General features: G+C 47.1%; 6 protein-coding genes and 1 long non-coding RNA gene across 7 annotated transcripts; 3 read left to right on the forward strand and 4 right to left on the reverse strand.

Moving 5' to 3' along the window:
• Positions 1-20951: 20951 nt before the first annotated feature.
• Positions 20952-24663, reverse strand: nrarpa (NOTCH regulated ankyrin repeat protein a). The gene is made up of 2 exons (XM_028808712.2): positions 24464-24663; positions 20952-24338 (listed from the first exon to the last, which is right to left on the reverse strand). The coding sequence occupies exon 2, from the start codon at positions 23956-23958 to the stop codon at positions 23620-23622; it is 339 nt and encodes a 112-aa protein (XP_028664545.1). The 5' UTR covers positions 23959-24338; positions 24464-24663; the 3' UTR covers positions 20952-23619.
• A 19549-nt stretch (positions 24664-44212) lies between these two features.
• On the reverse strand, positions 44213-171880 carry exd3 (exonuclease 3'-5' domain containing 3). Its single transcript, XM_028808713.2, has 20 exons — positions 171864-171880; positions 161160-161233; positions 158274-158338; positions 155935-156273; positions 150114-150167; positions 148566-148705; positions 141480-141583; positions 137571-137644; positions 136374-136412; positions 134781-134941; positions 131852-132008; positions 127236-127437; positions 123680-123789; positions 122020-122200; positions 121749-121897; positions 117840-118004; positions 113514-113567; positions 113012-113143; positions 48028-48094; positions 44213-44835 (listed from the first exon to the last, which is right to left on the reverse strand). Exons 2-20 carry the CDS (start codon positions 161176-161178, stop codon positions 44516-44518), a joined length of 2532 nt encoding a protein of 843 aa, XP_028664546.2. The 5' UTR covers positions 161179-161233; positions 171864-171880; the 3' UTR covers positions 44213-44515.
• A 9353-nt stretch (positions 171881-181233) lies between these two features.
• On the forward strand, positions 181234-201469 carry wdr31 (WD repeat domain 31). The gene is made up of 11 exons (XM_051932316.1): positions 181234-181302; positions 183698-183754; positions 186127-186250; positions 186634-186759; positions 188029-188103; positions 188184-188328; positions 189738-189838; positions 191106-191173; positions 193001-193142; positions 199102-199264; positions 199677-201469. Exons 3-11 carry the CDS (start codon positions 186200-186202, stop codon positions 199835-199837), a joined length of 1032 nt encoding a protein of 343 aa, XP_051788276.1. The 5' UTR covers positions 181234-181302; positions 183698-183754; positions 186127-186199; the 3' UTR covers positions 199838-201469.
• A 4272-nt stretch (positions 201470-205741) lies between these two features.
• Positions 205742-206681, reverse strand: LOC127529242 (RING finger protein 223-like). Its single transcript, XM_051932328.1, has one exon. It carries the CDS (start codon positions 206665-206667, stop codon positions 206098-206100), a length of 570 nt encoding a protein of 189 aa, XP_051788288.1. The 5' UTR covers positions 206668-206681; the 3' UTR covers positions 205742-206097.
• A 6878-nt stretch (positions 206682-213559) lies between these two features.
• LOC114657710 (RING finger protein 223) lies at positions 213560-220368 on the forward strand. The gene is made up of 2 exons (XM_028809588.2): positions 213560-213777; positions 219225-220368. The coding sequence occupies exon 2, from the start codon at positions 219242-219244 to the stop codon at positions 219791-219793; it is 552 nt and encodes a 183-aa protein (XP_028665421.2). The 5' UTR covers positions 213560-213777; positions 219225-219241; the 3' UTR covers positions 219794-220368.
• LOC127529249 (uncharacterized) lies at positions 216396-217062 on the reverse strand. Its single transcript, XR_007935914.1, has 3 exons — positions 216885-217062; positions 216762-216843; positions 216396-216512 (listed from the first exon to the last, which is right to left on the reverse strand). It is a non-coding gene; the product is annotated as an uncharacterized LOC127529249 (long non-coding RNA).
• A 26797-nt stretch (positions 220369-247165) lies between the features above and the next one.
• On the forward strand, positions 247166-277905 carry LOC114657007 (torsin-4A-like). The gene is made up of 2 exons (XM_028808716.2): positions 247166-247360; positions 276411-277905. The coding sequence occupies exon 2, from the start codon at positions 276458-276460 to the stop codon at positions 277616-277618; it is 1161 nt and encodes a 386-aa protein (XP_028664549.1). The 5' UTR covers positions 247166-247360; positions 276411-276457; the 3' UTR covers positions 277619-277905.
• The last annotated feature ends 10453 nt before the right edge of the window (positions 277906-288358 follow it).

Genomic DNA, 288358 nt, shown 5'->3' on the forward strand with positions numbered 1-288358 from the left:
CTCAGGTTTACAGAGAGTGGTCCAAAAAAGGGAAAATACCCAGTGAGGGGCACATCTCTTATGATGCCAGAGGAGAATGGCCGGACTGATCTGGGCCGATAGAAAGTCAACAGGAACTCAAATAAGCACTCGCTCTGTGTGTGTGTGTGTGTGTGTGTGTGTGTGTGTGTGTGTCACATATGAATCCTCCTCCTGTGCCCCCTGTAAAAGGCACATCAGAGCCACTCACTTGGTGGTCTGATCTGTCTGTTTCTCTGTTGAGTGTGGTGGTGGCACTCTGAGCGAGATGCTGTTGCTAATGCCCAGGGACTGTCAGGGTGGCATGCTGATGTTCTCCTGGGGGCTTCTGTTCAAGGGGAGTAGGCGCCCTCTGCTGGACTGACGTGCCCTCCAAGGCTGCACCCAAATCCTCCCAAGTCCTTGTTAATATCATTTGGGTGGCATTAGGAAGGGATGGGGTGGAGGGTTAGTAGGGGGGCTGCAACCAGGGACACCCCACTCCAATGAGGTTTCTTTTGTTAACACATCCCTTTGCCATCTTCTCTGCAAGGCGCTATATGCAGCCTTCTTCCCCGACACACCCTTCTGTTCCCTCGGGTGACAGCCAGGCAGGATGTCACGTCCAGAAGACGGACCACGAAGGATGATTTTTTTTTTTTTTTTGGTGGGGGGCACTGAGGAGTTGAAGGAGGCAGGCGGCAAGAAGCCTTGTGGGCTTGAATTGTTCCATGAAAAGGGTTTGAAGCCCCCAGTTGGAGGCTGAGGGCACCTATTCACGGAGCCCTGAATAGGATTTGCATATATCAGCCCCCTAATCAGCCCCCGGACCCTGCTGGCGCACCTCGGCCCGCAGCGAACAAAAAAAAAAAAAGTAGAAAGAAAAGAGGAAAGTCTGCTTCTCACTTTACAGTCGGCGGAGGGATTTGCTTCAGCACTTGGAAAATTTGAAACATCTTTTAGATTGAGCCCCCCCACCCCCCCACCACTTCACTCAACAGTTGGATTTCATTGTCCGGCATGAAGGGGGGGGGGGTGATCAGCAGCCCCCAGACTCTCTCGACTTTCTTCCCTCGGTCAGAACATAAATAAGACAACTTGTTTGAGCCGAGGACAGCTCCCCCGTCACCTGCTGGGAGAGAAGCACTAAGCTGCGGCCCCCCACCAGCAGAGGGTCCACTTAACAAGGCCTGTCAGTCTGAGGACTACCACCTCCCCTGTCTGCTGGGGCTGAACAACCGGGTTGGGGGGTCAAACTTACAGCAAGTCAAGCGAAGGCAGGGGGGGAAAAAGTCATTAGTAACTGAAACTGAAGCCCCCCCACCCAAAATGTGCCAAGGTGGGCATGAAACTTGGACTGATTGTGGAAGGGGGGCTCAGGTGGAAGGGACATGGTTTTGACGTATGCATTGATGAACTCAACCATCAACAGGAGCCTTTTGATATTTGTGGACCCCTCAGCTCAAGAAATTAGAAAAATTAAAGGGGCTTCCTAATTAAAGGGTGGGGTGGGCCAGTCTTTAGACATTGGTTTGTTTCATTCATGCATGTTCAAGCCCACCCAAACCCCTTTCAGAGACCACCAGGGATGCCGAGTACCTCAGCAGTGTCAGGCAAAAAGTAGGAACCAACCCAGGATGGGATGCCAGTCTATAAGTGGGCACACACACACACAGCAGGGCGTCTGGTCAGGCCTTCTCCAACTTTTCATTTCTTTCAGCCATCCATCTTGAAACAACTACTCACCAGGGATGAGCAACATCATCATCATCATCATCAAGAAACGTGAGGCACAAAGCAGAAAACAAACCCCCCGGACAGGATGCCAGTCCTTCACAAACCCCAATTTAGAGGCCCCAGTTATCCGGTAAATCCGAGTTATCCAAAGAAAACACGCGAAGAACACGACAACTCCTTACAGATGGTCAGATAAATTCATAACATCCACCCCATGTGTTTCAAACAATAACTAAAGAGACGTCTCTAGATGGGCTTCACTCGATATGTGGCTACGTGGCCCATCTGTATAAAACCTAATAACGAAAGAGACCCTCGCTTAACACTACAGGGTAGTATTGTGTGTGACGACTGCCCACCCATAGCACCCAGGATATTTCCAAACAGCCTGACTTATCTTTGAAATCCTCTACTGGCCCGTTGTTATAGTATAGTATAGTATAGTATAGTATAGTATAGTATAGTATAGTATAGTATAGTATAGTATAGTGAGCCGTAACATGGCACCTTACATTCTAGTACAGAACAGTACAGGAGTATCATGGCACAGCATCAAATAGCATACTTTAGGGAGTGGCATGGTAAAGTATAACTTGACACATTACACAACTGCTGCAACTTAGTATAGTATAGTATAGTATAGTATAGTATAGTATAGTATAGTATAGTATAGTATAGTATAGTATAGCACGGCTCCTTACAACATAGGACACAACAGTACTATATAGTATGGCACAGCATCATATACTGTAGTATGGTATGACAAGGCATAGTATAACTTGTCACATAACACAACTGCACAGAACATTACAGAAGAGTAGAGTAGAGTATAGTGGGGTACAACATAGAATAGTATTCCACTCCACAGTGTAGTGAAGTGTAGTGCAGTGTAGTGTAGTGTGGCATAACTTGGCACCTTACAACATTGTACAAAACAGCATTATATAGTATGGCACAGCATTGTATACTATAGTATAGTATGACAAGGCATAGTATAACTTGTCATATAGCACAAATGCACAGAACATTACAGAAGAGTACAGTAGAGTAGAGTACATTATAGTGTGGTAAAGCATAGAATAGTATACTACTCCATCATATAGTATAGTAGAGTATTGCATAGCATAACACGGCTCCTTACAACATAGTACACAACAGTACTATATAGTATGGCACAGCATTATATACTGTAGTATAGTGAGACAAGGCATAGTAAAACTTGTCACATAACACAACTGCACAGAACATTATAGTAGAGTAGAGTAGAGTAGAGTATAGTGGGGTACAGCATAGAATAGTATACCACTCCGCTGTATAGTATAGTATAGTATAGTATAGTATAGTATAGTATAGTATAGTATAGTGTACTGCAGTAAAGTAGAGCACAACATGGCACATAATTTTTACAACAGAGCACAGTCAGCACAGCAGAGTATTGTTTAGTACACTAGAGTATAGTGTAATGCAATCCATTGTAGTGTAGCACAACATGAGATAGCAGATAACTTTACATAATCCCACAGCACAGAAGCGCAGGGCACAGCGTAGTATAGCACGGCATGGCATACTGAAGAACACGTGACATCACAGCAGAGCGGAGAGCAGCACACCACAATCTCGTCTCGTCTCGTCTGCCACTATCGTTGCTTTTGTTCTAGTCGTTGGCGATGTCTCTGCCACCCTTAGTCTAGCTGCTCCATTTCCAAGTTTGGTTTTCGGCTCCTTGGCATTTCTTCACTTTGCTTTGCCACACAGCTGTCTTCCTTGGCCCTTGTGCCATGTCCATGCTCAGAGATCCTTAACCTTCGCTTCTCGTCGCGCTCTTCACCGGACACACATTACACGCCTGTGCCATTTTACGACTTTGTGTCGAGGTGCCAGTTGGCCACTGCTTGTTTTGGATGATTTGCCACCGTAACTGCTCTGAATGTAGCAGTGTGAGGTGACCGGGCACATTATGGCTTCGGGACTGGACCAGTAGCGTAAGTCATTGTCATTCCCCCAAGGACACGATAACATTAGATTACCTACCTGACCCACATGCTTGTAACGAGGGTCTGAGCTGGAAACTTTGCCAGCCCAGCCAGCCCCCCTGCCCAGTCTAGATCCCCACAGGCTGACGTGAAGGGGTGAAGTAATAAAATCCAAATGTCAGACCCCTTTGCCGCTGAGGGGTGTCCTTGCGCCCCGTGAGACATGTGGGTGTTGGTACCTTAAACTCAAAGCCTCACTAAAACTGCTGTGCCCTGTAAATAGAAGGGAGCCGAACACAAAACTCGTGACAGATGGAGACCACCAGCTCCACTTAGGGTTTAGTGGGTTGTTTTTTTTTTTCTTTGGAAAGTTGCACAGCCCCCGGATCTCCTGATGTGGACTTTCTTGCAGATCAGATTGCAGCCGCTCAAATAACAAAATCTTGGGCAGTTCACAGAAATGCAATCTGATCTGCGCCTGATGAGCGCCGATTACCAGGACCACCTCAACTCTCAAAGCCCCACGGACCCTCGGCCCAGACACTGCACCCCATCCTGCTGTCCAGCCCAGTTACCGAGGACCTTCCTCACCACTCACATCATTTTCCAGTGCACTTTCCTTTAGACCCCATATCTGGGGGGGGGGGTAAGTTTGATAAAGCATTGATAAGACTTCTAGTGGCATGAAGCACCCCCCCCACCCCCCACCCCCAGCATCTTTACAATGCAAGAATGCAGCTCAGGCTGATTAGACACAGGGGTGAGGCGAAGTGAGGAGACCCTCCATAAAACAGCCGGCCCATTCTTCTGCACCCCCCCCATGGACTCGTGAAGACAGCAGCTAATCACAGCAGCACCACTGATCTGGAAGCAGACCCCTCGCCAACACCCATTCAGACCGTCTGTCCAATAGGGGCAGGAAATCCAGGCTGGGGGGGACACAATGGGGGCAGGAGAGATGGTGGTAACTAAGCCTGAATAGAGCCATTCAGCGTGCCCAGCCAAACAGAAAATCAGGAGCCCCTCCGAGAGAAAGACACACAACTGTTGCCTTCTTCTGGTTAATTGCTTTCAGGGGGGGGGGGGGAAACAGAGCGGCGTACGAAAAACTGGGGGAGCCGAGAGGAGCGGAGCGGAGGGCAGCCATCCTGGGACGTCTGCGGAGAGCCACCTGCAGGCAGGGGAAGGCAACGAGCGACACACGACATGGGGGGCAATACATGGACACTGGGGGGGGGGGTGCATCCTTGGGGTGAAAGAGACCAGTCCTTAGTAAGATATTCAGAAACAGAAAGACAGTTAGCAGTGAAAGGCACTATAAATGAGAAAGAGTAACAGAGAGAGACAGATGGGAATAAAAGAGATAGAATATATAGAGATAGAAAGGAAGAGATGTGATGGGCATGCGAGAGGCACGATAGATAGATAGATAGATAGATAGATAGATAGATAGATAGATAGATAGATAGATAGATAGATAGATAGATAGATAGATAGATATGTGAAAGGCACTATATAATAGATAGATAGATAGATAGATAGATAGATAGATAGATAGATAGATAGATAGATAGATAGATAGATAGATAGATATGAAAGGCAGTATATAATAGATAGATAGATAGATAGATAGATAGATAGATAGATAGATAGATAGATAGATAGATAGATAGATATGAAAGGCACTATATAACAGATAGATAGATAGATAGATAGATAGATAGATAGATAGATAGATAGATAGATAGATAGATAGATATGAAAGGCAGTATATAATAGATAGATAGATAGATAGATAGATAGATAGATAGATAGATAGATATGAAAGGCAGTATATAATAGATAGATAGATAGATAGATAGATAGATAGATAGATAGGATAGATAGATAGATATGTGAAAGGCACTATATAATAGATAGATAGATAGATAGATAGATAGATAGATAGATAGATAGATAGATAGATAGATAGATAGATATGAAAGGCACTATATAACAGATAGATAGATAGATAGATAGATAGATAGATAGATAGATAATGTGAAAGACAGTATAAAAATAAAACTACAAATAAAATGTATTATTAATTATTATTATTATTATGATTATAGACGGATGTGAAAGGCACTATATAATAGATAGATAGATAGATAGATAGTATAAAAATAAAACTGTATAAACAATGTATTATTATACTGTATTAGTATTATTATTATTTATTATTATTATTATAGATAGATGTGAAATGCAACATTGCAACATAAATGACAGAGAGAGACGGAGAGAGAGAAATGAAAGTGAAAGGCACTATAAATTATACATGAATATAGACATGAGATGTACAAAGTATAATATAAATGATAGCTACATACAGACAGATGTGAAAGGCGCTATATAATACACAGATATAGAAATAGTTATAAACGGCACTACGGGAAGGGCGCATATACAGCACTGTGCCCGAGATATTGAAGACACGATCGACTGATGCAGCGCATACCAAAGGCCCCATAAGACAGACGCTGTGAAGGCCCCATTTAATAGTCAGATCGATTCTGTCTGTGACGCTGGTTGAGGCCGCCAGCTCAAGCCGAATTGTCGCGCCACTGTCGCCGTGAGTCCGAATGCCACTGGTACAGGAAGTCGCAGTTTTAGCTGAGGGACGGTGGCTGGGGCAGTGGGTGACAGCAGCACGGCTCTGGTGTGGCCTGCCGACGAGCGCCATGATGTTTAGCGATCTTCTCGCAGCCCCCAGAGACCTGACTGCAGGCCAGACCCCGCCATGCTGGGAGTCCCCTTCCAGCAGCCCTCTGCTAACCTCGAGGTGAAAAGTCAGCCCAGCACGCAGCAGACAGGCCGCCCGCATACCAACAAAGGCCGATGCGGTCCCAAAGAGGAGCCCCGCAGCACCTGCTCGGGAGGCAGCAGATGTCAAATTGTCCCACATTTCATCACAAAGGCGTCAGATCAGAGGCAGCCCCGTCCTGCAGCCCGTTTGTTTAGCAGGGTGTCACTGACCCAAACCCACCCCCAAAGCCCCAGCCTCCGCCCCCCCATGTCTGCCACATAGGCGTGTACAATCAAACCGTCAGCCTGACGAGGCGAGTGTGCTATAAAGCATATTATTATTATCATCATCATCATCATCATCATCAAGTACATCGAGGGCATCTCCGAGTGGTGGGCCGGGGAGTCTCCATGCTGTTCCCGCTAAAGCCTCCCGTTCCCGTCCGCCGGTGGTTTTCCCAAACTGGCAGCCCCCGAACAAAGAGCTCAAGTATGCGCGGATGTGGTCTCGGGGGACGGGGGGCAGCGCTGCTTGTGATAAAGGATGCGAAGAGAAAACCCCCCAAAAAGGAGCCTTGTATCGCACTTCACACGCACCCTTATCACGCAACGATGGCCCCTCCTTCCGTCCCCTCCGCCACACACACGCCTCATTGTCTCGTCTCCTTTCAAAGTGCGTGTCATCTGACCCCGTGTCTGCAAACTGGCAGAAAAAGTTTGGGGCGATGTTACGTAAATGTGTAAACTCCTTGAAATTCGGCATATGTCCGCCTTTCTTCTTTTGTTTCCGCCGCGGAGCGGGGTGGGGTGTGAATGGGGGAATGTGGAAATGAGTCCAGCAACAGGTGTCAGTCCTCAGGCAAGGCAGGGTGATGGGACGGGGGCGGGGGTAGGGGGGTTGGTTCGCTGGAGAGCAGGAGAATCCGCACGCACCCCGCCCCGCGCGCGCGGGCAGCACCTCACCTCGCGCCCCCTCCGCTCCGCCGCTTTAATGCAGCACTATGAAGGCCTGAGCGTTACTGCTGGGTGTTTAATGGATTTGAATGTGAAAAGGGGTGTCGGGTCCTCCCCTTTGTTCGAGAGGGCCGCCGCTTTAGACCTCGGATCATCTATTGAGCATGTGGAGGGCTGAGAAGCCCCCCGTCCCCCCACCCCCCTCTCTCTCATTCGCTCGCTTCGCCGCTCATTAGCATAGCAGCTGCCTAGTGAGGGAGCAGAGGCCCGAGTCAATGGGACCCCAGTCTGCGAGCCTGAATAGATCGGGGAGCGCAGTTGAAGAGACGGAACAAAAGGGAGACGAGAGAAGAATGAGCGCGTGAATGGCCTGCCAGTCTTTGGGAGGTGCGGGCGCAGAATGCGCTCAAAGAATGAAAGAAAGTTAAAGAGAGCAGAGGGCATCCACGACTCGGACTGACCACCTGTCTCTGCGCGCTGGGGTGGGACGGCCTGAGAACCGGCAGCACAAATCGGACATTCATACAGCGGCACAAAAGGATGCCTAGGAATTTGGGGAGCAGCCCGAGGAGTGGCGGGGCCTGCGCTGGCCGGCGAATGAGCGAGCGGCTGCCTCCTCGGCTGTGGCCGCAGCGGAGCGCACAGCTTGCAGGTCCCAAGGCCTCCGAGGTGCCGGGCCGGTGCCGGGCTAAATGAGGGGTAGCGAGACCCGGACTGCTCGAAAGAGTGGGCTTGTTGTGTCAAGTAAGGCGACCTCATCATTCAGTGACAAAAGACACACGCGAGGTCTTTCACGGACGTCAATCAGTCAATGTGAACTCTATATAGCGCCTTTAGACGAGAAGTGATTCACAAAGCGTGAAAACGTCAAAGGAACAATAAATGGGGCTTTAAAAATGAGACCTGCCACTGGGAAATAAAACACTGGGGGGAGACGACCCAGCAGGCAGATGGGGGTCCATACATCCTTATGTGACCTGCAGCCAAGGAGAGCCTGGATTGATGGGGGCAGAATCAGTCCTAAATCAGGATGGCAGCCCCTCTTGGGACAGTAAAGTGGTATCTATCTATCTATCTATCTATCTATCTATCTATCTATCTATCTATCTATCTATCTATCTATCTATCTATCTATCTATCTATCTATCTATCTATCTATCTATCTAATCCTGCCTACTATACCAAATTCTATCTATCTATCTAATCCTGCCTACTATACCAAATTCTATCTATCTATCTAATCCTGCCTACTATACCAAATTCTATCTATCTATCTAATCCTGCCTACTATACCAAATTCTATCTATCTATCTAATCCTGCCTACTATACCAAATTCTATCTATCTATCTATCTATCTATCTATCTATCTATCTATCTATCTATCTATCTATCTAATCCTGCCTACTATACCAAATTCTATCTATCTATCTAATCCTGCCTACTATACCAAATTCTATCTATCTATCTAATCCTGCCTACTATACCAAATTCTATCTATCTATCTAATCCTGCCTACTATACCAAATTCTATCTATCTATCTATCTATCTATCTATCTATCTATCTATCTATCTATCTATCTATCTATCTATCTATCTATCTATCTATCTATCTATCTAATCCTGCCTACTATACCAAATTCTATCTATCTATCTAATCCTGCCTACTATACCAAATTCTATCTATCTATCTATCTATCTATCTATCTATCTATCTATCTATCTATCTATCTATCTATCTATCTATCTATCTAATCCTGCCTACTATACCAAATTCTATCTATCTATCTAATCCTGCCTACTATACCAATTTCTATCTATCTATCTATCTATCTATCTATCTATCTATCTATCTATCTATCTATCTATCTATCTATCTATCTATCTATCTATCTATCTAATCCTGCCTACTATACCAAATTCTATCTATCTATCTATCTATCTATCTATCTATCTATCTATCTATCTATCTATCTATCTATCTATCTAATCCTGCCTACTATACCAAATTCTATCTATCTATCTATCTATCTATCTATCTATCTATCATATAGTGCCTTTCAAGTCTTATCTATCTATTTACACTCAGAGACCAAAATTCATGAATTGATCGATTTCAGGTGTTTCATTGTTAGCTGGTCCATTGAATCAACAGGTGGCTGTGCCATCTCCATTGTCGGACATTGGCTGGTGACAATGAAGTGCTCAGTGACTTTTTTGTGGCACAGTCACAGGATGCCACTTTTGCCCCAAGTCACCACATGACGTTTCTGCTCTGTTGCACGTGTTGTTTTTGTGAAGTGGAAGCTTAGAGGATCAACAACAGCTCATCTGTGAAGTGGCAGACCACACAAACTCACTGAGCGGGACCTCCGAATGCTAAAATGCGCCTCTCCTCTGGGTTGTCACTCACAACAGAGTAACAAGCCGCCCCTGGAAGCATCATCATCAGCGCGTCGGGGGCTTCATGCCACGGGTTTCCATGGCCGAGTGCTAAGATCACGATGTACAATGCCAAGCGCTGGCTGGAGTGGTTGGTGTAATTGGGGGTCCTGCTCGTGTCTGGCGATGTTGCCTTCCACATCTCTGCAGGTTGTGGTTTGCAGCTGGACCAAGATGACCTGCTCTCGGTGACGTATGCTGCGATTTTGTGATTTCTAAATCCTCTTTTTTGAAATTCCTCTGCACACTGCGTACAGTCGTGAAGGCTGTATCTCAACACACGTTATCTGATTGTGTAATTGCGTGAGCGGGATGATCCAAGGGGCTGTAGGCCAGCAGGCTCAACAAGGACAATAATGGAATGAATTATAATTAGAGAAAAATTCCAGATGGGACACAACTTCAGAGCTCATCAAATGGCAGTTCCACCCCAAGTCGAGGGTTGGCGCTGTTGCTAAATGTCTCTCCTCATCTTTTGATCCAAGCGCCTGACGTCACTTCTGGGTTGTGGTGACCTGAGCCCCACTGCTGCCACCGCTGCCACCTCATAGCCGACTCAAACGCCATCTTGCCTCTACCTTGTCTTGGCTCCCATCTGCAGTGAAGATTTTGTAAAACCCATTTGTTGCTTTGCCATCGATTATGCGGGACCACCCGCCGGGGCACCAAGCCCTTCTGCTCTTGTCTTCGCTTTGATTTACCAGGCGTGTTAGCGTGGGCTCAGACGAGGAGGGTCTCGTTCCGGTGGTGTGCCTGGAATTCTATCAGGAAGCCGCCATCCATAAGGTCCCACATGAGAGGCTCGCACCTAAACTAAAAGAAGTGGAGAAAATGAAGTTAAAAGTGAATTCCGTGACATTCCAAACCCCACTTGAATATCATCGTATCCCAACGGAAAAAGGGGATTAAAATTAAGAAAAAAAAAAACTGAGAAACACACTAAGATGAAGACGAGGGACCACCAGGGGGACCACAAATCACTCATCGGAATCGCTAACCCTTTGGCACCCTTCTTTGTATATCAATGAAGACCTTTACACCATTAAAGGCACTATAAACATCAGGGTGGGGTTGGGGGGGGGGGTCACCTCAAACACGGGCGCATTTCAGCCCGATAAGTGCTGCGTTCTGACCACATTATGCTTTTGGACCCCCAAACCTCCAAAAAATAAAGGCCTGAATATCCCAAAGAGAAGCCTGAGGAATACAACATCACTTAAGGGGAGAGGGGGACCATGAAACCCCTGGCCAAAAATGAACTAAAGCTGAATACTTGACTTTTGAATTAAGAGAAAGACCAGAAGAGCAATCAAGAGAACTTCAAAAAATATGTAAATGTTACTAAATTTAAAATCATAAAAAAAAGTCGAAATTCCTGTTAGCCGCCCTGATTTGGGGTGTTCATAAGAAATGCCCCTCGATTCACTTCATGAGGTCCACCATAAACAAGGAGAGGTGACTCAGCTATTTGAAATATTAAAATGTGCTCCTAAAGTCTAAATATTCTTAATGGTAGTAGACATTTGTCACCTGTTCCCCTCTGGTGGAGGTCCATAGAAGGTTAGAAATTAAAAATCACCTCAAATTCATAATCAGTCAGTCATTGTTCAACCCGCTATATCCTAACACAGGGTCATGGGGGTCCACTGGAGCCAATCCCAGTCAACACAGGGCACAACGCAGGAACAAATCCCAGGCATGGCACCAGCCCACCGCAGATATTCATAATCAGTGACCTTGAAATAGACTGAAACGAGACCCCACTCAGTGTGTGTGTTTTCATGCTGCCATGGACTGGTGTCCTGTCCAGGGTTTGTTCCTGCCTTACATGCAATGCTAGTTGGTATGGGCTCCCACATCCCCCCCTCAGCCCCCCACTGTGACCCAGGCCTGGAAGAAGTGGGTTAGAAAATGACAGCACCCCCTCCATACCCCCCATGCTTAAGTGTGAAGATATTTTAACAGGGCTCCCAAAGCACTTCCAAAAATGCCACTGAGGGGGAATCCCTTTAAAAACCCCGGCTAGGTATAAGAGCAAAAGGCAGGGAACCTTATAAAACGATAATAAAATAAGAACTTTATTCCAGCTATTTGAAATATTAAAATGTGTTCCTACGGTCTAAATATTCTCAATAATAATAGACATTTATCACTTGTCCTCCTCTGATGGAGGTCCGTAGAGGGTTACAAAATTAAAAATCACCTCATATTCATAATCAGTGACCTTGAAATAGACTGAAACGAGACCCCAGTCAGTATGTGTGTTTAAACGCTGTGATGGACTGGCGTCCTGTCCAGGGTTTGTTCCTGCCTTATATTCAGTGCTATCTGGGATGGGCCTCATCACCTCCCCACCCGCCCCCCCCACCATGACCCTGGCCTGGACGAAGTGAGTTAGAAAATGGCAGCACCCCCACCATACCCCCCCCCCCCCAATCCTTCTGGCAGTGGGCTAATGACATGAACTGGGACTCCCAAAGCACTGCCAAAAATGCGCACTGAGGGGGAATCCTAATAAAAACCCCCGGCTAGGTATAAGAGCAAAGGCAGGAAACTTATAAAATAATAATAAAAAAGAACTTTATTCCAGCTATTTGAAATATTAAAATGTGTTCCTAAAGTCTAAATATTCTCAATAATAGTAGACATTTATCACTTGTCCCCCTCTGATGGAGGTCCGTAGAGGGTTAGAAATTAAAAATCACCTCATATTCATAATCAATGACCTTGAAATAGACTGAAACGAGACCCCAGTCAGTATGTGTGTTTAAACGCTGCGATGGACTGGCGTTCCTGTCCAGGGTTTGTTCCTGCCTTACACCCAGTGCTATCTGGGATGGGCCTCATCAACTCCCCCCCCCCCCCCCCCCCCCCCCCCCATGACCCTGGCCTGGATGAAGTGAGGTAGAAAATGACAGCACCCCACCATCCCCCCCCCCCCCCCATCCTTCTGGCAGTGGGTTAATGACATGAACTGGGACTCCCAAAGCACTTCCAAAAATGCACACTGAGGGGGAATCCGTTAAAAACCCCGGCTAGGTATAAGAGCAAAGGCAGGAAACTTATAATAATAAAAAAAGATCTTATTCCAGCTATTTGAAATATTAAAATGTGTTCCTAAAGTCTAAATATTCTCAATAATAGTAGACATTTATCACTTGTCCCCCTCTGATGGAGGTCCGTAGAGGGTTACAAATTAAAAATCACCTCATATTCATAATCAGTGACCTTTGTGATCAGTGATCAGTGAAAACGAGACCCCAGTCAGTATGTATGTTTAAACGCGTTGATGGACTGGCGTCCTGTCCAGGGTTTGTTCCTGCCTTACACCCAGTGCTATCTGGGATGGGCCTCATCAACCAACCCCCCCCCCCCCTTTCCCCCACCATGACCCTGGCCTGGACGAAGTGAGGTAGAAAATGACAGCACCCCCACCATACCCCCCCCCCCCCCATCCTTCTGGCAGTGGGCTAATGACATGAATGACATTCCAAAAATGCCCACTGAGGGGGAATCCTGTTAAAAACCCCGGCTAGGTATAAGAGCAAAGGCAAGAAACTTATAAAATAATAATAAAAAAAAGAACTTAATTCTCACAAAATGCTCTGCTACACTGCGAGAGCACAAAAGGCACAAAGACCCTAAAAGGTGACACGAGGCAAACAAACGAGCCAATGGCGATTCCAAGAGTTCAAGGTGTAGCACAAGGAGCTCACCCAACACTCCTAAGCGCATTCACAATGAGCCACCAGGAACTGCTGGAGACCCTCTGGATTTATAAGGGCGGAGGGCCCCCTCCTCTTTGGAGACCACCCACAAAACACATGGAACATAAGTAACAAAGTAAACAAAATAAAACAACAGAGACATAACACGTGCATTTGAACCCTGGTCAGAGACCCGACACCCAAGAGGCGGGGCCACCAGTCCATCACAGTTGACAGACTCCTCCCAGTTCTGTTGAAGGCTGATGGGAAACGCAGTCCCTTGGGGTTCATTGCAGGTCCACTCCTCGTGTTTTGGTTCCTTCTCTGGATGTTCAGGCTAGCGAGGGTTTTTCCTTTCTTTGCTTTCGTTTAAGGGTTTGGATTATTGTTAATGTACTGGGGCTTGGTGACCGCGGACCACCGCTTGGGGCAACACCTTGTGATTCTGATTTTTTTTTTTTGCTCTTTGAGTTTTTGTCTTTGTAACTGATCTTTTACTCATACAGGTTTACGGTCACCTCTCTCTTTGTGCGACTCTGTCAGGTTTTGCTGAGACATTTAACTGATCCTCTCCTTGTTTAGGGCGGTTAGGCCTCAGCGGTCATGAAGTGGAGTCACAGTGTGCAGTTTTAGGTTTCTTTTCATGGGTGCTGACTTGGCACAAACCAGGGGGTGTGGAGGGGTTTCTGCTTAGATGATAAAAGTCCAACAATAAACACAAACAACAACAGCAAAAATAATAATAATAGCAATTCTTCATCATCATCATCATCATCATCATCATCAAAGTGGTACAGCATAGATGATCGATGCGAGACCCAGCAAAATAAACAAACAAAATGCCAGGTGACAAGAGGCAGGGAGAAACAGTGTGGAAATTGTGGGTACCCCCCCACCCCAGTCACCCCCCTAGTTCTGTACACTAAATAAAGAGAGAGAAAGAAAGATCAGATGAGCATCCAAAAGACCTGATGGCAACTCCAGTGATGTTCCACTGAGCTCCTCTTCCTTTGGTGGTCCTCTGAAGATCAACACCGCCTTCCTGGGGGGGGGCTCTGCTTTATATGTCCCGGGGACAGGAAATGGTGGGACTTCTGTTGGATGCTTAGTTGCCCTCACTGGGTGTGTTTTGAAAAGGAAAGGAGACTGTTAGTAGTTTTGCACCCTGCCCGGGATTGGTTCCTGCCTTGTGCCCTGTGTTGGCTGGGATTGGCTCCAGCAGACCCCCGTGACCCTGTAGTTAGGATTCAGCGGGTTGGAAAATGGATGGATGGATGGACTGTTAGTAGTGACAGCACCCCCTCTCACCCGGGAGGGGTACTGCTCATTGTTGGGGAGCCCTCTGGCACACATGAACGACAGGGCAACAGAACTACTGCCTAAAGGTGGATTTACTTCAAACTAGAATCGTCTCTGCAGTGGACTTGTGTCAAAATGTGACAAATAATCGTTCATTCTAATGACACCAAGTTCAAAGCACAAAAGATAACAATAAAAATAATAATAAAAGAACACACAAAGTTCCAATTCAGATCATGCAGTCGCAGAAGGATGTCTAGCCCCGCCTTTATCTGTGAGATGGCTCCGCCCCTGAAGGCATTGGTGTTGGAGTACCCATTGATAATAATAATAATAATAATAATAACAATTCATTACATTTATATAGCGCTTTTCTCAGTACTCAAAGCGCTATCCACACAGGGAAGAACCGGGAAGCGAACCCACAATCTTCCACACGTGATGTGTGTTCTTGTACTTTTTTTTTTGTTGTTTATTTATTTATTTATTTATTTTTTACAAATGGGACCCCCACTCCTCGTACCACAACTGTTCTTGCTGGGTTTCTCACAGTCTGCCCACCAGTCACAATGGTGCATGACAACCCACAATGAGACAAACTGGTACACGTCCCGGGTCCTCCCTACTTGGAGAGCACTTTGAGAAGTGAGAAAGGCGCTATATAAATGTTAAGAATGATTATTATCATTGCTGGATATAAAGCTGCAAGCCAGTGAGGAAAATGAAGACGTTGTTCAAAATCTTTGAGAGCAAAACGACCAGCAGCCTCCCCAATCAAACGCTGTGCACTGATCAGGTGGCTTCTCACCAGCCACAGCCCACTCCTGCTGCATGATGGGAAGGTGTAGTCCTCTCGGCGGCACAGCGGCAAGAGACATGAATATAGACAATATCAACTTTCTGTGGATGTTCTTTGATTGGATAGTTTGATTGCCTTATTTACATAAGTAAGCGAGGAAAAGGTAAATAGCAGTCACAGGCAAAGGTTTTAATTTTAAAGATAATCATTGTGCTACATTTTTCATTTAAATTTTGTTAGTACTTATTAGTGGATTTCAGTAAAATAAATGAAATTTATATGTTTATGGAGCAAAATTGCAGGTAACTAGCCAGGCTACCTGTCTAAAACTGGCTGAAACTGAAATAATCACCTTAGGCACTGGAGCTAACGTTTGCAGTGCACCATCTATTGGAATGCATGTAGTAATAAAATGCATTGCATTTGTCATTCCAACAGATGGTACATCACAACCATTTATAGTACTACAATGCATCACTGCAAATGTTTCTCATGCACCACCTGTTGGAATAAGAAATACACAGCACTTTAACAATCTAAATGTTTGCGATGTGCCATCTGTTGGAATGACAAATGCAAAGCATTTTTTTTACTACTGATGTTTATGATGTGCCATCTGTTAGAATGGCAACTGCAATGCATTTCACTACTACAATTGTTTGTGATGTGCCACCTGTTGCAATAGCAAATGCATAGCAGTTTAACACTGTAAATGTTTGTGATGTGCCATCTATTAAAATAAACCATGCAATGTATTTATTACTAAAAATATTTGTGATGTGCCATCTGTTGGAATGACAAATGCAATGCTCATGTCATCTAGTGTAGGACTTGTAAAAACAGTGCTAATATTTGTGATGTGCCATCAGTTGAAATGACAAATGCAATTCATTTTATTACTATAAATGTTTGTGATGCACCATCTGTTGGAATAAAAAATGCAAAGCATTTTTGTACTACTGATGTTTAAGATGTGCCATCTGTTAGAATGGCAACTGCAATGCATTTCACTACTACAATTGTTTGTGATGTGCCACCTGTTGCAATAACAAATGCATAGCAGTTTAACACTCTAAATGTTTGTAATGTGCCATCTATTACAATAAATGTATTTAATTACTAAAAATATTTGTGATGCACCATCTGTTGGAATGACAAATGCAATACCCATGTCATCTAGTGTGGGACTTGTAAAAACAGAGTTAATATTTGTGATGTGTCATCATTTGAAATGATAAATGCAATTCATTTTATTACTATAAATGTTTGTGATGCGCCATCTGTTGGAATCTGTTTGCATTTTTGGATTCTCTGCCATTCCTCTCAGCTGATCCTCCCAAACTCTGTTTGATCTGCACGGCTACTGTCAGGTCTCCCCAGAGATATCTGATGAGTTTAAAGTCCAGGCTCTGGGTGGGCCCCTCAAGGACATTCACAGGACTGACCCCCAAACGTCACTCCTGAGTTGTCGTCTCCTGTTGCGTTATGCGTATGGTGAACCTTCACCCAGTCTGAGGTCCTGAGTGCTCCTGGCAGGTTTCTGTTAAGCAGGGTCTTTGTTCTTCACTCTGTTCAGCTTTCCCTCATGCCTGACTAGTGTCCCAGTCCCTGATGTTGCCACCACCACTCCCACCACCATGTTTCACTGCTGGAATGGCATTGCACGGGTGACAAATGGCCCCTGGTTATTATCTGCAGATGTGACACTTCAACGCTTCAGTGTTGGTTTCATTGGAGCAGTCAGTCCTGTTTCTCAAAGTTTGAGGGTCAAACTCCAAGTGGGCCTTCATGTGTTGCCCCCAAGGGTTGCCATGGTGGTTGTCCTTCTGGAAGTTTCTCCACACAGGTGATCAGACAGAAAGACCACCAGATTTGTGTCTGGCCCCCTTGCCAAGGCCTTTCTCCCCCGATTGCTCCTTGAAGTGACTCTCTCAGGGTCACACAGAGTCAGTGATGGGGTTTGAACCCTCAGCCTGAGGGTCCGCAGTCCAAAGCCTTAACCAGTGAGCCTTTGTGACTGTCAAACGGTCTTCAAACAGCGGACAGAGAGTCAATGACGGTGACATCTTAAAGCCTCGTTCCAGCCCCTAAGGAGTGGCGCCCCCTGCAGGCCTAAAAGAGCAGCGAGCTGAGGGGGAGACAAGCGTCTTGAGGTTCTGGAGCACCGAGGGTCACTTCACTTCCAATCCGTGGTCCCCATGTGCCACCGTGGGTGACAGTGAGGCGCAGTGCCCTCCGTTAGAGGTTCAGATTCATCTTCCGGTCAGTATAGCGCCTTTCATTGCTTACCTGTCTGACCCCTGATCCACAACCTTCCATTCCACAAAGCTGGTAGCCCCCTCTGAGAAGCCCCCTTGTGACTCAGCTGTCCTCCTGGCCACAGTCTCTGCTAAAGCCATTTCCAAATTCCTTCTCTAATCTAAAGCAGGCACATGCAGAACCGATTAGGGGGGCCTGTTCTTGGACGGCGCAGACTTGGGAAGAAAGCCAACCGTGCAGCTTGACAATGGAAACTCAAAGGAAGTTCGGTTCAAGAAAAATTTCCTGCTTTTGCCATCGCAGCTCCGTTTCATGCTGGAGCTGCAAGTGCGGTGGCCCCCCAGGGGGCTTCGTGATCAAGAGCTTCAGTGACAGCAGCAAAACAGGACACAGGGCCATCCACGGAGCTCGGCTTTCTCTTTATCTGGTGTGGGCTGCGGGGTTGGGGGGGCGGGGGGGGGGAAGAGAACAATAAGAAAAAAAATGCTCAGGATTGCGTTACTCGATGATGAGGGTCCCCAAGGACAAGATAAGCCTCATTCAAATACAGGCGGCCACCATGCTGGCAAGTGAAGTGCGAAACGAAACGGCAAAGCCGCGCAGGCTGGGATTCGGAGCCGAGGTCGGGGTCTGGTGGGGGGGTGGGGGTCTGGTGGGGTGGGGGTCTCACATTCTCGTGGTCCAAGGAATCTGCTGGGATAAAACAACACGGAACGGGGTCACGTGATCACAGCCAAGTGAGACGTCGCCTCTGGTGGTCTCAGTGCCTTCAGCTTCCCACCTCGCAAAAGAGGAGTCAACGCGTTAAAAAAGGGGACGAGTTCAACTGAGGCAAAGGACAACAAAACGCCGCTCGACCCTCGGAACGTGCGCACAGTGGGGGGGCTTAACACTCGCATGCTGGAGGAAGAAGACCCTCTGGCCACCGACATCAGTGGGATTGACAACGGAACAGACGGGACAGGATCTCCGTGACGGGGTCTCCTCTTATACGACTGTATAGCGCCTTACGGGGACTGGCGAAACAGGCGTTGGCTTTGTTTGTAGTCATTCAGGTGGGCGTTCAGACCACAGGTGGGCGTGTGTGTGCGTGTTAATCATTTATAGGGAAAACGAATATCTATCTATCTATCTATCTATCTATCTATCTATCTATCTATCATATTTTATAGTGCCTTTCACAATCTATCTATCTATCTATCTATCTATCTATCTATTATATAGTGCCTTTCACATCCGTCTATAATCATAAAAATAATAATAATAATAATACATTTTATTTATAGTTTTATTTTTATACTGTCTTTCACATTATCTATCTATCTATCTGTTATATAGTGCCTTTCACCTATCTATCTATCTATCTATCTATCTATCTATTATTATTATTATATAGCACCTTTCACATTATCTGTTATTATTATTATATACCATCTGTCATACTATCTATCAATTATTATTATTATTATATTATTATTATTATTTTATAGCACCTTTCACATTTTTGATCTATTTATTTTTATTATATAGTGCCTTTCACATTATCTATCTGTCTATCTATTATATAGCGCCTTTCACATATGTCTGTCTATCACGTCTATCAGGGTCACAGAGTTCAGAGAGTTATTTTAAACATGCTATACTTATGCTTTGATAACAGTGTGGCACAGCAGTTATGGAGGTTGTCGTTTGAGATCCCACCGCTGACACCACTGTGTGACTCTGAGTGGCTCACTTCACCTGCCAATTATGTCTCAGATGTTGCACGCCGTCAGTCAAATAATAAGAAATTAAAATAATAAACACAAAGGTTTACATGCATAGTGTAGACTCATCACAGATTATACAGCTGTGTACGCTCCCTTGATCTTCTTTAATTGTCTTTGTTGTTTTAGTTCCGTGAAAGGCGCTATATAAAACAGACGCTACTCGACACTCAGCAGACCAAGTCATGCCCACCTCTGTTCAGCTGGTGTTCCTGCCTTGTGTCCGACTGTTTCCGGGTTGACCTCTTAAATATAAAGGTGCCACTGTGGCGATGCCTTCGAGAAATCTTTTTGTTGGCTCAGTGTTGGTTCCAGAAGGATCTTTAATTCATTCCATAAATAAGCCCTCCTGGACGATAATAATTTATAACAAGCCAATGGGTTGTTTCTTTGAAATGGTGGACAGGATCGAAGTCTGGAATCCCTGATAGACTCAGAACGACACGAACAGATCCAGCAAAGCTGAAGTGCGGCTGCAGCGAGGGCCATTTTAAAATCACCGCTGTGTCCCAAATGTGCCATCGTCTCTGGTGTAGGCTACCTGTAACGGATCGAAATAAATGACAAGGTTCTCTCTGGACCCTTTATAAGGACAGTTCGTCTGGTAACCAAAGCTATGCCATCGCTCTGTAGACCCGCTGATCTTCAGCAGCGACAATCCACCCGACCTGCGACACCTGACAGACACTTCGTTCCATTTCGTTTCTTGAATTTCTTTTTCTTTCTTTGATTTGCCCCAATTAGAGCTCAGGGTCACACCGTGTCAGGACTACGACTCGACCCCACAACCCTCCGGATTTGCAGTCCGTCGGCAAACGTATTTAGAAAAACTAAGAAGATGAACACATGTCGGGGTGACCAGAAGACGCCTTTTAACTTCTGAGATTGCGCCTCCCGAGAACGCGCGCACGCGCACACACACACGCGCGCACGGCTCCCAGCGGGGGACAACACGCGCGCGCGCACGCACGCTCCTCAAAGTTGACCAATTCATGCATAACCTGAACCAAAGCCCCCCCCCCCACTCCCCCCAACCCAACCTGCTTTTAACATAGCCCTGCGATCTCAGCCCCCGTGCCCCCCATCCGCAGCCCCTCATTTAAATATGAATAGCAAGCCCCTTAATCTGAGAATGAAAAGAGACAGTGGAACTGCATAAAATAAAACACTCCGGCCCCCCCCTTTTTTTTTGGGGGGGGGGGGGCTCATTAAACTCACAAGCAACACGACTGTTCGTTTTCTTCACAAGTAAAGGTTTAATGATTTTCTTTACTGCCTTGTACACAAATGTACAAAATTACAGCATACACTTTCACATTAAACACAGTGTTACAACATTTAGAAATAAATGGAACATCCATCTGCAAACCGGCTTCTTCTTCTTTCTTACTTTTTTGTTTGTTTTTTTATTTTTCCGAAAGAATAAAACCGAGCTGTTTGCATTACCTGTGCATTTTTAAAACCTAAAAAAGCAAAGACATTCACAGAAGTTGGTCCAGAAATACCAATCTAGAACATTTTTAATTCATTTGTTCCAAAATTTTTTTTTCTGATTTCTTTTACTCCTATGTCATAAATGTTATGACACAATCAAGTAAAAAATCCCCCCCCCCCCCCGCTAAACACCCCCCCCCCCCCCCCCCCCACACACCGCCCAGACATCCATTGTTTCCCTTTCACACAAACCCACCGAGAGGACACTTCACAAAAGAAATGGCCGGCCGGTCGGTTTGATTTTTTTTTTTGTTTGATTCCGTTTTCTTTTCTTTTCTTCTTTCTCTCTTACATTATTATTTCTTTTTTTTATTCCTTTAATGACAGAGATACAACACGTCTTTGCAAACATTACGTTCTGCAAAGAGACAAAAATAAAATAAAATCAAAGTCTGCAGCCAGGAGCTCCGCATACAATAGTATTTGATGTGTTTCTTATTTTTTTCTATTTAGAAAAAAAATAATAAAGTTGGCACGAAACCAACACAATAAGCAAGCAGTCATCAGTGCAACGTCAACAATTGGATTTCTCAAGTTTAAAATAAGCAATGCATATTTTGTTTCCTTTTCTCATCAATCCAAGTCTGATTCTTTCTCACTTTCTTTTCTTCAAATGATTCATTCATCCAGGAAAAAAAAAAAAATAATAAACTTCTTCTCACTCGGACACTCAGTGATAAATACACAACCCTGGGGGGGGGGGGGGGGGTTGTTAGGGTTGGAATGGAAAAAAAAATAATAAAAAGAGGAGATCGGAGAGAGAGACGCGCGCACCCGGAGAACAAGCGCGCGCGCGCTCCACACACACACACACACACCGTCCATTAAAGCAGCATCGCATGTTACAAGGCGCTGTAAATGTCACATACAGCAAGTGGCCGGTGATTCTGAACTCGTCCTTAGTTAGCATTGAGAAGTGGGGGGGGGGATTGCGCACTGTAGGCCAAAAAAAAAAATCCCGAGTAACCCCCCCACACCCCCCCCCCCCCCCCCTCCCCTGTTCTTTTCTTGTCGCCTATTCAGTAGTAAATAGTTATTGGCTTCAGCACACGAATGGTTCCAAAAAATAATAATAATAATATAATAACAATAATAATATTAGACAGCCACCAGGGGGCGCGAAAAGCTCCACGTTTTGTGCAACAGAAACTCCCTGCCTTTTTTAAAAAAACAAGAAAACAGTCAATGCATTTACACTCGTTTTCGTAAATCCCAACATAAGAACAAAATCTTAAAAGATTAATTATCGGATACAATTGCAACATACTTGCAATATACATATATATAGGTACATACTGTATCTTCTCATTAAGAGATAATCAAATATAAACCCATTGAAAGCGCTCGCTGCCCTTTTGACCAAGATTGTGAAGTGTACACCAAGAAAACATGCGGTTAAAGTGAAAGGGACTGGGGGGGGGGGGGGGGGGGGGTGTTGGTGGTCTCGCAAAAGGCACTTGAAAAGCGCAGGCGGGGTGAAGATGATGAAGATGAGGAGCGCGTCTTGCTCGCGTTTACTGGCTTCACAAGAAGACTGAAATGGGGGGCACCCCCCCCCCCACACACACTCGACAAGAGAATTAACAGGAGGGGGGGGGGGACACCCGCTTTCCGTCTGGAACAAAAGAGCGTGCAGGGAACGGGGGCGCGCGTTCCCGCAATATTCTCGAGCAAGGAAGAAAAAAACCAAAAATCCAGAAAATGTTCCAAACGAATACTGTAAAGTCGAGGTAGATGGCACAGAAAACGGACAAAAAAAATAAAATAAAATCAATCAAAAGCAGGTCCATAGGAGTCAACGGAGAAAGGACCCCCCGATCCTCGGCAGGGTTTCGGGGTGTACACTGCGAGGGGGCGGAGCACGAAGACTTTAGCCTGTTGCATCTTCTCCCACCCATAGAGACTTAATGGCAAAGAATGGCGCTAATGTACCTTCGTAGATCAAACATGCCTCGTAAAGAAAAAATAAAAACAAAAAAAACCAAGAAGACCCCCCAGGGGGGCCATGGCCGGTTCAATAAATACTGATTCTGTTCAACCGCTCAATGTGCGGGGCGTGCGGAGAGGACATTGGAACCCCCAAGACGCGCAGATCCCGATTCCCCTACAGGGCAGTGTAATGGGAGACATTCCGATACACACAAAAATAAAAGAAAAGGGCAAAAAAAAAAAAAGGGAATGAGAAGAAAGCCACGCGAGAAGGCCATCTACACAGGGCAGGTCTCGAGAAGGTCACCTCCGCGCCCAGCTTTCAAAGCGCTCTTCGTGGATCCCCCAGTGGTGCGCCAGTCCTCCGCGTCGCCGCTCGAGTACCAGGCCAGCGCCACTTTCAATGCGTTTATATTTCGCCACCCGGAGGACTGCGGCGGCCCTCGATTTGGTGTCGTCCGGCCGCAGCGGCTCTCATCACCGGGCACCCGCCGAGTACTTGGCCTTGGTGATCAGGTACAAGACAATGTCCTGGTGACCCCCGAAAGCGGCGATGTGCAAGGCGCTCCAACCATCCCGGTTGGCCAGTCGAATGTCCGCCCCAAATTTCACCAGCAGCTTGACCAGCTCCAGGTTGCCGTCGATGACGGACTGGTGCAGCGCCGTCTGGCCCTCGGGACCGAACGAGTTGACGTTGAATTCGCAGTTGGTCATGTTCTGGAGCAGGGAGTGCAGCTCCTTGGTGTTGCCCTTCTTCACCGCCTCTTGAAATACCCGTTGCGGCGCGGAGCAAGTCGAGATCTCGGTCTGACTCATGATGGTGGGGACCTGGACGGGATTAATCGGCAGTTTCAGGTCCCGACTCAGCCCTGGATCGAAGTTGCGAGAGGTTCCGATTTTGAAAGTACAAATCCAAAATGAGAGGAGAAGGACGTGCGATCGGGCAGGTACAATACACTTCCCACGTAAAATTCAAAAAAATAATAATAATAGTAATAATGATAAAAAAAAAGTCCGGATAAAAAATCTGGGATTTGGAATAAAAAAAGAAAGAAATCCGAATTGAAAATTGCCAACAGCGAGCTGGCGGTCCAACTCCCGATGAACAGCGAGCTCTTTAGCAGCAGCACGAAGGTATCTCGGTACTTCCTTTCTTGTAGAGCAAAATATTCAACGGTCGTTGCTGTAAGTGCTTTCTGAAATCAGAAAATGCAAAAGCGTCTGAGAATTCACACTCGCGCACGTCTACACAAATGCACATATCTGTCGCCTTAAACAAAAAAAAAAGAAAAGGTGAAAGCGCCGGTGGCTGCACAATTACCTCGTCGTTTCCTGATCAAGGCGCCTTTTCTCCCTTTTCTCGCAGTCACTTTTTACGGCATCGATTTATGCAAAAATCCTCTCCAAATTAAGTTCTCTGTAAAAATCAAAAAGCCAAGTTAGTACAAGATTTCAAAAGGACATCGAAAAAAAAAAAAAAGCAATCCTGTAAAGTCGCTTCGACGTCGCAGTCCTCACGACACTTGCCTGCACACCCTGGGCTTTCTCCCCTTCCCAACGCGCTGCGCTCCGCATCTCCAAGTCCTTTCTGCCGCGCTCTCGCACCGAAGAGGCTCCTTTTACTATTCTCTGATTTGCATAACAATGCGGCTCACAAAAAGGGGCCCGCGTGAGAAGGGGCGGGGCGAGGCATGCTGATTGAGGGCCAGTCAAATGCCAGAGGTGGAGCCCATGCGGTTTGTGCCTGGAAGGGGGCGTGGCGAACCCCTCACTCCGGGAGGGTGGAGGTGGGAAAGAGGAGATTACCGATTTTTTTTTTTTTTTTTTTGTGTTTGTGTTAATATTGTCATTGTGCTTCAAATGACTCGCCGGAACGCCTTTAGTCACTGAGAAGTGGCACCTTCAGCCGAAATCAACACCAGCGTGGGAAATAACGGGAAAGAGCCCGCTCCGAATGGACTCCGCTTCACTTGGGATGTGCTCATTGTGCGCTTTCAATGGGGAGACGGAGGAGGACTTTGAATACGTTCACGCGGTCGAATCTGACGTGCTTAGGCGAATCTGCCGGCTAGAGCGACCCGGTAAGAGCGGGCCGTCCGGAGTTGGTTTCGCCCGTTGCTCCGGGATTGGCCTTTCCACATCTTACATTTCTCAGTTTAGCAGACGTTTGTATCCAAAGCGACTTACAAAACAGGCCAACATAATCGAGTTGTGCTTGGAAACAGAAAAATAAGTAACTATAACTACGTATATATATATATATATATATATATATATATATATATATATATATATATATATATATATATATCAATATATATATGATATTAAAACTAAAATGATCAAGTGGCGCATCTCCCCTTTATTTTTATGTCCGATGAACATTGCTGACATTTTAAAAAATAGCTTTTGTTATATAGCGTCATGCAACGGTGAATAGAATTGCAGTTAAGTGGAGTTTAAAAACGAGACGGGATAAGACGGAAAGTGACACTGGGACACCGCGACATGACTTAGCGGGCCGCACGAACCTGGGCATAACAATAATAATAATAATTTAATTATTATTGTTCTTATTTATGGTTTCCTCTGCATGCCATATGTTGGAATGCACAGGAGAACAAACAAATAGTTTGTAGGAGAACAAACTATTTAAAAAAGTGAATTAAAGAGTGAAAGTTGTACTGAAACTTAGGGCGTTTCATACTCAGGGGACACTCAGGTTTTGTTTCGTATGTTTTTATTATTGTTATTATTATTCATCCATCTATCCACCCGTCCACTTTTCAGATCCTCTATATAGGGGAAGGCGCAAGGATTTTCTTCTTCTTGTCATTATTATTATTAATAATAATAATATTAATAATAATAATAATAATAATATCCATTCACCTGCGGTGGGTTGGCGCCCTGCCCGGGATTGTTTCCTGCCTTGTGCCCTGTGTTGGCTGGGATTGGCTCCGGCGGACCCCCGTGGCCCTGTGTTCGGATTCAGCGGGTTGGAGAATGGATGGATGGATATCCATGCATTTTCCAAAGCCAGAGCAGAACGCAGATTTGCGGGGAAGCTGGAGCTTATATGGGCCTCAAAGATATTACTTTTATTATTATTGTTGTTGGTGGTGGTTTTGGTGCATTTAATATGCTGAAAACGGCAGGAGAACAAACTGTAAATTAAAAGACTGAAAGTTGTAATGGGAGTTAAAGCTTGTAAAGCGCGTTTCATACTTAGACCCCCCCGTTATTTCGTATATTTCTAGTCGAGGTTTGTTCGTTTTATGTGTTTGTTTACATTTATGAATTTATTTGTTTATAATCAAGTAATTATTACATAAAGATACAAATAGCAAGAGATAAAGAATAAACAGATATAAGACAGAAAAGAACCCAACCCACCTTAAGTAGAAAGTTGAAAGGACACGAAAGTGGCGCAGTGACTGCAAATTGCCAGCCACGTGACTGAAGCGCCCATCCATCCATCCATTCGCGCCTGACCTTCCATGCATTATGCCATTCACGGAGCTCAGGTGGGTTTCTTTTCCCGCTGGTCTTCATCTAACAAACCCCACCACACTATGGACTGTTCATACCATCAGTTTCGAATCCCGATTCGACTTTAAACGCGAGTCTCAGTGAAAAGTGACCCCGGGACAGCATGCACTTTGCACCCAGCGAATGCTCACGTGTGAACCATGGACTCTGTGTCAGGGAGGCCGCAGGTCTCACCAGAGCACAACGCGAACAGGTGCCGGGTGAATGAAATCAATTCCGTTTAATTTACTTTTGTATAGCGCCTTTCGCCGAGTGCATGCGAAGAGTGCCGTGGAAAGTTCTCAGATGAAGTGTAAGTTTTACATTTGACAATTTACTAAATATAGAATTAGCACACATAAAGGCGCGCATCTATTTAAACACACAGGACAATATCGTAGTGGGAAACATAAGCACGAGGGGTTTCTTCTCAAAGCTGTGGTAAAGCCAGGAGTGGGGCGCGTGAACTCGGGTCCGGCTGGTGCGCGAACGCGCGCGGTGTTAACTGAGCCCGACTGGTGGCGGTGCTGGCGGCCACACATCCACTCCGCGCAGCTCTTTTCCGTCTGCACGCTCTGCGTCTCCTTGTGGCTTTTCTGCTTGCTGTTGTTGTTGTTCGCGTTAGTCACGTCCTCAGGTCTCAGTGAATGAACTTGAGTAACACCGCTCGGAGCGCTCCGATGGCAGCCTGCGCCGTTTTTCTTTCTTACAATCCAACTGAATTCATGGAAATAAAAAAAAAATGAGCGCCGGGTGAGTGGCCTACAAAAGAGGGCGTCTGCCTTTGGTGGGATATTATCAAGACACATTTAGTGGAAAAAAGAGGAGAAATGCACACCAAATCCCTGCGCAGAAAGCCAACGTGCTATGGAAAGGCGCACATGCGCTCTCCATGCCGGCCGCAAGTCGGACGTTCCCCTCGCTCGCCCACAGAGGGCAGCAGAGGGCAGATTTCTGTCCGAGTCCCCGAGGCGGCGGAGATGTGCGGAGTGGGGGCGACTGCTGCGGACACAGTGAATCTTCGCACTCATCAGGCTCGTTCTTGTGGAATGAAGCCGCCCGGGAAGATGACAAGAAGCAGAGACGAGGAGTTCACGCGGCCACCCACCGTATCTGCGCTGCCGCTGTGGGAGAAGCCGAGCGTCTCGGTGGAAAAGCATCTGGGCCATCCCTGCCATCTTAAAAGTAAAGGTGCCAAAGAGAAATCATTTTTAGTCCCCAATAGAACCATCCACATGAAGGTTCTAAAAAGACCCTTTATTTACTTATTTATATCCATAACTGACCCCGGGAGTAACCAGGGGTAGATGACAGAAGATTTGTGAAATCCCAATGGGGTCTGGATTTTCAGAGGACTCTCACTGCATACAATAACCCAGGATAAAATTAATGACATTTATATAGCGCCTTTCTATAGTGCTTTACAATAGAGAGTGGGGAGCAGCCATGTCATCCACCACAACTGTGCAGCAGTCACCTGGATGATGTGACGGCAGTCATTCTTGCCACCACAGATTAGCTATTACTGGTGAGGGGGGGGGGTGATTAGGGGGGCCAGCACCACCAGTCCAATTGTTGGCAACTGAGGCAGGACTCCTTGTGCCCTGTGTTGGCTGGGATTGGCTCCAGCAGACTCCCGTGACCCTGTGTTCGGATTCAGCGGGTTGGAAAATGGATGGATGAATGAGGCAGGACTTCAGTTTGACATCACAACTGAAGGATGACACCTTATTTATAGCACAGTGGCCCCCATCACACACAGACCACTGGGAAAGCATCCCATGCCAGCCTCACCAACACCTCTACCACCAGCAACCCACACTTTCCTGGTTGGTCTTCCATCCAAGTCCTGGATGAGCACAAGCATGCTTAGCTTCAGGTAAACAGTAGAGATTTCTGTTTTGTTCACCTTAAACCAATCCACACGAAGGCTCCAGAAAGAACCTTTCGTTGATTTAGAGCCATAACAGGCTCCATAAATAAATAAATAAAACCAGTGGGTTCCCAATTTGAATGCAGTCATATTATGGGCTGAGTTCAGGTCTTCTTCATCTCTCTGGATCCTGCCTACTATACAGTGCATCCGGAAAGTATTCACAGCGCTTCATCACTTTGTCCACATTTTGTTATGTCACAGCCTTATTCCAAAATGGATTCAATTCATTTTTTTCCTCAGAATTCTACACACAACACCCCATAATGACAACGTGAAAAAAGTTTACTTGAGGTTTTTGCAAATTTATTAAAAATAAACAAACTGAGAAATCCCATGTCCATAAGTATTCACAGCCTTTGCCATGAAGCTCCAAATTGAGCTCAGGTCCATCCTGTTTCCTCTGATCATCCTTGAGATGTTTCTGCAGCTTCATTGGAGTCCACCTGTGGTAAATTCAGTTGACTGGACCTGATTTGGAAAGGCACACACCTGTCTATAGAAGGTCCCACAGTTGACAGTTCATGTCAGAGCACAAACCAAGCATGAAGTCAAAGGAATTGTCTGTAGACCTCCGAGACAGGATTGTCTCGAGGCACAAATCTGGGGAAGGTTACAGAAAAAATTCTGCTGCTTTGAAGGTCCCAATGAGCACAGTTGCCTTCATCATCTGTAAGTGGAAGAAGTTCGAAACCACCAGGACTCTTCCTAGAGCTGGCCGGCCATCTAAACTGAGCGATCAGGGGAGAAGGGCCTTAGTCAGGGAGGTGACCAAGAACCCGATGGTCACTCTGTCAGAGCTCCAGAGGTCCTCAGTGGAGAGAGGAGAACCTTCCAGAAGGACAACCATCTCTGCAGCAATCCACCAATCAGGCCTGTATGGTAGAGTGGCCAGACGGAAGCCACTCCTTAGTAAAAGGCACATGGCAGCCCACCTGGAGTTTGCCAAAAGGCACCTGAAGGACTCTCAGACCATGAGAAAGAAAATTCTCTGGTCTGATGAGACAAAGATTGAGCTCTTTGGTGTGAATGTTTGGAGGAGACCAGGCACCGCTCATCACCAGGCCAATACCATCCCTACAGTGAAGCATGGTGGTGGCAGCATCATGCTGTGGGGATGGGAGACTAGTCAGGATAAAGGGAAAGATGACTGCAGCAATGTACAGAGACATCCTGGATGAAAACCTGCTCCAGAGCGCTCTTGACCTCAGACTGGGGCGACGGTTCATCTTTCAGCAGGACAACGACCCTAAGCACACGGCCAAGATATCAAAGGAGTGGCTTCAGGACAACTCTGTGAATGTCCTTGAGTGGCCCAGCCAGAGCCCTGACTTGAATCTGATTGAACATCTCTGGAGAGATCTTAAAATGGCTGTGCACCGACGCTTCCCATCCAACCTGATGGAGCTTGAGAGGTGCTGCAAAGAGGAATGGGCCAAACTGGCCAAGGATAGGTGTGCCAAGCTTGTGGCATCATATTCAACAAGACTTGAGGCTGGAATTGCTGCCAAAGGGGCATCGACAAAGTATTGAGCAAAGGCTGTGAATACTTATGGACATGGGATTTCTCAGTTTTTTTATTTTAATAAATTTGCAAAATCTCAAGTAAACTTTTTTCACGTTGTCATTATGGGGTGTTGTGTGTAGAATTCTGAGGAAAAAAATGAATTGAATCCATTTTGGAATAAGGCTGTAACATAACAAAATGTGGAAAAAGTGATGAAGCGCTGGGAATACTTTCCGGATGCACTGTACTTAAAAGATCTGCCGTTTTGTCCACTTAGGGACCTTTATAAAGCCATAAGTTGCCTTCTGAGAACAACGAGGAACTACACAGCCCAGCGAATTGCCACTAAGGAGCCGTTATTTTGTCAAGTGTATGGGGGATGTCAGGACCCCAAAGGGAACCCTCAGCCATAGCCTATTATTACAACACCTGTATGTCACTCCTGCTTAGTCCAAGTCAGGGCCTTCCATGAGACAGGAAGCAGCCCATCACAGGGCACACACACACACACACACACGCACACACACACACACGCACACACACACACGCACACGCACACACACACGCACACACACACGCACACACACACACGCACACGCACACACACACGCACACACACACACACGCACACGCGCACACGCACACGCACACACGCACACGCACACACACACACACACACACACGCACACACACACGCACAAGGACAATTTGGAATTACTAATCAACTTAGTATGTCTTTGGATATGTGAGGAGAAATGGAGTAACCGCAGGAAAACCCACATGGACACAGAGAGAACATGCAAACTCCCCGTGGAATAAGAACAGGCGTTGGGACACCGGATATGAAAATGGTGGCCACTCGGCCCAAGTGGACTGCATGGGAGTTTCTGTTTTGCTCTCCTCCGCTGTCCACTGGCCACAAGTTCACCGACTACTTACTGGACAGCTGTGCTTGGTTTCCATGTATGTTTCTGTTTTATATTTTGTGTGTTTAAACAACTCTGCATTTTGTATTCACATTTTGCCCGTCACGGTGTTTTCTGCCTGCACTCACCGAAGAGGGCCACACAAAAATAAATGAAACTGAAATGATTAACGATTGAAGTCACAACTCATACTCCTGGAAACAGGACTTTAGTGCACAAAGCAGCCGCAGAGGGCAATTCTGCCAGCCGTCGTTTCCCTTTGACTTCTTCACAGTAGGCGGCGTTGATCGAAGTCCATCCATCCAGATCTCTCCGTTCCGTAACATCTTGACATCAGATCCACTCATCTTCCATTTTTGAAGGACCCAATTATAAAGGTGCTAAATGCCAGCGCTTTTTTTTTTTAATTGCGCAGAGGGTACACCCGGGCTTGGGTCTGAGGGACCCCTTCTTGTTTTTTCTTTTTGGTCCCTCTCTTTTCTTTACTTCAATCGGACACAAACGCGCAGAGTCGACTTCATAGCCCAACTCCGCAAACCCAACTCGGCCGCGGGTCACGTGAGCTGCCCGCATGGCTCCGTTTTGATGTTTTGAAAGCGAAAGTCCCGGCGTGATATTCAAACGCTCTGAAAAATCAACGAGCTAAGGTGGTTCTTCAGTGCGATGCCTTAGGGGCACCAGTTTTAGTTTCCAAAACACCAACCAGCAGGAAGGTTCCAGAAAGAGCTACTTATTTATTTAGACCCATAGCCGACTCCATAAATCATACTTCAGGTCACAAGGGCCAAGTGCAGGCTTTCTTGTTCCGTCAGTACCCTGCCTACGTTACTCTAAAGATTTCTGGTTTGTCCGCATATTTAGAACGTTATCAAAGCCCAAAGATCCAACTTCATGTGCCCAAGAATGAACTGGTTGCTTGTGAAGGAATGTTGGAACCACAGAGCCCAGTAAAGTGCCAGTACAGACCCCTAAGAGTGCAGATTTGGTTGAGTTCTTATAGAAATGTTGAACCCATGTGCGCCTGACCTGATATGATGTGGTCGGTGTGTTGTGTTTTTTTTTTAAATATAAAGTATACTTTTACAGACTTGACCTTCTGCAGTAAACGCGCAGGCTGGCGAAGTCGAGAAGCTTTTGAACCAAGAGCGCGTCACTATGCGCAGGCGCACTGCCCGCAGGCTCATTCTCTACACGTCTTTCTCTTAATTGCAGACCCCCGATGATTCCGGTGGCTTTCCCATTTATTTCTGCTCGCTCCCGTCACTTTCTCGTTATTCCCACGCAAGTTCACGTTTTGCTGCCGTTTTCTAAGACGTGCGCTCCCAGCACCAGTTTATGTCCGGCGTGCTCATTCATCACGCTGCTGAACTTTTTTATCTCCACAGGATAGATCGCCCAATCTTCTAACTCCAGGCAGGGATTTAAGTATGTCAGCTATGAAGCCGACTACAAAGGCGAGGGTCTGCCGCAGAGCTGCTAGATAAAGACTCTTATCTGGCCTAAATAGCCACCATACTGACCGATCTCTATCTGGGGGTCAGCGCTCTGGGAGTTCTGGGAGCCGCGGGGTTTGTGTGAGAAAGATGACAGCAAAGATTAATCTCGGGAAACTTACAGTGGCCATTTCTGATCTAAGAATAGACGCCCGAGCTACAAAGAGAAAAACCAAGAAAAGATTTGTGAAACTCGTAAGCTGCCCCACCCTGGGCTTCCTCTTAAAACACTTCAGCCGTGCGACATGTGAGCCGTGGAAAGGCAACCCGAACTTTCGTTTTGGGCATCGTGGAGGGAAAGCGTCAGTAAAACAAACAACACAGGAGGACACGGACGGCCGCCCCCCAAGCAGGTAATGCCCCTCAGCTCCAGTCGCGCCCCTCCTAATATGGACAGATGGAGAAAAGGCGCCGTGCACATCAGTTACAGAAAAGGCGCTACATACGAGACAGACCGACACGAAAGTCACTGTATATGGATAGAGCTGGCCAATGACAAGACGGCAGACCCAGTGAGGCGCTATAAAGGGGCGTGTCTTGATACACTTCTGCTGAGCGACTCATTGTCTGAAAGTCCTCAGTTTCAGGATGTGCAGCGTTGGTCATAATGGCACCGAGTCTGGTCTTCGACTTCTCCTCTTCTATGACCTCCAGCAAGTTCATCAAATCAGACGTCGGCCACTAGAGACGTTCAGAATCCACTTGTAGCTTCGTTCTCATTCACCTCCATCTGGAATTCTCTTCTGGGACGGCACATTTCTTATATGACTTGTAAAGCACTTTGAGGTACAATTATGAAAATACGAACACATTATGAAGAAATAAATGCAGATAGATGTGAAAGGCTCTATATACTAGATAGGTAATTAAAGACACTATATAACAGATAGATAGATAGATAGATGTGAAAGGCGCTATATGATAGATGGATAGATAGATGAAAGGCACCATATACTAGATAGGTAATGAAGACACTATATAATAGAGATATAGTTGTGAAAGGCGATATATGATAGATGTGAAAGGTGCTATATACTAGATAGATAATGTGAAAGGCGCTATATACTAATTAGATGTGAAAGGTGCTATTTACTAGATAGATAGGTAATGAAAGACACTATATAATTGATAGATAGATGTGAAACGCGCTATATGATAGATAGATGAAAGGCACTATATAATAAATAGATGTGAAAGGCGCTATATACTAGATAGATATGTAATGAAAGACACTATATAATAGAGATATAGTTGTGAAATGCGCTATATGATAGATAGATGTGAAAGGCACTATATGATAGATAAGATTGATAGATGTGAAATGCGCTATATGCCAGCTAGTTCTCCTTTGGATGCCCAGACCTTCTCATGCCCGCGTCAGCTCCATCGCTGCTCTCATCGCCCACTCGCACTGCCCGCTTTCCTTTTAAAGCTCTTTCTACACTTTGCTTTACTTTGACTCCTTTCTAACTCTCAGGTGTAAACAGCACAACACCATATGACCTGCAGGACAGGCAGATTGGCGCAGTTCTTGGTGCCGCTGCTGTGATTTGGGTTCAAGTCCCAGGTCTATGTGGATTTTGCACATCCTCCCCATTTCTGCACGACTGCTTTGGTCCCGCTGTTCTGATTCTCTCCTCACGTCCCAAACACATGTCTGTTGGGTTAGATTAGGTAACAGGGTGTCAGGGTTACTCAAACAAAGCAAATCAGAAGAAAAAAAATCCCACACTGAGCACAGCCCACGTGGCATTTTAATGTTCTCCCTGTCTCCTATAGGATTTTAATGAGACGAGGTCATTCAACACAAGGCAGTGCCCTCCACCTGATTTCCCCAGAGCAACATCACACCAAGATCTGAAGATCCCTAAAGTCCTTCTGCACACCACACTATGGTCATTCACTCCATGTTGCTGTGGTCTTTTGCATTATGGACTATGCTGTATAACATTCGTGTGTGATTTGCCCTTCACAAGTTTCCAGCCAGGTCCCAGTGTCTTTGCTGCAGTAACACTGCACTGACGTCCTTTATAATTTTAAACACATCAGCCCTGCTGTCCCCTCTTCAGCTCCATATTTCTCCTTCAGGCTTTCCTCTTTGTTGCTCTCCGTGGTCCTGAACGAACCCAGTTGCTCTCCACTGGACTTTCTCAGGTGCTGTTGTGTCTTTACCTGGTGCCCCCAACTGCACACGACTCTCCAGGTGAGCCCTCACCTCTCCACAATTTAACTTAAGTGTGACCTTCACTGATGTGTAGGGGCCACTATACACACTTCCTTGATTGCTTTTCTGTCCACTGTCTGGATGTTGATAGTGACCAGTCCACGATGACTGGCGGGTCCGTCTGATAAAGTTCAGAGTGCATTCAAATTTCACTCGTGTAGTTCTTTATATTTTCTTACATTCAATTTCTGCCCAAACCTGGGTGCTGTCCAAGACCCTCCGTAACAATTCAGCTTCATTATCTTTCACGACCGCCTAGTTTGGTATGAACTGCAAACTTCATCAGCTTATTCGTTAAATTCTTATCACATCACAGCGGTCCCAGCAGTGACCCTTGATGGCCACCACTTTTAACGTCACTAAATTCTGATAAGGTCCATCTCCCTACCTAAACCGTTTCTTCCAGGCGTTTAAGCTAATTTTGTACCCACCTACAGACATCTCAGCCCCCTGACCCGCGGGTGCGTGGGCGCGCGCTCAGTTGAACTGGCGTCCAGTCCAGAAGTGGCGCAGCCCACGTGACCGCCCGAGTTAGACGGCGCGCATCGGACAGGACGTAGAAGTTCCAGAGAGGACAGAAGTGGACAGTTGTGGAGCACCAGTTTAATGATGTCCGTTAATTCTTTAATTTAATTAACTTTAAATTGTTTTTAAGGTTCAGCAAACCTCATGAAGTGATCTGGACACGAGTTTTCATTAAAACCTGAAGCTCTCATCAATGCACTCCGGCACTCGTCCACTTCCTTTTACGCGCCACCCAATAAGCGAGTTCGGACGGACTGATCGGACAGTCCACTCACTGTGAAACGCTGACCCCCGAACGGATCCCGCGCGCTCCCACCGCAACTTACGTAACCCACAGATCTGTGGGCATGCAGGTGTGCCTTCGGAAGTAGGTCAGGGTACGGGGGAGGAGCTGCAGAGGGGACTTCTTTAAGAGAATTCGGGATCAAAACAAAGTCCTGAACAGGCACACACACACAAAAAAAATTATCGGATTAAACGCCGCGCTAGATTTCAGCCCAACTTTTGTGAAATTACTTTTGTCGGTAAGGTGAGCCTCGGGTGAAAAAAAAAAAAAAAAAAAAAAAGGCGTGAACGCCATGATGCGCGTCCCCGAAGAGCGCGCCTGTTACTTGAGCCTGGGGAAACACCGGGGTCCGGGGACACGCAAGTCGCTCTCGTTTTACTTGGCTCTTAAAAACGATCAGACTGGCGGAGAATACACGCATACAAAGAATTTGACTCCTTTTTCGTTTTATTTTTGACTCACCACATGACATTACATAGCAAACACAATTGGTAAGAACAAAACAGAAAAAAAATCTATAAAAAGGAGTGTAAAGACGTATATGTCGGCATAGTGCAAGGGCAGTTTAAGAAATACTGAATGTACACTGAGTGAAGAACGCGCTATTATGGGATAAAATTGCAAGAAAATGGGGACGGGGAAGGTAGGGACATCCATCCATCCATCCATTATCTAACCCGCTATATCCTAACTACAGGGTCACGGGGGTCTGTTGGGGCCAACACAGGGCGCAAGGCAGGAAACAAACTCCGGGCAGGGCGCCAGCCCACCGCAAGGTAGGAACAGCAATTACTTATTTAGCTGATCTCGTAGGCGACTTACACCATTTTAGATATGATTACATTTCTTTTATTTAACAGGCAGGTGAAGTGACTTCCTTAAGGTCACAGAGTGGGATTTAAACCTAAAACGTCCTCACAGGTGGCGCAGTGATAGTGCTGCAGCTTTGAAGTAAGGAGACTGTGGGTTCGCTTCCCGGTTCCTCTCTGTGTGGATAGCGCTTTGAGTACTGAGAAAAGCGCTATATAAATGTAATGAATTATTATAGGGCGGAGTAGTGGCTCTGAGGCTAAGGATCGATCTGTGCTGGTATCCCGAAGGTTGCTGGTTCGAATCCCCGTCACTGCCAAAAGAGATCCTACTCTCTTTTGAGCAAGACCCTTAACCTGTAATTGTTCCAGGGGCGCTGTACTATGGGCCTATGGCTGACCCTGCGCTCTAATCCAAGGGGGTATGCGAAAACTAACAAATTCCAAATACAAGAAATTGGCGAAATAAAGAACAAAAAAAAAAAAACTCAAGTTTTGAAGTGTAAAGCCTTAACCGCTCCGTCATAACGGTTATAAGTTCTCCGAGAAAATGAAACGTTCTTTAAAACGCACTAATTCGTGTAATGAGTTAAGTGTCACTAAGTGACCCACAGAGAACTGGGACTGTCCGACCCTGACCAATGAGACGGGTATAAAGCGCCTCGGTTTCGACGTCACTTTTTTTAGATAGATAGATAGATAGATAGATAGATAGATAGATAGATAGATAGATAGATAGATACTTTATTAATCCCAATTTTGTGTGTGTGTCCATCATCTCGCCGGCTGGAGTTTTCGTTTTCTTGTCCTCTTTGGCCATCTGACCGTCGCACTTTCGTTATAATCAATAAGAGACTTAACGAGTTCGCTAAGGACCCTGTCATTGGCAGGCCTTACTTGTTTATCTGTATTTTTCTAAGTTTACGTCCAATTAGTTATTATTATTATGATTGAATGCCATTTTTATGTATTCTTAAACCCACTTTTTTTTGTAAATTCTTGTGGTGTATGACGATGCGCTACATCAATATTTTGTTGCTGTGATTCGTTGGCCTGCTTCCAATGAACGTCTCCGCTAAAATGCATTGCTAACAAACACCCGAGCCACTTGCGCACCACACATCTCGATCAGCTTCACGATATTCACTATACAGGAGGCAGTATGGGCGCCCACCCTGACAGCCGAGTCGAGTAATTCGGAGTCGATGATGGCGCCGTGTTGTTCACGTCGGCCATGAGTGGAGTTTGCATGTTCTCCCCGTGTATGGGTACGTCGGGTTTTCCTTCCACAACTCCAAAAGCGTGCAGTTTTCGTTCACTGGCAACTGTAAATTGGCCCCCTGGTGGGCAGGCGTTCTCTCCAGGGCCATTTCCCGCCTTGCCTTTAATGAAGTTAGTATTGATCCATCCATTTTCTTTACCCACATATCTAGTGCGGCGTTGGCATCTGGAGCCAATTGGGCACAAGGAAGGAACAACACCTGGATAGGATGCCAGGTCAGCAGAGACAAATCATCTCTTCAGCATGTCTTTGGACTGTGGGAGGAAACCCACTGAGACACAAGGGGAACATGCAGATTCCACACAGGAAGTACCAGGCGTGCCAACCAGCAGTGCCACCACTGCACCACCATGTCTCTCGAAGATGCAGTCTATGCATCCAAATTCTCCCAATCACTAAGATGTGGAGAAAAAGGCAATAAAAGCCCAGAGAAGTGAATGGGCCAGCGATTGTAAGGCTACCCTGGCGTACCACACGGGGGGCAAAGCCTCTGTCTAATTAAGAAGATGAACTGATTAAATGTTGCAGTTCACCGAGTATAACATTAAATGGCCTTGAAAGGAAATAACAAGTATACTTCATAAAAGAACATCTGCAAACCCAACTCAGGATCATTTGGCTTAAATAGCCTATACCATCAGTCCTGGGTGCAAGGCAGAAATGATCCTTGGACCGGGTGGCAGCCTGGCACAGGACCCACTCACAACAATTTCCCATTGGAATTAATAAAGTATCTATCTATCTATCTATCTATCTATCTATCTATCTATCTATCTATCTATCTATCTATCTATCTATCAACACATACCCACACAGGGCAATATGCAATCAACAATTTACGTGCTACGTGTGCAATTTAAGAGGCAAAAACGGGTAAAGTGCACACAGACAATGACTGAGCACAGGGTTCGAATCCAGGATGGTGGACCCACAAGGCAGCAGCGCTTAACACTGCGCCACACTGTGGGAACACGTCTGCCTGAAATAAAAAATCTACAGCGATACAGAACAACTACATTATTAATAATAATAATTCAGTTCAATTTTCCCAGATCACTAACTACTGTAGCCCATCCTTCCCTTTTTCTCTGTACTGTACCCTCTTAGAAATCAAGGTGCCAGAGTGGTCCTTCAGGGTGATGCCACAGGGGAACCATTTTAAGTTCCCAAAAGCCCCACCCACCTGAAGGTTCCAGAAAGATTCATTTATTTATTTTGATCGGTAAAGGCTCCGTAAATAGCTGTGAACAGATAAAAGATTTGTGAAATCGCAGTGGGCTGCTGATTTTCAAAGGACTCTCGCTGTGTACAGTCCATCACACAGGCCCAGTTTAGAGCCCACTTGCTCTCTCGGGATCCTGCCTACTACGCTTTCTGTTTTTGTCCATATATTAGGGACCGTTTCAGATCCCAAAGACCCAACTTCATACGCAAAGACCCCTTCACAGAATCAAACAGTTCTTTGTCAAGTGACGGAGCTACGCTATGAGAAGCCACAAAACCAAGTGACGTGCCATTTCCGAGCCGCTATCTTGAAGAGATGGGGGCCGCCAGCACACCGGAGAGAACACTCAGCACAAGCATATCACCAAATCACCTGATTAGTCCAAGTGAGGGTCTTCCCCAAGACAAGAAACGGCCCATGGTAGACCCCCAGTCAATCACAGGGTGCTCACACACACACACACACACACACAATAGAGCAATTTGGAATTGCTAATCAACTTAAAACGTCTCTGGATCCTGCCTACTACACTTTAAATTAATTTGTATTTTCTCTATGCCTTAAGAAACATCTCAAAGGCCAAAGACCCAACTTCATATGCAAAGACCCCTTCACAGAATGACCCGAACCAGACAACCCAGTAAAGTGCCACTAAATGTGAATTTCCCCTTGGGATTAATAAAGTATCTATCTATCTATCTATCTATCTATCTATCTATCATATAGTGCCTTTCACATTATCTATCTATTATATAGTGCCTTTCACATTATCTATCTATTATATAGTGCCTTTCACATTATCTATTATATTGTGCCTTTCACATTATCTATCTATTATATAGTGCCTTTCACATTATCTATCTATTATATAGTGCCTTTCACATTATCTATCTATCTATCTAAAGGCCCTGAATGTTTAAAAGAGTAGTTCAAATTGGACCCCACCATACTGTTCATACTGTAATCCCTTAGACCAGTTCTGACAAGAACAGGCCATTCATCTTAATGAAAGTCGTCACGCTGCCCACCTGATTTCTCCACAATGACATCGAGCCGAGCTTGGAAAATCCTTAACGTTCCGCTCTCAGAGTACTTGGCCACTTACTCCGTGTGTCTTGTGCTTCTCTGTGTGAAGGTAAGCCTTAGCATGTGCACGATCTACCATAACACGTTTCCAACTGAGTCACTGGACATGTTCGTGTTAATTGGGAGGAAACTTGCAATCCCACCCCAGGCACACGTGGAGTTTGCGTGTTCTGCCCGTGGACTGGTGACTTTTCCTTTCACATTCCAAACACAAAACATTGGCGCCGTGCGTGTCTGAAAGTGGAGTGGCGTGGTGCCCACTGTGCTGCTGGGACTGCCCCCGGCTCAGTGCCCGGTGAAGCAGATTAAGTTCAACGTTTAATGAATGGGCAGATGTTTGCTGACTTCGTGCCTTTAAGGTGTGCTCTTTATGTGATTAGTAAAAGTTTGATCCGCCATTTCACTGGAGAACTTGCCACAGTGCCCAGCGCTTTAAAGGGCGCTATATAAAAGCGAACTAAAAGTGATGTGAAATTAGTTCATAGATGCATTGCCCCCACAATTCTGACAGGGCTCTGGCCAGGGGGCCCGGCATGAGTAGATATTATGCACAAACAAAACGTATGAACAGAAAGCAAGAATTGATCCTACAGCGTTGAGTGTCAACTTCAGCATAAAATATTTTTCCAATAATTTTTGATACTATTGTTAAGTTTTTCATTAGGATCTTAACTTTATAAACATATTCAATTGATGTGCATAATACTTCTTATGTTTTCGCATCATTAACCTCGCTTATTTTATTTTACATCCTATTGGGTATCACGTTTTCCTTAACCCTATAGGGCCCGCCACAAATCCTGGCCTAGGGGCCCGCGTTAGAATGTGGGGGCCATGGATAGATGGGCGTCTGTATGAAGAGAAGAGGTGTAGGGTCGTCGTCTTCAGAGGCTTATGCTCTTGCTGGTTTGCTCCATCTTACTCCTGATTAATGGTGGTAAGCCCCCGATCAATGGAACACCATGTATGTAAAATGCGCATGAAGCTCCAAGGCTGACTGTTGCCACAGCACCACAGAGTCATTCTGGATTAATAGCGAGTTTCTGGAATCGGGCTGCCGTGTAAAGTGCCTTCAACTTTAGGAAGGAGCTATAAACCGAATTAACATGACAATCTGAACGCCGCTTCACGCTGCGCAACGGGGCTTCTCAGAATTAGCCTTGGACGCGCACAATGGCCGTCACAGTCAGTGTGCCACTTTCACCCCTAACTTTCTGCTCTTCGTCTTTTATTCGTATGCACAAACGGATGTGAGGCTTACATTTATAAGAAATGTAGCAAATTTCGCATTTTTGCTGTAACTCGTTTGTCACCTTTGCGCCCAAACGATGACATTACACGATGAGCGGAGCAGACAAGGGGACGGACGGCGCGGCGTCCCGACAGGCTGTCAAACCCGCTGACCAGGATAAAAAAAAAAGACTTAAATAACAAGAACAAACAAGCAGAATAAAAACCTTCAAATCTAAAAGCATTTAGTGATTCCCATGTAACATAAATAAATGCTGTTCGGGATTGGCATAAAAACAGCACGCTAAGTGAAGGTGGGAGTCCAACTGAAAACAGAATTGGCTTGGCAAGAAAACCCACCACCACATTGGACCTCCACGACTGACGTGCTGTCCAGGGGTTGTTGCCACTTCCTAGTGACCCTACTCGAGACGAAGCGGGTTTGCATTACGGTTAGTTGTGGCACGTTCTTAAATTAACATTAAACTGGACCTACTCTGCAACTTGCCAACCTCAATTACTTCAGTGCTTTGCTCTCGAGTATTTATTCTATATGCAATACTGAAACAGGTGGAGATTCTACCACGTTGCTCGAGAGGTTCAAGCAGCGCCACCGTCTGTCCGCTGTCCCGCACTGGGGAATGCAGTAGTAGTGAAGGTGCCGAGCGAACAGGCGCAAAGTGCGCAGCCGCAGTGCTTCCCTTCTCCCGGCGCATTTTTTCGAGTCGGCGTGCGAGCGCTTTTTTTTTTTTTCCTTCCGAGGGGGGCGTGGTCTTAGTAAAAAAAGGAGGCGTGGTCGCCCGTCAACTCATTTACACGTGTGTGAAGAGCGTGGGAAAGAGTCGAGCTTTTATTCCCATCGCTGAGACCGAGAGATCAAATAACAGAAAGGCCGAGCGAGCGGAGCGGCGCAGCGCAGCGCAAGGCATGGGAAACGGCAGCGAAATACGGCGCCTGTGTGCCAGCTCAAATGTTGAAAAGAAAAAAAAAAAAAAATTGAAAGAAAACACTTCGCATAAAAGTGAGAAATGAGCAGTTAACGCGATGTGGAAACTTTAAATAATAACGAAGAAAAAAAAAACTTCCGTGCCAAGAGAGGAAGGGAAACACACGAGGTTAAAAAATCGCTTTGTGACAACAATTCACAGGAAGAATGCGAACCATCCTGCAGGCACCCACCTCCGGACTTGAAACGCAGCCATAAAGCATTCTGCTTCTTGAAAAAATCCTGACAGCCAACCCGCTCCGTCGCCAGGCTACTGCCTCTGCCATCACCCACTTTTAACGTTTAGTATTGCGGTCCGGTGAATCCAATGCTGGTTACCCCCCCCAAAACGTGTTATATTTCGTGTGGACGTCTGATTAACTGTTCACGCAGTTTTATTATTCATTCGCTCCATTGCTCAATATGGGCGTAGGTGCCAGTCTGTATCGCAAGCCTTCTTGGGCATTTCACCCTTGTAGTTCACATCACTCTGCAGCTTATGGAGATTTATTAAATTCAGTGTGGCATTGTCACTAAGGCCCTGGACTTCAAGCCCTTAAGATGTTTAACTCCTGCTACTGCCATTGTGTGACCCTGATCAAGTCACTTCACCTGCCTGTGCTCCAACTCGAAAAACAAAAATGTGCCTCAAATGTTGTAAGCCGCTTTGGAAAAAATGCGATAGTCATAATAAAGGGCAGTCCAAAACAGCGCCCCCTAAAGGTTTGCTTCTCTGCCAACCTGTCCATTTTCTTAACCCGCTAATCCAATTCTCTTGCACTCTATTGCTGCTATTATAGGCTTTGACCTCCACCACCTTGTTAGGGTGAGGATGCATGGTGCTGTAGCGGTTAGTGCTGCTTCCCAAAGGTTTGAATCCCACGCCGTTATCTGGGTGGAGTTGGCACATGCTGCCCACCGCTAAGTGTGCTTTCCTTCCAAATCACTCAAAGCTCTGTGCGTGTGTGTTGGCTTGAACTGGCAGTTTCTAAAGGTCCCCGAGGGTGTGTGATCCTGCCTTATGAGAAGAGCTGCCTGGATAGGTGGCAGGTTCCCAATGCCCCGTGAAGTGTGTTTGAGAACTGAATGGAATGGAAAAAGTGGCATAGCGGCAATGGAGCCAACACCCGAGTTCTGCAGCCCAAAGTCTACTGCCTGCAGTGTGAAGACAGCGTGTGCTGTCCATATGCAAGTGGGCCGTCCCCCCAAAACCCAAAAAGCTGTGTGTGTTATAACCAGTAGCTCCTAATTGGCCCAGTGTGTGTGTGTGAAACAGTAGGACTCAGATGAGGGGCTTTTGCTGCCTTCTGCATAAGACCACCTGGATAGGCTCCAGCTCCCCACTGCCTCTAATCAATGTGGAGTTAACGTGCTCTCTGCAGGTCCAAATGGGATTTCCTCCCAAATCCCCACACGTGCGTGTTTGTTAATTGGCGATTCCTTATTGGATGAGTGTGTGTGTGTGTGGTGGTCCTTGGCATTCCCATCCAGGTTTGCCTCCTGCCTTGACCCCAGTGCTGCTATGAGAGGTGCAGTGTCACAGGCCGATGGGCGCTCAGGTAAAGACCCCCCGTCACTTGGCAGCTCTCGTTTTATATTTAGAGTCGTGTCTGCACAGCTTTGCTCCGTTTTCCATTTGAATTCACGGACCCTTCATGTTTTTATTTTGCTGTCCAGTTTTGTGCGTCTCCCAAACTGGGTTCCATTATATTGTGGCTTTTGGAGTTTTACGTCTCCCCGTTGCCATGTCTTTTTCCATCCTTCCATTTTTTATATTTTTTTATGCATGTTTGCCAAATTTCAGCAGCGGCTCTAAGTTCTGAGGTTTCCATTGACCACTAAAGGACCACCGACCACTGGCCATGGCACATGAACTCCCACCCTTGTTGAGACCTCCACAGTAAACCCTGGGCAGGGCACACTTGGGGTGCAACAGAATAGAAGATGGCAGCCGGAGAAGGGCAAGGCCCTCCCTTTGGTCAGTTCAGTGGGCACATGTGAGCAGGGAACACACGGGGGTCTGAGGTGACCGATAAAAGGGCAGCTTTATTCATCTCCAATGATACCTTTAATGAGCACGGTATGTCCACGTCTGAGGCAGGCAGGCTGAACGTAACGATGGATGGACACTGGCTCGGGGGATCGGCACAGCCGTCCACTTTGGGGGGTCTGCCCACTCAGTCAGCCAAATGTCCTCACAGAGTTAAATGTGAAAGGAAGGAAAACCAACCGACAGCAGTGCGCAGTGGCATCCACGCTGACCGAACGGGACAGCCCACCTCGCTCACTTGGCCAGCGCAGACTCCATGGGGTTGACCGGTGGGCTTTGGTTCACTCGAGGAGGTCCCTTCTGTCATCGCTGATCTGCAGCACCTCCTGAAACTGGGCCAGCACGCGGCCGAAGTGGGAGCCTTCCCAGAAGACCTTGCCACAGCCCGTGCAGCAGTAGAAGTGGTCCACCTTGTCCAGAAGGCCCGGTGGGACGGTCTCCACCTGAAGGCGCGCCCCGCTAGGGAAGTGGAGTGTGTCCTGGTCCAGCTGGGACGCTGAAGCCCACCGACACTTCGGGGTGTAGCGCTGGATGAGCGAACGCTCCGCTGTGCCCGGGCTTTCCACCTCCAGGCCGGCCTGGTCGTCCAGTGGCATGAGGCCTGAGAATACAAAGAGGACGGGTGGGGTTATGAAGACCACTGATGAGTAAAGGAGGATCTGCTCTCACAGCACCCCCTGTTGGAAAATTAGGATAATTCATTAAACATTCATTATTGTTCCCCACAAAATTCATTTTCTTATAGCGCTTTTCTAAAGTGACCGTCACCCCGCGCCCACTTGTCACACATTAATGATTTTCGGCGGGGTTGTAGTGTTGTGGTTGTCAGTTGACTGCCTTCATCAGTAGGCCAGCCTGCCTTGACAGCCACCTTGCGTTAGCAGCTCTACAAATTCATTTAAATTTCTCTGCTACATGTTGCACTGTAAAATGGAGGGACAGTAACTGAATTAGCACCGATGAAAGGCGCTATACAATGTTAACGGACTCTTCAGTCTCGATCGCATTCTGCATGTCGGCCGTCCTGCAGCGCACAAAACAATGAGCTCGGAAAGAAAGGGGGCTATCAACGGCAGACACAGACCACCATGACCAGTGTGTGTCCCCGAGATCAGGATGAGCAGAACGACAGAGCAGAATGTGGGCACACCCACTTACTCCAGGTCAGGTTCATGAGGTGCTGGTGCCCATCTTGACAGCACTGGGCATAAGGTGGGCATCAGCCTGGACAGGACTCCAGTACCTCACAGGGCCTACTTTTACACAGACACACCTGTTCAGGTGCAGCCTGGTGTTACAGATGACTTCCGATGAGGAAGGCGGGGGTCCACAAAGGCGGCACCTGACCACAGGATTTGACTCCTGGGATTCTGGAGCTGTGAGACCCCCAAACTGCATTCCATCAGTTTTCTAACCTGCTGAGCTCTGCTGTGCATATCGACTCAAGCATAATAAAGGGGGTCAGCTGTTGTGTAATGGGGAGTGTTGTGCTTTGAAAGGCGCCATAAACTGGGCACACAGACCACCATGTGGATTAGTAACATAACGTAACATAACTCTGGCACACCAGCTTACTCCAATTACAGGTTATGAGGCACCTATCCTGGCAGAACTGGGCACAATTTAAGTACCAACCCTGGAGATAGTGCCAGGGCCTGCTGACGTGCACACCCATACAGTGGCAGCCAATCAAACTAAGTGGCACGTCCTGGAAGTGGAATCCACATGGGCACGAGGAAAACATGCAAATGCCACCCACACACAGGATTTGAACTCGGGATCCTGGACGGGTGAGGCCACAGCGCTTACTACTGCGCCATGTGCCACCAAGTCCATTTACTAACCCTGCATACCCGGTTCAGAAGCACAGGGAGGTGGCAGCTATCCTGGCAACACTGTGGTGCCAGTCCAGCCCTGGGCACAAATGACAGGGGTGGGGAAGAAAATTCTGCCGAGTCCAAAACAGACCTGATCTGAACCCAGGATACTGGAGGTGTGAGGCTTCGGCCCTACTCAGTGTGCCAGTCTGTTGCCCACTTCATATCCTTATTACTTGAATTGTCCTTTTGCCCCCCCCCTTTTATTATTATTATTATTATATAGCACCTTTCCCAGCTGGCTCGGCTTCTCTCCACTTTCCGGTTGCTCCCTTGGGTGCAGGTAATGTAAGATAAGGCCGAGCAAAGCTCACAGAAGGAATGCGCGGCCTGACCTGCCCCCTGGCGCACCCGCCTGTCAGGCGGCTTTGCTGCTCCTAATCCCCTGGGGGCCCAGCAGCTACATGCCACACTGGCGAGGGAGTGTCGGAGGGGGGCCCCCTCTCTGTGACAGGCCGTCTACTGTCCAGACTCTGGGAAAGAAAAGGGGGCCTGAACTCCACCCCAATGCCCACCTCTGCTCTGGGGAGGTTGAAAGGTTAGGCCAGGCCTGGGAACAGAGGCAGCGGGCCGTGGCGGGACCCCCACTTGCAGTGAATGTGGACTGGCGCAGGAAAGTCACTGCCATGTCAGAGCTCCAGTGTCCAATCCCTGGCAGAAGAGGGGATTTTCTCATGGCTGAAGGTAGGGGTCTGTCTGTGTGTGTGTGCGTGCCCGCATGGTGTGTCACTCACTGTTAGGCTAGGATGAGTTGGGGGTCTGTGTCACAGCTTTTGGGTCATGCTAGAGGTGCTGCTACCTGTGGGGGTGTGGTGAGTGAAACACCTCAATGCTTCATATGGGAGGTGGGTGGAGACCCTGGTCACGTGTGCTGGGTGGTCTGGCAGATACTGCCAACTCTGCTCAAGGAGCTGGGCAAACTGGGATCAAATACGGGTGGACAGACAACAGAAGGCATCTGGACATAGTGTGCACAATAAGCTGAACGTCGCAAAGCGAGATGCCACGGGGCACACAGCTAAGATTCATCCAGGCCTACAGGTGGTCACAGCTGAGACTACAGGGACATGCTGAGGGTCCCGAGGTCCTCAGAGCTGCCTGCTTTGATTAGGGACGCAATGGGCCACAACAGTTTCTCAGATCTGAGGGGCATCACCAGACCACCTGGGGTTATGGGGGTTTCTTTTTTTTTTTTTTAACAAGACTCTGAAGGTGACACTGGAAGGCCGAAAACAGAGGGAGACGATCAGCTTTGAGGTGGTCCCGATAACTTAAAGGGGGCTATGTTCTCCCTGTGCTCATTCTTCTCAAGAGTTTATTATAAAGTGTCAAAGGAAACTGTGAAGTGGGGGGCTATAACATCAAAGGGAGAGACCACTGGTTTTAAAGTGGTCCTAAATCAGTTATGGGGGCTACGCTCTCCTTATTCTCATTCCCACCTCCCTTTTCTGACTTTTTATTACATCTTTTTTTTTTTTTTACCCAAAAGTACAAAAGGAAACTTTAAAAAAAATAAAAGCAGAGAATATCAGCGTTAAGGTGGGTCAGCAATGGGGGGGCAGAAAGGCTGCATACTTCCCATGCTCATCCCTCTTTCCTTTTTCATCCGTTTACAGCCCTCGTTTTTTTCTGAAGTGTAAAAGGAAAGTGTGATGTGGGGAACAATTTAAGAAAGACACTCGGTTTTATGGTGGTCCTGATCAGTTATGGGGGCTGTAATGCTCCCTGTGCTCCTCCCTTTTTTTCTTTCACATAGGTTTTTAAGTATAAATGAAGTGTGATAAGAGGATGTATTCAACACTCCCACCCGTATGCACCCTTCCTGTCTGTCACAGGTGCAAATCCCATTTCTGGTCCACAAAGGGTGGGGGGGCCGCCCCTCGCAATGAAGTCAGGAGGGGAGAGCAAACACTGACCTTTGGCCTCTATCAATTTCGCCATGTCCTCTCTGAGCAGCTTCAGGTACTCGTCCCCGTTGCAGGCCTGGAATGAAGAACACACAGTTTGGTTTATTTGAGACGTCGTCGTCCCAGCAGGAGCAGTTAAAAGAAAAAGAAAAAAAAGAAAGAACACAAGTGGCGCAAGGGGATCGGAGCGGAGCCAGTGGAGCAGTCGGGAGGAAATGATGCCCAGGCGGTGTGAGCTATCTTATCAGCGCGCCTTCGCCTCTGTTCCGTTCACATGGGTTGGCCAGCGCCTAATCCACCACCGCTATCTGCTCATCTCTGCCGCTCGGCTTTTCTCACACAAACGAGCGACTGAGCGCTCCGGCTGTAAAGCCCCGAGCCGTCACGCATCACACACAAAAGGCGGATCATCCGTGGGTGGGAATGTCTGGGCACACACTGCCCAGTCAGCAATATAGCACCTTGGATTGAGACAAGTCCATGCCATCCACTGGGTGCTTCGGGGCTCAAGGGCAGCAGGCGTGACCCTCAAAAGGCTGAGTCAGAAGCAGAGGAATATGAGGAAATGGGGAAGGGGGGGAGTGTACACTGGGGGGGATCAAGAAAAAGATGATGATGATGAAGGAATCAAACACCTCCAGCAAAGAAAAGATAGATAGATAGATAGATAGATAGATAGATAGATAGATAGATAGATAGATAGATAGATAGATTTTGGTATAGTAGGCAGGATTAGATAGATAAATAGATAGATAGATAGATAGATAGATAGATAGATAGATAGATAGATAGATTTTGATATAGTAGGCAGGATTAGCGCTGCTTTCTCTGCCTGTGACTAATGACTTGGGTGGCACATCAGATGCACATTTCTTTATTTGAACTTGGCACCAAAGGCTAGACTGTGTGAATGAGCACTGTGAACGCAGCTTCTCCCCCTCCCCGCCCCAGCCAACTGGGACCCCAAGGTGGAGGTGCCCTTCTGATAGAATGACCAGCCTCACTGTCAGAGTAAAGCAGGCCTGTACCACATTGACAAACACCAAACTGCCAGGTGGGCACCTGCTGACAGCAAGTGACCACTCCAGTGCCAACTGCATCGTGCCAGGAAGTAAAAGGATTGTGTCCATCGGGAGGAGGAGGAGTGACTGCCAGTTAGTTGCCTCGCAGACCAACTGACCAGTGGACAAGGAAGTGCACTTGAAGGTGGGCTTTGTCTCGTAAGGACCAGACCGGCGCCAGCATGTTAGGCCAATTTATAAAGCGCCTTTCATGTGAGATTTCTAACAGCCTCTCTCAAATGTTACACTCATTTATGGAGGGTCTTTCATAATGACCTCCTCATAAAGCAACACAGTGACTTTTGTAAATCCACGGAGAGTCCAGCAGATCTATTGTTCCGTATAAAGAGACTTTCATCTCGTAGCGTGTTCCGTTGACTTTCCATAAGATACCGTGTACCCCCTTCTAATGCGGCATCTTTTCAGAATGACCGCTATTATAGAGCACAGTGAGTGCCCGGTGATGGACTGGCTCATGAGAGGTATGGCTTGGGGGCGCCAGCTTGCCACAAACCTGAGCTGGGCACACAGATCTTAAACCAGACGGGTCGACTTGTCCATTACACAGAGCTCTTGGCATGCTGTCTAAAGCAATTCATCCATTTTATACTGTATAGCGCCTTTTAAGAATAAGTGTGGGGGGGGGCTTGGAAAGAGGTGGGTGCAGGCAGAAATTCAAGAAGAAGACACGATGTTGGGGGGGGGGGGGGGGGGGGGGGGGGGGGGGGGGGGGGGGGGGGGGGGGGGGGGGGGGGGGGGGGGGGGGGGGGGGGGCAAGTGCATCGCTAAGGACCAAGCAAAGCCTGTCAGGCCATTTTAGTGTATATAGCGCCTTTCAGGGGTCTACGCTCGGCTCCCCTGTTAAGTGACTCCTTATGGATTTGCCTATGCAAGGCGCTCTATGAGGAAGGATGGCCACTTGTTAATGCACTGGTATCTGGGTGCCTTAGCACAGATGCCCAATATGATGCCAGACTCACTGACTCAGGGATCTGCGAATTCCAAGGGTATAAAGTCAAAGTAAAAAGTACGTGAACCCTTTGGAATTCTCTGGTTTACTGCGTGAATTGGTCATAAAAAGTGATGTGATCTTCATCTAAGTCCCAGGTCCTGATCTACACGACGAGCATAAGCCAGTGACACACAAACAATTCTAGCCTTAACTCTTCCATATTGTTTGGTTGTCTTCTGTGTGTGGCTCTCTTCAATAGGACTGAGATCGGGGCTCCAGACTGGGCCACTCCACAAGGTCCAGTTTGTTCTTCTGAAGCCATTGAGCTGTGGGTCCTTGTCCTGTTGCACCACCCAGCCTCTTCTGAGCTAAAGTTGACGGACAGACACCCTCACATTATCTTGGAGAATTCGTTGATAAACTTGTGAATTCATTTTCCCCTCAATGATGGTAAGCTGTCCAGGCCCTGATACAGCAAAGCAGGCCCAAATCGTGATGTTCCCTCCACCATACTTGACTGTAGGGATGATCTTTGGATATGCAGTGCCCTTTTTGCGCCAAATGAAGCTCTGCTTGTTCCTCCCAAATAGTTCAATTTTGGTTTCATCACTCCACAAGACATTCAGTACCGTTGTGGAGTGTCCAAGTGCTCATTCAGCAATGTTCTTTTCTTGATAGCAGTGGCTTCCTTCTTGGTGTCCTGCCATGGACTCCTTTCTTGTGAATAGTTGACTCATGAACAGAGATGTTAGCCACTTCTGATGACTTCTTCAAGTCCTTTGCTGTCACTCTAGGGTTCTTCTTTACCTCACTGCTGACTTTGCGTTGTGCTCTTGGGGTCATCTTGTCAGGGCGCCCACTTCTAGGCTGAGTAGCCCCAATAGCATTTATAGACAACAGTAAACTGATGAAGATCTCAAATGTCCGAGATGACTTTGTAACCCTTTCCATCCTTCTGTAGATGAACGATTCTCGATCACAGCTCTTCAGACAGCTCTTTTGTGCGAGGCGTGACTCCCATCTGGATATGCTTCTTGTCCAAAGCTCAGACTCAAACTTTATTATGTTTCTGATCAATCAAAGTCATTCTGGGCCGCACTTCTGAACTCGTCTCATTAAATGGACTCCAGGTGTGTGAAATTCGGACTGCAGTGAGCTTTTTAAAAAGTCATTCGCTTAGGGGTTCACTTACTTTTTCCAACCTGGCTGACCGATTTATTCAATATGGTCAAACATTCTCTGAAAATCTGCATATCTTTAGTTCTAGGAGACTGTATTTGTTCATTATGGTGACTGACGAAGAGACGACCAGGTTTTATATGGGAATTAGACATAAATATGGAGAACTCCCAGGGGTTCACATACGTTTTACTTTGACTGCAAGTTGTTGTCACTGCTGCCATCTTTCAGTTCAGAGTACAAATGTGAATCATTAAAAAGAGAAAATTCATCACCATGGAGACAGGTTGGGGGGCAAGAAGGGGACACAGACAGGGTGAAACGCTGGTGACCAACAGTGGGCGCCCTTGGCCACTTATCTCACAGCAGCACACGGGTGGGAATCTGGGCACCCGACGGTTTGGTTTCATCATCCAGTTTGACTCACACCTTCCATTCTTGCAAGTGTTTATTTAAGAGGTGGGTGCCAAGTGCCTCGCTAATAATACCCACGTGCTGCCACCTTTCCTTTCTCTTTGGGCTGGGAAAATCCTGCCCGCCAGCATGGGACTGATCTGCCCTGGGGCACCTGAAGGAGGAGACAGAGCCAATCTGAAACTGGGCTCACCTGGCATGGCAGCAGGATGGGGCGCATGGCACTGTGAGGTCCCTCATACACCCGAGGGGAGCCCCACCCATGAGGGGCGTTTACCAAATTCCTTAATTTACCCAAGTCATCGCTCAATAGGAGATTTTCCATATGAATTCCCATCTCATTTGTATCCACTGCACTCACACGTTATGCGCACTGCCATACCATGCTGGTTCTGGGCACACGGTCACAGCTCCAATTGGCACACAGGAATGAGCGAGTGAGGGACATTGGCATACTGGGCACCCACTGCTGACCCAAAACAGGTGGCCCCTGACAAGCCAAGCTAACAAGCAGTAGAGGAAAGGTGGGCTCTGATAGACCCCCCGGACACACAGGAAGGACAGGGAGTGACCCGATGCCACTGCTACAGTTCTGCCAGGCCTCTGCCCCCTAATGATATCTGGAGCTGAAGGGCACGACAGAAAGACAAGTCTCTTTATGAAAGGCCACTTATCGATTATAAAAGGCGCTATCTAAAGATCAGACTGGTTACCTCACTTGGCAACCTGCTGGCTGTACGAGGCACCATGTGAAAAGGACACAATGGAAATGTTGCCATCCTGGATGCCTAATTAATCGATTTCAGGGTCCCAACAGAGGGCAACACGGGCAGGACTAGGTGCCAGTCAAAGAGCTGGCATAGTCAATATGTCATTACAAGTCAGGGCAGAGTAACAGGGAGTGAGGAAGACAAGTGAAGAAGAGAGTGCAGGCAGAGTGGAATGGCTGGAGAAGAGTGTCAGGAGTGACTGGTGACAGACGGGTATCAGCAAGAGTGACAGGGAAGGTCTACAGGACGGTAGTGAGACCAGCTGTGTTATATGGGCTGGAGACGGTGGCACAGGAGGCAGAGCTGGAGTTGGCAGAGTTAACGATGCCAAGATTTGCATTGGGTGTGACGAGGATGGACAGGATTAGAAATGAGGACATTAGAGGGTCAGCTCAGGTGGGACGGTTTGGGAGACAAAGTCAGAGAGGTGAGATGGCATTGGTTTGGACATATGCAGAGGAGAGAGAAGGGTGCTAAGGATAGAGCTGACAGGTAAGAGGAGAAGAGGAAGGCCTAAGAGGAGGTTTATGGATGTGGTGAGGTGGTGGGTGTGACAGAGCAAGATGGCGAGGACAGGAAGAGATGGAACAAGATGATCCGCTGTGGCAACCCCTAACAGGAGCAGGCGAAAGAAGAAGTAGTAGTCAGCGCCACATCACAGGTACTGCAGACCACCTTGGCACGGGTTACAATACGATTTATTGTTGTATAGCCCAAAATCGCACAAGAAGTGCTGTGGTGGGCTTTAACAGACCCTGCCTTTTGACAGCACCCCCCCAACCTTGACTCTCTAAGAAGATAAGAAAAGAACATGGAAGACACCTTGGGAAAGGCAGTTCAAAGAGAGACCCCTTTTCAGGTAGGTGTCAAAAAAAAAAAAGGGGGTCAATACAACTCAACACACAGAAGAGAACACAACAATAGAAAGATCACAAGTACAGAGCAGAATTCAACAGGAGATGACATCTCATAATAATGTTTACCATTATACGCCATGTCAGGTACACAAACTGAAGATCCAGAGGCTGAGAAGCACATCGCAGAAGGTGCTGCCATGTAAGGCGCTATATTCAAGTGACTTGCCGCTACAAGAGTCATTCATTCATTCAGGCAGCTGTTTCAAAGTGCCGGGTGGCAGGAGTTCAAACTGATCCTGGCAACAGTGGGCACAAGGCAGGAGCCAGTTCTGGATGGGATGCCAGTCAAGGCGCTATATGAAGTATTTACAATTTCCAACAGTGCACATTCATAATAAGCGCCTCGCCCACTTCCTGCTTGGTAAAGTGCCCGCCTTGTAAGTCACTCTGATAGACTTAAACTGTGACAGACTCTGGGCACATGGAGCCTGACTGGCTGACTGAGTTTGGCAGGAAAGGCGCTATATAAGGATTAGCTGCAGCTGCTGCGTCTTGCCTTTGTCCGCCTGTCTGTCTATCCACTGTCCATTAGGGACATGCAGGGAGCTGAACAGACAACAGATTGGGACCACCCTGGGAGGGACGCCATCTCCCTTTTCTGATCACCAAGTACAACAAAAGCTACAGTAGAAGTACAAAGGAGACCCCCAGTGAAAGTTGCTATATTTGAATTGGCACTTCTAAACCCTTCCATATTAGTGATCATGGAGCCCCCAGACATATGGGAGGTGCAAAGAGAAAGCAGCGGGCCCAGTAAAAGGGCCCCCAAAGTTGCCACAGAAGAGTTTACGATGGGGGGGGGGGGTGGCTCCACACAGCAGAGACGTGAAGGTCCCAGTACACCACGAGGGGTACCCTGACATTTCACACGTCGGCCCGAGAAGTCACACTGCTAGGTGCTGAGGTGGCAAACAGGTGGGCCGGATGCTTTATTGCGAGAATGGCGTCCTTGTTCTGATGTCAGGAGGTTGCAGATAATAAAGAGCGACAGCGCGTGAAGGCATTTGGGACGCTGGTGTGAAACGAAACGGGGGCGCCGTGTGAATGTGGGGCAGAGGGGCCGCGAGACACCTGCTCGGCCCTCCACACACAGGGAAGCCATTCCCACGTCGGCCGTGTTCAAAGGGCAGCGCAGGTTGGCTCTCCCTGATCTTCCCACGCAGTCGGACACCTGTTGTAACTGGACACTGGACTTCGGGGGGGGGGGGGGGGGGGGGGGGGGTCGGGGGGACGCATCAGAGGAGAGCATCCGAGGAATTCTTGAGTGACAGCGGCTGAAAAGCGCAAGGAACTTCTGTCACTGTTGGGTCACAGTGTCTTGGTGACGGCCACAAAAGACCCCTTAGGATTAATAAAGTTAACAAAAACACACACCCAGGAGACAGAATGGGAGCAGCTTTACCTCGAAAGGCGCTATATAGACACGTATAGTAGGCTTGAGCTGTTTGACCTCAATTCCTCTTCTGCCAAAGAGAGCTTTGGGATAGAAATCGTCACGAAAGGGGCTACATAATCACACACAAGACACCTTGAAATCCGTCCTGCTGGAGCCACACCACAAAAGGCGCTATATAACCAGGCCATAACGATGTAAGATCCCTTAAACCTTCAAATTCCACTCCTCACGAGCCATACTGCCTGCCAAAGTGGGACCTGCGACCAAAGGCACAGTTTAAGGGGCTCACATGGTAACCATGAGAGGTCCACTCTGTAAGGCACTATATAACAACACTGTGACTGGGTAAGCCACCTTCAACTGTTACCGACCACAAAAGGCGCTATATAATTGTAAGAAACCTTCAGCCCTTTACATCCATCCCTCCCACAGACATAGTACTGGCCAAGAGTGCTGTGGGGTCACATGAACTACGAAAAGTGCCACACAATCAGGGCACAGCCAGGGCAGCCCGTTTAACTCTCACTACTGCCAACGACGGGTCTGAGTTAGCATTCACCACAAAAGGCGCTATAAAAAAATCACGGTGTGGCTCTGTAGAAATGCTTTACACTGTTTGATCCAAACTACCGTCAAACTGTACCCGTTACAAAAGGCACTATATAACGACGCCCTGACAGTGCCAACCACTTCGAGGGGTTTGTTCCTCCAAGAGCCACCAAAGGGTGTTTTGGGATCCCACATTCACTACAAAAGGCGCTATATAATCAAACCGGGATCACGTCACCCCCTTGAACTGGGCAATCCCATTCCATCCAGAGCCAACACCAAAGTCAAAGGGTGCCTTAATGAACTGTTAAAAGGCGCTATATAAATCAGGGTGTGACTGGGGGCCGCCCACTCCACCAAACTACTGACACATTGAACTCCCTGCAGAAAGGAGCTACACATGCAATGAACACTGGGGGTCGAAACCCAAAAAGAGCCCCCTGGTCACCGAGAATGTAGGACACTTTATGCAAAGAAGACGAGTGCCTGGCAATGCCCCCTGGTGGCCTGTCTAAGGGGACTCGGTGACAAATGGTATGGTGGTCTTGGTGCTCCAGGGTCCGGGTTCAAATTCTGGGTGTGACAGGTGTCTCCTCATGTTCAGGGTGTGTGCGCCATGTTGAGCTGCTATTTAGGGTCCGCTCCCCCCCCCCAACCATGTCACTGGGTCCTATACTGTAAGTAATGAATAACTCAAAGGATATAGCGCCTTTCACTCCGTAGCACCAGTCTGTGTGCTCCCTGCCTCGGGCAGTTCCCGGCCCGCCAGCCGCTCCCCCCCCAGATCACCGCTCATATCAGCCTCCAGGCTTTTCCCAGCAGCTGGGGGGCAGCAGGCCCCTCCGCAGAAGCGTCAATCAGCACACTTCCAATGGCGGGAGTGCGGCCCACCGAGGATTTTCTCGCCTCTAATGAAGTGACCGTCTACTTAGCACCTCGTTGTCAACGTGGCCGTCAACAGGACTTAACACCTCACCTCCCCCGACAGGAAAGGGCTGTCATCTCCTAAAGAGAGGTGGGGGTGCGCTGGGGGGGGTCTCTGCTGAGTACTGACAGCCGCAGCCATTGCTCTGAGTTACCACAGGCTGGCAGGAAAGGCACCATAAACACTAGAGACAGGAGCAAGTGATGGGCACCTACACAAGAATGGCACCCTAAACACTGGAAACAGATCGAGTGACGGGCACCTAAACACTGGAAACAGATCGAGTGACGGGCACCTAAACAAGAATGGCACCCTAAACACTGGAGATGAGAGTGAGTGACGGGCATTTATACAAGAATGGCACCCTAAACACTTGAGACGGGAGCGAGTGACGGCCACCAATACAAGAATGGCACCCTAAACACTGGAAACAGTTCGAGTGACGGGCACCTACACAAGAATGGCACCCTAAACACTGGAGATGAGAGTGAGTGACGGGCATTTATACAAGAATGGCACCCTAAACACTGGAAACAGTTCGAGTGACGGGCACCTACACAAGAATGGCACCCTAAACACTGGAGATGAGAGTGAGTGACGGGCATTTATACAAGAATGGCACCCTAAACACTGGAGACGAGAGTGAGTGACGGGCATTTATACAAGAATGGCACCCTAAACACTGGAGACGAGAGTGAGTGATGGGCATTTATACAAGAATGGCACCCTAAACACTGGAAACAGATCCAGTGATGGGCACCAATACAAGAATGGCACCTTAAACAATGGAGACGGGAGCGAGTGACGGGCACCTATACAAGAATGGCACCCTAAACACTGGAAACAGATCCAGTGATTGGCACCAATACAAGAATGGCACCCTAAACACTGGAAACAGATCCAGTGACGGGCAGCTATGCAAGAGTGGCACCCTAAACACTGGAAACAGATCGAGTGATGGGCACCAATACAAGAATGGCACCCTAATCACTGGAGACGGGAGCGAGTGACGGGCACCTACACAAGAATGGCACCATAAAGGCAGCAGGAACGAGTGAGTCGTGTGTGTAGAAGAAAAGCCAGCAACCAAACAGAAGAGCACAAGGCATCAATCTCGATTTCGAGACCCCAGTAAACGAGCGGCGATCCATAAAGCGCACAAGTAAACAAACACTCCTAAGTTTTCTCAACCTGGGGGTGTTGGCCAGCATTTATCCCACCAGCAACTAACCCTGGGTGGGATGCCAGCACTCTCTATGCCCAATCTTGTTACCCGAGGCTGAATGGACATTCTGAACTGGCACCCCTCCTCCCCCCCATGTTGCATGGCAAGGCTCCACCACCCTCCGTTTCCGCAAGTCAGTTTGAGAATATTGTTTGACGTCCCGTGCCAATGATGTCACTTTCCGGTCCCACTCTGATGATGGCGTCACTTAGTTGTCTCTTTTTCCTTGATTAGCAGCCAAACTATACTGAGACACAAAACAAGCCGTCACATGTCCAGCTCACCTGTGCCCGTCACACAATATCTGAAAATACAGAAAGGTGATGGTCTCAGTCAGGTCGATCTCTCAGGTCACCAACATATTGTGACGGTGTTCTTAGAAAAATCTGCTGTGGCAGAAGGAGAGCAGCAACAAGCCATGGAATTAAATAACGGCTTTAATGAAAGCAACAATCGGCTTCTCATTAAGAGATTGGCTGGAGTTTGAAGCCCCAGTTTAGCGGCTCATCTGTCGGCTCGTTTCACGTCTCATTTCTGATTGGCTGCCATTTAATGAAGCAACGAATCAACTCAGAGGATTGAATCCTTAAAAACAGGGCTATTCAAATGAAGGGAAAAGAAGTTAATTAGCAGTGAAAACTGATTAGGAAAAGGGTGAGAATGAAAACCTGCAGCGACTGCGGCCCACCAAGCCTGGAGTCTGACTCCCCCAAACTAAGGGGTCTGAGTCAAGTTAATTAAAGCTATGGCAAAAGAAGTTAAATTATCAGCAAAAACCTACTGACTAATGAAGAGGGTTAGAATGAAAGCTGCAGCCACTGCGGCGCACCAGGCCTAGAGTTGGACACCCCCTGCCTTAATGTGTCTTGGAAACAAAAAGCACCGAAACTGCAGACACACCCAAACCAGAAAACGGCGTGAATATGCTGCACGGTACCCACGAATGGCGTACAGAGGGTAAGGAGTGACTGGCAAGACAGAAAGGCAAAGCATTAAGGAGGACGTGGAAGGACAGCGAGAGGGAACAGTTAACAGAGATGTGATAAAAAGAATCACAAGGCGTCCTTTACAACCTAATAACACCGGCAATAAAAAACCCTGCGTGACTTGGGAACGAAAACCGAAGGAAAGAGGGCAACGCGGGCAGAGGAGCAGCGGGCAGGCCACTTCCCAACTCCCAACCCAAACATGGAGGTGACATCCTCCACTCTCTTCGCCCCCATCTTCCCAACGTCTGTCCCCTGTAATCGACGATGAGACACCTGGTGCAATTTGCCCTCTCAAAAAACTGATTTTCTTTCCAGTCAAATTCCCCACTGGACTATTCAAAGGCACAGTGGGTGAAGCTTCAGTGCCCACTATGTTTGAGTGTCTAGTTACATCGATGCCGTGTGCATCAAGCCTACGTCTGGGAGTACTCGCTATAAAAGGCGCTATACGGAAGAACCGGCTGGCTGTGTGAGGGGGGGGATAAGTACAGTAAAAAACGACACCACAGATACGTGCCATACTGTGTGCTGGGCACTATACAAGGCCAGCTGGTGAATACAATGGTGCCCGACAAACTTACTTGGAAAAACACTGCATAGATTCACTACTGGCTATGCAAAGTAAAACACAGGAACGACTTACCAGTAGAATCACCCGGGACTGACCCACTGTCCATGGACAGGGCACTACTGTATATGAATATTGAAACTCTGGGCATTCTGTGCTGGGCACTATATAAGGCAGGCTGTTGTACAAAATGGTGAGCAGGACACAAAAGGCGCCAAAGCCAAGCAACTGCTGGCATCATCAGGAGGTACAAATGGACAGCTTATCTGGGACGGTGCTCGCTATGAAAGGCGCTATATGTCACAAACCCCACTTTCCATGAGAAGCACAATATGAACACACAATGGTCAAAATCAGAAATGAGCGACTTATCGGTGGACTGTGCCCGCCACCAAAGGCACTACATTAAAACAGCCTGCTTGCTATGTGCTGTATTTTGTGCTTGGTGCTATAGAAGCTGATGTGTAAAATGGTGACTGACAGGGTTTGCGACCAAAGGCGCAATATTAAAAGAACACGCCTGAGTAAGGGGAATGGGGAACCAGTGGACTGACTTGCGAAAGTGTCCAGTAGGAAAGGCGCTATATACCTATAAACACTCTGTCCACCAACAGAACTGCAGTGCTCACCAAGTGCTGGGCGCTATACAAGATGAGTGACAGTGCAGGATACAAAAGACTCTATTCTAAAACCAACAGCCGGCATCATCAGGTGGCACAAATGAACGACTCCAGTGATCACAATGAAAGGCGCTATATATCACAAACCCCACTTTCCATGGACAGCACTTTATGAGTATAAAAGCTATGAAGCCCTGTCCTTGCACTGCAGTGTATTTTACGCTGGGCACTTTATAAGGTCCACTGATGTATAAACCGTGACTACCAGGGTATGCGACAAAAGGCGCTATATAAAAAAAAAAGCCAAAACAGGAGTAATCGGCAGACTGATCTGTGTCACTATGAAAGGCACTATAAAATGTATCAATACAGTCCCCCCTTTTCATGTACCCAGTTGGTGAAGCTGAGTATTGTCGGGGGGACAAGAATGGACCACAGCCCAAACTGACCATCTGTCTGGTGGGCACAAGAAGATATGAACTGGCATAACTTGAGCAGTAGCACGGCTGAGATGAATAAACTTGTGCTGCCAAAGCAACTGACAGCGAACACAATGGGAGAGGGAATGGCAGCCATTCACCCAACTAAAATCCATACAATGGGAAAGGCAGCAGCGGGCAAAGAAGCCTGGAAGAACCAGAAGATGAATGCCATCAGAATAGGAGTGATGCAATCTGCTTTTGGGGGGGTCTTGTGAAGAGGTGGGCTGAGATTTCCCAGCACACATTGGGCTCACTGATACAAAATGGAGGACTTGACCCCAGAATGCGAGTGCCAATCAGGTACACTCCAGCGCAGCACAGAGTGCCCCCTGCAGGCCACAAAAGTGGGCCCACCCTGGAATGGTTTGGGACTACAAAGCCAGTCTGAAGTGGAGGCCGACCCTTCATCCAGTAAGCTCACTAGACACAGGGTCCACCGCCAGAAAAACTCCAAACAGTGGCGGGAGACTTCGGGGGTCCGCAATGCCATGGTCAACATCTCGAGTTACACGGACCTGCAAATTCAGACGGCTCTGTGGGCAAACTAGGAAAAAAAGGGAATAAAGGAGAATGGACCGAGGGCACTGGGAGGGGTTTGGTGAAATGACTCGTTGTGAAAGGCGCTATAAAACAGTGCATTCTGTGTCTGCCACTGTGAATGTCACAATAGGAAGGAAGGGGCAGAACTGGATTAAACAGGTCAGAAAATGGAAGAACGCTTCTCTTCACTACTCTGTAGCACATTTATATGAAAGGCGCTATATACAGCGCAATGAGCGATGCGATTCTTCACTATAAAGCAGGCTGCATGAAATAAAGAAACGAGTGGATGCCAACTCTGCAGATCCATCGGTGGAACTGGACGTGTGTAGGCGCCTGCGCAAAACTCCCACCTCTCCCGGGCAAACCAGGGCACCTGGGACCCCTACCTACACCACCACCACTCAGCAAGTCACAACATGTAGAGATTAACTGCCCAGCATGCCCAATGCGTTGAGACGGCCCTGGACATGTGGGCAGACGGCTGCCAGGCTCTCTGTCTGGTCAGTGCCATTTTAGTGATCCTCAGATGTCCCCCTGGGATACAAAAGCCCACTGAGTCCAATCCAGTAGCTCAGAGGAGCGAGATGAAGGCCATGTTGTGAAGCTTAAAGAGACCAAGTGACACTGGGCAGAGTTTGGGAGGGAGAAGTGATTGGGTACAATTTTGGGCACACACGCATACACACACACCCACCCAGCCGTGCACAGCAAGCAGAACAGAATGGTGTTGTGCAACTCAGCGCACTGTGCACATAGAGGTGGGAAAAGCTTTCGACTCGACATTATTGCGGAAAGTGTGTGCCCCACCCAGTTAACTGCCTTCTTGTGGCGGGCAGCGGAGTGGGCACGTCAGCGGCAAGACTTTATGGCAGGCGCTTGCCTCTCCCAGTGTAATCTCTCTGGTGTCTTTATCTAATCACGCCATCAGACCTTGGCCAATAAACCTCAGTGTGACTTTGAAACCTCATAAAGCTCGATGCAGGGGGCAGAGGTCACGAGGGCCCCTCCAGGACAAATCTGTGCCTAACCCCCCCCCCCCACTTTGTGTGCCATCTCACTGCACTGCAGTCACTCACGGGTGACTGCAATTATCACTTTGAAATCTCATAAGGCTCGTGGGGGGTGGCGGCGGACTCCTGTATACAAAGAGATACCAGAGATGCCACCCCAAAGGGTACCAAGGTCTGCACATGCACATGAGGTCCACCTGTCTGGATCGTATGTCCCCATGATAGATGTTGTCACTTGTCGGTGTCACCACACGTCACTTACTCAGGAGACCGAGTGGCTGGCATTGGCCGCCTATGGACTGCCTAGCACTTCTCAAACCTCCCGCACCATGGGCCTGTTGTCCTCCACACTCATGAGGCCAAGTCACTCGGTGAAGCTCAACACTTACTATGGCAGCCCACCACATTTTATCCACAGCAGGACCCTCAACATCTGGCACTACTTGCAGAACTCACTCATTAAGAACTCAGCACGGTAGATGAAGTGTGGGACTATCAAGTCTTGTCACTTAGTACCCAGTGAAGCTGGCTTGCCATCCTGTGCCAATCAAGCCCACTCTCAGGACCCTGAACATCTCGCTCCTCCCAGTGCTCTGTGTGACCTACGCTGCTGCCATCGTCACTCACCTTTCTGTCAAAGTCACTTGCCACTGTGCACTCATGGCATTGTATCAGGAGCAGGACTTATGGTCTCATTTTTTGCTCAGTGTCCCCGACTTGTCATTTTCTCACCACCACCTGTCACGTGAGTGATGCCCTCTCCCGATCTCAACACCGACTATGCCACATGCACTTCTGTGGAAGTCAGTTTGTTATTCTCATCACTTGCTTGCCTGCTTGTGGGTGTCACAAACTCCTCGCCCGATTCTCATGACATACTAACCTGTGCCTGTGGCTTGCCATTTTGTCCTCACCACTGCCTGCCGCTTACCATCTTGTGATATCTCATCTCACGCTCACAACTTTCTTTCCTGTTTTTACTGCTCGCCATCCTGTTTATGATGCGACTCTGCCCCGCTCCCCACTTACTACACGGGGCCTCATCCTGTGAGGGACGCTGGACTGACTTGCTTGTTCCTAGCAGTCTCCTGGTATGAACTGGTCACTGCAGGTGTCAATATGTCCATCGTGGCGCTGGGCAGTGACAGTGTTCTGCGTGCTGGTTGGATATGCACTGGACCAGGTGACAATACACTCACTACTTGCTGTCCTCCTCTACAGTGCAGCACAATCTTGTGAATTTCCCCTTGGGATTAATAAAGTTTCTATCTATCATGTTGTTACTGTCACTTCCCCATCCATGTGTGCCACTTAGTATCCTGTGACCGTCATGTACCGTTAAGTTTCTTCTCGTTACCAGCCCACTCCTGCTGCTCTCCACTTACTGGGTTGTGCCAACCACTTCCTCTCTTGCTGTCACCACTTCTTACTCTGTGCCAGTGCCTTACTATTTTGTAATGGCATGTCCTCTTCCTCTCGGTCCCCCCCACTAACTGCTCTGCCTATGTGATCAGTGTCCATGCCAGAATGTGCCACTGCAATGCCATAACTTACTCTCTTGTTTCTGCACATTTAGTATTACTGTGTTCACTTATGGTTCCATTTTCTATGCCATGCCTGTGACTTGCTATGTCACTGTAGACGAGGCTCCCTCTCTTCCTTCTCACCGTTCTGTTCAAATAATTCACGATACCCATGTCACCTCTCTCACAATGACTTGCCATCCCATTGTTGTCACCTACTATGTCATGTCTAATTGTGACTTGCTGTGCAGTGGTCGAGTCTTCCCTTCTCAACACCACAATCTACACCAGACAGCCCATAATTTAGTGTACCCGCTCTCCTAACTTATCACGTGTATCTATGTTAAATGTCACTTGTGAAAAGAGAGACAGAAAGGGAGACTGACCAATGACAACAATACAGTCGGTGGCCCAAAGTTTAGAGAATGATGCCAGTGTTGGTTTTCATCAAGTTTGCTGCTTCAGTGTTTTTAGATCTTTCTGTCAGATGTTTCTCTGGTACACTGAAGTAGAATGACAAGCAGTTCAGACGTTTCAAAGGCTTTTACTGACAATGACACGAAGTTTATGCACAGAGTCAATATCTGAAGTGGTGGCCCTTCTTTCTTTGTCAAGACCTCTGCAATTCGCCCTGGCAGGCTGTCAGTCAACTTCAGGGCCCAATCCTGACTGATGGCCGCCGCCCATTCTTGCAGAATCAGAATTTGGGTTTGTTTGTTTGTTTGTCCATCCGCCTCTCAATGGGATTAAGTTCTGTCAATGTTTTGGTCCCCGAGCTAATTAGTCTGGCCCGGCGCTCCATCATGTTGGTCAACAAACTGTTCTTGGATGGTTGGGAGAAGTTCCTCTCAGTTGATGTTTTGGTCCCATTCTTTATTCAGGGCTGTGTTCTTAGGCAGAATTGTTGCTGACATGAATGGTTAGCTGTTGGCGTGACACAGGACTGATGGTAGCGCCACTCACCTTTTCATTTTTTTTCTGGATGCCCCAAGCAATCGGAAAGGGGATTCATCAGAGACAATGAGTTGACCCCAGCAGTCCAATCCCAGAATATCAGTCTGTCCCTGATGGCTTCTTTGCTGCCCTTCTTGACACCCATCAGGCCATCCTCCAAAAGTCTTTACCTCACTCTCACCTGCCTGCTGCCATTCCTGAGCCAGCTCTACCCTGGTGGTGCCCGCAGCTGAATCAACTTTTGGAGACACTGCAGGCGCTTGCTGGACTTTTCTGGGCGCCCTGATACCTTCTTCACCTCTCTATTGTAACTCAATCAGCGTGACAGAGTGACCTCCAGCCTTGTCCTCGTTGTCACTGTCACCCGTGTTAACGAGATGATCACTAAAGCGGAGTCAGCAGGTCCTTCGGTGGCTCAGCTGACATGCAGTGGTTTGTTAATTTTCATGGCAAAGTCAGACTTTGTGATTCATTGCAATTCATCTCTTCAGAACATTCTGGACTTGATGCAAATTGTCATCATAAAAACCGAGGCAGCAAACTTTGTGAAAATTCGTATTTGTGTCATTCTCAGAACTTCTGTACATCAGGATATGGAGATACGCAGAAGACATGTGAGGGACACAAGCAGGTTGTTTTGAAAGGTGCTGATTGGTGTCTGCTTGACCAATAGGACTCTGTGAAGCGTTGTTAATAAACCGGCCAGTAGTCCTACAAGTTGCCCACACCCGATGTGAATTCTGCGAGGGTTTAGAATGACGGGGGTCCAGCAGGACGTCACAAGCGACACACTAGGCCACCGACATTCCTCGCTGCTGGATGGGACACCTGTGAGTCTCCCTTCTCCCACTTGGCCTTACACAGGATGCCGCATTGCATTCTGGGAATGGATGTAGTTAAACGCGCGTCTCTCTTTCTTTTACCATACTCCTCTCTTGTAATTATTTTCCGCGATGGGTACAACAAAAGGGATGGCATTGACTCTGGACCAGCTGAAGCTTATACTGTGATACCTTGGAATCCAAACTTAATCCGTCCCAGAACACCATTCGAATTCCAAGACAATTTTTCCCCTTTAAAATAGCAGAAACTGGATTAATCCGTTCCTGGGTCCCAAAAACTCGAATTTTCAAAATGATTTTAACAATAAATACACTGGATTTTAAAGTAAAATATTAACAAATAATAGTAATTTTTAAATAAAAATGTAAATTAAAAATTGTAGCTCTAACAGCTTTCCTCTTACTCTTATTTTCCTCACTACACTTTTTTAGGACCCGGAGACTCAGGTTCACTTCCTGGGTCCTCCCTGTGTGGAGTTTGCATGTTCTCCCCGTGTCTGCGTGGGTTTCCTCCCACAGTCCAAAGACATGCAGGTTAGGGGCATTGGTGATCCAAAATTGTCCTTAGTGTGTACTTGGTGTGTGTGTGCCCTGCGGTGGGCTGGCGCCCTGCCCGGGGTTTGTCTCCAGCCTTGCGCCCTGTGTTGGCTGGGATTGTCTTCAGCAGACCCCCGTGACCCTGTAGTTAGGATATAGAGGGTTAATAATAATAATAATAATAATTCATTACATTTATATAGCGCTTTTCTCAGTACTCAAAGCGCTATCCACACAGGGAGGAACCGGGAAGTGAACCCACAACCTTCCACAGTCTCCTTACTGCAAAGCAGCAGCACTACCACTACGCCACCTGCGAGGTTGGATAATGGATGGATGGAAGAAGTCCCCAGGTGGAGCCACTTCGCATACTCCATGCCCATCGATGACAGCGATTCAACGATTGTTTGGAAGGCGCGTCATTTTTTTTTGTGTGGACATCTTAAAAGCCAAGGGTACTGCACACGTTCTGCAACCATTGCTGAACTAAAAAGGAGGACTAAAGAGGAAATCACTGGCATTCCTCTCGACATGTTAACATCGAGGCAATGCAGAATTTCCACAACAGCCTGTCAGAATGAGTACGAAAGCTCTGTGAAAGCCTTTTATAAGAATGGTGATAGCGAGACTGCTGCGCAAAGGGAATTTCGGCATCATTACCAGTTAGGACATCAATCTGCTCATGTTATTACAACATGGGTGCGTAATTTAGAAGAAACGGGTTCAGCCTTTCAAAAGAAGAGACCGGAGGCATGGTGGCGCAGTGGGTAGCGCTGCTGCTGCACAGTTAGGGGACCCGAGTTTGCTTCCCAGGTCCTCCCTGTGTGGAGTTTGCATGTTCTCCCCGTGTCTGCATGGGTTTCCTCCCACAGTCCAAAGACATGCAGGTTAGGTGCATTGGAGATCCTAAATTGTCCTTAGTGTGTGCTTGGTGTGGGTGGGTGCGCCCTGTGGTGGGCTGGCGCCCTGCCTGGGGTTTGTTTCCTGCCTTGCACCCTGTGTTGGCTGGGATTGGCTCCAGCGGACCCCCCGTGACCCTGTAGTTAGGATATAGCGGGTTGGATAATGGATGGATGGAATAACACAAAACAGGCACAAAAGCATAAAATTATGGAAATCACACGAGTAGCTTTCACTACAGCTTCTGACAATGAACTGAACGACAAACCGTATGGGTGGCCCGAGCGCTGGGGAAACGTACGAACAAAGTGCTGGGCGTTCGGATTCTGGGGCAAAATTTGCTCAAATTTTTCGTTTGGATTCCAAATTGTTCGAGTTCTGGGGCGTTCAGATTCCGGGGGCAATACTGTAAAGAGATTTGTGAGAAAGACCAAAGAAGAGGGAATTGCAATAATCCAAACGAGAAGTGACCAGGCTATGAACAAGGATAGCAGCAGTGTGGGGCGAATTCGATTAACGTTACACAGGTGGAAAACAGGCAGACCGGGAGATGTTATTGATGTGCGACTGCAAAAATAAATATCCTACCGGTCGAGGACAAAGACAACTCAGATGTCCTGAGAACAGAACCACGTAAGTCTCAACGCGGGGTCAGGCTGAAAATAGTCCGTACACGGCCAAATCACCAGTCGAAAAATAATAATACTCAACGAATAAATCTGCCCAAAATGAAAACAGCTGCTTAGTCCATTAGATCCTAAGTTACCGGCGAGCAGTCCCGCCAGCGTTCGCTCAACCGGTCTATTGAGCAAGAGCGTGCACACTGCTTTTTAAGAACGTCTGGTTTTGTATTCCAATAATTGTGTGACTTATTAGCCATAAGGTGACTTCCGCTAGATAAAAAGACAAGACCACTCTTTAAGAAGTAATCAAGCTCACGATAGAAGGAGCTGCCTGGGGGGCTTCTCTCTGGCTTGCAAGCGGAGACCTCCCAGCGACTCACCGGCTTCTAATAAAGATTACTGACTGATTGACGAAGCTCCCGTCTTCCTCAGCGTGTTCAACCACAATGACCCCAAACTCCTGACTTGTAAGGTTCGACGTGACATCACGCATTGGCACAAGCAGTGAACTCCAGTCGCAGAGTCTTTAAGAACGGGACTCGAGCTCCAAATCCTGATGAGAGCATTGATTTCCAAACCCGCCAGTGCATCGGGAGAGGTTGACACCGCACGCTCGATTCCAAATATAAAACATGGAGAACAAATGGATCAAAGGTGCGAACATTTCTTAGAACATTTGAACACTCTGGACGAGAACAGGCCATTCAGCCCAACAAAGCTCGCCAGTCCTATCCACTTATTTTGAGTTTTCCAAGTCCCTAAAGTCTTACTGTCTACCACACCATTTGGTCGCTTATTCCATGTGTTTCCATGTCAACTAAAACTTCCTAATGTTTGTGCGAAATTTCCCCTTAACTAGTTTCCAACTGTGTCCCCGTGTTCTTGATGAACTCATTTTAAAATAACAGTCTTGATCCACTGGACTAATTCCCTTCATGATTTAAACACTTCAGTCAGGTCACCTCTTCATCTCCTGTAAAGGCTCAGCTCTTTTAATCTTCCTTCATAACTCATCCCCTGTAGCCCTGAATCAGCCTAGTTGCTCTTCTCTGGACCTTCTCTGGTGCTGTTATGTTGTTTTTGTAGCCTGGAGACCCAAAATGCACCCAGGACTCCAGATGAGGCCTCACCAGTGTGTTATAAAGTTTGAGCAGAACCTCCTGTGACTTGTACTCCACACATCAAAGCGCTATATAACCTGACATCCTGTTAGCCTTCTTAATGGCCTCTGAAAACTGTCTGGGGTGACTCCTAAATCCTTCTCATGAGGTGGACTCTCGATTTTCTGACCGCCCATTTTGTATTCAAACATCACATTTTTACTTCCTACGTGTAATTCTTTACATTTACTGACATTAAATTTCATCTGCCACAAATCCGCCCAAGTCTTTCTATGATGATTTAATGGGTTCCAAATTATCGGCCAATCCACCTATCTTGGTATCATCTGCAAAATTAACCAGCTTATTACTTTCATTCCTATCTAAAACATTTATAGATATTAAAAATAGCAGCGGCCCCTGTTGGTCACCACTCTTAACATCAGCCAATTCTGATGAGGGTCCTCACACCATCATCCTCTGCTTCCTGTGTCTGAGCCCACACCCTGAACTCCCACTTCTTTAAATTTGATGCCCACCCTCTCATGTGGCACCTTATCAAATGCTTTCTGAAAGTCCAGATCGCTAACATCATCTGCTCCTCTCTGGTCGTATCGTTTTGTTGCCTCCTCATAGAATTCCAGCATGTTAGTCAAACACGACCTCCCTCTTCTGGCCCCAAGCTGACTGTTCCTAATAACTCCTGCCCTTGCCAGGTGTTGCTCAATCCTATTCTTAATAATTCCTTCCATTAATTTTCCTGTAGTTCACGTTAAACTGACTGGCCTATAGCTGTTTGGCTCTGCCCTGTCACCCTTTTTACATAACAGGATGATGTTTGCCATTTTGCAGTCCTTTGGATTCTCCTCAGTGACTTCTCTTCAGAGATAAACGCACAGTGACCAGCATGGACAACACTTGCTGCTTGCCTGCCTTAAATGAGGGCCGTCACTGACACCTTCACAGAATGAATGGCCTCACAAATTGAACTCCACACTGCTGTTTTGTTAATATTCCCTTTTTCTTCACTTTCTGTACAGTAATAACACAAAGTCAATCCATTTGTGCTTCATGTTTTAATTTTGAATCAAATGAGCAGTGTCCCCGATGCAGTTCTGTGTTTGGAAGTAAAAGCACTGATCAGGATTTGGAGCTTCATTCCCTTTTTTAAAAACACACTGCTGTTATTCTGAACACAACTGTAAATCCCAGGGTTAGGTGGTCTTCACCTCTCGTATAAACCCCACCCATCCCCATCAGCCACACTTGAATCCACTGAGCCCCCGAGAGCGGCACACTCCAGTCTGCATGCCGAGGTGTCTGTGGCCATGGAAGGGATTGGCACACCTGAATTCATTGATTTAGAAGGGGGGGGGGGTCCCCCAATACGTTTGCCAATATAGTGTATAAAAAGTTTTACATCACCTCTCGTATAACGTCCAGGTTTAAATGGCCCCCCCACCTCAGCCAGCACTCCCACATCCACCATCAGCCACGCTTGTGAAAGCGCCTGGGCGGGGGCCGCCATGAATCGGCACAAACTGCACGCCAGAGCGTTGTGTAAATGGCCTGCCGAAGCGCAACTCGTTGGGATGTGTCTGCACAGATCCGCAAGACAATTAGCCGCCGATGTTTCCAGGCTATTTTTATTTCATTTCAAAAATTAACTTTTGGGCAGGTATTAATGAAATGCGTTCCAAAGTGCAAATACCACGAAACAAGGAGCCACACCTGAAAACAAACAGGCGGTATCGATGGGCCGCTGCAGGGTTCGTTTGAATATTAACAACTTATCTGGATACTGATGAATATTCAAATTAGCATGCAAATAGCAGTCAGCTGGTAGAGCACACGCTGGACTGTGAGGGTCCTCTGAGGCGAAGAAGGAACGCAGAGGGCAGACTTCGCTCTGTGCAGCACCCCAGAGAATAAGATGTGCCAACGCTGCCCAAACAGAAAAGCCAGCATTGGCAAATCAGCACACTGAATGGTAGCACTGAGATTGGAATGCCCACCGCCAACACGGGTGATTGGGGGTGTGAGAGGGGTTAGCTGGGTGGTTTACAGGGTACACCTCCATCACATAACCATACCATCTACTTGACAAGCTGACATGCCGACCCACTCAATGCCCTGATACTCCCTGCCTCAGTGAAGAGAAGAAGACAGCAAAAGACGAGTGGAAAATGAAAAAGAAAAGTGAAGGGGATGATGCCATGGGTTCTGTGGTACAACAGTTCTCCCAGGCTCACCCCAGCGGGCATTCCAGAATGTTCTACCAAAGCTCTACTGGAGACAATCTGGGGGGAATAACTGATATCATGGGGGGGGGGGGGGGGTTGGGGCGCACTGCTCTCTTTTAAGGCAGGTGTGCCACTCAAGGTCATATATCTGGGAGAAAACCTCCTGGGTTTGTCATCACACGCTCCAAAGCAGTGGCAGTGCCACTTCTACACCATGCTACCCTCTGGTTATCAGCTACTTCAGCACCAAAGTGCTAATGCCTCTCCTGACATTGGCAAACGTTCAATGGCAGACATGATAATGGATGCCCGCCTATAACCTCCATTAAAAGTCGTTCTCCACAGTCCACAAAGACCAAAGAACAAACGGCGATGGCCAGTTAAACGATCTTGTGAAGGGGAGGACCACCAGGCCTCAACCAGTCTGTAAAACTAACCACACTGTTTGTACTCCTGGAGCCCTACAGGGGGCAGCAGACATGCCCCAAAGTTACCCTCAGTTGATACGGTCCTCCTATCTCTTATAGCCCCCAAAAAACTGACAGAACTGTTGGCTCTCCTGGAGCCCTGCAGGGGGCAGCACCGGCACCTTAAAGTCATCCTTCTATAGTGGTGGGTGTGAGAGGGTCAGGTAGCTTTCATGCTGACTGCACCGCTGCTTCTGGGTGACACGCAATCGTCAAACCAATATGATTTAATTTTTTATTTATCACAAATTGTAAAGTGGCACAGCGGTTAGTGCCCTGCCTCCTGAGCTTGTACCCAATGCCTGGTTTAGCCTCATGTGGGGTCTAAGTGTTCTCCCGGTGTGCTTTCAGGCTCTCCGATTGTCTGTCCACATTGGCACTGTGCCCTGCGCTGGCCTGGAGCTCCATTGGTTCTCTAACTAAACGAAATGTCATCAAGACGGGCATCAGCCACCCCCATTGCCCCAAACCTGATCAAGCGTGTGTATCAGTAGGCCCAACAAGAACAACATTCTGAGTGTTAATTTACTGTTTGAATCCACCAGCTTTCCGATCTTCAAATGGAGGGGTACTTGGTGCCAGACAAGGGGTCCATCCTGACCAGGGGGGGGGGGGGGGGGGGGGTGGGCACAAATACAGAACCCATGCTCAATATGACATACCAGGATAGCTTGGCACCAACAACCGGTAAGGCCAGGATGTGGGAAGGAATCAGAGGGAATCCAGAACAAATCCCAGACAAACCCTCCCAGGGAGCTCCGTTCATATAGCGCCTTTCAGGGTGAGCACTACCATCTTCTGAGAAGTGTGCCGAGCACCACTGGGAAAAACAAACACGGTGGAGGGAAATCCGGTGGGGTGCCATCCAAATATTGAAGTGAGAAATACAAAGTGGGTATGGTAGTGCCAAGGCTATTCTACCAATCGAGCCAACCAGACTCTGCAGTGCCCAGACCCGAGGGAGTCCATGTTAGTTTCATCTACACAGCAGATGATTTGGCAAAGACTGGCGATGACTGCCAATGACCACCTGGGGCTAACTGACCAGGCCCAAGGGGATCAGAATGACCAGCGGGGCAAGGGCTGGACTTTCAAGGTTTGGTCCTTACCACTGCGATCTGCTCACCAGTGACACACGAAAGGCACTATATACAATAAGGGCTCACTCACTGGTGCCCTCTTCAGGGCTGGCTGAAAGGCACTACAGTGCATCCGGAGAGTATTCCCAGCGCTTCATCACTTTTTGCACATTTTGTTATGTTACAGCCTTATTCCAAAATGGATTCAATTCATTTTTTTCCTCAGAATTCTACACACAACACCCCATAATGACAACGTGAAAAAAGTTTCCTTGAGGTTTTTGCAAATTTATTAAAAATAAAAAAATTGAGAAAGCACATGTACATAAGTATTCACAGCCTTTGCCATGAAGCTCCAAATTGAGCTCAGGTCCATCCTGTTTCCCCTGATCATCCCTGAGATGTTTCTGCAGCTTCATTGGAGTCCACCTGTGGTAAATTCAGTTGACTGGACCTGATTTGGAAAGGCACACACCTGTCTATAGAAGGTCCCACAGTTGACAGTTCATGTCAGAGCACAAACCAAGCATGAAGTCAAAGGAATTGTCTGTAGACCTCCGAGACAGGATTGTCTCGAGACACAAATCTGGAGAAGGTTACAGAAAAATGTCTGCTGCTTTGAAGGTCCCAATGAGCACAGTGGCCTCCATCATCCGTAAGTGGAAGAAGTTCGAAACCACCGGGACTCTTCCTAGAGCTGACCGGCCATCTAAACTGAGCGATCGGGGGAGAAGGGCCTTAGTCAGGGAGGTGACCAAGAACCCAATGGTCACTCTGTCAGAGCTCCAGAGGTCCTTTATGGAGAGAGAAGAACTTTCCAGAAGGACAACCATCTCTGCAGCAATCCACCAATCAGGCCTGTATGGTAGAGTGGCCAGACGGAAGCCACTCCTTAGTAAAAGGCACATGGCAGCCCGCCTGGAGTTTGACAAAAGGCACCTGAAGGACTCTCAGACCATGAGAAAGAAAATTCTCTGGTCTGATGAGACAAAGATTGAACTCTTTGGTGTGAATGCCAGGCGTCATGTTTGGAGGAAACCAGGCACCGCTCATCACCAGGCCAATACCATCCCTACAGTGAAGCATGGTGGTGGCAGCATCATGCTGTGGGGATGGGAGACTAGTCAGGATAAAGGGAAAGATGACTGCAGCAATGTACAGAGACATCCTGGATGAAAACCTGCTCCAGAGCGCTCTTGACCTCAGACTGGGGCGACGGTTCATCTTTCAGCAGGACAACGACCCTAAGCACACAGCCAAGATATCAAAGGAGTGGCTTCAGGACAACTCAGTGAATGTCCTTGAGTGGCCCAGCCAGAGCCCAGACTTGAATCCGATTGAACATCTCTGGAGAGATCTTAAAATGGCTGTGCACCGACGCTTCCCATCCAACCTGATGGAGCTTGAGAGGTGCTGCCAAGAGGAATGGGCCAAACTGGCCAAGGATAGGTGTGCCAAGCTTGTGGCATCATATTCAAAAAGACTTGAGGCTGGAATTGCTGCCAAAGGGGCATCGACAAAGTATTGCGCAAAGGCTGTGAATACTTATGGACATGGGATTTCTCAGTTTTTTGATTTTTAATAAATTTGTAAAAATCTCAAGTAAACGTTTTTCACGTTGTCATTATGGGGTGTTGTGTGTAGAATTCTGAGGAAAAAAATGAATTGAATCCATTTTGGAATAAGGCTGTAACATAACAAAATGTGGAAAAAGTGATGAAGCGCTGGGAATACTTTCTGGATGCACTGTATATACAAGGGCTCACTCACTGGCGCCCTCTTCAGGGCTGATTGAAAGGCACTATATACAAGGGCTCACTCATTCCAGGCTGATATGAACAAGATGATGAGCTTTCAGAATTCAAGAGCACCAGGCTGCAAGGCACAGCTCGAGCTCGAGAAAGTGCAGGGAATCAGACTGCTTTGAAAGGCGCTATATATGGATGGATTACTCTAAGTCACGGATGTCGAACTCCAGTCCTGGAGAGCCACAGTGCCTGTAGGTTTTCATTCTAACCATCTTCTTCATCAGTGACCAGTTTTTGCTGCTAATTAACTTCTTTTGCCTTAGTTTTAATTAACTTGACTCCGCACCCCCCTTAGTTGTCAGCCAAACAATAATGAGACACAAAACAAGCCATCACATGAGCAGCTCACCTGTGCCCATCACACAACATCTGAAAATAAACAAAGGTGAAGGTCTCAGTAAGGCTGATCTCTCAGGTCACCAACACATATTGACGGTGGTCTTAGAAAAAAACAGAAAATCAACAGTTCTGGAAATGTCTGTTGTGGCAGAATGAGAACAGCAACAAGACAGGGAATTAAAGAACGGCTTTAATTAACAGCAAGAATCGGCTTCTCATTAAGAGACTGGCTGGAGTTTGAAGCCCCAACTTAGCTGGTCACCTGTCAGCTCACCCCACGTCTCATTTCTGTTTGGCTGCCATTTAATGAAGAAAAGAATTGAGAGGACTGAATCCTTAAAAAGAGGGCTATGAAAATGAAAGGAAAAAGAAATGAATTAGCAGTGAAAACTGATTAGGAAAAGGGTTAGAATGAAAACCTATAGCCACTGCGGCCCACCAGGCCCGTTGGACACCAATGGTCTAAGTGCTTACAATGCCTTGAAACTACAATAACAAACACTGAAGTGTGCGGGCTGCGCTGTACTGTGCAACAACATGAGGATGTTAGCTCAGGATGAGTGGCGCTATATACAGACAATGTAGCTCCATAAGGTACACTGCAGCGATGGTATTAATAGGACACTGACTAGTCCATAAAGCATACAAAAATGGCGCTCATGATCAAAGCTGCTATATAAATGGCACTACGCAAGAATATATAGCACTCATTATGTAAGGCACTATACTAGGACAGCATGTAATGCAATAAAGAAGAGAAGGCACAACCAGCAAGCGCACAGACTGCTCTGTAAAACTCAGCAAGCTGCTGGTTGCATAGGTGAGTGTTAGTAATCCTGATGAAAGGCGCTATATAAACCATTCATCACACTACCCAATACAATCAAGAGAAGAAAAATTGGCTTCATCAGGCTGGTGAACAAGGCGAAAGCAGTGCTAATGATCGCAATGAAAGGCACTATATAAACAGTAAGGGGTGACTGCTTTGTGTACGGCATACTATTAGTGCCTGTAGTGGAAGGCGCTATATTAAGAGTGACTGTTGAGAAATCTTTATCATAACAGGGGTTACAAACTACAGTTGCAATGGTCGGAGCGTCTGGATATGTTAAGGCTGAGATCTCTGAGAAGTGCCTGTCATGCAACGAAAGACGCTATATGAAGAGTGACAGCTCAGAAATGTTCCATCGTGAGAGGCACTGCAAAGAATAAACGTGATATTGTGAATACATCAAGGAGGAGGTCAGAGAGATACCCATCAAGTACAAGCAATGAAAGGCACTATATAAAGTGCCTACTTGGAGATTTTCATTTCGACAGGCGATACAAGGCACCAATATATACATATATATCATATAATATACATAAACTATATATAAACTGCTCAATAAAAAAAAGGAACCCTTTTGAATCTGAGTATCACATTAAGTCAATGACACTTGGTGGCTACTGATCTGCTCAGTGAAGTAACAGAGGGGCTTGTTCATCAGTCTTAGCTGCTTTGGTGCACTGGGGGGGGGGGGGGGGGGCAACAATGGGACGACCCCCAAAACAGGAATGAATGGTTTAACAGGTGGAGGGAGGCCACTGACATTTTTCCCTCCTCATCTGTTTTGCATTTGGCTACAGTCAGTGTCACTACTGGTAGCATGAGGCCATACCTGGACCCTACAGAGGTGGCACAGGTCCAACTTCTCCAGGATGGCACATCCATATGTGGCATTGCCAGAAGGTTTGCTGTGTCTCCCAGCACAGTCTCAAGGGCATGGAGGAGATTCCAGAAGACAAGCAGTTACTTGAGAGAGCTGGACAGGGCCCCTCGTAGAAGGTCCTTAGCCCATCAGTAGGACCCACTGGTATCTACTCCTTTGGGTAAGGAGGAACAGGATGAGCACTGGCAGACCCTACAAAATGACCTCCAGCAGGCTGGCCACTGGTGTAAATTTCTCTGACCAAACAATCAGAAACAGACTTCATGAGGGTGGCCTGAGGTCCTGACTTCCTCTAGTGGGCACCGTGGAGCTCGACTGGCATTTGCCATTGAATACCAGAATTGGCAGGTCCACCACTGGCGCCCTGTGCTTTTCACAGATTAGAGCAGGTTCACCTTGAGCACGTGACAGACGTGAAAGGGTCTGGAGAAGCCGTGGGTAACGTTATGCTGCCTGTGACATCGTTCAGCATGAGCGGTTTGGTGGGGGGGGGGTGGTCAGTGATGGTATATCTGGGGAGGCATATCCATGGAGGGGCGCACAGACCTCCACAGGCTAGACAACGGCACCGCAGGACTGCCATTAGGTATCGGGATGAAATCCTTGGACCCATTCTCAGACCCTATGCTGGTTCCTCCTGGTCCACGACAATGTGGTGAGAGGATGAAGGAATTGATACCATTGCCTGCCTCCGACCCCACCCACGCTCACTCGCCTGTCCTCAATCCAAAAGAACACCTCTGGGTGGGACATTATGTTTCGGTCCATCCAACGCCTCAGGATGTCCAGGAGCTCAGTGATGCCCTGGTCCAGATCTGGGAGGACATTCCCTAGGACACCATCTGTCATCTCAATAGCACATACAAGCACGTGGGTGGGGCATACAAACTACTGAGTACAACTTGGAGTTGGCCTAATGGACTCGCCTGCCTTTTGCCTCATTTTTTCTCTTTGATTTTCGGGGTGTCCCTCTGTCGGTTGATCACTTTAATTTCCATCCTTTCGTTCCTCACACATCACCGTACCAGTCCACAGCAGCAGAGAGACCCAGCAGGATTATTTTTCCCATTGAGATGTGATGTGTTCCTTTCATTTTTTTTGAGCAGTTTATATATATATATATAGATAAAATAGCTGAGCATTCGGTTATACAAAGGCAGAGTTCTTTGAGAAATGCTCATCATATGTGAGCACTGTCAGTAATGAAAGGCGCTATATGGAGAGTGACTACATTGTATAAATACAGTAGGCTGTGTTTTCAGTTATAAAAGTTCTTGGAGACGTCCCCACTATTTCTGTATGTGCTACATAAGCAGTGACAGCTTTGAAGTCTTCACCCTAACAAGCCTGAAGTCTGAAATGTAACGAAAGGCTCTATATAAAGAGAGACCACTCTAAGACCTTCACTGTGATTGGCCCTAGAAAGTATAAACATGCAAGGCAGAGTGCTGGACTGCGTCTGTCTGTCTGTCAGTCTGTCAGCACACTCATGTTATACAGGGTGGCCCATGAACAAGGAGCGTATGTACATGAAGATGCCGAAACGGGCAGAGAGACGTGGTGACACACAAGGAGATCACTTTCAGCATCTTCTGTAAATGTGAGTACCTCATTTGATCATTTTAATAATAATAATAATTCTTTGCATTTATATAGCGCTTTTCTCACTACTCAAAGTGCTCAGCAATTGCAGGTTAAGTGCCTTGCTCAAGGGTCCAACAGAGCAGAGTCCCTTTTTGGCATTTTTATGGGATTCGAAGCAGCAACCTTCCGATTGCCAGTGCAGAACCCTAGCCTCCGAGCCACCACTCCGTCTCATTTTGTCTCTTCACTGCGTAATGCAGTCGTCTCGGTGGAGACAGGCCACTTTTTTGTGGGCCAGCCTCTATACCTCTAATAATAACAAAGAGTGTAAAGTGCCAGGCAGGACGCTTCAGCTGTCTCCTCAGGGGGCAGTGCCTTCTCATGCAGCAAGCTCTTCACGTCTCCTTCAGCTGAAGCCACAGATAACCGATTACTCAAAGTACCATTCCACGTGCCCCCGATGGGCTGTGAGTGGCACACACATGGTAAGAATGGCAAGTGTGCCCACCACTGAGAAGGCAGTGAGAGATCAGGGCATAAAGATGTGCCGCACGTGCCCGCCCTAAATGACAATAAGTTTGGCTCATGGCTGTAGGGTGCAAAGGCCAATTTCAGATGGCACCAATCAAGTTCTTCTGCACCTCCAGCCCCAGTCCACTGCGCCGTGCTTGTTTTGGCGGCGGAGGCGGCCTGGCGGATGTTGCACTCGCTACTTCATGAAGCGCAGACAGGTTCTGCACCCAGCTCTAGGAGCCGTGCCAAGGAGAGTTGCGTAATCCCAAATATTTTCACAAGCACACACAAGTATTTCGGGAATGTTATTGTAATGCTTCGTGATTCAACTCAACTCCAAATATTGACTTCGTTATTATGGGTAACAAGCGAGTGCCTGAGAAAGGTGTGGGAACAACGGCACCCACCGCTGAGCAGTCCTCAGGAGCACTCAGAGGCAGGGCAGGCGGCATCGCACGCACCCATGCGGCCCTGCTGCCCACGCCCTCCACGACCTGACTGGGAGGGTGCGTGTCTGGGGTCAACATCTAGGAGTGGTGCACCTGCAGCCCCAGGATCGGGCAGGACGGACTGAACCAAGGATCATACCAAAGGGGGCAGCAAAGAGCCCATCAATTATGGCCAACAAAGGGGGAAGACAGGGCTGGGCATGGGAAAACAGACAAATTGAAATACTTGGCACCCTACTACTGCAACCACCCGTACTTTCTGACCTGAATGTACAACCCCACTGGAGAAGAATAAAATTCATTTGAAATACTTGATACCCTAATGCTGCCACCACAGGGGGCAGCAGAGAGCCAGGGACAATTCCTCAGCTTACACTCGCATATTCCGACTTGCATATGCACAGTACCCATCTACTACAAACACCAGGGGGCAGCACAGTGTCCATGTGAAATACTTGATACCCTAATAATGCAACCAGAAGGGGCTACAGACAATCCCTTTAAAATACATGCTGTAACCATAGGGGGCAGCAGTGAGTCCACTTCTTATACCTTACACACTAATATTGCAACTGCAAGGGGGCAGCACTGAGTCCATTTGAAATATCTGGCGTCCTAACACAGCAACCATGGGGGGCAGCAAACAGCCCACTTCCTTTCACTTGTCATACTCATACCACGACCACTTGGGGGCATCAGAGAGTCAATTTGAAATATACAGGTATGGTGCATTAATATTACAGCCAGAGTGAGCAGCAGGAGAACAACTTGTTATACCTGACATGCTAAAGCTGCAAATGAAGGGGGCAGCAGAGAGTCCACTTTTTATCCTTGACCCCCTAATATTAAACTACATGGGGCAACATTTGAAATACCTGGTGCTCCATTACTACAACCACAGGGAAATGCAAACTGCCCATTCCTAAGTCTTGACATGATAATACAGCAACCACCGGGGGCAGCACTGAGTCCACTCAACGTGCTAACATTGAAACCACAGGGGACAGAAGAATCCATTTGAAATATAAGTTGGCATAATATGGTAACCATAGGGAGCAACGGCATGGCGAGTCCATCACTTCTACTTGCCGCTCTAATACTGCAACCAGAGGGGGCAGCAGAGTGTACATTATAAATGTAATGAATTATTATTATTATTATAAATACCTGCTATTCTAACACCGGTCACAGGGGGCAGCAGAGAGATCATTGGGAATAACTGACGACTTTATAAAAGCCATCAACTCCAGAGGGCACTACAGTCCATTCTCTATATCTGCTACTCCACCACAGGGGGCAATAGAGAGTGGTCTCCAGATATGAGCTGCTGTCACTCGTGCATTCTCCTTACTATAGAGCACCGACCTGTTTGGGGTCTTTTATTTACTTATTTATTTTTTGTGCCTCCTCATTGTGGTCTGGAAAGTCAAAGTTTTAAAAAAAGACATCAAATGGAGGTCAAGAGCATCTGAAGGAGTGTGGCGATGAAGAGCAGAGATGAGGCAACCGCGGAGGACATTGGGATAATGCAAGTCACGTCAGAGCGCGGTGGTGCTGAGAGGGAGAGGTTTGGGGGGGGGGGGGGGTGCAGATCCCAGGCGACCTGCCAGCTCGCTGTGAGAACGACGGCAGAGAGTTGTGCAGTGTGGGAAAGTGGGGGGATGTGAAGAGCTGCAGGCCGGCTTAAAGGAGCAAGGAGGTCCGGGTCGGGGTGGGATCCACTCTGAAACCCTCCCAGGGGAGCTCCGTTCATATAGCCCCTTTCAGGGTGAGCACTACCACCTTCTGAGAAGTGTGCCGAGCACCTCTGGGAAAGACAAGACATGGTGGGAGGGAAATCCAGTGGGGTGCCATCCAAATACTGGAGAAACACAAAGTGGGTATGGCGGTGCCAAGGCTATTCTACCAATCGAGCCAACCAGACTCTGCAGTGCCCTGAGTCATCAAGGGGACACCCCTACAAGCAACAGGACAGCAAGAAAGGAATTAAAGGAAAGATCAATTAAGCAGGGCACAGAAGGTGGGCATCTGCACAGGTAGACGGATTCAGGTAGAGAGAGAGAGCTGCCACCAGTCAAGCCATGACTTGATATGGCACATTTCACCTTACTTCAAAATGCAATCAGCACACAGCATAAAGCACAACCACAACACATTTTATAGCAGTCATATTTCATAAATTGTGAATTTCCCCTTGGGATTAGTAAAGTATCTATCTATCTATCTAAAGCACCTTTCAACAAATGTTAGGAACGAAGCTTCATTTTACATGCCACCCTGTAAACTGAGTGATCAGTTTAACTTTAATAGATTTAAATTTGGATGAGTGTGGTGCACAAGTCCACCCGGGCAGCACTGCTCAAAGGCAGGATCCAGTCCTGGACTGGACGCAAACTCGCACACCCATCCGCCAATACTGACTTGGCAATTCACCCAATGCCCACATCCTTGGAGGCTGTGTGATTAAAAACTAGAGAGGCACAGGGGGAAGAAATGAACTGCAATGTACTTGGAAAGGCGCCTTTCACTTTGACAAATTAAATACAGCGCCTTATATAGCGCCCTTCAACGTGAAGCTGTATGTAACCTTTTAAATGGACAAATGGACAGAGTGGCACGAGTAAGCAGAGTCGAATACCTCTGATTGGATGGCTGGCGATTTGACCTTTTAAATATCTAGCTTGAGGGGAGGCCATGAGAGTGCCCCCTACAGGTGACTACGGGTGTGCCACTTTTAAATGGCTGTGTGCGTGTTTGTGACTTTATGATTGAAGTTGTTCTGAAACGCTTTAGGATTTCGAATCAGCGGGATCGAAACTAGAATCTAATCCTCCTTGGCATACATAGCGTATATAGTGCCAGTCACAGGGAGTGAGAAAGCAATCAATGGTGACAAACAGTGGTGCCTTCTATAAGGTAATGTGCAGTTAAAGGACTCCAGCATCTTTAATATTATTTCATAATCTGTGGCTGGACAGCCTGCGCCACGAGGAATGCCCACACGCTGCCTTAACATGGGGCACAGGCCATTAACACAGAGGGCGTGTGTGCCTCGGGCTCGTAATCCGCGCCTTCACATTCCCCAAGGGCGAGTCAGCCTGCGGTGCCAAGAACAGACAAGACACAATGAGCCACCCCTGACTAATGCCCGCTTCTGGGGCATTCTCACACACACCTGCAGTATGAATGAGGCTCCACTTCACAGCTGCCCCTTTCGGCATGAAACAGGAAGCAGGGGGTACAGATGATGGCATGGCTCCCGCATTGTATACTGGATGGGCACGTTCTCGTTGTTGACCGTGTGGCTGCCTGGTGAAGAAGGGGTCACTTCGGTGCCAAATGTTGGCCAGCATATCCAATGTCACGTTTACATACTCAACCATGAAAGGCGCTACATAACACACTGCTGTCCAGTGAATGTAATCTATGGTGAGTTTTTGATCTCCAAAGGAACAACTGGACAAAAGGCCATATCGTTAAACCTCATATTTCATAATGTATGGTCAGCTGGTGATGCTTTCAATAATCGTAACTCTCTGTAACGCCTGCCAGAGCCAATATGGGGGTCGTTACTGTCACATACACAGCTTCCCTTAAAATCCCCTCTGGCATGTGTGGACCACTCCAAATCTCGATACTCGTACTGGGCGCCCTGGCAGAATCTGACATTGAGATTCTCAACTACTGTATTATTTGCCTTCATATAGCGCCTTTCGCAGTACAATAACAAAACTTAAACCCCTACTACAAAGACACAAGGGGCTCAAGTGGCACACAGGAACGCCTTTACCTCATGTAGTGCCTTTCACTGACGGCCACTCACCAAAGTGCTGGTTATGAATAAAACTGCAGAACTGAATTCGCACAAATACCTTTGTCTGTTATGCTCTTGGTTTTATATAGCACCTTTCACCTTTTGTAGGATTTGCACTTTCACCCCATGTCTCTCTCTCTGGGTAGCCCAGTTTTCCTTGCACATCCAACATGGCAAATCTAAACTGACCCAAATGTAGCCCTGGCACCTCATTCAGGGTGGGCAGTGTGCCTCATGCCACACAAATGTAGCGCCTGGCCTTTGTCCATATGGAGTTTGTATGTTCTCCCCCACGTTACTGTGGATCTGCAATGACATACTGGCTATGTGGACGGCCCCCCTTTGAGTGGACCTTCAGCTCTGGCCCAGTGTTGCTGACCCTGAGGTGCACTAGGTGGGTCAGCATGGACCTCTCTTTTTGACACAGTGCCTGAATACAAACCCAAACAGTCGGAGTTAACAGATGCCCAAGGTCAGTTTTATATATATAGCGCCTTTTACATTATCAGTAGAAACTGTCGAGCCTACCTCATCTTCTCTTCACTTGCTAATTCCAGTCCTGGGATGCAGAATCAAAAGCCAATCAAAGCAGCATGAAGGCACCAAACTTGGCACAGGATGGCAGTCTATCCCTGGCACCACAATGCATCATCTCTACAGTCAGGGCGAGATCTGAACTTAGAAATCTGGAGCTGTGAAGGGACACAGTCACACACAGCTCCACTCAATTCAGCCACCTTTATGATATATAGTGCCTTTCAAAATGTACGGCAGCTCAAATATCTGATATGTGGCATGAACACCGAGAATTCCCCCTTAACTCAGTTCAGGGTTGGGCGATGGGGGGGCTGAAGCATACCCAGCAGCACTGACTGACAAACATGCTTAACCTAATCCAAGGTGGAAACGTCAGCAAGGCAGGACCCAACCATGCAACAGCTGAAGTGCCCGCTCACAGGGCCCACTTGGAGTCACTAAGTAACATATTTAACCCATCTGGTAGTGCTACTACTGGTCATGTTCAGCACCATCTCTCACCATCACATAATCTCCTCATAACCCTCAAAGGAAAGCAGCTGAGGTGACCAGTGTCCTGCCCTGGCTTACTCTGCATCACAGCGCACCCTAGTGGTGAGTGTAAATGAGTCCGCTACTGGGTCTTCTTTGCCAGCATGAAGTGGTACATCAGTCCTCCACTTAGTGCCCACACTTTGGTTAATTCTGGCACTAACTGTGCTACCCATCTACTACAGGTTGAAATGTAAGTAATCAATGTAGACCTCATCATTAATGTCTGCAGTGCACCATCAATTAGAATGTACTTTATAATATACGTAGTATCTGTCATTCCAACAGATGGCACAACATCAACATCTGTAATAAAGAAATGCACCATCTATATGACTGACAAATGCAATGCATATGTTTTTATTATATTTCATTTGGCATGGTATTTGCCAAATCAGTGTTAATGTTTATGATGCACCATCTGTTGGAATGGGAAATGCAATGCATTTTATTATTACAAAGTAGGGGGCTTTGCCTGCTCGCTTCACTCGCTAACCCTAAACCCCGCCAGCGCTACGCGGCGTTGTGAAGAGGTGGGCTGAACGCACCCCAAAGAGACGCGGTCGCTCCTCCGAAACCCCTGCTACACGGTGATACAATGGGAAACAAATAGTTTTTTTTTTTAAATCTCCTCTTTGCTCGATCAGCTGCTGGCTTGCTGCAGCATGCCGCGTGATCTGCATGTCGTGAGGCGCTTCAGACATTTAAAAGCATGTACAGCACCTGTCCTTTTGAGCCTTGTCGCTCTTGTCCCCCAGACATCCTCAAACACTAGAAAATCTCTTTTTTTTGTATTATATTCCATTTTGGCATGGTATTTGCCATATCAATGTTAATGTTTATGATGCACCATCTGTTGGAATGGGAAATGCAATGCATTTTATTATCAGAAATGTTTGTGATATACCATCTGTTGGAATGGAAAATGCAATGCAGATGTTTTTATTATATTCCATTTGGTATGGCATTTGTCAAATCAGTGTTTTTTTATTGCACCATCTGTTGGAAAGGAAAATGCAAGGCATTTTATTATCACAAATGTTTGTAATGTACCATCTGTTGGAATGGAAAATGCAATACATATTATTATTACAAAGGTTTGTGATGCACCATCTGTTGGAATGACAGAGACATTGCAACCAGAAGAACACACAGATACTTATCCTTTTATTAAGGTGGACTGGGGTGTCTATAAAGTCAGTTCTGTATCCCACCATTTTGAACTATTGATACAAGACCAAAAATCCCATTGCTGACACCATTTGAGCATTTGATATCTGTATTAGAAAACACCTGGGCACATCTTGTGAAAGGTGCTATATCGATCAAATATTAAACAGCCAGAGACATTTCACCCCACAAGGCTCATCCAGAGCCACCCACTTCTTATCCTGCCAAATCCTGTCAATCCAGATTGCAAGTCCCAAAATATCAAACCACAATTTTTCATTCTTAGGTCATGCAGGGCTGAACTAAACATACACACAAAAAATGAAATTAGTCAGCAAGCAAACAAGTGAATAGCTCCCCCGCCCTGGAGATCCTACTCTTTGAGAATGAAAGGCCCTGGGAAACATCGGGATGATCACCAGCATGCGTATTTCTGGCATGGAAATTTGTTTATGGAAGATAGCAGAAGCAAAGGACAAGCGATAGGAGAAATCCAAACGATGGCCACCCTCCTCCACCTCCTCCTCCTCATCGTTCTGCTGCTCAGAGTGGACAGGCAAGCCTTAAAACCGATGTCTTACCCCATGGCAGCTCCACTGATCATGCCGATGGCACAAGGCCAGTGGCAGTCCGCCTATAGCCTCAGTATTTTCCGAGGTTAATAGGTAACCAATGGTTATGGTGTGGCAGCTGGTGTGTCTATAAGGACACATCATAGCAGACCATCACCTATGATATGTGAGTTCCGATTATTGATTATATGATTATTGTGTATCACTAATGGACTCAAATCAGATTTCAATGCCAGTAATAACCCAGTCAACATTTACAAAACAATGAGGAGATTCAGTCACTAATCACCAATTAAGAATTAAACAGAATGATTGACAGATCCGTGGTTGGCGCTGCTGCCTCACGGGTCAGTGCCCAGGGTCCAAATCCCAGCCCAGCTGACCGCATGTTCTTCTGGTGCGCCTGTGCCCAAGTCTGTCCTGCTATGTCCTTATGCCCCATACTGCCAAGATATGTGCCAGCTCCTCTCCTCCCCGGATCAGATTATGCAGTGATGCTGCGTTATGTGCTGAAGTGGCACAGTGGTTAGCGCTGCAGCCTTCCAGCCCCAGGGTTCAGTTACCAGCCTGTCTCTTTACATGTTCTTCCACTTGTCCTGTGTGGGTTGTCCTTTGGGTATTCCAATTTCCTCCCCCAATCCTGAAGATGGGCAGATGAACCCGGGCACCAGATCGCCTGTGCCCAAGTGTGCCCACCGCTTCCTCCTGTGTTGGTCACGGGTGCCACTCAGACGTTGTCACATGTACCACTTGTACGTATTCCAATATCCTCCCACATCCCAACACATTCAGGTTACATAAATTGGCAAATCATACCCAGTTTTAATTGGAGTTCCCTGCTCAAATGCAATGAACATTATGGACTATCCAGGAGCGTGTGGGCAGCCCTGTGTCCGTAACTAACTGACCAGAGTCCCCCAGACATTTAATTTCTTCAAGAACAGCCATCAACTTCTTCCTTGCCAACTAGAATGTCAAAAGGTCTTTCACTGCCCAGATTACTGCACACATTACTGAGTGTGTCAATGATGCCACTTGTATGAGAACTGTACGCCCGCTGCAGACCCCACGATGAGCGCTACATACAAATAAACTGAGATAGAAGAAGCCCCACAGACGTGGGCAGAACATGGAATGGGCCTCCAGAGCACGGCAAACAACTTCCTAGCAAGTGCTTTGTAAACCCAGTGAAGGGGGGCTACTGCTGCTCTTCTTTAATCAAAGTGCGCTGCTAATTATAATCTCACTGAATGTCAACTGTTTTACTTCACACCTACTAACATGTCATCTACTGTGGCACCCTACCCTGCCAACACTGGGCACAACGCAGGAGCCAGTCCTGGGCCAGATGCCAGTGTCTGGGGCTTGCACTATTGTAATGTGTTAAGTGGATGACCACGAGCCCACTTACTTGTCAGCCAAGGTGCCAGCATGCCAATGTCACTGTGATAGAAGAGCACGACTCCACAGAGGCGGGCACTCCAGGTGGGAGTCTAAGGATGCCGGCGAGGCTCCCAACGAAGTTGATAAATGAAAGTATAGCTGCTTAGTCCAGCTGAGGGGAAGGGGAGGATGTTGGGGGATTCCTGATGACACATGCCAGGGCATTGGGCGCAAGGTATGTGCCAATTCTAGATCGGGTACCACTCCATTACAATTTAATTAATCATTTCAGATCAAATTCTGAGTATTCAATTCAAGGGGCAAATTAGAAGGCATTTAATATATAGTGCCAAACAGAAGAGAACCACCAGAAAGAGACAGAGACCCGTGAAGATGGGCAAACTTCGAAACGTAAAGAGCCACGGAGAGGGGCGGCAAAGTGGGCACCACCACTGCCCATGTGAACGGCAGCTACAAAGACGCCTGCGACTTGACTTCAAAGAGTCCCAGCAAAATGGTGTCAATGAGGGGAGAGGGTCAGGCCTGCGACCTCCGAGCCAAGTGGCGGAGGAGAAAAGAAAGGATTAAAAAAAAAAAAAAAAAAAAAAAGGAATGGGGGGGTCTCGGGGGATGGGAGGGGTCACCTTCGTTTGAAAGCCATGAGGTAACAGCAGCATAATGGCCTCCGAGATACAGCCCTCCCCCCACCCTCCCAATTCCCTTGAGCCACAGGCAGGTCTCTCAGTCCCCAGTGACCCAGTAATTATAAGTGTGGGAACAGAGAGACGCTCCCACCCGGCCGCCACCAGACCCCGAGCCCACCCCCCCAGCACAGGCCCCCGCTATCTCAGGGAGCCAGCACTGATAGGCATGGGAAAAGCGCTGTGAGAACAAAACGCAGGTTTGGAGGGGGAATGGGGGCGGAGGGCATCAAATGGGACATGGGAGGACCAGGGAGAAGGTGCCGGAGTGGGTGGGGGGGGGGTGGGGGGGTATAGTCAGAAGGAACTCCAAGTACAGGGCATCACATAAGGTGACAAGAGAGCACATAAGAAATATGAAGTTCAGTTGGGACACCAACCAGTAAGATGGGGTGGGGGGGGGGGGGGGGCATGAAATTGGAGGACGAGGAAGAACGTCAGGTAGAGGGATCTGCAAGTGAGGTGAGGGGGCATAATATAAGGTGGCTGTAAGAACACGTGGGGGGGGGGACGACTAACAGTAAAGGATCTACAAGTAAAGTGGAGGGCATCACATGGGTGGCAGGGAGAAAAGGAAGGAAAAAAGTGGGGTGGGGAGTCAGAACACAAAGTGTGCTGGGGGGGGGGACAATAGAGGCGCATGGGACCATAAAAAGTGTGTGTGTGGGGGGGATCTACAAGTAAAGGAAGGGCAACTTCTAAAGTGACTGGTGGGCCTGTAAGAACAAACTAATACACCTACTGAGGGTGGGGGGGGGCATAAATGGGAAGGGGGGGTGGGGGAGTCAGAAGTATTTGCAAGTAAAGTGGGGGAGGGATCATATAAGGTGAAAGGAGTGCATACATACAAGTAAGTGTGTGTGTGGGGGGGGGGGGGGGGGGGGGGGGGGAGAGGAGAGACTGAAATAGAGACCAGGAAGAACAAGTGTAGGGTCTACAAGTAAGGTGGGGGCTATCAGATAAGGTGAAAGGAAGGCATTTAAAAAAAAAAACGTATGGGGGGGGGCTGGGGGTGTGGTGGGTCATAGTCACTTAGAACACCTAACAGTGAAGTGGGGTTATGATTTAGGACATAGGGGGGCGGGGGGGTCAGCCAGTAGGATTACAAGTAAGGACATCATATAATCTAAGAGGGGGGCGGGGGGGTGATACTTGAAGAGCTGGGACGGCGTGGCATGTCAGGCTGCAATACTTAAGGTGGGGTTGGTGGACCTGCAAGTAAGGCGGGGGGGGCATCAAATGGAACATGGGGAGGACAGGGACACACAGAAGGGGGGGGGTGTCTATCTGAAGTCCCTACAAGTAAGGGGGGGCATCAAATGGCAGATGGGAGATGAGGAATAGTAAAAAAAATGGGTGGGGGGGGGGTCAGTTAGGAGTATCTTCAGTTGTTTGGAGACCCTTGCCTGTCTTGATGTGAGGAGCAGGAAAACTTGGGGGCTCAGTCAGGAAGAACTAACAGTAAGGTTGGGGTATCAGTTTTGGAGGTAACAAGAAGAAGAATGTGGGCATAACTGGCAAATGAGAGAATCAGGAAAAACAAAGTTAATAAAAAAAAGGGGGGTTGTTGGGACAGCGAGAAGAAGACAGGTCAGGTGTGGAGCCTCATGGGGAGACGAGGGGCGGAAGGAGAGTTCATTAGAGAGCAGTTAGAAGGAGCCACAAGTAATATGCTAGTTGGTGGGACATGAAGCCCACAGTAACTGAGCAGGTGGTCTGGACTGGAAGACTAAATAAGGCCACAACCCCCCTCTCAGTGTTTACTTCATATAGCGTCTTTCATAGCTTTTTCTGAGGCACAGATAAGACAATCGGGGAGAGGAGGGCTGAACGTGGCATGATGAGGCGTCAGGTCGGCAGCTGGTTAGGCAAAACCATGAGAATGAATGGCAGGCTTGTTTACTTCTGCGTGTTCTGTGCCAGAATGGGTTAAGCTGGCAGCCCCTGGGCACCAAGAGCCGTCACACCTCAAGAACTCACCAGAGTGTAGACTCTGTGGCTGTGAAAGGCACTATATAAAGCACATTAACACTGGTGCGCTCTCAGCATTAGCTGGTTGCTGACAGTCTCTTTTGCTGGCACTACGCACAACGCATTCATTAAATAAAACTACAAAACACCCAGCAGAGTCGCCTCAAAACTCCAGGAGCAGGGTTCAAATGCCATGCCCGCTCCCTATATATGTACGTTCTGCATGTCCTCCTTGTGTCCTCCTGGGTTTTCTTCCCAGGCATGTTAGGTTAGTTGGACCCATATTGGGGTGTGTGATGTGTGCCCCATGCAAAGGACTACCTTGTGCCAACTGCTGCCATGATAGGTGCCCACTGGACACAACCCTGAATTGCACAGTGCAGTTACACACAAAGGAGTCACTAAAGCACACTGTAAAATGATTGACAGGAATTGGGGTCCAAATCCCGACGTTGGATGTCTGCGGGTACTCCAGTTCAGTGCCACTCCCCAGTTTGGGCTGACTGGCAACTGTGAACTGGCCCATCGAGAACAGAGGGAAAACAACCCAGGACCGAGTGCCAGCTCACAAGATGGTAGCCAGTTTATTGTAGTTGGCACCACTCACCCAAGGCTGATTGGTGGGCCCCCCTTTGGCGGTGCCTGCTGCAAGGTGCTATAAAGACCCCCATGTAGCTGGCAGGGCGGGTGGGTGCGCAGGGGTTAAACGCTGGCGTGCAGTTTCTGTGAGAACGCGTTTCGAATGGCCGGGCCCGGCATTTTGCTTTTTTTTTTCCTTCGTTATTTTTAACCCAGGATGAATTTTTCCACTCCACTTTTACCCATGGCTTTCACTGGCCGGGCTCTCGCCATCCCAAATGTGACCTTTTCGAGACCCTGCTGCTCCGTCCTGCTGGTCACACTGGTGTCTCAGGGGACAAGGGGGGGCCGGCTGGAGGCTGTGATAACTCTGCGCTCCCAAAATAAGTGGACGCCAGACAGGCACCCATTAACCCCTCACTGACTGCGCCATTCTCCAAGTCCAGTATACAACACGCTCTACACCTCTTCAGTTGTGGCATAAAGAGCTTCAGCTGGCATTGATGCATTCACTAAGTCACATGGAGGAGGCAGGAATTCATGTAAGTGCCACCTTGTCCAGGCCTGCTATACAGTGACACCTATACTGTACTGCCACCTCTACCAACTCCTAGGGAAGAAGAGTCACCCACTGATCAGGGTCACATCTGGCACAAATGGTGGCACCTTTTCTCACCTGTTGACACCACAGAGCCCACTAAGAAGGCACAGGGTGGCAATGCAGAGCACCTTCCATAAGCAAAATACCTGGACATTCTATATTATGCAAGGGTGAAGGTAGGCAGAGGAATGCCCAGTCTTATGAAGGCTGCTTGTGTGGCAATGACTAATGGCACACATGAAACTGGCACACAGCCTGAAGGACAGAAGGCTGCCTACTGCGAAGTCCTCTTCCTTTGGTTGTCGTAAAGGCAGCCTGTGCCCAGCTTTCACTCCCACATCACTCAATGTCCACACGACATGAGATTACTTTGTACCCTTTACTACCTTGGCCTCTTCTTCCATGACCCATGTGCGTCTTTGATCACATCTGCAAATGCGGGCATAGTTCCTTTGCCACTTTGTACCCCTCTCTACCTGACAAATTTGTGACAATCTGTCTGTGGCATGTTGGCTTTTGATCTCTGCCACTTTATGTCCACTCTCAATTACCTCCATTTTCCTGGCACATGTGGTCGCTGTCCCTTCTGCCATTTTAAGTCCTACTCTTCACTGGCATACTGTCTCCATTCCCAATCACCCCGGAACAAGTGGGCACCACCACCTCTCCTACTGCTCTAAGCCCCTTATTTTTACCTTTGTTTCCCCCACTGGCACATGAGAGCACAATCTTCCATGACACTCTGTACTCTGGCTTGTTTTATCCTTGTTCCCCTGGTATATGTGGGCACACTGTACACAGTCACTTTATGTCCTACTCTTACTAACATACTGTTCTCCGCCACCCTTCGGCACATGTGGGCACTGTCTCCTCTGCCACTCTGTGCCTCATCCTATTTTATTTCTTTCCCCTCCTACATGTAGGCATTGTCAACTCGGCCCACTGTCCCTGTCTCCACTACCTACCTCCCCGTACATGTGGGCACCCTGTGCCCTGTTATTTTATTTTTCTTTACCCAATATCAGCACAATTTTCCATATCACTCTGTGCTGTGGCTTATTTTAACCATGTCTGCCACCTTGTGCACCTCAAATTTTTTCATAATTTGCCTGACACATGTGGGCACCGTCTCCTCTGCCATTCTGTGCCCCATCCAATTTTATCTCCTTTCCTGGCTACATGCAGGCACTGTCATCAAAAGTCACTGGCACACTCCCCTCAGTATATTCTGTATGTCCGTGTACACGTGGGCACCATTTCCTCATACCCATACAGACACCATCTCCTCTTCCACTTTGTGCCCCTTATTTTAATTATTTCCCCTGCTATATGTGGGCCCTTTTTGTCCTTCTCCTACTGGCACACTGTCTCTACTACACGTGGGCACTGGCTCCTCTGGCTAACACTCCACCGCTTCTTATTGTTCCTGGTTTTCTCTGGCACATGTAGGCACCATCTCTTCTACCACTCTGTGCCCCTCTTTTAACTTCCTCCCCTTGCTACTTGTGGGCACTCTCGACTCTGCCAGTTTCTGTCCTTTTCTCACTGGTATTCTCTCTTCTGCATTCCATTTCCCACTGTATACAGGGGCGATGGTTTGTCTGCAACATTCTGCTACCTGTATTATCTTGTTTTGCCCCTGGATCATGTGGGCACCATGTTCTTGAAGCTCCTCTGGCCTATGGCACTGCTGCTCGCTTGCTCATCTCATCAGTGGACACTGTGGTGGTTCTCCCTCCCTCTCTTTCTCTCCATGTGCGTTTCTCACCTCTACACACTCCCTTGCTCTGCCAGCGGCTAGCGGATGCCCGCCCCGCCCCCATCCCTGCAACACCTTCCTCAGTTCCTGCTCAGAAGCGCACAAACAGCTCGGCTGCCCTCTGGCCCGTTCTCATGACATCACCGCTGCCGAAGGAATGTGCTGCCGGCACCAAAGCAAGAAACATTTCGAAACTGTAAAAGTGTTTACACAGGAGAGGAAGCGCTGGCGCACTTGCTCGCTCGACCCACCGCAGGATGCACAAATATTTAACTCTTGTGCCATCGGCCACGAGCAGGGGGCCATTACCACTACAATAATATTCTGGGGATGACAGAGACGGTGAAGTTAAAATAAATACAAAAGGAGGAGGCCAGGGGAGGTCACACGGCCTTCACTCTTCGGCCAATATAATGCCCTATGGCAGTCGGCCCACTCACAAGCCCGGTGTCACTCCTGGAACGGAACACAAGGTATTTATAAACAGAGCTCTGCGCCAGTGCTGCTGCCAACGGGAAGGGCGTGGAGGAAACGACGAGTTTGAGTCATTGTTCGCTTCAGTAGGAAAAGGCCGACGAGATTCTATCGGACACACGAAGTGTCCGGCGCAGCAGAGCGGTCAGCCGAGTGGACAGGAAGTGCTGGTAGCCCCCCACATACAAACACACACAACATGAAGAGCAGCTAAGTATGGGGGGGGGGGGGGGGGTTATGGTAATGGCCTCCATTCCCGCTGGACAACAGGGCTGACTCTCTTTCTGCATATTCAGCACATATGACAGGGGTTGATGGAAGAACCCCTGAGTCGCCTATGAGACGTTAGTGAAGGAGCAGCCGCGTTCAAGGCGCTATACACAACAAATCCAAATCCTAGCATGTGATGTCATCTCCTGTTGTCATATTTCTATTGTATTGTGAATGACTTGTGGCCTGTGCTGTGGATTGTGTTGTATTGACCCCCCCTTTTATTGACACCCACTGCACACACAACCTACCCATCTCTGTCTAAAGGCAGGGCCTGTTAAAGCCCAATGCAGCCCCATCTTGTGCGATTTTGGGCTACACAAAAATAAATTGGATTGTATCTCCTATCACACACGTTTACAGTGGGCAACTCTGAAAGGCACTATAAATCAAACGACAACTGCCTCGGTATTTTAATATGCTGCTTTATAACACAACATGTTTTGGACTACTTTGCAAGGCGCTGTATTAAACACTTCCTTGACTGCTTCACACTGCGTATTGTTACACGGCTAAATTTGAAAGGTGCGATATAAGAAAGGCTCACTTCACTGCTTCACACCACATTGATTACACAGGTTATAAAGTGAACGGCGCTATATAAACAATCACCACCACAATGTTTTTGCCCTCCTTTGCGACAGACTGTCATTGGAATTCGTCTTTTTAAGGCACTGCATACAACAATGGCGGCCTGATGACTTCTTCTCCTCCGCCGCCGCTCTGTAGGTCACTTTGCTCTGTGGCCGTCTCTGGAAGGTGCTGCATAAAACAACAGCCATCGCGCTTTACAACGTGTGATGTTGGGTGGCCAACTTGGACAGGCGCTACATAAGCAGTGACTCTTTACAAAAGTGGTTTGCTGCCGGCAGTTAGGAGGCGCTATATAAGTAATGGCTGCTGCTTGACAACGCGATTATGCAGCCTACTTTGAAAAGCACTAAATAACATATAATGGCTGTCTCCGTTTATTTCTCTGCTGCTTGATAATTCTTAGGCAGCCAGTTTTGAAAGGCGCTATATACACGTAATGACTTCTTCATTCAATTGCCTCTGCAACTTCATTGTTTTGCAGCCAACTCTGAAAGGTGCTATATAAGCAACAACAGCCTCCATATTTACTTTTTACTGATTTAAAACACACTTTGTTATGTAGCTGACTTTGAAAGGTGCTATATAACCAATGATGTCCTAAATACCCCTACAACACTGTTAGGGAGCTCACCATGAAAGGCGCTTCATTACTATCATCCCCCCCCAGTAGACTTTGAAAGGCACTATATAAGATATCCCCAACCTCACTGATTTTTATGGTGCCACCTCTGATTGCCTCCCTATTGCTATCCGACATGTTCTATGCAGCCAACTTTGAAAGGCGCTATATAAGCAATGATGTCCTAAATACCCCTACAGCACTGTTAGGGAGCCCACCATGAAAGGCTCCTTATTACTATCACACCCTGGATGCAAAACGCATTCAGGTAACCAGCAGACTTTGAAAGGCACTATATAAGAAATGACTGCCTAAATATCCCCAACCTCTCTGATTTATACGGTGTCACCTCTGAACAGCACAATATAATTCAGTGACTGCCTAAGAATGTCCTCCCTCTTGCTACCTGACATGTTATATGCAGCCAACTTTGAAAGGCGCTATATAACCAATGATGTCCTAAATACCCCTACAGCACTGTTAGGGAGCCCACCATGAAAGGAGCTTCATTACTATCACTCACCCCCAGGTGTAAAACGCATTTAGGTGTGCAGCTGACCTGAAAGGCGCTATAGAAGAAATGACGGCCTCTAGATTTACTGTTAACAGATTTAAAACACACTTTGGGCAGCACAGTGGCGCAGTGGGTAGCACTGCTGCCTCGCAGTTAGGAGGCCTGGCTTCGCTTCCCGGGTCCTCCCTGCGTGGACTTTGCATGTTCTCCCCATGTCTGCATGTGTTTCCTCCCACAGTCCAAAGACATGCAGATTAGGTGCATTGGCGATTCTAAATTGTCCCTGGTGTGTGTGTGTGTGTGTGTGTGTGTGTATGTATGTATGCGCCCTGCCCGGGGTTTGTTTCCTGCCTTGCGCCCTGTGTTGGCTGGGACTGGCTCCAGCAGACCCCCGTGACCCTGTAGTGAGGATATAGTGGGTTGGATAACCCACTGTTGGTTTGTTACATAGCCAACTTTGAAAGGCACTATATAACCAATGAAGTCCTAAATACCTCTACAGCACTGTTAGTGAGCCCACCATGAAAGGCACTTCATTACTATCACACACACTGCCAAACGTAACATTCATTTAGGTAACCAGCAGACTTTGAAAGGCGCTATATAAGTTATCCCCAACCTCACTGATATTTACGGTGTCACCTCTGATTGCCTCCCTATTGCTCTCTGACATGTTCTATGCAGCCAACTTTGAAAGGCGCTATATAAGCAATGAAGTCCTAAATACCCCTTCAGCACTGTTAGGGAGCCCACCATGAAAGGCTCCTCACCAGTCTCAACACCCTGGGTGTAAAACGCATTTAGGTGACCAGCAGACTTTGAAAGGTGCTATACACACCAATGACAACTGCTCCAATTCCTCATTTTCAGCCCCCTTGTTTCTACGCAGTGACACAACACGAGGAGGCAGGCAGGCCAACCAACTAAACAAACCTCCAGGCTGACACTCCGAGGTATTTAATGAGTGCGTTCATTCTGAGAGGTGGCGTACAAAACAACGTCCAGTCGGACCCCCAATCCAGAGTGTTTGCCCAGACAGGGTCGATGTGAAACAAAGCACGGCTGACTTCAGTAAAAGAGCTAAGTGAGGGTAGGCAGTTCACTGCCAGGCATGTTAGGAGGCATCTGTACCAGTCAGAGGGTAAGAGACTGCCACCTGCTGCTGGCATCCTAAACTGATGCCCATTCTGTGGACTCGGGTAAGACTGGTGACTGGAGCACCCCCTACCACCCCCCACCCATACACACATTCACTCCCGCAATTTGACAGACCTAGCCGTTTGTTGGTGGTAATTTCAGTCCATCAAAAGGGCACACAGACCAACATGGTGCCAAAGGACCCAACCTGCATGCCTTTAAGATGTGAGAGGAAGCCGAAGCACCTGAAGAAAAAACAACTCAAGTGGGAGAGAGAGAGAATTCAAGACAAGGGGCTGGAAACGAGTCGGACCACTTCTGTGAGAAAACAAATTCTTAAGTGCATTCCATCAAGAACCCCAGGGGCCAAGTCAGGGCAACAAAAACAAGCTGGAGGCGCAGCGGGCAGGACAGGCTGGCGACAACGAACCCAGACCTGAACTGCCTGATCGTGGCTCTAGGCCATCTCAGAGCAGCTGGCAATGTGGGGGAGCCTGAGCAGCTTTGGTGGGGGGGGGGGGGGGCGCCAATGGAGCTGTGCATATTGACAAGCATGAGGGAGCTACACAGTAGCATCAGGGCACCATCTTGGCAAAGCAAAGAGCAGGAGTTGGCTGGGCAGGGGGGGGTTGGACTTTTTGAGGTCAAGGCCTGGTAGGGTGACCCCCTGCCATCCTCCCTCTTCTGGCTCTCAGTATCCTACAGAAACCCATTAACACTACACTGGCAGCAGAACAACTTACTATCTCACAGACGTGAAAGTGGCACCACTGCCATGCAAACCCATTCTTGTATAGCCACAGTGCCCCAGTTTGAAAGGCGCTATATACAGTCGTATGAAAAAGAAAGTATTCTAAAGTGTTATGAATCAGGAGATAATAGAAAAATCATCTGGTCCTTAGCAGGTCCTAAAATGAGGTAACGACAACCTCAGATGAACAACACCAGGTGACAGACAACGCCATGTCATCATTTATTTAACACAAACTAAGCCAAAAGGCAGAAGCAGTGTGTTGTGAAAAATGTCCACGCTTACGGCATCCATGAGCATTAAGAGGGTACGTAGCAGGCAGGTGCTGCTAGTCCAACTGGTCATCAGCAGCCAGTGGGACCCCCCGCTCTCTTATCAAAGCAGACGTGTTTTCAGTCGGCTGCTCTGGAGCGTTCAGGTGTGTGTGTGTTAACACAATGCCAAGGAGGAAAGACGTCAGCACTGACCTCAGAGAAGCCATTGTTGCTGCCCGCCTGAGAAGGGTTACAGGGCCACCTCCAAACAATCGAAGTTCATCAATCTGCAGTGAGAAAAGATTATTCACGTGTGGAAAACATTTAAAAAGACAGCTGACAATCTTCCCAAGAGTGGACGTTCAAGCAAATCCAGATCCGACTTGTGCAATAATAAGAGAAACTGCAAAAAAAACCCCTAAGAGCTCCATCTCAGAGTCTGCAGGCCTCAGTTAGCACGTTCAAGTTCAGGACAGTACAAGACGACAGAACGAGGGTGGAAAAGCCTCTGCGCTCTTTAAAGAACATGGCGGCATGACTTAGGTTGGCAAAGTTGCATCTGCACAAACCACAGGACTGTCCATTGGGCAGACGAGATTAAAGTGGAGATGTTTGGCCCTAATGCACCACACGCTGTGCCAGCAGATCAGCACAAGCCCCTCAGCCCGGTGCTGGAGGGAGGCCTGATGACTGGGCCTTGTTCTGCAACCACAGCACCAGGGCACCTCGCAGTCACCAAGATGATCATGAGCTCCACTGTATACCAAAGAACTTGAGAGGCAAACGTGAGGCTGTCTGTCCGACAGCTAAAATATGGTTGAAATTGGGGGTAGCGTGACAGTACAAGGAGCCCGAATCCACCAGCAAACCAACAACAGAACGCCTGAAGAAGGGAAGAGTCAATGGAGTCGGTGCAGTGGCCCAAGTCAAAGTCCGGAACTCAACTGTCAAGAGAGCTGCGCAGAGACAAAAACCCTCAGACCCCAATGAAGTGAAGCCACAATGTAAGGAAGAGGGGGCCAGAATTCCTGCACAACGATGATAAAGTCGCCCAGAAAACGAGGACTTCAGGTTACGGCTGCTGCTCTACAAGCTATGGAATCATGGGGTGGACTTAAGTTCTTCCACTAATGGCTTCTCCGTTTTGTTTATGTTAAATAAATAATGACACAATGGGATATGAGACGCTGTGGTGGGTTGGTGCCCTGCCCGGGATTGGTTCCTGCCTTGTGCCCTATGTTGGCTGGGATTGGCTCCAGCAGACCCCTGTGACCCTTTGTTCAGATTCAGCGGGTTGGAAAATGGATGGATGGATGGATGGATATGAGACGTGTTTTACACCCGAGGTTACATTTAAATAATTTTAGAACCTGGGAGGGACTAGATGTTTTTATTTTTATTTTATGATATCTGGATATGTAGAATCATAGAACTCGAAGGGGGTGCACTTTCTTTTTCACACGATGAGAAAATGAACATAGCAGCTTCTCTCTTATGCAGCTGTAAAAAGGTCTCATCAATGTCAGTCCTGGGGACCCCCCTGTGGCTGCAGGTTTGTGTTCCAACCACCTTGTTTTTATTGAACACGAGCTGTATATACCCGGCGTTGCCCGGGGCAGAAGTAACCTAATCGGTCAAACACTTACATATATACCAAAGTAAACCTAATCGGTCAAACAGTTACATAAATACAAAAGCAAACCTAATCGATCAAACAGCTTCATATATACAGAAGCGAACCTAATTGGTCAAACAGTTATGCATGTGCAGAATGATTTTACAAACATTATGCGTGTTAACAATCATTAAAAAGAAAAGATTGAGGAACTGTTCTTCTATATGTGATGAAGCCACTAATCAGACAGATTTTTTTCAGAACCCAGCTGTTTCATAACTAAACTACTGCCACCCCAAAGTAATGCCTAATAGTGGTTTTTGGGGTAGCTGTGGAATAAAAAGGGTGTTTTTTAGTCAGTAAGAATCTGACAGTACCCTTCAGTACGGGCTGAAGGGTGCCTATGTAAGGTTTTACATCCTTCCCGTATGGAAAAAAAAACATACTAAACTTTTTTTTCATCATTACACATAATCTCAGTCAAATGGAAGTACGCATTCTCAATTTATTTTTATCTAATTTTTACTTTTTCACAAAGCCATCCCATGCCAATTTGTATGAATAAACTTTTGCTAGAGAGTTAGCAAAAGTTTATTCATGCACATATTTTAATACGGATAATCTATCTCTAATCAAGGTTCTCATTTTCATTCTAATTTAAAATAATAATAGATACTCATTTTTTTTCTTCTGTTTTAGAAAAACCAATCTATGCCACCTACGTCTTCGTCAAGTCAGCTTCATCCAGCTTCATCACATATAGAAGAAGAGTTCCTCAATCTTTTCTTTTTAATGATTGTTAACACGCATAATCTTTGTAAAATTATTCTGCACATGCATAACTGTTTGACCAATTAGGTTCACTTCTGTATATATGAAGCTGTTTCATCGATTAGGTTTGCTTTTGTATTTATGTAACTGTTTGACCAATTAGGTTTGCTTATGTATATAGATTAGCTGTTTGTCCGATTAGGTTCGCTTCTGTATATATGAAGCTGTTTGTCCGATTAGGTTCGGTTTTTTTATATATGTAACTGTTTGACCGATTAGGTTTACTTTGGTATATATGTAAGTGTTTGACTGATTAGGTTACTTCTGCCCCGGGCAACGCCGGGTATATACAGCTCGTATATATATATATATATATATATATATATATATATATAGCAAAATACCCGCGCTTCGCAGCGGAGAAGTAGTGTGTTAAAGAGGTTATGAAAAAAAAAGGAAACATTTTAAAAATAACGTAACATGATTGTCAATGTAATTGTGTTGTCATTGTTATAACTGTTGCTGTCTTTTATATATATATATATATATATATATATATATATATATATATAGAGATATATATATATATATTATATATATAATATACACACACACAAACATTTATATACATATCTACATATACACATGTACATATATACACACACATACATAAACACACACATAAGACTTACTGAGTGAAACAGGCTTTCATTGACAATCATGTTACGTTATTTTTAAAATGTTTCCTTTTTTTTTCATAACCTCTTTAACACACTACTTCTCCGCTGCGAAGCGCGGGTATTTTGCTAGTATAATATATATATATATATATACATATATATATATATATATATATATATATATATTATACATATACATATACACACATACATGCAGTTTTAATAACACAGAAATCAATATAAACATTAACATCATTATCATATGAGAATATGAAGTAATATATAAGAAGCACATTTCATATAAATATAAATTATTAAACAGTAAAATCTTCTTGTGTAATTTGCTACCGTGGCAATTTGTGTGTCTGTCCAGGATTTTAAATGACCTGTAGCTCGCAAACCGTTGCACCTATACACTTGAAATGTGGTACACATATAGTACGTCACGTCTACTATCCGCTTTATGGGTGATGATTGTTTTAGTCTTTTTATGTTTATTTTATTTTATTGTACAATCAAGTCCTATCTGCGCACAGCAGGGCAGCCGTGGGCGGATGTGTATGGTGTATTCACTCGATGTTATCGTGCATTGCGCTGTCAGTGGTATTTTGATAAAAGAATTTGAACAACATATAAGAAGCGTATAAATTATTAAACAGTAAAACATTAACATTTAAGAAGTAAAGTTACATTAAGTACTACTGCTGTGCCTTCGGGTATACCTCATTTTTTGTTTGCCCATTACATGCTTAAATGTATACATTTTTTGGTGCACCTACCCGAGAACACGCGACATATAACCGACCGTGGGAGAAGCATGGATTTTAAACACGCGTTGAGTTGATGTGCTGGTCTCCCTCGTGAAATAACTGGTAATGTTTGACTAAAATCTACAGCGAGTAAAACGACATTAGCTCCTATTTTTTTTTTACGATCTCTGAGATGTTGCTTTTTTCGGTTCAAGGCTTCATAAGCTCTTTTATGTTGTATGGTGTACTTATCCCAAACCATCATCTTTGAATGTTGCAACACTTTCGCCTTGTATGTAGATCGGGGTAATTACATTCATTGCATTCCTAGTCTGAATCACAATGTGATTGTATGGGTAGTTACCTGGCACTGTAGGGTTGCCACCCGTCCTTTAAAATACGGAATCGTGCCGCGTTTGAGAATGAAATTGCGCGTCCCGTTTTGAATCAATACTGGACGGGATTTATCCCGTATTTTTTTTATCATTTTTTTTTTAAAGCAGCGTCTCATGCAAATCATCCCACACGCATTTTATGAAGATGCCTCCTTTCCTACTTTTGATTGGGTAATACTTGATGTCATCGTTAGTTTGATTGGTGTTTTTAACTGTCCAGTGAGTAGGGCGTGTCTTTCAACGGAATGAAAAAAAGGCCCACCCGACGACCCACCCATTCCATTTTTATATATATAGATGGGAAAAATGTAGAAATTAGAAAACTGGTTTGGTAAAATATATACATCTGTTATAAAAGGAAATCCTGAGACGAGACTTTTTCAAAGAGATCATTTCAAGTCCTGCGAGACTTTGGCCAAGAGATTTTATCAAGTCCCGCCCTCCTCTCACCTCTCATTGGTGTGAATGCCTTTGTCAGACTCGCTTCCTGCGCTCTCAGCTCTTATCCATTTTTATGTTTTCCTCACTTTAAGTTCCCAATAAAAGAAGACGTATTATGTCCAAATCTTACTGAAGAATTTCATCCCGAAGGGTTATCAACAGAAGAAATGAGGACACGGGCAATCCTAGCACCGAGAAACGATGAAGTCAAACAAATTTACGCGAAAATTATCGATCGGTTACACGTCAAATTGATTAAATGCGTATCAACAGACAATGCTGAAACAGTTGGTGGTGATGGTGTGGAAGATGAAAACATCAACTTACAATATCATGAAGAATAACTACAACCGTTTACACCGTCAGGTCTTCCACCGGCTGAACTACTGTGTAAAGAAGGACGTATCGTAATGTTATTGTGTAATTTATGTCTGAGTGATGGGCTGTGCAATAGGACAAGATGAGTCGTATTCAAAATTGGTAAACGATTCTGACATGTAAAATTTTAACAGGCGACAAGAAAGGTAATGTAGTCCATCTTCACTAATGACATTAGACACCAAAGGAGACCTTGATATGCCATTGGTATTAAAACGTTTACAGCTTCACGTTAGAATAGCTTTTGCTATGACAATTAACAAATCACATTCAAAAAAGTCGTTTTATTTAATAGAGAGAAAGAAACAAAATGTAACTCCAAACACGGAATCAAAATTCAATGTGATATTGATGGAAAAGTTCATTCAAAATATTGTTTTTACTGAAGTTTTACAGTAAAAGTGTAAGTTTAAAAAGTATTTGTGTGTTCATTTCAAAGCCAAACAGAACGAAAACGTATAACGCAACGAATACCTCGAACGTAACGATACATAATTTACTTTCAATTTATTACGTTTTCCTATTTTTTACTAAAGTTAATTACTTGCTGTAATGTCAAATAATTAGGTCTATTATGCATATGTAATAATTCCCATGAAAATAAGAATCTGTTTAAATTGCAAATCCACTTCACGATACGCGAGCAGCAGAGCCGTTAAGTGACTAACATGTAGTGCCCCCACGGGGGTTGGCGAGCGAAGCAAGCAGGGGGCAGAGCCCCCAAGTATATTAAAATGTACCAGGCAGTTATATGGGAATAATGTATTGGTACAGTGTCTCTCCAGAAAATCCTTAGGTGCCGTTGGTTTGACTTTGTGTTACTCACGGAGTCCCGAATGAAGCACATGACCTGCACTGTGAGGGAGCGTCAGTTACAGCACTACGGCCATGTGGCGCGTTTCCCCGAGGGTGATCCAGCCTGTAAGATCCTCATTGTTGGGTCCTTGAGTAGCTAGACCAGGCCAAGGGGTCGCCCACGTAACACCTGGCTGTGGCAGATAGAGGGTGGGACTGGACTGCGTGTCTGCCTAGGGGGGTTGCCAACCGGGATCCCGAGTTGTTTCGTCGTGTGGTGGGTGCGCCAACGTGCTGTACCAGTGCATGCTCCCCAACTTGACTTTAACAATATTTTCATCTTTATTTTCATTCTACTTTTTGCCAGGGGTTCTAATTGTTTAATTAATTAATTGTTTTCTAATTAATAGGTCTAACGCTAAAGTAGTTGCACAAACAAACTGTGATTGCCTTCACTACACTATTGGCACGCAGACTTATTTTGCTCAACTGGAAGAATTCCAGCTCTCCTCTGTTAAGTCAGTGGGTCACTGATGTTTTATATTATTTGAAATTGGAAAAAATCTAATTCTCACTTAGAGGATCTGTGCAGACCTTTTCCAAAACCTGCCAGGATCTGATCAATAATATTTTAGAATAAGCTCTTAAAGCGGGGCGGCACGGTGGCACAGTGGATAGCGCTGCTGCCTCACAGTTGGGAGACCTGAGGACCTAGGTTCACTTCCCGGGTCCTCCCTGCGTGGAGTTTGCATGTTCTCCCCGTGTCTGCGTGGGTTTCCTCCCACAGTCCAAAGACATGCAGGTCAGGTGGATTGGCGATTCTAAATTGTCCGTAGTGTGTGCTTGGTGTGTGGGTGTGTTTGTGTGTGTCCTGTGGTGGGTTGGCACCCTGCTCGGGATTGGTTCCTGCCTTGTGCCCTGTGTTGGCTGGGATTGGCTCCAGCAGACCCCCGTGATCCTGTGTTCGGATTCAGCGGGTTGGATAATGGATGGATGGAAGCTCTTAAAGCACTGAGGAAGTAGATTCTCTTCCCATTTCTTTTTCTTCTCCATTTATCTTTATCTGCCTATTAAACTCATCTATTTATTTTTACTAGCTTTAAGTTTTACTCCGTTGGCCATGCTCTCTTTCTCAGGGCTGGGGGTGGATTTGTTTCCAATCCTATTTTTTGTAAAAATTGATCTATTTGTATGAAATGATGACAATAAAATCAATAAAATGAAAACAAAATCATTGTTTTCTAATTAGTAGGTCTAACGCTAAAGTACTTGCAGCCTTTGATGACTCTGTATTGTTTGTCTGGCTGTCATTTTTAATTGTCATTATTAAGACACAATGAAGGGAGCAAACTGTACAGAGAAATCAACAAAAGGGAGTTAAGCATTTCAATCTCTAGTAAAAATGGAGAAGATAATTCTTTCTTAATGATTCTTTGCATTTATATAGCGCTTTTCTCACTACTCAAAGTGCTCAGCAATTGCAGGTTAAGGACCTTGCTCAAGGGCTCAACAGAGCAGAGTCCCTTTTTGACATTTACGGGATTCGAACCGGCAACCTTCCGATTGCCAGTGCAGATCCCTAGCCTCAGATACTAAATGTAAAAATCCTACTGCGGTGCTTTCTTAATGTAGAATAAGAGAAATAAAAATAGCAGCTAATGAATTGAGCTCAGTGTTATCAATGATTAGGAACCTGCTTGGAACAAAAACCTGCAGCCACAGTGGACCCCCTGATCTAAACAACGAAGCCTCAACACTTCTTGCCATCTGCTTTACAGCATTCTGTGATGCTGCCATCTTTGACAGGTGTCATATAAGCAATAGACGGGCACAAGAATGCAGCAGCCTTTCTGTTCGGAGTCCCGCTTAGAAAGGTACTATATAAATAACTTACACTGGAATGCAGCAACAGATCTGTCGTGCACAGAACTTTGCAAGGTGCTACATAACCAAGGACTGCCTCGATATTTTCTGTCTTTTACTTTACAAAGTTGATCTGCAGCCTGCCTTGAAAGGCGCCACAAAAACAATGACGACTAGCAGAATGGTGCAGCTGCTTCTCTGCAATGCAGCCAATGGTGGTGAAAGGCGCTATATAAACAATGACCTTATAAACAATGACCATCTCATTATTCCTGCCAGCTGCCAAGTCTGAAAGGCAGAGCAGCAGCTTCAATCCACACGCACCCACCGACAGAGGGGTTTCTGGCCTGCCCTCAGCAGCCACCTGCAGAGACGGGCACAGAAGGGTTAAGGCGGCAGCCCCTCAGGCACTGGCATAGCCCAAAATGGCACCTCAGTGCTGAGCCGCGTAACCTGAGCTGCCCAGAGGGTCCGGCCGGCCCACCCTCGACAACAGAGAAATGCCTGGGATGGTTTCACATGGAATGCTTTGGTGTTCCTCAGGAATTCCTTGCATACCCCTGCTTGCCTGCGGCGGCCCAACAACAGAACCCGGGACACTGAGCGCTTCATGAACATTAGCATGATAATGGGGGGGGGAGAGGAGCACTTAACAATCAGACGGTTACAAATGGAAATGACGTGCATCCCCTAATGCCCCCCCCTCCCCCCCCCCCCCCCCCCCCCCCCCCCCCCCCGCCTGCCGTCCATTGTGTTCACTCAAATGAACTTCGGCTCCTCCTCCTATTTCAGTCTTTTTCTCCCTTCGTTTCTCTTGAGGCTGCCCAAAACCCTCTGTACCCCAACACGCTAACCCTCCACCAGTCTTCCAAACGAAGCAGCACCCCATTCTCTCCCCCCACCCTCCATGCTGCAAGGCTCTTCTCTCTACTGGTGGCAATGTGCCATCTGTCCTGCTGCTAGCTGCCAAAACAAGCCATTAGCGAAGAGGGAGGAAGAAAGTCCACGATGGGACGTGCAACCCCAGATAACCCCTCGCAGCCGCCACCGTGAGAAACACTGGGAGTCCCCCCAAAACTTTTGATATAACGCCTTTAAAGAGTGGCAACGTAGTTGATGCAAAAACTGGAAAAACAAGATTGGGTGAGAACTACGACACAAGAAAAGAAAATGGAGCGCGGTTTCCTGTGAAAGGCGCTATACAAACTGTGGGCCAACAGGTAAAACGGCAGGTGAGCCACAGGGATTGTTACCTGTGCCAATTCTGGAGTATTTTAAAATAAGAAAGACATCAATTGGGGTCTATGCTTCCCACACCACAGAACCTCCACATGGCGAGTCACTTCTAACAAAGGAATGCATGGACTAGCAAACCCCTGCACCAACAAAGAGATCAAAGGAAACAGAGCTCTGTCAGGTGTGAAAGGCGCTATATAATATATTAACATTATACAAAGTTATTGTTTGCTTTTACCTGCATTTTTATCAATCTTTAATTTAGTATTGTTTTTGTATCAGTATGCTGCTGCTGGAGTATGTGAATTTCCCCTTGGGATTAATAAAGTATCTATCTATCAGCGATAGAGTGACAGATACAACAGCAGATAAACGACAGTGTCTAGTCTGAAGTGTTTCTAGAAGGAAGGAAAATGTTACTAACAGCTCAGGTCAGGTTGGGGAGCAGGCAGTGGCACAGCGCGTTGGCACACCCACCACACAACGAAACAGCTTGGGATCCTGGCTGGCAAAGGCACCACCATGACACTGCAAAGGAATACAGCATGGAAGACACTGGCTCATCTTTTTTATTATATTATTTTTAATTATATTCAATATTATTTTTTAATTATGCATACCAACTCTTAATCTTTTTACTGAAGTCAAGTCAAGTTGCAGAGCAGGCACCGGTACAGCGCGTTGGCACACCCACCACATGATCAAACAGCTCAGGATCATGATTGGCAACCCCCCTCCCCAAGCAAACACACAGTCCCCAGCTACCCTCCAGAAATCACCCCCTATCTGCCACTGCCAGGTGTTACATGGGCATCCCCCGTTGGCATGGTCCAGCCACTCAGGTCCTCAACAATGAAGGTCACCCTCGGGAAATTGCGACACATGGCCGTAGTGTCGTAACTGAAGCTCTCTCACAGTGCAGGTCATGTGCCTCATTCGGGACTCCGCGAGCAACACAAAGTCACACCAGCGGCACCCAAGGACCCTCTGAAGAGACACACATGAAGGAGTCCAGTCTTCATCTCAGGTCACAGGATAGCGTCCATATGTCACAAACAGGAAGCACCACGACTCTAAAGACTTGGACATTCGTCCTTTCACAGAAATATCAGGAACGCCACAGACCCCTTTCCAGTGACCTCATGACCCCCCCCCCCCAGGCAGACACGCGGTTCAGTCCCACCCTCCGGAAATGACCCTCTATCTGCCGCAGCCAGGTGTTACGTGAGCGACCCCTTGGCCTGGTCCAGCCACTCGAATCCCCAACAATGAGGATCTTACGAGCTGGATCACCCTCGGGGAATCGCGCCACATGGCCGTAGTGCCGTAACTGGCGCTCCCTCCCAATGCAGGTCATGTGCCTCATTCGGGGCTCCGTGAGCAACACAAAGTCACACCAGCGGTACCCAAGGAGACTCTGAAGAGACACACATGAAGGAGTCCAGTCTTCGTCTCCAGTCACTGGACAGCATCCATGTCTCACAAACAGGAAGCACCAGGACTCTGAAGACTTGGACCTTCATCCTTTTGCAGATATCAGGAGCACCACACACTCCTTTATGACCTAATGCCCCCCCCCCCCCATGCTCTCCAAATCCGTCCACTGACTTCATAACATGGGTAGCACGGTGGCGCAGTGGGTAGCGCTGCTGCCTCGCAGTTAGGAGACCAGAGTTCGCTTCCCGGGTCCTCCCTGCGTGGAGTTTGCATGTTCTCCCCATGTCTGTGTGGGTTTCCTCCCACAGTCCAAAGACATGCAGGTTAGGTGCATTGGTGATTCTAAAAATTGTGCTTGGTGTGTGTGTGTGCCCTGCGGTGGGCTGGCGCCCTGCCCGGGGTTTGTTTCCTGCCTTGTGCCCTGTGTTGGCTGGGATTGGCTCCAGCAGACCCCCATGACCCTGTACTTAGGATATAGTGGGTTGGATAATGGATGGATGAATGGGACTTCATAACAAAAGTCACTAGAGTCACATGAATGTCACTGCCAAGGTAAATAAACCCCCTGACGAGGCTGACACTCTCTCCGTCCTTTACTTTATACAGCGCCTTTCTACTGCGACGGTACCCATGCAGGGCTTGTGTTTCCTCTTTCTGTCCGTAGGACTTTTAGAAGCCCATTATGTGAATCACTCAGCACTGCAAACCGAGGCCGAGGCTTGCCCTGAGCTCGGTACCCCCCTGGGGCTTTCAGTCCCCCCTGCTTTTCCACTAAGCCAACATTGGCCAGAGACAGAGCGAGAGAAAAAGAAACGCCAATCAAAGTAAATCGAGGAGAAAAGATGGAAACCTTTGAATCTGTGATGACTGGTAGGGCAACCATGGGACGGACAACCTCCTAGATCGGCAGAAGCCCCCGCAAACTTTACATATAGTGCCCTTAAGAAGTGGAAATTGAGTGATTGGAGGTCACATGGATGAATCAAACTGGCCACAAAGAGCTAGCAAAGGGATCAATCAAATGGTGGGCGCTGCCTTTCACATGTGGGTATGGACACATTGTGGGGGGAGATACACAAGTGCCAAAAGCACAGCAGGGGGACACTTACAGCAAGGTGGGGGGGGGGGGGTTTCAGAGTCAAATCTTCCTGTGTGGACAATAACCACGAGACCCCCCCCCCCAACCCCGTGTCGCATTCCTAACAGAGGACAGAATGGACCATAAAAGTGGCAAGCCAGCCATATCTTCTCAAGAGAGAGTTAAGGGCCATCTACTGTGAAGGGCAACATACTCACCGTAAGCAAACGGAGGGACCTCCACGTGGGTCTAGTCTGGAGCACTTTACAATAAGAAATAATTTGGTATGTATGCAAATCAGCTTCAGATTGTAATCAAATGGGCTAAATACAGTTAAAAAAAAAAAAAAGGCACAATACTATAAAGGTGTCCTCTCTATGCAAATCAATCGACGGTAACAATAAAAGGCACTGCATTCACAGGCACCACCATAAAGACTTGGCATGTATGCAAATCAGTTTCAGATTACAATAAAAGGCGCTACACAAGGTGAAAAATAAGCTTCACAATAAAGGTTTAGTATCAGTTTAAGATTACAATAAAAGGTGCAATACACTGTGAAAGATGCAAATCAGTTCAACATCACAATGTAAAGCTTTCCGTATAGATGTCTGATATCTGATAGCACCTTTCTACACAGCACCCGCTCTCGCCTTCTCTCTGTGCCACTGCTACGTGCCCCTCGAATGAATCCCTGGGCTTCCCACACCGAGTCAGTGGCTGTGACTGAATGCGCATCCCCCGAGGCTCCCAAGTCCCCCACTAAACCACACGGACACAAAGGAAAAGAAGAGCAAAGCCGAGCGGAGCTCCTCGTCAAAAGGCCAGCGACATTTCAATTTGTGTTGACAAGTGAGCTGGCCGGCCTGGTGGGCAGGCCGGCACACACAGAGTTAATGCCCTCGCTCGCCCGCTCTCAAGTGTCGGCTTTCACAGGAGGTAAGAGAGTAGAAAAAGAAACAAGTCGCCATCGGCGGGTTAATCATCGCCCCGGAGGCATCAATGGCCCCTACAATGGGGCCGCCTGCTGAAGAATGGCCGGCTGTCATTATCAGTGTGGAGGCCGAGGGTTCTCGTAGTGTCCCGCATGGAATGGGCGGGGGGGCGTTGGGGGGTGAGGCCCCCCACAGACTCACTAATCCCACCACCCATCTAGTGTCCATTGGGTTAACCCCTCCCCAACACTATGGTGGGAGGGTACATCTCTGAAAGGCATGCAGAGTGGCCCACTCACCCTCTGGGGGACAAAAATTGGGGTGGCTGCCTGACAAGCACTACGCCAAAGTCAGTGGGCACTCTCTTTTCCACCTGGGCACCCCCCAAGTATGTCTCACTATCTTTCCATTTCTTTCTTTTTTATTTTCCCTGACCCCCCATGACATTGAGCCCTGTTCCCCTGGAGCAGTGTGGCAGCCTGCACGTTTAGAGCAAGACTTGTTCCCACGGTGGCACTTGTGCCCGCCCCCCGCCACCCCCCCCTTCTTCCTGCTGTTCCCACGGAGGCCTGTGAGGCCCCTCCCCATTCCCACAGCCCTTCACTCTTACTGACAAGTGGCCAGTGTTTTCAGGAAATCAGTGAAGTGTGAAGTCCGGCCAGTGAAGAGGCCAGGCCAGGCAAACTGGACGCTCGACATTCTGCACATCGAAAACAAAAGACGGCGGACAGCGGTCGGGAAAAACAGGCCGGCAACAGGCAAAGGAGCGTGAATTGGATCATCCAGCTCCTCTGGAAATCTCACTGGAATTTTCAGCCATTGAGAAGACCCATGAGGGGCCACAGGTCAGCACTGACGGGACCAGCAAGCCAGACAACGAGCAAAAGTCTCCGCGGCTTCTCAGTCGTCGACCCGAGTAGTGAACACATACTGAGGTGCGCTAAGTGGGCCACAGTCCACGTCAGACAGATAGGATGGCTAGAACTGAATAAGGCAGTACTATGCAGTCTGTACAAAAAGATAAGGGAGCAAGAAGGACACTAAACAAAAGAGGCATCCAAAAATATGTTAGTTATTCTGTAATAAACACAGATGCTACGTCTGTAAGGCGTCAAGTAACATAAAAAGGTATGTATATTAGATTTATAACTGCTCCCAAAAACAGGCAGCACTAGATCAAGAACGAATGAGTAAATTTCAGTTGTCAAAGCAAAAAATCATGACTGCTGCCCACTGCAAAATGAACTACGCCAGAAGTCACTAGCCTTTAAAAGGCGCTATATGGATCAATACAGCGTACCAAATATAAAACCCAGGGCCACAGTGTGACACTAACTCCACTTAACTGAATATACGATACATTTGGGTCTTTAAATATCACTCGCTTGATGAAAGGCACTATAAAAAGTCACATCATCTATGTATCGTCTCACCTGCTTACCCAGTTCAGGGATTATGGGGGATGAGCACCAACCCTGGATGGCATGCCCGTCCATCACATGGCACACTGACATACACACCCTCAACACAATGTCAATTGTAGAGATGTTAGTCAACTTAACTGGTGCATCTTTGGGATGTCCAGCCACTGGACAGAAGGAGAGCATGCAAACTCCACACAGACAGTGCCAGGGGCTGGGATTTGAACCATGGACCCTGGATTTGGGAGGCTGGAGCACCATCTATTGTGTATTTGATTAGTTTAATTCTGAAACTGAGAGTCAGATTGGGTGTAAGGTACGAAACATAAAAGATACTGTACATGTGAAAGAATTACAGAAAGATAAATGTGAAAGGCACTAGGATAGGTCAAAAGATAAGACATGTGAAAGGCACTATACAAGAGATTGACAGACTATCAATCTTTGGATTGTGAAAGGCGCTGTATGAGACAAGAATGTACTGTAGATGTGCATTTAATGATAGATGTCAAAGGCATTATATGATAGGTAGCTAGATAGATGTGAAAGGTGCTATATAATAGATAGATATGAAAGGCATTATATAATAGATTGATAGATAGATTTTAATGTTAAAATAGTCAGCAGGATCACCAGATTACATAGATATGTGAAAGGCACTATATAATGTATAGATAGATTTTAATTCTAGTATAGTCGGTAGGATCATCAAATTACATAGATAGAGATGTGAAAGGCACTATATAATGTATAGATAGATGGATATGAAAGGCACTATACATATAATAGACAGAAATAGTGAAAGGCACTATATAATAGATAGATAGACAGATAGACAGATATGAAAGGCACTATATAATAGATAGATAGATAGATATGAAAGGCACTATATAATAGATAGATATGAAAGGCACTATATAATAGATAGATAGATAGATAGATAGATAGATAGATAGATAGATAGATAGATAGATAGATATGAAAGGCACTATATAATAGATAGATTTAAATTTTAGTATAGTTGGCAGGATCATCAACTTACATAGATATATAGAGATGTGAAAGGCACTATATAATGTATAGATAGACTAATAGAAAGAGATGTGAAAGGTGCTATATAATGTATAGATAGATTTTGATTCTAGTATAGTCTGCAGGATCATCAAATTACATAGATAGACAGAGATGTGAAAGGCACTATATAATGTAAAGATAGATAGAGGAATGGCAGTATTATAGATTAATAGACACCGCTCCTCCAAGCTTTCCTAGGTTCATTTTATGTTTTAACAGCACTTACTCTGAAAGTCACTCTATAAAACAAAGAATAACTGACCAATGTCATTTGCAGCTCTTTGTAAACTACTTTGAAAGGCTCTATATGGCGGTGGCACTTGAATATGGTTAACTTCTGTTAATGCTCATCTGTTCCTAATATACTGAACTAGCTGTCCTCAGCGGCTCTGCCCGCATTGCAGTGAAATAGGACAAACAAAAAAGAAAAAAAAAGGAATAATTTGTATTGAGAAGGATTTATATTAATAGCTTTCATATCCAAAAGCCTCTTCATGAACAACAGTTTTGGTTTTGCTATCGGGGAAAGAATGTAGCTGTGACCTCTTTGCCAAAAATTTAAAAAGCTGGCAAGGTATCTCTGGCCAAGCGGAAGGTAGGTATGCTCTAATGTCAAACGTTGGCACTGTATCTGATCATATTCAGCTCTGACGGGAGAGCGTCCTCCGCATAGGGAGAAGAGCACTTAGCCATGATATCTCTGCCAATGAATAGGTACCCTCTAAAACAAACATAGGTCTGATCTCTCGCTCTCTCAAAAACGTCAAACGTTACTCTTAACAAAAGATGCTAATGTCTGCTGAACAAACAGGTATCGCTAACTAAGCGGAGGCAAGGTACGCCCCAACACGTGGCAACAGGAAGAGTGACTCGAATAGAGGCTGGTGTGTGAGTGAGTGAGTGAGTGAGGAGGGCCCCCGCCTGGCTCCTTACTCCTGAGGTCCTGCCTTCCCCTCCCCTCGGCCCGCAGCCTCTCTCTCGGATTCGTGCAAATAAATCAGTGCTGCAACCAAACTATAATAATGTTTAGCACAAAGAGAGAAGTTGCAAAATTAAACGGAATGTTCAAACAAATTATAGAAGAAAAAAAAAACACTATCTAAATCTGCTAAGTAGTTCTCTTGTGAAAAGTGGACAGACAGATAGACTTTGGATTTTTTATATATATATATATATACACACACATATACACCGATTTACATTTTTTACACTTTGTCTAATTGCTCTATGAAAGCCCTTCTTTAAAATGAGTAATTTAACTTTTTCTTAAAGAGTAAGCCGGCACCTCACAGATTTAGCACACTGGATTCAAATGTGGCAGAGGTTGTCTGCGTGTAGTTTGCATGTTCTTCCCAAGCTGCTCTGCTGTTGCCCCAAATCCCAAAGGTGTGCTAATTGCATTAACTGGTGACTTAATTTGGTCATCTGAGCAGATGTCTCATCCACTGCAGATTCCTGCCTAGCACCTGATGCTGCTCAGATAGGCTTTGGCCCCCATAATCCTGGACCAGCTTAAAGACTTTTACAGAAAGAGCTGCTGTTAAATCGCAGGCAGGCAGCATCCCCAACGTGCCCCCCTGGCTTCCCCACAGGCTGCTGCCCCACAAAACCCCGGCCTCACCTGGCAGCGGCTGAAGATGTCCGCCTGAGTCACTTGGACATTGAAGTGCCGGATGACCTGCAGCGCTTGCTCCCGCGCCTTCTCCGAGGAGCTGACGTACAGGCAGCGGCCAGCTGCAACCTGAGAACTCAGCTGGAAGACATGATGGTGGGGTGAGACGGGACCAGGAGATGTGGAACTTCACTCACTATGCCATCACCCATACTGCCATGCAAAACACTCAGTGGGCATCTGCATAGCAGCAATGGGGGGGTTGGGGGATAATGGGGCTGCTACTGCCCTTATACCCACCACCTTCTGCCATTAGTATTGTCAGGGATGGCTGCTGGTGCCAACATCCTGAATTATTCACCTGCAAGATTTTGGTGCCCACTCCACATTGATCACAGCTGGGGTTCTTACTTTTCATTTTCTGAGGTTTGTGAGGAAAGGCGCTATAAACAGGGCAAAATCCTCAACACATTTGAGACACACCAACCCCGTGAGGAGAAAAACAGCTCACCTTCTGATAAGGCATCCCGCAGGTGAGGATGACACGACCTTCCCGTCTTGCTATCTGGGAAAGAAAAAAGCATAAAATGAAAGGTCAGCACGCAGGAGAGGCGCGACAAGGCGACCACAACCAACCATCCAAGGCGTCACTTCCGCACTCGAGGTCACGTGCCTCATGCCCAGCAAAGGCGCCAAACTAAAAAGGCGGGCTGCCAGACGCCAAAGACGCGCGTGAAGTGAGTGAGGAGACGCGCATGGCGGCCCGTTCGAGGAGCTGAGCTGAAAGGCGGCCGCATCTGGAATTTGTTTTGAAGTTACTGCAAAGCGTCTGACACCCCGTTGAAAATACGACATTACCGTACAATTAAACTCCAGTTTCTAACGGCATTATACAAGATCGCTTGGCATTTACGGTAGTGGGGCCCGTCTGGGGTTTTGTGGCCGCTTCATTCCACATTACTTGACAGCAGTGCTATTCGATCATTTTATTGTAAAGATAATTCAAAATTTATTTAAAACTGCCTCAAAATGACACCACTGTATGTTAAAAAATAAAAAAGTAAGTGGCTTAACATAAAATGAACTTGAATAAACGTCTATCTGCCAGACACCGTTAACATTTGCAAACGCCGTCGCTGGTCGTTCTCATTTAATTTAATTTTAAACAAATGGCGACTCCTTCGCTTTCTGCGCGGTTCGTCTCTACTGCACCAAGTAACTGATATGCATGTGAACAACCGCGTTGGCTTTTCGTAAATGTAAACCTTTGCTCTGACAGAAAAGATCGAGTCCTCCTTTCACATCTCTTGTCACCTGGACGCTGTGCAATGAAACAGCAACAAGCACCAGGCTGCCATTTCACTCGTCCATCGCGGCGCATATTCAGTTTTCTCGAAATGGACGCCAAAACTCACTGCACATGCGATTTCACAATCGTGAAAGTCACTTAAAAATAACAAATATATTGTATTATATACTATTAATAACAACTCTTATTTTTTAATTGTGAAAAGTTGAGAACATGCAGCCCCTTTAAGGGTCTGGAAACACCGTACGCCTCTTTTGCACCTGCATATTTCTCAGAAAAGGGTCCAAATGAAAATAAACGGTTAGGGGGTACAGAAGTGTCTTTTGTGCACTCAGCAAGGATTAACACAACCCACCAAAAACACTCCCACCTTCAAGACAAACGTTGTAATTCAAACGTGACGAGAACAAAACGCCATACCTGCAATTTTTAGATGAGAGGGATTCCCGCTTTTGCGTGTGCTGTTATGCGCGCTAAAGGTGTTCTCCCATCAGCCCCACTGCACTCCTGCTGCCTGATGGGAAATGTAGTTCCCGCGTTGGCACTGCCGAAGGTAGCAGATGAGATGGAAATACAAGGGACAAATAAGGCTTTTATATATACGGTATTAAATAAATGTATTCCTGGGTCAGTGGTATGAATTTTGTTGGTCACAAAATGGGAGATTTTCACAATTTTTTTTTGCCCAGAGTGAAATGTGTAATTTTTCTTCAAATTAAATTTTGCTCTAATTCACAATTTCTTACTATAAATTGCCCAATTAGGTTCCATGATCTATGTCATGTAGTCAACAACAGAACTTAAATATGCTTGTGGCGACTCAAACAGCTGCCATCAAAGTCCAACTCAAGAAAATGGAAAGTTGCATGGTTTGATATCCTGTTATGTCTAAGTGGTTGTGCTACCCTTCTAAGACAGGTTGAAATCTAAATAATCAAAGCAGGCCTCAGCATTAATGTTTGAAATCCACCATCTATTGGAATGTATTTTATAATGCAAGCAGTATATAAAATGCATTGCATTTGTCACTTGTAATGTGCCATCTGCTGGAATGACAAATACAATGCATAAGTCTCTGTTATATTACATTCGGTATGACAGTCATAAAAGCACTGTTAAAGTTTGGGATGTGCCATTTCTGGAATGTACTTTGTAATGCATGTAGTAATAAAACACACTGCATTTGTTATTCCAACAGATGGCACATTACAAACATTTGTAGTAATAAAATACAATACTTCAAATATCTGTAATGTGCCATCTGTTGGAATGGAAAATGCAATGCAAGTGTCATTTGATATGGGATTGGTAAAAGCAGTGTTAATGTTTGGCCTGTTTATTGGAATGTATTTTGTAATGCCAGTAGTAATAAATTTAATTGCATTTGTCAATCTAACAGATGGCATATCACAAATATTTGTAATAATGAAAATGCAGTACTACACTTTGTAATGCGCCATTTGTTGGAATGACAAATATAATGCATATGTGTTTGTTATATGTCATTTGGTATGAGATTCGTAAAAGCAATGTTAACATTTGTGATACGCCAACTGTTGGAAGGAGAGAGACATAGCAACTGAAAGAGCACACAGACACTTAACCCATTTACTAGCTGTATTACCTATGCAAGACGGGTTGAAATCTAACTAATCAATTTACACCTCAGCGTTAACGTTTGCCGTGCACCATCTTTTGAGAGGTGTTTTGCAATGCATGGAGCAATAAAATGCTTTGCATTTGTCATTCCAACAGATGGTGGATCAGAAATATCTAATGATAAAATGCAATACTACAAATGTTTGTGATGTGTTATCTGTTGGAATGACAAATGCAATGCATAGGTGTCTGTTATATGTCATGTGGTATTGGATTCATAAAAGAAGTGTTGCTGCTTGTGATGCGCCACCTGTTGGAATCCGTTTCACAGTTATAGGTGGCTAACAGAGAAGCTGAAGAAGAAAATGTGCAAACAAATCAAACTGAAGAAAACTCCACCAGGGTCATATCTGGAAATGAAAACAGGTCCGTCATGGGGGCACCTCAATGGACATCACTGAGGTCCCTGCTGCACATTTCATGGAGGTCAGCATACATGCATTTACGAATCACGGTGGGACAGCAGCCTGCGAACAAAGGAAAGGGGACAGAGCCCACCTTCAAGTGACCCCCTACTACAGAAGGAGGAGGACAGGGGTGACAGAACGCAGACAGGACTGTCCATCACTTCAGGGTTCAAGAAGGCCAGCAGCTGTGGGCACAAGTCACAAACCTGCCTTTGAAGTGCTAAAGGTGGTCCACACCATCCACAGCACCCTCATCCTCCTGGTGGTGGTGGACAATGCTATCCACTCGCTACCCTCATGAGTGAAGCTCTTGACAATGTTGAGCTGGGGTCCTTATGGGTGGGCCGCACTGCCCAGTCCCTCCCCTTCATGACATTTACCTGTGACTACACTCGGCCGGGTCCCTTTTGGTTCCATTTTCAGTAAAGGCCTTTGCAAGGCTGATGGTGGTCCACACTGCCCACTTATGCACAGGTGACCACCATCAATCTAACGAGACCCCCTTATGGTCATGGCACCCTAAATCTGGACCACACTTCCCATTCACTCCTTCAGTGGGTGCAGCTGTGACTGTAGACCACCAGGCCTTCATATGATCTTGAGAACGAGAGAATGGAGGTGGACCGTACTGCCCATTCCTTTTGACCCTCAAACCACCAAAGGGTTCCTATTCAGTGCCTTAAAATGCTGATGGTGGTCCCACACTGCCAATTTCCTCCTTTCATGAGTACAGTTGTGACCCTTGTCAGACAGGTTCCTTATGGCCCTGAGAAGCTCATGGTGGTCCTCCCCTCTTGACATCCCCAGCTGTGACCCCGTGGTCCACACAAGCGGATTGTGCAGCAAGGTGCCCGCTCCATTTGACTGTCAGCAAGCTCTCATACAGCCATGAGGATCTTGTGGTGCCCCCCGTCAACTCCCTTACCTCAAAACTGCACCACCAAGCTCCCTACGGCCTTCACAGGCTGATGGCAGACCACAAAGTTCTGTCCATTTTATCATGGGCACGGCCCTGACTGCCATCAGCCTTCAAATACCAGGGGTGCCATTTGGGAATGCTCCACTAACCCTCTTCCCTGACATTTTAAACGGTCAGACGCAGCGATCAGTCCACCAAAGGCTGCCACCTTCCGCTGGGAAATAAAGCGCCATCCAGTGCCAACCCAAAGCTCCTCATTCTTGGACTGATTGACTAATATGGGTTTTCAGGGGGGGCATTAACAGCACATGAACAAGTGAACAACTCGGGCACACTAGACAACCCACAGCAGCAATAACACATCAGTTGTGCTTTGTGGCTGGCACTGTGCCCATAGCATGGGCATTTAAACAAGCGAGTGCACCCAGCTGCCCTCCTCCTCTGGCCCTGCTCAGCTCCTTCTCTGCTTTCTTTTCTCATTTCCAGGTCAAATCACTACAGGTGATCAACTCCACTCGCCCTGCTTCACTCCCTCGTACCTACCTCTGCCGCCTGCCGGTGGTCATCATCGTTGTCCAGGATCTTGACGTCCACCCCCACGCAGCGCAGGTAGCGGCCCAAACCTTGCAGCATGTTGTCACAGACGACCCGAAACTCGCCTGGGCACAATGGCTCATTGGATGCCAGCTGAGGGCTTGGCACAGGGGGCTGTAAAGGGAGAGACCACGAGAAAGCAATGAGATGGCACACTTACTTCACCTCTAGAAGAATCGATCCTTATCATGAAAGGCACTATACACAGTAAAGAGGCTGATCTGCACCAAGTCTTTAATGGTAAAAGGGGCCAAAGGTTTTATCAGGCAACCTCAACTTATTATTCTTCTTTCGTCTGCTCCTTTTAAGGGTCACCACAGTGGATCATCTTGTTCCATCTCTTCCTGTCCTCACCATCTTGCTCTGTCACCCCCACCACCTCACCACATCCATAAACCTCCTCTTAGGCCTTCCTCTTCTCCTCTTACCTGGCAGCTCTATCCTTAGCACCCTTCTCTCCCCTCTTCACATGTCCAAACCAACGCCATCTCGCCTCTCTGACTTTGTCTCCCAACCGTCCCACCTTAGCTGACCCTCTAATGTCCTCATTTCTAATCCTGTCCATCCTCGTCACACCCAATGCAAATCTTCACATCTTTAACTCTGCCGCCTCCAGCTCGTCTCCTGTGCCACCGTCTTCAGCCCATATAACATAGCTTGTCTCACTACTGTCCTGTAGACCTTCACTGTCACCATTGACGATACCCGTCTGTCACAAATCACTCCTGACACTCTTCTCCAGCCACTCCACCCTGCCTGCACTCTCTTCTTCACCTCTCTTCAACAATCACTGTTACTCTTTAATGTAAGCTCTTCCACCTTCGCCAACTCCACTCCCTGCATCCTCACCACTCCTCTGACCTCCCTCTCATTCACACACATGTATTCTGTCCTAGTGGTCCTACTGACCTTCATTCCTCTCCTCTCATATCTCCACCTCTCCAGGGTCTCCTCAACCTGCTCCATACTATCGCTACAGATCACAATGTCATCAGCAAACATCACAGTCCATGGGGACTCCTGTCTAATGTCATCTGTCAACCTATCCATCACCATTGCAAATAAGAAAGGACTCCGAGCCGATGCCTGATGTAAGCACACCTCCACCTTAAACAGATTTAGGAGTCGTAGTGGACTCTCAGCTACCAACTTCTCGACTGTGTTCAGAAGCCATGAAGAAGGCTGACAGAAGGTCAGGTTATATAGCGCCTTGATGTGTGGAGTACAAATCCCAGGAGGTTCTGCTCAGGCTTTATAACCCACTGGTGAGGCCTCATCTGGAGTCCTGAGTGCAGCTACAAAAGGACATAGCAGCTCTAGAGAAGGTCCAGAGAAGAGTGACTCGGGCTGAGGGCAGGGCGACAGAGGAAAAGATTAAAAGACGAGATGAAGAGGAGACAGGAGTGAAGTGAGTGAAACGATGAAGGGAATTAGTCCAGTGGATCAAGATGGTGACTTTAAAATTAGATGAAATCGAAAGTCCACCGTAGGGGAAGGACTTAGGAGTCATAGTGGACTCTAAGCTATCGAATTCCAGACAGTGTGCAGAGGCCATTAAGAAGGCTAACAGACTGTCAGGTTATATAGCGCCTTGACATGTGGAGTACAAATCACTGGAGGTTCTGCTCAGGCTTTATAACCCACTGGTGAGGCTTCATCTGGAGTCCTGGGTGCAGTTTGGGTCTCCAGGCTACAAAAAGGACATAACAGCACTAGAGAAGGTCCAGAGAAGAGCCACTAGGCTGATTATGGGGGGCTACAGGGGTTGAGTTATGAGGAAAGATTAAAAGAGCTGAGCCTTTACAGAAGATGAAGAGGTGACCTGATTGAAGTGTGTAAAATTAAGTGGAATTAGTCCAGTGGATCGAGACAGTGACATTAAAATGAGTTCATCAAGAGCACGGGGACACAGCTGGAAGCTCGTTAAGCGTAAATTTCACACAAACATTATGAACTTTTTCTTCACACAGAGGAGCACAGACATATGGAATAAGCGACAAACAGCAGGTCAGTAAATGTAAAGTATTAAATGTAGGAAGTCAAAATGTGAAGATAGAATAAGCAATGGGAGGTCTGAAAACCGAGAGTCCAAATTATGAGAAGGATCGAGGAGTCATAGTGGACTCTAAGCTATCGACTTCCCAACACTGTGCAGAGGCCATGAAGAAGGCTAACAGAATGTCAGGTTATATAGCGCCTTGACGCGTGCAGTACAAGTCACAGGAGGTTCTGCTCAACCTTTATAACCCACTGGTGAGGCCTCATCTGGAGTCCCGGGTGCAGTTGTGATCTCCAGGCTACAAAAAGGACGTGGCAGCACTAGAGAAGGTCCAGAGAAGAGCAACACGCCTGATTCAGGGCTTCAGGGGATGAGTGATGAGGAAAGATTAAAAGAGCTGAGCCTTTACAGGAGATGAAGAGGAGACCTGAGCGACGTGTTTAAAATGATGAAGAGCATTAGTCCAATGGATCAAGACGGTGACTTTAAAATGAGGTCATCAAGAACGTGGGGACACAGCTGGAAACTTGTGAAGGGTAAATTTCACACCAACATTATGAACTTTTTCTGCACACAGAGGAGCACAGACACACAGAATAAGCGACCAAGTAGTGTGGAGACAGGAGGACTTCAGGGACTTTCAGAACTCGACCTGATGTTTTTCTGGAGGAGAATTAAGTGGAGAGGACTGGTGAGCTTGGTTGGGCTGAATGGCCAGTTCTCGTCCACAGTGTTCTAATGTTCTTCTCCTACCACAGACCCTACCGCTGTCACACTCCCCTCATTCATATCCTGTCCCACTCTGACGTACTTCTCTGCCACTCCCGACTTCCTCATTCAATACCACAGCTCCTCTCGAGACCCCCTGTCATTTGCTTTCTCCTGGTCCACAAAGAGACAATGCGACTCCTGCTGGCCTTCTCTCTACTTCTCCATCGAGACCCTCAGAGCAAACATCACATCTCTGGTGGTCTTTCTTGACCTAACCCCACATTTCTGCTCGCTGATCATCACCTCCCTTCTTAACCAAAGCTTCCACTACTCTTTCCCGTGACTTCATGCTGTGGCTCATCAATTTTATCCTCGACAACCTTGAAAAAAACATGAGAAACCGATAGTGAAAGGCGCTATATAGAGCATGGCAGCTTACTTAAATGTATACAGCAGTGCCCCTCAGAATGGTCACCTGTAGAATTACTGCACAGTTCTATAGGTGGAGTCTACCATGAAAGGCATGGTAGGGATAAGCCTTAATATTGAAAAAAATAAAATAAAATCCCACCGCTGCCCCCCTCAATGGCCCCGTTGATTATCTTCTTGCATGTCAGCCCAGTGACCACCATGAAAGGCGCTATACAGTTTAAAAGTCTTATTGCCCGTTTGAACTTGGCTCTCCCCCTACAGCATTAAAAAGTCACCACTGCTTCTTCCCTCAACAGCCCCTTAGAGCCCCCTGGCCTGATATGAAAATATTATTTTTAATAACTGCATTAATATTCGCTGTGAAAGGCGCTTTACAGACTGAAACTTCAAAGCAGCCACTCTGCTTGCAGACCCCAACATCTGTGACTCTTTTCCAGTATGACATGCATTGTAGAGATGAGCTTCAGTACTTTCTAAAAAATCCCACAGCTGCCCCCCTCAATGGTCCTGCCTGCTATCCTCCTGCACACCTCAGCTCTGGAAAGCCAGCGCTCATCATGAAAGGCGCTATATAGTGTTATAGCCCTACTGCTCACTTCCACTACTGGTCAGCGGGCACATTAAGCAAATAAAGTGTCTTTCTCTGCCAGCTGTCGAGGTCACCCACTAAAGATGCCAGAACCCAAGTCACTGGGCATACGTGCCAGCCACCACACCTGCTCAGGGGCACCGCTCTGCTTTGGCTTCCTCTTGTAATCCTTCTCCCCCGCACTGGGACTGGCAGCGAGTTGGCACAAGCCCTCCACCGACGGGGACTCCTGGGACAGCTTGTGGTACACGTCCAGCAGGCAGTAGGCATCGATGGCTGCAAAGTACAAAGCAGAAAGGTGACGATTTGGATATGAAGGAGGACAAGCAAGAACAAAGATGACAGCGACGTTCTGGGACAAAAGCCCAAGGGGTCCCGAGGAGGCCCTCTCCGCTCACCTGCATAGCGCACCTGCTCGGGCAGTAGGGGGCGCCTCTCCCAGTTGGACAGCTGCTCCGACTTGTTCAGCCGCTTCCCCAGGACCAACTGCACCAGCAGACTGAGGCCCTTCTCCGGTGGTCCGTCCACCTTGGATGTGGGCCTGCAGGCCCTGTGCTCTGGGGCATGGCTTCTCATGAGCTGGACACAAAGAGGACACACGTCAGGTTAGACGATTCAAACACCGGGATGAATGGAGAGCGGGAGAAAGGGGGAGCGGGCACAGGGCACTAAACAAATGTGTGTGTCAAGTGTGTGCTGTCATAGCCGACAGGTCACAAGAACGCGAGCACAGCCAATTACAAGACTGTGAGGCGCTATATGAAGAACCCTCTATGATGTCCTTGTGGTGACGCTGGAGAGGAAAGGCACTACGTAAAAGAGACCCTCTGCCTTGAAACAGGCAGCAACAGAGAAGTGGGCACACGCTGGCATCACTAAAGAGACTATAAATATTTGACCCCACTAAGCTCTTTTCATTGATGGGTCACTCGGGCAGCTTTAAGGACTGCAGTGGGCAGTCAGGGCATCCGCAGGTCACCAGAGTTCACATCGTTTTTTTTAGGCTGCGCCCTCTAGTGGTGGTCATGAGCAGAACACGTTTGGCGCAACACAGCTGTCAGTTCAGTTTCTGTGATGGGGTTGGACTGACTAGAGCTGGGCATGAGCTTCATTAACTTGCTGTTTTATAGTGCCTTTCCTACTCAGCAGCACCTTAACAGCTCACCTATACAATCCAAGCCACAGAGCGCAGTTCTGAATTGGGGGGGGGGGGGGGGAATCGAGAAGTAATAAGAAAGGCGTCATATAAAAGTGAGAGAGAAGAAGCCGGGCTGCAAGGCACTGTATGCATTTAGTGATATACATGTGCACAGGTGACAGTTCTAGAAGAAGCCAGGCTGTAAGGCGCTATATATGTAGTTAGTGATATGTGTGGATAGACGACAGTTCTAAAAGGAAGCAGGCTGTAAGGCGCTATATGCATTTAGTGACATACGTGTGCACAGGTGACAGTTCTAGAAGAAGGCAAGATGCAAGGCGCTATATGCATTTAGTGACATATGTGTGCACAGGTGACAGCTCTAGAAGAAGCCAGGTTGTAAGGTGCTATATACATTTAGTGACATACGTGTGTACAGATGACAGTTCTAGAAGAAGGCAGGATGCAAGGAACTATATGCATTTAGTGACATACGTGTGCACAGATGACAGTTCTAGAAGAAGGCAGGCTGTAAGGCGCTATATATGTATTTAGTAATATACGTGTGGATAGACGACAGTTCTAGAAGAAAGCAGGCTATAAGGCACTATATGCATTTAGTGACATATGTGTCGACAGGTGACAGTTCTAGAAGAAGCCAGGCTATAAGGCGCTATATGCATTTAGTGATATATGTGTGCACATGTAACAGTTCTAGAAGAAGCCAGGCTGTAAGGCGCTATATATGTATTTAGTGATATACATGTGGATAGACGACAGTTCTAGAAGAAAGCAGACTATAAGGTGCTATATGCATTTAGTGACATACGTGTGGACAGGTGACAGTTCTAGAAGAAGCCAGGCTGCAAGGCGCTATATGTATTTAGTGACACAGGTGTGTAGAGATGACAGTACTGTACCCTCTTGTGAACTCCTAGGAGGTCCAGCATGCCAGCTGACTTAATGGGGTCGTCCTGGAGCTCTGGCCACATAGCAGCAAAGGTGCGGAGGTCCCCGTCCAATCCGTAACCTACGTCATTGGAGCAAAAAGAGAAAACACACAATCAGGTTAACCGCAGCTCGAGGGAACCCAAACACACACTCATCATTAGTAATGGGGGTCCTAGGGGTGGGGCGGTGGAGAGTTTTGGCCGAAGCCAAATCCCCACAGGCTCACTTTACAGCAGGCCGACTATCCAATACATAAAACTGACAAACAGAGACACCGAAGAATGCCAGTCAAGGACAGGACACGGGTGCCATTCATACAATCATCAGCCCGTCATCTCCCACTCAGAAAGTGACTGTCACTTCCCATCCCCAAGGGACCCTAAGGGGGCCATGCATATTAGTTACCATGGGGGGGGGGGGGGGGGGGCACTATGGCAGTAAAGACTAAGAGCTTCATCTGCCACCACTGCTTCTTCACTCAACAGCCTTTTATTGCTCCCTGCCCTTACTGCTGACAATGAAAGGCGCTATATAAACATATAAATCAGCGCCCCTCTAAACACTCACACAGCCAATCACTTTGGTTCTAACAGAGTCTACCATGAAAGGTACAATGGGTGGGGGGAGTGGAGAACGACTTATTACTTCCCACCTCAACAATCCAGTCTATGACTACCTGGACATCTGGTGCTTGTCATGAAAGGCACTATAAAACAAGCAAAAAAAAAATCATATGACTTACTTGAACTCTTTAATGTCAGAGGGAGGCCGAGTCCGGTGGGCTGCCTTTGCTTTTACTCCTCACCAGCCTTTCATAACTCCCTGCTACCACATGAAGCCTACTTGAAAAACTGCCTTAGGTTTCACAGTGAAAGGCGCTATATAGATGACGGTGGCTTACTTAAACTTACAGAGCTGTGCTGGCTCATTGAACGCTAACATAAAGAACTATCGTGCTTCTCTGTAAGTAGGGGTTTACCAAGAAAGGTACAATAGAGAAGTTTTCTTATGTGCAGAAATCCCACCGCTGCCCCCACTTACACTTTTCATCTCTCTTACTGTGAAAGGCGCTATATACATTTGAACTCAGTCTTTAAGGGGTAAAGAGTCGGATCAGCTGCCACTGCTTTTCCTTTGACAACCTTTCATAACTCCCTGACTTGACTTGAAAAGTTTCTCAGTGAAAGGCACTATATAGATGATACACTCTCTGAGATGATTGTGACTATTTATCAGTAGATATGGCAGGTGAGCCTCAATGAGTCATGAAATCTCACCGCTGCTTCCTCAATGACTCGGCCTCTTAATAACCTGCACCATCCATCCATCAGCTCCGGAAAACCTAGTGCTCATCGTGAAAGGCGCTATAAAGTGTGAAATTCCTGTCGCTTACAGTGCATCCGGAAAGTATTTACTTTTTCCACATTTTGTTATGTTACAGCCTTATTCCAAAATGTGTGTAGAATTCTAAGGAAAAAAATGAATTTAATCAAACACCCCATAATGACAATGTGATAAAAGTTTACTCGAGGTTTTTGCAAATTTATTAAAAATAAAAAAATTGAGAAATCCCATGTCCATAAGTATTCACAGCCTTTGCCATGAAGCTCCAAATTGAGCTCAGGTGCATCCTGTTTCCCCTGATCATCCTTGAGATGTTTCTGCAGCTTCATTGGAGTCCACCTGTGGTCAATTCAGTTGACTGGACCTGATTTGGAAAGGCACACACCTGTCCATAGAAGGTCCCACCGTTGACAGTTCATGTCAGAGCACAAACCAAGCATGAAGTCAAAGGAATTGTCTGTAGACCTCCGAGACAGGATTGTCTCAAGGCACAAATCTGGGGAACGTTACAGAAACATTTCTGCTGCTTTGAAGGTCCCAATGAGCACAGTGGCCTCCATCATCCGTAAGTGGAAGAAGTTCGAAACCACCAGGACTCTTCCTAGAGCTGGCCGGCCATCTAAACTGAGCGATCTGGGGAGAAGGGGCCTTAGTGTCAGGGAGGTGACCAAGAACCCGATGGTCACTCTGTCAGAGCTCCAGAGGTCCTCTGTGGAGAAAGGAGAACCTTCCAGAAGGACAACCATCTCTGCAGCAATCCACCAATCAGGCCTGTATGGTAGAAAGGCCAGACAGAAGCCACTCCTTAGTAAAAGGCACATGGCAACCCGCCTGGAGTTTGCCAAAAGGCACCTGAAGGACTCTCAGACCATGAGAAAGAAAATTCTCTGGTCTGATGAGACAACGATTGAACTCTTTGGTGTGAATGCCAGGCGTCACGTTTGGAGGAAACCAGGCACCGCTCATCACCAGGCCAATACCATCCCTACAGTGAAGCATGGTGGTGGCAGCATCATGCTGTGGGGAACTGGGAGACTAGTCAGGATAAAGGGAAAGATGACTGCAGCAATGTACAGAGACATCCTGGATGAAAACCTGCTCCAGAGCGCTCTTGACCTCAGACTGGGGCGACGGTTCATCTTTCAGCAGGACAACGACCCTAAGCACACAGCCAAGATATCAAAGGAGTGGCTTCAGGACAACTCTGGGAATGTCCTTGAGTCGCCCAGCCTTCAATCCGATTGAACATCTCTGGAGAGATCTTAAAATGGCTGTGCACCGACGCTTCCCATCCAACCTGATGGAGCTTGAGAGGTGCTGCAAAGAGGAATGGGCCAAACTGGCCAAGGATAGGTGTGCCAAGCTTGTGCCATCATATTCAACAAGACTTGAGGCTGGAATTGCTGCCAAAGGTGCATCGACAAAGTATTGAGCAAAGGCTGTGAATACTTATGGACATGGGATTTCTCTGTTTTTTTATTTTTAATAAATTTGCAAAAACCGCAAGTAAACTTTTTTCATGTTGTCATTATGGGGTGTTGTGTGTAGAATTCTGAGGAAAAAAATGAATTTAATCCATTTTGGAATAAGGCTGTAACATAACAAAATGTGGAAAAAGTGATGAAGCGCTGGGAATACTTTCTGGATGCACTGTACTTGTATTTGGCTCCCTAGAGCATTAAAGCCATTTCCTTGACAGCCTTTGGTGACCCTCTGGTCTGAAATGACGTCTATTTCAATAACTGCTTTTGTGTTCACGCTGAAAGGTGCTATATAGATCGCTGAAACTTTCACAGCAATAATTTACCGAACGTTCACCCCTACAGTCAGCCCCATTATCTGCACAAAACGGTCAGGTAGATGTGTCTTAGTATCTCAAGAAATCCCACCGCTGCCTCCTCCACGACCCTGTCTATTGCACACTTGCATATTTCCGCTCATCATGAAAGGCGCTATAAACAGCTTCAGATGCTTACTGCTCCCTTCAACTCTAATTAAGCTAGAGCTCCCTGGTCTTTCTGGTTGAAGACCTGACATCAACAGTTGTGATTCCCTAGGTGGGATCGGTAAGTGGGAGTTCACAGACCCTCAGGCGGCTGGGTGGTTTGTGTTTTTATCTAAATTTCCAGATCAGGTCCATTCAATGTAAATGAGTGGGTGTTGCCAAAGTGTCAGGAGTACCAAGTTTGGTGATGCTGGGATCCAGGAAGAGGCTTCGCATGAACCCCACGAGCTGCACCGTCTGCTCCCCCCGCTCCAGAGCCAGGAGGTCCAGCAGGTAGACGGCGTCTCGCACCGCCAGCTGGATCAGCGACACCCGCGGTCGGGACACGGAACCAAAGGACGGACGCCATTCCATATCCAGTCCCACCGTCGTGTCGGGCTAAAGAGAGAGAGAGAGAAAGACAAAAAAAAAGACCACCAGCATCAACCTGGGGACGGAACCCAAAGGAAGGTTAGGCAGCCCCCTGTGGGGTCAGACACAGACCACCCGTCACCCCCATATTTCAACTCCGGCCATCGGGACCAAACCTTACCTGGAAAAACGGCCCACAGTAAGTGGAGGGTGGCACACGGAAACAGGAGATTTCAAATGCACGAACAAACACAAAAGAAAATCCGACTACTGATGAAATGTATTGTGCGGGATTTGAAAATTAACGATGCGCATCAATACTCACTTCACGCTTTGAAGAAAACATCACGAAGGTGCTGCCCATTTCTCTGTACGCATTCTGCCAGCCTGCATGCCAAGAGGAATGCCAGCCAGCGATTTCCTCTTCTCCAGTCCAGCAGGACGTGTGCCGTACATTTGGCTTTTTAGACGTCCCCACAAATCACAAACCGGAGGCCACGGAGCGTCACCCGTTGCACGAAACGACGTGCCATCGAATAGCTGCCGGGCAGGCGGTACGCGAATTCCCCGTCCCATTCAAACCGCATGTCCCCTCGATTCTTCAGATGTGCAAAGTTTTGCAACCTCTGCGCAACAACATGTGCCAAGCCCAGCAACCCGCCAATCAGATGTGATCAGTAAGGGCCTGTGACACTAAACGTGTCACCTGGGGGCCGTGAAGCTTTTCCTGTGCCCGGTGAACGGAAATTCTGTTTGTTAATCTATCGGTTAATTCGAAAACGGGCTTCGTCCGACATCCACAACTTGTTCACGAAGTCGGCGTCCTCGATTACTGTTGACGTGACACGTGATCACGGGTTAGAGTTCCTGCAGTTTGTTGGGGTGGAACTTCAACTCCGTGAAGTATTGTGATGCGTGTTGTCACACGGTGTGGCAAGGGGCTCCTCATGATGGCAGATCGACTGGCCCTCAATATTCTCTGAAGACCACCTGGAGACTCCTAATTTTTGTAAGGCTGGACCTGTTTCTTCGAAATGGCGCGCCTGTGTTGGAATCACGTGAGTGGACGGGATGCCATTGTGACGTCCAAGTTCCCTTTGTCACCATTCTTATAAAAAGGCTGTCACAGCGGACGCGCACTCATGGCGCGGCACTCCACCGCTCCCATTATAACTGACAGCAAAGGGCTTCGAAAGGAGGTCGCGATGGTCCCAAATGACATTCGACGCCCCCCGGGTTCGCCAACACCAACTTCTAAAATTACCCATTTCCTTGTGCCACCCTGTATTTACAGCGAAAGGCACTATATGGATTATTTAAACGTTCAAACCAACAGCTTTCTGAATGCCCACCTCTAACATAACTGGGATTACTTATACAGTGGTGTGAAAAACTATTTGCCCCCTTCCTGATTTCTTATTCTTTTGCATGTTTGTCACACAAAATGTTTCTGATCATCAAACACATTGAACCATTAGTCAAATATAACACAAGTAAACACAAAATGCAGTTTGTAAATGGTGGTTTTTATTATTTAGGGAGAAAAAAAAATCCAAACCTACATGGTCCTGTGTGAAAAAGTAATTGCCCCCTGAACCTAATAACTGGTTGGGCCACCCTTAGCAGCAATAACTGCAATCAAGCGTTTGCGATAACTTGCAATGAGTCTTTTACAGCGCTCTGGAGGAATTTTGGCCACTCATCTTTGCAAAATTGTTGTAATTCAGCTTTATTTGAGGGTTTTCTAGCATGAACCGCCTTTTTAAGGTCATGCCATAGCATCTCAATTGGATTCAGGTCAGGACTTTGACTAGGCCACTCCAAAGTCTTCATTTTGTTTTTCTTCAGCCATTCAGAGGTGGATTTGCTGGTGTGTTTTGGGTCATTGTCCTGTTGCAGCACCCAAGATTGCTTCAGCTTGAGTTGACGAACAGATGGCCGGACATTCTCCTTCAGGATTTTTTGGTAGACAGTAGAATTCATGGTTCCATCTATCACAGCAAGCCTTCCAGGTCTGAAGCAGCAAAACAACCCCAGACCATCACACTACCACCACCATACTTTACTGTTGGTATGATGTTCTTTTTCTGAAATGCTGTTGTTCCTTTTACGCCAGATGTAACGGGACATTTGCCTTCCAAAAAGTTCAACTTTTGACTCATCAGTCCACAAGGTATTTTCCCAAAAGTCTTGGCAATCATTGAGATGTTTCTTAGCAAAATTGAGACGAGCCCTAATGTTCTTTTTGCTTAACAGTGGTTTGCGTCTTGGAAATCTGCCATGCAGGCCGTTTTTGCCCAGTCTCTTTCTTATGGTGGAGTCGTGAACACTGACCTTAATTGAGGCAAGTGAGGCCTGCAGTTCTTTAGACGTTGTCCTGGGGTCTTTTGTGACCTCTTGGATGAGTCGTCTCTGCGCTCTTGGGGTAATTTTGGTCGGCCGGCCACTCCTGGGAAGGTTCACCACTGTTCCATGTTTTTGCCATTTGTGGATAATGGCTCTCACTGTGGTTCGCTGGAGTCCCAAAGCTTTAGAAATGGCTTTATAACCTTTACCAGACTGATAGATCTCAATTACTTCTGTTCTCATTTGTTCCTGAATTTCTTTGGATCTTGGCCTGATGTCTAGCTTTTGAGGTGCTTTTGGTCTACTTCTCTGTGTCAGGCAGCTCCTATTTAAGTGATTTCTTGATTGAAACAGGTGTGGCAGTAATCAGGCCTGGGGGTGGCTACGGAAATTGAACTCAGGTGTGATGCACCACAGTTAGGTTATTTTTTAACAAGGGGGCAATTACTTTTTCACACAGGGCCATGTAGGTTTGGATTTTTTTTCTCCCTAAATAATAAAAACCATCATTTAAAAACTGCATTCTGTGTTTACTTGTGTTATATTTGACTAATGGTTAAATGTGTTTGATGATCAGAAACATTTTGTGTGACAAACATGCAAAAGAATAAGAAATCAGGAAGGGGGCAAATAGTTTTTCACACCACTGTAAGTAGGGCTTACCATGGAACATACTTCAAGAAATCCCACCGCTGCCTCCCTCACCGTATTGCCAAAAGTATTGGGACGCCTGCCATTACACACATGCATGAACTTTAATGACATCCCGTTCTTAATATGGAGTCGGCCCACCCTTTACCCCTCTGACAGCTTCAACTCTTCTAGGGTGCAGCAGTGGGTTTTGGGGAATTTGTGACCAGGAGAGTATTGGTGAGGTCAGACGCAGATGTTGGACGAGAAGGCCTGGCGGTCTCCGCTCCGATTCATCCCAAAGTTGAGGTCAGGGCTCTGTGCAGCCCACCCCAAACTCGCTCCTCCATTTCTTTACAGACCCGGCTGTGCCCACTGGTGCAGTCATGTTACCATCCCCAAACTTAAAATTGTCCCAAATGGCTTCGTATGCTGAAGCGTTAAGAGCTCCTTTCACTGGAACTAAGGGGGCCAAGCCCAACCCCTGAAAAACAATAATCGCCCCTGCACCAAATTTTATGCTTGACCCATTCCCATGGCGACCGCCAAAGCCAAACTCGTCCACTCTGGAGGACACGTCTGCAGTGCTCTCAAGTCCAGTGACGTCTGGTGGGCTTTACATTGCACTTGGTGCTGTCAGGCTTGGCTGCAGCTGCTCAGCTATGGAGACCCCATTTATTCCTTGAAGTTCTCTCTCTCTCTACGCTGCACTGTTCTGGAGCTTTTGGGGGTCTGTAGCTATGGACTTGGCATGTGCTGTCCCAGCTCTGTGACCGAGTCCCTGCTGTTCCCAATGGCTCCTACTTTTGTTATAAGACCACTAACGGCTGACTGTGGAATATTTAGTCACAAACGGACTTCTTGTACAGGTGGGCATCCTATGGCGGTGCCAGGCTTGAATTCACAGAGTCCCCGAGAGCGGCCCATTCCAGTCTGCATGCCGAGGTGCTCAATTTGATACACCCGAGGCCATGGAAGTGATTGGAACACCTGAGTTCAATGATTTGGAGGGGGGGGGTCCACAATACTTTTGGCAATAAAGGGTACCTGCACACTTCAGCTCTGGAAAACCAAATTGTATGTGGCCTTGAGGGGGCAAGTCACAAGCTGTGAGACTGAGGGGCAACATGCTTTGCCCACAGTGCAGGTGCTCCTGTCAAATCACATAATCCCACCAACATGTCCATCTTAAAACACAAATGAGAGGGGAGACGCAGACAATGTGTTCAATGACCAGAAGGGGGGGGCTTCAAAAATCAGGGGAAACGATTTAAATGAGCAAAGTGCACGTCTGAGTTTGTGGTGGGCCCGTCTGGACAAAAGTCCCAGCCCACATTTTTGATGCTAATAAATCACTGCATGTCAGTTAAAAGATCTGGCACCAGGGGGCAGCACTGCTTCACACTGCCAGAAATGACCCTGGGCGTCATGCCACGCCACGCCACGCACTTCACTTCCTACCCACCTTCAGCAGGACCTCCCGACATTCCTCCAGCCGAGCCGCCGTGTCCACTAAGTGCACGTCCCCCAGGGCAATAGGAAGCTGGTAATGGGTGTCCTCGCTCGTGCCAGCTTGGCGTCCCCAACTGTCCTCCGCCTTTAGCACACCAATGGCCTCTGACCTGAAGAGAAAGATGCACACTGGGTGAGCAGAGCTTGGCGGACCTCTGCGTTGAGCTGCTGACCCCGTGGACGGAGGCGCTAAACCACACTTGGTGGGGACGGGGTGGGGGGTTTTATGGGCATTGGGCTCCGAGTTCCCATTTGGAGGAAATGAGGCTAATTAGCCCAAATGAGCTGACCGGGAGACAAATGAAGTCCATTTGTCAAAGGCAATGACCACCGCTCTCAGCAGATGGCTTTATTTTTATACATGAAAGAGCAAAGACTCCGCATGACCCCCGACCCCAAATTCTAGAGATGTCAAAAAAAAGAAAAAGAAAAAGAAAAAAATCTCCAAAAACAAATTCCCAGCCAAACTGGGCACACTGCCTGCCAAGCATCGACCCAGCAGGCTCAGGAGATGGTGGGGCTGGACACATGGCAGAGACCACCGGTAAACCCCAAAATGGCTTGGCTTTAGGGATTCTGTTTAACCTGACAAACTGGCTTGACAAACAAATCAAATGTGTGGCACCGCATCACCCAAATGGCATTGCTGTCTGAGGGGGCTGACGAGTGCATGTCAGGTAGGGGGGGCACTGCTGTGCATTGGCGTAAAGTCGGGAGGACATCGCCTCCTGCTGGTCGTCCCACCTGCATTTCCCTTGAATATTCAGCAGGAGCTTGACATTGAAGGGACTTTTCTAAAACTGCATTAGTAGACTGGCATCCCATCCAGGGTTGGCTCCTGTACAACATGGAGGGGGGGACTGGATGGATTACTGAAACCCCTTGTCCATCCTTCCAGCCAGCCGTTTTCCAAAGCCACTTTATCCTGAGCTGAGTTGCAAGAGAAGCTGGCAGCTATTGGGGCACAAGGCAGGAACAACTGCTGGAGTGGGCACAGAGACACGCATCAAGGGGGCAATTTAGCATCGCCAATTCACCCAATCTGCATGTCTTTGGACTGTGGGAGGAAAAACCCACCTGGACGCAAAGAAATTATGAGGGGCTCCAGTCAGTGATGCTGCCTCACCGAGTCACAGATTCAAACCCCACTCCGGTCACCACCTTGGTTAAATGGTGACTAAATTGACCTGGTGGAGAGAGAGTGCCCACCGAAGGACTGGTGGCCCATCTAGGACTGGATCTGCATTGCGCTTATTCCTGCCAAGACAATCTATGACTCTCCATGACCCCAAATAGAGCAGGTAGGTTAACGGAAGAGTCCAGCGGGTAAGAGCCACTAAGAAGGGTGCAAAGGTGTAAATGACGTGAAGTGCTGACACATTCAGCAGCTCCATGAGGTTTAGTGACAAAACCAGCAGCCCTCTCAAATTGGACGCCTCTCTCAAAAGATGCCAAGTGATCCTGCGCTCCCTGGGAAAATTCTTTGCAAATAACAACCCTGGCACTGAGCTCAGGGCAAAATCAAATCGTGGATGGCAGCCCGTGACAGGGCAGACTCCTATGCAGTGCCAGCTTAAGAGATGCCACCTGGCTTACACACGGGAACAAGCAAACTCTAATTGGGCAGGGAGCGGGTGGCAGTGCTGAACACTGCGCCAACCTGAAGGAAATGTAAAATCATCAGTGTGCTTGGGAGGAAAGGCGCTATAAAAAAAAAAAGCAGACTGCTTCAGAGCTATCCATTGTTGCTCCCTGTGTGCTGTAGAGGGCGCCATATAAGAGTGATAGATAGATAGATAGATAGATAGATAGATAGATAGATAGATAGATAGATAGATAGATAGATAGATAGATAGATAGATAGATAGATAGATAGATAGGGCACTATATGATAGATAGATAGATAGATAGATAGATAGATAGATAGATAGATAGATAGATAGATAGATAGATAGATAGAAGGCACTATATGATAGATAGATAGATAGATAGATAGATAGATAGATAGATAGATAGATAGATAGATAGATAGATAGATAGATAGATGAAAGGCACTATATGATAGATAGATAGATAGATAGATAGATAGATAGATAGATAGATAGATAGATAGATAGATAGATAGATAGATAGATAGATAGATCCCAATGGGAAATTCACAATGTGGCTGAATGTCAAAATCTGCCCTGTAAAGGCACCATAAAAACAAACTTATTTTACATAAATGTATATTATATATATTATATACATTTCACATTCATACTGTATATACTATAAACACAGACATATTTATATATATATATATATATATATATATATATATATATATATATATATATATATATATATATATATATATATATACATATATATATATACAGTTTGTGTATATTTATGTGTATATATAAAATAATAATATGTATTTATGTATGTATGTGTGCATAAATAAATAAATAAATACATAAATACATATATACACACACACCCCTACATACATATGCTGTGTTATATATAAATACATAAACGCTAGTTAGTGTATACAAACACATATTGAACTAAAGTCTCACACAAACAGGCTGGCACAGTGGTGCCCTCTCCAATGCGCATAAATGAAGTGGCAGGTGTTATTTTCTCTATGCCAAGTATTCTATGCTTAGAACTGACAGTCCAAGGACAGTGCCAGCTGCGCCAGGTGGTCCACCTACATCACTGGGTGATGACCAAACTGAGCAAAGCGCTGCCAGTATGCATGTGGCTCAGTATCTGTGAGCATCACTGAGATGAGCAGAGGTGCCACTGGCGGGCGCTCCACTCTGGATTGAAGTGTAACATCTGACCATGAACACCAGTACGGGTACACAAACTGTGGTGAGGCATCTGACCTGGCCTGTGCGCCCTCCAGATAGTCATCCACACCCAGGGGCAGGAGCTCCTTGGGCACGGCGTAGCGAGATGCCCACCGAGCGGCCGTCCTCAGGTCACTGTTGCGCACCAGGAGGTGGATGAGCTGCTGCTGGAGGTCCTGGTCGTCACCCACGGTGCTCTGAAACACACAAACAGACTCTTCAGACGCCTGGCACTCCTCACGCCAACTTGTCGAGGGCGTTCACTGCTCTGCTGTATAAAGATGGGCTGATTGGATTCTCGGCGCCGCTATCTAAATCCTCTTAGTGCAAGCGTCACTGTGTCAACCGGGTGGACTATGAAAGATGCTATACATGGATGGATTACTTGAGTGTTACTCCTGCTCTACTATGTCATGCCCATAAAATGCAGCACTTCGCTCGTCCTGTCAGACCACTATAAAGAGTATAAACCAAAGACCACCTCAGAGTGGTAGAACATACTCTTATCTTACTTAGAGAGTTTCTTCAGGGGCAGTGGGGCCACTTAATCCTTCTAGAGAATTCTAGGCTGACAGCGGGTAGCAAGATACAGGACAGGTGACCCCTCGTATGTTTTACACTAGGACTGTGGCACAGGACTGCAGGGTCATCCTCGGGCCAGAGGGAGGCCATCTAGAGGGAGTGGACCCTGGTGACAGCTTAAGAGCTCCTTCTGGCCAGATGACCAATGGGGAGAGGTGTAAGAGCTCAACTGGCAGGCGACAGAATGACTAGAGGGAAGCTGGTGTGCCCACAGGGGTCCGCTCATCTGGGATTCTTAATTTTTTCTGTCTTTCCCTGGATGTTTCCATTACTCCCACTCTTCATCTTTAAATGTGTTGTTGCTTTGGTCAGGCAAGGCCCAAGAGTGCCCCTAGTGGGTCACAGTTGGCATTACTGGTAGGACCTCAGGCAGCCCTCTGGGAGGATCCTACTTTTTTAATGGGGACAATTGGTCTTACTGTTGTGACTCACACTTTGGCAGGTACTATGTAAACAGGCTGCTGTCCCACCCCACTGACTTCACCATTTTCATATACGTCATGCCAGCCCCCGATGCCCATCCACATATAATGGCCACACCATCCCATACACCACCTCCAGACAGGAAGCCCTGGCACTCTGCCTTCTCTGTGACATGGCAGGAGAGCCCATCAGCTTATCAAGCCACTTCTGTCCAAGGTCCCAAATGGGGTCTGACCACTGGTGGACATCCAAATAACAAACGGCAGCTGCTGCCTGGCAGATGTGCTGCCAATTAAAGTGCTTGAGATTAGGAATTCTGCCCTCAAGGGGGCGCCTTCCACCCTGCCCCACTGCACAGAACCCGTCATACTGGCTGGGCAGGAATCCGGGCGAGTGACACGACAAGTGGATCAGGTGTGCAGGTGCCAACCAGTCAGCCAGAAACATGATGGGAACACATGCTAAGGGGGGCAGGCCAGATAAGGTTAAAACGGGCACGGCGGTCACAGAGCACACAACCCGGCATTCGAGCAACCATCAGTAAAAAGCATCAAGAATACGGAAGCAGCTCGACTTTGCATGGCACTCTATGAGCGGCTGCTTGCCATACTGAGTTGCACCTACCTGCACGTGGTCCTCCCAGTCCTCCTCAGACATGCTTTTCTAGAAAGAAGAGATAGGCATCAGTGAGAAGGGCACGTCGCGATCCGTCAATGTGAATTAACCCGCTCAACCTGTCCCCAACGCCCGAGTGAGCCAGATGTGTGCCGCCCGCCTGATTTCATCCACTTTGTGGGGGCAGAGTAGGAATGTCACATACCCGCGGGGCATCAGAACATCTCCTACCACACTGAAGGCAAGAATGCATGGAAGACACAAACTCTCTCTGCCGGTGTCTGTATCAGCTGCCCCTACAGACTGAGCCTGACATAATCCATAAATACACGAGACACACGGCGAGCAGCCGAGTGAAGCCGAGGGTGGAAAGAGTGGAGTCCCCCACCGAGAGGGCCACACGTCAACATTATATAGTGCCTTTCATAATTAATCGAGCACGATATTACACAGTGCCTTTCACTTATGCCTGGGTGTACATTTATTACATAATGACGTTTCTATCAATCTGTCTATGCTTCTCATTTATAGCGCCTTTCAAATCGATCAGCCATACTGCTGAACTAAAAGCACCTGAATGAAACACATGCACTCTTACACTGGGGGCACACGAAGAGACCCCCTCAGCCACAACTGAATAAATCACAAGTTATGCTATGCTGTGCTTACTATCCATCATCAAATTATATAGCGCTTTTTACTATCACATTATGGTGCCTTTATATCTAACACATGATGAAAGAAATGTATTATATAATATATTATACATAATAAAAGGCAATGCAAAGTTTTTCACAATATTATATAGTGCCTTTCATTTTGTATCTATAAAATATTAGCACATCCCTCATATCTAATTCTGTGACCACATTATAAATGGTGCCTTTCAAATGTCATTTATCACACTTTTATTATATATCTATCATACAGTACCTTTCACATCTATATTTAAATATTATACAGTACCTTTCACATCCATCTATTGTATAGTGCCTTTCATATGTATCTATCATATAGCGCCTTTCATATCTATCTATTATATAGCGCCTTTCATATCTATCTAATATATAGACCCTCCAAGATGCCCAATTATCACCTGCACCCAAACCAGCACCTTCACCTTCCACTCCACCCCCCCCACACACACACACCCCCTGGCAGGACCCCCGCAGCATGTTAAGGACACTGCACGCGCCAGGCTCCTACCTCCACAAAGCGTTTATACATGAGGAAGCTCAGTGATGCCAGGCGTCTCTGGGCCACGACGTTTGGGCAAAAGGCTGCAAAAAGAGAAGGGGTGCAGGTTAGCAGGTCTCACAGCATGGCACATCGAGATTCACAAGACCCCCACCCTCCCCTCAAAACCCCCTCTGCAGATCCAGCCGCTACAATTCTGTCACCAGTCTTTTGATCTCAAGTGTGTAAGAAAACGAAGAACATCTTCAGCCGCGGACATAAAAAGTGCCAAAGGGCACAAAACAAGACGAGAGTCGCCAAGTGGGAGTGATTCATGGGGCCGGTAGTGTGAAATGACACCCCCCCCTACACACACCCCCCACCTGGGGAGACAGCGGACCATCAGCACGTCTGCAGCAGGCCCGCTACAATGCTGACCAAACGGTGCCCCCTTCTGGCCAGAGATGGAAAGCCACTGGAGGTTTGGATGATGAAGCAGCTTGTGGGGCCCATGCCTCCAATATGCTCTTTAGGGCATGGCAAGATGCTATAAAACCACGGTTTTCAAACTGTGGTACGCGTACCACTGGTGGTACTTCAAGACATGCCAAGTGGTACTCGTGTGGTCCTTTATTTTCCACGATTCGATGTTGCTAGAATGCCAATACGTTGCATATAATCATATATAGTATAAGTATACTACTGTAAATGCGTGGAAGACTCCAAGTCGGCTTTTATTAGCGCGGGCACCCATTTCCTTAATTAGTTTAATATCACTTTAACGTCATAATTATAGTCATTATAGTGATTATAGTGACTATTTGTTCAAAACAACACGGGCATAAATTAACGATTCATTGACAGTGGTACTTCAGTTTACTGGTCCTCGCGGAGTGGTACTTGTTCAAAAAAGTTTGAAAACCGTGGCAATAAAACACCCAACAGTCCAAACTGTGCCAGGGTAGGGTGCCTCATACTCACCACAAAAGGCGCTATATATTTAAATATTAATCAGACCCCAAAGAAACCATGAAGTATGTGACATAAGGCAGCACAGACACAGAAGGAATACCATCAAAGGGTTAAACCAGCAAAGCACTTTATGGCGGAGTTTATCGTGAAAGGCACTATATACAGTAAAGCAATGCCTTAACAATGCAACAGTTTGTATTAATGCCATCTTCAATGCAAAGTGTGCCAACATGCAGTTAGCCCCCGCCAGCTTGGTGAGGGATGCCCCCAAATTCACTCCAGTAAAACAAACTGTCAGAATTTACCATGAAAGGCGCTATATAAAGCCTCTCTGCAGTACTTTAATGAAGCACAGTTTACAAGGTGGCGATAATACCAACTGCAATGCGGTGTCTGCCAAGCATCAAGCCAAGTCTGAGATGCCAGCTTGACGATGGTCATGCCCCCCCCCCCCACCCCAAATTCAACTCTAGTACAACACTTTTGGTTGGACTTTATCGTGAAAGACGCTATATAAAGCTTTTCCACAGTGCTTTTAGGGTTTGTGATAATGCCAACTGCCAAGCAATGTGTGCCAACATGCCAAATGTGAAATAGAAAAGCACAAAGTCAGGGGCCTGCCGTTAGCTTGGTAAGGGTCTCGTGTTAGGGGTGCCCCCCCAAATGAATCCAAGTAAAGCACTTCATGCTGGGGCTATCATGAAAGGTGCTATATGACTCCTTTCTGTAGTGCTTTAATTATGCACAATATAAAGTTTGTGATGCCAACACACCACTCTGAGATGAAACACCAGATTGAGTGTGAGGGGTACCCTGAAAACACACTGTGTTGGACCCTTATGGTGAAAGGCGCTATATAATGCCTTTCTTCAGCGCTTTAATTATGCACCATATAATGCAATGCAATGCACTGCGCGCCGAAACATGGCCACCTAGGTGAGGGGTCTGCCACCTTGGGGAGGGTGGTGTATGAGGGATGCGCCCAAGGGGGCCCATTGTTCACATTTCTTGGTACTTTTCAATTTCATGGCTTTATAGAAAGGGGGTCCACTGATAGTGTTGGGTTCCTGCACCCTGGGTTCAAGACCACCCGCGCCCCCCATCGCTGTGGATTCTGCACAGCCCCTTGTCTTGTCTTTGTGGTTCTCACTGCCACATTCCAAAAGCCCACACTGGCCCTGTGAAGGGCTGGCACCTCACTTGTGCCCGGTGGTGCCAGGTTCGAGTCCGCCCTCACTTGTTCTTCTGATGTACAACTCCTGGCGGCACACATACTGTACTATAGGTGCTTACTGTCAAAGGCGCTATATGAGGTTCCACCGGGTCATTGGCTGCCTGGAAGGGTGAAGGCTTGCCAGCTCGTCCTCGGCCAGTTATTAATGAAGCTGCGTTTTATATAGCGCCTTGACAGGAATATCAGAGAGTGAAAGACTGCCAGCCATAATGCATGGCATGAAACTTCCGTAGCATGTGAACATCAGAGAGAGCAGCCACTCTGTCGAGGGCTTCCGGCCCACTCGCCCACCCACCCATCCACAGCCCGGTCTATTTTGCTAGCCCACCTTCAGACCTAAGCGCTGCTCCTTTCTTCACTTGTGACAAGTAAAGCAGGACATCCAGGGTGGCATGTGATGTTACCAGTAAAGAGCGACTGGCAGCTCAGTGCCTACTGTAAAGAGAGACCTCTGGGGATCCAAATCTGAGACATTCTTCAGTGGGACGCCAAAAATCAAAATGCAATTAAGCAAAAGTGTGTCAAAAATTTGCATAAAATTCATAAATATGCAAAAATGCAAATCCCGGGTACTACTCCAGATTTTTTGCACTTTTGATGAAGTGAGTGACTTTTAAAGTGAGCGTGTGGCTGTCTGGGCCCCACCATAGACTGGCACCCGCCTTGTACCCGCTGTAGCCCCCCCACATGAAATGCATGGAGCTGGTTAGGGAATTCCATATGCTAATAATTCTGCAGGGTGTGATAAAGTGTCCTTCGTCAACCCCTGCCATCTTGGATTAGAATAAGGGCACTGCTATGAGTGGAGTGGCATCTAAAGGAGCCTGGCATCAGGAATTGCATCTGCTTGTAAAAACCTTTTACTCCAGTACCCCCAAAATTTGGGAGGCCAGTTGGCCAACCAGGGTGGACAAATAAGAAAACTGGGGGGCACGAGGGGAGAACATGCAAAGTGTCCAATGGTGTGTGGGGGGGGGGGGGGTACTAGAGGGCAGCATTGGGGTCTTCTATATTATATATAGACTCCGGCTGTATACAGGGGTGGGCATCGGCTACTGGTTCTTAAAAGAATTAAGATGGCACTCTGAGTGGCATGGGGCACTAGATGGAATGCCAGGGCTTCCAAATGCCCCCAACAGTGGTGCCAGGCAGTGAACTTGAAGTTGGGAGGTCAGTCAGCTGCTGTGAGAGTTACAATGGAAGAAGAGAAGAAGATGGACATAGTAAGTCTGGGAGTGGGACAGCCAGCCTGCCAACTGCCAGACTTGACCCACTTGTGTAAGGAGGTCCAGAAAGGCAGCAGAGTTTTGTTGTCCATTCGTTTTTTTTCTGCTGCTCCTTCTGTTCATTTTAGACTTGGGGATGGCCGAAGAGCGCCCCCTAATGTCAACGATGCACACACACATGTCCAAAGGCATGACTTACTCTACAAGAATGACCTTTTACTTATAAACTTAATATAACAAACTGACACCCACTTAATCCAAGGGCGCTAGGTGGCTGGAAAGCCAGGAGGGGGTGACAGTGTGGCTCAAGGCCAGTTTGAAGACTTCATTCAATTCTTTGTCTCCTCTGAAATGCTATTATGTTACATAAACATGTCCTACGATCACAGAAACGTACTTGCCATGTCATCCCACACATACTCCGTGTTTCGGTTGCCATCAACCCGCCACCCGATTAATGACAAAGAAAAAGAAAAAAAAAAAAAAAAAACCCCACTGGCGTCTGACCTGCGTCCACCTTGAGGCGCTCCATGAGGCGGAACACCTGCTTCCTCAGCACGCTGGGGTTTAGGCGGCTTGTCTTCAGGGATGAGGAAGACCCGGGATACTGGCTGTAAGACAAAGACACACATCGGGGGGGTCAAGGGGGCTTCAGCTGGCAAAGGCGCTATATAAGAAGACCCAAGAGAGATGGCCGCATTACCCCTCAGTGTAACGTGCCACATAACGGCGACTGCTTGCTTCTCACAGGACTTTAAAAGCCCTCACCATGAAAGGCACCATGAAGTACTTAGGGACTGCACCTATTATGGAGACAGCGGACAGCTTTTCCCAAAAATCACACTGTGACGGCACTCACCGTGACACCTGCTATACTAACGGAGTGTTTAGGGCATTGCAGGGGTGTTTGGCATGGAAGGCGCTATATTACAGGGTCCAAGAGACAGCAGCAACATCACTGTGATGGGCCACCCAAATGACTCTGCCTGCTTTTCACAGTGCCTGGTCTGTGCTCTCTACCAAAGGCGCCGCCCCCTTCCTAACATATGATGGCAGGTATCTGACAATCCAAGGCGCTATATTACACACCACTGAAAAGTACCGAGCGCCTACGCTCATTACACACTCCATTCGTTGAAAATAAATCTGTGACCACGTGCATCATTATAGTTGATGTAAAATAAATTCTAAAGTCTACAGAACATTTTATGACATTGCTTAAGGTGAAAGGCGCTATATAATAAGATCTATTCACTGCACTCCCTATGCAATGAGAAATCAAGAAAAATGACACGTTTAACTGTCTAACAATAAAACAATAAATAAAGATAATAAATAAGAGAAAATAAGTAAATATTAATAAATAAATAAAATAGAAAATAAGAAAATAATAAATAATAAAATTAATAAATAAAAATAAAGTAAATAAATATTAATAAATAAACAATAAAAAAATAAATAAAATAGAAAATAAATAATTAAAATATTAATAAATAAAAAATAAAAATAAATTAATAAAAAAATAAAATAAATAAATAAATAAATATTAATAAATAAAAAATAATAAATAAATATTAATAAATAAAATAAACAAACAAATAAATAAATAAAATAGAAAATCTTCTTCTTTTGGCTGCTCCTGTTAGGGGTTGCCACAGCGGATCATCCAAAATTGTTGTCTGCATATTGATTTGGAAAAATCTTTATTTAAGTAAAATAAATATTAATAAATAAAAAATAAATAAAAAAAGTAAATAAATAAATGTTAATAAAAAATTAATTAAATATTAATATATAAAAAAATAACTAAATAAAATATTAATAAATAAAAATAAATTATTAATAAACAAAAAATTACTAAATAAAAAATAAATAAATAAAATAAATATTAGTTAGCCAATAAAACTTGTCATTTGCTTGACTTCTCATTGCATCCATAATGGCTAACAGGATACAACACCCTACTACTGCTCTCCCAATGTAAAGCATCATTGTACTAATGTACTTCGACATGTGGCACACAATGAAAGGCGCTATATTAAATAAACCCAGTTGAAAAGCTGGGGGACAGCTAAGGGCTCCAGTAAATGTAATTACCCGCCGAGGCAGGGGATGGCGCTGTTCTCTGATCCTCTCTCTCTCTCTCTCTCTGCAGACCGGGTGACTGACGAGCTCCAACCACTGACATCATCACTGGTGTCCGTACTCCCAGACCCGCCCACACCCACCATCATCCTTCATAAACCGGCAGATCAGTTACCTGCTTCAGTGCTATATTTACCATAACAATAATAAGAAGAATTCTTTACATTTATAGAGCGCTTTTTCACACTGTTGGTGGGCAATCACAAATGTGCAGCGCCCACCTGGATGATGTGATGGCAGCAATTTACTACACACTGACCACACATGAGCTGATGAGGCAGTGAAGTGGTGTGTGTGTGAGAGAGAGAGAGAGAGAGAAAGAGAGAGAGAGAGAGAGAGAGAGAGGATGATGAGGGGGGCCAGAATAACCAGGTCATGGTGGGCAATTTATCTTTACTAAAGGATACCCAGGGATCTTTTACGTCCACCACCTCGGTTTGATGTCTCCTCCAAAGGACGGTGACATTTTTATACAGCAGTACCCCCTTGTCACCGCATTGAGATCCTAACAGAGAGAGCACAGGGTAAGCGCCCCCTGCTGGCCTCACCAAAACGTCTTCCAGCAGCCACCCAAGTTTTTCCCAGATGGTCTCCCATCCAAGTCGTGGCCGGGCCTAAACCTGCTGAGCTTCAGGTGGGTGAGGAGTGCAGGTGGTACGTATGGCTGCCACATAACTGAACAGTCTGAGAATGACGCCAGTGTTGGTTTTGACAAAGTTTGGTGATTCAGTGTTTTTAGATCTTTCTGTCAAATGTTTCTCTGGTAGACTGAAGAAGAATGACAAGCAGTTCAAAAGTTTCAAAGCAAACTTTGTGAAAATTAATATTTGTGTCTCAAAACTAACTATCTACAGTATATACAGTGGGTATAAAAAGAAACCCCCCCCCCCCCCCCCTTCGAAATATTCCCATCTTTTTTTGCTTTACAGCCTTAAATGAAAACACACAAACTAATATTTCTTCCCAGCTTTACTTAATCAATTCAATCTCTAACATCCAAGTGAAAGATATCACAGCTACAATTCAGAAGAATTTTAAAAAATCAAATACAAGAAATCCTGAGATGAATAAAGGATCACCAAACTCAATCAGGTGTCAGTGCCCACCATTCCCATTGCAGTTACTGGCTGTGATCAATTGTAATCCATGTGATTAGTGAAGCTGTTCCTGGAGCATTCATTCCCTTGCTTGGTAGTGCCACTAACAGCACACAACTGACTATGGGTGGCAGGCCACTTTCAAAAGACATAAGGCAGGAGATGGAGACCAAAAAATCTCAAAAGCTTCATCAATCCCAAGGAGCTCAGTAAAGTCCATCATAAAGAAGTCTTTGGTACTACTAGGACCTTCCCTGAATCCTCCAAACGGGATGAAAGAGCAAGGAGGAAACTGGTAAGAGAGGCTACCGAGAGGCCAATGGCCACTTTGAAGGAGTTCCAGGATTTGATGGCAAAGAGTGGTCATTAATGGTGTGCATGTGACAACAATTTCACAAGCGCTCCACCATTGTTGCTTGTTCGGCAGGGTCGCACTTCTCAAGAAAGGCCACATTAAGGCTCGTTTGAGCTTTGCCAGAATGCACCTTGAAGATTCTGATGCCAAGTGGAAAAAGGTCTTCTGGTCAGATGAGCCCAAAATCAAACTATCTGGCCTCAATACCAAACGGTACACCAATGCAGCTCACCATCCACAACACACCATACCAACAGTAAAGCATTGAGGGGGCAGCATCCTGTGGTGGGGGGCCTGGGGCTCTCGTTAGGGTACAAGGAAAAATGGATGGGGCAAAATACTGTCAAATTCAAAGGAAAACCTGCTACCCTCTGCCAGAATGTTCACCTTTCAACACAACAATGACCTGAAGCACACAGCAAAATGGACCACACAGGGGCTGAAGGAGAAAAAAGTGAATGTCCTGGTGTGGCCAGTCACAGCCCAGAGCTACATACATCCATCCATCATCCAACCCGCTATACCCTAATTACAGCATCACGGGGGGTCTGCTGGAGCCAATCTCCACCAACACAGGGCACAAGTCAGGAAATAAATCGCGGGCAGGGCGCCAGCCCACCGCAGGGCACACACACTCACACACCAGGGACAATTTAGAATCGCCAATGCACCTAACCTGAATGTCTTTGAACTGTGGGTGGAAACACACGCAGACACGGGGAGAACATGCAAACTCCACACAGGGATGACACAGGAAGCAAACCCAGGTCACCTTACTGCGAGGCAGCAGCGCTACCCACTGCGCCACTGTGCCACCCTCAAACCTAAATCCCATTGAAAATCTGTGGAAAGATCTGAAGATAGCAGACCACCAACACTCACCATCTAATGTGACCGAACTTGAACAGTTAAACTGTAAAGAAGAGTGGGTGGCAAATATTACACAATCTAGGTGTGCAAAGATGATAGAGAAGACTCAAAGCTGTCATTAACTCTTTCAGGGCTGATGTCGACTTTTGTCAAAATTCAGGAGTAGAGGAGGGTAATCGGCTGTAAACTGCAACAGAACTCGTCCTTATGTTTTAGTTTGACTCTCTTTGCTAGAAGGAAAGTTACATAACTTTGTTGATTTAACCTTGATTCGCTACACGTGCATGAGTAGCAAAGAGCAAACAACCTCTAAAATGGAACTGACATCTGGTGAGAGACCAAATCGAACGTGCAAAGTTTCGTTGAATCGGACTCTGACTTGTCAGACTCTGAGTTTGATGCAAGTTAATCTGGAGATCAAAAACAAAAGTGAGGTACCAGCATCATCTGATCGGTCCCCAGGTGATCGCGGTGCTGAACACTTTCGTGTAGCTGATGCGCTTACAGCAGCGTTCACCTGGGAGGACCACCACTTATGATGACAAGAGGAACAAACCAGATTGTGTCACACTGCGACCATCACCGCCACCCACTTGCTGTGCGAAGACAGCTGGGCCACCGTGCATTCCTGCTGACCATTGAGGTGCCCCCAATGCAGCCACTGCTGCCAGAGATGCCGAACATGCGCCAACAGCACCCACAGCACATAGCAACAGACGTTTTATGTTGACTTAAGTGTGAAATCATTGCTCTGTGTGCTTTTCAGAAAACTGTGTTATTTGGAAAAAAATATTCAGCCCTCAAAGACTTAAAGCAAATCTGAGGATTTCTTGTTTTTTGATTTTTTATCATTTTTCTGAACTGTAGCTGTGAGATCTTTCATTTGGATGTTAGAGGATGCATTGAGTAAGTAAAGCTGGGAAGAATATTAGTTTGTGTGTTTACATTGAAGGGTGTAAAACAAAACGGGAATATTTTGAAGGGGGGTTCTCTTCTATACCCACTGTATAATTATATTTGTATTATATATATATATATATATATATATATATATATATATATATATATACACACACACACACATATACATATATATACATACATACATATATGGAAGAAAAGGTCTGTGATACGGTTTGCATATTTGCAGCTGGAGATCCACAAAGGGAGAAAAATTAATCACGTATCATAAAGTAGTTTTTTCCCTGAGCTTTCAACCTCTACCAGGGGACTTCATCAGAGGATAATGCTTAGACCTACAAGAATTAAAGGCAATATATAGCAACACATTAAGTGGGGGGGGGGGGGGGGGGGTAGAGGTGACTATGGTCGGTATGATCAATATATATACACATACATATATACACACATATATATACACACACATACATATATATATATATATATATATATATATATATATATATGTAATTAGAGTGTATATACAGGGTGGCCCACCTCCACCGAGACAACTCCCATCTGGTCTGCCACCAGATAGGAGGCCGCAGTCGTGTCTGAAATGGGCACAGAGATGTATTGGTACACAAGGACATCTCATTCCGGGTCTTCTCTAAATGTCAGTACCTCATTTGATTATTTTTGCTCTTCATCACGTGACGCAGTTGTCTCAGAGGAGGTGGACCACCCAGTATAACCATGAAAGGAGCCCTGTAAGTTAGCAGCCTTCTCTAGGGTGGTGTGCTCTCTCTACAGAAGGCACCACATACACGACAACGTTTGATTTCTGAAGCCTTCAGGCCCACGGCTCACTATGAAAGGCACTATATTATTTATGCCTGTCATTGTGACATTTACTGTTACCAAGCATATTTAAATGTTGGCCAACAGAGCTCTGAGGACCGTCATTTGACAAATAAGTCACAATAATGTGGGGTCACCATTTAACATGGGTGGGGGGGGCTGCTATGCTGTCCAAGAATGGGACCCTGACTCATGGTGCATAGCAGGAACGTGGAAGGACAGCGCTTCATATTCACATATGATTGAATAATGGGACTTGAATACAGACCATAATATAGGAGCAAGTGGACAATGACAAAACACTACCAGGCGTGACAATGTGCATTTTATCACCGCCCCGGAGCCAAGCCCCCTGTCACAGACAGCTCCATAATGAGCACACAAGGAGTATGAAGACGGCAGACACTCCATGACTGGTGCATTCTGGGTACTGTAGTCCTTACTCAACATCACATAAGTGAAAGGCACTTTATAATAGATAGATAGATAGATAGATAGATAGATAGATAGATAGATAGATAGATAGATAGATAGATAGATAGATAGGGCGCTATATAATTGATTGTTAGACAGGTCTATACATGGTCATAGTTATATGTACATGTAACAGACAGATGTGAAGAACCAGGGCGCACACAGATATACTGAAATATGAACAGATGTGAAAGGTGATGGCCTGATATATGAAAGGCACTATATTATTTATGCCTGTCAATGTGACATTTACTGTACATCTACTTCTTTACACAACACCCATCCATTTCTTTTAGTTTTCAGATTGGAGCCCTGGGAGGTGAAGTGACCTTCTGGGGGTCACACTGGTGTCAGAAGTGGAATTTGAACACAAAGTCCAAAGCCTTAACCACTACACCGCGCTGAGCGTCTGTGACACTGTTCAGGTTCATTTCACCACAGTGTATTTTGGGATGACGTTTGCCGTGAAAGGCGTTACGTACAGCAAGATGGTCCCTGGGATGACTGCAATGTCACTGCCGGTGACGAGGCTGCTCACTTTTCACAGCAGTTCCCCCTATCCCCAAAAGGCTCATTCCGGAAGGCGGCCTCAAATCAGCAGCCCACCATTCGCCTCGTCGTCTGGACGTGAAAACTCGGCAGTAATTGAAACCATCAGGAGCGCACGAGCGGGCGGGTGGGCACACACTCGAGGGTTTATCGACAACAGACGAACGGCAGACAGCTACCGTAAGGCATGCGTGGGACTCTCTGAAAGAAAATACCCAAAGTCCGGAAAAACTGACCACCCAGGATGAGCCGACCAGCTCTCGCTAACCCGATCTCGAGGATGGCCGCAGCCACACATTGATTATCGGGGTCCAGAGGGGGTACCCCTGCAGACAGACCCACCTGTAAAGTGATTCCGAGTCGAAGTCCCGAGCACACCAGGAGTCGAGAAGCCTCAGTAGGTGGCGCTGCAAGTCCACGGAGTGCGACACAAACGTCTCTGCCAGCTGCAGCTTGTCCATCAAGATAAGGGGGACACAAACCTGAAAGCAAACGACAGTAAGGATGTGAGCACCATGCCCGGGGTACCCAACTCCGGCACTCTGGGATACCACGGATGACTACAAGTTGCACACAAAAATGAGGGACACTCTTAATAGTTAAGGGGTCACTGAGAAAGGCACTACATTAAATAGGGTGTGCTAAGGAAACAGAGTGTAGGGCAGGAACTTTCTTTAAGGTCAACGGGCAGTGCCCACTCGCCAGCCGTGAAGCAGTGAGGTGTGGACTGGCTGGGCAAACTGACCTGCTGGTGCCAGGTCTCTACCAAGCACATTTAAATGTAGGCTAAAAGAGCTCTGAGGACCGTCATTTGACAAATAAGTCACAATAATGAGGGGTCACCATTTAAAAACTGGGCTGCTATGCTGTCCAAGAATGGGACCCTGACTCATGGTGCATAGCAGGGACATGGAAGGACAGCGCTTCATATTCACATATGACTGCATAATGGGACTTGAATACAGACCATAATATAGGAGCAAGTGGACAATGACAAAACACTGCCAGGTGTGACAATGTGCATTTTATCACCGCCCTGGAGCCAAGCCCTCTGTCACAGACAGCTCCATAATGAGCACACAAGGAGTATGAAGACGGCAGGCACTCCACGACTGGTGCATTCTGGGTACCGTAGTCCTTACTCAACATCACATTAAGTAAAAGGCACTATATAATAGATAGAGAGATAGATAGATGTGCAAGGTGCAATATGATAGATAGATAGATAGATAGATAGATAGATAGATAGATAGATAGATAGATAGATAGATAGATAGATAGATAGATAGATAGATAGATAGATAGATAGATAGATAGATATGAAAGGCACTATATAATTGATTGTTAGACAGGTCTATACATGGCCATAGTTATATGTACATGTAATTGACAGATGTGAAGAACTGGGGCGCACATAGATATACTGAAATATGAACAGATGTGAAAGGTGATGGCCTGATATGTGAAAGGCGCTATATAACAGACAGTGCTTTACATAACCCAGACAGACTGACGTGAAAGGTGCTCCATAACTAATGACCAGGAGTAACGCACTGAGCTCCCAGTCCTGTTCAGTTCCAGTTTGTTTTTTTCTGTGATATCTGCACGTCGTCTCCCACACGTGACAAGAAGAGAAAAGCCGCTATCCCTCGAAGGGTTAAACTAGTGGGGTGGGCTGGGGATGCAAAAAATCTCCAACAGCACCGCCTGGAGTTCTGTGGAAAAATCAGCCTTGTGCTGAAGGGGCTAATCAGTGTCTGAATGAACTTGAACACCAAGAGAGTGAAGGCGGATGGGTGGTCACATGTGGCGGTGGTTCACAAGGTGAAGTAAACTGACACGGGCAACACGGTGTATTTTAAATGACCGCCTGGACCTGCAAAGACTCACCTTTTCCATTTCGAGCTCCGATTGCAGATTCAACTTCACACTGAAAAGCACAACCTGAAAAGAAAAGAGAAAAGACAGAAGGGTCAGTAGGCAACAGGACAGGGGGTGCCCACACACACAATGGCACCCCAGGGTGCCCACACAGATCTGCCTGTACCACGAATGACTTGAGCACCAAATCCAACAGACGTGTACATTTCACCAGATTGTCAAATGCCAACAGGAGTTCATGGCAGCGGGGGTTACAACTGGCATTCGTGAGCTGTAGTGATGACTGTCAGTGTGGAACTCATACTGGATCAAACCAACCTGCATAAGCATTACTGTCATTGTTACTCATCAGGGTGATATCTTTATCCAACATTTCAGACAAAATTTTTGACATTTCTTTGTTTTTTCCAAATGGAGCTCAGGCTCTTGCTCAGAGTCACACAGTGTCAGTGGTGGGCTCTGAACCTGCATCCTTCACCACTACAAAGCTGTGGTGATGCAGCCATCCCGGTCTGCAGGTTTGGTGCCTTCATCCAGCACATCTTAAAAAAAATACAACAGCACAATTATTTTTTAACATTTCACCATGTGAGCGGTGGCAGGGTCACCCGGTATGCCCAAGGTGGGCTATGCACCTTTGTGGCTTGCAGTTCAACAACTTGGCCTCTAGAGGACACACTTCTCACAGCCAAAGGTGACACGTCAGGGACTGCCAGTTTTTGTCAATATTAACGAATATCAAGGGTCTGGGACATTCAAGGGGAGTGCAAGTACTGAAAATGCTGGACCCCTTCTGTTATTGGAATCTTATATATTTTTCTCAAAATGTTATAACACTGGCTGGATAAGACGCTAACCACGGAGTCACTGCTCCTCAGAAAACGTTACACACACATACATACATACATATAAATATATATGCATATACAGACATATACAGTACATATTAAAATCTATATAGATATATATTTTACATAGATTGGATATGTATGTATTACATACATACATATATACACAGTCATATGAAAAAGTTTGGGAACCCCTCTTAATTCTTTGGATTTTTGTTTCTCATTGGCTGAACTTCCTTTTAATATCTGACGTGCCTTATGGACACAGTAGGATTTCAGCAGTGATATTAAATTTATTGGATTAACAGATAATATGCAATATGCATCATAACAAAATTAGACGGGTGCATAAATGTGGGCCCCCCAACAGAGATATGACATCAATACTTAGTTGATCCTCCTTTTGGCCTCTAGATGCTGTCCTCCTATAGCCTCTGATGAGTGCCTGGATTCTGGATAGAGGTATTGTTGACCATTCTTCATACCAAATCTCTCCAGTTCAGTTCAATATGATGGACAGCCTGCTTCAAATCATCCCATAGATTTTCGATGATATTCAAGTCAGGGGACTGTGACGGCCATTCCAGAACATTGTACTTCTCCCTCTGCATGAATGGCTTTGTAGATTCCAACTGTGTTTAGGGTCATTGTCTTGTTGGAATATCCAACCCCTGCGTAACTTAAACTTTGTGACTGATACTTGAACATTATCCTGAAGAATTTGTTGATATTGGGTTGAATTCATCCGACCCTCGACTCTAACAAGGACCCCAGTCCCTGAACTGGCCACACAGCCCCACAGCATGATGGAACCTCCACCAAATGTGACAGTAGGTAGCAGGTGTTCTTCTTCCGCCATGCAAAGTGCTTTTGTTCTGACCAAATAACTAAATTTGTGTCTCATCAGTCCAAAGCACTTTGTTCCAAAATGAATCTGACTTGTCTAAATGAGCATTGGCATACAACAAGCGACTCTGTTTGTGGTGTGAGTGCAGAAAGGGCTTCTTTCTCGTCACCCTGCCATACAGATGTTCTTTGTGCAAATTGCGCTGAATTATAGAACGATGTACAGATACACCATCTGCAGCAAGATGTTCTTGCAGGTCTTTGGAGGTGATCTGTGGGTTGTCTGTCACCATTCTCACAATCCTGCTCATATGCCGCTCCTGTATTTTTTCTTCGTCTGCCAGACCTCATGGGTTTAACAGAAACTGTGCCTGTGGCCTTCCATTTCCTGACTTCATTCCTTACAGATGTAACTGACAGTTTAAACCTCTGAGATGGCTTTTTGTAGCCTTCCCCTAAACCAGGAGACTCAACAATCTTTGTTTTCAGATCTTTGGAGAGTTGCTTTGAGGATCCCATGCTGTCACTCTTCAGAGGAGAGTCAAAGGGAAGGAAGCACAACTTGTAATTGACCACCTTAAATACCTTTATATCTCATGATTGGACACACCTGTCTATGAAGTTCAAGGCTTAACGAGCTCATCAACCAATCAGCATTGAGCAGTGACAGGCATTCAAATCAGCACAATGACAAGGGGACCCACATTTTTGCACAGCCAGTTTTTCACATTTGATTTAATTTCATACAACTAAATACTGCATAACTACAAATCTTTGTTCAGAAAACACCGCAGGACTCAGATGTTCCTAGGAAATGAAAGACATACCACTGGTATCTTTTTTGTTGAAAGGAGAGTCAATTATTATGCAGGCTGAGAGGGGTTTACAAACTTTTTCATATGACTGTGTATATTATACATATTCATACATGCACGTCAGAGGATCACCTTCTAGGCTCATATGAAGTAAGCAATACCAGGCCAGGACATGAGGGGGCATCGTCACTAACAGCATCACCTGTTCTTTCATCTGCAGCGGCAAAATGACATCCAGTGAGGGCAACTGACTCCGCCCCTTCCAGTTAGACCACTGTATAAGCTCTGATATACCAGAGAGAGTCAAGAAGACTGACTTTTATTTCTGTTGCCTTTGCTCCTACTTAGGCTAGAATACACAAACACACACACACATATTATACATTATTATATATTATATACATATATATATACATATACATATATATATATATATATATATATATATATGTGAATATATGTATATGTATATATGTGTATGTATATGTATATATATATATATATTATATACACATACAGTAGGTAACATTCTATGATCTGCTTCTCGCAACTGAGAGGGCACCGTGGCGGATGTTTGTCAACTTGCAGACCAACCACATGCGTTACCTGGTAGGTAACCACCCATACAATCAGATCGTGTTTCAGACTATGAATGCTATGAATATAATTACTCCGATCTCCAGGCTGTCAAATAAACGAACCACACGCCGTGACGCTACGTAAAGGGGCTTCACTTCTAACGCTGACGTCTGAGGTTCGATCCTCGCGAGGGGATGCAGTGGAGTGTGTACACCTGATGAGCCCAAATAAGGGAAAAACATGTGTTGCATACTCTTTGCATTATTTGACAGTAAACCTATATAACATACATACATACATACACACACATATATTACATATTTTATATATATATATATATACACACACACACACACACACACAGTATATCAAATCAAATAAAATTATATAGATATATTTACATACAGTTAGGTCCATAAATATTTGGACAGAGACAACTTTTCTGTCACGGATTGTGAAGGCCTCTGGGCAGACTTCATTGACTTTGACCCTGCCTGGCAACAAATGATGGCTGGAATGTGATTGGTTAAATGCTTTAATACGAAAATACATGTCTGGAAGCAGCACAACCATCGGAAAAGCTATGAAAGGAAGCGGACAGAATATTTGGAATTATTTAATAAGTATTCATGGACAAAATATAATTAACATCAGTTTGTGATTCAGATATTTTTTTAGGCCAGCAGAGAAGGTCGTGCAGGCCCTGACGGTCCGCCACTGGTGTTTACACCGATTACTGTAGAAACGCAACACACACGAAATGCGTGTGTTCCAAATAACGATTTATTATTTCCACTCTAAAACTCCACTTCACTCCCAGATAATCAATCAAGGCATGAGCTGGGAGAAGTTCGTGTACGTTCTAAGTCGGTAGGGGGAATGAAATAGTCGGCTGCTGGCAGCTTGTCTTTATCTGCACGTTTAGAAGACAAAAGACCCTGGCGGAGAGGTGAGAACGGTTTTAAGAAGTGATTTAAGGTGGGCCGGATCTACGCAGTTTTTTCGTAGGCTCTGGTAATTGTAGTGTTAAGGATGGCTTCTGTCACCTGCATGGGGAGCTCCTTTGACCGCATGTTGTCTGTTCACAGCAAAATCTTCCACATACAAGCACCACACCTCAAATCAACTCCAGGCCTGTCATCTGCTTTACTGATAATGACATAACGACGGACTTGACCACACCTGCCCATGAAATAGCCTTTGAGTCAATTGTCCAATTACTTTGGAGCCCCTGAAATGAAGAAGGGATTGTGTTCACAAAATGCTTTAGTTGCCTCACATTTTTATGCAATAGTTTTGTTCACCCCACTGAATTAAAGCTGAAAGTCCGCACTTCAACTGCATCGGAGTTGTTTCATTTAAAATTCATTGTGGTAATGTACAGAACCACAATGAGAAAAAAGTGGTCTCATCCAAATATTTATGGACCTAACTGTACATCGGTCAGAAATTATGGATATTCAAGGTTGTGTCTAATCATACGAGTTTTAAATAAAAATGTTTACATTACATCATGAAAGGCACACAGGATGACAGAGCAATCAAAACTATTCTTTGAAGCAGTGACTGCTGGGAAATGGAGTCCTGGACTTTTCCACCACATAAGCACAAAGCCCAGCTCATCAGAGATTGCCCATCCTAAATTCATCTCTCACTCCTCGGTTTTCCTTTCATCACCTTAAAGTGAGAGTACATAACAGGTCGTCATTAATGGGATGTTGTGCTTTCGTAAAATCCATTCACGTTTCCTCAAGTCCTGTCGTCTTACGACGTCACCTCAGGTGTTGCAGTTCTTGGGCCTTCACTTTCACTTCCTTGGAGGTCTCCAGCCCCCTGATTCTGTGTCTCCCAGAGCCCCACCGTATTCTCCACCCTTCACAGATAATTTAGTTTGTCTCAGCACAGGCAGTGTGCAATTCCAGTGTCTGCCAGCAGAGGCCACTGGCTTGTGCCAATTTCCTATTTCTGTGCCCTCCGAGGGTGCGCCTGTTCTCGGTTAATAGGAGCCTTTAAATGGCTGCATGTGTGTGTGTGTGTGATAGTCTGCCCACCTGTGCAGAGACCCTGCAACTCTTAAGTGGCCAAGCCAGTTACAAACATTACACAGATGGATGGACAGACTTCCTGTCACTAAAATGCATAAAGTACATTAAGAGCTTCAATTATTAAAATGTGACATTACATAATTAGGGTACACAACTTCAAGAATCTCAGAAAGAGAAAAAAGGCTTACTTGGCAAATTCAGATTAGAAATGCAGTGCCACCCACTGCGACCGCCATCTTACACCCACGTTGGGCAGCACAGCCACACAGCTCACACTGCTGCATGGTTTAACCCTTGTACCACTCTGTGTATGCCAATGGCATTTTAGGTAACCATGGCACAGGCACATTGGGGGTGATGAAGATCAACACCAAAATGGCACTCAGGTCTCCCGCCAGCCCGACGGGCGGCACACGTGGCCCTCGACTTCTTGTTAGTCATTTTTATTTTTGTTTGTTTTGTTTTGAAGGATTTGGGAAAGAAAAAGAATCCCACCCAGAAGTGCGGCTCGTGAATCAGCGCAAGGTCAGTCGCCATGGCGACCGCTCCCTAACAAACTCCCCATCCATTGTGTTTGCGGAGCGCCGGTGGCCGGTATCTGTTTGATCTCGGGCCCCCGTGACGTCATTCGGGATTGTCTGGCCGTTTCCAGTCCGCCCACTTCCTTGCACTGTGTTTTTTTCCCAGCGTTTCTTACCTCCTTGTATTTGCCCCGCTGGAGCAGGCTGTGCAAATGCTGGACAAGGAGGCCACGCTCCAGTGTGCCCAGCAGGAAGATGTCCACCATGGCCTCCAGGGAGGTGGGCTGCTTCTCCACGATGAGCTTCAGCGCCCGCAGCTTGGTGCTCATGTCAGGCGGGTGCGCTGGACCTGCGTGGGGCCCTTTCTTCAGCCACTGTTGGAATTCGCCCAGGAGGCAGTGGGCCAGGGAGCCCCCCTTGGACTTGGTCACCTCACCGCAGCGCTCCAGAATCTGCAGCAGCCCGTCGTAGGGATCGGCCATCCGGGAGAAGGCGTCCCTGGCTTCAGCTCGAACCTAGAAGGACAAATCAAAGACAAATGAGGGGTCCTGTGGCACAGAGCCAAATAAACCCCTCTAGTCCACATCCAGTGCCCTTTAGTGATGGACTGTAACAGTAGGGGGCGCTCTAACAGCAGAAGAGGCCAAAGGGGAGAAATAACAGAGCTGTTCATTGGGAAAATGGCCAACACAAGGGATAGGGGGGCAAACAAAGGACCAAATATACAGAACACAAGCTCTGCTGCCCCCTAGAGGCCACCCTAACCGGAATTTGTACCCCTGCATGGCATTGTTTTCTCTCCTCTTCCTGCCAGTCAAACGCTGTGCCCCGTTCCCCCCAACATGCCACCACTCAACAGCTTTAAGGCCCGGTGTGGGGGGTAACTCTCAGGGTCAAAGGTGACAGCATTGGAGAGCCCTGCCACCCTCCATGTCCCTGCTCATAATTACAGAGCTCCCTGTACTGCCACCTGGTGGACTGGGGGACCCCTCTCAGATCTCTCCTTAGTCATAGGGCTGGCATCATCAGCAACTACTGGGCCACTTGCCCTCCCCAGTGTCCTGAGAGAATAAGTGCAAGCATCCCTCAAGGCCACAGTGTCGGCTTCATTATGTGTTCTGTTAGGCCACGCATCGGGCACGCTGGCGCTGGCACCGACACTCAGAGAGGGTCTCCTGTCTTCAGTGATGGTTGTCTTTCCCTTCAGCCCCCTTTCTCCTTGGCACCTTCTTGCCAACCTGTCATAAAATGCAGAACCATTAAACCATAACAAAAAATAACTGAAAAAAGACCAACCATACATAAATGGTGGCCACTAGGGGGCAGCAGTCCAGCCTCAATACAATGGGGGGCCTCTAGGGGGCCAGTGATGCAGCTCTGATCAACCGTGGAAAATGAGGGGGCAATGCCAGGGTGGGTGATAAGACAACAGCAGAAATGTGACCAAGTACAAGGACTACAGGTGACCCCTAGGGGTCAACCACGAAAAAGAAAAGGGGCAGAGGTGGTCCAGAACACGGTACCAGAAAGGGGCTCAAGCACAAGTCTTATAATTCATACCTGGAGACTGATACTGAGTGACCACTGGGGGCAGCAGGTTCAATTAAACTGGAAGCCCCTAGTGGGCATTGACCCTCCCAAACCGTGTAAATCCACATACGGAGACTGGTGTAAGGGTGGGCCATACAACGACAGCAGAAAAGTCCTCAAGTGCAAGACCCTTGGTGTACAAGTGGAGGAAACTGGGAATCAATTAGGGCAAAATTATGAAATGGGGGACCACTAGGGGGCAGCGCAATGCAACAATGAACAAGAAAGTGTGCAGTAGTGGGCAGTACACCGTAGCATAAACCCACCCATGTCCAAGACCTTTATGATACAAATGGATAGAGGGCAGCAGTCCCACCACATTACACTGGGGGCAGCAGGTGCCATTAAACTGGAAGCCCCCAGTGAGCACTGACCCTCCCAAAGAGAGAAAATCCACAGATTGAGACCAAAGTGTGGGTGGGCCATTAAGACAGCAGCAAAAAAGTGCTCAAGTGCGAGACCCTTGGTATACAAATGGAGGAGGCTGGGAATCAATTAGGGCAGGAGTGCAAAATGATTAAATGGGGGACCACTAGGGGGCAGCACAATGCAACAACAAACAAGAAAGTGGGCAGTGGTGGGCAGTAGACTGAAGCATAAACCTGCCCAAGTCCAAGACCTTTGATATACAAATGGATTGGGGGCAGCGGTCCCACCATATTATACTGTGGACCACTAAGGGGTGGCGCTTCAAACCAATATAACTATGCACTGGACAGCGATGATCTTGAGTAGAAATCCTTTATTACACTGTGGACCACTAGGGGGCAGTACCGCAGGCTCACACTACTTATTCTTCATCACTGTGAATGAAGTTCCATCTGAAGCCGAGCCATGTGGTGCCCTTGCCAGTCTTGTTTCCTTTGCCATGGTGCCCAGTGCGACCAGCCACCCCTCCAAAATAAATCTGAACTTCCACACCCACCTCTGCGATGTCCTTCTTCTGCCAGAGAGCTTGCAGCGTGTCCAGCAGGTGGTCCGGGTCACTGCCTGTGGGGTGGAGAGACAATTCACTCTCTTTTACAAACACCTCCATTCCCGGTGGGCTCAGTGCCGAGTCTCTCTGTCTCCCAAATCCTCTCCTTAAAGGCTCTGCTCCATTCCATCGTTCCTTTTGAGCCTTGTGGTCACAAGCACCCCCCCCCCCCCCATCCCCCCCACCCCCCAGGGAAGCCCCCATAAGCTCTAATGAAAAGCAGACCTCCAGCCTGGCCATGCAAACCAGATGAGTTTCTGAAGCCCCTGAAGCGGCGTGCAGTCAGAGAGCCACCAATATGGCACTTGACTCCAACAGCGTGCCCACTTCACGCCTAGGATAACCAGTGCAGGCTCACGCTGATGGTGGTCCGTCCAGCTCACACTCAGCAGAACGAGAGCAGGGACACTGCTAACCAGAGTTATGGTGGGCATTTCAGGCAGAAAAGTCTGGCACAGGGGGACAGAACACAAGGTGAGCCATCTGGGGGACTGCATGCCAGGGTGTCTTGCCCACTTACCTACCACAAGCTACCGCACTAATTTACCTCCAGCCCTTCCTCCCCGACTCACCCCCCCCCCTTCACTTGCTCATTCTGTGGCACTGAGGCAGGTTTTTGAACCCAGGGGGGTCACTTGTGCCCTACACACTCCGAGTCAAAATATGCCAGTCCTTGCAAGTGGCACAACGTGAGGCACAAGAAGGTACCAGAATGGACCCTTACTGTATGCGTGCTTCTGGGTCACAGTGGTGCCACTACCTCTGGGACTGCATCTTTGCCCTCACTTCTAATATGGAGAGAGGGAACAGTTGGGTAGCCTGCAACCGTGGCATCTTGGGGGCACCTGTGGGTTTCTTGCTAGGCTGCAAATGTCTCTGCTATGGCACACACACTGGGCAGAACACCCCATGGTGGCCACACTGGGATGTTCAGGGCCTCTCCACTCCTTCTCTTTGTCTGCTGGTGGTCCAATGCCCTGTGCCATTCTAGCCATGCCCTTGACCCTGCATACTTGTTGCCAGCCGAGTACCTCAACACACTCCATTAAGCCACTGGCAGGCAAGTCTACAGATTTGAAGTTCTGACCTTGGTTACCATGATAGACTTGGGGGGGGGGGGTTATGAGGGGCACACACGAGTGGCGTGGGCAGCACAAGTGAGTAGAAGAACACAGCCGGGCAGGCGGGCCGACTCACCACAGGGGATGTGCAGGCTGCCATGCTGACTGTGTGTTTAGCTTGGCCCAAGGCTGACTAATCCACTGACTTCCAGTCCAAAATCCTGGGGGGGAGGCCATGCAGGGGGGGGGGGGACGACAAACTAAAAGTAAATAAACAAAGGGGGCCGCTGAGCCAAACCAGCTGCTGCTCCTCCTCACCTCGGCGGCTCCCTCTGGTGTTGCTCAAGTGCTCAGCGCTTGTCACGGAAATCCCCAGGAAGTAAGCGACGGACTGGGGAGCCACAGGTCACGAACGGCAATGACCCCGAACTACTGGGCTTAAGGGGGGGGGGGAGAGAAGAGGGGGGGGCGGAGGAAGCTGGGGGCGGAGTCAAGACTCGGCCGAAGAAGACGCACACAAAGACGCCGGCAAACGACCCTCAGACCCCTTTAGAAAGTCCTGTACCAGCTCTTTATATTGCGCCTTTCATGGTCAGCTCCTAGTGAAGCCCTAAACTAAGTGCTACATCATTATATGGGGGTCCTGAGGATCCCACCCCATTCCAAAGCTTAAATCACCTCCTGGACTACTTTGGCAGTTCTGTATATAGCGCCTTTCATGGCACCACTTGGTATCGACTCCCCAAACTGAAAGCACCACGTTAAGGTTACAATTGTCTAGTAAGTTCGGTGGGGCGGGTACAACAGGGGTAGGTCAGAGGAGCAAACTGACCTCCAAATCTCCAATAGCCGTCCATTATATAGCGCCTTTCATGGCGTCAGTCCCTAGTGAATCCCCAAACTAAAACTGCCACTTTAAACTGCCTAGTCAGATGGATGGGGGTTGGTTAGTGGACCAATGTACCCCCCCCCCCCCCCCCGAAAAAAGCCCCACCAAGCCCCCCACTCCCACCGCCAAGCCATCTCCAAATCTCCTTTAGCGGGTCTTTATATAGCGCCTTTCATTAAGTCAGCCCCCACTGACTCCCTGAACTGAAAGCACTACATTACGACCAGGGTAGGAGGGGGCACTTGGCGAGAAACCCCCCCCCCCCCCCCCCCCCCCGGTCCTCCAGCGATGTTCCCATGAAGAGCGGCGGGCAGGAAGCGCTGGCACACAATGTTGTTTCCCGTCAGCCGGCCAGCGTTTCCAGTCAGGCGCTTATCGATACATCAGCAAGCATAACAAACACCAGTGGCCGGGGGGGTTTGGCTGCGGGCATGGTGGGGGGGGGGGTCATACAGGGTAGAAGAGAGTGGAGAGCTTTGAAGCTGAGTGCCATTACAGCGGACAGGCTTCATGTTTATAGCGCCTTTCACGCTGCAGGCTATGGGACTCGCTGAGGGCGCCAGCGTTGGCATTTGAAGGTGAGGCTGGCAGAGGTCACTGGCAGACTTTGTAACACACAGACTGTGAAAGGCGCTATATAAGACACAACACCGATGAAAGTTACTTGTAATTATAAAACACCCGGCAGTTACGCTGTAAGCCTCCCCTGTGAGGACCCCAACTGTGAAAGGCACAACTAGAGACAAGTGGGGTGAAGGAGGGAGGAGTACAGCGGGAGAGGAGCAGCTGCTCAACAGACGGGGCGAGGGAGGTGTTGAGACCCCTACCCGCCTGGCACCACCCACCCCAGTGCTACCCAGGACTCTCCAAGCGTGCACAACTCACCCTCTGTAGCATCGCTCATCTTCGCTTAGGACCCTCTGGCTCACTCAGCCCCCTCACCGACTAACACACACAGCCTGTGGACAAAGAAGAGAAGGTCACAAGATGGTCACTGAGGGTCTCACGGTCAACAAGCAGCCCAAGCTGCCACTCGGATGACAAAAGCAGCTGTCATTCCTGCTCCGCACCTGTCGTTATGGAGGACACCCCACTTAGGTTCTGGAGGGGTGTGTCACTTCAGCATTACCTTTGATCATTAAGATGACAATCAACATTTCTGTCACACAAATCACAATCTCGTCTTCACTCTTGACAACAAAACCGACCGACGCCAACAGTCCAAATGATGAAAGGCGCTATATAAAATAAGGCAAGCCAACTAGGAAATCCTGCACTGGGTCGGTTTGGCGGACGGCGCCACTCGTGACAGGCACTATAAACATTAAGACCTGCGTTAACTGTGTGAGTGCAGTGAAAGGCGCCATATAACTAGAGGATGACTGAGCGCTGCACGTCACCGCCTTGTATGCCACATAATGAAAGGCGCTATATAAAGCAAGGAATGAATGGCTGCTCTTCAGGTCGAACGCGCCAGTGGATCTCATTATGAGTTGGGGCAACGACGACCCCCACCATCATCTGTGTTCACCCCGGCTGGCCGGCGGCCCCCTTCATTTCTACAGCCTGATCCCACTCCTGACACCAACCTCCACTAATCGCTTTAAATGCAAGAGGAATGGCGACCTCATGCTGACCACGAGTCATGTGATAACGGTCACCATCATGATGATACATTCAAGTCGTTCTCATTTTGAATGAAGAGTAAAGGTCCGTGAAAGGCACTATATAAACTAGGACAAGGCGGTCACTGCTCTTGACTATGACATCCTAACACTTTGTGCAATTAATCAAACGTATAGGACTGAGAGCTCATATTGACGGCTGTTAACTCACGAAAGGCGCTATAAACACGAAGACCTCATTCATGGGTGCAGTGGAAGGCGCCATATAAAATGAAGGGTAACGGAATGCTGCCTCACATACCATAAACAGTTCATGAAAGGCACTATATAAAGTAACGAATGACTGACGACAAATTCGGAGGGTCCTCGTTATAAACTAACCTTACTCCCTAATGATGATGTCATCGTCATGGAGAGTAATGATAACATTATTAATAAACTCCATACTATGAACTGATAGAGAGCACCACTCACCATGAAAGGCGCTATAAACTGTTTCCACTTCCCTTACACACAAACTTTAGTTCATGTCGGCAGTGCAAGGCGCCACATGAAATAAAGGACAACTGAAAGGTCCACCTTGTGATGAAAGGCGCTATATTACAATAACAAATGGCTGACTTCTGCTTCGGTGGCACATTCTGGGGGGTCTGCAGTATAAACAAACATCACATAATGATGAAGAGGACTTTGATGATGCAGACGTCAACAACAGAAATGATACCCTTAATAAATATCCACAAAGTCTGGATATGAATTGAAGTTCATCCTGACAGCATTCTGGTTAGTGACCACCCTGAAAGGCGCTATAAACATTCAGAACGGCTTCCACTGTTCTTGCACAGGGAATGTGGTGAAAGGCGCTATATAAATGACTGTTTGAAGGGACTGTGAGGAGACCCACTCGGACCCTTAAGTAGTCCCTGCCAGTCCCGACCCTGAGGCACCCAAGAAAGTGCCCTGCTGCCCCCTTGTGGATGACAAGTCAATAATCACAAGTTCATTTTTCTTTTTATGCTGCTCCTTTTAGTTTGCACCCCCTCTGGGTGAACATTCAAGTCAGGCTCTCTCTGCCGGACTCGCCCCCCCCCCCCCCCCATAAGCCCTGAAGGACCACATCAGAGGTGCACCTTTGACTCCTGACTAGACAGCCAGACTCCAGTCATGCTGTTGTTGTCAGCCACATGGCTTGGTGTACATATTAAGGAATTAACGGGGGGGGGGGTGTGTGGGTTGGGGTGGTCTTCCAGCCCCGTGGCAGCCCCTCATATCACGCTGGAAACGTCTGCCAAAGTCACGCTGCGAAGAGGGAAGCCGGCCAGCTGCGCTCCGTCCGCCGAGGGTTCCTTGGCTTTGAATTTGGCCGCCGCCTCCTCGGCTGCTGGCACACGGAACTGCAGTGCAGCGACGCCCTCTAGTGGTACAACTAGCAAAGTGCACCAGAATAGGCACGGCTACATTCATTTTATTTTCTTTTTCCTGGCTCTCTGCTGCTACCTCATTCGAAAAGCCAAACGTTTTATTTCCCCCAGTGACTCTTCAGTATCTGATTTTGATAAAAGCCAGCAGCATGAACTTCTTTTGCAAATAAACATGAAATATGGTGAGCCCTGCAGATGGAGACGTTCACAAATTGTGCGTGTCGGAGACGGAGACAGGGAGTCGAGCCTGCGCCTTCAGGACACCGCCACTAGGGGGAGCCCGCACTGTCAGCCTGAGTCCGGGAGCCACACGAATCAAAGCGCAGCTTAACCCAAAACACGGCCATGAGGGGAGCCGAGCCTGGGCAGAGTGCCAGTTCACATCGATGCTCACACAGGTCCACACCAACACTGCACTAGTTTAGGGCATAAATCAATCAATCAGTTCACCACACACACCCACTCAGAGAGGACAAACAAACCCCACACACGCGGGACTCACACCTAGGACACTGCATCTGTGAGGCGGCAGCACCAACCACTGTGCCACCAGGCCACCATCTTTAACCTGAAAATAGTGGCAAAGAACAACATGACAGACATGGTTGGAGCAGGACCAGAGCAAGAAGACAACCAAGGTGGGCATCTTCTATAAAGCTGGTCAAGGAGACCCCCTCAGTGAAGTCATGAAATGGTTAAGAGTCCCCAAAAAGTCACAAGAGGAACGCACAAGTTGGTGTACTGAAGAAAACCACTCCATATAGCGCCTTGCTTCAATGGATGTTTTTCTCACAGGTGGGTTTAGAGTCAATCACAGGGAATTAATTGGTCACTAGAGGGTGAGACGGTCCACCTTAAACACAGGGGGTATTTAACGCAAACTGTTTAATATAGCGCCTTACTACAAAGGATTTCATGACAAAATGTCTTTATAGTTCACAGGCAGGAGCAGAGAAGAGTTCAGAATTCTCACTCAGAAGTGATGACCCAGCTGGCCACAGGGGGTGGTAAGGCCCACCTTAGACTGCAAATTATTTTAATATAGCGCCTTACTACAATGAATTCCATGCCAAGCGGCCTTTATAGTTCTACTACTGGATGACAGCGGAGCACGAAGTCTCAATCAGAAGTAGGAACTTAACTGGCCACTAGGGGGCGAGAGGGTCCACCTTAGGGACAGCCTTTGATATAGCGCCTTACAATAATAGATTCCATGCCAAAATGTCTTTATAGTTCCAAAGCAGGAGCTCAGAAGAGTTCAGAATTCTCACTTAGAGGTGATGACCCAACTGGCCACTAGGGGGTGGTAAGGCCCACCTTAGAATTGTTTTAATATAGCGCCTTACTTTAAACTTTTCTATACTTCAGTTGTTAAGACTTTCACTCGGATTGGCCATTGAATTTTCCACTAAGGCCCACATTAAGCACAGCCTTTGATATAGCGCCTTACTATAACGAATTAATGCCAAGCTGCCTTTAAATTTCACCCACCGGATGACAGGTGAGCTTAAGAGTCTCAATCAAAGGTAAAGACTCAACTGGCCACTAGGGGGCAACAGAAGGCCCCACCCTATGCACAGAGGGGTATTAAAGCTAACTGTTTAATATAGCGCCTTACTACAATGAATTCCATGCCAAGCTGTCTTTATAGTTCTACTACTGGATGACAGCTCAGCATTGAGTCTCAATCAGAGGTAGGAACTTAACTGGCCACTAGGGGGTGAGAGGGTCCACCTTAGGGAGAAATGGTATTAAAGCTGTGTAATATAGTGCCTTGCTACAATGGATTTCATACCAAAATGTCTTTATAGTTCCAAAGCCAGGTGCACAGAAGAGTTCAGAGTTCTCACTCAGAGGTGATGACCCAACTGGCCACTAGGGGGTGGTAAGGCCCACCTTAGAATTGTTTTAATATAGCGCCTTACTTTAAACTTTTCTATACTTCAGTTGTTAAGACTTTCACTCGGATTGGCCATTGAATTTTCCACTAAGGCCCACATTAAGCACAGCCTTTGATATAGCGCCTTACTATAATGGATTAATGCCAAGCTGTCTTTAAATTTCTACCACTGGGTGACAGGTGAGTTTAGAGTCTCAATTAGAGGTAGGAACTTAATTGGCCACTAGGGGGCAACAGAAGGCCCACCCTATGCACAGAGGGGTATTAAAGCCAACTGATTAATATAGCGCCTTGCTATAATGGAGTCCGTGCCAAGTTGTCTTTTTGTGCTGCAGCTGTGGAGCCATCGAGTTCAGAGTTCTCACTCAGAGGTGGTGACCCCGTCGACCACTAGGGGGCAGGAAGTCCCACCCTAAACACAGAAATTGATGTAAATCGTTGAATATAGCGCCTTATTACAATTCCTTACATTTCAACAACTGAAGCATAGAGGAGTTTAGACCCCCCACTCAGGGGTTGCCCCTGAATTTTCCACTAGGGGGCGAGAGAAGGCCCACCCCAATCACATAGTGCCTCACAATAATGGATTCCATGCCAAGATGCCTTTACATTTCCACACCTGCAGCATAGAGGTGGTGACACAATTGGCCACTACGGGGGCCCCCAACCTGGCACAAGGACTGGAAGGACCAGCAGGACTGGCACGACACCCGAAGCTGACCTCAGACCAGAAGGAGAAGCGGGTCCTGTGCCAAGTGGCTGCACACTTTGAGGGATGGCACAACATGGAAACTGCACACAAGTCACAATGGGAGGGGTCAGGATTTGAACCCAGGACCCTTGCCACACGATGCTCTAGTGTAAATAAACGGGGACCTGGGATCAAATGGGGTCTTGGTCACACTCTTTGCATGCCCTGAATGTTCTCCCAGTACCCATTTGTTGTTTTTTTTTCCCCCAAAGCACTCGGGTAACTGGCATCTTCACACTGCCCTCTCCAAGATGGCACCCGGGTCTGGCCTGGCATCACTTCTGGTGTGATTTCGGCCCCTCGTTGCTCTCCACTGCCAGTCGGCTTTGCTGCTGATAAGGTGGGGTACCTCATTATGTGAGCTCACAGCTGTGCCCAACAGAGTAGCACTGCTGGGCATGCAGTGTGGCACAGTGCCTTAGACCCTGAACTGACACATCAGGAGATGCCAGTTCAATTCCTACCTCTGTCTGAAACATGCGACACCAAGTGAGTCCCTTCACCCATTTAGGTGCCAACGGCTCAATATTTCTATAAATGACTAAACTGTCCATGTAGTTCGAAAATGCTGCGGGACGGGACAGAAAGGCGCTATATAACACCTGAGTGTGTGTTTGCTATGACACTGGCAGAGCACTAATGTGGCCACTGAACAAAAGACCAGTCGAGGGGCTTTAATATGTGACGAGGACAGCCAATGGTCACATCAGCTAGTGACGCCCAGTATATAGCGCCTTTCATGAGGCTGAAGTTCAGGAATGGATGCCTCTTACCAATACCCCCCGGCCCACCCCCACCCCCGGTGCCATCTGCTCTAAACGTGCCGACACAGGGGCAGCCAACGCCAAGCCGCATGCCACGCTGCGGCTCTTTTGTGACAGTGGTGACAAGCACAGAGAGACGCGTGTGGCTTGCTGGCGCGGCTTTGTCATTTAAATCGGCCCCATCTTGACGAGGGACAAAAGCACCATGTGCCTGACCTCAAGCCGGCGCCGCGGCTCACCTCCTGACCCTAAACACACGCGTCAGGCAGCAATCGGAGGCGTCAAGCGCCCACATGCACCTCACGCCAACAGGGGAGGGATGCAACAGCTGGGAGGGGGCCATGCTGAAATAGGGTGGGTGGGCATTCACAATCACCTTCCAAGCCCATCACAGCCCTGCAGAACATTGCAGATGACACCGATGAGTCACCTGCTGGACCCCCGCTGTCTCAGCTTTTAAATGCTGGAGCGTGTTTTATATAGCGCCTTTCACAACAAGCATCCCTGTACGTTTGGCTGATGCCGTCCCCAACGTCAAGGCACAGCACTGGTGCCCCAGTGGGTAAAGCAGCTCACTGCAAGTCCGGGGCTGGGACGTAACTGGGCACCACGCTCAAGGTCCAGTGCCACAGCCACCATCATCATCTTTATAATATAGTACCTTTCAAAGTGACACCTAAGTAAGAGTAAAATGAAGGAGACCACCTGACGGCTTCCAAAACTCCAGTCATCTGCACACTATAGGGACCTGTGAAGCCAGAGCTCATCCCATCATCACTGGGCACAAGCCAGGAACTAACCCTGGATGAGATGCCAGTCCATAGGTTGGCACACTATGCCATTTCAGGAGCTGCCAGCTGGCTTAACCTGCAAGTGCCTGCCAGTTAGGGGGGTGGAGTTAAATGGTGGGACCAGATAACCAGTGGAGGACGCCTGCAGCTTTGATGTTTGCCTGCCTGAGGCTAGTGGCACCCCCTATGGGTAACACTGAGCACTGCCAGCTTGGCTCACCATCTACTTGTGTGACTGAATGGCTCGCTTTTATTAGCAGGATGGTTGGGTGGCGCCTGCCTGTGGTTTTATAAGGTCCACTGCCCCAAATTTCTAGCTGCTTTACAAAGTCCAGTCTTGAAGGGTGTTATGTGAACAGAAAAGACGAAACTGTGGGGTGGGTAGCACACAGATCTGATGTCCTGCCCCCGATTACTGCCTCCGTGTATGTGTTTTTCTCCATTTATTCGCTAACCCCCACCAACCACATCCAACTTCTGACAGGTCGCCTGGCAATTCTATACTGTCACTCTAGTGGCCCGTCCAAGGCTGGTTCCCCTTAAGTACTGCCCTTGACCCGCCGTGATCCTAAAATAAGTATATTCTTTCAAAGCTCGGTTCTGCAAAGTTGGAAACTGAATAGACTCTTTCGTCCACTAGATGGCAGCAAAGATGACACAAGAGGCTCACGCAATTCATTCTCTTTATAGAATCGACCCATCCAAGTCCTCTCAGCAACCAGCTGCCACTCAAGGACCTGACTCCGCCCAGCCAGCCGCCACCCAAGCCTATCAATGCACATTACTGGATGGCCCGCCTTCTTTATGCTGTACGCATTAACAACAATCGGAAGGAAGAGAGAAGTTAAAAACTTGGTAAGATGGTTATGAAGTTCTGCCCTCTAATCCTGGCATGTGATTAGGGCGAACACGGAGGAGTTTCACTGGACTCTTTACACACAGCAATAACCCAATAAACCGACCGTATCTACTATATAGCGCCTTTCACATCCACCTGTTTAGAATATATTGCCGTTTGGAGACGGCTGTCCATCAGTAAATGAAGGCAGAGAGAAGCGAGGCGCTGCTTGCTGATTTGCACATGAGAATTGCACTGAACTCTGTACACACATCAATAACCCCAAAAAAAGAATTATATAGCGCCTTGCACATCCATGCATTGATAATATACTGGCGGCACAGTGGGTAGCGCTGCTGCCTCGCAGTTGGGAGACCTGGGGACCTGGGTTCGCTTCCCGGGTCCTCCCTGCGTGGAGTTTGCATGATCTCCCCGTGTCTGCGTGGGTTTGCTCCGGTTTCCTCCTACAGTCCAAAGACATGCTGGTTAGGTGGATTGGCGATTCTAATTTGGCCCTAGTGTGTGCTTGGTGTGTTTGTGTGTGTCCTGTGGTGGGTTGGCACCCTGCCCGGGATTGGTTCCTGCCTTGTGCCCTGTGTTGGCTGGGATTGGCTCCAGCAGACCCCCGTGACCCTGTGTTCGGATTCAGCGGGTTGGAAAATGGATGGATGGATGATAATATACTGCTGTTTAAAGCTGCTTGTCTATTAACACTGCACAACAACGTTTTTGCTTCTTGAACACTGTTGGGCGTTTCTTATAGATTTTTAGGTGCTGATCACTAGAATCACATCATAATGTACCCGTCACGTACCGTTCCATGATTTTTTTCTATTTGTATCCAAACATTTTCGCTCTCATAAGTGACTTCTCAACAACGGTTTGTGCAGCCTGGGCATGTCCAGCCATGGAATCAGGTCAGTTTGGAAGCCATTCTGTGGAAGTTGACATCCTGGGCAGGTCTGAAGGAGCTTGACGCTGTCTCAGTGTGCTATAAAGGTGGCTGGCATACAGCGATCCTGCTCATGTGCTTAATATCGATAGTCAGTGTGTATGTAGAGTGTCTGTATAGTAAAGTCGAGTATCTGTAGCGATAGAACAGTAAGTTACCTTGGTGATATAGACGTTTTGGTGTCTCGTCAATGTCCTAACAGCCGCGATACATTCTGCTAGATCTGTGGTGAATATCCACTTGCGCCTCAGAGACGCTGGATGACTGCTCTTGTGAAGAAAGCTTATCATCTGTATTTCGGCTGGTGATCAAGACAAGGAATGGGCGCCTCACATTTGCTGTGCGAGAGCCTGGCTCAGAGACCCTCGAAAGACGATGCCGTTTGCTGTTCCGATGATATGGTGAGCACACAAAGACCATGTGATGGACTGTTACTTCTGTTTGACTGATGTGTTTGGTTTCTCTGCCAAAAACAAGAAGTCAATTGAATCTCCTTATGTGTCTTCAGCGATGAGACCCGTGCCACATGACGACAGCCTTCCATTTCCGAAACCACCAGAGGATTGGGCCTTAGACGAACCCGATGAAGAAACTGCAATGCAGGGTGCTGACAGTGACACTGACCCGTGCTCATCAGGCGATCCACATCTGATAACACAGTCCGAATTGAACAATTTGGTCAGAGATTTGAGTCTGTCAATAGCAAAAGCCGAGCTGCTGGGTTCGAGACTGCAGGAATGGCGTTTGCTGTCACCAAGTACGAATATTTCTGTGTTTCGAGGCCAACATCATAATATAACCACATTTTTTGCACAAGTCGACAGTCTCCGTTTTTGCCGAGACATTGAAGGATTATTCTCGGCCTTGGGTTGTGATCACAACAGAAGAGTGACGTCTCTTCACTGATTTGTCAATGTTAAGCCTGAAAGCTGTTCTGCTACACAATGGCAACGTTTACCCTTCAGTACCTGTTGGCTACACAGCACACATGAAAGAAACGTACGAGAATATGGAACTGGTGCTGGGGCACATCCAGTATAACAGGTACAACTGGAATATCTGTGGAGATCTGTTACTAGGACTGCAGCTCGGCTCTACAAAGTACTGTTGTGTCATCTGTGAACGGGACAGCCGTGCCAAAGTGTCGACAGAACTGGCCACTCCATAAAAAGTTACTTCCAGGACAGAAAAATGTGGCACACGAATCGCTTGATATTTTTGCCTCCTCTTCACATGAAACTGGGACTCGTGAAGAATTTCGTGAGGAAGGTGAAGGTTTTCATTATTCAACACAGCTGTTCCTCAAGAATAACTGACGCCAAGATCAAAGAGGGCATTTTTGTTGGCCCCCACATCAGACACGTTATGAGTGACAAGCGGTTTGAAGATCTGATAGTTGGACCTGGAAAGCCTTCAAAGATGTTGTTGACAATTTTCTGGACAATTACAGAGCCCCAAACTCCATTCGGCTGGTAGACAAACTTCTCAATGCATACAAGACAATGAAGTGCAACATGGCACTCGAGATTCATTTCCTCTACTCACACTTGGACTTCTTCCCCGCAAGTCTCGGTGCTATCAGTGATGAACACGGTGAAAGGTTTCACCAGGACGTTGCTACGATGGAGAGACGATACCAGGGCAACTGGAATCCATCAATGCTTGCCGACTACTGTTGGGACACTGCAACGTGATGCACCAGACATTGAATACAAAAGACAATCAGGAGCAAAACACTTTGAATTCTGTTGAATTTAATAGCTTATGTGAAACATAAACGTGAGTAAATATGTTATTGTCAGTAAACTTATAAATGTCTAGTTCTCAGAGTTCCTATGTGATGCAGTAAAACCAAAACTAGATTTGCGCACACCCAGTAGGTCACAATCAGCAAACACTTCTTAGGAAGCAAGACTTTGCAAAAAAATTGTTGTGCAGTGACCAGTAAGGACTGAGTTCTAATTAGGAAATTGGCAGGAATGAAAAGTCCCTAACTGAGGACCCCCCCCCGATCCAGATGGGCTGAATGGCCCAATCTCCTCAGTTTTTCTACTGTTCTGACATTCAAACTGCTCGGGTACGACTACCCAATACGACAAGACTGTGGGCCCCGTCAAGAAGGAACTCTGAAGATGCGACACCTTAATCAATTATTGTTTCACGAAAAGCTCATTTCAGCGTTTTGCATATAAACTTGGGACTTTCCCATTAATAACAAGGGAGAACGAACAAGACAAACTCGACTGACGACTCCAATGCCACGTAAAGCGGCGAGCAGCTCGTTAAAATCGAGGCAGTTAAGAGACTGCGGACTTGAAGGCCATTTGTTTGGTGACCTGAGTAGTGCGACAAACTTAACGCAAACCGCGGCGTTCGGACAAAACGCAACCCGAGCTCCCTCTCAGCACGCCGGTCCTCACGACACGAGCAGCGCTACGTCAACAACTTCTAAAATTCCCCCGACACCACCAGCCTTAAGCCGAGCGGCTCGAACGCCATCTCTTTAAATCACAGCTCCAAACTGCCGTAGCGACCGCACTCACTCACCAAACGCGCCTTCCGGGTTGTACACTCTGTAGAACTGGTAAAAAAATAGCATTCCCTCCGGAAACAAATGTACCGGAACAAGAGTACCGGTGGCGCTGCTCTATCTGTGCAGTGTGTCACAGTTAAAAGTGTCCCCTTGGAAACAGAGAGCGTTCTCTATTTGTGCTTGATGCGTATTTTCTTGAAGCGGTCCGATCTCTCTCTCTCTCTCTCTCCCCAGCACCGCTGAGACGCTGCAATACATTAAAAGCCACCACAATAATTATGTGACATTGCTCCCTGCGACCTGGGACAGCGATTCTGCAAGGGGGATCGTGAATGACTGGCGGCGGCGATTCGGGGTCTCGAAGACTCAAAGAAGACAAAATTGGGTCGCGAAAAAAAGTCTAAGAAACACTGGCTTATTGGATCACTGGATTAGCAAGTGGGCGCTCCAATATTAGGGGGGCTGCGTTCACTGAACAGGTTGGAAGTAAGGTCACCAGAATTTTTTGGGCCAATCCGGGGACATGGGATGGTGGGGGGCAGTCAGTTTCGTTCATTCTTGCTCAGCCGCCTTCGGTGAGTACAGCCGCAGACTTCATTGACACTCCGCGACTGTGACGGAAAGCACCAAAGAACATTAACGTCCATAACGACGCATGTGGCAAAGCCTAAAGCAGCGATTCTGAAACGGGGTTGGGGGCGCGAATGTTGGGTTCTATTCAATAAGGGCGCGCACAAAAACACGAGCTTCAAAAGGGCGACCTCAATTGGGCGCAGCGAATAAAGGCAAACGCAACAAAATTATTACAGAAAATTTACCAGATAAAATCTACTATTATTATCCATCCATCCATTTTCCAACCCGCTGAATCCGAACACAGGGTCACGGGGGTCTGCTGGAGCCAATCCCAGCCAACACAGGGCACAAGGCAGGGAACCAATCCCGGGCAGGGTGCCAACCCACCGCAGGACACACACAAACACACCCACAAACCAAGCACACACTAGGGCCAATTTAGAATCACCAATCCACCTAACCTGCATGTCTTTGGACTGTGGGAGGAAACCGGAGCGCCCGGAGGAAACCCACGCAGACACGGGGAGAACATGCAAACTCCACGCAGGGTGGACCCGGGAAGCGAACCCGGGTCTCCTAACTGCGAGGCAACAGCGCTACCACTGCGCCACCGTGCCGCCCCACTATTATTATCTATCTATTATCTAAATTATCTACGAACGTCTTTATTCGCCGCGCTCAATCGAGGTCGCCCTTTTGTGCGCGCCCTTATTGAAGGATACCCGAATGTTGCCATATGTGGCGTAATTTTGCTATTCGTAGGGAAATTTTAAACTTGTTGCGGTGTATCAGCAGCAAAAAAAATATAGGAATAAATTTTATTAGGGTTTCAAAAAAACGTTAGGGGGGCGCGATTAAAACTGTTATGAAAACTCGGGTCGCAAACACATAAAAGGTTGAGAAACGCTGGCCTAAAGCATTAATTTCATCATGGAGTCTTTATTAAAATTGGAATTTAGATCTGGTCAAGTGACAATTGAGAGGAAGAAATCAAAAGCTTTAGTTAATGACATTCCTCGATTAACTAAACTGGTGGGGTTACATGCATCCATAGTCATTTAGAACAGGACCCCTCTCCCACATCACAGTTCAACTTGGTATGTCGTATCAACCAAATACCTGTTGGTCTGAGTTTCCTAAAATGTCAAACTATGGACACATCACCAATCAATGTTGCTCAAAGCCCATATGTCCTCCGAGAGCAACTTCTCCCAACCATCCAAGAACGGTTTGGTGAGCAACATGATGGAGTGTGCAGGCCATAAGGCAAAAGTGAGAACTAAGTGGCTCGGGGAACAAAACATCGAAACTTGGGGTCCATGGCCAGGAAACTCTCCAGACCTTCATCCCATTGAGAGCCAGGTGGACAAACAAAAACTCACCAATTCTGATTCTGCAAGAATGGGCTGCCATCAGTCAGGATTGGTCCCTGAAGTTGATTGCCAACCTGCCAGGATGAATTGCAGAGATCTTGACAAAGAAAGAAGGGCTAACATTGCAAATCTGGACTCTTTGCATAAACTTTATGTCATTGTCAATAGACAATGTCTGAACTGCTTGTCATTCTACTTCAGTACACCATAGAAACATCTGACAGAAAGATCTAAGAACACTGAGGCAGCAAACGTGTGCAAACCAACACTTGCGTCATTCTCAAAACGTTTGGTCACGACTGTAGACCTCTGAAGCTATCAAGTGTTTTTATGTTGCCCTGTGTGCCATGTCCCCTAATGTCATCCTCATGAACGATTTCAAATTACACTTTGGCACCTCAGCTGATGCCCTCACAAACTATTTTAATGAAATCCTTGACTGTTTTAATTTAATAAAATATGCAGGGCCGTCTTAACGCATGGGCAGGCTGGGCATATAGGGTGCCCCATGCTAATCAATGGATGTTATGACTTGCGGACTGGTTCTGTAGGTAGGGGTCTCAGTGCACTGCTTTGCCAGGGGGGGCCTATAACGCTGTTACGTTGGTGCTGACAATATGTGAACTTTTTTATTTCCTATTTTAAACTTTGTTTGCTGCTCTGGCATCAGACCTCATAACCTCATTGCTACTGAATTACGCATCTCAGATCACAAAATGATTACATTTGATGTTTGCTCACCACTCAATAAAATAAAAGTTCAGCGTGTGATTGCATTTCGTAATCTCAAGCATGTAAACCCAGAGAGCTTTATTAGCTTACTGCAATTCCAGCCTGCTTCTCCTTCTGCCAGCCCACCATCAGAACCTGTGGACCATTACTGTGCTGCTTCATCTCCTGCCTTCGATACACCTGCCCCCTTAAACACACGGGCTGCTCCCCGAGTCACGCCTGAACTCAGTCAGCTCGAGGCCGTGGGCCGACGGGTCTTGTTGTACATAAGGAAGCGTATTCAAGACATAAGTTACAGTACAAAAAAGCTCTGCTGCCAAGACCGTATGCTACTCTAACGTTATCAGTCTTCTTCTTCTTCTTCTTTCGGCTGATCCCATTAGGAGTCGCCACAGTGGATCATCTTCTTCCATATCTTTCTGTCCTCGTCATCTTGTTCTGTTACACCCATCACCTGCATGTCCTCTCTCACCACATCCATACACCTTCTCTTAGGCCTTCCTCTTCTCTTGCCTGACTGCTCTATCCTTAGCACCCTTCTCTCTCCTCTGCAGATGTCCAAACCAATGCAATCTCGTCTCTCTGACTTTGTCTCCCAACCGTCCAACTTGATCTGACCCTCTAATGTCCTCATTTCTAATCCTGTCCATTCTTGTCACACCCAGTGCAAATCTTAACATCTTTAACTCTGCCACCTCCAGCTCTGTCTCCCGTGCCACCGTCTCCAGCCCATATAACATAGCTGGTGTCACTACCGTCCTGTAGACCTTCCCTGTCACTCTTGCTGATACCCGTCTGTCACAAATCACTCCTGACACTCTTCTCCACCCACACCACCCTGCCTGCACTCTCTTCTTCACTTCTCCTCCACAATCCCCATTAATCTGTAATGTTGGTCCCAAGTATTTAAACTCATCCACCTTCACCAACTCTACTCCCTTATCCTCACCATTCCACTGACCTCCCTCTCATTCACACACATGTATTCTGTCTTGTTCCTACTGACCTTCATTCCTCTCCTCTCCTCTCATACCCCCACCTCTCTAGGGTCTCCTTAACCTGCTCCCTACTCTCGCTACAGATCACAATGTCATCAGCAAACATCACAGTCCACGGGGACTCCTGTCTAATCTCGTCAGTCAACTTGTCCATCACCATTGCCAATAAGAAAGGGCTCAGAGCCGATCCCTGATGTAATCCCACTTCTGTCACTCCCACCGCAGACCTCACCACTGTCACACTTCTCTCGTACATATCCTGTACAACTCTCACGTACTTCTCTGCCACTCCCGACTTCCTCATACAATACCACAGCTCCTCTCAGTCACCCTGTCGTTTGCTTTCTTCAGGTCCACAAAGACGCAATGCAACTCCTTCTGGCCTTCTCTCTACTTCTCCATCAACATCCTCAGAGCAAACATCACATCTGTGGTGCTCTTTCTTGGCATGAAACCATCCTGCTGCTCACTAATCATCACCTCACTTCTTAACTGAGCTTCCACTATTCCTTCCCATAACTTCATGCTGTGGCTAATCAATTTTATCCCCCTGTAGTTACTGCAGTCCTGCACGTCCCCCTTATTTTAAACATCGGCCCACCAGTACACTTCTTCTCCACTCCTCAGGCATCCTCTCACTTTCCAAGATTCCATTAAACAATCTGGTTAAAAACTCCACTGCCATCTCTCCTAAACACCTCCATGCTTCCACAGGTATGTCATCTGGACCAACGGCCTTTCCATTCTTCATCCTCTTCATCGCTGTCCTTACTTCCTCCTTGCTAGTCCCTTGCACTTCCTGATTCACTATCTCCACATCATCCAACCTCTTCTCTCTCATTCTCTTCATTCAACAACCTCTCAAAGTACTCTTTCCATCTGCTCAACACACTCTCCTCGCTTATTTCCATCTTTATCACCCTAACCTGCTGCAAATCTTCCCCAGCTCGGCCCCTCTGTCTAGCCAATCAGTACTCTAACATTATCAATACAGGAGGAAAAATACCGGAGCTCTGTTTTCCACAATGAACAGCACCAGAAAATGCCACTCACCATAACTTCACTGCTGTACTTTTTTGGATTTCTCAAAAATTGAAGAAAATCCAACAGCAAGTTGCTTCTTCTGTCTCTGCAGAAAAATGACAAGGAGCCAGTCCCAGAATTAAAAGGTTCTTTGTCAAGCAATAGTTGTATGAGGAAGCACACAACCCAGAAAAGTGCCATACAGAACCAGAATTTTTAAGAGGGTAAAACATTTGTGTATCATGTGTTAAAGTAGTCTTGTTTGATCACACTCCTGCCGTATTATTTTCCATATACTGTAAATATATATATATATATATATATATATATATATATATATATATATACCTGGTAGGTAACCACCCATACAATCAGATTGTGACACAGACTACGAATGCCGTGAATGTAATTACCCCGATCTACATGCTGTCAAATAAACAAACCACACGCCGTGGCGCAACGTTAGGGGCATCGCCTCTGATGCTGACGTCCGAGGTTCGATTCCCGAGAGGGAGTGCAGTGGAGTGTGTACACCTGATGAGCCCAGAATGAGGGCGAAACATGTGTCGTGTACTCTTTGCATTTATTTGACAGTAAACTATTTCAACCATTCTATGATCTGCTCTTCACAAACTGAGGGCACCGTGGTGGATGTTAGCAGATTGCTGGCCAACCACAAAGCGTTACCTGGTAGGTAACCACCCACACTATCAGATTGTGACACAGACTTCGAATGCCGTGAATATATATATATATATATATATATATATATGGCAGACAGCTGCGGCCCTTGCCCAGCTGGGGTGCCCCTGTAATGGAAGGACCAGGAGAGAGGGCATATTCAGGCAATACCTCCCCTGGAACACTAGAGAGCAAACCCCCCTGGCTCAAAGCGTGGAAACTTAGAAGCTCAACCCCGCTGAGGCCCGTGGCCACCACCAGGGGGCGCCTGGACCGTTCCTGAGCCCGGGGCTGTAGCCCTTCTGCCACACCTGGAAGTGCTGCCAGAAGAAGGACTGGGAGTGACTGGAGCTCTTGTGGGCGCACTAAAAAAGGGGCCGCCTCAATCCATCTGGAGAGGCTGAGCCAGGAGGAGGTGGACAAAGCCTTCTGGGAGAGGAGTGGAGGTGGCAGAGAAAGAAAGAAAGAAAGAAAGAAAGAAAGAAAGAAAGAAAGAAAGAAAGAAAGAAAGAAAGAAAGGACTGTGTTGTCCTGCTTGTGTACTGTGCTGTGTAGTGGCGAGCAGAAGGAAAAGGCTACCCCATGGGAATAAATGTGTGTGCTGGACTTGAACTTTTGTCTGCTTGTCTTTGTTGGTTAGGGTGGCAGGTATGCCCCCTTGGTGGTCCACTATATATATACAGTACATATATATATATATATATATATATATATATACTCTCTCTCTCTATATATATATATATAGATATATATATATATATATCTATATATAACTGAGGGCACCGTGGCGGATGTTAGCCAACTTGCTGACCAACCACAAGCGTTACCTGGTAGGTAACCACCCATACAATCAGATTGTGATTCAGACTACGAATGCCGTGAATATATATATATATATATATACGTATATATATATATATATATATATATATATATATATATATATATATATGGAAGAGAAGGTCTGTGATACGGTTTGCATATTTGCAGCTGGAGATCCACGAAGGGAGAAAAAATGAATCACGTATCATAAAGTAGTTTTTATTCCTCAGCTTTCAACCCCTATATATTGCCTTTGATTCTTGTAAGTCTCCATCAGAGGATAATGCTTAGACTTACAAGAATCAAAGGCAATATATAGGGGTTGAAAGCTGAGGAATAAAAACTACTTTATGATACGTGATTCATTTTTTCTCCCTTCGTGGATCTCCAGCTGCAAATATATATATATATATATATATATATATATATATATATATACAGTCTTTTGAAAAAGTTTGGGACCCCCTCTTAGCCTGCGTAATAATTGACTCTCCTTTCAACAATAAAGATAACAGTGGTATGTCTTTCATTTAGGAACATCTGAGCACTGCAGGGTTTTCTGAACAAAGATTTTTAGTGGCACAGTATTGAGTTGTATGAAATGAAATCAAATGTGAAAAATTGGCTGTGCACAAATGTGGGTCCCCTTGTCATTGTGCTGATCTGAATGCCTGTCACTGCTCAATGCTGATTGGTTGGTGTGATGAGCTCGTTAAGCCTTCATAGTCAGGTGTGTCCATCATGAGATATAAAGGGATTTAAGATGGTCAATTCCAAGTTGTGCTTCCTTCCCTTTGACTCTCCTCTGAAGAGTGACAGCATGGGATCCTCAAAGCAACTCTCCAAAGATCTGAAAACAAAGATTGTTGAGTCTCCTGGTTTAGGGGAAGGCTACAAAAAGCCATCTCAGAGGTTTAAACTGTCAGTTTCAACTGTAAGGAATGGAATCAGGAAATGGAAGGCCACAGGCACAGTTGCTATTAAACCCAGCAGGTCTGGCAGGCCAAGAAAAATACAGGAGCGGCATATGAGCAGGATTGTGAGAATGGTGACAGACAACCCACAGATCACCTCCAAAGACCTGCAAGAACATCTTGCTGCAGATGGTGTATCTGTACATTGTTCTACAATTCAGCACAATTTGCACAAAGAACATCTGTATAGCAGGGTGACGAGAAAGAAGCCCTTTCTGCACTCACGCCACAAACAGAGTCGCTTGTTGTATGCCAATGCTCATTTAGACAAGCCAGATTCATTTTGGAACAAAGTGCTTTGGACTGATGAGACACAAATTGAGTTATTTGGTCAGAACAAAATGCTTTGCATGGCAGAAGAAGAACACCACATTCCAAGAAAAACACCTGCTACCTACTGTCAAATTTGGTGGAGGTTCCATCATGCTGTGGGGCTGTGTGGCCAGTTCAGGGACTGGGGCTCTTGTTAAAGTCAAGGGTCGGATGAATTCAACCCAATATCAACAAATTCTTCAGGATAATGTTCAAGCATCAGTCACAAAGTTGAAGTTACACAGGGGTTGGATATTCCAACAAGACAATGACCCAAAACACAGCTGGAAATCTACAAATGTTCTGGAATGGCAGTCACAGTCCCCTGACTTGAATCTCATCGAAAATCTATGGGATGATTTAAAGCAGGCTGTCCATCAAATTGAACTGAACTGCAGACATTTGGTATGAAGAATGGTCAACAAGACCTCCATCCAGAATACTTTGAAAGCTCAGCCAATGAGAAACAAAAATCCAAAGAATTAAGACGGGTTTGGGAACCCATCTTAATTAAAAGCCTATACAGCAGCTGTGCTTTTGTTTCACTTCCTTGTCTCGTGGGACGTTAAAGTGTCTCCGAGAAATTGTTTGTAAGTAGGGCGTGACGTGCAAGAAGTCTCGTGGGACTTCAAAGTGTCTCCCCGAGATGATCACGTCTCGACCCAAATTTTTTTTATATAATATATATATATATATATAGTAACAAGCACTGAGATGGAAAAATCAAGACACACACTGGATGGAAGTTAACCCCAATAACGGGCGCGTTTATTCCTTCTTCTTCTTTTTCTTTCGGTTGCTCCCGTTAGGGGTTTGCCACAGTGAATCAACTTTTTTCTTCTCTTCCTCCTCTGCATCTTGCTCTGTTACACCCATCGTGTCCTTTCGCACCTTATTCCACAACAAATAACGACAGTCTTCCAGCAGAATCAAACTCGCAAATGCCCTGTAAAATTAACAAGTCACTTCACTAGACAGGCGATCCCAATCATTGTCTAGCATCTCGTGTCATGTCCCGTTTTCCTGGTTACCCCCATTATCATCTGCAAGGCTGTATTTATAATTCCATGTGAGTCTCCAAATGCCCTCTCGAGCCTTCTCACACTTGAAAGGCATAACGAGAAAGTTGCAGGGGTTCCTGGAATGCAGAGCTCAGCACAGTTGAGAATACTCAGCTGTCAATCACCTAACCAGAACCCACCCATCACTAGAGTGACAATGCTATTACTATATATATATATCCATCCATCCATTTTCCAACCCGCTGAATCCGAACACAGGGTCACGGGGGTCTGCTGGAGTCAATCCCAGCCAACACAGGGCACAAGGCAGGAACCAATCCCGGGCAGGGTGCCAACCCACCGCAGGACACACACAAACACACCAAGCACACACTAGGGCCAATTTAGAATCGCCAATCCACCTAACCTGCATGTCTTTGGACTGTGGGAGGAAACTGGAGCGCCCGGAGGAAACCCACGCAGACACGGGGAGAACATGCAAACTCCACGCAGAGAGGACCCGAGAAGCGAACCCAGGTCCCCAGGTCTCCCAACTGCGAGGCAGCAGCGCTACCCACTGCGCCACCGTGCCGCCTATATATATATATATATATATATATATAGACACGTATATAACATACATGATTTATAGATAGATAGTAGTGTATATTTAGTATTATATCTTATTTTATTTATCTTTAATTCTGTTTAGTCACATTTGCTTTTCTTTCTTAGTACAGTATTTCTTATTCCTTCAAATTTTTTTGCGTAATCTGAGTGGCGATCCAGGACGACACTTCATCGCACGCCGTACGTAATGAATAACGAAATTCAGAATGTTGAAAGGCGGGCACAGGGCAGCCCAGCAGCTCTCACGTGACTCGTCGGGCAGGTCACGTGGGCACACATCCCTAGTTACAAGAAAAGCGTCGCCAAGGAAATGGACAGGAGCAATGGCTCGGTGTGTAAAATGTGGCTTGTTATTGTTCTAGATGTAGTTTTGTTCTTTTCATTGCACACACTGTGGCCAGCAGAATAGCAGTAGATGCTAGCCTTATGCCCCCCGACTCTTTCATTCCGCTAAAAAAAACAAGCGGCTGCCCAACCTCTGGGGTGGTCTTGCTTCTTGGTGTTCGCTCGCGGAGCTGTAAACGAAGGAGCGCGGCGGGAGGCGGGGATTAACGGCCCGGCGCGATGTGTTCTTTGTTAGGTTTTCATGTTTTCTGATTTGACTTACTTTCCGTAATAACGAGCAGGAATGCATGGCATAGAAAGGGGGTCCCTAGGGTGATCAGCGCCACGGGAGGACTCGATTCGATGTTCTATTAGCGATTAGCGATAAACGTGCACAGCGCTGCTGCGTGCGCCGTGTGCTCCTAGGTACAGTATGAAGAAGGAGGCAGACGCGCGTTTAACCCTCTCCATACGTTGTTATCCCGAGGGCTCTTTAAGTTACCATTTCCGGCTGAAGCTTCCCTAAGTCAGCTAAGGGATGGTGCGGGATCTGCCTGTGAGTCCAAAATTTCTGGGATACGCTCGCTGGTTGAATTATTTTAATGGTTCATACATTTTATGTATATTGCCTAATTAATTTATTTCATATATTTAAATAATGCACACGTTCATTGGAATACTGTACAATTGTAATATGTATTTCTTTTTCTGGTAATTTTGACATAATATGGAAAAGATTTGACATGTAACCCACACAATGTCTCACCCCGCCCCTTCCCGCTTTACCTGCCAGCAGTTTCTCTCTAAATTAGCGGGCTTTCCCTGAAAAGGGAGCGCGTCATGATGCAAATCCATCATTTGGTTAAATAAAATTAGAAATAATCGACACTGGAATATGCAAATTGCGCCAGTTATTACGCATACAGATACTTAAGCTGGACGACGCATCCAAACACAACTGAAAACGTGCTCGGGTGTTTTCATCTCAGAGACAAGGGTGCAAAAATTAGATGAGGTGGCTCTTTGGGGCGTGGCTTTATGCAAATTTAGAAATTGTGCTTAAAGCGGGCGTGTCCTTCAACAGGTGATGCATGGGTGGCGCTGCTGACGTCAATTCTTACCGCAAAAAACATGTTCATAGCCTCTCAGATCTATCTAATATATAGTGCCTATCTATCTATCTATCTATCTATCTATCTATCTATCTATCTATCTATCTATCTATCTATCTATCTATCTATCTATTATATTTTGCCTTTCTATCTATCTGACAGGTTTATGTAAACAGTTGTTACTTTCTTTTCCATGTTCACATATGTGTTGCTTTCCAGATTTTTAAGAATGTTGATTCTTACCCAAGATTTTTTGTCCTAATCCCCATTCTTTATTTTCGCTCGGTTTATCCTGATGACAGTTATGGTGCTGAGTGACTTCACTGACTTCATAGCTGTGGGGCACAGGGTCATATTGTCCATACATAAATCAGTCAATATGTCCATCAATTAATGATCAGTTGGTGTGTCAGTCAGTTAGTCAGTCAGTGAGTCAGTCAGGTTAGCTGTCCATTAAGAGCAGGAGATGAGGGGGTCCAATGGTGAGAGTTTCAGTCAGTCAGGTGGACTTGTGTAGCTCTCAAGATAACAAGCACGAGTTCAAACTGAATTGACCAACAGTCACATTCTTGTCACAGAGCCCACGTCACGACTACCGAGCGATTGCCGATCTCCCAGGGCAGTCGTGCTCCTCCCCTTTTTCTGATAGCCAATGGCGTACTGCCAGATGGAGCCAGCGCTGTGTGAAGGGTTAATGGCTGCAGCCAATCTCTGCCCTTTATTTCTTTTTCTCCATTCTATTATGGTCTTTACTTAAGTACGAAACCTCAGACCGACGAGTTTCTCTTCTGTTTGTCAGGCCCACATCCAACTGGGGGGGCTGCACGAAGGGTTAATGGCTGTGGTGCGTTTTGGCGTCCTCATCACCACATTCTGTGCATTGTACTGCTGGCCGACTGTTCATTGGTTCTCTGCTGTCACATGCAAAGAGCCCGCCCCCTCTGACCACAGACCAAGTCAGACCTGTTTAAGTTTGATTGTAGCCAATCGCAGACTAGTTGGTCTCAGTAGTTGTTTAGGTCTTCACGGGACCACCGGCTCCCTCTGATTGGCTAAGATTATGGAAATGAAGGTCACAACAGAAAATCACTGGGATGGTCGTCGTAACGTGGCATGGGCTTTACCTGACTCCATGATATGAGTGGCCGTGTGCCAGCTGGCCCAAGTAGTGGGTCAAGTGAGCAGACAGGTGGGCACAGCTGTGCCAGTGTGTCTTCTTTTTTAGTTGTGTTTTTATCTACTGTGCCCCACCCTAAAGGTTTGTCTCCTTTGTTTTTTTTTTTTTTTCAGGTTGGGCCCAGTCTGCAGCACCAGAGATACTCGATTTGAAGGAGGACCACGATGGAGGTGAGAGCCTGAGGCCAAATGCCGAATTGATGCTTCTGGGGGCTCAGAGTCTCAGTGTATTGCTGTTTTAATTTTTTCATCATTCAGGAACAAAATTAATTCCCATTCACTTTACATATATACTCTATATATATATATATATATATATCTATATATTTTTTTTTTTTAGGGTGGCACAGTGGCGCAGTAGGTAGAACTGGTTGCTCGCAGTTAGGTTCGCTTCCCAGGTCCTCCCTGCATGGAGTGTGCATGTTCTCCCCGTGTCTGTGTGGGTTTCCTCCTACAGTCCAATGACATGCAGGTTAGGTGCATTGGCGATTCTAAATTGTCCCTGGTGTGTGCTTGGTGTGTGTGTGTGCCCTGTGGTGGGCTGGCGCCCTGCCCGGGGTTTGTTTCCTGCCTTGCACCCTGTGCTGGCTGGGATTGGCTCCAGCAGACCCCTGTGACCCTGTTGTTAGGATATAGCGGGTTGTATAATGGATGGATGGATATATTTTTATATATGTTTTCGTGACTCCATTTTGTTTTCCGTGGACACCACCATTTGATGAGAATGTTGCCGTTGCTGGCCAATTGGTTGCTAAGGGCGTGTCTTCCCAAAGTCACACCCACAACACTTTAGTTCAGTTTGTTGTTGTATAGCGCCTTTCACTCAGGGCAGGTGTGGAGTGCTGTGACAAGTTCACAGGTGAAGTGCCAATACAAACCATACAAGTTACTCATTCTGTTTGCGCATAAAGATCTAAAACTAATTTTAGATAATCTGAGCCCACCGATATCAGCCCAGGAATGAAGAGCTCCGGACAACGGAGGAGAGGAAAATTTAAAAAATCAGTCAGCAACATCAATGGAGAAAATTAACCTGATGGGGTGGTTTGGTGGTAGGGGGGTGGGGGGAGTTTGGGGTTACGGTGGGGGGTCCCATTGTAAGGCCATATCATCCAAACACAGGCAGCTGGCCACCCCCTACTGCTCACTCGACAGTAAGGTCTGTGCTGGTCCGTCTAATCCAAGGGTGTCCAACTCCGGTCCTGGAGGGCCATCCAGGCTGCAGGTTTTCATTCTAACCATCTTGTTAATTAGTGAGCTGCTTTTGCTGCTGATTCACTTGATTGACCTTCGTTTTAATTGACGTGTCTCTGACCCCCTTAGTTGTTTCTTTTTCCTTAATGATCAGCCAAACAATAATGAGACCCAAAACGAGCTGCCACATGACCAGCTCACCTGAAAATAAATTATTGTTTGGCTGCTTATTAAGGAAAAAGAAACAACTAAGGGGGTCCGAGACACGTCAATTAAAACGAAGGCCAAACAAGTGAATCAGCAGCAAAAGCGGCTCACTAATTAACAAGATGGTTAGAATGAAAACCTGCAGCCTGGATGGCCCTCCAGGACCGGAGTTGGACACCCCTGCTCTAATCTGACGACTGAATCTTTCCATCTAATTTCAAAGCCACCTCTGCAGTCCAAGTGGTGTCCGAGATTGCGGATTCACTCGCGTGAATCAAACTTTGTTGTCTCTTTGAGGTCACGTTGGTGTTGTTTGGTTTGGTTTGATTCCCAGTTTTCCACGTATGTCTGATCTTTTGTTTGCATTTCCTCCTCCACTGACTTGACACAACAGTAGACATCCACACAAATACAAAAACGAGACAAATGCAGAAGTCCATCAGGCGGAGCCAAATCATCACTAAACCAACCAATCGGTAATCCCCACCAATCCAGTCCTTCTACTTCAGTCAGCACTGCTGAGCTCCGCTAGTCTGGTGTTAAATGGCCAAGGGGGCGGTCTCAGGGTGGTGATGTCACAATGGTCTCGTCTCCTCGTGGGGGGGGGGGGGGGGGGGTTCTACACCCACAGAGCATGTACAAGCTGCATAGACTACAAATAATCAAAAATAAGCAAGTCTAATGGAAATGACATGCAAATATAAAAAATAATTCAAAAATGACAATAAACCTGAAAATGAAAATAATCTCCAGCTGTGGCAAATCAGGCTGAAACAAAACAAGACCACCCAAGACACTAAAAACTCCACAAGCTTATGCATACAATAAATGATATTAAAGATAGGAGAAATCTGTCAAAGAAGAGAAAACATTCAGCCAGTCTGGCGCCCAAAGTCCGACTCAATGGTGCCAACTCCTGCTGCGCTGCTGCCACTTGCTGGTCAAGTCCCCATTGCACAGGTGGCCGTGTCCTGCTGCCGTTGATCTCCATCTGTAAAGCTGATTAGGCCCTAAGCCTCCTGAAAGGGGACGCCGAGGACAGGCAGTGAGGCCTAAAGCGGCCTAACATCATGCAGCGGACGGTGGCAGACGTCTCTCCTCCGTTCTGACTCGGATTCTCCTGATGTCGTTCTGTCTTTCAGATCGAGGGTCCCACTCCGTGATGAGATGCGTGTCCACTTGTGATTTGTTCCGGGACCTCCCCCCGTCCTCAGCATGGGGAAACTGCAGAGCAAAGGCAGGCGCAGCGCATCCTTATACAGGCAAGTTGGGGGGGGGGGGTCTCAATATGATTTGGGGCCCCATCATGTTAACATGTGATATGGAGGGTCTTTATTATGGAGGATTATGAAAATTAATGCAATGCAGCAAATGTTTGGGTCCTTTTGGCTTGGATACTCCTCTATTCTTTATAGTGTTTGGTGGGTCAGTGGTTCACTTTAGGGCTGCAATGGGTCCTTCCTGTGGGCTGCTGCCCCCTACAGGTGGGGTTTCCTCTTTCTGCCCAGGTAGGCTGTGGTACCATTAAACTCTGCACTTCATGAAATAGATGGTTGGACACAAAAGTATTAGGCACTTTATGTTGTACAAACGATCTTTTGGTTGGCAAGTAACAACACTGGACATTTCTAATTCTCATTATCAGAAAGGTGTCAAAAACCGAAGACCCCCACCCGGGGCCTGGCTTTGTGCAGTTTGGGCGTGCGCATGAAGACACTGTCACCGCCATCACTACTGTCAACTCTGACCTCTGTCTATCGGGTGGCAGGGACAAGGTAAGTGACAGTGGCATCAGCAGGCAGTGTCTTTTGATCAAAGCGCCCCCCTGTAAAAATGATTGAAAAAAAAATGTCTGGTCTAGATTTACCAGCTGGGCCTCACCCACCGGCTGCCTGGCCCCAAACGCAAAAACCAGGCTTTCCAAACAGTACAGGCCCAAAGTGGGGATAAGGCTTTCAAAATTCAAAAAGCCCATAAATATCACAAAGCAGAGAAGAGAAAAAACTGTGAAACCCTCTGGCCAATAAAAACAAACAAAGCTCCTTGAATCAATTATATAGCGCCTTTCACATCTATCTATCTATCTATCTATCTATCTATCTATCTATCTATCTATCTATCTATCTATCTATCTATCTATCAGTTATATAGTGCCTTTCCTATCTATCTATCTATCTATCTATCTATCTATCTATCTATCTATCTATCTATCTATCTATCTATCTATCTGTCTATCTGTTATATAGTGCCTTTCCTATCTATCTATCTATCTATCTATCTATCTATCTATCTATCTATCTATCTATCTATCTATCTATCTATCTGTTATATAGTGCCTTTCCTATCTATCTATCTATCTATCTATCTATCTATCTATCTATCTATCTATCTATCTATCTATCTATCTGTTATATAGTGCCTTTCCTATCTATCTATCTATCTATCTATCTATCTATCTATCTATCTATCTATCTATCTATCTATCTATCTATCTATCTATCTGTTATATAGTGCCTTTCCTATCTATCTATCTATCTATCTATCTATCTATCTATCTATCTATCTATCTATCTATCTATCTATCTATCTGTTATATAGTGCCTTTCACATTTATTTGTGTACCCCTTTAATACTCCAATGCACTGTCAGAACATCACCTTTAGTGTTTCCTTATGGACACTTTGTGATTTTTATCCCCCTGTGTTGGTTGACCCCTTTCAGCTCTCACCACCGGTGGTCTTTGTTCCTCAGTCTCTGTTCATTTTGCACAACGTGATGGATCTTGATATGCCAGGCTGTTTGGGCAACAATGGGCAGCAGTTTTGCCACAGACATTCAATGAGGTTCAGATCAGAACTCTGACTGGTAACTCAAGGATGTCTGTTTCCTTCATTCTCAGCCACTCCACTGTTGGCATGACACTGGGCAGAGCTCCCCGCCTCCTTCCCCCAAATCACTGCCCCTCTTGTCACCTGATGTCCCTGATGTGACCTGTCCAGTGTCCTGTGTCATGTCTGACTGGCTTTTCTTCTTTTCTCTACCAGGCTGTTGTGGTGTATGATTGGCGAGCTGGCAGCGTAAAGCAGAGACTTCTAGGCCATGATCGTGATGTCACGAAGGTACAGTATGGCAGCGGATAACTTGGGCAGCATGTTATGATGTGTCACTTCTCTAAGAGCATGGCTCTGTTTTATCACAGGTGGCGTGTGTCTATGGCTCCTCAAGACTGTTCAGCGCATCCCGTGATAAAAGAGCGCTGATGTGGAATCTGCAGGATAGCAGCCGGCCAGCCCAGGAGTTTGTGGGCCATGACCTCGTAGTGAACGGCCTGGCAGTCAGTCCAGGTAAGGCCACCTCTTGTGGCACAAAAGCTGAAAGGGGTAAGGCTGAGTATGGGCATAGATTGTATCAGGGTGATGAGAGAGAGAGAGCGAGAATATGAAGTCCTGCCAGGTGAACCCGCACCCCAGGACTGCCATAGCATTTGTGATGGCATCTGGCAGCTCAGGTCTCAAGAGAACTGGGAGTGCAAGTGACATTTCACTTTCACTCTATCTATCTATCTATCTATCTATCTATCTATCTATCTATCTATCTATCTATCTATCTATCTATCTATCTATCTATCTATCTATCTATCTATCTATCTATCTATCTATCACATAATTAAATTAATCAATTACACATCTTTAATTAATCATTCTTCACGTAGTGCCTTTCATAACAAACATGCCACATGTTTGGAGCAGTTTTTAAATCTAATATGCCTTTATTTTATTTCATATAGCGCCTTTCAAACTAAGCCCCGATTTGTATTACTAAATATATAAAACACGGCTTCTTTTATATAGTGCCTTTCTCATGCCATTTTCTTCTTTGCCGACTGCTCAATGCTGCCTTGCCCAGGTGTTGCCAGCCTCTGTCTGATGTGGGCTGTGGCCCGCTTAGCCCACCTCACTATGTTAGCTTTTTGGATCAAGTGCCAGGGAGCAGCAGAGACTTTTGCCCATTGCCTGCCATACCTGTCCCAGCAGTGTGCCCCCATAGCACAGAAGTGGCTGGCAGTTCCAGTTTGATTTCCCAAGGAGTGGTCCTAGCGTCACTCAGTGCTGCGCCTCGCTGTACGTCTCACACACCAGCCTGAACGTGTGACCCGGGTGCTGCTCTTATCCTCAGATCCTATCCCCTTGTGTTCTCCCCTGTCATGTCAGGCTCCTTGGCTTTTGTTCTTCACCCACAGATGGCTCTTCCTCATTTTTCGTGTCCCTTTGGTCTTTTGGCATGTCTGCTATGGCAGACTCCAGCTTTGACCCAGGTGGAGCGCTCTGCTCCTAAAGATGGCAGTTTCATGTTGATGAAGCTCACGGGTATTTGGGTGGCAGTGCCGCGTGCTAACAGCTGGTGTTGAACTTCTTCATGCTGATGTCCCTGTCATTAGCAGTTCTGCCCAGCAGATGGCGCTCTCGTACTTTGCCTTCCGCTGGCTCTCCCTGCTGTAAAGTGGAGTTCCATACATAGGAAGCCTTCCTGTTGCCCGCCGGCTGCAGCTCTCCTAGTGGACCCTGACGTGGCGTGAGGTGACTCGAGGACTTTCATGTCCCCTTATGAATGCCAGATGGCTACGGGAGGCTCTTGGTTTGTCATGTTTAGCTGGTGGTGCATTGGTGCCCGTATATGGCCCTGTGTGCCCTTTGTTTTCCCATGGATGTCCTCACATTCCCCCTTGATGTCCCCACTGTGCTCTCTTTTCCAGATGGGTCCTCACTCTGCACCGGCTCCCGGGACAATTCTGTGTGTCTGTGGGACACGGAGACTGGAGGATGTCTGAACAAGGCCACCATATCCCGAAATCTGGTAAGAACTCTTAGTGGAGCTCACAGCTCAGGGTTTTGGCCACTTAGTTTACGTTAAGTGACTGGTGGTCTTCTGGTAAATTCGAAAGCTGGGGGGTATTCATGTCACATGACTGCTGGACCCCTGTGTCTGCCAGGCAAGTACAGTAAGTGACTTGCTCATCCAGGTACATCTGTGCCATCCATTTATCCAGCAGTTTGACTGGCAAGGTGTGTGTGTGACTCAACAGCCCCACCCCTTAAGTGCAGAACCTTTGGGGGGGCGCTATATAATTTAAGCGCCTTGAGTATGGGAAAGGCGCTATATAAATAACATTTATTAAAGATCCACTGATTGATAAGAATTCTTGAGGCTTGAATTCCATATTGCCCCATAGTGGACCCCAGTCTCATTCGGCATGGACCCTCCAGACTTTAACATCCTTGGCAGTGCCCACACTTGCTATAGGTGGCATGGGCTTTACACTCAGGGTACAGCCAACAATGCTGCCACCCCCTTAATGGGCTCCTTTTTCCCCATGGTGCCATCCTTAGAGTGGGCACCTTATTGGGTCTACAAGGAGGGCAGTTCACATGCTTCCTCCAGTATGGGTTGAGCATACTGGACTTCCTAAGATTTGGCCCCACCGTGTGGTGGGGCACATTATGACACCAGGAAGCGTCACACTGACTGTCTAAGTGACCAAATACCTGTGTTATGGTCTAACGTTCTAAACCACCTAATGGGGGACAAAAGTCTATCAGGGCAGCACGGGGCACAAAGCAGTAAGCAGCTTGAGTTGATGTGTGACTTCAGTAACTGCTTTGGGTTCAAACTCATTACAGAAGATAAAGTTTAATAGAATTGGGTTTCGGGACGGGCACCGGTCCATTCACACTCCCATACAGGATTGGTTTGGAATCTCCTTACAACCTGAGTTGCATGTCTTTGAGAAACCAGAGAAAAGCCCACTGAGACATGGGGGGAACACACAGATGCCACACAGATACCAACTGGACACAGGATTCAAACCGAGGGCACTGGGTTTGTGATGCAGTGGTACTGATGACCATGCCACCCTCAGAAAGAATGGGCATTCATCATGTTTAGTGCATTCCATTGTGCAGGCCGTGGTCATCCTGGTCCATTTATCAGTGCTGGTACTTCACAAATTCAGCAAACATCATGAGGACCGTTGATCAGACGCTGCCCGCTTTCATTTGAGTTATTTAGTACATGTTTGGGTGTAAACCTTGAAATAACTCTGATCTTTGCCCTTCCTTGGCAGGTGACGCACCTCAGCTGGATCCCCGGAAGCGCCTGCGTCGTTCAGACATCTGAAGATAAAATAATCCGGTAGGTGCCCTGAGTGCCATGTGGCATGGTGGTGGGGGTCCATGCCTATAGATGTTCCCACTGCTTTAAAGTTCAAAAAGAGTAGCCCAGCCATTCACCCAAGCTGTTGTCTCTAATAATGCCTACATGGCGCCTTCACTGTCACTGCCTGGCACATGTCCTCTGTGTCCACTGGTTCCTTATATTACTTATTATTAGCAGTGCGGAAACCTGATGGTGAGTGCAGGGGCCTCATATGCCCAGGAGTCTTCATCTGAGTCCTGCCCAGGTCACTGTCTGTGTAGAACTTGGTATGTTCTCCTCATGTTCTTGTAGGGTTGGAGTCCCGGCCTGGTAGCCATCTCTGCAGAACTTGCATGCCCCCTCACGTTCTTGTGTAGTCTGAGTCCCAGCCAGATCACTGTATGGGTAGAACCTGCATCTTCTCCTCATGTTCTTGTGCAGTCTGAGCCCTGACCAGCCACCTTTTGTGTAAAACATCTATGTCCCCCACATATTTGTTCATGGTCTTACTCCTGACCAGGTCACCATCTACATAGAGCCTGCACAGTCTCCTTAAGTTCTTGTGCAGTCTGAGCCCTAGCCAGATCACTGTTTGTATAGAGTTTTTAGATGTTCTCCTCGTGTTCTTGCATGGTCTGAGCCCTGACCAGGCACCATCTGTGCAAAACTTGCAGGCACTCTTCATGTTCTGAGTCCTGGCCAGGTCAGCCATGATCTTTGTAGAATTTGCATTATCTCCTCATGTTCTTGCAATGGGCGAAGTCCCATCCTCATAGCCATCTATGCAGAACTTTCACGCCCCCTCATGTTCTTGTGCAGTCTGAGCCCTGACCAGCCACCATTTGTATAAAACGTCTGTGCTCTCCACATGGTTTTTCATGGTCTTAGTCCCATCCAGGTCACCATCTAGATAGACTTCATGTTCTCCTCATGCTCTTGCATGGTCTGAGCACTAGCCAGATCACTGTATGTGTAGAATCTGCATGTTCTCCTTATGTTCTTGTAGGGTTGAAGTCCCAGCCTGGTAGCCATCTCTGTAGAACTTGCATGACCCCTCATGTTCTTGTGCAGTCTGAGTCCCATTCAGGTCACTGTGTGGGTAGAATCTGCATGTTCTCCTCATGTTCTTGTGCAGACTGAGTCCTGACCAGCCACCATCTGCATAAATCTTGCATGCATTCCTCATGTTCTGAGTCATGGCCAGGTCGGCCACGATTTGTGTAGACTTTGCATGTTCTCCTCATGTTCTTGCTTGGTCTGAGTCCTGGCCTGGTCTCTCTCCTTGTAGAACCTGCATGTTCTCCTCATGTTCTTGTCAGGTCTTCTCCTGCATCTCAGCTTTAGGATATTTGGTGGCTCCAAAGTTGCCCAGTGTGGCCCGGTGTGAGTGAATGTGTAAGGCCACCCTGTGATGACTTGACCTCCCATGCAGGGTTGGATTCTGCCTTGCGCCCAAAAACTGCCAGGCTAAACTTCGGCTCCCTATGAATATAAATTGTGAAAAATGGATTTATGGTGTCTGCTGGCCTCATGCCCGTCCTGCTCCTGGTAACCCTGGGTCCTGTGGTCACCACGTCAGGCAGATGAACCTTCAGCAGCTTCTCATGACCAGTTACAGTGGACACATAGGGGCACTGTTACTCTGCCCTGCTGTTTGTTAGTGTTTGTTAGTGCTGGGCATACTGCATTTAATCACGGGAAAGGCGCTATATAAATAAAATGTGCTCTTAATATTTATTATTATCGGCGGGGGCCGTGAGTGTCAGCCCACTGGTCATTCAGAAGTGTGGCCTCTGCTCATTGAGCCTTCCTCTTGCATTGCAGGGTGTGGGACAGCCGAGGCCTGCAGGTGGTACAGACGCTCCCACCGAAGCAGTACATCCAAGTCCACTGTGATGCCAGTCAAGATGGCCGCTACTGCCTGACCAGCAGCAATGGCTTTGGTGGAGAAGGCTGTGAGGCCACGGTAAGCACGAGTGTGGGGGGCCGCTGGCACCCTTGGCACTTTTTAATTCTCCTGGGTATTTTCTTTTCCCACCCCTGTGGTCTCGCAGGCAGCACAGATGCCAGTCTGTTAGTTTGTTCGATCTGCCAGGGGGCTGCGCAGATCATGTAAGGAGCATTTAAGGTAGAAGAGTGAAATGTGCAGCCAAGCAAATCGGACACCCGGGCGAGGACTCAACTGGGGTCTCCATATAAAGACAGAGCAGCACTGCTTGGTATTGGAGCAGAACAAAGAGGAGTGACAGGAGGAGCTGAGCCAGACGGGGATGAAGAGGTGACAGGACTGAAGGGTGTCAGATGATGAACGCAATGGGGACAGGGGACCGCAGCTAGGACTTTAAAACGACTTCAACAAGAGCTGGGGGCTCTGATGGACACTTGTTAAGGACAAATTTTAACACGTTAGGAAAATGTCTCCAGGCAAAGAACCATCAGTGGCCAAGTAGTGTGGTGGGCAGCAGGACTTTAGGGACCCTCAAATCTCAACTTGATACTTGATATTAGTTTGGAGAATTGAAGTGAATTGGACTGGCGGGACTGCTGGGCCAGATGGGCTGCTCTCATCACAGTTCTTGTTTTAATGTTCCAGAAGCACTCAGGATGGCAAAGGGTGTTCACCGGGTGGCATGGGGTGGGAACAGAAGTTGGACTTCCATCATTTCTTTAAGTAACGTGCTATCAAATGCTTAGGATGGCATGAAGTAGGCACAGGGGTTGGGAAGCAATCATTTCTTTAAGTGAAACGTGCTGGTAGGCACTCAGGAGCACATGGGGTGGGCATGTGGGTCTGACATCGAGCATCTCTTCTTACGTTCAGTGTTCTGTCAAGTGGTGGGAATGGCACAGGATGGGCATGGGGTTGAGCAGCAATCATATCATTAAGTGAGATGTACTACCAAGAGCTGAGGATGGCATGGGGTGGGCATGAGGGTTCAGACATCAATCCTCTGTGTAAGTGAAATATTCTGGTAAGTGTTCAGGATACTATGGAGTGGGAACAAGAGTTGGGCATCCATCATTTCTTTTAAGAAAGTTTTGGTGGCAAATGCTCAGGATAGTAAGGGGTTGGCAAGGAGTTAGATATCGATCATCTCTTAAAGTGAAATCTGCTGCTATGAGCTGAGGGTGGCATGGAGTGGGTACAGGGTTGGGCATCAATCTTCTCTTTAAATGAAATGTGCCATGAAGAGTTCAGGATGGCATGAGGTGTGGGCACAGGGTGGGAATGAGGGGTGGGCACAGGGTGGGAATGAGGGGTGGGCACCCATCATTTTGTTAAGTTTAATATGCTGCCGACTACTTGGGAAGGCATAAGGGATGGAAATAAATTGTGTCTTTAAATGAAGAGCTCAAGATGGCATGGGATTGGCACAAGAAAGAAATGAGGGTTTGGGTATCCATCTTTTCTTTAAGTGCAATGTGCTGCCAAGTGCTTGGGAGTGTGTTGGGAGAGCACAGAGATTGGCATCAAACGTCTCCTTAAGTGAAAATAAAGAAGAAAAGCTTAGGATGGCATGGGATGGACACAGGGAGGGAGTGAGGGTTTGGACACCCATCATTTCTGTAAGTGCAATGTGTCGCCAAGTGCTTGGGAGGGTGTTTGGAGGGCACAGGGATGGGCATCAATCATTTCTTTAGGCTCAAAATCTAAACAATAGCTGAGTCTTAATTTTGTGAGGCGTCATGAATTCCCTCGCACAGTGCTTTACCTGTGTGGTATAAGGCAGCTCACTCCTTTAGTGGTTTATATAGTGCCTTTCACGCTGACCACCAACCTACAGTGATTTAACTGAGGCAGGTTCACGACAATGGATGTCAAAGACGGCACGGTGCCACAGCAGTTAGAGCTGCAGCTCAGCCCCGGGGACCTGTGTTTGGCTTTGAATGTTCTTTCCGTGTCCAGTTGTTTTCTCTGTGTTCTCCCAGCTCTTGCCAAAGCCCCACGTATCTGCTTAACTGCCAGTTCTTAACGGAATCCATGTGACTCCGTGGGTGCCCTACAACTGACTGGCATTCTGCCCTCTGTCTGCTCCTGTCTTGCTCTCACTGCTAGCAGGACAGGCTCTGTTTCCATACAATAGAAACATTAAGAGAGGTTTTTGATTTTCTCAAGCCGGTTTAATCCAGTTCAGGATGAGGGCAGTGCCTAACCTGGCAACAGGGAACAGTTCAGGACAGGACACACACAAAAAGACACTGGACCAATTTTTAACGGACAATTAGCCTAACCTGAACATCTTAGGGTGTCTGTGGTTGGTGGTGCAGAGCATGCAGATGGCAAGGTATGGGATTTGATCCCAGAACAATGGATCTGGAGGGCATCAGTAGTGCCAACTGCTATGCCATTCTACTTGTCCAGAAAAGGTCATGCAATCCTAAAATCCTGAGCCAAGCATCAGGTTGGCACCTTCTACTGCCCACTACTGTCTAATTATGTTTACTGGTGTGAAGTGGCATTTTGGGTTATTTTTATGGCTCCAGTGGCACCCTGATTCTTGGTGTGTTGCTTGACCCCAAGCTTGACGTGCCCACACGTTTTGCCCATACTTGCTTGTTAACGTCTTCTCTGGGATGGCAGGCCACTTTTGTTTTAGTTGTCCCCTGTTCTTGTTACGTAGAGTCTTTAATATCAGTGACCAGCAGAGGGCGCTACACAAAGCCAATTTCAGATGGTGACGGTCTGGGCAGTGATTGGCGCTTTACGTGTCACCATTCGCCCTCAATAAGTTATCAGAATATCTCTGGGGGTTTGGAGGATGTGGGGTATTGAATGTGACCGGAAAATATTTAAAGGGGCCAGGGAGTGAGTTGTGGGTTAGAGGCTCTCTGATTGGCTGTTTAAAAGCCAACCCCTCTGCCTTCTCTGTGTTTCTCGCAAGTCTTGTGCTGGTGCCAGGGTGCCCTTTATTGGAGTGCGAGTGCCCCTCAGACTCCCCCACAATGAGCTCGCTGCTTCTCATCTGTCTGCCGGCATTAAATTCCAGCTCGGCCGCATTGTTTGTCCGCCAAGCGCGCTGCGGTTTGTTTTGGCTTTGTGCGCTCGGCCGCCTGCCCGCCCCGCTCTTTGTCCGACCTCCAGATCGGTTTGCACCTGCGGGCTAATCGCTCGGCGCTGCGGTGTTTAACGCTGTCGTCAAGGAAATGGCCTGACACTTTAATGTCGGCTCCGCTTTCCGAGTCCTAAACTGTCACCCGATGATCTGTAATTACGGGTTGTTACGTGACACCGCGAGGCACTGATTGAAAGTAGCGGAGCGCCTCACAAAAGGCCCTTCAAGAAAAGCGGTCAGGCGGGCCAAGCGAGGCGGAGATCGGGTTACGTATTCTGCTGGGTTGGGTGGCACAGGACGAGACTGGCGAACAGTGCGGAACTTCTATTTAGCGCCTTTCTTGGTGGAGCAATACGGTGGCACATTTCCTCACAGCTGCAGAGTTTGGGGTACAGTTGCAAAGCAGTAGCTTTATATAGCGCCTTTCAAAGTGAAGCCTGCTGCAAAGCGCTTTACAGATACACTTAATCGCTTTGTGTATTTCATGGTGGAAATACTGATATAGCGCCTTTCACCGTGAACACCGTCCTAAAACAGATATACAAGCAAGTTTATATAGTGCCTTTCAGAGTGTCAAGCCCACAGTCCGTCCCTTTTTTATAAAGAGCACAGTTCCAAGGTAGACCCAGGAGCAGTTTTATATAGCGCCTTTCATGGGGGCCACATTGCCTCCCAGACACACCATGCTGACCTTGTTGCCATAGTCGCTCATTTAATAGTTCCACCCGGGGGGGGGGGGGGGGAAAAAGTTAACATTATACAAAGTTACTGTCTGTCTGTATACCTGCATTGTTATCACTCTTTAATTTAATATTTTCTTTATCAGTATGCTGCTGCTGGAGTATGGGAATTTCCCCTTTGGATTTAATAAAGTATCTATCTATCTATCTATCTATCTATCTATCTATCTATCTATCTATCTATCTATCTGTCTGTCTGTCTGTCTGTCTGTCTAATCCTGCCAACTACGCTATCTATCTATCTATCTATCTATCTATCTATCTATCTATCTATCTATCTATCTATCTATCTATCTATCTATCTATCTATCTATCATATAGTGCCTTTCACTCTATCTATCTATCTATCTATCTGTCTATCTATCTATCTATCTATCTATCTATCTATCTATCTATCTATCTATCTATCTATCTATCATATAGTGCCTTTCACATCTATCTATCTATCTATCTATCTATCTATCTATCTATCTATCTATCTATCTATCTATCTATCTATCTATCTATCTATCTGTCTGTCTGTCTGTCTGTCTGTCTGTCTGTCTAATCCTGCCAACTATGCTATCTATCTATCTATCTATCTATCTATCTATCTATCTATCTATCTAATATAGTGCCTTTCACCGTGGGCACCATTCCAAAGCAATCAGCCTTGATATAGCACCTTGCATAGTAAACTGTGCTCCAAGGTGCTTTACAAATGCAGCTTGCCACTCTGCAGTACAGTTCAAGGTGGGAGCACGTCACCTGTACTCAGTACGGATATAGCGCCTTTCCAAATGAACGCTTTCTCACAGCAAATGCACCACCAGCCATGATATAGCGCCTTTCACAGTGGTGCTCGGCCTTAAAGATCCAGGGTCTTCCAGTCAGTCAGTTTATACTTCTTTATAGCGCCTTTCTTAGTGATCTCTGCTCCATAGCACTTTACAAACGCAGCTCATCATTCTGTAGTGAATGTCAAGGTGGGAGCTCATCACCGGTGCTCAGCACTAATATAGCGCCTTTCACCGTGAACACCATCCTAAAACAGATATACAAGCAGGTTTATATAGTGCCTTTCAGGGTGTGAAGCCCATAGTCAGTCCTTTTGTTATAATGAGCACAGTTCCAAGGTAGACCCAGGAGCAGTTTTTTATAGCGCCTTTCATGGAGCCACATTGCCTCCCAGATCCAGCATGCTGACCTTGAAGCCACGGTGGCTCATTTCCTAGTGGATTTAATTCTCAAGCAGCAGTTTTATGTAGTGTCTTTGAGAGACACCGCTGCTCCGAGGCATCACATTTAGGCAACGCTTCATGGAGGAAGCGCTGTACCTTGTCATAAGCATGACAAAAGCCACACTAAAAAAAGCGGGTTTGGGACAGCCACCCGTATATTGTTCTTGGCTGCAATGGGTAGACTTTTAAGTACAGATTGGTACAAGTTTGAGTCTTCAACTGAGCTTGTTGGCACCAAGATGGCAGCTTTAAAGGGGACGAGAGGAAGTGATGTCATCTGCAGGACCCGAACCAGAAGCGATATCGATGAGGCCAAACCCGGAAGTTACGTCATTAGCGCGGGGGTTGACCGGAATCGGAAGTGACATCATCAGGGCCAGGCTGAATTTCCCATAACTGGTCTACAGAGAAGTGAGAAAGAGAGTTAGTGTACTGTGCCACCCCCTGGTCTGGCATGGAATTACTCTCATTGGGACCCTTTAGCTTCCTCCCATGCGCACTTGTGTGACAACCTGTACTCGGTACGTATGTAGTGCCTTTCACCGTGAGCGCCATTCCAAAGCAAACAGCCTTGATATAGCGCCTTTCATGCTGGTGCGCCCCCTCAAAGATCCAGGGTCCTCCAGTCAGTCAGTTTATAGTTTTATATAGCGCCTTTCCTATTGAACTCTGCTCCCTAGCATTTTACAAACGCAGCTCCTCATTCTACAGTACATTTCGAGGTGGCAGCCCTTTACCTGTACTCAGTACGGATATAGCGCCATTCCCAGTGAACACAAGCTGCCTTTATATAGTGCCTTTCAGCATCTTTGAGATCAGCTGGTAGTGCTTACAGAGGAGGCTGCCATCCCGTGTGTGGCACAATGTGCTGCCCTCCATATCCCCTCCTAATGACGGGATTTTCATTTCAGCTCTGGGACCTGAGGCAAACCAGCAAGAAGGTGTGCGAGTACCGGGGTCACCTGCAGAGCACAGCCTGTGGTCTCTTCCTGCCGACCTCCACCGCGGCGTCTCCTCTGGTCGCCACCTCATCACACGACTGCTCTGTGAAGATCTGGAATCGGGACTCTGCAGGTATGTCGGTGTGCGCCCACTGGGCAGTCAGGACTACAGACCTTCAAAAGGGGGCCTGTGGCCTACACACCTGAAAAGGGCCTAAATACTTCAGTAGAGGTCCGAGTGCCACACACTCCTGAAAAGGCTGGTGATGTTCAATCACTGGCTTGTGCCCACCCACCCACTCCCCATTGTAGGCTGCTGCTGCCTGGCAGTTTTGGGTCATCATGGAGAGGTGCCACACTGGGGAGGGGGTTGACATGCCAAGCGGCAGAAGGAGTTTGAAGACCTTCATTTTTGGTAAGAGGTTGGCTTGTGCCACAAAACCTGGAATGTGCAGCCAGGCAGGGGGTACTTGGCATCATTTGACAAGCCTGTGAGCCGCTATATAACAAAGTTTGGTGACAGTATGTTTGGCATCTTTTTGCAGCCTGCCTGGTCACCTTGTGCCTGGATGGCGCCGGACCACTCTCCTCCATCGCTGCCTGTGACACCACCAGTCTCCTGTGTGCCAGTTTCAACACCGGGATCCACTTGCTGAAGCTGACCAGCTGCGGGGGTCTCGAGCTCAGAGAGGCAGCAAGATTCTGATTGGGCCTTCTGTAGGGGATCCTCCACAACTCCTTGCCAGTGCTCATGTGGCACCTTTTGGGCAAGTTTGGCTCAAACTCAGGTCTGTGATGTTGTTGTCTGCTTTTTTGTTATTTAACACTGGACTTTGGCACAAATCAACCCTCATGTCATTTGTCACATATCCTAGTCATCAGCAGTGACCCACTCCTTCTACTAGAGGCTTACCTTGGCTGGCACACTGGCTCATTCTCTTTAGGGCACCCTATTGACAGAGGAGGCTCATGAGCTGGGCGGCACATCGATTTAAATTTGATTCTTATGTACCTTAATGGTGAAAGGCTCTCTTTATAAAATAAAGATTCTATTTAATTTTGGTCCCAAAATATGCACTGGCATCTTAACGGGCAGACGTGGTGAAGTGTCATGAAGCCATTCACAGACCGTGAGGTACAGTAATACAATCCATGTGGGCACGACAGCAGCATCCCATGCCCACTTATCATCTACATGAGGCTGGCATCTTGTCCCTATGTCTGCATCCCCATAGATGTGCAGATGAGCCAAACGGGTGACTCCCCAAGTGAATGAGGAGGTGCATGTGTGCCCTGTTTTGAACTTGCCACTAGGATGCCCTCCTTCATTTCAGAATTTTATGTTCTGCCCGTATTGAAGCCCCCCACAGTCTAATGTATATCAATTAACCCTTAATTAAAAATAGTTGGGCTATTTCATGCCCTCTTTGGCCCAAAATGAAAGATTTAGCAGCTCAGAGCTTGGCACTGCCACATGGCACCTTAAGGGTGCCATTATGACTTTGCCCATTGTCGGGTGAAATTGACCTTAGATAGACTCAGATGCCCCCCCCCCCCCCTTACTTGCTGAAGGCCAGCTTGAGGACCTATGTGGCATAAAGACAGTGGTGCCACCTTGTGATGCAGCTGTAAGCCTTCTCTTAACTGTCAATGCACTTTATGGTGCTGGGTTTTAGCTTCTTCATCTCATGCCAGTTCTTTGACTCAATAAGATAATCAACTTCTGTTTTTATATAGTGCCTTTCATGGCAAGCATCAACGTAAGGCACTTAGGAATTCTCCAGTGTCACAAAATGCCCCTGGCGCTGCATGTGACTCTTTGTGAACTCTGTGTGCAGCATTTTATGTTGTACCACTCAGGGGCGTGCAGGTGCTACTCTGACATTATCAACCAGATGTGACACAGTGAATGACATTTTTGAAGGTTGTGTTTCAAGTGGAAGGAAAGTGTAAACGGCAAGGATCACCACATGAGCGCCCTCTGCAGTCAGAGACAGGCCACTGTAAGAAATGCCGCCATTGTGCCAATGGAATCTGATTAAGAGCCTGCTTAGAATGAATGGATTCCCAGCCTTCAGAGTGGCAAGGAGGGTGGATCAGTGTGGCACCTTAACACAGGGTCATGTCACCGTTAATTCAAGTTCAGGTTACGGGTTAGGATGGTGCCAGTCTAGTAATGCAGTAAGGGGTGCCCCCTAGTGTCGTATGTGTTGGTCTATTGCCCCCCCCCATCCACATTCACTTGTTAATTCTGCTTTGTAGAGAATGAAAACAAATCTGTAAAACACTGAATTTAATTTATTGACTGATTTCATAATAAAATGACATGTGACTGCCATGTGATTTGGTGCCTTCTCGTGATTGGGTGGTTTCAAGTTTTATTAAATGTTATTGGAGGATTATGTGTTTATTATTTATTATGCTCTTAAACACTCCCCTGCCTCAAGGAGCTCCCTTAAAGTGCTCCACGGAGTGGCAGGAGACGGTACTGCATGCTGTCGGCAGTCTTGATGAATGAACCTGTGAATGGCACTGCAGCTACCGCCATCTTCATCTGCAAGATCCTGATATGAGCGTCAGGTTTGGACCTTCTGTTATCTTCTTGGATTTTATTAAGTTTTTAAAATTTTATTACACATCTATACATTTTATATTTCTGTTCTTATATTCTATTAATCCTCCTTACTTTATTGATATCTTACAGCTGAGGCCACTAGGGGGCGTCTACCAAGCCAGTGATATGGAATCCCAGCCATGCAGGATCAGTGTATTCTGTTTAATCGTGGCATGGTGGCACAGTGATTGGCACTGGAAGTTCTTACTGTGCTGAGAGAAGGCAGGGCTTCATATAGGCCAAATCACAAGTTAGAATGGGAGTGGCCTCGTCATCCGTTCTCTGTGGATTTGCATTGTCAATTGCTGACATGAATCTCTGCCCCATAAGCTGTCAATCACAAATCATAAGGGGAGTGGCCTCATTGTCCATTCTCAGTAGATTCTCCATGTGGATTACTAACATGAGTCTCCGTCCCCTGCTGTCAATCACAAGTCATAAGGGGAGTGGCCTCATTGTCCAACCTTGGTGAATTCTCTATGTGGATTACTAACCCGAGTCTCCGCCCCCTGCTGTCAATCACAAGTCATAAGGGGAGTGGCCTCATTGTCCAGCCTCAGTAGATTCTCCATGTGGATTACTAACATGAGTCTCCGCCCCCTGCTGTCAATCAAAAGTCATAAGGGGAGTGGCCTCATTGTCCAACCTCGGTGGATTCTCTATGTGGATTACAAAAACGAGTCTCCGCCCCCTGCTGTCAATTACAAGTCATAAGGGGAGTGGCCTCATTGTCCAAACTTGATGGTTTCTCCATGTGGATTACTAACATGAGTCTCCGCCCCCTGCTGTCAATCACAAGTCATAAGGGGAGTGGCCTCATTGTCCAACCTTGGTGGTTTCTCCATGTGGATTACTAACATGAGTCTCCGCCCCCTGCTGTCAATCACAAGTCATAAGGGGAGTGGCCTCATAATTCCTGCTGAGTGGAGTCTCCACCCCTTTTCTGTCAATCACACTTTAATTGTATTCTTAGGCTTCAGGGACTTGTGGTCACTCAGAAGCTAATGAGCACCTCAGCTCCCACATTGGTGCTCCACTGTGCTTGTGTCATCCAAGGCGCTATATAGAACTCATCACCAGGCTGTGGCTGCAAGTGGCCCTCTGTCTCTCCATGGGAATCTGAGAAAAGAGAAGGAACTGAAGGGAGGAAATGACGAGCTCACAAATATTTACACAGGTGCAAATGCCAGCCCTCGAGTCCAGGATGGAAATCCAAACATTTGCATTTGTTTATGTGAAGGTGCAGCTCGGCTGAAACGATACGAACAAACATGGAGGCATCTTGGATGGGCCCACCGGCCCCTGGGGTCACAGCCCCAAGACCACACAGAGGCAGAGATGGCACTTGGAGCGGGGTTTAACCTGGGCAGAGCTCTGAGGACAAACTGCTACCTAGTCAGGAGGTGGCACCGTGCCACAGAGAAATGACCTCAATAAAGAGATGTTCACAGTGAAAGATGAATTATGTAGTTGAAATGCTTCAGAGAGGCGCAATATAAAGAGCGATCTTCTGGTCTTGTGCAGCATGTGGAGACTGAAACCCAGACTGGCAAAGTTCAGACACTTTTAGGGAGAAGGCGCTATATAAAGAGTGAGAAGGTATTCATGAATGGTGTCATCATGAAAGGCACTATATAAAGATTCAATATACAGTTATGTTAAAGTCCCCACTGAAGGGCACTACATAAAGAGTCTGTTCATGTATAGCGCCTTATAGGTTGGTGTTCCCCCTGAAAGGCACTATATAAAGACAAATACACAGTTGTTGTACTTTCAGGTTGATGTTGATCATGAATTGCGCTATATAAGGATGGAGACATTATTCATGTAAGCCCCCTCGGGCTGGTGGTCACCCTGAAATGTCATTAAATATTTTTAGGTGGCCGTCCACCCTGCCAGGCGCTATACCTGGACGGTGTTCCCCCCTAAAGACCCTTTGCACTGCTCCGACACTTTCTGGTTGATGTTTATCCTGAAAGGTGCTTGCTCTACAAGCAGTGGGCAGTTCGCCTTGAAAGGCACCTTATGAAGTTCATTACACAATACCAGACCACCCAAGCCCCACTTCAGGGGGTCATTTAGCCGTGCTAAGCCCCACCCCCATTTGCACTGTTTGGTGTTATACCTCAACACCCTTAGTATTTCAGATGCCCCCCAGATGCTGCGTCTGTGTTCACCCTGAAAGGTGCTATATAAATATGAAACAGGCAGTGGGGCTCTAAGAAGATGATCACACAATACTTTAAAGTTGATGTTCACCCACAGGTGTCCAGGGCCTTGTAAAGGCGCTATATGCAAATGAATAAGGAGCTGAAATGCTCTCAGGTTGACATTTATCATGAAAGGCGCTATATAAGGAGGGGCAGTTATTTGAGTTATTTGTTTCTTCCTCCACTGGGTGGTCAAGCGAGAACGACGCCCATTGAGGTCATCTGTGTGGGAGGCCGAAGCTGAGCTGCAGACCTCGAGGCTGTGGCAGCAGATGGCAGAAGACATTCTTCATGTGGGTATATAGCGCCTTGACGTGATGATCTCTGTGACATGTTGAGCTGGAATCACTAAACTACATTCAGGTGAGACTTTCATGAAAGGCGCTTTATAAAATGTGTGTGTGTGTGTTTGCCTTTATGAAAAGATGCTATTTGAAAATTCACAGTACAATTTACAGTAAACACCTTTAGGCTAGTGTACACCCTGAAAGGCGCTATATAATGACCACATGACTGTACACACATTGAAACCCAGCAACATATTCACCATGAAAAATACAGAATTATGGAGTGCTATGAAAGAAACTAGACACAAATCAGTGATAGCTGGCATATGCAAACTGCTTTAGTCTGGCATTCCACATGAAAGGCGCTATAAAAAGCTGAGCTTATTGGTTACATACTGCATATACAGTACCTCACCATAAACATAATCTTGAATGTCCAATACATTGGAGTAATCCATGAAAGGCACTATATGAGATGCACCGCTCTCAATTTATTATCAGCCATTCCTCAGGTAAAGGCACTATATGGTAATTCTTCAATTGGCCTTGTGCCTTTCAAAAAAGATGCCACATAAAGACACCCGATGTCAACTTAAAAGTGGCTTAAAAGACCAAAAATCACAGTGAGAGAAGAAACGACTCCAGACAAGCTTGAACCTTGGACTTTCATTTATTTGGGGCCATGCATCGTGTGTACTGTCACAAAATAGTCCACCGCACTCGGTAAGTCAGGTCACATTGCCATGTCTGAGCTGGACAGCAAATCTGAGAGAAATACAAGACTCGAGGTGGCACGGTGGCACAGTAGTTAGGACTGCCATCTCTTTGGAGTCCTGGGTTCAAATCCTGTAGCGTTTGCACCTTCACTCCATGTCTGCGTTTAGCTCTGTTCATGCAGGCTTTGCCAGGTGATTTCCAAACGGACCTGGCATGGAATGGCACCATGTAGGGTTGGCTTCTCCTTTGCAGGCACTGCTTGCCAGTATTGCAACTGGTGCCCTGTGAGTTTGAACTGGGAAGTGAGTGAGATAATGGATGGAAGGATATGTGAAACCAGCAGAACTGTCACTAGACGATGATAAGAAATCTGCCTTTAAAATATAGCGCCCTTCTATCTATCTATCTATCTATCTATCTATCTATCTATCTATCTATCTATCTATCTATCTATCTATCTATCTATCTATCTATCTATCTATCTATCTATCTATCTATATTAAAGCTGACGTTTTCACACAAACCAGTAAGCTCAATTTGGCCACCATTCTCCTTCAATTTCACTCTTGCTTTGCTCCCAGTTTAACCCCGAAGTCCATCACCGGACCCCCTTAAGCCCCCATTAGGCCCTTTTGTAAAATTACGTTTGTTTACTTCATTGGTGTGTGAGATGCAATATGAAATGTAAAGCACGTTTTGAATGTCTTTAATGTGAAAGGCGCTATACTGTATAAAATCAAGATTAACAGCTGAATTGCTCCCTGACTGACACGCTTTGTTAGGCACGTTTGGTGTTGAGTGGGCAGTGCCCAGATGCCTTGTTCCTGGGGTGCTGTCACATATAATGGCCTACACAATCCCTGGCAGTGTATAATGCGGCTCATACCTTCTTGACTGGCAGGTGGTGCCCACTCATTGTAATGAAGAGGGTCTTCAGCCATTGTCAGTGAGGTGCCCAGTCTGCCCAGTTCAGAGCCTCCTCTCTTTCTCTCATCTTACAAACTCCACTCCAGCTGTGCCAGCTCCCCATTTTGTGAGGTCACCTTGCCTTCCTACTCTCTGCCCATATTGGCACGGTTACTCCAGGAGGTGCCCACTTTATTCCATCTGTTGAGTGCCACTATAAGTTCATTTTTTTCTACCGGGTCCAGCGAATCAGATAAATTGGGAAGAAGATGGCAGAGAAGAGGGTGACTATAGTGACAAAGACCAGCGAGGTCAGACACCAGAAGCTGCGGCACATTTCGCGGCACTGGTGACGTATCCTGCCACCCCGGACAGTGATGAGGTCAGCGGGCTGAGACATGCTGGTGGTTGGGTGTATCAGCTGAATGCGGACCACCACATCCTGGGTGCCATTCTCTGCCATCGGTTGCCTGTTGTACGGTGGCTGCAGCCTCCAGTGGCACAGCTCGGAGCCTTCCATCCAGACCCTGCAGATGTGGCTCCGCTGATGGGCAGGCAGCTGAGAGATCACGTTGGTATCCATTGGGAGAGCTGGTGCCCCGCCAGGGGGTATGGTAACAGGTGCCCTGCACAGGGGGCAGGGCAAAAGCTGCATGGGCTTCATGAAGAGGCACAGCTGTGCCAGGCACTCGAGGCAGAAGGTGTGGGCGCATGGCAGCAGCTTCAGAGGTACCTTGAAAGCGTTGTCATAGGGCGAGAGGCAGACGGAGCACTCGGGAATGGGCGGCCGGTGATCTGCCATCTGGGGTGGCACTCAGTTGCACTCCACACACAACGGCAGTGCCCAAGGGCAGCCACAGCAAGGCACTATAGTAGTCTGTGATGTTCGACTGGGCAAAATTAAAAACAGTCAGCCGACAGTGAAAGGCACTATATAAGCCTGTGCTACCATCACAATCATTTCCTCTTCATAAAGTTTGCCACCAGCTCCATGGGTGTCGGTGGGTGAGATGCAGTCAGTCCAGTTAGAACTTGAAAGGCGCTATAATAGTTTGTACTCCTGCTGTGAACTCCGCACAATTAAAACACAGGCAGCCAACAGAGTAAAGGCGCTATATAAGCCGGTGTCACCTTCAGATCATCTTCTTGTCATAAAATCTACTGCCAGCTCCATGGGAATCCCTTGGTGAGATGCAGAAAGTCCATTGAGAAGTTGAAAGGCGCTATAGCAGTTTGTACTTATAGCTTAATGTCTATTGTAAGTGCCCATCACTCGTGGCATTTGCCAGGTTCAGCAGGATCACATGGTGGGCCCATGGATTATGAAAGTAGCCATATACCCCCCGCACTGACGCTGCTTCTGTTTCTTCACCATGCCAATAGTTGAGGCGCAGTGACCATCGCTCTACTGGCATGAAGGGTCTCATGCAATCCCTGAAAGGCGCAATACAGCTCCAATCCACAATGCACCACACTCTTCTTCAGTATTGTAAAGTTTACCTGTGCCAACTTGCTGTGGTCTTGGCTCACCGTTGTGGAGCTGGTCCAGGCCTGGGGGTCCCAGACGCTCACTTTTAGGGTCTGTTAACCGAACTCTCCTTCCAGATGAAGCATGATTCCTACGAGGCTGCTAGGTGGCATGATACCAGTTTAAACGGGCAGTGTTTTACAGCGCAGACAAGTTGAGAACTGCACCAGCGGCATGCAAGCACGGAGTTGTGCCTCCGTGGGCTCCCACCCCCTTCCTCTTATTGTCTTTCTTCACACTTGAGCTGGGTGACCGCTGTGTGCCTGGAAACCGTCACCAAACACACGCCCGCTGGTCACCGCCGCCGCGTTAACTCTTTCACACCCGGTAGCTGCCGTCCAGCCTCTGAACTGTGGCCAAGTGTGACAATTCTAGACTGAATGGTAACCTGGGGGCATGAAAGGGCAGCAGGGAGGGTTCACAGGGAGATACAGGAGGGAGGGATGAGCATATGGAGTAAGGCAGACCAGGAGGCTGAGACACCTCTGGAGCTGGGGGACTGCATGAAATATTAGGGGCCACAGTGGTCTCTGGTGGCCACACCTAGAATTAAAAATTGCTGGGTACCCCTTATATTATAATAATAATAATAATACTTTACATTTATGTGGCACTTTCTCACTACTCAAAGCACTACCATGCAGTGAGGCCTACTAGTCCTGGGCCTCTAACTCCAGTCCCTCAGACTTAACGCAGAGACCCTCAGGTGCCATCTAGAGGGTCACTTCTTTAGTTAGGGTGTCACATATAGTCCTGGGGGCCACAGCACCCTCCTCTTGCCACATCTGTATTTAAAATACCAGGCATCCTTAACTGGTCCTGGGATTCCTATTCCAGTCTGTCAGTCCTAATCTGGAGATCATTTGATGCCATCTAAGGGGCTAACTGAGGGAGGGGGCAGTTTTTCAGATGTGGGGGGCACATAAAGTCTTGCAAGTCACAGCACCATCTGGAGGCATCATCTGCTTACTCTTCCTGGGCTTCTTCAGCCAAGTCTTAATGTGGAGACTCTCTGCTGCCATTTAGGGGCTTACTGGGGGTCACTTTATCAGTTGGGGGCCACAGTGCCCTCTTGTGGCAGCAGCTACAGTATATTTAAAATGCTAGTCCTGGGCTGCTTCCTCCAGTCTCTCAATCTGAACTCGAAGTCTCTCTGGCGCCGTCTAGGGGCTGTGGAGGAGCAGGATGGGTGACATGAAAGGCCTACAAGGTGTACCCCACAGGCTGGTGGTCTACACATTAGCTATTATTGCAAAGGTCAGGATTGCTCTTCGTCCTTTGTCCCTTCTTGTGTGTGCTCCACCCTGGCACACTTTTACCAGCTGGGTACCCAGGACTCCATATTATTGTTTCCACTCTCTTATTGGATACAGACATTTTGCAAACATCTTTTTCTAGATCAGGTGACGTTCTCCATGCATAACTTGGTATTACACCTCACCCTGCTGGTGACACCCAAGATCGTATACAAATACACCAGAACACACAAACATACAAAAATAAGATTTATTGGATTAAAAACCACAGCAGAGAAACTTCTACCAACTTCTACCTGGGTCCTACCACCAGGGTTTCCACTGGGATTTCCAAAAGGTGGAGATGACTGCCCATTTTTCTTGCATGACACCCAGATCCCCCCCCCCTCACTCCCCCGTAAGCTCCACCTTTCCACTCAACGTCTGAATCTCCTTGTGAAGGAGCGGGATGATGAGGGTTGTGGCCACAAGCCAGTGGTGCCCCCTGGTAGCCGTAGTGGCCGTGACATCACTGCTGTCACATTCCAGTCCAATATGCAGTAGACACTGCCCCCTAGTGACTCCTTGCTTGGTGAACATCCTCTCTTTGAGTCGGTGGGTCTCTCTTCTCATGTCTTGAACCAGGCGGACCAGTTAAAAATGACAATCATAAGGTTAAGGAGAAATTTTGCCGGAGAATGTGAGCCAATCACAGGTTTCACTGTGTGTAACTATGGAGACCACGCAACATTACGGGTGGGTTTGGAACAGATGGTGGGCCTCCCCTTCCCCTTCCTGTGTCAGCAATCTGACTTGACAAGCAGGAAAGAGGAGATGAGGAGGAGACAGGAGAAGGCATGGAGGTGATGAGAGGAATGAGTGGTGATAAGGAGACGGACAAAGAAGTAGGTGATGAGGAGCAGATAATAAGACAGGAGGAGTAGGTGACAAGAAGGAGAGTAGGATTGGAATAAGCAGTGACAAGGAGAAGGTCAGAGATTTAGATGATGAGAGGAAAGTAATGAGACGGGGCTCAGTGATGAGAAGGAGATGGAGACAGAAGAGCAAATGACGAGAATGAAAGGAGGCCAGGAGGAAGTGGGGAGGAAGACATAAGAGTGGGTGATGAGAACCAGAACTGTAAAGGAGAGACTCATGGGAATGAAAGGATGTGACACAATTGGGGGATGAGAATCAGATGGGCAAAGACCAAGAAGTCAGCAATGAAAAAGAGATGAAGATGAGGGTGAGAGGTGTAGGAAAGGATGGGACAGGACAGGAGTAAATAGTGAGGAGAAGGAGGAGGAGGACACAAAGAAAGAGTAGCAAGTCAGGAAAATGAGACGAGGCAGGAGTAGGTGATGAGAAGAAGACAAAGACACTGGAAACTCCTTGAGGTGATGAGAGGAGTGAGTGGTGATAAGGAGAAGGTCAGAGATTTAGGTGATGAGAGGAGAGTAATGAGACGGGGCTCAGTGATGAAAAGGAGATGGAGACAGAAGTGGAAATGGCGAGAATGAAAGGAGGACAGGAGGAAGTCATGACAATGAACTGATGAGATGGGAATGGGGGGAGGAGACATACAAGTGGATGGTGAGAACCAGAGCTGGACAGGAGAGACTCATGGGAATGAAAGGACGTGTCACGACTGGGGGACAAGAATCAGATGGGCAAAGACCGAGGAGTCAGCGATGAGAAGGAGATGAAGATGAGGGTGAGAGGTTTGAGAAAGGGCAGGACAGGACAGGAGGAGGTGATGAGAAGGAGTCAAAGACACTGGAGTCTCAATGAGGTGTTGAGAAGAGCAAGTGGCGATAAGGAGACGGACAAAGAAGTAGGTGATGAGGAGCAGATGATAAGACAAGAGGAGAAGGTGACAAGAAGGAGAGTAGGATAGGAGTAGGCAGTGACAAGGAGGTGATGAAGTACGTGGGGGATGAGTGGTGATGACAGGAGATGTCACAAGACTGAAGCAAGTAAGTGGTGACGATGTGACGATGACACAAGAGGAGACACCGGTCACAACTCTTCGAGTGTAAACATGCTGACTCCTTGAGCACCTGGGCACAGTCTGATGCCCTTCCTGTCCATAAGTGTGCTAACGGCTGGCCTGTGTGCCCCTGACACGTCATGCCACTGAACTGCCCACTCGTAATCCTGCTGCACACCCACCATAGCCGCCAGCTGGGCCGTAAGCCTGCCAAGCACAAAGAGGACCCCAAAGACCCGTCTGTCACGTGCCTGCCACACAGCTGGACCGTTAGCACATCTCACAGTTCTCGTTCAAATATAAACGTCAGATTGAGCGCTCTGCCCAGGCGGTGGGCATATTACCAAATACTTAGCAGAATGCCAAAGCAGGCCTGGCACCTCACTCTCCTGAGGTAACGAAAATGCCACCTGTAACTTAGCTGTGTCTCTGCTTAATTTGGCCCGACCGAGTTTGGGCTGCTCCCACCGCTGCCACCACTCTCAGTGCCTTTAGACGAGTTCAGACCACCACTGTAAACTGGGAAGAAAATGATGATGAAGAGGCAGAGCATCAGGATGAAGACCGTCCACAGCAGGCACCACAGGTTCAGGTTGCACCAGTTGATGAGCCTCTGGGAGCGAACGGTGACCAGACCACCAGGCTGAGGTGGCTCCGAGGGGGGCAGAAGGCTGATCACGTGAACGTTTTCCCTGTCACGCCCCTCCGGGATCTTGGCATTGCAACAGTACAGCTGGGAGCCTTCTACCCACGCCCGACAGAGGGCATCTTGCTGGGATCGGGGAAGCTGGGAGACCACCTCCATGTTAGCCAGGAACTGGGGTGCTCCTCCCACGGGCACCGAGGTGGAGGTCCTGCACAGGGGGCACAGAAAGGTCTGCGAAGGCTTCAGAAACAGGCATATCTGGCACAGGCACTGAAGGCAAAAGGTGTGCGAGCAGACGGGCAACTTGAGGGGCATCCGGAAAGCATTGTTATAAGGCTGGAAACAGATGGGGCATTCGGGGGCCGAGGACTGTGACTCCGCCATCCTCACGCGAAGAAGTTGGCAAACAGAAAGCTTCTGGAAGCCACTGCTGGGGTGGGCAACTACAGCTGTCAGCCTTTTGTGGCCACTTGGTGTCCTAATGCTGAGAATCAGGGTGGACCCCACCCCGAGCGGGAGGGTGTGAAGGTCAGGTGGTAGTCGAGTCCACTTCCTCAGAATCAAAGATCAAATGGTGAGGTCGGTGCAAGTGGGCACAATTAGATTTTGACCATCAGGGGCCATTAGTGGTCCTGGGGGACAGGATTAGACATCGCCTTGAATCCTTGCGTGTCTGCCATAAGTCTCGATGTCCACTTGCTGGGTTGGTCATAAAACTTGATGAAGGTGAGTGCCAGGTGACCAACTCAACCTGTCGCTCAGGTGCTGAAAATGAGGGGCAGTTGATGATCCTCACAGTTAATTCATGGTCCAGGCTGCAAGTAGGTGAAGTCCAGGCAGTGAGTGGACAGAGCCGTGGTCATCAAAAACGTGCCAAAGAGACCCGTGTCCAGATACTAAGTTGGGTTCACCTGCAGTCCAAGTTAAACTCTCTCTGTGCCCACCACTAGTCCAGGCTATTAATATCCAGCTGCTGGAGTGACCCTGTCGCTCAGGTGGTAGACATCAGGGTGCAAATAAAGATCCTCAGGGTAACGTTGTGGTCCAGAGTTTAATCAGCTGCCATCCAGGTGGTGAGTGGACATGTCCACCTCTAGTGTGAGGCCCTCTTGAAGTTCAGATGATCAGCTTTGAATTTCAAGAAACAAAGTGCTCAGAATCCACCTGTGCCAAGGTAACCAGTAAATGAGGGTGCAAGTGGTGATCGTCAGGGTCACCTGGTTGTCCAGCCTTCAAACAGATAACATCCAGGTGGTAACTGGACAGACCATGAGCCTCGGTCTCCAGCCGATAAGCTCCAATGTCCACCTTCAGTCCATCTTGTGTGTGTTCCTTCTCAGATTCCCCATGCAGTTCGGTTTGTGAACACCGAGGGTCCCTCACGTGTCCTACGCCTTTGCTGGTCAATAGCAGGGTGCAAGGTGAGTGGCCGGCTGGCGCAGAGCGACTGGAGAGACGACCGCCGGCCGCTGCTGGAGACTCGCCTGGTGATTGCTGAGCCCTCGCGTCTCACATGGCAACTTCTTGTTGTGTCAACAGCTGTGAGCGAGCAGCGGGCTGGCTACCCTGGAGTCTCGCTTTTCTGGTTCCTTCTTTCATTGGTGGGCTGCGGAGAAGACGCTGCCTCTGTCCGGCGGCCGACGCCTCGTAACCTTATCTCAAGGTGCGCAGTGCATGTGACGTAAGGTGCCATTGTGTGGAGCTGCGGCTCCGCTTCCCAGGTGATCTGTCATGAAGCGCCGCCTGGTGGTGACTGCTGGTTTCAGGAAAGATTCCTTCATGTCGTCGCCCACTTTGAGGCGCCCTCTTACCATTCTAAATATGCCCTGCTACAGCAGCTCCAAACCCCATTGTGAGGTCACCCCCCTCCCCACCACCCCCACCGGCCAGTGTCAGGGGTCCAGGAGGGAAGTGGGGTCCAGCTGCCCAAATGAAACATTAGTGAGGCCCTGTGCTCAAGGCTGCCCCCTGGTGCCAACACTGACCCACCCACTCGCTCGCTCTCTCGCTCGCCCTCATTTGCCTGCACGGCTGCCATTTCCTCAAATGTTCCCAGAATATTCAAATAGGGAAGAACAAGCGGCTTCATTCTGCCCGTCCGCCCTGCCAAGCGGGTGCCAGTGAACAGAGAGGAACGACCAACTGGACAGCAAAAGGGCGACCACCCCTGGATTATCAGCATCTCAGGGTGACGATGGAGTAAGAGGTCACAAGGGAGTGAGAAACACCAGCCAGCTGAGAGATATCCAGCAAAGGAAAGACCCCAAGGGACGGCTCCACGGGGCGGGGGGGGTTGGTGCTTATCGGTTTAAGAGAAGAGATCAGCTGCATTATGACATCCTGCAAGAAGTGACCACAGCTGAACAGCGGCCACCATCCATCTCAGATGTGACAGTGACAGGACTGACCTGATCCACACCTCATGTGACTCCTCATCATAGCCAAGCAAGAGAAAGACCACCAAAGGGTAAGCCGACCTGACTGGGTGACGTCTGCATCAGGAGTGTCTGAGGGTGAGTAGTCTAGCGTGCCACTAGCTTTTGATCGCCGGCCATGTCACCTCTTGGGTCCCCTCCTTTAGCGCCTCTTGATGATGAACTCTTTGGGTGCACAGAGGTGACAATCGGCACTGGGACCACCAACCAGTGCTATCATGGCTGCCAGGCCTCACTGAGAAGTGGGGTCTGGCAGTGACGCCTCCTTCTGGCTAAACAGTTCCATGTCCTTTGATTTGTGACCTGTGCTCTGCTTGGACTATTTTGAAAGCAGAGCTTATCTTCTTACTGCGTTCCCAATGAAAGGCGCTATATAAAATGGCAAAGAGTGACCAACATGACCTGTGAAGCAGTGGATGAAAATAAATATCTGCTGCCACTGAGGCCCCCTCAGACCCCCGAGGAGCACCAGTTAGGCAGAGGTTGTACTGGTGCCTATGGAGGGTGCAGTCTGCACTTCAGCCAGCAGAGGGCAGGCCACACAACACACTGAGGGGCACAGAGAAGTGAAAACAAAAATAAGCAAAAAAAAAACCCAAAAAAATCATAAATAAAAAATGCTAAAAATACCGAGAACAATCGCTGAGATCCTCGCTTTGGGTTTTTGAAAGGTCGCCCTTCCCAAACCGGCTGCTCTTGTTTTTCTTGCTGTGTTTTTCTTTTATTTCCTCATTTCCAGTGAACTGCCGTCTTTTTAATGTCGTTGAACCGTCAGCCGCTCAGCAGCTTTTCAGTCTGCAGTCACACGCTAACCTCCTGCCCCGACTACGTCTATAGAGCGCCTTTCATGGTGACTGTCCCCATGAAACAAGTTAAAGTCAGTTGTGGGACTTTTGGAGGGGACAGTGCCACCAACTGGGGATGTGACTCAGGCTCAGGGAGGCAGAAGTGGGATTTGAGCCCTGGACGCCTTCTCGACCACCTTAGTGTGGAATCACCTTAGTGGGTGGACTGGATCAGAAGGCCTGTTGGGGGGTGGGGGGGGTGTGTGGAGGTGCTGTTTAAGAACACTCTGGTGCAGCCTGGTGGCACCTGAAAAAAAAAGTGGCACTAAGACCACCCTTGGAGGGTGACAGGTGGGGTGACATCTCACATGGGTCAAAAAGGTGGAGGGTCATCTTCTGATGGCTACCCCATGACAGAAGGTCTTCTCATACTTTTAGAATCTTAAAGGGGAGGTGCAAAATCCTGCCCCCTACAGGAAGGGTACAGAAACAACAGTCTGATGGGGTGAGCTATGTAAGGCGCTATATACGTCTGTGTATATATATACACACATGATGATCAATTTATAAGGAACAAGCAAAGCTGGGGGTCCACGTTTAATAAGTGTTCTCATATGTGGATCAGATTATTAAAAAGAACAATAAGATGTTATGTTATATCATACAGAGTGTGCAGGGGGTGCCAATGCCACCAACCAGTGCCATCATGGCCAACAGACCTGACAGAGGAGTACCTTCTGGCAGAGAAGCCCCCTAGTGGTCATCGGGTGTTCTGGTCAACATGATACAAAAATGGCTGAGGAAGGGGACACAGCGTTTTAGGGACCCAATCAGGTGTGTGTGTGTGTGTGTGTGTGTGACCCAACCAGTGACTCGGGCGCACCGCACCACCTACTGGAGACTTTGAGGAAGTGCATTTAAAATGAGGGTCTTATGCAATGAAGGCAGAGCTGCATCAGACACTGGAGGGACTTTGCAGGCTGTATGGTCTCCTCTGGTCCTTAAGGGACGCGTGACGGACATCCAGCCATCGCAGCCTCAGTCGTTCTGTCCCACCCGAAGACACAGAAAGCCACCTGTAGTGTGAGAGTGGAGCTGGGGGGGGCCGTAAGTTGTGTCCTTCTAACATGCAGGAGGTGTCATTTATGTAATAACAAAGACGACTGCCGTCTCCGTGGCTCGGTCTCTAAGCCCCCGCCATATCCATCCCACCGCTCCCACCAGTTCATCCTACCTTTTATGGCTTCCTCCAGCCTGCAGACATCTGGTTGTGCGGCTAAATTATAAATAAAAACAAGCAAATGAGTCGGAAAGAGGAGATGATATCAAGGAGCCTCGTCGATATCGTTTGCATAAAAGCTTCTCATTTGCCAACGTTGCCAGTGCCAACTGGCAGGCATTGTTAGGGGCACACAGCTCTGCTGGCATGAATATGTCAATCTGTCTGTCCGTCTGCCTCTAAGAGCAGGGTATCCCGAGACACAAAATACTGAGAGGTCTCACAAGGGGCAAGGTGTAGGGTGCAAGGCACTATATACGACAGAGAGAGGTGGCATCTGAGACGTCCGTCAAAGCGTCTGCACACCACATCAGGCTGCAGTGTCACACAGAGAATTACGGTGGCACTTGCACTTTCTAGTCCAATACGGATCATGTGTGTCTGTGACATCAGGACAGTGTCCTGCAAGAAGCCACCGGTGTCACCAGGGAGTGTAATGAGGGGCAGGTGACTTTGGTGGGGTAAAGGAAGACATAAACATTCTCCACTAGGAGGCAGCATACAGTCAGCCTGGAGACACAGAGCACAGCGGCACCGTGTACCTACCACAGACCCTCACTAGCATGGTATCCAAGGGTGGTACCCTACCACAGACCCTCACTAGCATGGCATCCAAGGGTGGTACCCTACAACAGACCCTCACTAGCATGGCATCCAAGGGTGGTACCTACCACTGCCCCTCACTAGCCTGGCATCCAAGGGTGGTACCTACCACTGTCCCTCACTAGCATGGCATTCAAAGGTGGTACCTACCACTGTCCCTCAATAGCATGGCATCCAAAGGTGGTACCTACCACTGTCCCTCAACAGCATGGCATCCAAGGGTGGTACCCTATCACTGTCCCTCACTAGCATGGCCTCCAAGGGTGGTAGCCTATTACAGTCCCTCAGTAGCATGGCATTCAAGGGTGGTACCTACCACTGTCCCTCAACAGCATGGCATCCAAGGGTGGTACCCTATCACTGTCCCTCAACAGCATGGCATTCAAGGGTGGTACCTTCCACTGTCCCTCACTAGCATGGCATCCAAGGGTGGTACCTATCACTGTCCCACACTAGCATGGCATCCAGGGGTGGTACCTACCACTGTCCCACACTAGCATGGCATTCAAGTTTGGTACCTACCACTGTCCCTCACTAGCATGGCATTCAAGGGTGGTACCTACCACTGTCCCATACTAGCATGGCATCCAAGGGTGGTACCTACCACTGACCCTCACTAGCATGGCATCCAAGGGTGGTACCTACCACTGCCCCTCACTAGCATGGCATCCAAGGGTGGCACCCTCATAGGCTTCCTAAAGCCCGTGTGCCTAATTAAGCCCACCATCTCATATTCTTGTCCCTGCTACTCATTGAAGTAGCCATGAGAATCAGGTGGCTTATCTGTCCCTCAACAGGTGGCCTTGACGGGACTCACTGGGGTGGGGGGTGTGCCCCCTAGTGGCCAGGGATAACAGTTCTTTCTATCAGCGGCTGCCTGTCATGACTGTCTGAGGCTCACTTTGGTGTCTTAGGGGTTCACTGGGGTGAGTAAGTGTGCCCCCTAGTGACCAGGGTGGCTCATATGACCATCAGAAGCCTGGTCTGGTGTTCCGAGGGTCACAGAGTGAGTAAGTGTGCCCCTGTTATTCTGTACAGTGGCTCACTCTGGTGCCCCCTCATGGCTGAGCCCCCCTCCTTTCCCAAGCCCGGTGCTGCTCACTGTTGCGTCAGGGGCCTGTGTGGCGTTTCAAGGCCATCGGTCATCGCCGGCCATTTTATTTTTGGAACACTGCTGAGTATCCTGCTAGTGCTGGCGCGGTGCCAACGGGGAAGTGGTGAGCCAGCTTAGCCAACGTGGGCTTTGCCAATGTTTTGCAATTCTGAGCTGCCTTCGCAATGAAGGAAACTCCAGAAATTTTTAACGTTGCCTGCCATGAGTAGAAAAAAATAAATAAATAAAAAATGAATGCCTCATATGAAGAACAAGGAATAAACAGCAGCAACAAAAATAAAACACATCTGTGCCCAAACTGCCAGGCTCAAAACTGGTGCCCTGCTATGAGGCTCTGGGAAAAGCTCCTACCACCAGGGGGTGCTGCACATGTAGAGGTGAAGAAGAACTGTGAGCTCAGCAGTGTGCACCAGTGGGGACTGGAAACTTGAGATCCCACCTCTGCCTGCCTGTGTTACCTGTGCAGTGGGCACTTGTGCCCGAGTCTGTAGCTTCGATTGTGGCGTCTTTCCAAGGAGCCTAAAAGACGCTATAGAAGGGTTCCTTGTTACCTCCTTCTGTAGCACACAAGGAAACAAACTCGAATCACCAATAAAGTGAAAAGGTAGCATTTGTTGTACTCTTGTGACACAGCGTGTAGTGACGCAGCTCACCAGTAAGGGGTGCTATTGCTATACTGACTCAACTTGAGACTTAGGAAAGTCAGACACAGTGCCAACTGTGCAATCAACTGGGGTTCTCTGTGAAAGGCACTATATATAATGGTCTTCTGGTATTGTTGTTTGCACAAGTAATGCCCTTTGAACTTGAGCCCCCCCTGTGAAAGGCGCTATATTAGCATGGACTGTATTTTATTGTCCTTTTTTGGAAGTACTGCATTTTATATTAATGCTCCTTGTGAAAGGCACTATATATGACGGGCTGTATTTTATTGTCTTTTGTGTGAGTAATGCACTTTAAATTAGTCAACCCTATGAAAGGTGCTATATAAACGGGACATTTGATTCACCCTCCCATTAACGAGGGGATGCACTTTGAGATCCATTAACCGACGAAAGGCGCTATATCAAGGTGCATTATTCTGTGGCTTCATATCGTGGTCCCAGTGGTGGGTGCTACAGAACTGCTGTAACAGGTGGCACAAAAAACAGGCCCCTCAACCAGGTAACGTGCATGGAGCCAGTGTTACCTGTGAAAGACACTTTATACAAGGGGGGGCTTGGTTTTATTGTAATTTTGACATGTATTTTGAAAGGCACTATATACAAATGGACTGAATGAACAATTTAAGTGAGGCAGCTTTCTCAGTGAAAGGCGCTATATGATGAGGGTGTAAGTAGTGCACCCCGGCCCAGTCCTTCCTATTAAAGGTGCTATATAAGACGGTCGATATGTTAAGGAGGCGAGGCACCTGGAGACTGGGATTGTCGTGAAAGGTGCTATATCAAAAACTGGCGGATTTACATTTCCTGACGCAGTGAAGCAGGGCTCCCTCTGAAAGGCGCTACATAATCTGAGTGGTCTTATTTCCATGTTTGATTGTCTTTTGTACAAGTAATGGATTCTGAGCTACTGAACTGAGTGATGAATAATGAGCGTTGAGCCCCTCATTATATAGCGCCTTTCACTCTGACTTGATCCTTAGTCATTCTTGAGAAACTCATGACAGCCCCCCAAAAAAGGTGCTCAGTGAAGGTCACATCATACTCCCAGTGTTTCCCATGATGCTCTTTGTGACTTGCAGGTCTGCTCCGCCTGGAGATGACGGCCAATCTGCAGCAGGATGCCAAGGCCCCGCCCCCGAGTGACCCCCGCGATCTGGAATGCTCCATCTGCTTCAGCCAGTTCAACAACATCTTCCGGGCCCCCAAAATGCTGCAGTGCCAGCACACCTTCTGCCTCGAGTGCTTGGCCCGCATGAACGTCAAGTCGGACAACCCCCAGGCCATCCAGTGCCCGCTGTGCCGCAGCCTGACCTCGCTGCCCACCCTGGGGCTGCCCAAGCTGGACACCAATGTCACCATCCTGTCCTACCTGCCCGAGGCCATGCAGCGCGTCTACAGCATCCGCTTCGTCCGCAGCAGGGGGCGCCTTGTGGTCAAGCAGACCAACACCCGCAGCCTGCCCTCGCTGTGCACGGTCAGCCAGTCGCTGGACGTGGGGCTGCCGGACGAGCAGGGGGCTCAGGCCCAGGGCTGTGGTCAGCAGATGGGACGGATTAGCAGGACACGTTGGTGCCGCGTCCTCATCCTGCTCATCCTCATCACCTGTCTGGTGCTGGTCATCAGCCTCATTACAGTGCAGAAGATCTGACCACTGGGTCTGGGCCTAGTGGGTCATTTCTGAAGTGACCACATGGGAAACATGACACCTCAGTAGAGAGGCATTTCAGAGATGACCACTGCATGATATACCTCAAGGCTGACCACTGGGTCTGTGCCTGGTGACAAATGTCAGAAGTGACCATTGTGGAGAAATGACCACAACACCTGAGCCTAGTGTGGCGTTTCAGAGGTGACCACCACACATAAACGACCACAGAAGTGACCACTGCACCTGAGTGCAGCATGACATTTCAGAAGTGGACATCAAGGAGACGACCTCTGCAACTAAGCCTAGGGGGACATTTCAAAAGTGACCACTCCAGAGAAGTGACCACAGCCTGAGACCTTCCTGAGGGCTGACCACAACACCTCGGTCTACTACGACCTTTCAGAGGTGGACCACACTCTACAAGTGACCACCAAATGATACATCGGAGCTGACCACTGTATCTGGGCATCGTGTGACATTTCAGAGATGACCACTGCACATAAATGACAACAGCATGACATTTCAGAAGCGGACATCAAGGAGACAACCTCTGCAACTAAGCCTAGGGGGACATTTCAAAAGTGACCACTGCACATAAACGGCCACTGAAGTGACCACTGCATGAGACCATCCTAAGGGCTGACCACAGCACCTGGGCCTTTCAGAGATGGACCATACTCTACATGTGACTGCCACTGACCACTGTATCTGGGCATAGTGTGCCATTTCAGAGGTGACCACTGCAGAGAGGTGGCCCCAGAATGGGGTGACCATGGCACCTGGACCTAATGAGGAAGTGACCAAAGCCATGACGTGACTGGTCACAGAGTTGTCAGCATAGTGCAGTATGGCTATTCCACAGGGTGACCACTGCAGAGATGTGACCCTCATAATCCTCAGCCATGCTGTGACCACAATATGACCCAACAGAAAGCTGACCATCCATCTCAGTGTTGATAACTCACTGAGGACCCCCGAGAACACAACTTGGCTCCCCTCACTGCCACTGCACACCAGAAGCTGAAGAATTTGTCACCGAGGTTACAGAAGTTCATGTCACATGGACCCCCAGTGCAGAGCACCTGCAGAGAACTGGCTGTCCTGGTCCTGTCAGACAATGGGAGATGTGGAGCCCAGAGCCGTGGTGTCCATTGGCGTGACTGCAACAGGCATCGGAAGTGCCACCTGTGGGACTGGGGGGTGGGGTAGGGGGGCGGGGTCTGCATGTCAAGTCACTCCTGTTCATCCAGCTGACCCTTCTATTGTGGCATGAGAGCCACGTGGTGGGCTATTTAAATAAAAGTCACATGACATCACTCTGCTCAGCCTATAGAGCATATCAAGGGTTAACCAAGTTTAGAGTCCTGAAACTGCCACACGGGGGCGCTGAGATGCCAGCCGCCATTAAGCTATGCAAACGTCTTGTGCAGTTCTGAGCATAGCCAGCAGAGGGCACTGAAACCCAGCGTGCTTCATTTTATATTCCAATGCCAGTCTTGATGGGCGAATGGCTACGGGATGGTGGTGGCCCAGGCAGTTCTTTATGCTCATGGTGGCCCCCTGCTGCCTCCTTCTGCGCCACACTGTCCTCCTGAATCCAACTCACGGCATTGGGGGGCACCAAGTGGCATGTGTCATGGCTCACAATCCTCAACCAGTGGCAGGTACTCACAAGGTAGCATGGAATAACACACCATCCGTGACACAGCTTTGTGCTGTGTTTGGTCAAGGAGGTCCTTCTGAAAGGTGCTATATGATTTTAAAGCCTGCATAGATCCAGTGAGAGGGTTTGTGTGTAAATGCACCCTACTACTGACTGGCACCCCCTGCAGGAAAGGCTCCTGCCCACCATCCAATGCAGTAATGATGGGTGCGGGCACTCCATGTCCCTGTAGTAGAATGAGAAGGAGCAGATAATGGAAGGATGGATGGGTGGGCTTCTGAAAGATTCTGTTCAACCAGCATATGGGGGGGAAGGGGGGATCGTGACCATACTTAGCTGACGTTATCATCCAAGGTGACTTACAAAGTCAGGACATGTCCCAACAGTTTAGAGACAATCAAGTGCCACACAGCGGGCAGAGGCAGCAATTCAGCTGGTGGCCTTGAGCTTAATGGCGAATACCTGAGCTGCCACAGGTAAGGTGCTGTGTAAAATAAGGGGAGACCACTTTAAAGGGGTGACCCCCATGAAAAAAAATATAAATAGCAAAGACACTGGGAAAAGAAAAAGAGTAATGGGGCTCTTTATGAAAGGCACTATATAGAGGCTGGTGACTTTTAACAGGGGAGGCCCTTTGTGACAGTGCCACCTATGAAAGGCGCCATATAAAGTGAGTGATGATGCTAAAGGACCCTTTTTGTTCTTCATGAAAATGCCATGGAAAGCCCCGCATGACAGCAGCCTTAGTGCAAGGCGCTATATACATAGTGACCAATGTCTCTGAAGAGGACCCTTCCCTTATGTCTTTACATTAACATTGGTGTTGGAATTGGGGACCTCCTCATGAACAGTCAGCACAATGTTTATTTACGCATAAACAGAAAATATAAATAACTCAAATGAAGACCCCCCAGCGCCCACCCCTGTAAAATCAGATCTTAAAGAAATATCCGGAGAACGGAGGCACTTCAAGGATTTGCAGCTGTCAGGGTCTTAGCCCCCCTTTATGATTTGCTTGTTCGTTCTATGAAACGTTTATTAAATCAAAAAGCTGGGGGGGGTCATTGGGAATCCCTTGGGGTGTTGTGTGCATTCATACACTGAGACGTACTTTAGTCAGAGGCTAAATAATAAATAACGGAGAAAAAGATGAGGAGCCGAGTGCAGCAGGTCAGGGGCTTCAACCTCTGAAGTCAACCCCCCCACACATCCACACATCCCCCTTAACACCAAAGTGCCACTCAAGGATTGCATCAGACATGAAGAGGGGGTGAGATGAAACAAACAGGGGGCTTCCGTTAACCTCAGGGGTGTTTAGAGGCCTCTTCCTCAGTGGTGGGGGGGTGGGGTCGGAAGTAAAGACCACTCGCTGACTCAGAGACATTGAACGTCATGTAAACACTAAGCTGGCCCTCACGTGTCACCTACACAAACAACAAACGTGGCCTCCGACTTTTTTATGTTACGTATGCGTGTGTGATATAGTGCCCTCCACAAAGCCTTTTGGGTCACAGAGCACCACTTGTTGGAAAGTCACTAGTCTGTACTTTATATAACTCCTGGCCTCACAAACACTAAGGGGGCGTGAGTGGTGTGGAGGCAACCTGAGTGGGTTTGGCTCTCATTCTGCCCTTATGGGACCAAAGCAGGTCTGGACCCCTAGGACCCTGAACTGTGCTACACGTGTTCAACCATGATGGACCTTTGAAAAGCAGGCATTGAAACTGCGATAAATGGAGAAGTTTACTGCAACATCACTTAAACGTAAGTCATCATTGAACCTTTAATATCAATTCAATACAAAATATAAAGTAAATAGTAGGTGGATATGTGAAAGGCACTATATAGATAGATAGATAGATAGATAGATAGATAGATAGATAGATAGATAGATAGATAGATAGATAGATAGATAGATAGATGTGAAAGGCACTATATGATAGATAGATAGATAGATAGATAGATAGATAGATAGATAGATAGATAGATAGATAGATAGATAGATGAGTGAAAGGCACTATATAATAGATAGATGAATGAAAGGTGCAATAGATAGAGGAATGAAAGGCACTATATAATAGATAGATAGATAGATAGATAGATAGATAGATAGATAGATAGATAGATAGATAGATAGATAGATAGATAGATAGATAGATAGATGAATGAAAGGCGCTATAGATAGATAGATAGATAGATAGATAGATAGATAGATAGATAGATAGATAGATAGATAGATAGATAGATAGATAGATAGATATGAAAGACACTATATAATTGACAGATTGAATTTCTAGCCAGCCAATAAGCAAATCCCAATATAGCGCCTTTCATGGTGAATGGAGTCCAGCAGGTTCTTCACGCTTACATTGAGGTGTACTTTCCTGTGGTCTTGTATACTGGTGGTCACCTCAAGGCCACACTGGGGGCTCGGCTTTTGGATTTTGAGGGGGTGGGGGGTAGCTGGTAAGGAGTGCAGTGGCGTTAGCCTTCACAGAGGGGCAGTAAGTGACCAAGCTATACAATGTGAAGACCACCCAGGCGACATCGAGGCCCACCGGGAGTCCTGTTGTTATGACAGCAGGTAGCCGCCGGCCCATCATTAGCCCTTCCTCCCACATATTTATAAAGGTGTGTATGCAGGTCCGCGCTCACCTGTGAGTCACCACTGGGGGGGCCGGCGTCACCTCTGAAACACGCGGATGTCACTCTCCGCCCATGCGCTCCGCCGCTGTTCCCGTGGGAGTTTTTAGTCAAGTCTGTCCTTTACAGCTTTGAGCTCAGTAATAACATCAGCAGTGGTAACCTAACGCTGGTCACAATAACAAAGACCATCCTGCGGGGAGGTGACACTCAGGTCCTTACATCTCCTGGGTTTAAGTCCCTTTCTTTGTCGAGTTTCCATCTTCTTCCGGGGTCTCAGTGGACTTGATTGGCTTTCATGGCAGACCCTTGTATGTTAATGTAATTGGTGATTGTAAATTGTCTCAGTGTGTGTGTGTGTGTGTGTCACTTGGGTCTGTCCAATCCCCCAGTGACCGCCCACCCTAATTTTCAGCTGATGGGCTCCTGCTGTTATTTATTAAACCCAATGGACTGTGCAGACCTGTGGCAGGATACACAAAGTAAAAGGCGCTATAAAGGCACCATATGTACTGTAAGGTCGAGTCTGACTGTATAGCGCCTTTCATCTGGTGCTCAGTTGAAGACACTTCTGTATGAAGTCAGCCACAGCCGTAGGGCTCAGCCTTCAGCTCCCTCTCTGTGGTCCTCCAAAGGCGAGCCCATTGGCCAGACATGGCAATACACAAAATTCCCTACGCCCCCTCACAACCCCCACCATACCCCCCCTCTCCCCCCACGGGCCAGGGTCTCTCAGTTTGGCCTCTCATCCTGGTTTTGTTCCAAACTCTGGTCAGCACCAAGCCTCTCACTGAGGTGGCCCCTCGTGAATCTTTGAAAAAACACAAAACTGATGAAGACTATGGAGACCCAATAGAACCAAAACAGAGTGTGCTGATAGTGGAATGAAACCACAATGGGGGGGTCAACACCATAGAACGACCTAACAGATGGACAGAAGAACCTCGCTGGACCGGGACCTAATGCAAGACTTGAACCCGATACACTAATCCAACACAGAGCACTCCCTTCTCACCCGTCACACCCTTCTCTCGGGCTCCTTCCCAGTCCTCAAGCCTCACTCATACTGGTCATAATGGAATGACCTCGCAGTGGCTTCTAGGAGTGACAAGTAGCTGTGGGAACTCCTGGGGGCTGTCCTCTTAGCGCCCCCTATAGCAGACTGTGATCCTGAACCCCATATTTCTGTTAGAGTCACTTGCCAATTATAGATAATAGTGGGGGGCACCCATAGGGCACTGGGCTGCTCTTTTGCCAACCATAAGACCATAAGACTATGCCATCCAGCATCTGGGGAAACAAATCATATTCTAAGCATTATTATGGGGTACAGTGCCCCCTGGTGGTGTGTGCTCCTGAACCTCATATGTCTGTTAAAGTCACTTCTAAATTATAGATAATAATGGGGGGCACCCATGGAGGGGTTGAGTCGCCCTGATGCCCCCCATCAGACTTTGCCACTCAGTACCTGGGGAAACAGATGATATTCTAAGCCTTATTATTGAACACCATGCCCCCTGGTGGAGGCTGCCCAGTATAACTGGCATAGACCAAGTGTTGTCAACACCAGTGGACTTTCCTCCAGGCCATCTAATGACCCCACATCTGTCCTGAGTGACATTAAACAGCCTGTTGTTGTGGTCCCACGCAGACCCCTCATTACAGGATATTCATAAAATGGACAGCTGGACTAATAACAGACTCAAGCATGTTATATAGCGCCTTTCAGGGGCAACATAATGACACATAGTGACCCATTCAGAGATTTAGCACCCCTTAATAAAAGGGGCTTCATACAGTCGTTATCAGGAGTTTCTTTTTATGCAGTTATGATGTTATATAGTGCCTTTCTGAAACAGCATTACCATAAAGAAATGACTCTATGGTGAGAAATAAAATGGTGAAAGCAACCATGGGGGGATTTCTCCTTGCCTTCTTATCAGTGTGGCCTACTGGCTAAGCCCTGGAGTGACAACCACAAGGATGTAACTTGACTTCTTCTGCCTCGGCCAGATCGTGTCACCCTGAGCAGGTCACTTTGGGTAAAGCCGTGTGTCCAGTATATAATGATATAGTGCCTTTCATAGACACGCTGTGACAGGTGTAGTCCATGTCCCACTATGACTTCAAAGCCAGCTCTCATGTCCCCGAGCCCTCCAGCTAAGATGATGTCACCTCACCCCTATCCCAGGACAGAGCTCCCACCACACCTTCATGCCATCATGTCTGTCTTCTATTTTTGGAACCAAGTAGAAACCCGCCAGGTGACACCTGCTTGAGTGAAGATCTCATAAAAATAGACGAGCAGCTCCTGGGAAAACGTCTGAGTGCTGAGCTCACCGCGTCGCAAAGGGCACAGTCTGCATGCCGTGTGTCAGTCCAGGGGGGTACGTCATCTGTCTGCGCTCCCGCGTGTCGGCAGCGTGAGCCTCGGTACTGGGTTAATGCCACTTAGCCCACTGTCAACTTGGCTTTAAATGGAGGAAAAGGCGCTATATACAGAAAGCCAAAATGAAAAGACCCTGTGTAAGACACAAGGACGGAGTGACTGAGGGATCTTCAAAAGTGACACTTGGCACTCGACAGCCACCGATGAGCCTGGCCGAGAGTCACCAGCCTGACAATCTTACACTGGGCTGGGCTGGGACAGTGACGTCACCTCAAGAGAGACCCGCTGAAGCAGCTGGCTGAATTTGAAAAGGTGGGCTCAGTTATGGTGCACACTCTGAACAAAAGACAAATAAAGTACTGCGTCTCTGTTATATAGTGCCTGTCATCTGTTTACCTATTTACTGTGTGTACATAGCTGTCTATTATATAGCGCCTTTCATTTATTAACTTTCTAGTATGTAGTCATTTACATTTAACTTTATGTTATATAGTGCCTTTCATTTAGCTATTGTATGGATATATATTATTATTATTATATAGCACCTTTCACATCTATCTATCTAACTATCCGATTGTTATTTAATGTTATTCAGGGTCTTTCCAGACAAAATCAAATACCAGGACCCCTGCATGACATGCCAGTACAGCACAAGTCTCCTCATGCCCCTAGCGAGCTGCTATTTAACCTATAATAAGCACATCTTTTTGAATTTGGAGAAGACCCTCTTGGACTTTGGGATGAATGTACATCACTATGACGAGAGTGGGGGTCTGGACATTGACTCCCAGGTGCCTGGAGCAGTGAGGCAGCAGCATCACCCTGTGTGCCACCCTACTGCCCTCTGAATGGCACCTCATCTTTAAACCTGAGACACAGTTGAGTGGCAGCAGACACCTTAAAGCGACATGAACGACACAGAAATGGGCAGCTGTGTTGAAGCCCTAGTTAGGTTTGTCTGGCCCCCATGATGGACTGGCAGCCTTTCTAGGATAGCAGAATGGCCCCTACAAACCCCCAACCCCCAAGATTAAAGCAACAACCCCCCCAAACCAGCACTGGATTAGGTGCGTTTGAGAACAGCAGAAACGTACATCTACATGGAGTTGGGCAGATGAGGAGAAAAGTCTGCAGGAAGGAACATCACCCTGAGGTGTTTTGGGAGATGTAAGGCGCTTTATAAATAAAATGTATTATCCATCAATCCATTATCCAACCCGCTATATCCTAATGACAGGGTCATGGGGGTCTGCTGGAGCCAATCCCAGCCAATACAGGGTGCAAGGCAGGAAACAAACACCGGGCAGGGCACCAGCACACCGCAGGGCACACACCCGCACAATTTAGGAATGCCAATGCACCTAACCTGCATGTCTTTGGACTGTAGGAGGAAACCAGAGCGCCCCCACACAGACACAGGGAGAACATGCAAACTCCACTCAGGGAGGACCCGGGAAGTGAACAAATTTCTCCTAATTGCGAGGCAGCTTCGCTACCCATTGCGCCACCCTAAAATGTATTATCCATCCATCCATTTTCCAACCCGCTGAATCCGAACACAGGGTCACGGGGGACTGCTGGAGCCAATCCCAGCCAACACAGGGCACAAGGCAGGAACCAATCCCGGGCAGGGTGCCAACCCACCACAGGACACACACAAACACACCCACACACCAAGCATACACTAGGGCCAGTTTAGAATCGCCAATCCATCTAACCAGCATGTCTTTGGACTGTGGGAGAAAACCGGAGCGCCTGGAGGAAACCCACGCAGACACGGGGAGAACATGCAAACTCCACGCAGGGAGGACCTGGGATTCGAACCCAGGCCCCCAGGTCTTCCAACTGCAAGGCAGCAGCGCTACCCACTGTGCCACTCTAAAATGTATTATCCATCCATCCATTTTCCAACCCGCTGAATCCGAACACAGGGTCACGGGGGTCTGCTTCTGGAGCCAATCCCAGCCAACACAGGGCACAAGGCAGGAACCAATCCCAGGCAGGGTGCCAACCCACCGCAGGACACACACAAACACACCAAGCACACACACTAAGGCCAATTTAGAATCGCCAATCCACCTAACCTGCATGTCTTTGGACTGTGGGAGGAAACCCACGCAGACACGGGGAGAACATGCAAACTCCACGCAGGGAGGACCCAGGAAGTGAACCCAGGTCTCCTAAGTGCGAGGCAGCAGCGCTACCACTGCGCCACCGTGCCGTGCCGCCCAAAATGTATTATTATTATTATTATTATTATTATGTAAGGCCTTGCTTGCTGTTTTTAGCACCCAGTACTCGAATTCCAGTACTTGTAGTGGATTTCCAAAGGATTTTCAAACAGGTGGGCTGTTTAAAAGTTTATTTTTGACTGTTATTTGTTTTGTCGCAGGGTGATATCCCGTGTTTGCCATTATGGGTGCAATGAGATGTGAGCCTCAGTGACGTCTTTTGCTTTTAGCCAATAAAAGGCGTCATTTTGGAATACAAAAGGTGAAAGCCAATCTGGCAGACGTTTTCTTGAGCTCAGCTTTCCTATTAATAAAAGTTGGAATTTCAGGAGTCCTGTGGGTGAACTTTGTTTACCCGCCGTGCGCCTGTGCGTACAGTATGAGTGTGTATGTGTGTGTGTGTGTGAAACATCCGCGTAAAAAGTGTAAGTCACAATGACTCGGCGCTCTTAGTCAAAGCCGTCTGATGAAATGAGTTAAAAAAAAAGGCCACGCAATCTCCGGGTCGGGGCCACCATCTCCGCATTTGTCCGCTTTGCGGACGCAGTACCGCGGACTGCCAGTAGAGAGCAGCAAACCCCAGAGGCTGCTGGAAGAAGTCTGGCGCTTTAGTCAGCTCGTGCCATCCGTGCCAGGGGGCAACGATACCATAAACGTGGTTGGACGTGGTGCGTGGTTCTCACCCTCTGACAGTGAGCGAGAAAAACGGTGATAAATAAATAAATAAATAAAACGCCAAACTTGTGACGTCACGGGGAATCTAGCGAGGACTTCGAATCGCTTCACGAGTGACGCACCGGGTCATCTGAATCTGAAGTTACTCAGTTGCGTCCATTTTGTGTGCAGGAATTTAAAACTGGAGGCAATGGGCGTTGGGACCGCGTGCTTTTGAGGGGTCGGGGGTGTATTGGGGGAGAGGTGGGGATGAATCCGAAGCAGAGGTCCGTCTATCGCAGGGCACGCGCGCACGCCCACATGCGTTACTTGGATGTCACTGTTAGGTGGGCATTTAGGAGGCAGTTCAAATAAACTAAAGGTTTATTTTTTTTTTATTATTATTTTATTGGTCGGCCTGAATGACATGATGACACTCCGGTCGCAGTATGGAAGACACCAGGGCTTTGATGGACATTTGCATTGTGAAGACAATTTAACTGGCCCCAAAAATTATAATCAAGGAAACGGACAAAGTCAAATGATAAAAAAAAAATCCAGAAGGCTTTGGTACTCAAAGTTTGGGGGGCGGCAGACTTTTAGAGGTGCTTGTGGAACCAAAACATCCCGACTGGAGACCTCGAACGATAATGACATGGCTTGATATATGACGTCCCGTATATAACATTTTTTTTAACACTTTGCAATACCTTAGTGACAGCCCTGCACCCCCTTCCCAAGCCCCCATATTGCAGACCCCTCCGTTTTTTAAACACCTTCCTTTTCTTAATGGTTTCCTTTAAACCATATTTTTATTTGGGATTCCTGTCCTTGCTAAAGTTTTCTTTTTTTTTGTGATCAACCCCAATGATTTTCTGGATTTTTTTTAGAAGACGGGTAAATATTAAACCGCTGACGTATAAAGTTGACCCGTTACCGCCGAATGCCCTACACAAATGGCTATGGGGTCCATGTGAAGGGTGCTGCCTATAACTTGACAGTCCTTTACAGATGACACAAGCCAGGTCTAAATTGAAGAGCAGACAGCAAACGGAGGTCAGCAAGGAAGAGAATCAAAAGCCCAAAGAAAATGCAAAACCTGAGCTCAAGGCGTGAGACGTGTTAGCCCCGCCTCTTTGTTCGGCCGCAGCAGCCAGACGGCGCCCCACGTGACAGTGCGCACCAATCGCGGCGCGGCTTGCCATTCTCTACGTGCTCATCTTCAGTTAGCGAGCGCGTGTCCGTGCGCTTCGGTAACGCGATTATTCAGAGAGACCGGCTTTTCTAAAATGCCATGCAGTGAAAAGTCATGCAAAATGACACCTTTTATTGGCTATCCAAAAAGATTACAATATGCAAGCTTTCGAGGCAACTCAGGCCCCTTCTTCAGGCCAGATGTAAAATGCCATGGAAACGCTCATCCGGGTTATCGACCTCTGAGTAGCCTGATTACCAGACGGCAGATTTCTTCACGAATAACCCGATTATGCGGCCGTGTAAACCAAGAGCCGGGTTACAGTTAAAGATTTTGTGGTCTGCGCATGCCCGTTTGCGCTTTGACAGCCCGCGCCTGCGTTTGTTTCAGCAGCCAAAGCGTCCAGAAGATAAACTTCCAGAGGCAAATGTCCGCATTATATCTTCTTTTGGCTGAAATGATCCGTCTCAGTATTTCAGAAATCGCTCGATTTGTGTTGACGGGCTGAACGTAAATGTAATGAATTATTATTATTATTAACATACAGCGGGGCGGCACGGTGGCGCAGTGGGTAGCCTCGCAGTTGGGAGTTTGCATGTTCTCCCCGTGTCTGCGTGGGTTTCCTCCCACAGTCCAAAGACATGCAGGTTAGGTGGATTGGCGATTCTAAATTGGCCCTAGTGTGTGCTTGGTGTGTGGGTGTGTTTGTGTGTGTCCTGCGGTGGGTTGGCACCCTGCCCGGGATTGGTTCCCTGCCTTGTGCCCTGTGTTGGCTGGGATTGGCTCCGGCAGACCCCCGTGACCCTGTATTTGGATTCAGCGGGTTGAAAAATGGATGGATGGATGGACGTACAGCGCTAAACTCAGCCGCACAATTTCGGGGTCCGTAGGATGACGGTACGCTGTTTTTAAAGTAACGAGTGACCGCACAAAAGTTTTAATGAAGTAGCGAAGCGGACCCCATTGACTACTCCATACACAAACATGAAGGATTTGAGAGTAACGTGCGCTGCTGTAACGTAGTGACCTGAACGGGGGGGGTGCTCATCCTGGTTGGCATTTTGGACCACCCACAGTGGCGTGATGGCCACCTGCTAGTATTGAGCTGGCAGTAATGGAGAAGTGACAAGACCAAATCCCGGACCAGAAGTTCTCCCTTCAGTGCCAATTCAAGGGATAAGTGGGCGGCCAGCGCTACAAAAAGTGGTCACAGTGTCCTCGATCAGCCGCTCTGGTGGCAGCAATATGTCTTTGAAGAAGAGAGCACACACTTTTTTTTTTCCCTAAATTTCAATTTGGGTCACAGCTCAGGTTAGCCCATGCGTAAGCCCACCTGTGTTTCCGACTATGTGGCCTTCAGCCGCAGCTCCGCCCATCTTTTACTGCGACGAACTTGAGACATCAGACAGACGAGCCTCTCTTAGTCAGCGCTCTCTAAAAGCCCCCGTGACTGCACAACTGGAGTTAACCTGAGAGGCTGTGCCCACCTCACTAGTTTATGTAAATGAAGTCTGAAAATCCCTGGAAACGTCAAGAAGTGCAACGGGGGCTTTTTAGCTGTTGGAGCTCAAGTGCAATAAGCCCATAGAGCGCCTCACTGGGATTGGCACTGCCAAGGCAGAAGTTTTTTTTTCTTTTTAAATTTTTTCCTTTTTTGTTATTCTGGTGTGAATATCTATCTGTCTCTTTAACTTAGTATTAGATAGATAGATGAAAGGCACTATATAACACATAGATAGCTGGATAGATAGATGGATATGAAAGGAACTATCTTTCTATCTAGTTATATAGTGCCTTTCAATCCTATCTATCTGTCATATAGCACCTTTCACTCCTCTATCTATTTATCTATCTATAGCACCTTTCATTCATCTATCTATCTATTATATACTGAAAATCCCTGGAAACGTCGAGAAGTGCAATGGGGGCTTTTTAGCTGTTGGAGCTCAAGAGGGCAGCACTGAGCGAGCCGACTAAGAGCAGGGAGTCCGACCACGAAGGATAAGATGGGACGGAGGGACAAAGGCCACGAGACTCAGAACACACGGTGACAGGGTGGGACGTTACAGGGGCTGCCTAACTGGAGGGGGCTCAGACGATACGAGCACAGCTGTGTCGAGGAAGACTGCAGGCTGCTGGCTCGTGTCACTTTGTCCAAACATGAACCGCTGGCTCATTTGACTGCCAGATTTTCATATTTGCTTATGGAAAATGAGACGCTGCCGTGCGTCACTGACATTTCTCACAATGGGGTTTTTGAGAAAAACAGTGGCTGGCATTCAGATATGCCAAAGCTCAGAATGACATGAATGACAGGAAGGTGGCTTCACAAATTTGTCACAGCTTAGTAAGGCGGGGGGGGGGGCTGGAATTTCCTGTCACTGTTGCCCCCCCCAACACCTTCGGTGCACTCTCCTTCTTTGTCCATCCATGTTCAGCCTTCAGCACCCCATTGGCCTCTGGTGACACTTGTCATTCAGGACATAGTGGCCCGTGTCCCCTCTTCAGGGACGAACAGTCATAGTCACAATGATACTATAATAGGGAAATGAAAAAATAAAATTGAAAAATGTCAACTGTAAAGAAAAGAGAAACATGTCCCCTGTTGTCACACATTTAAAAATGTGACATGGGGGATTCACTGAGGTAACGGGTTAAATGGCAAGACAGTCATTTTTAAAGTAGTGACGCATGTCTGTGTGCGTGTGTGTGTGTGTGTGTGTGTGTGTTTGTGTGTGTGTGTGCTGAACCAGGAAGAATCAAACAAAGCGACAAAAAGATTAAAGTCCTTCACCACCATGCAGTGCACATCCAGACCTCACCAGTTTATGAACACCTGAGCTATTTATACCTTAAAGACATCAGGGACATGAGCGCCATGATAACAGGAACTGCATAGCTTTGTATAGCGCCTTTCAATCCCAACCACCGACTTCTACACTAAAGGCCAGTGAGGTGCAGGACTCATGAATGTTGTGCACAATACGCTTCCCTTAGCAGTTTAATGTTTTATTAAAAGTTCGTATAAACTTTGGCATTCTCCAACTTTCCCTCATTTGCTTAATGTCACCTCTCATCATGTCTTGTAGTCTGTGACTGTCCTGACGCCGGGCACTGCCAGTCTGTTTATGGCTCACAGCACTGGGTCAATTGGCCCTGCAGTGTTCTCCATCTACTACTCGGCTTTGTGTGCAGTCCAGTCCAGTGATGGCACTTAGAGGTGACAGGCCAGCATTACAACGAGGACCTGCCTTCAATTTACATAACTGGGCATTTCATTTCCAGCTGGACTTTTTATTGGTGAAGGGTATGTGACACAAGCTAGCAGGGAGGCAAGAAAAGCTCAGTAGCCATTTGAAATTATGAACACGGAAAACACAAGACATCACGCTGAAGGCACTATATAAATGATAGATACAGTAAATGGGGCTGAGCATCCCCAAGGAAGACATATAAGTGCCACTAAGAAAGCTGATGTGTATGCCATCCACTTTGGGGCAAAGCCAGCAGCCTGACACCCCTTTTCAAAGAAGTGTGGCATTCTGGTGTGGAAAGAATTGGAATGGAAAAAATAGATAGATAGATAGATAGATAGATAATGTGAAAGGCACTATATAATAGATAGATAGATAGATAGATAGATAGATAGATAGATAGATAGATAGATAGATAGATAGATAGATAGATAGATAGATAGATAATGTGAAAGGCACTATATAATAGATAGATAGATAGATAGATAGACAGACAGATAGATAGATAGATAGATAGATAGATAGATAGATAGATAGATAGATAGATAGATAGATAGATAGATAGATAATGTGAAAGGCACTATATAATAGATAGATAGATAGATAGATAGATAGATAGATAGATAGATAGATAGATAGATAGATAGATAGATAGATAGAAAATGTGAAAGGCACTATATAATAGATAGATAGATAGATAGATAGATAGATAGATAGATAGATAGATAGATAGATAGATAGATAGATGTGAAAGGCACTATAAAATAGATAGATAGATAGATAGATAGATAGATAGATAGATAGATAGATAGATAGATAGATAGATAGATGTGAAAGGCACTATATAATAGATAGAATAATAGATAGATAGATAATGTGAAAGGCACTATATACGATCTATCTATCTCATTGTTTATCTATCTATTATATAGTTCCTATTTTTCATTAGCGCTCATCTCCTGCTTTCAAATAAATTCTTACTTCATACTTCGCACGTGTGTTTGTTTCTAAGTATAGCCTCCTATCTCCTTATAAACGCGCTGTGTATTCCACATTATTAAGAAATCCTGAAAGATGAGCGCTGATGACGCACCCCGTTTTGCTCAAGCAGTCACCTCATTTTAACTTTCCTCTTCCCCGAGTTCGTTTTCTCGGTCCACTTTAGCTCCTCGTGTTGTTTCTCGACTGTCTGAACACAAATGAAGCCACAAGCGGAGCTACTCCAGCGCGCGCGCGTCGGCGTCTCCATCGTGTCGAGGTGCGCCTCGCAGTGCGCGTGCGTGTGCGAGTGCGCGTGCTCGCTCACGTCATCAGATTATTATCATCAGTTCTTTGGAGAGGAGTAAGAAAGCCACATCTTTGAAATGGCATGGGAAGGAACGTCTCGTCACGTATCTACAACTCTTAAAGATTAAAGTGCAAGTGCCAAAGGGGCTGTTCAGACTGATGCCAGAAGGATGCCATGTTTGTTTCCTTAAGGAGCGTTCATTGATTTATCCATAGCTTCCATAAGTAACTGCTGACAGATGATATCAGATTTGTGAAATCCCACTGGGTTCCTTATTTTAAAGTTTCTGTCACTGTCTGCTTTAACATGGACTCAGTTCTTATTTTCCTGACATCTGCTAATTGTCCTCTGTCACCTGTTCAGCGTGTCCCTAAGGCTCCAGAAAGTGCCACCACTACTGTGGAAAATATCGGGCACTGTAAGGCTGGCACCTTGTCACCTAACATCTACAGACATGTGACACTTTGAGAGGCTCATCCTGGACTGTCTCGTGGTAGACCACCTGGACCCTCTGCAGTTTGCCTACTGGACAAAGACCTGAGTGGAGGACGTGATGATCTATCTGCCCCACAAGGTGTATTGTCACCTGGACAGAGCAGGCCACACTGCGAGGCACATGTTTTAGGAGTTCTCCAGCGCTGTCAGTGCCATCCAGCCATCTCGGTTGTGGTGCGCGCTGAGAGATGTGAAGGTGGAGGAGCCTCTGGAGTCCTGAGGATGGACCACCTGACCAGCAGACTGCAGTTTGTGAGACTCAAGGACTGTGTGATCAGCACTGGAGCACCACAAGGAGCAGGCCTGTCACCATGTCTCGTCACTCTGCACACCTTGACTAGAAATAGAAGAGCAGATCAGGTCACCTGCAAACATTCTCAGGTGATTCTGCACTTGTGGGGGGGGGCACTGATAAGGGGGGGGGTGAGACAAAGGAGATGAGTTGGGGGGAACTTGGAGAATAAACATCAGCACAACCAAAGAACTGGTAATTGATTATCACATCACCAAAGATCCTCTTTGTCCGGTCACAGTCCAGGGAGTGGATGTGGGGGACTGCAACAGGTACTCGGGGGTCCACGTCAATGACAGATTAGACTGGTCTCAGAACACCAAGGAACTCGGTGGGGGAGGGCAGAGCAGACTGTTTAATTTTAGGAGACTGAGCTCCTTGAAGGTGAGCAGCGACGTCCTTCACATCTTCAACACCTCAGTGATGGGCACTGTGGGTGCTGGGCTGGTGACGTCACTTCAGGCGGGGACCATCGAATCAACAAGTTAATTAAAAAGGCAGACTCATTTATGGGAGCCCCTCTGGTCCCCCTGGAGGTAGAAGAGGAGAAGAGAATGAAGAAAAAAACGAGTGCCGTTATGAACAACACTGCACATCATCTGTGTGACACAACCACACTGAGGACTCCAGCCAACGAATCATTCAACACAAGTGGGTCAAGAAATGTGATGGGGGCTCCGTTATACCAACAGCAATAGGCTTGTAGAGCGCCTCACTGGGACTGGCACTGCCAAGGCAGAAGTTTTTTTTTCTTTTTAATTTTTTTCCTATTTTGTTATTCTGGTGTGAGTATCTATCTGTCTGTTTAACTTAGTATTAGATAGATAGATGAAAGGCACTATATAACACATAGAGAGCTGGATAGATAGATGGATATGAAAGGAACTCTCTGTCTATCTAGTTATATAGTGTCTATCTATCTATCTATCTATCTATCTATCTATCTATCTATCTATCTATCTATCTATCTATCTATCTATCTATCTATCTATAGCGCCTTTCATTCATCTATCTATCTATCTATCTATCTATCTATCTATCTATCTATCTATCTATCTATCTATCTATCTATCTATCTATCTATCTATCTATCTATCTATCTATCTATTATATAGTGCCTTTCACTCCTCTATCTATCTATCTATCTATCTATCTATCTATCTATCTATCTATCTATCTATCTATCTATCTATCTATCTATCTATCTATCTATCTATCTATCTATCTATCTATCTATCTATCTATCTATCTATCGCACCTTTCATTCATCTATCTAAGAAATTTCCCAAACACGAGGAGACCCCTCAGTCCCTTTGTCGTTTGTGAGTTTAGCTCATAGCTCTGCTGTCCTGATATCTCACCCAGACCCTTCCAGAAGTTTCTCGAGGTTCCCACCCCAAGTCCCAGTCTCAGTAGTTTTCTCAAATTCCCACTGGGGTAGAGCAGAGCTTCTTCTTTCCAGTCCTGAATGCACTCACCCTTGATGTCCATGGATGTCCTTCACCCTAAAGTGGAGCGCATTCTGCTGAATCGACTTCATCAGCACCTCTGATGATTTTGAAGACCTGGCTGAGGTCCCCACGCCATCTCCTCTCTTCAGACTAAAGAGGTGTAACTCCCTGAGTCTGTGACGATGCGCCGTGTCTTTCAGTCCCATGATGCACCTGGTGGCACAGCTTCATGTGCTGTTCTGTCTTCCTTGTTAATGTGGTGTGGTGACCAGAACGGCACCCAGGGCTCCAGATGTGCTCTCACCGGTGTGTTATACACTTTGAGTGTAAGATCTCTCAATTTATATTTTTTACAACATACCCTGACATTTTCTTCACTTTTTTAATCGCTTCTGCACTTTGTCAATGAAAATGTGTTGTTGATATAAACCGCTAAGTCCTGGTCAGAGGTCTCCTCCTGGAGCTCAGGGTCTCCCCTCCTGTATTTTTCATTGATGTTCCCTCTGCTCACGTGGAGCACTCTGCACATTACACTCCATTTTCCAGCTGCTCGCCCAGTTTTGTCTTCTTGGTGCCTCCTTGGTGTCTGCCATTCCTCCAATTTTAGTTTCATTTGTGAATTTGATGCATTCACTATAAATGATACCAGAATCGATGTCACCATGGACCCTTAAGTCCTTTAAGTGGCTGTCCCCCATCACATATTTATGCTAGGAATTGAGTCTGTATTGCGATCCTCATTCCTGGGTGATGCCCAGGGCCGTCTAAATGCATGGGCACGCTGGGCAGTTACCTAGGGGCCCTACCAGCATAGGGGCCCACGTTTTTTCTGATGCCTATGTATGTTTCTGTTTTGCTTTCAAAACAGGGGCCCCGGTGCACAACCTTGTCCCGGAGGGTCTATTACGCTGTTAAGACGGCCCTGGTGATGCCAGCCTGTTTCCAGGTCACACACTGGCACTACAGCTGCCTGGTGGTCCTTCAGAATGCCATTAGAGCACCATTTGTTGTTTCTTAAATGAACCCATCCACATTAAGGGTCCAGAATGAACCGTTAACTCTTTAAACCCGCAGCAGGCTCCATAAACAGCTGTGAGCTCACCGTGACTGATTTGTTCATCATCAGTGGTCCCTGAATTTAACCGGACTGACGCCGCACACAGCTCAGGTTTGCTTGGTCATCCTGCTAGGAAGCCATCTGGACGTTAAAGATTTCTGTTTGATCCACACATTAATAAGAATAGGAAAATATGGGGTGGAGGGGACCACAAAAGGGGAAGAAACATCTAAGAAAGTACAGGAATGTAGGCTGAGGTGGAGAGACAAAGAATATCTGGGCAAAGGAATGATGGGAGTGGAAGTCCAGGTGAAGAGAACGTGAAGGAGACCAACGCAGAGGAGACCAATGGAAGAAGTCAAAAAAGATCTGAAGGAAAAGGACTGACTGGCAAGAAGAAGAAGATGATGAAGATGAAGATAAAGATATAGATGAAAAGATAAAGATGATGAAGAAGATGATGAAGATAAAGATAAAGATGAAGACGTTGAAGATGAAGAAGATGATGAAGATAAAGATAAAGATGAAGAAGTTAAAGATGAAGACAATGAAGATGATGATGAAGATAAAGATAAAGATGAAAAGATAAAGATGAAGATGATGATGAAGATGAAGATAAAGATAAAAAGATAAAGATGAAGTAGATGAAGAAGCAGAAGGTGAAGATGAAGAAGATAAAGATAAAGATAAAAAGATAAAGATGAAGAAGCAGAAGATGAAAAAGATGAAGATGAAGAAGATGATGAAGATAAAGATAAAGATGAAGAAGTTGAAGATGAAGATGAAGAAGAAGTTTTATCCAGATTTGGCCCAAATACTGAAGGACTAAAGGACCCCTCACAGACAGACAGCGTCCTACAAGAAAGGGACTTTGGAGTTTATGATGACAAGACATTTCCATTGATGTGCAGAATTAATAAAATGGAATGTTGGGTTGTATCGTAAAAACTGTCAAATAGAATTCAAGTAATTTGAGTCCAGCGGGGAGCGAACGAGGAGCCATTAGAGGACCTTGAGATTTAGGAGCTCCCTGAACTTGAAAACCCCGAGTCAAAACACAAAAAGATGGTGAGGTCTGAGATATAATTTAAAGAAGACTTCATGTGAGGTCATAGCTTGGTGTCCTCACAGAGCAGGAATCCAAAGACTTGCACCTGGGGTCCATTCAGGGCCATCATCGGACTTCATGTGCTACACTGTCTGAGAATGCAGCGCTAGTTGTGCTAACACCCCTCACTGTAAACTAAAGAGTCAGCCATCGTCTTGACTGTCTGTTACACCCACTAAGATGGTGTGACCACCAGGGGGTGCCACTGAGCCCCCAACTACAGACACAGTAAAGCCCAACACGATTTTGGGATAAAATAAAAGATGTTAATTTTCCCAAGACACTTTTAAACAATCACCCGTAAAGCCAGCCACAATAATCAAATTCTTCCTCCTTCTGTTTTCCAATTGAGTGTTGCCAGCTGACGCTGGTGGGCTTCTTTTCAAGCCGGACCTGGTAATGCTTCTGGTGCCACACCCTGTCTTCCTGGGCCACATAGAAAGTAAGGAGGTCCTCCCTGGACAGCGCCCTCTACTGCCTCAGAGGGAGCCTGACAGGGTTGCACTTCCTGAGACCAACTCCCAAGCACCCCTGCGGGTGTACCGGCTGAACTGCCGCACGAAGACCATTGCCACGTGCTGTACCGGGGATGATGGATCTGCTCCCAACTCTCGTTTTCCGCTGGTCCAAACCACATAATTAGTCCAGCCTGTCTGTCTTTCTATTCTGGCCTCCCGTCCGGATAAGAAATTGTCCTCCTCCCCGGCCGGGACGCCTGTTCTCCTGGAGTCCTACCTAAAGAGTGGCTGCCCTCTCACACCACACACGATCGAGAGGCGGGATAGCAGCGGCCATCAGCGCTCTTCCGCACTCTTGTGTTGCGCTCCGCTGGTCTCCTCTCTGCTTCCCGTTGATTTCTTGCCAGCCGCTATAGCGCCGACCCGCCGACTTCCTCTTTTACACGCCGCCGCCGCCACTTCCTGTTTCCTGTTTTTATGGGCAAACTTCAGAGACTGAACATTTACATTCATTTTGGCCAATACCTTTGATCCAAAGTGACTTACAACATCTTTTCTTTGTCCCATTGCAGCACAGACGGGTGAAGTGACTTGTTCAGGGTCACACAGTGTCATTAGCAGGATTTGGACTCGCACCCACAGGGTCTGAATTCCAAAGCCTTAACTCCGATTGAATTCCATGAGGACATCCCAGAAGTGCAGTTGGCCCACCACAACCCAATTTGGTGAACAAGAGGAGACCATTCAGTGCATGTGTCGCTCGTTCGTTCCGCTAATGGCTGGACTGCCTCGTCATCTCATCCAGATCCTTCCTAAAGGTCCTCCTCATTTCTTCTTCATCTCAGTGTCTCAGTAGTTTGCTCCAGGTTTCCACAGCGTGTCTTCACTCCATAAGGCGTACCCCACTAACTGCCACTGCTGTCCTTGAGTGTGCGAGTCACCCTAAAGTTGATTCTGCTGGATCTTCAATATCTGAGTGTTTGGCCCAATAAGAACTAAACATCTGCTGCCTGCAAAGAGATCGAACTCCAGCAGGTGGACGAAAAGGAGCGGCCGGCGAGCAGATCTAAGACCGCATCACTCTGCCTTTGTGACCGCGTATTACAAAAGCCCTTCCAGTGGTTTGTCATCGAGACGTTCATCTTCATACAGGCAATCATATCACTCAGGTCTGGCCATTGGTGCAACGCACTCTGCGCTCTGTTCAAACATCGCATTTCAAAAACTGATTTATTGCAGAACTAGAACAGCAGTTTATTACTTTACCAGTAACGGCGTACTGCACGATAACGTGCAGTGAATACACTTGACTTGATCATTCCTAGTCTTCATCCTCTTTCTCTGTACGTTTACCATTCATTTGCTCAGAGGTTGATGCGCTTGTTGTTTCCTGAGCTGCTCTTCTTTACTCCACCCTAGCGGCCCGCTGCTTCTCTTCTTTCGCGTTAAAACTGATAAAGTTAGTTTTTGTGTTGCAATTACTTAGTACGTTTTCTTTAATTTTTCAGTTAATTTGGCACTTAAGTCTTCAATCTGCCTCAAGAATGATTAGCGAAGGTGATAGGGAATGAGAACGGCGCCTGTACGCATGCGCACACGACCGCCCAGTTGCGCGCTGCCGAGAGTTGATTCTACAATAAAATAAAAATAAAAAGAGTAATAAAATCATCACCCCGCAAGCGAATAGTAGACGTCACGTAGTATATGTGTAGCACATTTCAAGTCAATAGGTGAAACGGTTTGCGAGCTACAGGTGATTTAAAATCCTGGACAGACAAACGAACAGCCATGGTAGCGTATTATAGAAGAAGAAGATTGGAGTAACCGCCCGGAACGGATTTCTTATGCTTTTAGGCTATGGCGCCCCCTCTGGCTTTGCTTTGGTGACTGAAGACCATTGTTCCATTTTTTTATGCGAGAAGGTTCTATAGCTGCAGTCTGCAATACGTATGACATACATCAGGTAATGTCCACAAGCAGGGACGTGCGGTCAGGGGAGGCAGGTGAGGGTCATCGTGAAAAGTAACAATAAAGAAATAATGATAAAATAAATGGGTCCACTGCTCTGTGCTATAAAATTGTTTTCTGTATGAGTCCAATAATGTTGAACCAATCCCGGGCAGGGTGCCAACCCACCGCAGGACACACACAAACACACACCAAGCACACACTAGGGCCAATTTAGAATCGCCAATGCACCTAACCTGCATGTCTTTGGACTGTGGGAGGAAACCGGAGCGCCCGGAGGAAACCCACGCAGACACGGGGAGAACATGCAGACTCCACGCAGGGAGGACATGGGAAGCGAACCGAGGTCCCAAGGTCTCCCAACTGCGAGGCGGCAGCGCTATCCACTGCGCCACCATGCCGCCCATTGTTTAATAATAATAATAATAATAATAATAATCATACATTTTATTTATATAGCGCCTTTCCCATGCTCAAGACACTTACAGAATATAAGAAGAACGGCAGGGTATACAGTATATAGCGTTGTACAAACCAGATAAATAAATAAAGAAGATTACAGCAGTGAATTCAGAGAAAAAAAAAGCCTAACAGACCACATAACTGATGGTCTCGCACACACACACACACACACACACACACAGGTCACATGAGCATCTTGACACAGAAGTAAACTGAGAGAAGGGTAATAACATCAAGTAGAGCTAAAAGCCAAACTGAACAGATGAGTTTTGAGTTGGAGTCGGCTGACCTCATTAATGTCGGGAGGTCATTCCTGAGTCTGGGCGCTATACAGCTGAAGGCCCTGCTGTTACCCATGGAGTGTAGATTAGTGAGGGGCACAACAAGATGGCCAGAATCAGAGGACCTTAGTGGGTGGACAGGCACATAGTGATGGAGAAGGTCACTGATGGAGTTTGGCGTGAGGTCATTTAAGGCTTTGTAGGTTATTAGTAGGATTTGATATTCAATCCTGTAAGACACCGGGAGCCAGTGGAGACGGAGCAGGATGGGTGTGATGTGCTTGCTGTTGGTAGTCCACGTCAGGACTCTTGCAGATGAGTTTTGAATAATCTGGAGCTGTGATCTAAGATTACAAGGGGCACCTGCCAGTAGAGAGTTACAATAATCGATGTGGGATGTGATAAAAGGAGGGATGAGTTTCTCAGCATTAGAGAAGGAGAGGAAGGAGCGAACACGGGATATGTGATGGAGGTGAAAGTAAGAAAGTTTCTTAATGTGATTTATGTGGGCAGAATAAGAAAGGGAGGAATCAAAAATGACACCAAGATTCTTTGCAGTAGAGGCAGGTCTGATGAGATCACTGCCAAGATGGACTGGGAAAGAGCTCATTTTATTAAGTTGCACTTTAGTCCCAATTTGCAGGGATTTAATTTTAAAGAGTTCTGCTCCATCCAGGTTTTAATTTCACTGAGGCAGGTTGTGAGCTGAGAGAGCTCTGATGGAGTTCCACTTCTAACATTGAAGTAGAGTTGAGTGTCATCTGCATAAAAATGTGAATTTCCCATTGGGATTAATAAAGTATCTATCTATCTATCTATCTATCTATCTATCTATCTATCTATCTATCTATCTATCTATCTATCTATCTATCTATCTATCTATCTATCTATCTATCTATCTATCTATCTATCTATCTATCAATCTAAAAATGATAACCCAGTCCATAGCTACGTATAATATGGCCAAGGAGACGCACATAAATACAGAAGAGAAGAGGGCCGAGCACAGAGCCCTGAGGAGCTCCTTGTGTGACTGGCACTGAGCTGGACCTGCTGTCACCAACACTAACAAACTCTGGGCTGTCAGTCAGATAGGACTTGAACCACTGGAGGGCAGTGCCAGAGATACCCAGTGGCATGTTCTCCATTCTGGACAGTAGAATGTCAGGTCTGACCCGAGTGTCAAATGCTGCCCTGAGGTCTAACAGAATTAATATGCTGGTCTGCCCAGAGTCTGCTGCCATAAGCACATCATTGGTTACCCGTAGCAGAGCAGTTTCACAGACTGAAGGGTCCATCAAGTTATTAGAAGTTACATAATTGGTGAGCTGGGAGGCTACAACACGCTTGAGAGCTTTTGACAGGAGAGGTAAGTGGGAAATAGGCCAGAAATTGTTAAGATCATCACCATCAAGACCAGACTTTAACATTGGGGGCACAGAAGTGATTTTAAAAGTGAGCGGCACGGAGCCAGTGATGAGGGCTGAGTTTATTTTTGTTGTAACAGTCGGGTTACGGCATGAAGACAGGATTGAAGTAGTGTGCTGGGGACGGGGTCAAGTACACAAGTCATCGTGACTGGTGAGAACTTAGAGAAGGAGCTGGATGGAGTGGGAGAACTGGGAGAGATATAAACAGATGATATATTTATGTTAGTTGAATTATTTAGATCTTTAATTTTGTTACAGAAAAAGTGGAGGAATTCCTCACAGACTTCAGTAGGAGAGGTAGTTGGGCCAGACGCAGGTTCGAGTAGTTTATTAAGTACAGAGAACAAAACCCTTGGGTTATCGTGGCCACTTTCTATTATTCTGCCATAATGGGTGATCTTGGCAGCAGGTTGTGCTTCTCTGTAAGCTCTTTGGTGGTCAGAAAGCCTGGATGTCCACAGTGAGGTCAGACTTACGCGACATTCTCTCAAGGCATCCGCTAGCTGCTTTCATAGATTGTAGCTCTGAGTTACACCAAGGAGATGAACGTTTAAAGGAAACCTCCTTATGTTTTATCGAGTGCGGAATGAAGGGCTGAGTTATAGTGGACAACAAGACTATCTAGTGGTGATGGAATAGGAGAAGAGAGTAAAAGATCAGAAATGGATTCAGAAAGGATAAGAGGGACAGATATTTTGAAGGTTTCTGTAAGAGATTTGTCGTTTACAGGTAAGAGGAGGGAGAGGTCATGAGACAATGAGAAGTGCTGCTTTATGGTCAGAGAGTCGCAAATCAGTGCTGTGAGTGTCGGCCACAGATAGTCCAGAAGTGCAGATCATGGCCACCAGAGGGGGGGGGGGAATCAACATGTGGTGTCAAGTCATCACAGTCCAGTAAGGATAGGAAGTCATTTCCCAGTTTAGATGTGGGGATGTCAATATGGATGTCGAAATCCCCGAGAAGGATAGTTCTCTGAGAGTGAGAGCTTAGGTGGGTCAAGAGTCCAGTCAGATCAGATAAGAAGGACGCGTTGTGTTTTAGAGGACGATAAAGAACAATGAGTGAGACAGGACCTGATTCTGTTATTAGTTTAAGAGCCAGACACTCAAAAGACAATGGACAGTCAATGGGGACTCGTTTGATGTTTAACTCCACTCTGACAATCACTGCGACTCCTCCGCCTTGTCTTGAGCTGCGAGGCTCTGTGTGGAAAGTGAACCCAGATGGTGTCACGTAAATTCGTTTGGCCCATGCCTGTCGCTGTTTCTCTGTATGTCGCCGATCTAAGGTGTGCAGACACGTTTATTACACACCCTGACTTTCCACAGTGTGGCTGATGTCTTTAATGAGTGTGTGTGACATATTAAGTCTTACTGATCGGACATAATAATGCACGAGGTGAGGCAGAGAGTACCGTGCCGCCCTGAAGGGGGCGCATGTGAGCCCAACAGGCGCTCATTGCTGCTGTTCTTCTAAAAAGTTAGCGATATCAGAAAGTCAGGGTGGCACGGTGGCGCAGTGGGTAGCGCTGCTGCCTCGCAGTTAGGAGACCTCGGTGTTCGCTTCCCAGATCTGCCCTGCGTGGAGTTTGCATGTTCTCTCCGTGTCTGTGTGGGTTTCCTCCCACAGTGCATAGACATGCAGGTTAGGTGCATTGGCGATTCTAAATTGTCCCAAGTGTTTGTGCTTGGTGTGTGTGTGTGTGTGCCCTGTGGTGGGCTGGCGCCCTGCCCAGGGTTTTGTTTCCTGCCTTGCACCCTGTGTTGGCTGGGATTGACTCCAGCAGACCCCCGTGACCCCGTGTCCTGATTCAGCGGGTTGGCAAATGGCTGGATGGATGGCTAGTCCAGCGGTTCTCAAACTGTGGGGCGGCGCGCCATGTGTGGCGTAATTTCGCTATTCGTAGGAAAATTGTAAACTTGTAGCGGTGTATCGGCAGCAAAAAATATAGGAATAAATTTTATTAGGGTTTCAAAAAAATGTTAGGGGGGCACAATTAAAACTGTTATGAAAACTTGGGTTGCAAATACTTAAAGGTTGAGAAACGCTGGGCTAGTCTAACGCAGGGGTGGGCAATGTTTGTCTTGGGGGGGGGGGGGCCGCAGTGGCTGCAGATTTTCATTCCAATCCAATGCTTAATTAGAAACCAATCCGCGCCAGTCTCGCAGCTTATTTAATTCTATGGCTTGTTACTCTGCAATGTAAGGTTCTTATATCGTAGATTTTTTTCCATTCCAAGGATATCATCCAAACGATCTGAAGCCTAAAACGGGCCATTTTAAGTTTAAACGCACACAGGTTTAAATGGAAACAAGCTAGATGGAGAACTACTGGCTGCCATGTCCTTTACATCTTTTTGTTGATAAGGAGCCATTAAAACACTAAATGTAAAACTTTTTAAGATTGAAATACGCCATTAAGGGTAAGGAACCTTAACAAGCGAGACCACTAAAATGAAACATTAAAATGTCACTTAAGCAATAAGTGCTTCATCAGCAATATCTGACTTCTCATTTAGAAACTGGGTTGGAACAAAAACCTGCAGACACTGCGGCTCTCTGGAACTGACGTTGCCCACCCCCGGTCTAATGTGATGCTGGGGGGTTTACATGACCGACCTCATAGGTACTGCGGTCTGCCATTACACTCTGTTGGAGTTTTCTGCTGCTACGACACACACACACACACACACCACCGCCGCCTTCCTGTAGGTCTGAGTATGTGAGACCCTGCATACAACCACCCCCCCCATTAAAAAAAAATGAAACGCTTCATCCAGCTGTGCCACGCAGACATTCTTCTCGACTGGAGTCTTGCATTTGTTTGACTTTAATAAATTCAACAGTCGTTGTGAAACACCGCAGCTGCCGGGACGTTGCCGAGTCCGTCCGACCACGTGGTTAGAGAGAGAGCAAAAGCGCGTGCACGTGAGAGACACAGGGCGAGCGACTGAAGAATGAGGAGAGAGGGAGAGAGAGAGAGAGAGAGAGAGAGAGTTTGAATTGAACTTTATCAATCAGGAAATCGAGAGAGTGAGAGCTCGGGCGCGCGGGCGTGAGAGAGAGAGAGCGCGCACATGTGCGCGTGCGTCAATCAAATGTCACCCCGAGGCAAATTAAACAGAGCGGCGCGCCGCCCCAGCTGACACTGTCCGGCGGTCTCTTAGCGCCTGGAGAGCCCGTCAACTTCCCCTTTCGCACAGTGCATCTCGGCTCTTCCTGCAGGACAGAAGCCACCAGCCGTTAACAGTGAGTGTCTGCCTTTAAACTTTGTGCTTTTCTTTCGCTTCCTCGGATGTTGGTTGTTGCGTTTGCTCCCCTCACCATTGCTGTTCTGCACGGTTTTGTCGTCCCGTCCAGCCCGTCGCCACGAGGGGTGTCCCCGAATCTCCGCTCTCATTCAGGCTGTGGGGCTGTTGCCGGGTAGCCGAGAGGAGAACGAGGCACAATCGGCGCTGCGCTCCTGCCGGCCGCCAGCTGCACGCCACGGCACGTTTAGTTTTCCCGGGAGGAATGCAGCCTGCTGGGGGGGGGAGGGAATTCGAGGGGGGGCATTGCGTCTGATCCCGAAAAGCCGCGGAGGCCCCCCTTCGTGTCATCGGTTGCTGCACTTTTAGTTTCGGCTGTGTGACTGTGCGCCACCCAGTGGCAGGCCACACCTGGCTCCGCTGCTCACGTTGCTGTTTTTTGGGGGGGGGGGTGCGTAACTCCAATGCTTTTTGTCAACTTTCAGTGTCCATAAACTGCAAGGTAAGAGTGAGGCCTGTTAGCAGGGTCATTTATTGGTGTAAGCGTTTCCAATGGAGGACCCCCCCTTCCCCCTAATGGTGGTCCTGCGCTTAGACACAGCCCTGCTGGTAGGTGGGCCGCCTCTCCACCCCAGATAACCAAGAATGCAGAACACCTGGGGAATTTGGTGGAGTGCTGGGGGAGGGGAGGGCGTGACAGCAGTTTAGATTAGGAGGGCGAGGCCCGGGGGGGGGTCAAGCAAGTCAGACCTGACAGACCACCCTACAGCCCGCTTTTCAGGCCGCCAACTACATGGGCACTGAAGAGCTGAGCCGCTCCTGAGTGTGCAGTGGGCCTCGGGCAGATGCGGCCTGACATACCATTTGGGCAGGATGGGCACCGAGGAAGGCTGGCAGTGGCATATGAGCCTGGCGAGTAACTGGTGATAAGGCAGAGGCAGTGACAGGTCATGGGGGTGAGGGCAGGGGTGTTCCAAAGAGGGGGTACCACACCCCCATTATGTTAAGGTGTTGTCATAGATGCCTGTCACGTTTCCTGGTGGTGGATGAAGATTGGCACTCATTTATGGAGGTTGTTTTCGGGGGGCCGGGGTCGGCTTAAAAGCATTTTGGTTGCAGTGGATGGTTTTCGGGTGGAGGTTATTGGGGTTTTGAGTGGGACCAATGGAGTTCACCCCTCAAGCCCCCACTACCTCTGCTAATGGGTGAGGGTGGAAGAAGCAGGGTGTTGCATGGCACAGTGGGCAGAATGAAAGAAAAACCGTTAAAGGAAACCGCTAAGGCTAACAGGACTGGAGCAGCACGCGGCTCACTGGGTGATGTGGTGCCAGGCCGTGCCAGAGTAGAATTGGTACAAATAGCAAACACAGGTGGCAGTGTTGGGCTTGGTAGTTAATGGCATTTGGACAGCTGGGTGCAGATGATAGAGGTGGCATTGTGTGACAAGTTAAGACCAGGGCGAGTGTGTTGGTGAGTACACGCGGGTCATCATGCACTTTGGGCACTGGTGTGATGCTCGTTCCTTTGGGTTTGGATGTCAGCAGGCTGTGCCCTCGTGACGCGGCTCGCTGATTTCTGTTCACCTGTCATGTCCAAAGGAACACGTAGCCAACATGCCAGAATGTGACGTTCAAACACATGGCACCAGCTGCCTTTGTGTGCTGTAAAAATTTGGTGTGCTGCCAGCTCCAACCATGGTCCAAGGGGTGCCCCCCATGCCCACTTAGATGAATTGCATCTTCATAATAATAATAATACAATTCCTTTTATTTATATAGCGCCTTTCCCATGCTCAAAGTGATTGCCTTTATCTGTTTTGGATAATCTGATCAGCTCTTCTCTGGACTGTAATGTCCTCCTGATCCAGGGCCATCTTAACGCATGGGCACGCTGGGCAGTTGCCCGGGAGCTCCATGCTAATCTCTGTATGTTGTGACTTGCTGAGTGGTTGTGTAGGTAGGGGTCCCAGTGCACTGCTTTGCCCGGGGGCCTATAATGCTGTTAAGACGCCCCTGCTCCTGACCACAGATGCCCACCACCCCCTAATTATTCGCTGTCTACCTCAGACCTCTTTCATGGCAAGGCACGGTCCTGTCTTATTTTGGCATTTCGTCACCCCGCCCCCTGCATATGTAAATGCCCACCCCCGGATGACTTGCTAGTAACACAACTGCTTCATAATATAAAGCCGAGCTCTTTGAGACTTCTTAGCGACCCCCAGAGTGGACAGTGATGCCCCCCCGACTTACACAATGTAATTCTCATAAACTCTTCCCATAAGGATGCCCCCACCTTATTTGTGAATTTCCCATTGGGATTAATAAAGTATCTATCTATCTATCTATCTATCTATCTATCTATCTATCTATCTATCTATCTATCTATCTATCTATCTATCTATCTATCTATCTATCTATTATATAGTGCCTATCTATCTATCTATCTATCTATCTATCTATCTATCTATCTATCTATCTATCTATCTATCTATCTATCTATCAGGTACTTTCTTAAACCCTCTTCCTCCGTTACTTGTGCCATTTTATTCAAATCTGGGTTGTGGGAGGCCAGACTAGGCACGAGCCACATGGAGATGTGGAGCCAACATCCCCTTATTTAAGGGCTGGTGGTAGTAGAGGTCTTTAGAATATAGGAGAGAAACTGGAATACTAGAGCAAAGGGAGAACAGGGAGATTGCATATACATATTGATCTGAACCTACAAGGTGCCATCTATGACAAGGGAGTGAGGATGGGGGCATAGGGGTAATAGCCCCTAAAGTTGCCCTCCAATCTTGGAGCAATGTTAGAGGAAAGTCGCGACGGTAACAATGAATTCACAAGTGTGCAGTGGCTGCATTTGAGACTATAAGCTGCTCCAGGCTGCTAAAGCTGCCCACTGCACAGTAGGTGAAGCTGACTCAATTCTGACTTTTTGACTTGTATCCGTGTTTTTTCGTTTGGCTGCTCCAATTGCACGTGATAAAAATTGGATATGGCTATGTACCAATTTTTATTGTAAATCCTACAAATTAAAAAAAGCCTAATACGAAAGGCTCACGCAACATAATCACACATTCTGTACAAACATTACATCTTCTTCATAACAATCTATGTGCTTAACTGTCAACACTGATCTATTTATGCCTCCAGCCTTAGAGGTACTTTACACTGATGGTTACAAAATAATTTTTTTTTTACAAGTCTATAAATCTAATTCAATTCATGTTTTATAACTACAACAATTATCCGCAAATAACTACAAAAGTAATGAAACCAAAGCATAATTGTTTTCCTTAAACATTTACCTTGAATTCCTTTAAACGTGGTCTTGATCCACATATGCAAATTACACAATTTCACCATCCAATAAACACACGATGTCTGAGTTTTCCTGTGAGAGATGTCTGTGAGCGACGATGAAGAGCGGGGTCAGTCAAGTCACTGCTGGACAGTGGTGGACAAAGGAGGGCGAAATTTGGGGATTTTTAATAGATGCCCATTTGAGAGATTAAATCATCCTTTAGAGACGCATTCAAAGCCAGGAGGTGCCACCCTGTTGCCACCTTGTTTGTTTAATTTTTTTTTTTTTTTTATAGCGTTTGTCTTTCCTATGCTACGCCAGTTTAACGATTAATAATAATTGATTAAATAATAATAATTACAATAATATTGGAATTTCGTGCCCTGCCAATGTGTCAATCCAGGTCGGCTCAAGTCCATCCATGTTTGAATTGTTCGGGGCGGATTGGCTGCTGCTCTTAAGTTTATCTTGGGTTGGCTGAGAAGAAGTTGAGTCTTCATCCCACTAAAGGATCTCCAAAGGAAGACACAGGAGGTCATGCTGAAGTCCCACCTTAAACACTAGTAGGATCATTTCGGGGGGGGGGGGGGGGGGCTTTACAATTATTTTCTGAATGCACTCACAGTTGCTGGGTGACGACTTGTCACCGATTCTGCGGCTGTGATTTTTATAGCGCCTTTCTCTGAACCCATCGCTCTTTATTCAGGGTCTCTGTCTCTATAGTTTTCAGTGGAGCCCACTCCAGGTTCTTTTGATCAGGTGGGCTACTTCTGCCCATCAGGTGGAGTTTCCTCAGATGTCATTCAGTGAGGCCAGCTCACCCAGTCGTGGGGTCAAAGGTGGTCACGGAGTAGGTCCTAGAATCCGAGCCCTGCCTATTGTATTGTCTATTCCTTTGTTTCTTTTTTTTTTTTTGAAAGCCCCCCCCCAATTTATATAATGTGCTTTTATCACCATGGGGTCAACAGAGGCCATTTGTGGCTTTGAGGGTCTTCTGTTTGATCCTGTGCTCCTGGGAACAAATGTTGGCTCAGACTGCAATGAATCGAGGGGCTGGCAGTCATAATCCGTAATTGTGAGGTCAGAGGAACTGGCAGATGGGTCGCTTTCATAGGACAACAAGCAGGGTGTCTTGAAGTGAAGTCCTCACGTGAAGAGGCTGGCCATGAATCTGGGGGTCTCGGAGTCTGAGAGCACCAGCTCACTTTTTTAAGTGCGGAGCGGGCATCGGGCTCACTGCCCAACCTCCAGACGTCCACTGCATTGGCTTCAATTGCAGGTGATATGAGAAACATTAGGAAGAGGGATGCACGGGCACATCTTGAGGATAGCCGAAGAGCCAATGGAGGGACCTCCAGGTCGCAGGATCTGAGGTGGTCCACCTTCTGGACTCTGGTCTTGTCTAAATGTACCCTCCATGACCAGAATTGGAGGTGCCTCTGTAGTCTACTGACCTGTGACCAGCAGCATAGATTTGTCCAGTTGACCAGAACCATCTAGATGTGTTCAGCTTTGTCCACTCTTTTTCTGGATGTCACAGGATTTAAGGTGTCTCCGTGGCCCACCACCCTCTAAGCTTGACTTTCTACAGAGTTGTACGACAAATTTGCACACATTCATCGACTGGTCCACGTTTGCCTTGTATGTCCATAATTTTAGGTGCCAGCCTGGTCCACCACCCTGTGCTCTGACCTGCTGCTGTCAGGATGTACCTGTTTGTCCAGATTTGACCTCCTCTATGACCAGAACTTGAAGCACTGCCCCCTGGGCTTTGAACTGCATCATCATTTTATCCAGATTTGTCTAGATTGGTCCAGCTTTGTCCACTTTCATTCTGGTGCCTCCCTGGCTCACCAGCCTCTGGGCTCTGATCTCCTGCAGATCTGTCCACTTGTCCACACTTGGCCTGGATGTCACAGGACTTGAGATGCCCTCCCTGGCTCTGGACCCTCTGCGTTCTGAACTTGTGTCCATCTATCCGGATTTGTCCTGCATGTGAAGCATTCCAAGTTGCCTCTCTCCGAGCCCTGACCTGCACTTGTCCAGGTTCATCCAGATGTGTCCAGCTGTGTTTGTGTTTTCCAGATATGGCCCGGACCTCACAGACTTGGATGTGCCCTCTGGGCTCTGACCTGCCACACAGATTTGTCCATTTGTCCACATTTGTCCTGATGTCACAGTATCCGAGGTTCTTCCGTGACCCCTGGCCCTGCGCGGTCCATCCCTTTCCTGTCTGATTGTGACACTGGCGTCCTCGGTGTGGGACGTTTAGCTCCCTGGTGGCCCCTGTGATGCGGTTTTCTGTTGACTTGCGGTCGTTCAGATCTTTCTCTCCATCAGTCGTTTATTTTGGCTCGTTCTTCTCCTTCTCCCCACCGGCTCTTCTTCCAGAATTCTCCATTCTTCTCTGTCCATGTCTGTGGTTTGCTCTTTTACACACTTTGGGGGGATTTTCCTCCACGTTTAAATCTCCTCGTCGTCTCCATGAGGGTGCCAGGTCACCTCTGTGACGATGAAGAAGACACAAGCAAAGCAGTTTCTTGGGTGTCTCGAGCACCTTGTCCCCTACCCTGCCATACTGGTGTCGGAACTAATGAGGGCAGCGGTGGGCACCACTCTGTGAGAATGTAGCGGTGTGTGCGTTAAGCCGCTGGGCTTGGGTTCAAGGATTTATGAATCTGACAAGGCCCGGAAATTCTCTCAGCAGATGGGCACCTCGAGGCCCTGTGGTGTTTCTGCGTTCACAAGCCCACCGTGGGTGAGCTGCAGGTGGGACTGTCCGAGGGGTGATCAGGTGCACAATGCATGCAGTGAATGTTCTGGAAGTTGGATGCGTGACTGAAGATGTCTCCCTTGGGGCTGAGCGCCGACATCGCGTGCTGCTCGCGCCTCGTTTCCCATCAATCACGCGTCGCACACTCCTGGAAGGGAATTAAAAAGAAAAGAAGAATTCGTGTAATGTGAGCAGAGCAGCTCAGCTCTCTTCCAGCCGGAATTGGCTAAGGGAATGTGCCGGAATGAAGACGGGTGCCCGCAGGCGACACCCAGCAGGTGGTGCTGGGATGAAGGGTTTCACGCTACGATGAACCTGCAAAGCCTGTGTGACCCAAAGTGGGAAGTGAGGGGACAGAAACGAGCGAGAGGGTCTGTAGCACAGTCCAGCAGCAGATCCGTTCTGAAAGTCACCAGATCCTATCCTGGCATCATCAGGGGCACGATGGGAACAAACCCTGAATGGGATGGCAGTCCATTTAGGAGCCAAAAAAAAAAAAAACTTGCTTGCACCTGCAGTGGACCACTTTACATCTCAGGGATGAGCAAAGGGTGCAAGTTGAGCCCCAACCCTGGATGGGGTGACGGGTCACACCCCTCATAGTACAGGGAGGCCCGTCAACCTGCGCAGCTGATGGGACATGGGAGAAAAATAAAAAAAAATAAAACACAGGGGCATTGAGAAGACATGCAAACTGCACACTGGCAGAGGCCAAGCCGGGGTACAAGAGCAGTGAGGCAGCATCACTAACTACTGAGCCTCCATGCTACCCATCCAGCCGCTACTGGATTGTCAACAAGACACCAACAGTGGAATCCCTCGGCTCCGCCCACCCAATGATAATCCACGGCTTGCTTGACCAATCAGAGAATGGCTTCCCTTCTAAAGCAGCTGACTGATCTCCTTTTTTAATTGCTCCTTGGATGGCATCACACGCTGCGTCATAACAAGCTTTTGTATTCCGTTAATTCCTTGGCGATTCCACTCTGCTAGAGTTGTCCTGCCAGCTGATTTAAGAGTGACCAGAGGTGTGGGCAGTTTGCCAGCGTGACAAGTTAAAAAAAAAAAACAAGGCTGGCCTTCATAATGCTGAGGCCTGCAATAATATGGTAAGGAAGTTGGATCCTTCCGGAAGAAAATGGCCTGGGAGCTCACATTATAGAAAGGGAAGGGGAGGGAGGGATGATCCAAGGGAGCATTGCAGGAAATATTATGTGAAGATCTTTCCAGAAAAAAAAAAAAGAAATGCTCACACTGTAGTAGTAGTTGAAATCATACGTGTGGTACAGCGGTAGGACCTTTCTGCAAGTAAATGGCTCAGGATATGCACCATGGAAAAGAAACCTTAGGGAGGGATGATCAAAGGGAGCAATGTAGGAATCTTTATGTAAAACAATCTGATCCCGCTGGAACAAAATGCTCACACTATAGGAACAGTGACAGTAGGCTGACATGTATCATAAAGCAGAATTGAAATTTTTGAACAAAATGGCTTTGGCCTTGCACCATAGAAAAGGAACACTGGGGAGAGATGATCAAAGGGAGCAATGTAGGAATCTTTATGTTAAGCAGTAAGATCTTCATGGAACAAAATGCTCGCACTGTAGTAGTAGTATGAAGTGTATTATAAAGCAGAAAGATCTTTCTGGAACAAAATATCTCTGGCCTTGCACTATACAAAAAGGAACATTAAGGAGGGATGATCAAAGGAAGAAATGTAGAAAAGATTATTGACATCTGTAAGACCTTCCTGGTACCTAATGGTCCAAACTCACACTTTTGTAGTTGTAACAGTGGTAAGCAGTCGCATCACATGTGATTGTAAAATGAACATCACAGTCCTGAACTCACTCTATAGAAATGGAACTTGAAGGAGGGATGATCAAAGGGAATAATGTAGGAATCTCCATGTAAAAAAAATCGGATCCCTCTGGAATAAAATGCTCACACAATCGGAGTAGTGACGGTGGTATGACATGTATATCGTAAAGCAGCAAGAAATTTCTAGAACAAAATGGCCTTGGCCTTGCACCATAGAAAAGGAACATTAGGGAGGGATGATCAAAGGGATCAGTGTAAGAAGTATTATGTAAAGCCGTGAGATCTTCATGGAACAAAATGCTCACACTATAGGAGTAGTGACAGTGGTATGACATGTACAGTATGTTGTAAACCAGCAAGATCTTTCTGGAACAAAATGGCTCTGGCTTTGCACCATAGAAAAGGAACATTAGAGAGGGATGATCAAAGGGAGCAATCTAGGAAACATTACGTAAAGCAATAAGATTCTTCTGGAACAATGCGGCCCTGCACAACAGGGAAGGTACATTAGGAAGGGATGATCCAAGAGAGAAATGTAGAAAAGATTATTTCCAGCTGTAAGACCTTTCTGGTACCCAATGGTCCGAACTCACACTTTTGTAGATGTAACAGCAGTAGCGGTCATAGCACATGTGATGTAAGATGGACATCACAGACCTGAGCTCACTCTGTAGAAATGGAACTTGAAGGAGGGATGATCAAAGGAAGCAATGTAGGAACCATTCTGTAAGCGGTAAACATCTTCCTGCAACGAAATGGACCCGGCCTTGTAAAACAGAAGAGGAAAACGAATGAGGGATGATCAAAGGGAACAATGCAGGAACGTTTATGTTAAACAATTAGATCTTTCCTAAACATAATGCTTGCACCGTTATGGTGGTAGCGGTGGTGGTATGGCGTGTATTGTAAAGCAGCGCACGTTTTCTGGAACAAAATGGCCCTGGTCTTATACTTTAGCAAAGGAACATTAGAGAGGGATGATCAAAGGGAGCAATGCAGAACACCTTATTTAAAGCCTCAGGATCTTTCTGGATCAAAATGCTCACATGTATTGTGGAGATCTTTCTAGAACAAAATCATCCTGGCCTTGCACTACAGAAAAAAGGGACATCAGATAGGGATGATCAAAGGGAGCAATGCATGAAGCGTGTGTGAATTTCCCCTTGGGATTAATAAAGTATCTATCTATGAAACCACAGTGTAGGCGGTAAAGATCTTTCTGAAGCAAAGTGGTCCTTGTGCTTGTACTGTAGAAAATACACCAGAGGTAGGGATGATCAAAGGGAGCAATGCCAGAAAAATGTTTGCAGATCCCCTTCCCCTTACCTGACACGTGGGACACCCCACTTTCCCACCTGAGCCTACCCTGACGGTGAATCTTCCTGACACTTGGGGGTCCATTTATTTGTACACCAGCCAGGAGGTCATGTGATCTCCAGCACACTTTGTATGTAATTTTAAAAAAAAATTTGAAGTACTGCCCCCTGGTGGCCCCAGCAGTCAGTACAAGCCGAGGTGCCAGATATGTGCAGTTTGGCACTATATATAAATATCAAGTGTGGTGGGTGGGCTCGGTGGGACTGCAGTCAGCAGTTTCAGGCCCCATCTGCCAAGGCTCGCTCGCCGTGTAAAGTCAGCTGACATGCGCCAGTGTGAAAGTGCCCCCGCAGCCCCGTCTCCTGGAGGACACACGCTGGCTGTCTCGGCATCGCGTGAGTCACGCTCAAGTGTGCCTTCGGGGGGAGATCTAAAAATAACACTTAATGTGCAATTTGGACTCGGCTAAGTGAGAGTGCCGTCTTCAAGTCTTGCCGCCTGCCTCCCGTTTTTCACGCAAAGGTGTTTGTGTAACAGTCGGGGTGAGGAAGAGGTGAGAAGATGGGACGGTCGTAAACACGGGACGTCCTGGGGGGAAAAGAGGGTGGGGTTTTTACCCAGAATCCTACTGCCTCTTCATGGAAGTCAGTGAGAACGACACCGGGGCCGGACGTGAATCCCAGTAACTGGCACAAGCAGGGCATTCAGATGCCACAGTGCCATTTGAAGGGGTGGACTCCCTCAACTTGAAGCTACCATAAGTCCCCAGCAAAGGGGCTTCCTGAGGTCAAAACAGAATGAGGGGAGCAAAGCCACCCGCCACCCACCACCTCAGGTGGGCTAAAAAATGTGGAAGGAAGTAACAGAACTGAGGGCACAAGCTCATGTCCAACATCTCCCCTGGCATATCATCTGGGCCTGTTTTTCCTGCCCTCCATTTACCGTGAATTTTATTAACGAGGTCTGAGGATGTTTTATTATATAGCACCTTTAATGAACTGGCATCTACAAGCTAAAACTCATCACCCAGCTGTGCCTTGGCATCAGCACCACAAATACCAGTCCTGACTTGCATACCGCGTGCCAAAGGCTTTGTGCCACCAGGTTCCTCCCATAGGAAGACGTTCCAAGGGAGACAGGGTGTCAGCACGGAGCACCTGAAGAGTAATATGTGCCCTGTGGCACAGCAGTGCCCCCTAGTCACAAACACCCCATCTGGTCATCCAAATGTGTCCCTTTTGTGCCTACAAAACAGTGTCTGGCTGCCCACTCATGCCAAACCATGTAGAGATCTGTTTACCAGACCAGCCACCCTCTGCCAGTCTGCTATTATATGACCCTGGCTTGTCTTGGCAGGGAACTCTGTGCCACTAATATACCCCTTATATAGTGTAAGGCACTATATAATACAAAGATCAATTTTCTAAATCTGCTTTGTCCTGTGTGGCCGCAGCATTGCTAGATGCCAAGCAGGAGCCAGCCCTGGATGGGATGCCAGCCTATCTTGTGCCACACACAACTTACCTTAGCAGGCATATCTTTGGACAAACCCAATGCAAACATGGATAGGATTAGGTGTAGAACTGAACCCGAGTCAAAGGAGCTCACTGCTGTGCCACCCTGAATGTGCGGGCCTAAGTGTTTTAATAGGACGCAGAAGGGGGTGCCAGTCCTCACAGGGCAAACTCTCCTGCAACTTAAGATGTTTACATTCAGCGATTAACCAATCAGCTTGTTGTCTGCACATTTGTGACTTTCTAACAATTTCAAAGGGTGGTCCTGCCGGGTAATGGCGGTCATGCTGAGTCACAGGATTTATTTTTAGACGTGTATTGCAGTGCGGTTTGACACCATGGCCTCATACGCCATTGAAGCCTTCCTGCCAAGCCGCCTTCCCAGTTTGTACCTGCTGTGGATGTGGGCGCCAAGTATAACTCGCTGCAGTGCATGACATGGTGACGAGCTTGTGACATGGAGAGAAGGTGGGATGGGGCAGGGTGGAGCTGGCATGTCGCTGTGTCTGAGGGGCACACTGCCCAGTGCAGTGAGGACCTTCATTCATCTGAGGCACTGATAAAGGGGGGCATAAAGATGGACATGGACATCCTGATGGCCCACTGTCACAGCCTTTGTGGGGTGCAGCCTGTGTCTGCTTTGAGGTTTGGGCTACAAGTCCTTCAAGAGGATCTTCAACAATACCAGCTGAGCAGCCCCTTAGACACTTAGAGGCCATCAGGCCAGTAGAAGCCCCTCAGGACTAAAGACGCCACTCATTATGTGAAGGTGTCCGCAGGGGCTTCTTTATGATTTGGTGGTCTGCAGACCCGTAGCTTCAGGTCAGCTGACTATTTGCTGGTGGTCTAAGATACATTTGAACTGAGTAGCAGCTCATTGGTGTAGAGGTCAGTGGTGACATCCCTACAATGTGTTGGTACCAATGGTGGCTTAAACTGGCATATGGCTGTGGCTTCTGCTCAAGTGACCCCTGAATAATTTAAAGCCAGCAGCTTCACTTCACCTGAGTTTTCTCTGGTGGTCAGACGTACCTGAAGTGGCTTAAGCTTTCGAACTCGTGTGGCTTTACCCGAGTGGGGTGGTCAACGGCAGGTTAAACTTGCTGTGACTCATGCCCTAGTGGCACCTTTATGGATTAGAAGCTTCCTGGCCTGCAGCCCCCACTCAACAGAAGTTGAAACCTTCACACACCAGTGACTCCCACCTGAGAGGCACCTTTAGAGACCTCCAGACCTGCAACAACTGCTTCAGCTGAGCAGGTGCCCATCATGAGCTGGCATCATCGCCAGTGGTTCATCCACCTACTGCTTCACTTGAGCGGCACTTTCATAGTGTAGAGACCCCTGCAGGCTGGTAGTCCGACCATACCTGGATGGTCCTCACCCAAAGGGCTCCTGTTATTTATAACAGTTTCACCTGAGTACCACCCTGGAGACTTGTATTCAATTGTGGTCCATGCCCAAGTGGCACCTTAATGGATTAGAAGCTTCCGACTCGCCTGAGTGTTTGCTGAGGGTCAGTTGTGTTCACAGAAGTTGTGACTCCCACCTGAGAGGCACCTTTAGAGACCTCCAGACCTGCAGCAACCACTTCAGCTGAGCAGGTGCCCATCATGAGCTGGCAGAGAGGAGGGGACGCTGGCGCACGCATGCTGTTGCCGCTCCTCCCTGTTAACAACACTTCATAAAATTCGCCTTAATCCTACACTTTTTTTACGCTTGTTTTATTTCTTTCTTGTACGTATAATTTGTGAATGCAGCTGACTCAAATTGTATGGATTTGGTTTAATTTTTGTGGACTTTATGGGCTTTACTTTGACTGGGAACAACTGAATCTGTGGATCACGGGACGAGACCTACGAACATTTCTTTGTACCTTGGTGATCTAGGAGCCTGGGATCTGCTCTCGATTTATTTTATTGTGCTTTATGACTAAGAACTGATCTGATGTTCACACCCGCCTGGCTTGTGGCTCTGGGGTGATCACACCTGTAATGCCCAGCGTTACTTGTTTGTGGCTGTATGTTGGAACCTCCAAATCCTGCTATTCTTTCTGCTGCTTTGCTATCGCCACTCATCTGCGCCACCGCACCCGCCCGTCTCACCGGCTCCGTTCTGCTGTGCTGTGCTGTGCTGCTTCTCCACTGCTATCAGATGAGTATTGCTCAGTCATCTTCTTCTTCTTTCGTCTGCTCCTGTTAGGGGTCACCACAGTGGATCATCTTGTTCCATCTCTTCCTGTCCTCACCATCTTGCTGTGTCACCCCCACCACCTCACCACCTCACCACATCCATAAACCTCCTCTTACCTGGCAGCTCTATCCTTAGCACCCTTCTCTCCCCTCTTCACATGTCCAAACCAACGCCATCTCGCCTCTCTGACTTTGTCTCCCAACCGTCCCACCTGAGCTGACCCTCTAATGTCCTCATTTCTAATCGTGTCCATCCTCGTCACACCCAATGCAAATCTTAGTATCTTTAACTCTGACACCTCCAGCTCTGTCTCCTGTGCCACCGTCTCCAGCCCATATAACATCGCTGGTCTCACTACCGTCCTGTAGACCTTCTCTTTCACTCTTGCTGATACCCGTCTGTCACAAATCACTCCTGACACTCTTCTCCACCCACACCACCCTGCCTGCACTCTCTTCTTCACTTCTCCTCCACACTCCCCATTACTCTGTACTGTTGATCCCAAGTATTTAAACTCATCCACCTTCACCAACTCTATTCCCTGCATCCTCACCATTCCACTGACCTCCCTCTCATTCACACACATGTATTCTGTCTTGTTCCTACTGACCTTCATTCCTCTTCTCTCATATCTCCTCCTCTCCAGGGTCTCCTCAACCTGCTCCCTACTCTCACTACAGATCACAATGTCATGGGGACTCCTGTCTAATCTCGTCTGTCCATCACCATTGCCAATAAGAAAGGGCTCAGATGCGATCCCTGATGTAATCCCATCTCCGTCACTCCTACCGCAGACCTCACCACAGTCACACTCCCTACATATCCTGTACAACTCTTTTGTACTTCTCTGCCACTCCTGACTTCCTCATACAATACCACAGCTCCTCTCAGTCACCCTGTCATATTCTTTCTTCAGGTCCACAAAGACGCAATGCAACTCCTTCTGGCCTTCTCTAAACTTCTCCATCAACATCCTCAGGGCAAACATCTCATCTATGGTGCTCTTTTTTGGCATGAAACCATCCTGCTGCTCACTGATCATCACCTCACTTCTTACCTGATCTTCCACTACTCTTTCCCGTAACTTCATGCTGTGGCTCATCAATTTTATCCCCCTGTAATTACTACGGTCCTGCACGTTCCCCCTTATTCTTAAATATTGGCCCACCAGTACACTTCTTCTCCACTCCTCATCATCCTCTCACTTTCCAAGATTCCATTAAACAATCTGGTTAAAAACTCTACTGCCATCTCTCCTAAACACCTCCATGATTCCACAGGTATGTCATCTGGACCAGCGGCCTTTCCATTCTTCATTCTCTTCATCGCTGTCCTTACTTCATCCTTGCTGATCCGTTGCACTTCCTGATTCACTATCTCCACATCATCCAACCTCTTCTCTCTCTCTTGTTCTCTTCATTCATCAGCCTCTCACAGTACTCTTTCCATCTGCTCAACACACTCTCCTCACTTGTCAGTATGTTTCCATCTTTATCCTTTATCACCCTAACCTGCCGCTCATCTTTGTCAGCTTGGCCCCTCTGTAGCCCACTGGTCCTTTTCTCCCTCCTTAGTGTCCAACCTCTCATACAACTCATCATACGCCTTTTCTTTAGCCTTCACTACCTCTCTCTTCACCTTGAGTCTTATCTCTCTGACTATCCCGCTTCTTCGTCTTCACCATCCTCTTCCTCTGTATACTCTCCTGTATTTCCTCATTCCACCACCAGGTTTCCTTTTCCTCCTTCCTCTGTCCAGATGTCACACCAAGCACCCTTCTTGCTGTCACCCTTACTACATCTGCTGTAGATAAGTATCACTCCGTATCATGCTAAAATACTCTCATGACAAACTCCTTCTTATTAAACAGTTTGTCCAGAACAAATGGTCTGACTGGAATATCGTAAAAGACACCAGGATTTTGTGGCGCCCAAAATATGTACATCATGAGTCAGGTCACCACCACCACCACCACCACCAGGTTGCGAATTAAAAGACCACCAGCAGCATTTGCTCAGGAATACGCCATCCTACTCACGGCCCTGGAAACAGAAGTGTCAGTGTGCCGAATTTACAGTACGTGAACATAAACTCCGATCGCGGCTCTGTGCAACAAGAAGCCTCATGAACTAATATCGCATTGTTTAATTTGAGGTCTCTTAATGGCTAAGCATTGGTGCTGTCAGAACTCATCACTGACACCAAACTTGATATTCTGTGTCTAACGGAGACTTGGCAAAAACCAAACGAATTTCCGTCTCTCACGGAGGCGACTCCACTTGGGTTCACTTTCCACACCGAGCCTCGCAGCTCAAGACAAGGCGGAGGAGTCGCAGTGATTGTCAGAGTGGAGTTAAACATCAAACGAGTCCCCATTGACTGTCCATTGTCTTTTGAGTGTCTGGCTCTTAAACTAATAACAGAATCAGGTCCTGTCTCACTCATTGTTCTTTATCGTCCCCTGAAACACAACGCGAGTCCTTCTTATCTGATCTGACTGAACTCTTCACCCACCTAAGCTCTCACTCTCAGAGAATTATCCTTCTCGGTGATTTCGACATCCATATTGACATCCCCACATCTAAACTGAGAAATGACTTCCTATCCTTACTGGACTGTGATGACTTGACACCACATGTTGATTTCCCCCTCACTCTGGTGGCCATGATCTGCACTTATGGACTATCTGTGGCCGACACTCACAGCACCGATTTGCGACTCTCTGACCATAAAGCAGCACTTCTCATTGTCTCATGACCTCTCCCTCCTCTTACCTGTAAAGGACAAATCTCTTACAGAAACCTTCAAAATATCTGTCCCTCTTATCCTTTCTGGATCCATTTCTGATCTTTTACTCTCTTCTCCTATTCCATCACCACTAGATAGTCTTGTTGTCCACTATAACTCAGCCCTTCATTCCGCACTCGATAAAACATAAGGAGGATTCCTTTAAGTGTTCATCTCCTTGGTGTAACTCAGAGCTACAATCTATGAAAGCAGCTGGCCGACGCCTTGAGAGAATGTCACGTAAGTCTGACCTCACTGTGAACATCCAGGCTTTCTGACCACCAAAGAGCTTACAGAGAAGCACAACCTGCTGCCAAGATCACCCATTATGGCAGAATAATAGAAAGTGGCCACGATAACCCAAGGGTTTTGTTCTCTGTACTTAACAAACTACTCGAACCTGCGTCTGGCCCAACTACCTCTTCTACTGAAGTCTGTGAGGAATTCCTCCACTTTTTCCGTAACAAAATTAAAGATCTAAATAATTCAACTAACATAAATCCATCATCTGTTTATATCTCTCCCAGTTCTCCCACTCCATCCAGCTCCTTCTCTAAGTTCTCACCAGTCATGATGACTTGTGTACTTAACCCCGTCCCCAGAACACTACTTCAATCCTGTCTTCATGCCGTAACCCCGACTGTTATCACAATAATAAACTCACCCCTCATCACTGGCTCTGTGCCGCTCACTTTTAAAATCACTTCTGTAACCCCAATGTTAAAGTCTGGTCTTGATGGTGACGATCTTATCAATTTCCAGCCTATTTCCCATTTACCTGTCCTGTCAAAAGCTCTCAAGCGTGTTGTAGCCTCCCAGCTCACCAATTACTTAACTTCTAATAACTTGATGGACCCTTCAGTCTGTGAAACTGCTCTGCTACGGGTCACCAATGATTTGCTTATGGCAGCAGACTCTGGACAGACCAGCATATTAATTCAGTTAGACCTCAGGGCAGCATTTGACACTCGGGTCAGACCTGACATTCTACTGTCCAGAATGGAGAACATGCCACTGGGTATCTCTGGCACTGCCCTCCAGTGGTTCAAGTCCTATCTGACTGACAGCCCAGAGTTTGTTAGTGTTGGTGACAGCAGGTCCAGCTCAGCGCCAGTCACACAAGGAGCTCCTCAGGGCTCTGTGCTCGGCCCTCTTCTCTTCTGTATTTATGTGCGTCTCCTTGGCCATATTATCCGTAGCTATGGACTGGGTTATCATTTTCATGTAGATGATACTCAGCTCTACTTCAATGTTAAAAGTGGAACTTCATCAGAGCTTTCTCAGCTCACAACCTGCCTCAGTGAAATTAAAACCTGGATGGAGCAGAACTCTTTAAAATTAAATTACAACAAAACTGAACTCCTGCAAATTGGGACTAAAGTGCCACTTAATAAAATGAGCTCCTTCGCAGTCTATCTTGGCAGTGATCTCATCAGACCTGCCTCTACTGCAAGGAATCTTGGTGTCATTTTTGATTCCTCCGTCACTTATTCCGCCCACATAAATCACATTAAGAAACTTTCTTACTTTCACCTCCGTCACATATCCCGTGTTCGCTCCTTCCTCTCTTTCTCTAATGCTGAGAAGCTTCCATCCATCCATTACACAATCCGCTATACAGTAATCCCTCGCTATATCGCGCTTCGCCTTTCGCGACTTCACTCCATCGCGGATTTTATATGTAAGCATATTTAAATATATATTGCGGATTTTTTGCTGGTTCGCGGATTTCTGCGGACAATGGGTCTTTTAATTTCTGGTACATGCTTCCTCAGTTGGTTTGCCCAGTTGATTTCATACAAGGGACGCTATTGGCAGATGGCTGAGAAGCTACCCAGCTTACTTTTCTCTCTCTCTTGCGCTGACTTTCTCTGATCCTGACGTAGGGGGTGTGAGCAGGGGGGCTGTTCGCACACCTAGACGATACGGACGCTCGTCTAAAAATGCTGAAAGATTATCTTCACGTTGCTATCTTTTGTGCAGCTGCTTCCTGAAAGGACATGCTGCATGGTGCTTCACATACTTAAAAACCAAACAGCCCTATTGATTTGTTTGCTTTTCTCTATCTCTGTGACATGATCTGCTCCTGACTCGCACTCCTTTGAAGAGGAAGATATGTTTGCATTCTTTTAATTGTGAGACTGAACTGTCATCTCTGTCTTGTCATGGAGCACAGTTTAAACTTTTGAAAAAGAGACAAATGTTTGTTTGCAGTGTTTGAATAACGTTCCTGTCTCTCTACAACCTCCTGTGTTTCTGCGCAAATCTGTGACCCAAGCGTGACAATATAAAAATAACCATATAAACATATGGTTTCTACTTCGCGGATTTTCTTATTTCGCGGGTGGCTCTGGAACACAACCCCCGCGATGGAGGAGGGATTACTGTATCCTAACTACATGGTTCACGGGGGTCTGCTGGAGCCAATCCCAGCCAACACAGGGTGCAAGGCAGGAAACAAATCCTGGGCAGGGTGCCAGCCAACCTCTGGGTACATACAGTTAGGACCATAAATATTTGGACAGAGACAACTTTTTTCTCATTTTGGTTCTGTACATTACCACAATGAATTTGAAATGAAACAACTCCGATGCAGTTGAAGTGCAGTCTTTCAGCTTTAATTCAGTGGGGTGAACAAAACTATTACATAAAAATGTGAGGCAACTAAAGCATTTTGTGAACACAATCCCTTCATTTCAGGGGCTCAAAAGTAATTGGACAATTGACTCCAAGGCTATTTCATGGGCAGGTGTGGTCAAGTCCGTCGTTATGTCCTTATCAATTAAGCAGATAAAAGGTCTGGAGTTGATTTGAGGTGTGGTGCTTGCATGTGGAAGATTTTGCTGTGAACAGACAACATGCGGTCAAAGGAGCTCTCCATGCAGGTGACAGAAGCCATCCTTAAGCTGCGAAAACAGAAAAAACCCATCGGAGAAATTGCTCCAATATTACGAGTGGCAAAATCTACAGTTTGGTCCATCCTGAGAAAGAAAGCAAGCACTGGTGAACTCAGCAACGCAAAAAGACCTGGACGTCCACGGAAGACAACAGTGGTGGATGATCGCAGAATCATTTCCATGGTGAAGAGAAACCCCTTCACAACAGCCAACCAAGAGAACAACACTCTCCAGGGGGTAGGCGGGCGTATCGATATCCAAGTCTACCATAAAGAGAAGACTGCATGAAAGTAAATCCAGAGGGTGCACTGCAAGGTGCAAGCCACTCATAAGCCTCAAGAATAGAAAGGCGAGATTGGACTTTGCTAAAGAACATCTAAAAAAGCCAGCACAGTTCTGGAAAAACATTCTTTGGACAGATGAAACCAAGATCAACCTCTACCAGAATGATGGCAAGAAAAATAGTATGGAGAAGGTGTGGAACAGCTCATCATCCAAAGCATAGCACATCATCTGAAAAACACGGTGGAGGGAGGCAGTGTGATGGCTGCCAGTGGCACTGGGACACTCGTGTTTATTGATGATGTGACACAGGACAGAAGCAGCCGAATGAATTCTGAGGTGTTCAGAGACATACTGTCTGCTCAAATCCAGTTAAATTCAGCAGTCAAAGTGATTTATGATACAGATGGACAATGACCCAAAACATACAGCCAAAGCAACCCAGGAGTTTATTAAAGCAAAGAAGTGGAAAATTCTTGAATGGCCAAGTCAGTCACCTGATCTTCACCCAACTGAGCAGGCATTTCACTTGTTGAAGACTAAACTTCAGACAGAAAGGCCCACAAACAAACAGCAACTGAAAGCTGCTGCAGTAAAGGCCTGGCAGAGCATTAAAAGGAGGAAACCGAACATCTGGTGATGTCCAGGAGTTCAAGACTTCAGGCTGTCATTGCCAGCAAAGGGTTTTCAACCAAGTATTAGAAATGAACATTTGATTTCCAGTTATTTAATTTGTCCAATTACTTTTGAGCCCTGAAATGAAGGGATTGTGTTCATAAAATGCTTTAGTTGCCTCACATTTTTATGTAATCGTTTTGTTCACCCCACTGAATTAAAGCTGAAAGTCTGCACTTCAACTGCCTCGGAGTTGTTTCATTTCAAATTCATTGTGGTAATGTACAGAACCAAAATTAGAAAAAAGTGGTCTCTATATAAATATTTATGGACCTAACTGTACACACACCAAGCACACACATTAGGGACAATTTAGGATCTCCAATCCACCTAACCTGCATGTCTTTGGACTGTGGGAGGAAACTGACGCAGACACGGGGAGAACATGCAAACTCCACTGAGACACTCGTCCCTGCCTTTATCACATCCCACATCGATTATTGTAACTCGCCACTGGCAGATGCCCCTTCTAATCTTCTATCACAGCTCCAGCTTATTCAAAACTCAGCTGTAAGAGTCCTGAGACGGACCACCAGCAGCAGCGAACACTTCACACCATCCTGCTCCGCCTTCACTGGCTCTCTGTGTCTTACAGGATTGAATAAAAAATTCTATTAATTACACTGGTCAACAAAAAATATTCTCTATTAAGTTTCTTACCCTGATGTCATATATGACATGAGAATTAAGCTAGCACGTCAGGTTTTTGAGATACACATCATTGACATTTTGACATTTTTGAATATCAATATTCTACAGTGCATCCAGAAAGTATTCCCAGCGCTTCATCACTTGTTCCACATTTTGTTATGTTACAGCCTTATTCCAAAATGGATTAAATTCATTTTTTTCCTCAGAATTCTACACACAACACCCCATAATGACAACGTGAAAAAAGTTTACTTGAGATTTTTGCAAATTTATTAAAAATAAACAAACTGAGAAATCCCATGTCCATAAGTATTCACAGCCTTTGCCATGAAGCTCCAAATTGAGCTCGGGTGCCTCCTGTTTCCCCTGATCATCCTTGAGATGTTTCTGCAGCTTAATTGGAGTCCACCTGTGGTAAATTCAGTTGACTGGACATGATTTGGAAAGGCACACACCTGTCTATAGAAGGTCCCACAGTTGACAGTTCATGTCAGAGCACAAACCAAGCATGAAGTCAAAGGAATTGTCTGTAGACCTTCGAGGCACAAATCTGGGGAAGGTTACAGAAAAATTTCTGCTGCTTTGAAGGTCCCAGTGAGCACAGTGGCCTCCATCATCCGTAAGTGGAAGAAGTTCGAAACCACCAGGACTCTTCCTAGAGCTGGCAAGCCATCTAAACTGAGCGATCGGGGGAGAAGAACCTTAGTCAGGGAGGTGACCAAGAACCCGATGGTCCTCTGTGGAGAGAGGAGAACCTTCCAGAAGGACAACCATCTCTGCAGCAATCCACCAATCAGGCCTGTATGGTAGAGTGGCCAGATGGAAGCCACTCCTTAGTAAAAGGCACATGGCAGCCCACCTGAGTTTGACAAAAGGCACCTGAAGGACTCTCAGACCATGAGAAAGAAAATTCTCTGGTCTGATGAGACAAAGATGGAACTCTTTGGTGTGAATGCCAGGCATCACGTTTGGAGGAAACCAGGCACCACTCATCACCAGGCCAATACCATCCCTACAGTGAAGCATGTTGGTGGCAGCATCATGCTGTGAGGATGGGAGACTAGTCAGGATAAAGGGAAAGATGACTGCAGCAATGTACAGAGACATCCTGGATGAAAACCTGCTCCAGAGCGCTCTTGACCTCAGACTGGGGCGACGGTTCATCTTTCAGCAGGACAACGACCCTAAGCACACAGCCAAGATATCAAAGGAGTGGCTTCAGGACAACTCTGTGAATGTCCTTGAGTGGCCCAGCCAGAGCCCAGACTTGAATCTGATTGAACATCTCTGGAGAGATCTTAAAATGGCTGTGCACCGACGCTTCCCATCCAACCTGATGGAGCTTGAGAGGGGCTGCCAAGAGGAATGGGCCAAACTGGCCAAGGATAGGTGTGCCAAGCTTGTGGCATCATATTCAAAAAGACTTGAGGCTGGAATTGCTGCCAAAGGGGCATCGACAAAGTATTGAGCAAAGGCTGTGAATACTTATGGACATGGGATTTCTCAGTTTTTATATTTTTAATAAATTTGTAAAAACCTCAAGTAAACTTTTTTCACGTTGTCATTATGGGGTGTTGTGTGTAGAATTCTGAGGAAAAAAATGAATTGAATCCATTTTGGAATAAGGCTGTAACATAACAAAATGTGGAAAAAGTGATGAAGTGCTGGGAATACTTTCTGGATGCCCTGTAGATCAACACGATATCTGGAGTTTGAACTTTGTGCCACCCTAATTCTTTTGATGTGTTTATTCTGAATCCAAACCAGAAGACGATACCAGAGACACATTAAAGCAGTAGTGGGTAAAGTCAGTCCCGGAGGGCCGCAGTGGCTGCAGGTTTTTGTTCCAACCCAGTTTCTTAATTATTAATTTAATTAAACCAAATAGTGCCTGATAAATACAAACAGCTGTAAATGGAAACAAGCCAAATTGAGGACTGCTGGTTTCTTTTGTCATTTGAATCTCATACTAATAAGGAGCAATTGAAAACCAAGAATACAGCTGTTTACGCCTACAATAAGCAATAAAGGTTCAAAATCCTAACAAGTGACGTAATAAAAATGTCGCAGAAGTGTCACTTGAGCACTAAGGGTTTCTTATTAAGCTTCTTATTGGGTTGGAACAAAAACCTGCACCCCTGTAGCCATTCTGTACCCGGGTGGTCCTCACCCATTAGGCTCCTTTATCCTCCACAGAATCACCAGAGGGACACCTTGATGGTCTCGAGACCCCCACTCCCACTCATTATGTGCTGTAATGGTTCAAGCTTTCCTCCGTCCGTGGTTTCTTAACACTCGGTGGTCTCCAGACCAGTAGCCCCACTTTGTCTGGCTGTGGGTTTCCGGTCTACTATAAGAGTACCTAAAACACTTAGTGTGCCCGTTTGGGTGGCGCCCTTCTCTCCCACGACTGAACTTCTGCTCTTGTTCCGCTGTTCCACTTCCTCTTTCTATTAATAACTCGGCTCTCGGCCACCGCCGATCCAACAAGCGGACGCTCGACTCCGTGGGAAACGAAACAAAACCAAAAACACACTAAAGAATAAAACTTGACAGACTCGCTATGATGATCCTTTGTGGATGGCAAAATCCAAAAGGTGACATACTGTATGCCCCCTTTACTGTGCCCTTCCCTGCTTAGCTGAATGACCTTAGGGGTTTCTCTGGTGTGAAGGGTCACTCAAGTGACAAGGACAGGGGCCTAGAGTGGTTCTAAAAGGATGAGACAACATGCAAGCCCACTGCCAACATGCTGGGTATGGATGCTGGGGCAACGGTGCCCTGTAAATGCTTTGGCTTCACTGGCATAAATGAAAATGAGAGAACAGTGCAGCCTGAAAGGAGGAAGGTAACAATCCTTCAGACCACTAGAGGGTGCCAGAGGTGTCTGAAGGTCTACCTCAGATGAAGGAGAGGCCACAATACCGGCTGACTGATGGAGGACAGCATGTGCCCTCAGCTGGGAGAGCTGCCACTACGTTAACCTTTTACAAGGGGATTAGATGGAAAGTGCAGGGGCAGCCGTCATAGACCTCCACACCACTAGGTGGCAGCATACTGTCCAAACTGGACATTTAATGGCAAGAAGCCGCCTAAGAGCCCCAGGACATTAAAGCGGGGTGCCATTAGAGGAACTTATAGTCGTACGTCCCAGGTTCCCAGAAGAGACCCTGCCAGGTGCACTGGAGCCATCTCTCCATTAAAGGGGGTTAGAAGGGCAAGGCTACATCTGAGGGACAGAGAGTGGTGGCAGTGTAGGGCAGAGTGATTATGGGGAGTTTGAGAGGTGAGCTGACCAGAGAACCCCCCTGGGTAGACCCCCAGTTCAACACCCCTTATAGTGAGGCCCTGAATGTCCGCAGTGTATGAGTTGCTGTTGTCTACTGTGTGTTGTCACCTTGTATTGGGTTAGGGGGTCCTCTCCTGTGACACTGGATAAGCAATACGTGGGCTGCCGGGACGGACACGTGACCAGTCTGACCAGTATAGTTATGAGGGTCATAAATTCAGAAAGTGACTCTCACAAATTGTGGCTGCAGTCACCAGAGAGAAACGGGAGACCAGCAAAAAGGTCAGGTGGTCTGGCAAATTGAGACCGCATGTCTATCGGTCAAGGCGCTATACAGTTTGGGAGTTGGGGGGGCAGGCTATCAGTTGGGCTCTCGCTGGGTGGTCCAAGCACACATATAAATCTGGACACTAGGAGGGCACCATTGGTCTGACCAGGTTTAGGTGATGGACTTTTCTGGGTGGGACTTAAACTGAAAAGAGGTTGGGCTTATGTGGCAGAAAGTGGGCGGGGCCTCCTGCTAACTTTTCAGCTTCTTCCTAAGCCAATCAGGTGTTCCTTGGGGGTCATTTTTCACCTTTCAATGTTTTGTCACAGTCACCTTCTGGGTGGGGAGGAAGAATGAAACCCATAAGTGATGTCCCCTAGCTGAGCCACTGGATTCTGGAATCCTCAAGAAGTCACAGTGTTGTGAGAAAGTATTTGCCCCCCTTGCTATTATCCTCTGTCTTTGCATATTTCACCCAAGACCTTAGATCTTCAGACAAAATGCAGTGTTAGAGAAAGGGACCTGAATGAACACTCAATAAAGTCTGGAAATCAGGACTTTAAATATTCAAGGAAAGGAGCAAAGCTGTTCAAAACGATGTGTGAAAAAGTAATTGCCCCCCTAGTTTGACATCAGTAATCACAGCTAAGCGCTTGCTATCATTTGTTCTCAGTCTTTCGCCTCACCTGCTCTTCTTTGCAGAAGTTCCAAAGTTCAGACACATCGATAGGTTATGAATATATGAGCTGCTCATTTCAAGTTCTCTCTTTTGGGTTCAAGTCAGGACTTTGACTCGGCCGCTCCATTCGCTTGTAGACTTTTTGCTTTTACCCCAATGACTCTCCAGCTTCAGGGTACAGACAGATGGCTGGACATTCTTCCTGGTGTCTGCAATAATGGCAGGTCTTCATAGCATCTTTAGCCCATCACGCCAGCACCACCATGTCTTACTGTAGGTCTGATGCTCCTACTGTCCAACACCAGACATCGGGGGGCCCCGTGATGTCCACAGAGTCATGCTTTGGACTTGTCTGTCATTGTCCCAAAAGGGTTTCTCTACACTGATGTTCCTCTTGGACAGCAGAGGTTCCTCTCCCATGACTCCCATTTCTCCTCTCTTTCTTATTATGGGGTCCCGAATACCGACTGTCTTTGACACTCTTTGTATGATTCACGGTGACTTCTTGAATGAATCGTCGCCAGGTCCTTGAGGTCATTTTGGAGATTAGGAAGATCTCACATTGTTATAAATGTTTCCCATATAGAGATCATAATGGAGCCTCAGAAATGATCTCGTCACCTTCTCCTTTCCCGGTTTAACACCTTTAGTCCTCGTCTCAAACAGACGTTCATTTGATCGAGGCCTCGTGTTCATGTGGCGATGACTTCACTCTCGCTGTGAGGTTTAGGTGAACACGGCTGGTCACGTTCAGTCAGCAGAGCTGACTGATCAATGACCTTCAGTCAGCTGTTGGAGTCAGGAACTAAGGGGGCAATTATTTTCTCACACAGGCAACTTTATAACTGAAATGTATGAAGTAGGCAATGGTGCTCTTTATTTCCTTTGTTTCCCTTATCTGATGTTACATTTTGGCCTGAGACCTGAGCCCATTCATTGTGACAAATAGAGGATATCAGGAAGGGGGCACTGCGGTGGGCTGGCGCCCTGCCCAGGGTTTGTTTCCTGCCTTGCGCCCTGTGTTGGCTGGGATTGGCTCCGGCAGACCCCCGTGACCCTGTAGTTAGGATATGGTGGATTGGATATTGGATGGATGGATGGATGGATGGAAGGGGGCAGATACTTTTTCACAGCACAGCAGTGCCCTCTTGGCTTTGTCATTCTGAATCAGGAAGGTTTTTTGTTTCCAGGAAAAATGTGGTATGCAAATGAGGCCCGCATGTGATCGTGCTGCTTGGTGGCAGAGCCCGGAAGGTTCTCAGAATAGGCATCGGGGGGCCTGGTGAGGCTCTCTATGGACGTCTCACTTCCTCTGGTGCTGCCACCAGCTTTAAAAAGAGCCATATGGTTCAACTGCCCCCCCCCCCCCCCCCCCCCCCCCCCCCAAGGTGACACACAATGAAAGCAACGCATTGTGTGGGTCGTCAGTGCACTTCCGAATAACGCGAAGGAGACAAACAACGGACAGAACACCCGGGATCACGGTGGGCTTAGGAGGCTGGTAAGAGCTGGGGGGGGGGGGTGTTTGGGGTGGTGCTGAATGGAACAGTCGAGAAATAAGGAGCCAAATAAGGCAATTAAATGGTACAGAGCGAAAGGCGCTATATAATAAAGTCCGTACTCACTGTGGAAAGCTGATTCATTTGGGTTTTACTCACTAGTAAGGTTTCTATGTATAGGAGAGATTGGGCTATCTTTGAAAGGCGCTATATAAATGAAAGATCTGCTTATTTTTGAAGGGCTTATATAAAGAGGGATTCTGGTGAAGTTAAAGGGTGCTGTACAAATGAAAGGTCTGCTATGCCGAAAGGCGCTATATACACATGGACTCAAGAGACTTTGACAGGTGCTGTTTAAATGAAATGGCAGCCTCTGCTGAAAGGCGCTATATACATGAAAGATCTGCTTATTTTTAAATGGGCTCTGGTTACTTGGAAAGGTGCCATATAAGAATGATATGCTTACTTTGGAAGGAAGATGATTTTTATATATATATATATATATATATATATATATATATATAATTGTATAATATAATAATATGTATAATATATATATATGTGTATGTATATATATGTATACAGTATATATATATATGTGTGTGTGTGTGTGTATATATATATATCCATCCAGCCATCCATTTTCCAACCCGCTGAATCCGAACACAGGGTCACGGGGGTCTGCTGGAGCCAATCCCAGCCAACACAGGGCACAAGGCAGGAAACAATCCTGGGCAGGGTGCCAACCCTATATATATATATATAATATATATATATATATATATATATATATATATATATATACACACACATATATATATGTCAGCCATGGGGTGCTGTTGATTTCTCTCCACGGTGAAGCCGACGGTGGGCACGTGAACGGCATCGTGTTAGCAGCCCCCTTTAGCTGTATGCAGTGCTGCAGCAGAAGCTCTTGATTTTTTTTTTTTTTTATGCCCACATTTATTTTCTGTCTTGGTTGCCCTGCGTGGTACATTTGGCTCAGTTGATCGCACGGTTATCTGCCAGCTTACGGAATTTCGATAAACAGCCTCTGCTTGACTTTGGGCTTGCTGAGCCACCATGTGACCCTCCCCGGCGTTGCGTTCTTTGGCATGAAGTTCTCTTTGCTGACGTCCGTTGTGTGTGCACCGCCTGGCATATTAGTTGTAAACTAAACTTAGTGTGGGCTTTATTTTTATTGTAATAACACTCTTCCACCCCCCCTTCCCAAGGGAATCGTAGTGGGGGGTGGACAGGTAATGATTACCCAGGGCCCACAGGGTGGAGGGGGTGCCCTCGACGCCTGGAATGAAGAGTTTGTTTTCAACAGAAAGGGGTCCACAGGGGCTGCTTATGTAAAGGGCCCAGAGTTCTGTGCCACCCCACCCCATGAAATCCCAGTGTGCTGCCCCGACCCTAAACTAAATGCCTTCCAGTGCCAATCCCGTGTCCTGGGTCGCTCTCCGCCTTGTGCCCGTTGCAGGCTTACGGACAGGCGGTTGGCATGCAGCTTCCCCACTGGCCTGGCGTGTCTCTCCGACTCCACGACTATTTGAGGGTGTCCGGTTGTGTTCCAGTGGCTTTCGTGGGCGCCGTATGAGAACGGTTTCCCCTTCTGCATTGGATCTTCTTCTCATCAGATTAACGTCTCGTGTTGTTTGGTCAAGTAGTCCAGAGTTCTGCTGACTATGGGAGGTCACAGGGGTCCAAAACTTGAGTCAGCAGACCCCTCCTCTCCTTCTCTGCCTCTTCATCTCTTGAACCCGTAAGATCCTGAGCAACTCGGGTCACTCAGGCCTTTGATAAAATCAGATGTTTATGTGAAGAACTAAGGGGAGGGGCTAATTACGGAAGGCACTATATACGGTAAGAAAAGACTGGTTGTCAGGAGTTCTGGGGTCAGCTGATGTGCATGCAGTTTGTTTGGGGGGCAAGAGAACTGCCACAGAGGCACACACTCCCACACACACAGGGGTCAGTGCAGCCACATGCCACGGCGTCACATACGCCCGCGGACCTCGTGCTCCTCGTTGCCAGGCTCACTTTCTTTATCTGATGTGCTCACACTCAGCCTGTTATCTTATGGCAGCGAGTGACAATCACAGGAAGCGTCACACAGCTGCCGTTATCATTGGCACCCACGTTTGACCTCAGTGCGGACTTCACTGGAACTCATGGAGTGAACTCATGTGGCATTAAATTTGACCCACGCCGTCCCCACAGTCAATGCAGTGAAAAGCAAAGTGGACGTCCCTCAGTCAGATTTTATATTGCGCCTTTCACCCTCAGACAGTGACACTAATGGAAAGATTAAAAAATGTCTTAGTATGAGTAAATGTGAGACGTGGGCACACAGACACACGCTTCACGCTAGTGGTTCACTCTACATTGGCTGGTATGGTGGTGTGCGCAGTCAACTGGCTGGCCCACCACACCTCAGTGTCAAAGCCCCTGTTGGTTTTTGGTTCCAATGACTAGCCAGTGCCACCCCACACAGTCCCCTTCAGCCCTAGTTGTCAGCCTCTTTATGCCTGTCTTCACATTTCCTATCTCAGCTGATTCTTCTTGCGATCTTCTTGTTTTTCTCCTCCTTGCCATGCTGGCTAACTTTTTAACTCTTCTTGTTCCTTGCACTCCTGGTTTTTCTCTTTTGCTCATGCACACTGGTTCATGCCTGTCTCGATTTTTCTTCCTCACCCACACGCCTCTTCTTACAGTCCTCTTGTTTAAATGCTGTCACTCCATATGTTCTTGGACTCTTGTGCTTTGCTCTTTGATTCTAGCTTGTGTTTGCTCCACGTGTAGATTTTGGCCTATCTTGACTTTTCCCTTCTGCTGGTCCACAAACAGGCTGACACAAGCAGCTATCGTGGTCCACACATCCAAGAGGGTCTTTAATCTCATCTTCCTCTGGTGCCAGGCAGGTGAAGATCTTAATATCCGATACATGGTCATTTAAATTCAAGTGTGACGCTGCACAGAGTAGCCCGAGGTCCCGACTTTGTGTTTGATGAATGTAGATGGTTGGATTTTGTTGTCTAGTCAGGTCTTCCCCTCCCTGTTTTAGTAAAACTGTCTCTCTGCTTTCTTTGATTTCCAGGTGCCTTATTGGACAATTTGAGGAGATCACCTGCTGTTCAGAGCGCCATGGAGGATGAGAGTCAGGTGGACACCGCTAAACCCAAGATATCCAAACTGTCTTCCAAGCTGCGAGCCATGGTCCAGATCCGGAGAAAGTACCACATGCTGAAAACCCGGCGAGCTGACAGCATGTCCGGCATGTTAAACCACAGCAAACCTGACGTTTTCACCTTTGAAGAAATTCCACCCAAGCCTTCCATGACAAAGAGGAAGAAGCGAAAGAAATCGCGAGTCCTCTTCCCGAATGACAGTCGGAAGTACCTGCCAGTGAAGGAGCGCAACCGCGTCAAGAGCTGCTTGTTCTTGCTGAGCGTCATCGTCTGCTTCCAGGTGTACAATGCCATCGAAAACTTGGATGACCACCTGCAAACCTATGACCTGGAAGGTCTGGAGAAGACCATGAAACGAGAAGTCTTTGGTCAGAAGGAGGCTATGGAGAACCTCATGAGCCTGTTCTCGGACTATTTCTCTATGTATGTCCACAATAAACCCCTGGTGATATCGATCAACGGTCCCAGCGGTGTTGGGAAGAGTCACCTGGGGCGCCTGCTAGCCCGCCACTTCCGCTCCATCATGAAGGATGAGCTGGTCCTCCAGTACTTTATGCTGCACCACTGCCCCCTAGAGGAAGATGCCCCCCAGTGCATCCAGAAGCTCGAGGAGCACATCACTGAGGCGGTGAACCTGGGCGAGGCAGAGGAGAAGATCCCTGTCTTCATCTTTGATGAAGTTGAGTTCATGCACTCGGAGCTGCTGGACTTCTTTCGGCCCCTTTTCCAGTCTAACCAGACAAACGAGTTCCTCAATGCCGTCTACGTGTTCATCAGCAACATTGGCCAGGCGGAGATCACCAAGTTCTTTCTGCAGAACTCATCCAGCAACACGTCGGTGGGCCGCCACAAACGGCAGGACCTCAGTAAGCACCTGAAGTCACTGCTGTCACGCTATCATGCCATGTGGCAGGAGGCGGAGGTCGTGCCATTCTCTCTTCTCGAGAAGTCCCACATCAAGGACTGCTTCCTGGATGAGATGACCCGTGAAGGCTTCTACCCCGACAGCTCTCACATTGAGCGGCTGGCATCAGAGATCTCGTATTACACAGTGGGTGACAAGGAATACTCCATGAATGGCTGTAAACAGGTGGTTGGCAAGGTCAACCTGCTGTGACCAAAGATGGGCACCGGGTGTCAGTCCTGTGATGGTGGCATTGAGACTCCTGGCAGGTATCCTCCAGGTGCACACACTTGAGAGGCGAGCTGAGCATGCCTGTCTTTTTGGGGCATCACGGCCCTCCGTCACGGAGCAGATGTGAACTAAATGGCCTTGTGTGGGCTCTCCTGCTATTGGCTATTCTCTCTGGACATGTGACCTCTTGACTATTTATAAAAGCAAACTCATTCTTCTGGGAGCCCTCGCTTTGAAATATTTTTCTAATAAAAACTTGAAACTAATCATCTGCTTTGTGTCTGGCTGCCTACTGGTGTCTGGAAAAGGATCCCAGTGTATGCTGGAGTGACGAGGGAAATGACAGCCCATCCTGGAGGGAAACAGTTGGATGTCTAGACATGAGGTAGAAATAACATGGGGAAGGGGGGGCTTTGTGGAAAGCATAAGTTTACATGTCGCAGCAAAGTGTAACGGACCTCCAGAGTCCTCCGGCAAGTCTCAGCTCGTCTTATAAATGCAGTGAAGAGCCCCAAACCCACCCGCAGAAGGGACACAGCAGGGCCAGCCAGCAAACCAGGGACCACATGAGTGGTACACTCCATACAACCCCCATTAGAGGAATGTCGAGCACCCTGTGTGACATCCTGGGGCTTGGCAGGAGAAAGGGGACCAAGTGGGGGTCTCATGGATTAGTGTCACATAGAAGGAGCATTCAGGAGCACTGGCACATGTGCAGAGGGCAGTGGAATTCTGAGCTCTGTCTCTAATCGGCCTCATGTCACTACTCTTGGGTGCTTTATAGCGCCTTTAGCCACTGTGTGCTGCAGGCATGGAGGTCAGGTTATGAAGTGCCCAGTGCCCAGCTCTGTGTCCATGTATCAAAGAAACCTGGTGACGTGTCTGTGACAGTACATCAGAGAAAATGTGACACAGTGCCCTTCCTACTTAGTTCAGTTTTTTAGCATCACCTGCAATATCTCCCTGCTTCACAGAATATGCCATACAGTCTCGTGGCAGGATTGTGGCACACCTTAGACCTGCAACTCTGATATTACACTTCAACACGGCCTCAGGTCTAGTGATCTATCTGTTAGATAGTGCCTGTCATCTATCTATCTATCTATCTATCTATCTATCTATCTATCAAAGTGTCTTTATGCTCTGTTTTATCCATTATATAGTGCCTTTTGCAATATGAATCTTTGTATTATGTAGTGCTTTTCAAATAATCTGTAATTGTGTGCCTTTCAGAAAGTGTATCAATCAATTATATAGCGTCTTTCACTTTATCTGTTTATATTATATAATGCCTTTCACACTATGTATCCCTCTATTATATAGTGCCTTTCATATTATATCTTCCATTGGAGTGCCTTTCACGTCTATAATTTCTTTTACACTTTACATTCAATTTATTATACAGTGCCTTTCATGCTTTTTATCTACAGTATGTCTTATATAATGCATTTCATATCTGTTATATAGTTACTTTTCCACAATGTATGCATCTATTACATAGTGCTTTTCACCTTTTGTGTCCAGCTAGTGCACTTCACACTATCATATATTTATATCACATTGATCCTTTGACATTACAGTATATAGTGCCTTTCATCTATCTATCTATCTATCTATCTATCTATCTATCTATCTATCTGTGTTATATAGCGCCTTTCACACTTTTGTTTAAAAGCCTGTGCTCTTCACTCATAGTGACGGGTCACAAAGACACCCCTGTCCACTCTGCTGGATGACCGGTGACTGCATGTGTGTGCGTGAATGTGAACAAGTCCAGTCACGCGTGAACACAATCTGCGTGTTCGCATTCGGCCGTGATGGCGTGCGCCTGTCTGTTTACATGTGTGTCATGGGTGTCATGGGTGTCATGCGTGGTGTGTGCAGACATGGCGGCGGCGCTCACTTCTTCTTTTGAATTCCAAGCCCTCACGGAGAAGCAGAAGTTCCTTTTTATTTACATGTCCACCCGCACGGCACCCACCGCACAAGGAAGTTGATCCGACGTCTCAGTCTCTGCGGTTTATAGCGCCTTTCATGGCAAAGTTTGGAGAATTCAGATTTCCAAAAGGGGGCGACACTGAGTGAGAATTCCGTGCGCGAGCGGCGGGACGGGCCGCGTGACTCACCGATTGCTCTCTTTGAACCTTCACGCCGGAGGCCGCGCATTCCAAGCGGATCATTAGCCCGCCTCGAGCCCGCGGATGTCGCCCACGCTGTGGTGTGGCAAGTCAAACACGCCGCCGCCTCTGGGACAACACCGTTTTGTTTTGCTTTCCTCTTTTCTTTTTTTTCTTTTCTTTTCTTCTCTTTTTAAATACACACCGCGCTATTTTTAGCTGCCTGCTATGATTAGTGCCGTTCATCCCACATTCCTCCGGGGTGGAGCTGACACTGACACGACACGGGAGGCGCGCTCTTCAAACGAGGCTCGTGCACGAGGAATGCGAGCACCGCTGACTGGAAAACGCGAAGAGCGCCGACTTAACGGGACGGCGCCGGACACGCGCGTGGGCTGAGGCGTCCTGCCCTGACGGCTCGAGCGCACCGCAGCAAGTCACGCCAAGGCAGAGCCGGGGGGGGGGGGGGAGCTAGTCTTGGTGGGGTGTCGGGGATTTGTGCAGCGCAGCGCGCGGCCGGTTTGAATGGGTCTTATATAGCGCCTTTCATGTTACAACGAGTAGTTTATTTTATAAGACACGGGGTTTCATAGTCCTGAGACCTTACCTTATATAGCGCCTTTCACATTACAACAAGTACGGAATGGAGGCTCTGAGTCTAAGGATCAGCGCAAGCATCCGGAAGGTTGTAGGTTCGAATCCCTGTTACTGCCAAAAGAGATCCTACTCTGCTGGGCCCTTGAGCAAAGCCCTTAGCCTGCAATTGCACCAGGGGGCGCTGTACAGTGGTTGACACCAAAGGGTATGCGAAAATGAACAAATCTCTAATACAAGAAATTGAATAAGGCTTTCTTCCATGAAGCACTCCCACAAATAGAGTTTCAGAGTCTTGAGACTCTGTAGCTTATATAGCGCCTTTCACAAGAAGCACTTTATTAAATTCAAATGGCTCCCGCGCAAAGAGCGTTTCAAAGTCACAAGATCTTAATGTATATAGCGCCTTTCACATGACAGCAAGTAGTCTGTCAAATAAAAGTGGCTCTTATTTTATAAAGCGCTCACACAAAGAGTTTCAGAGTCAGAGAGTTCATATAGCGCCGTCGGTGCGGCAGAAAATGACGTGAAAGACCAGGGGAGATGGGGACGGATGACCCGCTGAGGCGAAGCCTACGTGGGCGTAGCTGAAAGAAAATGGAAAATGAATTTCAGAATAAGCAGACTGTGTCTTATACAGCGCATTTCACAATTACATCAGATTGAATCGTTATGTGTATGCCAGTCATTAATTAATATATTAATATGCCTAGAGAGTTTCGGAGTCACTTTAATGTAGGCTATATAGCGCCTTTCACATCCAACTCGAGTTTAAAATAAAGGAATTTATTAACAGGCAAGGAGAGTTGCAGGGCAGCTAGATTGCATCTTATATAGCGCCTTTCACGTCTACTTCCAAAACAACCATTCTTTGAAAAACTGGAGTTAACAGTGAGAAATACTAGACTGTATCTTATATATATACAAAATCCTTTGTGAATTTTCCACTTGGGATTAATGAAGTATCTATCTATCTATCTATCTATCTATCTATCTATCTATCTATCTATCTATCTATCTATCTATCTATCTATCTATCATATAGTGCCTTTCACAGATCTATCTATCTATCTATCTATCTATCTATCTATCTATCTATCTATCTATCTATCTATCTATCTATCTATCTATCTAGCGCCTTGCACATCAATATTATCGACTCTTTATTTTAAAAGCACCGATTCATGAATTAAATAACACACAAAGACAATCTCAGCATAACCCGACTTGACAACACCGCAAGTAGCTTATAAGAAAGCAGCTCTTACTCTCTTAGTACAAATACTTTACAGAGTATCAGAGTAGCGCCTTTCACATTCACTTCACAAAGATGCTTCATCATAAAAGCATCAATTAATACACAGAGTGTTTCAGAGTCACTGAAGTGTGTGTTATAAAGCGCCTTTCACATCCAATTCGAGTAGAAACTTTCTTTTTAAAACATGAATTTATTAACAGACAAAGAGAGTTTCAGAGCAGCTGGAGTGTCTCTTATATAGCGCCTTTCACATTCATGTTATGTCCTTTTGTATCCCACTTAGACCTTTTAAGACCCGTTTAAGTCCCCCTTGAATTCTTTAAGCCCCTCCATGTCCAGCTTGTATCTCGTGTGCCTCCACATCCCCATCCACTTTCTCCATGACACCCCCCCCCCCCCCCCCCCCCCCATCATCCCTGCCGTGCCCCCTGTGAGTTCCCCTAGGGGCCAGCTGCTAAGGCTGAACCCCCCTGTCGATCCTCCTGGATTTCTCTGACGCCCTGTCACTCTTTGGACCATTAGGGGGCGAGGAGGGCGCAGACCTTGTTGTTGATTTCTGTTTCTATGGCTGAAGCAGAGTCAGGGTGTGTCCAGAGCGCCTCGGGGAGCCCCAGAGTCTCGTACTGCGCTTAGCGTGTCTGTCGCTCTCCCGCTCCGGCAATTACGGTAAATATTGAGCAGAAACAGAAACAGACTCACCTGTTGGCATAGCGACTGCCTGCCGCTTCGTGCACGACGAGTGAGGAGGAGGAGGAGGAGGCGCAGCATGTCATCCCGCCACGGGCAGCGGAGTCGCCGGCAGTCTGGAGCGTCTCTGCCTGCACAGGCCTCGCCACATCTGAGGCTCGCTGGGCGCGCCGCTCAAATTCCTCCTCCAATACCTTTAGGGGTCCTGCCCTTGAAGCTAAAGAACGGCCATCACCGACACTGGGGTCCCGAGAGCCCCTCTGCCGCGTCGAGGCCACCTTCTGAATGTGTGACCCCGAGGCAGCCAAAAGACCACTGCATGCACGCTCTGTGGCGAGGCGCTATATGGAAGGTCTTTGACAACAGTTTAGAAAAGAGGAGATGCGACCGTTTGTAAGGATTCATTCATTCACTCATGCAATCATTTATTTCTTTTTTCATTCATTCGTTTATTACATCATTCACTTGCTGGTACACACATTCATTCATTCATTCACCCACTCTTTTGATTGTTCTTTGACTTTCTTACTCATCAATCATTCATTTCATCATTTAAATTTTAGTTCATTCCCTCACTTGCTCGTTCATCATTCCTGCAATCATTTATTTATTCTTTTCATTTCTTCATTTGTTCATTCATTCATTCACACACTCTTTTGATTGTTCTTTGACTTTCTCACTCATCAATCAATTATTCATTTAATCTATATTTTAGTTCATTCACTCACTCACTCACTCGCTCATCATTCATGCAGTCATTTATTTATCTGTACATTTATTGCTCCATTCACTCATGTTTTCATTCATTCATCCATTACATCATTGACTTGCTAGTAAACACATTTCTTGATTAATTCATTCATTCATTCATTCACACACTCTTTCACTTGTTCTTTGGCTTTCTCACTCATCAATCAATTATTCATTTAATCTATATTTTAGTTCATTCATTCATTCACTCACTCACTCACTCACTCGCTTGCTCATCATTCGTGCAATCATTTATTTATTTTTTCATTTCTTCATTCATTCACAAACTCTTTTGATTGTTCTTTGACTTGCTCACTCATCAATCAATCATTCATTTAATCTATATTTTAGTTCATTCACTCACTTGCTCATCATTCATGCGATCATTGATTTATCTGTACATTTATTCCTCTGTTCACTCATGCTTTCATTCATTCATCCATTACATAATTCACTTGCTGGTAAACACATTTCTTGATTCATTCATTCATTCATTCATTCACACACTCTTTCACCTGTTCTTTGGCTTTCTCACTCCTCGATCAATCATTCATTGGATCATTTATATTTTAGTTAATTCATTCATTCACTCACTCACTCGCTTGCTCATCATTCATGCAATCATTTTATTTATTTTTTCATTTCTTCATTTATTTATTTATTCATTCATTCATTCATCCATTCACACACACTCTTTCACTTGTTCTTTGGCTTTCTCACTCCTCAATCAATCATTCTTCGGATCATTTATATTTTAGTTCATTCATTCATTCATTCACTCACTCACTCGCTTGCTCATCATTCGTGCAATCATTTATTTTTTCATTTCTTCATTCATTCACACACTCTTTTGATTGTTCTTTGACTTTCTCACTCATCAATCAATCAATCATTTGATCTATATTTTAGTTCATTCATTCATTCATTTGATTGCTCACTCGCTAATCATTCATGCAGTCATTTATTTATCTATACATTTATTCCTCCATTCACTCATGTATTTATTTATTTGATCATTCGCCACTGTAAACTTGCAGCAGGTGGGCACCTTTCCAGACTGGCTTGGTCTTTGCCCACCTGTGGGACCTTCCACAGACAGGTGTGTCCGTCTGTCCTATTCAATCCAATCAAGTGACTCGACCCCTGGTGGACTCAGCAATGACCACAAACACCAAGAATCTGAGTAACAAGTCGGAACTCTCGTGTCAGTGGGATATGTCAGATTTCCCAAGACTCCCACATTCTTGTTTTCGCTTTGCCATTCTGGGATCTCCAGTGTTGCTTGATGTAGGAAAGATAAATTAATTTCAATGAGCAAAAGTATGAAAGAACCAAATGTGAGGTAAGTGAAGTGGGGGGCGGGATTGATGTCACACCCGTGTGCCTGGTGGGTCAACTTTCTTGGATGTGTTGAAGCCAGCAGTACCGCTCCTCATTCAAGAGGGGGCGCCCATAGCTCAGACAGGCAGCCCCCAGGAGGGAGACGGGTCCAACTGTAGACCATCCCTGCAATCGAGCATCTAACTCCACTGGACAGCCACCTGGTCTACTGGACTTGAGTCAGGTACTCCCCCTTCCACCCCCCCCCCCCCAATCTTACCCATGTGATATAAATTGACAACCTCCTCAATGGAGTGGGGCTCTGGAGGTCCGCAGGTAGAGTCTTGGAGGACGACTAGGGCCTGCCTTCAGCCCTGAGATGGCCCCGCCCCTTCTGTCCTGCAAGTGATTTAAATGGCTGGTCACCGGAAGGTGGCGGCTCATTCTGGAGCCAACCGGTAAAGGAGAAGGGGCGCTCGTTAATGAAGCCTGTGGTCTGCGCTCTCTGATGTTGGTCTCTTGTGCACAGAAAAGTGATGAACGTATTGAACTGTTAAACTGTTCATGCTGATAATCACACGGTCACTACAGAAATAAATATAAAATAAAATAGAGAGAATATCACTGAAACCTCACTGAGTGGAGTGCCAGTCACACAAATGACATCGCACTTGTCTTTAGTAGGGCACCTGTCATGGTGGGCACTTTGTGAAGAAGCTTCAAGGGCCAGGCGAATCCCCCCCCCCCCCCCCCCCCAATATTCTAACAGTCGATGAAAACAAGCTGCATATATAGCGCCTTACCTGGTCAAAAGCCCCCTGCTGCACACTCCAAGTTTCTGAAAGCTTTTCCTCTGCAGTGACAGCTCCTTTAAGGGGGCATATAGGGGGCTCTGCAGTGGATGGGGAATCAAGTGTGACAAGTGGCCAGTTCTGACCGGTCTGTGGTCTCACTCACAAATCAATCATTCATTTCATCCTTTATACTTTAGTTCATTCATTCATCCATCCATCCAGTTTCCAACCTGCTGAATCCAAGCACAGGGTCACGGGGGTCTGCTGGAGTCAATCCCAGCTAACACAGTGCACAAGGCAACCCACCGCAGGACTCATTCATTCATTCATTCATTCATTCATTCGTTTGTCCATCCAGTCATTTATTCACCCACTCTCATTTATTTGATCATTAACTCAATCACTAATTCATTCATTCATTCATTCATTCACCCATCTAGTCATTCATTAATTCACTCACATTTATTTAATCACTAATTAATTACTTCTTTCCTCCATTCACTCACTCACTCACTAGTTCATTCATTCATTCATTTTCTCACTCAGTCCCTCACTAGTTAATTAATTCATTCATTTATTCATTTGTTTATCCATCTAGACATTAAGTCATTCATTTTCATTTATTTGATCATTAATTCGATCACTAATTAATTCATTCATTCCTACATTAGCTCGCTCATTCATTCATTCATTCATTCATTTGTCCATCCAATTATTCACTCACCCACTCTCATTTATTCGATCATTCATTCATTCTTTCATTTTTCTCACTCAGTCCCTCACTGGTTAATTAATTAATTCATTCATTCATTTATTCATTTGTTTATCCATCTAGACATTCATGCATTCATTCATTCACTCTCATTTATTTGATCATTAATTCAATCACTAATCAATGAATTTATTTATTCCTCCTTTCACTCCCTCATTCATTCATTCACTCACCTGACCCACCGCTCATTCCCATTCGGGATCTGTTTGGTGTCCCAGTCCATCCCAGCAGTGCTTCACGTCACCCTGATGTCCTCCCCGGGGTCTTCTGGCCCACCAGGCCCATTTAGAATCTCCACTTGTCTGTGATGTGGGAGGAAGCTGAAGGCCCCACAGGAGACTCCTAAGGATGCGGGGAGAACATGCAGGCCTCACACAGATGCTGACTGTGCTGCATTTGAACCCATGTCCCCAGAGCTGTGCCCACGTCCTTGCCCTCTCAACACTCAGAAGTTCCACAGGAGCTTCACGGGTGACAAGTGGCCAGCCCAGCGCGGTCTGTGGTCCACATGGAGGCTCCTCCCCTCACGCGGACTCCGGACGCCCGACACGCCCCTCCTGGTTCCTATCGCTACGCTGCTGTCAGCAGATTGAAATGTTCCCGGTGGGACGCCCCAGGCGAGAATATTTGCAGCGGATAAGTGAACGTCCTGTTCGCTTTTCATGCTCCCAGAATAGAATTGTTTCCGTGTGATGGCACCTTAGCACTGCAGTTATTGTGCCGTTGCCGTGGTGTAAAATCCGTAATTAAGGGGCTTTCAATTACTTGGTCAGCGGAGCGAAATGCTGGCAGGGTAGGGCCAGGTGTGGGCATGAAATGAAGGGTCTGCAGGGCGGGGGTGTCTATCCTGCACCTAGGGGGCCATCAGCTAGATAGAAAAATCGAGAATAAGAGAGAATAACACCTTGAGGAGGGGGTCCTGCTGCTCGTGTGGACCACTTTGTCATCTCCTCCTCTCACTTCTCTATTCGTTTTGTCCTACCGTTGCGTTAATTAATTACGTTGCTTTCCTCCCGTCGTCCAATCACACGCAAGTTAGGAGAATCAATGGCTAAATTGGCCCAGCTGTGTGTGTGTGTGTGTGTGTGTTCACTCTGAGGTGTCCTGCCACCCGGTCCTGTGTGTCCAGTAGGTGGCGCCACTGAGCCCCAAAATCCCAGACACAACACAATAACACAGTCACGGGTTCAAATCAGCAGAATTTTATGTACAGGCAGCACCTTCTCAGGTGTCGCCTTCTCCTTCCACTCCTCCAATGAGTGCCCACCTTGCCCACCTCCTGCCAATCCTGAAGCTGAGGTGTCTTCTTATAAACTGGACCTTGTATACTCCCAGTGTCCTAGCATTGGCCAGCAGACACACTTCAGGGTCACGCTGAAGCTCCACAAAACAGGGAGGTCTTCTCGTGGCAGCGCCCTCTGGTGGCTCCCAAAGACCCCATAGTGGGACCATGCCAGAGGAGCACGGCCACTGTTCTTGAGAGCCAGTCTCTCCACCACTTCACCCAGGGTCTATAGTGCCTGTCCATTGGCCAAGATTGCCCACTCATCCCAGGTGGGCAGTTCTGCCAAGTCTGTGGTTTTCTCGCCCCACTGGGCTTCTTCTGATCGTCATCAACGGGAACAAAATGGGCTTTCGTGGTTTGTGGTTTTTGGGCTACTTTTTAATAAACAATGCCCTATTTTGGGTTATTTTTTCAACCCCCCCACTTTATTTTTATCATCCACCCCCCGACTCCCCTGCTATTGCGTGCTAGTATAAGTTAACCCCCACACACACTGTGTGATGGTATATACCCTGGCTTGTGAATTTCCCATTGGGATTAATAAAGTATCTATCTATCTCTATCTATCTCTCTATCTATCACTCTGAAACACCTCTGAGGGGACAGTGGGGGCTTATTGGTATGCACTCTGACTCTGCCCCCCCCCCTTAAGATGTGTCATTTTGCCCACCTCAGGTATTAGGCTTATTTTTTTTAATGCTAAATTCTCTATTTTGAAGCCGTTCTTGAGCTCTGCGGTTTTAGAGACCATGGAGCCCTGCACTTGGGGTGCCAGTCCGTCCGTTAGGGCGCTTACACCGGGTGTTGGTCCTGCCGTGCGCCTTCATGATTGCTGGATGGGTTCCAGTTGCCAACCCCACCAGAACCCTACCCTGGATAAGCACATTATAAGAAAGGGCACGGGTGGATAGGGCGGCATGGTGGCGCAGTGGGTAGTGCTGCTGCCTCCCAGTTGGGAGATCTGGGGACCTGGGTTTGCTTCCCAGGATCTCCCTGCGTGGAGTTTGCATGTTCTCTCCATGTCTGCATGGGTTTCCTCCGAGCGCTCTGGTTTCCTCCCAAAGACATGCTAGTTAGGTGGATTGGCGATTCTAAAATTGGCCCTAGTGTGTGCCTATGTGTGGGTGTGTTTGTGTGTGTCCTGT

This window comes from Erpetoichthys calabaricus, chromosome 9 (assembly GCF_900747795.2).
Source record: "Erpetoichthys calabaricus chromosome 9, fErpCal1.3, whole genome shotgun sequence".
NCBI lineage: Eukaryota > Metazoa > Chordata > Cladistia > Polypteriformes > Polypteridae > Erpetoichthys > Erpetoichthys calabaricus.

What these genes read in the sequence shown, in the direction of transcription:
- nrarpa (XM_028808712.2), bottom strand. Translation starts at nt 23,958, where the DNA reads ATGAGTCAGACCGAGATCTCGACTTGCTCCGCGCCGCAACGGGTATTT.
- exd3 (XM_028808713.2), bottom strand. An exon ending in GTCGGGAGGTCCTGCTGAAG is followed by an intron (nt 127,438 to 131,851) that starts GTGGGTAGGAAG and finishes CTCTCTCTTTAG; the next exon opens with CCCGACACGACGGTGGGACT. An exon ending in GAAATTGATAGAGGCCAAAG is followed by an intron (nt 44,836 to 48,027) that starts GTCAGTGTTTGC and finishes TTGTATTCTCAG; the next exon opens with GCCTCATGCCACTGGACGAC.
- wdr31 (XM_051932316.1), top strand. Translation starts at nt 186,200, where the DNA reads ATGGGGAAACTGCAGAGCAAAGGCAGGCGCAGCGCATCCTTATACAGG. An exon ending in GCGCATCCTTATACAGGCAA is followed by an intron (nt 186,251 to 186,633) that starts GTTGGGGGGGGG and finishes ATTATCAGAAAG; the next exon opens with GTGTCAAAAACCGAAGACCC. An exon ending in CGGCCTGGCAGTCAGTCCAG is followed by an intron (nt 188,329 to 189,737) that starts GTAAGGCCACCT and finishes TCTCTTTTCCAG; the next exon opens with ATGGGTCCTCACTCTGCACC.
- LOC127529242 (XM_051932328.1), bottom strand. Translation starts at nt 206,667, where the DNA reads ATGGCAGATCACCGGCCGCCCATTCCCGAGTGCTCCGTCTGCCTCTCG.
- LOC114657710 (XM_028809588.2), top strand. Translation starts at nt 219,242, where the DNA reads ATGACGGCCAATCTGCAGCAGGATGCCAAGGCCCCGCCCCCGAGTGAC.
- LOC114657007 (XM_028808716.2), top strand. Translation starts at nt 276,458, where the DNA reads ATGGAGGATGAGAGTCAGGTGGACACCGCTAAACCCAAGATATCCAAA.